General features: G+C 44.5%; 2 protein-coding genes across 3 annotated transcripts; both read left to right on the top strand.

The window, feature by feature from the left end:
- Positions 1–49,665: 49,665 nt before the first annotated feature.
- DNAJC22 (DnaJ heat shock protein family (Hsp40) member C22) lies at positions 49,666–70,573 on the top strand. Its single transcript, XM_077297494.1, has 2 exons — positions 49,666–50,639; positions 70,215–70,573. The coding sequence occupies exons 1-2, from the start codon at positions 49,800–49,802 to the stop codon at positions 70,398–70,400; spliced, it is 1,026 nt and encodes a 341-aa protein (XP_077153609.1). The 5' UTR covers positions 49,666–49,799; the 3' UTR covers positions 70,401–70,573.
- A 35,148-nt stretch (positions 70,574–105,721) lies between these two features.
- Positions 105,722–224,974, top strand: SPATS2 (spermatogenesis associated serine rich 2). 2 transcript variants are annotated; one of them, XM_077297507.1, is made up of 13 exons: positions 105,722–105,849; positions 141,455–141,652; positions 189,692–189,771; positions 191,492–191,600; positions 193,622–193,671; positions 195,581–195,842; positions 196,324–196,521; positions 198,588–198,723; positions 215,341–215,399; positions 215,578–215,687; positions 216,160–216,262; positions 220,997–221,190; positions 222,922–224,974. In XM_077297507.1, the coding sequence occupies exons 2-13, from the start codon at positions 141,628–141,630 to the stop codon at positions 223,228–223,230; spliced, it is 1,635 nt and encodes a 544-aa protein (XP_077153622.1). In that variant the 5' UTR covers positions 105,722–105,849; positions 141,455–141,627; the 3' UTR covers positions 223,231–224,974. The 2 variants fall into 2 exon arrangements, with proteins under 2 accessions (XP_077153622.1, XP_077153623.1); XM_077297508.1 differs by lacking the exons at positions 105,722–105,849; positions 141,455–141,652 and adding an exon at positions 186,656–186,878.
- The last annotated feature ends 18,819 nt before the right edge of the window (positions 224,975–243,793 follow it).

Below are 243,793 nucleotides of genomic sequence, written 5' to 3' on the forward strand. Positions count from 1 at the left end.
GCAGGTGAACAGAGGGGATGATGCACACAAGTTCAATTCCACAAGTGGCCACCGGGGGAGCCCAGAATCCAATTTCACAACAGTTTATGCCACATTTGGGATCAACTTGAGAACTAGTTTCTGGACTTACCCGCGTTCATGCCACACCTACCGCCCAGGTTCACGTAATGGGAAAGCCGATGCACTATCCCGAATCCACACGATGGACTCCGTGCCTGGGACCCCGTCTAACACCATCTTGTCCAATGCCAATTTCATAGGAGTGCTCCAGTACTGGGACTTGTGGGAGGAGATCAAGCTGGCCTATGATGGTGACGTATTTCTTGCTGCCCCACCTGACAATGTGAATCTTGTCTTTCAGAAAGGTGTATGGCTTAGAGAGCGCTGTATTTATGTCCCTGAGGCTGTGAGACTTCGAATTCCCAAATTGGTCCATGACTCCGTATTGGCTGGTCATCGGGGGGTACAGAAGACGCACAAATTTTTAAGTCGTTTTTTTCTGGTGGCCTACCTGCTTGAAGGATGTGAATGACTATGTCCGCTCTTGTGAGGTTTGTGCCCGGTACAAAGTTCCTCGTGTTTCACCTACTGGCCTTCTTAAGCCACTACCCATACCATCTCGCCCTTGGGAGTCTATTTTGATGGACTTTATTGTGGAGTTACCCACCTCTGGTGGTAAAAATACTATTTTGGTGGTAGTGAACCATTTAACAAAGGCTGCTCATTTCATTCCTTGCACCGGTCTTCCCTCAGCTACAGAGACAGTGGATCTGGTTATCCAGAACGTTTTCTGGCTGCATGGGGTACCAGATGAGATATTCTGGGGAATACAATTTACCTCTTGGTTTTGGAAAGGATTTTGTTCTGCGCTCCACATTAATGTTTGCTTGTCTTCTGCATACCACCCTCAGACCAACGGGCAGACTGAACGGACCAATCAAACCTTGGAGCAATATCTACACTGTTACGTCAGTCATTTGCAGGATGATTGGCTGAAGCTACTTCCACTAGCAGAATTTTCATATAACAACTCACAGAGCAGTTCTACGAAGGTAATGCCTTTTTTCGCCAATCTGGGATATCATCCAAATATTTTGCCTAGGTCTCCGGTTGCTACTTCGGTACCGGCAGTTCAAGAAAGAGTGGCGGTGTTGCAACGTAATTTTGAAGTTTTGAAAGACTCCCTGACCACAGCACAGGAGCGTTACAAGAAGTCGGCCGATAGATTCCGGAAACCGGCACCCATGTATAAGGTAGGAGACTCGGTTTGGTTGTCCACCAAGAATCTAAAATTGGGTGTTCCTTCGCAGAAACTGGGACAGAAGTTCATCGGTCCATTCAAGATCACCGGGATTGTGAGTTCTGTTGCTTGTTGGCTGAAGCTGCCACGAACTCTAAAGGTACACCCAGTATTTCATGTTTCTTTATTAAAACCGGTCTCTTAACACATTTCAGGGACGTATCGTACCTCCTCCTCCTCCAGTGTTGGTTGATAGCGAAGAACACTTTGTGGTACAGGACATTATCGATTCAAGACTTCATAGGAACCGGCTTCAATATCTAGTTAGATGGCAGGGTTACTCTCCTGAAAACGATTCTTGGGAACCAGTAAGTAACATCAATGCTCCCCTGAAGGTTGCTCAATTTCATCGTAGATACCCAGACAAGCCTGGTCCAGGTTTGTCCTGAGGCCATTTCTAGGGGGGGAGTAATGTCAGTATTCCGGGTTTTCTAAGTCACCTTGTGAATGATTTTGACGTTTGTTAAGATGGAGTTTGCTGTTTTTGTCTGCCCTACTTCCTGTTCGTTTGTTTAAAACCCGGGTCTGGTGTCAGCCTCTTTGCTGGAGTATTCTGATTCTGTTCTCAGCTGCTGGTTCTGAGTGTGTCTCTACCTCTGGCTCTGGACATTTCCTGCATTTGTAAGCTACACTCTCTAGGTTATCATTAGTCTGCTGACTTGGAACTTAACCCTCGGTTAACTCCTTCTGGTAAGAACTGTGTTTTTGGAACTTTGTTTCAGGACTTGTTTCGGGACTGTGTGTTGCTACTTAATCCTTCATTTACTCCCCCCAGTGGGAGCTGTTGGAAACAACACCAGTTTAATACTTTAATGTGAACCTGTTTCTGAACTTACCTGTGTTTATGCCACATTTGGGATCAACTTGAGAACTAGTTTCTGGACTTACCCGTGTTCATGCCACACCTGGGATGAACTTGTGGACTTGTTCTGGACTTCCCTGTGTTTACTTCATACCTGGATTGGACTCTTTCTGTGACGACAGTGTTTGGATCTGCACCACATCACTCGTCACACTCATCTTGCTGAGGACTCTGCCTTAAGAACTCCGCCGATTTACTGTATATATTTCAAGGACTTGTTTCATTCTAGGACACTGTGGGTTATCAGTATATTGTTTTGGGTGTTATTGCTGTTGTACAAATACACTATTTGCACTAAAGAAACCCGTCTCTGTCTGTTCATTGCCCCATGCTATCAGAATCTTTGAGTTCCTACAATAGTATTACACCGAGTTTTTGCACTTGAGCTTGGTCTTTCATGATGGACTAAAGGCGATGGGTGACCGACTGGATAGTGCCATAAACAATATGAATACATGTATCCAGGAGGTCATCAAAAGCCTTGACCCAGTGAAAGCCAACCTCCAGAAGCCAGCACATAATTTTTTTAATCAAATAGAAAAGGGCATGTCGGAACACCTTACTCCTGATCTCCAGCTTAGTGTCATGCAGGCCTGCAATGCTGCTTACATGCAGGCTATGCAGCAGAGTCGGTATTTTCAGCAGACAGTGGCGGCATATCTACCTGTGCCTACACTGTCATGCTTGACCTCAATGCCGAGCTCTGCTACATACCACTGCACGGCCATCTCCATTCCAAGCACTGCCGGACACCACTACAGCACCACCACCATGCCGAGCCCACCGCCACCACCATGACAACTGCTGTTCCTGCTTGGACCTCCTCCAGTGCCACCACCATACAGCAGCAGCACCCGGATCAGGACAGGTCGGCCACCATCACCAGGTTCCAGCTGCAGCAGCAGCACCCGGATCCTGGCATGCTTTTCAGCCCCAGCATGCAGCAGCAGCACCCGGATCCTGGCATGCTTTTCAGCACCAGCATGCAGGAGCAGCACCCGGACCCTGGAATGGCTTTCACCACCACCAGGATGCAGCAGCAGCACCCGAACCCTAGCATGGCCTTCCCCACCACCACAACCATGCAGCGGCACACGGACCCTGACCGGTCTGCCACCACGACCAGGCCACAACAAATGAGCCCACCGGGGCTCCCCAGACTGCAGCGCCGATCCCAAAAAGGGAAACAAAATAAAAAACAAAGGACGATCTCAATTCCTCCCCCTCACCTCCCAATGTGTCTGTAATGTCAGGTTTGTCTCACCCTTCCAGTGTGTCTCTGCCCTCTCGTGCATCAAGCCCCATCCCCAAACTCCCAGACCCCACTACTTTAATTGCCCCTTCTCCTGCCACCCCTTCGTCGTCCACATTAAGCCAGGCCTCACAGCTACACACACCCCATTTCCGTTACTCTACCCCAAGCAGGCGTAGTTAAATTAATTTGTTTGTTAAAAAAATAAATAATGTTTTTTGCCCTCAATAATGTTAGCAGAACTATACTCAACAGGTCATGTTTCAAAAAAATATTTATTACACCTGACCTGGTGAGTAGAGAACTGCCATGTATAACCTCGATTTTTTTCTTCAGTGTACGTAATCTATTTCACACAAACTGAAGAGACGATGGAGGTCACACAAGGCATATCTATACTCACCTGGACAGGTGTCAGAAATAGTGAATTCATGAGGCTGTTATTTGTGCATCATGAATTCATTATTTATGACACCTGACTTGAGTGTAGATCTGCTTTGTATTATACCTCCATCGTATCTTCAGTCTGCGTCCAATAGATACTGCAGAACAGAATCAGGACGTAATGACGTCAACTACCTTACCACTAGCAACATAAGTGGTTTTTAGAGGAAATACATAGGAGACTCGGTCAAGATATCAAAACACGAATTTTATTAACAAAAAATATTATTAACATTTAAAACATAACTGGTACAGGCCCAAACACAACAGGACATTTTACACAATAATGTCTTGCCATGCCACACGTCCAATATCAGAATCAAAATAGGCAGCAGATTGGTCCCGCATGTGGCCAACTTCAACAGTTGACCGCAGCGGGTGATGCTGGTAATCTGGCAATGGGTTTCCAACTGGTTCATCCAGTTCAATGTTGGGTCGCTCCTTAGCCATTATGTAATTGTGGAGAACCACACAGGCTTTGACCACCTCATCGACTGTCTCCATTTTTAGATTAATGGCTGTCGCAAGAATGCGCCATTTTGAGACTAGAATCCCAAAGGTACACTCTATTGTTCTTTGGGCCCTGGTCAGTCTGTAGTTATAAATCCTTTTAGTGTGGTTCAAGTCCCGACTGGAATATGGCTTCAGTAGGTTTTCACACATCTGAAAGGCCTCATCCCCAACCATAACAAATGGCATCGGTGGGCCTTGAGTGTTGGGGAGAGGTCGTGGCAGTGGAAAATTAAAATTTCTTCCATACACACGTCGGCCCATATCAGAGTTCTTGAAAGTCTGTGAGTCGTTGCCACGGCCAAAAGCTCCAATGTCCACGGCGATGAAGCGACAGTCCACATCTGCTATTGCCATGAGCACAACTTAAAAATATTTTTTGTAGTTGAAGTACTCCGATTCAGTTCTGGCGGGTTTGATAATGCATATGTGCTTTCAATCCACTGCTCCCAAACAGTTAGGGAAATCACACACACTCCAGAATTTTTCTGCAATTTCAATCCACATGTCCTCCGTGGGTAGGGGTATAAACTCATCCCGGAGAACATTCCACAAAGCCCGGCAGGTATCCACAACTTTTCCAGGCAGGGTGGAAATTCCAAGCCGGTACTGAAAGTGGAGGGATGATAAGCTCTCTCCGGTTGCCAGAAATCTGAAATAAAAATAAAAAAATAATATTACAATCAATTCCATCTATGGTGGTGTTTAGCTAAAGACATAAAGGGAAATACAAATAATACATGGAGACCAATAATAATTATTACTGGCATTTGTTTAGAATTATTACTTACCTTAGTGTGACCAGGAGAAGTTCCTCTGATGGAATCGCTCTACTGAGCTGGGTGTCCTGTCTTCGGATGGATCCTTGGACACGACCAAGCAATTCCTGGAAAGAGTCTTGAGACATCCTGGTATATTCCGGGAATTTGTCCAGGTTGGCATTAAGCTCGCCATATAGCGTGTGATAGGCTCCACGGCTCTCCCAGAGTTCAATAATGGGGTGTCTCCAAAAACGCCGACGCCATGTGCTTCTCTGTCGTTCTCTATTTCTTTGTTGCTCCCAAGCAAACACACAGGCAAGAAACAGCTTGATGCTTAAATCCAGGTTGAAATAAAAGCTCTCCATGCGAAGATCCATCATGACACAGGATACAGTAGCAAACTGTGAAGATTTCAGCAGTTCAAGGGTCTATATATAGATATCCCATAATACACGCCCACTGTAGTCCCATTGGCGGTGTCTGTTTATCTAGATTTTGTTCCTGTTAAATTTTTTACCATGCATACAGAAAAGGCAAACGCATGCAAAACGCATGGAAAAGCGTGAAAACACCGCATTTTTTAAACGCATGCCTTAACGAATGCATCTAAAAACCGCTGCGTTTGTACGCGTTTCAATGCGGTTTTTCCGGCATTTGCGGTTGCGGCTTAAACGCTGCGGATTCGAACGCAAATGTGAAACTAGCCTTAGAGATAAAACCACAGGAGACAGACTTCCCCAAAGAAGTCTTTTTGGAGAAGTACTGCTCCAGGACAGATAGAGGAGGCATCCACTTCCAAGAGGAACTGCTTGTTACGATCAGGGGGGTGGTGCAGCACTGGAGCTCTCGTGCAGGCCTCTTTCAAGTGTTGGAATCTTGACACAGCTGACTTGGACCAGAACTTGGCATTAGCTCCCTTTTTGGTTAAGGCTGATATGGGTAAAATGAAAGAGAAGTGTAGAATTAATTGCCTGTAGAAGTTGATAATATCGATGAAGCACTGAATGGCATGCAAACCTTGAAGACAAGGCCAGGAAAGAAGGATCCATCTTGAGACCATGGTTGGAGACAATGTAGCTGAGGCAAACAAATTGTTCTCCTGAACATGCAGCAGAACTTGTCTTCTGTGAGTAAGTAAATCGAAGCAGAATATCAGGATATCGTCCAGATACACAACCACGGAACACATAGAGGTCATCCAGGAAGATGTCATTAATAAACTCCTGAAACACAGCAGGTGCATTACTCAGACCAAGAAGCATGGATACTTGTAGTCACCATCACGGGTATTAAAGGCTGTCTTCCATTTGTCACCCATGCAGATCCAATCAAGTTATCAGCCCCTCTTAGATTCAATTTAGTGAAAATATTTACCCCATGAATTCTGTCAAATAGTTCAAAGTGTATGGAAGAGGGTACTTGTTATCGATGGTCATTTTGTTAAGACCTTGATAATCAATGTAAGGATGTAATGATCCATCCATTTTAGTCACAAAGAAGAAGCCAGCACCAGCAGGAGAAAAGGAATTGCAGATGAATCCCTTAACTAGGTCTTCTTGGAAGTATTCCGACATGGAATGAGTCTTTGGCAATGAGAATGGATATAGTCTGCCTCAGGGTGGAGAGGTGCCAGGCTGCAGATCGATAGGATAGTTGTAAGGTCTATGGGATGGTAAGACCTCTGACTTCTCACAAAAGACATCTGCAAAGGCACAATAATGGATGGGCAGAGAAGCAATGTTTGAATACAGGGAACGTGGAGTCTTGGGCTTGACTCCGGCAAGACAGTTGGAAGCACAATACGGTCTCAAGTGAAGCACCTGAGAGGTGGACCAGTCAACAACTGGCATGTGTAGATGCAGCTATGGAAGATCTAGAACAGGATTCGCGGATTTGAGTAGCACATAAGAAAAAATTATTTCAGAATGCAGGACTCCAATTCACAGCATGACTGGCAGTGTGATAAATCAGATAGGTTCTGTCAGGAGTTATCCATCAATGGAGGCAATAGTTAGGGGATGATCCAGCTGTTGTGTAGGAAGCTGAAGTCGGCGGTCCAGATCCTAATAGATGAAGTTACCCGTGGAGCTGGAATGCAAATGAGCAGCCATGGATAGAGTCCTCCCAAGCTATGGTGACTTCGGCCAATATCCTTGGAGAGCAATTGCCAGTTCTGGGTGCTGAAGTTTCATGGTCTCACAGAGCACAGGCAAACAAAATGTCCCTTGCCTCGACAGTACATGGACTCTGTACCTCCACTTATGTTCCTACACAAAAGATTTGGCTCAGTAGCTGGTGGTGCGACTTGCGGTAGCAAAGGGAACTTGAAGTTTGGAGCCAGTCTGGGTGGTCTTCTGGCATGAGGAGACACTGAAGCTTGTTCCAGGGCTCGCTCATGGAAGCTGAGATCTATCCTAATAGTGAGTTGTATATGGTCATCCAACGATGATGGTAGATTTCTGCCTGGCAACGCATCCTTGATACGACTGGATAGCAAGTCGTCACCAGAGCTTCTTTGTTCCAAGCCAGCTCCGTGCCAAGGTACGAAAGCATAATGTATACTGGGCCACTGTTATTACTGAACTCTAATATTTGCACAGGGATGAACAAACCAGGGGAGATGTTCAACCTGAAAACCACAGGTTGCTATGGAGACTAAATAAATCCCTAACTTGACACTCATTTGTCAATGCCTGACCACGGAGGTTGGCACCCTAAAATTATGAAATGATGCCCCCATTCAACTTCGGCTGACCTCAAGTGACCTTAACTGCACTCAGTCTCAACTATACACAGAGTGAGACCCAAAACAACAAAAATAGAATGTAGTGCACATAGACAGAAGGTGAGGCAAAAGGCTAAGCTGGAGAGCTGGGATTCCAAACATCCATCTAACTTATAATATAGCCAGCAAAGACTGTATGTGCCAGTAGTGTATACATAGCCCTCCCAAGATGTGATAGGGCAAATCAAACGAGGAAGTGAAAACACCTGCAAAGAAACAAAACAGCAAATCAAAAGGAAGCAAGAGCATTAACAGCAGTTGGACAGAAACAACACAGACTGTGGTCCAACAGAGAGGAAAAGTGACTACACGGCCAGAGGTCACTGGTTTGAGCTTCAGAGTTGAGCCACGACAGCCACGGTGTCCATTCTCAATTTTAGAGATAAAAGGGACTGAGCAGCTGAGAAGGTGCAGCCTGGAACCTCGGATACCACTCAAAACATCTGAAGGAACCTCCCAACATCACGGGTCTTCAAACCAACACACTCCCAAATGGGATTTGCCCAGGCCAGGGCATGTCCAGAGAGCAGAGAGACCATAAACGCTATCTTGGTCCAAAGGAAAGAGATGGGCTTTGAGTGTGAAGTGGATCTGATACTGATTAATGAAGCTGCAACTCTCATTGGTGTCTCTCTCATATGAAGCTTAGCAGATCCACCAGAAACTGAGGCCTAAGGCTGTTCCCTCAGGGAGGCTGACAGTCCTGAGGAGGCTTGGCTGAATGTGGCAGAAGTAGAAGAGAGGGCAGACATTGCAATGAATAGACCCTGCAGCTGGGTTGTGAAAACATTTATGGCCTGCATCATCTGGTCCTGACGCTCACATTGAGTGTACACTTCCTCGTTCAATACTTATACACTAGACTTGTGATCTCTGGTTCCCAATTTGTCAGCGGAGTTCATGGCCTGAAAGTACTTTAATGCTGGTGGATGTGGATGTGCCGGGCTTATCCTGAAGGGGCATAACTAAGTGCCGCAGATGGTGAAGATAGGCTTGGTCAGAGATAGTCACCAGGTACCACTCCAGCGCAGTCCCCAGGTCTGCAACAGCTGACCAAAGGGTCAGAGACATGGTTATGAGGTACAGGAGGATGAAGGCAAAGACGTGGTCAGACAATCCAAGGTCACGGCAGACAGAACAGGTTCAATATACATAGCTGAGGTCAGGAGCGGATAGATCAGGATAAACGGTAAGGCCTGTTTCACACTTCCGTCTTTTTCCTCCTGTCGAAATCCGTCTAGTTTTGAAATAAACAGGATCCTGCAAATTTTTCTGTATCAAGTTTTTTCATTCTGAGCATGCCCGGAACCATTTTCCAAGTCAGGGAAAAACTCTCTCTCTCTCGACGCATCCGTCATAACTCTGGATGCGTTACACACGTTTTTCCCTTTTTTCACAACATCCGTCGATACGTCACTTTACTGCATTAGGACGTACCATGAACGACGGAAGTGTGAAAGAAGCCTAAAGGAACCTAAAGGAGAAGCTGCCTAATAAATCCCCTAGGGATAGGCTGAGAAAGCAGGGTTAAGTTCCTGCAGGATCTGGCAGCACCTCCCTATAGCCAGATGGAGAGTACTCACCGTGGCGCTCTGACAAGGAAAGGAGCATAGCGGCGAACGCAGTCAGTAGCACAGTGCTGAGAACACGCTGAGAACAGCATATTACCACCATGACAACATCCCACTTGGTTCTGTTCGAATTCAGTGATTTTATCAAAGCTATGGCAAGCAGCCTAGTAAGTGACACATTGCTGGAATTAGGATATCTGTCTCTACATCATGGAACGTTCCAAAACCAGGTGACAGATTCCCTTTAATCTGCAAGGGAAGGAAACGGCTGACTGTAAAGGGATATTCTGATTATTTTAGTACATATTGTATACACATAGCCTGCAGCAACAAAAGTAAAGAGAAGATTGACAAGGTTTACTTACCTCTGTAATTTATGCTCTCTCGCCTAATGAAGTAAGATTATAGCACAGATCTTCACTGTGCTTCCATGCTGAACACTCAGTCTTCCTATACACAGTGGTAGCTCCCATCTCAGAGCCAGGAAGTCTCATACAGCCGACAAATTAATGAGACAGTGAAGAGCCAACTTTAGCTGACTACATGCTTTATATTTTAGCTTTTATCTCTCATTTCTAAACTTTTCACTGTTGAAGTCACATGTGGACTGAAGTTGGATGGATTCAGTGATCCAGCCAGCATCAGAGCTATGCTTGCATGCTGCATGTAGAGCAAATAGTTTGTAAGATCATGGTCTCTGAATAAGAGGCAACAGGCTGTAAACTATAAAATAAAAAATAACTCCATTCTTGAGAGGAGAGAGGGTTTATTAATAACAGGTAAATTGTAGAGTTGGTTGTTTTTACAACCACTTTGCAAATTTACCTATATAAAAATTTGAAAAAAAAATCCTTTAAAGATTGTGGCACAATGTGGAAATGGTGCTAGAGTTGGGCCAAATGGAGGACTTCTAAAAAAAATCTTTGTGGCCAAACAATCAGTTAACCCCTTAACGACCGCCGATACACCTTTTAACGGCGGCCGCTAAGGGTACTTAAACCACAGCGCCGTTATTTAACGGCGCTGTGGAAAAAGTGAATAGCGCCCCCCAGAGTCGGATTTTCTCTGGAGTCTCGGTTGCTGAGGGTTGCCGAGACCCCAGAGAACATGATTCGGGAGGTTTTTACCGACCCCCGAGTTGCGATCGCCGGTAATTAACCGTTTAGCGGCGGTCGCAACAAGAAAAAAAAACGCGATTTGCCATTTAATTTCTCTGTCCTCCGATGTGATCGCACATCGGAGGACAGAGAAATAGTGTCCCCGATGGCCCCCAATAGCCCCCCAATACTCACCTATCTCCCCCGGTGCTCCTCGTGGCTCCCGATGGGCGCTGCCATCTTTTTTCCGGGAAAAAATGGCGGGCGTATGCGCAGTGCGCCCGCCGCCCGGCACCCGGAAGATCTTTGGGGTCTCGGCTGCCGGGGTAGCCGAGACCCCAAAGAACATGATCGGGGTCGGTTTTTACCGACCCCTGTTTTGCGATCGCCGGTAATTAACTGTTTACCGGCGACCGCAAAAAAAACAAAAGGCGATCTGTAATTCTCTATCCTCTGATGTGATCGCACATCAGAGGACAGAGAAATAGGGGGATTCGGGGACCCTATCATACTCACCCGGTGTCCCTGGGTCCTCCTGCGTCTCCTCTTGCCGGCCGGCTTCTTCCTCGGGAAAGAAAATGGCGGGCGCATGCGCAGTGCGCCCGCCATCTGCTGCCATCTGCCGGCCGGCAGGAGAGACGAGTTGGGGCTAAAATTAGGGTTAGGATTAGGGCTAGGGTTAGGGTTAGGGTTGGGGCTAAAATTAGCGTTAGGGTTAGGGCTAGGGTTAGGGCTAGGGTTAGGGTTGGGGCTAAATTTAGGGTTAGGGCTAGGGTTAGGGTTAGGCTACTTTCACGCTAGCGTTTTTTGGCTTCCGTCGCAATGCGTCGTTGGAGAAAAAACGCATCCTGCAAAAGTGCTTGCAGGATGCGTTTTTTCTCGATTGACTTGCATTAGCGACACATTGCGACGGATTGTCACACGTCACATCCGTCGTGCGACGGATGCGTCGTGCTTTGGCGGACCGTCAGCACAAAAAAACGCTACATGTAACTTTTTTTGTGCGACGGTCCGCCATTTCCAACCGCGCATGCGCGGCCAGAACTCCGCCCCCGCCTCCCCGCACCTCACAATGGGGCAGCGGATGCGTTGAAAAAACAGCATCCGCTGCACCCGTTGTGCGGCGCTTACAACGCTAGCGTCGGTATGTCGGCCCGACACACTGCGATGGGCCGAGTACGACGCTAGTGTGAAAGTAGCCTTAGGCTTAGTGTTGAGCGATACCGTCCGATACTTGAAAGTATCGGTATCAGAAAGTATCGGCCGATACCGGCAAAGTATCGGATCTGATCCGATACCGATACCCGATACCAATACAAGTGAATGGGACTCAAGTATCGGAAAGTATCCCTGATGGTTCCCAGGGTCTGAAGGAGAGGAAACTCTCCTTCAGGCCCTGGGATCCATATTAATGTGTAAAATAAAGAATTAAAATAAAAAATATTGATATACTCACCTCTCCGACGCAGCCTGGACCTTACCGCTGTGAACCGGCAGCCTTCTTTGCTTAAAATGAGCGCGTTCAGTACCTTCCATGACGTCACGCGCTCATTTTAAGCAAAGAAGGCTGCCGGTTACTACCAGGGCGCGTCCGAGGGTGAGTATATCCCTATTTTTTATTTTAATTCTTTATTTTTTACATGGATATGGATCCCAGGGCCTGAAGGAGAGTTTTCTCTCCTTCAGACCCTGGGAACCATACACTGGGAACTTCCGATTCCGATTCCCGATACCACAAAAGTATCGGATCTCGGTATCGGAATTCCGATACAGCAAATATCGGCCGATACCCGATACTTGCGGTATCGGAATGCTCAACACTACTTAGGCTTCTTTCACACTTGCGTCGGAACGGGACGGTCGCAATGCGTTGGCCCGACGTACCGACGCACGTTGTGAAAATTGTGCACAACGTGGGCAGCGAATGCAGTTTTTCAACGCATCCGCTGCCCAGTCTATGTCCTGGGGAGGAGGGGGCAGAGTTATGGCCACGCATGCGTGGAAATGGCGGACGCGACGTACAAAAAAAAGGTTACATTGAACTTTTTTTGTGACGACGGTCCGCCAAAACACAACGGGTCCAGTGCACGATGGATGCGACGTGTGGCCATCCGTCGGTAATACAAGTCTATGGGCAAAAGAGGCATCCTGTGGGCACATTTGCAGGATCCGTTTTTTGTCCAAAACTACGGATTGCGACGGATGCCACACGACGCAAGTGTGAAAGTAGCCTTAGGGTTAGGGTTGGGGCTAAAGTTAGGGTTAGGGTTAAATTTAGGGTTAGGGTTGGGGCTAAAGTTAGGGCTTAGGGCTAGGGTTGGGGCTAAAATTAGGGTTAGGGTTAGGGTTGGGGCTAAAGTTATGGTTAGGGTTGGGGCTAAAGTTAGGGTTAGGGTTGGGGCTAAAGTTAGGGTTAGAGTTGGGATTAGGGTTAGGGTTTGGATTAGGGTTGGTATTAGGGTTACGTTTGGGATTAGGGTTGGGATTAGGGTTACGTTTGGGATTAGGGTTACTTTTGGGATTAGGGTTGGGATTAGGGTTAGGGTTGGGATTAGGGTTAAGGTTAGGGTTGGGATTAAGGTTAGGGGCGTATTGGGATTAGGGTTAGGTTTGAGGTTAGGGTTGAGATTAGGGTTAGGGGTGTGTTGGATTTAGGGTTTTGATTAGGGTTATGGTTAGGGTTGAGATTAGGGCTGTTTTGGGGTTAGGGTTGTGATTATCATTAGGGTTGTGATTAGGATTATGGATCGTGTTGAGATTAGGGTTAGGGGTGTGTTGGAGTTAGGGTTGGAGTTAGAATTGGGGGGTTTCCACTGTTTAGGTACATCAGGGGGTCTCCAAACATGACAGCCAATTTTGCGCTAAAAAAGTCAAATGGTGTTCCCTCCCTTCTGAACTCTGCCGTGCGCCCAAACAGTGGTTTACCCCCACATATGGGGCATCAGCGTACTCGGGATAAATTGGACAACAACTTTTGGGGTCCAATTTCTCCTGTTACCCTTGTGAAAATAAAAACTTAGGGGCTAAAAATCTTTTTTGTGGGAAAAAAAATATTTTTTTATTTTCACTACTCTGCATTATAAACTTCTGTGAAGCACTTGAGCATTCAAAGTTCTCACCACATATCTAGATAAGTTCCTTAGGGGGTCTAGTTTCTAAAATTTGGTCACTTGTGGGGGGTTTCTACTGTTTAGGTACATCAGGGGCTCTGCTAACGCAACATAACACCCACAGACAATTCTATCAAAGTCTGAATTCCAAAATGGCGCTCCTCTTCCGAGCTCTGCCGTGTGCCCAAACAGTGGTTTACCCCAACATATGGGGTACCAGCATACTCAGGACAAATTGGAGAACAAATATTGGCATCCAATTTCTCTTGTTACCCTTGTGAAAATAAAAACTTGGGGGCTAAAAAATCTTTTTTGTGGAAAAAAAAATATTTTCTATTTTCACTATTCTGCATTATAAACTTCTGTGAAGCACCTGGGCATTCAAAGTTCTCACCACATATCTAGATAAGTTCCTTAGGGCGTCTAGTTTCCAAAATGGGGTCACTTGTGGGGGGTTTCTACTGTTTAGGTACATTAGGGGTCTGCAAACGCAACATAACGCCCACAGACAATTCTATCAAAGTCTGCATTCCAAAACGGCGCTCCTTCCCTTCCAAGCTCAGCCATGCGCCCAAACAGTGGTTTACCCCCACATATGGGGTACCAGCATACTCAGGACAAATTGGACAACAACTTTTGGGGTCCAATTTCTCTTGTTACCCTTGTGAAAATAAAAACTTGGGGGCTAAAAAATCTTTTTTGTGGGAAAAAATATATTTTTTATTTTCACTACTCAGCATTATAAACTTCTGTGATGCACTTTGGCATTCAAAGTTCTCACTACACATCTAGATAAGTTCCATGGGGGGTCTAGTTTCCAAAATGGGGTCACTTTTGGGGGGTTTCTACTGTTTAGGCACATCAGGGGCTCTCCAAACGCGACATGGTGTCCGATCTCAATTCCAGTCAATTTTGCATTGAAAATTCAAATGGCGCTCCTTTGCTTCCGAGCTCAGCCATGCGCCCAAACAGTGGTTTACCCCCACATATGGGGTGTCGGCGTACTCAGGACAAATTGTACAACAACTTCTGGGGTCCATTTTCTCCTGTTCTCCTTGGTAAAATAAAAATTTGGAGGCAAAAAGATCATTTTTGTAGAAAAAATGTGATTTTTTTATTTTCACGGCTCTACGTTATAAACTTCTGTGAAGCATCTGGGGGTTAAAAGTGCTCACCACACATCTAGATAAGTTCCTTAAGGGGTCTAGTTTCCAAAATGGTGTCATTTGTGGGGGGTTTCCACTGTTTAGGCACAACAGGGGCTCTCCAAACGTGACATGGTGTCCAATCTCAATTCCAGCCAATTCTACATTGAAAAAGTAAAACGACACTCCTTCTCTTCCAAGCTCTGCGGTGCGCCCAAACAGTGGTTTACCCCCACATATGGGGTATCAACATACTCAGGAGAAATTGCACAACAACTTTTGTGGTCTAATTTCTCCTGTTACCCTTGTGAAAATAAAAATTTGGGGGCAAAAAGATCATTTTTGTAGAAAAAATGTGATTTTTTTATTTTCACGGCTCTACGTTATAATCTTCTGTGAAGTACTTGGGGGTTCAAAGTGCTCACCACACATCTAGATAAGTTCCTTAAGGGGTCTAGTTTCCAAAATGGTATCACTTGTGGGGGATTTCCACTGTTTAGGCACATCAGGGGCTCTCCAAACGCGACATGGCATCCGATCTCAATTCCAGACAATTCTGCATTGAAAAAGTCAAACGGGGCTCCTTCACTTCCAAGCTCTGCGGTGCGCCCAAACAGTGGTTTAACTCCACATATGGGGTATCGACGTACTCAGGAGAAATTGCACAACAACTTTTGTGGTCTAATTTCTCCTGTTACCCTTGTGAAAATAAGAATTTGTGGGCGAAAAAATCATTTTTGTGAAAACAAATGCGATTTTTTATTTTCACGGCTCTACGTTATAAACTTCTGTGAAGCACTTGGGGGTTCAAAGTGCTCACCACACATCTAGATAAGTTCCTTAAGGGGTCTAGTTTCCAAAATGGTGTCACTTGTGGGGGGTTTCCACTGTTTAGGCACATCAGGGGCTCTCCAAACGCGACATGGCGTCCGATCTCAATTCCAGCCAATTCTGCATTGAAACAGTCAAACGGCACTCCTTCTCTTCCAAGCTCTGCGGTGCGCCCAAACAGTGGTTTACCTCCACATAAGGGGTATCGGCGTACTCAGGAGAAATTGCACAACAAAATTTGTGGTTAAATGTCTGTTTTTACACTTGTGAAAATTAAAAAAAATGGTTCTGAAGTAAAATGTTTGCGAAAAAAAGTTAAATGTTCATTTTTTTCTTCCACATTGTTTCAGTTCCTGTGAAGTACGTAAAGAGTTAATAAACTTCTTGAATGTGGTTTTGAGCAGCTTGAGGGGTGCAGTTTTTAGAATGGTGTCACACTTGGTTATTTTCTATCATATAGACCCCTCAAAATGACTTCAAAGGTGATGTGGTCCCTAAAAATAACATGGTGTTGTAAAAATGAGAAATTGCTGGTCAACTTTTAACCCTTATAACTCCCTAACAAAAAAAAAAATTTGTTTCCAAAATTGTGCTGATGTAAAGTAGACATGTGGGAAATGTTATTTATTAACTATTTTTCGTGACATATCTCTGTGATTTAAGGGCATAAAAATACAAATTTTGAGAATTGCAAAATTTTAAAAATTTTCGCCATATTTCCGTTTTTTTCAAAAATAATCGCAAGTAATATCAAAGAAATGTTACCACTAACTTGAAGTACAATATGTCACAAAAAAACATTCTCAGAATCAGCGGGATCCGATAAAGCGTTCCAGAGTTATAACCTCTTAAAGTGACAGTGGTCAGAATTGTAAAAATTGGCTCGGTCATTAAGTACCAAATTGGCTCTGTCACTAAGGGGTTAAAGGGGTTTTCCTACGAACAGAGTTCATTTTAATCAATAGATCTTGGAAGAAGAAGAATTTCTGCAACTGGATGTGTTTAAATAAAATATTCCTGCGCCGAGATAATCTTATAAATGTCCCCTGCTGTGTAATGGCTGTGTCTGACCGTGCAGGAACATGGTCTGATCCATACCACAGCTCCTGGGCAGTAAGGGGAAACAAAGGGGAGTATATAGACATTACAAAATGGGATAGCAAATACTGTAATTCTTTCTTTGATATAAAACATTTTTTAAAAACAGGCAAGGAAATGCTTTATCTCACAAAAAGAATCAGCTGCGATCCCATGCTGTCATGTCTGTATACTCTTTTTCTTCCTCCCCTGTCCAGGAACTGTGATATGATCAGACCATGTCCCTGTACGGTCAGACACGGCCATTACATAGTACACAACAGGGGCACAGTAATAAGATTATCTCAGCACAGGAACATTTTTTTAAACACATCCAATTGTGTAACTGATTATTATTCAGAGATCTATATATTAAAATGAACTTTAAAATTAACTTTGTTTGTGGGAAAACCTCTTTAATTTTGTAGGTTAACAGCTATAACCTTTAGTTGTCAAATAACCAACAACACAGTTATTCGGATGAAACAGATGTTTGCCTGCAAAATCAAGTGTAAGGCCTAGCTGAACAGCTAACTTCTCAGTTTGGTCAGACCCTAACACTTTGTGATTGATAGCAAATTCCCCAAAAAATTGATAACTTTCCAGAACTTGGTATAAAAATGTCACTCCTTTTTTCAGTCATGTGGTCATAAGCAGCGCCAGTGCATTTTAAGTGTGTCCAGCCCAGGGCTTTGGAGTCGGAGTTGTGGAGTTGGAGTCAGTGTCCATTTTGGTGGAGTCAGTATAAAATGGACCAACTCCGACTCCTAAAATATATAATACATTGGGTACAGTAGTACAATGCAGAATGTGCTGTAATTTTTTTCAGCAAAGTTATGGGAAAGTTATGAAATGTTCTATAAATGTCTGTTCTGTTCCTGATCTGAGGATCTTGGCTTTTAGCTGAGATGAATCTGTGCTGCACTTTATGTTCATGCTCAGTAGTGAGCCAGTGTTGTGGGGTCAGAGTCGGGAGTTGGAGGTTTGGCTTACCAACTCCACTGCATTGGTCCAGCCTTAGTAATATCTTAGGGTGGACACATCGAAATATGTAGGCTCTGGGGTGAATACATCCCAAATGATTAGGCTCTGCTTATGACCACAGCACATGGCTATATTAGATTTTAATCATGACTGAATAGAGGATTGAAATTTTTAAACCAGGTGCTATAATTTTTTTTACATATTTACTACAACTGCTCCATAGCCCAGGAGCTTCTATGCACCAAACAGCAGAAAACAACTACAGATCTGCCAATACACAAGCTGTTAGCAATATCCACCCTCCGTCACAATTTTTTTTCGTTTTTATCTATTGTAATTTATGCTGTGATTTTAGTCTTCTGTTATTATTTTACAGAGAATCTGTCAGTACAATCAACCCTCCTAAGCTGTCTATATGATCATTGAAAGTTGAATAAAAAATATATCTTAATATCTGCGATCTGAAATCTTATTCAAATCAAATCCACATTGTTCTTAATATGTTAATGAGCTGTTAAGATTAGTGTTGAGCATTCCGATACCGCAAGTATCGGGTATCGGCCGATATTTGCTGTATCGGAATTCCGATACCGAGTTCCGATATTTTTGTGATATCGGAATCGGAAGTTCCCAGTGTATGGTTCCCAGGGTCTGGAGGAGAGGAGACTCTCCTTCAGGCCTTGGGATCCATATTCATGTAAAAAATAAAGAATTAAAATAAAAAATATGGATATACTCACCCCTCCGGCAGCCCCTGGACCTTAGCGATGTAACCAGCAGCCTCCGTTCCTAAGAATGCAGTGAGTTTAGGACCTGCGATGACGTCGCGGCTTGTGATTGGTCGCGTGAGCGGTCACATGAGCGGTCACGCGACCAATCACAAGCCACGACGTCATCGAAGGTCCTTTACTCCTCATTCTTAGGAACAGAGGCTGCCGGTTACATCGATAAGGTCCAGGGGCTGCCGGAGGGGTGAGTATATCCATATTTTTTATTTTAATTCTTTATTTTTTACATGAATATGGATCCCAGGGCCTGAAGGAGAGTTTCCTCTCCTTCAGATCCTGGAAACCATCCAGGATAGCTTCCGATACTTGTGTCCCATTGACTTGCATTGGTATCGGGTATCGGTATCGGCGATATCCGATATTTTTTGGATATCGGCCGATCCCATCCGATACCGATACCTTTGAGTATCAGAAGGTATCGCTCAACACTAGTTAAGATCTATGGGCCATACACAGACCTCCTTGAGAATTTCCTTACAGATCTTATTTTTAATTAAAAGGGGGCGTTGCGTGTGTCAGACATGTAATGACTGACAGTCTGCTCTCATGATCTACATGTGTCACACTGGTAATACCTGCTTTCCTTTAAAATATGCTCTGGAGGCAGATTCTGAAGGAGGTCTGTGGATGGCATATAGATCTTAACAGCTCATTTACATTATTTAGAAAACAATGGCTTTCTTTGGAATAAGACGTCAGATTGCAGATATCAAGACATTATTTTATTCAACTTTCTATGTCCTACATGCCCATGTAAAGGAGAGTTGATCTTACTGAGAGATTCCCTTTAGGATGTAATTCTTAAACTATTGTTGAATAAAGGTGGGCAGGAGGGCCAAAATGTCTCCAGTGCAAGAATTCATTCAGTATCAGAAACTATGAGCAAAAATAATGGTTGATACATGAAAAATGTAATTAATTAAATGGACTACACTCTCGTTCATGTCCAGGATCAGATTTGTTTCACGGCTTCTTCGTTTAGAACTCTGTATGACAAAAAAATGGATGCATGACAGAATCATCTGAAACGGCCTCCTTCTAAAAAACGTGGGTAAACATGAATATATCAATTTGTAGTGAAATGTATCTAGGTATTAAAAGAATATGTCAAAATAAGACGTAATACATTACCATTTTGTTTTCCAAGACCTTTATTATCTAACCATTTAATTTGCAATGAATTAGTTAATGTTGTCATTAAATACTCTATTAAATGCCTTACTGCTAGAAACACGTAAGGACAAATGCCTCGTTAAACCAATTAGGTTTCATTAGTTATTCTGCACTAGTACAGCCTTAGAATTACAAGGAAATAGCTGTCAGCCACACATAGATGGGGCTATTGTAATTGAATGTTTGACTAGAAGAACTCTGGCTGCGTATAAATCAGGCTCTGCAGAAATTAATATATCAGATTAAAAGAAATTAGATTGTTTTTATACAATTAAAGGCTGTGTTCATGCTAACATCATGGTATCCAGTATTACTGAGGCAGTGAGACCATAACAGTAATGAATGGTCTTTCTACTTTAATGAATGTATCTGAAGACCATGACTTCTATTTCTCAAACAGCAACAGAAATCCAACTAGGGAACCTGAAAAATAATGTGAAACTTTAATCAAAGAATATAATATTTTTGCATGAAAAGTTATTGCTTTTTGAGTTCACACAATCACTTAATGTGTAAGTTATGTTGATGGTTGGCCATATCTCTATTGTACAATCAAATTTCTGGTTGGTTCATAGTTAGAAGACAATGGACCTCTGTAGTAGGTGATGTCCCTCCAAACAATTGCTCTAAAGTACAACTTGTCCAACCATAGCAAAATTCCTATATAGACATGTCTCTCCATTATATAGGGTCACACTGGACTACCTTGCATCTGTGAGCAGGTTGTGTGATGCAGTGACGGACATGAGGCAGAGCAAGGGTTAAAAATTTAACTTAACGGGAATACTCCACGCAGGGAGGAAAACAGTTAAAGGGATGACAAAAACAGTTCAGAAGCAAAAAGATGTGCAGAGACAATGAAAACAAGGGAAAAGATAGTGGCAGTTCGTGTTAGATCATCCTATCCTGTCAGACATCTTCAAGGCCGTGGCAATTACGGAGCAGGCGATGACGCCAACAATGGCTGGCGTGGTGCTGTTCTAGTGGGGTCCTGCAAACAATGGTCCATCTTCTGGCGGCAGTGGTCTGTCTCCAGAACCTTCCACTGAGCCCCTAGTCCATGAACATATGCAGCCGGAGCAAACAAGGCCACAGCACAATCAGGGTCTCCCGTGGGCGGGAAAGTATATGCTGGTAAGGTGGGTTACAAAAATCTATCTTGGTTCTCTCTTTGCGGCATGTGCGCTGTACTCACAGCCACGAAGCACATGGCAACTCGATCTCTGTCAGCTACGGGGCACGCTGCACTTTTCTTTCTATACTGCGTGCTGCCTGTTCCTGCCAAGACTGAAGTGCCGCTGCTTCTTCAGCGGGGTACGGCAGACCATGGTCCTGCGACGAGGGCAGCAGCGAACAGTCCTGAACTCTGCCCTGTCTCTTAGGCTGGCATGCGGCGCTTAACTGAACAGGGCTCCCGGCTCCTTTCTCATTACTGCAGTGGGCTCCGGCAGCGTCCTGGCAATGGATGGGCCGCGTGTTGTCACGACCTGGCTGTGCACCCCTCGGAGCCCGCTGTGCACACACCTTGCCTCTGTCACCGCAGGCGGGAAACTGCAGGACGATGTGCGTGCTTTCACTTATAACCTTGACCTCAGCTTCTAGGTCAGAGCCCCGGTCTGGTCCTTTTTGCCTTCCACCCGGGAACCAAGGGACACAGCCTCAGCAGTTCCGGACCCAGCTCAATACATTTACTTGCAGCCTGGTCTCCCTCCTTACACATCCACAAGGGTAAATTATACTCCTATCAAGCTATACAAAATTGGTTCATGTTAGATTCATGTTCAAAACTGTGGAGGATCTTAGAATTCATCAGCTCCATTCTCTGTAATTCAATCTTGTAGGTAAGAGACCACTTGTAGCCTATCAGTGGGAAGGTCACCAGCATAAACAGGTGGATTTATGTCATAAGGTTGGCCTGTGCTGTCCCACAGAACACTTGGGATAGAGGCTACTTGGAAAAGAGTTAGGTATTTTCACTTTTTAATTTGCTTTGTTGTGCAGCATTAGTCATGACAATTAGAGGAACTAATATTTTCAGATCTACCCATCAACAGTTATTTCTTGGATCACAGGTCACTGTTAATGGTGGAGGCACTATGAGGTAAGACTGGTTGGAAAAGTCAAATTGGAAAACATTGGGTACTGTTACTGATGGGGACAAATGCTTTGCAATATGAGGCACACAATTATTTAATTATTTTTGAGGCACTACATGGGCATTTCTAATGCTGCAGGAGAACCCTGCTGGACACAGTCATTTTGGGGGACACTGTGGGCACTATCATGGTTGGACAGTTTGCTTGGCAATATTGGGGCACTCTCACTGATGCAATTGTTTGGGAGGACAATATGTGGACACTGGGAGAGATGATTTTAAGCATCATGGATCATTCAGATGTTACAGTGATAGTTATTTATGTTGTCAGTATTTAGGCAATATTACATTAGGGGAATCTAATGCTTGGAATTATTATTGTTATGGGAACCATGTATAGTATTAATTACTGTCAACACTGATTCCCAATTGTATTCTCAAGTGCTATTTGTGGCATTACTGCGGCACTGTGCATTGCAATATTTTGGGTGATATTATTATGGCGCTTTGTAAGTAGTTGTTTGGCAGCTCTAAAAATGACTACTATGGATAGGCTTGGCACAATCCATTCCCTGTGCCAGATCCCAGGGGTAGTCATGCTGGCTGATGGTGCAGGCTGGCAGGAGTAGTAACTTCACCAGGTCAGAACAAGTTTGACAGGCAAGGTACAAAGTCAGAAGGCAAAGGAATGGTCAGGAAACTATAATTCAACAGGATAAGCAAGAGCTGAAAGCACGGGACTGAACAAGAGCAGATAAACTTGCAGTGAAAGTCAGAGGTTCAAGAGTTTAAATCTAAACAGACAGGAATTGACTCCATAGTTCCTTGACTGAGCACCACCAAAAGTCCCAGCAATTAAACAGGACTGCCCCATCGCTGCCCCGGCTTCACCTGCAACAGGAGGAGATAGTATCTGTTAATCCAGACTGGTATCTATGGCCTCTAATCATAAAAGAGTTTACATCAGGAATATGGCGTAAAACTGTTCCAAACGTAGCAAATTTTTTGCACAAAGTGAAGTTGTTCTAACATTTAGAGACTTTGCTGTTGTTACATCAGTTTCAGCTAGCTACATTAATATGGGTGGACCTGGGGAGTAACAAGGCATGGTGACGCCTGCTCACCTAATTCATGACGATGAACTGTATTCCTTATGCTACAAATCTTACTACAGTCCCTGGCTCGAACACGACTTTGGTGTATAACATTTTATAATATCTGGGACACTATGGCCTCGATTCATCAAGACTGGCGTTGTTCATGGCAGTCTTGATGAGGGGGCACGTTGGCATCAGAGCTATATTATTCATTAAGAGGTGCACACCTCTTAAAGTATCAGGCTTGTTTTTAAAGTGGCATGTGCCTCTGTGTTTGACACAAATCCTACTCCAGTATGGCACCCCAGTTCATAGTAACATAGTAACATAGTAACATAGTTAGTAAGGCCGAAAAAAGACATTTGTCCATCCAGTTCAGCCTATATTACATCAGCATAAATCCCCAGATCTACATCCTTCTACAGAACCTAATAATTGTATGATACAATATTGTTCTGCTCCAGGAAGACATCCAGGCCTCTCTTGAACCCCTCGACTGAGTTCGCCATCACCACCTCCTCAGGCAAGCAATTCCAGATTCTCACTGCCCTAACAGTAAAGAATCTTCTTCTATGTTGGTGGAAAAACCTTCTCTCCTCCAGACGTAAAGAATGCCCCCTTGTGCCCGTCACCTTCCTTGGTATAAACAGATCCTCAGCGAGATATTTGTATTGTCCCCTTATATACTTATACATGGTTATTAGATCGCCCCTCAGTCGTCTTTTTTCTAGACTAAATAATCCTAATTTCGCTAATCTATCTGGGTATTGTAGTTCTCCCATCCCCTTTATTAACTTTGTTGCCCTCCTTTGTACTCTCTCTAGTTCCATTATATCCTTCCTGAACACTGGTGCCCAAAACTGGACACAGTACTCCATGTGCAGTCTAACTAGGGATTTGTACAGAGGCAGTATAATGCTCTCATCATGTGTATCCAGACCTCTTTTAATGCACCCCATGATCCTGTTTGCCTTGGCAGCTGCTGCCTGGCACTGGCTGCTCCAGGTAAGTTTATCATTAACTAGGATCCCCAAGTCCTTCTCCCTGTCAGATTTACCCAGTGGTTTCCCGTTCAGTGTGTAATGGTTCATCATAAACCAGATGAGCAAGCGTCACCATGCCTTGTTCCTGTTCAACCCCCTTCCCACTATGTTGGTGGAGCTGGACAAACCTGCATAAAACACTATAAAAAGTCACATTTTCAAAGTGTTTTACACCAAATTTCTTGAATAAATATTTTAATGAATTTGGGCCTTTCTGTATGGTGGGTATCCTTGTGGTACTGCAACTTGTAGGATTAGGTGCAGCACCCCAGAGTCCTGGTTGTTGCAGTACTGTGGCTCCGCCACTATGGGGAGCTATGGTACGTCTGATTGCACTAAAGGAGTTTCTCTGACCAGGTAACACCTCACTACACTTCACACTCCGGCCACCAGGGGGGGTGGTCCTATCTAGTAGGCCACTCCTCACACTATGGTAAAACTGGGGGTTGGACAGGAAGACAGAGAGAAGTAGCTGGGAAGAGCTAGTGAGAGGACCTGTCAGGGATGGGATCCTGGCAGACTCCTCAGAGCAGAACAAACCAGTGAACAACGGGAATACAGCAAAGAGGAATTAGAACCAGAAGGAGTCGTGCTGTTAGACCGAGGCAACATCCTTCTGAGGCGCAAACAGTCGGTGGCCGGAACGCCGAGCAAGTAAGAGACTTTAAGTACACTGCAAACCACGGCCGGACAGCCAATTATAGGCTGGCTGTCTCACTTAACACCTAAGCAGACAACGGAGGCAGCTGCGGGAGAGGGGCGACTCTAGGGTCCCGGAAGAACTCCAGGCCTACCCCGTCATACGGGTGCGTCCTACCATATCATCTGGAGGACAGAGAAAACGAACATCAGCGACAGACAGAAACAGTTGTGAGGACTATCCCGGGAGCTCAGCAGGGAAGAACTTCAACACCCAGCGCTAGAAGGTAGACACTGATTCCCACCTGTAAAGAGAACTCCTGATGTGCCTTTGGACCGGCCGGTCTCTGACAACCCAGTTAACAGCGCTCTGGACTGAGGTCTCCAAAACCTTCAGTAAAGAGGTAAAGAGACTGCAACCTGGTGTCCTCATTATTTACCGCGACCTGCACCCCACAACTGCACCATTATCATCATTTATTGCACTGGACGTTCCCCCACTGACAGACAGGGCCACGGACCGGGTCTAGCCACCGTGACAACCCCAGAACTGAGACTCAGAGGCCCGGCTCCGGGTACCCCTCGGCCCTGCGGCAGTGTGGGGGCGCTCCAACTTGGCGTCACGAACAGGATCTACTTAAGCCTGAAGAATCAGGTCATGTGTGCCTTGGAACTGTGATTTATTGTGCTTGGACTGTACTTTATTGAAAAGACTGTGTGCTGTGCCATTTACCGCCAAAATTCGCCATTGCCGCGCACGGAGGGAGGAGCCCTAGCTACGCGGGCGGAACCAGCCAAAAGAAGCGCGGAACGGAAAGCGCGGTAAGGCGCCAATCCCGGAAGAGGAACCCGACCTCCAGCAGGTTAATGGGAGGAAGGGACAGCCATGTCTGAGTCGGGAGGAGAGGAGGTGGCGGTCGCAGCCGCGGACGTAGGGGCAGCTCCGGTCCACGCAGCGGGCGAAGCCGCGGCCCTAATACCACCACCGGTTGCCGCAGAACCCGCTGTTCCCCTCAGCCAGCCGGACACTGCCGCTAACACAAAAGCCATAATGCCCTTTTCTATGCCGTACCTGCCCGGAGCGGCCTGGCTCCCACGATACTCTGGGGAGTCGCATACATTCACTGACTTTAAGGAAGGGCTCTGCAGCCTGCTCGAGTTCTATCCCCTGACAGAGCCCCAGAAGGTTCATATGATAACCGGCCAACTCCTTGGGGCGGCTCTGAGAGAATTGAAATCCTGGCCCGCTGAGGATAAAGGAACTGCACAACAGATTTTTGCCAAGCTTAAAGCCACCTTTGATACTCGCACTGCTACGGAAATTAAACTGACTTTTTATGGATGCAAACAGAGGCCACAGGATAGCTTACGGGACTATGCCCTTAATCTCCAGGAGGCGATGCGGGCCATTAAGCAGAGTGACCCCGGCAGCATGCAGGATGAGGATAAACTTCTGAAGGAGCGGTTCATTGAGGGGCTCCTGTGCAGTCACCAGCGGGGCCAATTGCACTTCCTGGCCATGCAAAATCCAGACTTGACTTTTGCGCAGTTCAAAGATAAAGCTATCCAGGCATTGCAGGAGCGACAGCCCAGCCGCGCAATACCACCCAGGCGCCCCGCTCTCACATACCACCAGGAGGTGGCATCGGATACCCCAGTTGCCGCGGAGGCCGACGCCCAGAGCTTCGAGGACGACTCCCCTGCAGGACTCCGTCTTCAGATGCAGGAGCTGACCAAGAACGTTGCTGCCCTAGCCCGGACGGTGCAGTCCCTACAGGAGGCCCCCAAGAAAAAGATCCAGCTAGCCTCCGGACCAGAGGATGTTCCCTGGACGCGACAGAAGAGGACCCCACCGACCAGAGGCCGGGACAGCGATCGTTTCCATCAGGACGGACGACCCATCTGCCGCCGATGTCACCAGGTGGGCCATCTTGCAAGGTACTGTCCTTTAAACGAGCAACCCCTGGGGCAAAGGGCCAACCCCCAGGAGTAGGACGGTCAGGCCCGCAGCATTGGAGAACCAAGTATATTGGAGGACGACCAGTTCTCCCTGTAGTGGTTGATGGAATCCCCTTGAACGCTTTGCTGGACACCGGTTCTCAGGTGACGACTATACCTTACGTGCTCTACAAACGGTATTGGGAGGACGCTGATATTACTCGTGGCCCTGACGATGATTTCACCATAATCGCCAGTAATGGTCAGCCGTTGCCACAAGTGGGGTATAAGGAGGTCACCATCAAAGTGGGGCGGGTGGAATTGAAAGCCCAAGGGATTGTGATTGTTGATATTGATCGTCGAGAATGTAATCCCATGATGACTCTTGGTACTAATGTTATAGAAAATTGTCTTGCAGAAGTGATTGTTTTGTTGCAACAGGTGGCAGAAACCGCTGGCCACAGTGAGCAACGTGCCCTGCAGAAGGAAATCAGAGCTCTGATGCAGAGACAGCAGGTAGAGCTGACTGGTGGTGAGATTGGTCATGTCACTGTGAGTGATTCAAACCCCATCGCGATACCCCCCAAGAGTGAAATGTTAATATGGTGTCGAGCAGCCATAGGCCTCAGGGGTAAGGACTACCAGGCCTTGGTAGAACCCGTATATTCAGACAATAGGCCTACTGTTCTGACAGCCCGGGGGGTGGTCGACGTCCGTCAGGGGAGAGTGCCCGTACGTGTCCTCAATTGTGGGGAGGAAGAGGTTCACCTCACCAAGTATACCACGCTCGCCAAATTGTTCACTGTCAATAATAATGTAATACAGACACCTGAACCCTTGGTCCCATCAAACTTGGCGGAGAACAAAGGTTCTGCAGAGCCCTCGAAGGACTGGTGTCGGGAATTGCATGTGGGCACTGACTCTACCCCATCCCATCAAAAACAGGGGGCCAACAGGGTGGTACACGAGTACGAGCAGATATTCAGCAAACACCCCTCAGATTTTGGGCAGGTGAAAGGGATCCAACATCACATCCCCACGGGAGATCACCGACCCATAAAAGAGAGATATCGCCCTGTACCCCCAGCTCATTACCAGTGTGCCAAGGACATGTTGCGGGAAATGAAGGAGGCGGGGGTGGTGAGAGACAGCTGTAGCCCCTGGGCAGCTCCGTTAGTCCTTGTTAAAAAGAAAGATGGTACAATGAGGATGTGTGTTGATTACAGGCAGTTGAATCGCATTACACATAAGGACGCATACCCACTGCCTAGGATAGAGGAGTCTCTGGCTGCCTTAAAATCTGCTAACTACTTCTCTACCTTAGATCTCACCAGTGGGTACTGTGTTGTGAATTTGGATTCTGGGCTCCCCCGGTGGCCGCTTGTGGAATTGGACTTGTCATCCTCTTTCCTGTTTCACCTGATTCCATCAGTAGTGGGTGTCGCTATTTAAGCTCATTTCTCTGGTGGTTTCTTGCCGGTCAACAATGTTATCTGATGCCTCTCAGTGCTTGTTCCTGCTTCTGACAACTACTAGATAAGTTGGACTTTTGTCCATGTTTTGTTTTGCCTATTTGTTCCAGTTCACAGCTGAAGTTTTGTTACTGTGTCTGGAAAGCTCTCGTGGATCAGGGATTGCTACTCTGGCGTTATGAGTTAATGCCAGAGTTTAAGGTAATCTCTGGATGGTGTTTTGTTAGTGTTTTTCTGCTGACCATGAAAGTATACTATCTGTCTTCTGCTATCTAGTAAGCGGACCTCAAATTTGCTAAGACTATTTTCCTGCTGCGTTTGTTGTTTCATCTGAACTCACCGTCATTATATGTGGGGGGCTACTGTCTTCTTTGGAATATTTCTCTAGAGGTGAGCCAGGTCTTATATTTCCCTCTGCTAGCTATTTAGGTCTTAGGCCAGAGCTGGGCATCTAGCGATAAATAGGAAATGCTACCTGGCTATTTCTAGTTGCGCGGCAGGCTTAGTTCATGGTCAGTATAGTTCCATCTTCCGAGAGCTTGTCCCTCTATAGGCTTGCTATGATCTCTGCCTGCAGAGATCATGACAGTTTGACCGGCCAATAAAGTGTTAAAGACCCAGGTTGAGAAAGGAGAGTGATAAGAAGTCTGCTGGGATTTTTTTTTTTTTTTTTTCCTCCAGTCTGCCTTGCTGCAGTCTTTTTTCTCTCTCTCCTCCTAATCTCTGTATGCTCTGTGTGCACCTGACAATAATGGATCTCCAGAGTGTAACTGCGGGTTTGAATAATCTCATCACGAAAGTACAAAATTTACAAGATTTTGTGGTACATGCTCCGGTATCTGAGCCGAGAATTCCTTTGCCGGAGTTCTTCACAGGGAATAGAGCTAGCTTCCAGAATTTCCGAAATAATTGTAAGCTTTATTTGTCCCTGAAGTCTCGTTTAGCTGGAGACCCTGCTCAGCAGGTTAGGATTGTGATTTCCTTGCTCAGGGGTGACCCTCAAGATTGGGCCTTCTCATTGCCAGCAGGGGATCCTGCGTTACGCGATGTGGATGCGTTTTTTCTGGCCTTGGGCTTGCTTTATGAGGAACCTCATTTGGAACTTCAGGCAGAAAAAACTTTGATGGCACTATCTCAGGGGCAAGACGAAGCTGAAGTTTTCTGCCAAAAATTCCGTAAATGGTCTGTGCTTACTCAGTGGAATGAGTGCGCCTTGGCGGCAACTTTCAGAGAAGGTCTCTCTGAAGCCGTTAAGGATGTTATGGTGGGGTTCCCTTTGCCTGCAGGTCTGAATGAGTCCATTCCCTCTGAAGTCCCTGAGTTCCTCTCTGATTATCAAGACGTCTTTGACGAACCCAAGCTTGGGTCGTTACCTCCGCACCGTGAGTGCGATTGTGCCATAGATTTGATACCGGGTTGTAAATATCCAAAGGGTCGTTTGTTTAATTTGTCTGTGCCGGAACATGCTGCTATGCGGGAATATATAAAGGAGTCTTTGGAAAAGGGACATATTCGTCCATCTTCTTCTCCCTTGGGAGCTGGGTTTTTCTTTGTCTCAAAAAAAGACGGCTCTTTGAGACCATGTATTGATTATCGGCTTCTGAATAAGATCACTGTTAAGTATCAATACCCATTGCCATTGCTTACTGATTTGTTTGCTCGTATAGAGGGTGCTAAGTGGTTCTCTAAAATTGATCTTCGTGGGGCGTATAATTTGGTGCGGATCAGGCAGGGGGATGAGTGGAAGACCGCATTTAATACGCCCGAGGGCCACTTTGAGTATTTGGTCATGCCTTTTGGTCTTTCTAATGCCCCTTCAGTTTTCCAGTCTTTTATGCATGATATTTTCCGCGATTTTCTGGATAAATTTATGATAATATATCTGGATGATATTCTGATTTTTTCTGATGACTGGGACTCTCATGTCCAGCAGGTCAGGAGAGTTTTTCAGGTTCTGCGGTCTAATTCTTTATGTGTGAAGGGGTCTAAGTGCGTTTTTGGGGTCCAGAAAATTTCCTTTTTGGGGTATATTTTTTCTCCCTCTTCCATTGAGATGGATCCCGTCAAGGTGCAAGCTATTTGTGACTGGACTCAGCCCTCCTCTCTTAAGGGTCTTCAGAGATTTTTGGGCTTTGCCAACTTTTACCGCCGATTTATTGCTGGTTTTTCGGATGTCGTTAAACCACTGACTGATTTGACCAGACAAGGCGCTGATGTTGCTAATTGGTCCCCTCATGCTGTAGAGGCCTTTCAGGAGCTTAAGCGCCGTTTTGCCTCTGCCCCTGTGTTGCGTCAGCCTGATGTGAATCTGCCTTTTCAGGTTGAGGTTGACGCTTCGGAGATCGGAGCTGGGGCAGTGTTGTCGCAGAAAGGTTCCGACTGCTCCGTCATTAGGCCTTGTGCCTTCTTTTCTCGCAAATTTTCGCCCGCAGAGCGGAATTATGATGTTGGGAATCGGGAGCTTTTGGCCATGAAGTGGGCGTTTGAGGAGTGGCGCCATTGGCTCGAGGGGGCTAGGCATCAGGTGGTGGTATTGACTGACCACAAAAATTTGATTTATCTTGAGACTGCCAGACGCCTGAATCCTAGACAGGCGCGCTGGTCTTTATTTTTTTCTCGCTTTAATTTTGTGGTGTCATACCTACCGGGTTCTAAGAATGTTAAGGCAGATGCCCTTTCTAGGAGTTTTGACCCGGACTCTCCTGGTAATTCTGAACCCACAGGTATCCTTAGGGAGGGAGTAATTTTGTCGGCCGTTTCTCCTGATCTGCGGCGGTCCTTGCAAGAGTTTCAGGCGGATAGACCGGATCGTTGTCCGCCTGATAGACTGTTTGTTCCGGATGATTGGACCAGCAGAGTCATCTCTGAGGTACATTCTTCTGCATTGGCAGGTCATCCCGGAATTTTTGGTACCAGGGATTTGGTGGCAAGATCCTTCTGGTGGCCTTCTCTGTCACGAGATGTGCGAGTCTTTGTGCAGTCATGTGACGTTTGTGCTCGGGCCAAGTCTTGTAGTTCTCGGGCTAGCGGACTGCTGTTGCCCTTGCCTATTCCTAAGAGGCCTTGGACACACATCTCGATGGATTTTATTTCAGATCTGCCTGTTTCCCAGAAGATGTCTGTCATCTGGGTGGTCTGTGACCGTTTCTCTAAAATGGTCCATTTGGTTCCTCTGCCCAAGTTGCCTTCTTCTTCTGAGTTGGTTCCTCTGTTTTTTCAGAATGTTGTCCGATTGCACGGTATTCCTGAGAATATTGTTTCTGACAGAGGTACCCAATTTGTGTCTAGATTTTGGCGGGCATTCTGTGCTAGGATGGGCATAGATTTGTCTTTTTCATCTGCTTTTCACCCTCAGACTAATGGCCAGACCGAGCGGACTAATCAGACCCTTGAGACATATCTGAGGTGTTTTGTCTCTGCTGACCAGGATGATTGGGTTGCTTTTTTGCCATTGGCAGAGTTCGCCCTCAATAATCGGGCCAGTTCTTCCACCTTGGTGTCCCCGTTTTTCTGTAATTCGGGGTTTCACCCTCGATTTTCCTCCGGTCAGGTGGAATCCTCGGATTGTCCTGGAGTGGATGCGGTGGTGGAGAGATTGCATCACATCTGGGGGCAGGTTATGGACAATTTGAAGTTGTCCCAGGAGAAGACTCAGCGTTTTGCCAACCGTCATCGTCGTGTTGGTTCTCGGCTTTGTGTTGGAGATTTAGTGTGGTTGTCTTCTCGTTTTGTCCCTATGAGGGTCTCTTCTCCTAAGTTTAAACCTCGGTTCATCGGCCCTTATAGAATATTGGAGATTCTTAATCCTGTTTCTTTCCGTTTGGACCTCCCTGCGTCCTTTTCCATTCATAACGTTTTTCATCGGTCGTTATTGCGCAGGTATGAGGTACCTGTTGTACCTTCAGTTGAGCCTCCTGCTCCGGTGTTGGTTGAGGGTGAGTTGGAGTACGTTGTGGAGAAAATTTTGGACTCTCGTGTTTCCAGACGGAAACTCCAGTATCTGGTCAACTGGAAGGGTTACGGCCAGGAGGATAATTCTTGGGTCAATGCATCTGATGTTCATGCTTCTGATCTTGTTCGTGCCTTCCATAGGGCTCATCCTGGTCGCCCTGGTGGATCTGGTGAGGGTTCGGTGCCCCCTCCTTGAGGGGGGGGTACTGTTGTGAATTTGGATTCTGGGCTCCCCCGGTGGCCGCTTGTGGAATTGGACTTGTCATCCTCTTTCCTGTTTCACCTGATTCCATCAGTAGTGGGTGTCGCTATTTAAGCTCATTTCTCTGGTGGTTTCTTGCCGGTCAACAATGTTATCTGATGCCTCTCAGTGCTTGTTCCTGCTTCTGACAACTACTAGATAAGTTGGACTTTTGTCCATGTTTTGTTTTGCCTATTTGTTCCAGTTCACAGCTGAAGTTTTGTTACTGTGTCTGGAAAGCTCTCGTGGATCAGGGATTGCTACTCTGGCGTTATGAGTTAATGCCAGAGTTTAAGGTAATCTCTGGATGGTGTTTTGTTAGTGTTTTTCTGCTGACCATGAAAGTATACTATCTGTCTTCTGCTATCTAGTAAGCGGACCTCAAATTTGCTAAGACTATTTTCCTGCTGCGTTTGTTGTTTCATCTGAACTCACCGTCATTATATGTGGGGGGCTACTGTCTTCTTTGGAATATTTCTCTAGAGGTGAGCCAGGTCTTATATTTCCCTCTGCTAGCTATTTAGGTCTTAGGCCAGAGCTGGGCATCTAGCGATAAATAGGAAATGCTACCTGGCTATTTCTAGTTGCGCGGCAGGCTTAGTTCATGGTCAGTATAGTTCCATCTTCCGAGAGCTTGTCCCTCTATAGGCTTGCTATGATCTCTGCCTGCAGAGATCATGACAGTACTGGCAGGTTCCTGTAGCGGAGGCGGACAAAGAGAAGACGGCCTTCACGACGCCAATGGGTCTCTGTGAGTTCAACTACATGCCCTTCGGATTGTGCAATGCTCCCGGAACGTTCCAGAGGATGATGGAGTGCTGCCTGGGACACCTAAACTTTGAAACCGTGCTGCTATATTTGGATGATGTCATTGTCTTCTCTAAGACCTACGAAGACCACCTGAAGCACCTGGCCGAGGTGTTTGAAGCCCTATCCAACTTTGGCTTAAAGGTGAAACCGTCCAAGTGTCATCTGCTGAAACCTAAAGTGCAGTACCTGGGTCATGTGGTGAGTGCTGAAGGAGTGGCCCCAGACCCCGACAAGGTCACAGTGATTAAGGACTGGCCAAAGCCCAGTGACCTCCACGAAGTCCGGCAGTTCCTCGGGCTGGTAGGCTATTACCGGAGGTTCATTAAGGACTTCACCAAGAAGGCCGCACCCTTGCAAAACCTGTTGGTGGGCCAACCAAAGAAGACCAAGGGGAGGAACACCCCCTTTGATTGGAACGAAGAGCTGGAGGAATCCTTCACCTGTTTGAAGTCGGCACTGACGGGAGAAGAGGTACTGGCTTACCCCGAATACGACCAACCGTTTGTGCTGTACACAGATGCCAGTAATGTGGGACTAGGAGCCGTGCTGTCTCAAGTCCAGAAAGGCAAGGAAAGAGTGATCGCTTACGCCAGCAGGAAACTCCGTCCCACGGAAAGGAACCCTGACAACTACAGTTCCTTCAAACTGGAATTCCTTGCTCTTGTCTGGGCAGTGACAGAGAGGTTTAATCACTACCTGGCCTCCGCGAAATTCACCGTCTTCACGGACAACAATCCGCTAACGCATCTGGGTACTGCCAAACTCGGGGCTTTGGAACAGCGGTGGATGGCCCGGCTGTCCAACTATGATTTCACCATCAAATATCGGGCAGGACACCAGAATGCCAATGCCGATGCTCTGTCCCGAATGCCCAATTTACCAGAAGTGGGAGAAGACCCGGAGGCACTTGAAGAGGTGGAGCTGCCTGCCTTCCATCGCCCCAAAGCCACTCAGAACTCTCACCATGTGAAGAACAGGCACAAGAACCAACCGGATGCCACGCTGAATCCCCTGCCCCACCACGGATGGGCAGAAACCCAGGATAGTGACCCCGCGGTCCGTCAGGTGAAGGAGCTCTTGACGCAGGCTGGGTTGCACCCTGGCCCAGATGATCCACAAGAAACCCAACAGCTGTGGAAGGGGAGAAGCAAGCTGTTTATCCATGATGGCAAGCTGTGCAGGAGGAGCATCGACCCACGTACTCATGAATTGGTGTGGCAGATAGTGGTGCCAAGGCGAGATGCGCCCATGGTTCTGGGAGCCTACCATGATGGAGCCGGACACTTCGGATGGAGGAAGCTGGAGAAGCTACTCCGAGGGAGGTTCTATTGGATTGGCATGAAGAGAACCATTGAGAAGTGGTGTCGGGAGTGTGGTCCATGTAGTCTGCGCAGAAAGGACCGTGACAGTCAACGGGCTCCCCTGCGGCCTATCATCACCAAACGGCCGCTTGAACTGGTCGCGCTGGATCATGTGAAGCTGACACCTAGCCAGTCGGGCTATATCTACGCCCTTACCATCGTGGACCACTACTCCAGGTTTTTGGTGGTTGTGCCTGTTAAAGATCTAACGGCCAGGACTGCCGCCAGGGCCTTCCAGCAGCACTTTTGTAGGCCCCATGGCTACCCAGAGAAGGTACTGACCGACCAGGGACCTGCCTTTGAAGCAGAAGTGTTCCAGGAATTCTGCCAACTGTACGGGTGTAAGAAGATCAGAACCACACCATACCACCCTCAAACCAACGGGATGTGCGAGAAGATGAACCAAGTGGTAATTGATTTATTGAAGACCTTACCCGTGGAGGAACGGAACCTGTGGCCGACAAAGTTGCCTGACTTGGTGGATATGTACAATCACATCCCAGTAAGTTCCACCAACTGTACTCCAGCGTACCTGATGCGAGGAAGATCTAGTCGGTTACCCGTTGATCTGGACATGGGGGTCCTAGTACCCGAAGATACCTCGCCGGATGCAGATTGGGATGCAGAAAGGCAGCGAAGGTACCGCGAAGTACAGGAATGTGTAGAGAGAAGTCTCGCCCAGGCTAGGCAGAGGCAAGAAAGGGACTACAACCAACATGCTCCTGCGATCCCCCTGTCACCTGGTGAGCAAGTACTTAAACGAAAGAGGAGATTACACAAGCTCGATGACCAATGGGAAGCGGAACCGTATACCATCCTGCCATCCGACTTCGACAACACAAAGGTCTGTCTCATCAGCAAGGACAGAGGGGAGACCTCGACAGCGGTATCCAGGGATCACCTTAAGGTCTGCCCCGATAAGTTGAAAGAGAGGGGCACGGCCCCAGAAATCTCCCCGCCGGTGGAAAAGGAGAAGATGTTCCATACCGTCCTTGGTGACTTTCCCCAATCCTGGACTCAGATAAACCAAGCCATCGCGGTGCCTGTTCTAATGTTTCAACAGCCGGACCCACCAGAATCAATGGTGGTACCAGATCATCTGGCCCCGCTACCTCAACAAGCCTTACCTGATGAAACCATGCCAACCGTTGAACCGGCAAATCCTCCCTCTGCTATCAGTGAATCTGCTGTACCCACTGTAGATAGCAGCAGCTCTGAGAGCCCTAACCTGCCGGTGCTACCCCGACTCACTAGAAGTGTAGCTAGAAGAAAGTGCACTACACCAGTTGTAGCAAGCATAGCGGGCCCTGTTAGGCCAATAGCAACCCCTGTGCTGCGAAGGTCCACACGCAGCACTCAAACCAAACTCCCCTCCGCTACAAACCTTGGAGGTATTAATAAGGGCTGCTCTTTAGTTAAGAATGTTTTTGTGTGTATTTTTGTTACAGGTTTTAAATGGACAATAGAGTAATGGACCGTGAATTGCTCAAAAACTTTCATAAGGGGGGACCCCTTTGTTTACCCGGGGTCCCCGCTGTTTCAACCACTGAACTGAGAGTCATAAACTGTGCATGACCTAACTTTTGCAACGTTCAAGAATCCTCACCTCCCGTAAAGGGAAGCATTGTTATGTTCAATTGTTATGCTATTTCAAAAATGTGTGTGTTTTCTGTTAACATGTATTATTGTTCTTGTTTTCCCAGTCCCGGAGTACTGGATTTAACCGGGGGGGAGTGCAGCACCCCAGAGTCCTGGTTGTTGCAGTACTGTGGCTCCGCCACTATGGGGAGCTATGGTACGTCTGATTGCACTAAAGGAGTTTCTCTGACCAGGTAACACCTCACTACACTTCACACTCCGGCCACCAGGGGGGGTGGTCCTATCTAGTAGGCCACTCCTCACACTATGGTAAAACTGGGATTTGGACAGGAAGACAGAGAGAAGTAGCTGGGAAGAGCTAGTGAGAGGACCTGTCAGGGATGGGATCCTGGCAGACTCCTCAGAGCAGAACAAACCAGTGAACAACGGGAATACAGCAAAGAGGAATTAGAACCAGAAGGAGTCGTGCTGTTAGACCGAGGCAACATCCTTCTGAGGCGCAAACAGTCGGTGGCCGGAACGCCGAGCAAGTAAGAGACTTTAAGTACACTGCAAACCACGGCCGGACAGCCAATTATAGGTTGGCTGTCTCACTTAACACCTAAGCAGACAACGGAGGCAGCTGCGGGAGAGGGGCGACTCTAGGGTCCCGGAAGAAATCCAGGCCTACCCCGTCATACGGGTGCGTCCTACCATATCATCTGGAGGACGGAGAAAACGAACATCAGCGACAGACAGAAACAGTTGTGAGGACTATCCCGGGAGCTCAGCAGGGAAGAACTACAACACCCAGCGCTAGAAGGTAGACACTGATTCCCACCTGTAAAGAGAACTCCTGATGTGCCTTTGGACCGGCCGGTCTCTGACAACCCAGTTAACAGTGCTCTGGACTGAGGTCTCCAAAACCTTCAGTAAAGAGGTAAAGAGACTGCAACCTGGTGTCCTCATTATTTACCGCGACCTGCACCCCACAACTGCACCATTATCATCATTTATTGCACTGGACGTTCCCCCACTGACAGACAGGGCCACGGACCGGGTCTAGCCACCGTGACAACCCCAGAACTGAGACTCAGAGGCCCGGCTCCGGGTACCCCTCGGCCCTGCGGCGGTGTGGGGGCGCTCCATTAGGCATCACAGCAAACAGATTATTGGGGTTAGTAGCAGGATGACATCGTTAGGGCACTTGGAGTTATGGTTGAGAAGGTGGAGAGGATGTTTGGGTAGATGTCTGAACTGAAAACTTGTCATCTGTGAGTCACTGTATTTAATTGTACTGTGCTTTATTCACTTGTGGAGTGTGCTACATTGAATTTATTTTAAAAAGTAAAATTCATACAAAGACATACAGTACCTCACAACTGTCATGGATCCAGCAGGGCTGTTCTGAATCTCGTAAACTATGCAGCTGTTGCAGCAGGGTAGGGGCATGCCCCTGAGTGCAACTATATTTGCGTCTGCTGGACACAGATACAGTTGAATATAATAGTGATATCCTATAGATCCCTGCTCCAACATTCCATCTGGGTAAAGAGTGAAGAACCGGCAAGGACTCAGGTCAAATGACATTCTCAATTCAATTGACTGGCACTGGAGACCACCTTAATAATAGAGGAGCAGGACGCACAGGCATGTCAGATGCTTATGTAGGGGACATCGTTCTGTGTGTGGGGAGTGGAACTGTAGGGGCATTATATCGTATGTGGAAGACTGTGGGGACATCATACTGTGTTGAGTGGTACTGTATGTGGGGATATTATAATGTGGTGGGATAATGGGTGGCTTCATACTGTGTGGAGGCTGGACAATGAGGATAATCATTCTGAGCATTTGTGGAGGATGGTGTGGAGCATAATACTATGTAAAGGGGGGTTAGGCAGGTTCATAAAGTACATGAGAAACACTATGGATAGCACAACATGTATGGTGGAGACTGTGGGGGCATCATCCTATGTGAGGGACTGGGGTATCATACTGTGAGTAGGGGTGCTTTGTGGAATTATACTATGTGTGGGGGGGTCTGGAGGCATCATACTGGTGTGGAGGGTTGTGGGCATCATTGTGTATGAGGGGAGCTGTTGGGGGTACCATACAATGTGGCAAAATTTTAAGAGGAACCATACTATGTGTGGGGCTTGAAGCATCATGCAATGTGTTGGGGGTAGTGTGGGGGCATCATACTGAACAAATAATAGTTTTATACTAATACCCTTAATACACAAGTGAATGGCTAAACGTGCTAAATTAAGCATTGTTTTGTATTTTAATTGTAGTAAATGTATGCAGCAGCCTAGAGTCTGCTTGTATATTGAATTTAAAGATAATCTGTCAGCAGGTTTTTGCTATATAATTTGAGGACAGCACGAGGTATCAGCTGATACACTGAATTCAGTGATGTGTCATTTATTCAGCTGTGTGCTGTTGCTTACTTACTATGAAGGTTTTATCACTATGTGATTATCATTGTCCTGACTACAGTGCACATGAGCCTTGGTCTGACCATGCCCCCAGTACTGGTTAGTACTGAATATCAGTGATGATATTGTCTCCATAGAGCCCTGATCTCAACATAATCGAGTCTGTCTGGGATTGCATGAAGAGACAGAAAGATCCACAAAAGATCTGTGGTGTGTTTGGTCTGTGGTTTGTTTTCCAAGATGCCTGAATCAATCTTTCTCGCAAGTTCTTTTCAAAACTGTTTGCAGGTGTGCCTAGAAGAATTGATGCTGTATTGAAGAGTGGTCACACCAAATATTGATTTCATCTAAATGTATTCCTTGTTCATTCACTTTGCATTTTGTTATTTTATGAAAATAAATTATTAATACTTCTATTTTCTTACTTTGCAGCCTTTTTCACATCTACTTAAAACTTTTGCACATTAATGTATAACACTGGTCAACAGCATTTTTGGTGCCAAAGATATTTCATCGAATTTAGGGTATTTTTGGGGTGCTGATTCTGAATATGTCATCAGTTTTGCCAGATTGGCTCAAGTTTTTGAGATTTTTGGTATCTTATTTATAGCACTTGTTGGTAAATGCGACGCATCATCTCATTAATTTCTTTGGATTAGTACTTGAACTGAGCAGTTCTCAATATAGTTTTGTGTTAATTAGTGTTCTAAAAGTTTGTTCATAGCTTGATTTTTGCACTAACTTTATGTTGTTGTCTGTTTTCCAGTGAAAAGCATGAACTCATCAAGAAGAAGTTGTCTTAACGATCCAGACTCATTCTATTACATTTGTGGTGAATACACACTGCCAAAACATAGAAGAAACATAACAGACTTCGTAAAAAAAGTGTATTTTGCCTATTTTGGGGTTATGCTTGGGGACCAAGACAAGTTTTGGGCACCACACATAGTGTGCAAAGCATGTATCGAATTATTACGAAAATGGAGCAAAGGACAAAGAAAAAGCTTCAAATTTGGTGTTCCAATGGTGTGGAGAGAGCCAAAAAATCATCATGATGACTGTTATTTATGGTAAACACAGGTACAGGCACATCTTCACAATGAGGGACAGGCCTTCTTGCAGATTCCATGTTACTCCCATTTTCGTTTCTTATGCTTATTGAATCCTTGCACTTGCACTGCACAGAAATAACAGTCATCATGATGATTTTTTGGCTCTCTCCACACCATTGGAACACCAAATTTGAAGCTTTTTCTTTGTCCTTTGCTCCATTTTCGTAATAATTCGATACATGCTTTGCACACTATGTGTGGTGCCCAAAACTTGTCTTGGTCCCCAAGCATAACCCCAAAATAGGCAAAATACACTTTTTTTACGAAGTCTGTTATGTTTCTTCTATGTTTTGGCAGTGTGTATTCACCACAAATGTAACAGAATGAGTCTGGATCGTTAAGACAACTTCTTCTTGATGAGTTCATGCTTTTCACTGGAAAACAGACAACAACATAAAGTTAGTGCAAAAATCAAGCTATGAACAAACTTTTAGAACACTAATTAACACAAAACTATATTGAGAACTGCTCAGTTCAAGTACTAATCCAAAGAAATTAATGAGATGATGTGTCGCATTTACCAACAAGTGCTATAAATAAGATACCAAAAATCTCAAAAACTTGAGCCAATCTGGCAAAACTGATAGCATATTCAGAATCAGCACCCCAAAAATACCCCAAATTCATTAAAATATTTTGGACACCAGAAAAAAAAATTTTTTTTGTTGACCTGTGTAATTAATTACACAGATTTTGTGCTTTTTATATTGATCAATTACAAAGAAAAATATTCCAACATTTCAAAAAGGCACAAAAGATGAATTAGGCTAAAATATCTTCATAACAAAAACCAAGCCAACATTCTCAGACAAAAAACAAAAGACCAAGCCAAGAAAAGTTAATTTAAGAAGGAAAAAAACACAAAAATTGAGCTTAACTTGAGTTGGTACACATGCAGAAGTTAAATGCATGTTCACATTGGCCACAAAACATTAACACCTACAAGAGGAAAAAGTAAGCAAAAACCCTGATGTAAAAAAGCAAAAGTGCATTTAAATAACACAGAGTTTTTAGTAATACTGTTTTTTGATTAAAAAAATAGCACAAAAGCCATCCCACCGTGTCAATGTAACTCTGATCAGGACAGTCCTACACTGTCTAATATTAAAACCTTACCATGTGTCAATGTTGACCTCAATGTGAATAAGGGCAGACAAATGGACTGTCCCGATCAGAGTTACCTTGACGCGGTGGGATGGCTTTTGTGCTATTTTTTTTTATCAAAAAACAGTATTACTAAAAACTCTGTGTTATTTAAATGCACTTTTGCTTTTTTACATCAGGGTTTTTGCTTACTTTTTTCTCTTGTAGGTTTTAATTTTAGAAGGTGCAAATTAAACAATAACTAAGATTTAAAAAATATAACATTAACTATTACAACAATTTTTAGTTCGGAAATATCATAAAGGCATTTTTGAACTTCTAAAAATTTACCATTACTATTACAACATTAGTATGACATTTAAGATTACAGAATTCATCAACTTTGACAATTTAGAGGGTTAATCCTATCTTTGCCACTCATAATTCTAGAAAACAAATAAAGTTGACTCTGTAGCGCTATAGCATGCAAACATGAAATATATGAAATATGAACTGCATTACTGTTCTAGAAAATATGAAAAATATAGAATACAGAGAGCATAAATTAGCCAATTCATGTGTACCCAGCAGCCGCAATAAGGCAATTCTCCTTGCTGAGAACCTATCTAATGTGAATCCTCTCCTAGGCTGAAGCCTGCATTTATGTGAGTAGATAGCATCCTGCTAAGATTAAAACCGCCAGAGGATGAGGGGGGAGTGCTCAGTTAGAGAGCCTATGTATACAAATAAAAAAGACTGACTGTCACTTCCAAACAGAAGACAGGTGTGTACAGGTGCAAACTAAGAATAGCCATCTCCATATGTAACCAACAAATAAAGATGGACTCTGTAGCGCTGTAGCATCAAAACATGAAATTTAAATTACATTACTTCTCTAGAAAATAGGAAAATTTGAGACTACTAGGTACATAAATTGGCCAATTCATGTGTACTTGGCAGCCGCGATAAGACGATTCTTGTTGCTGTGAACCTATCTATTGATTCTAAGTCAGTCACTAGATGCAGAGTTACAAAAATAGCTATGCTATGCAACTGTGCTATGTTGTAAGTGGAACTTCCATAGAAATGAAGGGGAGTGATAGAATCAGTGTAGTGAAGAAAGCAATGCTGCTTCCATAACGCCAATTCATTTTTATGGGAGTTACACAAATAGTGTAACACAGCTGCACTGGACCATGAAAGGGAGATGGGAATAACCGATTACACGTACACAAAACATGCACAATACATTCAAAAATATCCCAACAATTACTACATTAATATCCTCATATTTATATAGTATTGCAATTAAAATATTGAAATAGATGATATAATTCTTCTTTCCGTGCCTCAATCACTCAACCATGTACCTGTTCTGCACACTTTCTTGTGTCTGGCTGAAGGACAACTGACTGCAGCAGTAGCCTTCCTTATATGCCCTGTCCTGTGGTAAGTCAAAAGGTTGCTAAAGGTTTGAGGCTTGAGCACCGCTGTGCTCTTCTTTACGGCCGGCACTGACAGTCAGTGCGGGAAGCTGACGGCGTGGGACGTGACAGACATCGGAATGTGAGTATGTAGTTTTTTTTATTTTAACTTTTACAATGGTAACCAGGGTAAATATCGGGTTACTAAGCGCAGCCCTGCGCTTAGTAACCCGATGTTTACCCTGGTTACAAGTGAACACATCGCTGGATCGGCGTCACACACGCCGATCCAGCGATGACAGCGGGTGATCAGCGACCAAAAAAGGTCCTGATCATTCCCATCGACCAACGATCTCCCAGCAGGGGCCTGATCGTTGGTCGCTGTCACACATAACGAGATCGTTAGCGGGATCATTGCTACGTCACAAAAAAGCGTGACGTTGCAACGATATCGTTAACGAAATAGTTATGTGTGAAGGTACCTTAAGAAAGGATTCAGTATATCTTGAGTTTTAATGATTTATTCTTTGCTCTTCCTGGGATTTTTGGTCCAGTGGGCGGGCCTACTATTGACTGACCGCTATCTTTGTATAACTGTGCATACAAAGATACATAGCTGTCAATCACTGAAAAGACCACCCACTGGATCGAAAGGCCCAGAAAAAGCAGAGGATAAATAAAACACAGGATATACTGAGTCTTTACTCACAGAACTATAAATCAATTCGCTCAGCTCCTCCTGCTCTATAACATGCTGCCTGCAGATTGAAATGCATTTCCTGGTGACAGGTTCCCTTTAAGGTAAGTTCACACTAGACATTTTTTCAGAGTTTTTCTTTGCAGGAAAACCTGATCTCTTGGCAACAAAGAAGCTGCAGAAAAAAGCATGTTTTCCTTTGTTTTTCGGGCATTTTTTACTGCATTTTTGCTGATTTTTTTTGTGTTTTTTGGTGCGGTATTGGCATGCTAGATTTGTCTCTTATGCATGCTGATAAAGTTTATTGTTGGAAAAAAAAGTCGTTTTCTATAGAATCAGTTTTTGGCACAAAAAAAAGCCGAAAAAATGCTGAAAGAGGTGACATGCTCTATTCCGTCCGGGCCTGCAAGGTAACAGTTAAAGCCACCAGCCAATCGGAGGCTGGCAGCTGACGTCAGCGCGCACGTCGCCGGCGTATGATGTCGTCGTCATTCGCCGGCGAGTCCGCGCTGAAATGCCCGGGATGAATGTCAGTGCTGGACAGTGGCCAGGTAAGGTGTTTTTTTTTTTACTGAATGCGGCAAGCCTGGGGCATGATAAAGACAGGATGGGGGACACAGGGGCAGGAAAGAAAAGAACACAGGGGTCAGGAATGAAATCAGGGGGCAGGAAAGAAAAGAACACGGGGCAGGAATGAAATCGGGGGCAGGAATGAAAAACACGGGGCAGGAATGAAATCAGGGGGCAGGAATGAAAACACTGGGGGCAGGAATGAAAACATTGGGGGCAAGAATGGAAACACTGGGGGCAGGAATGAAATCAAGGGGGCATCATATGAGACACGGGGCAGAATTTGTGACACAGGGGGCAGAATGTGAGACACGGGGCAGGATGTGAGACAGGGGGGCAGGATGTGAGACAGGGAGGCAGAATGTGAGACACGGGGCAGAATGTGAGACACGGGGCAGAATGTGAGACACGGGGCAGGATGTGAGACACGGGGGCAGGATGTGAGACAGGATGGAGACAAATGGGGCAGGATTGAGACAGATGGGGCAGGATCATGGTGCAGGATCACGGGGCAGGATGGATACGATGGAGACAGATGGGGCGGCAGGATAATGGGACAGATGGGTGAGGATCATGGGACAGATGGGGCAGGATGGGGGGATCATATGCAGAATGGATACTCATGAGGGCAGGATGGGAGAACATATGGCTGGAGCCAGGAATGGGATACATGGGCCAGGATGCGGATATTATTACCATAGGGGCTAATTAAGGGACATTATTACTGCAGTGATGTATTTATTTTATTTTTTGAGGATACTGTTTTAAATGGGGGGGGGTCCTGTTACTGTGCAGAGTGACACTAGGTCGCCTTTTTTTCTTCATCTGGTGTAGTATAGAAGTCGGGAAAACATTAAGCATTGTGTTCTGCAAGCGGAGCTCTATATAACTATGTTATTTCATGCAGAGACGAGCCCTGGCTGGAAGAAGTGATGGCGGTCTGTGCTGGATGAATATGGAAACCGAGGCTGAAGGACTTCACCAAGAGATGTCACTGGTGAGTTAGTGTGTTACCTGTACACAGACACTGCATACTAAGTACAGATCTGTGTAAAATGGCACTTATGGTGATAGTATTGTGTTATTTTATTATTAATGATCAGTATTGCAGTATTTAGTCACTATGCGGTGGTAATATGTTGTCCGGCCAAGGTGTGGCGGTATTTGTCCCTCGTATGTGCTATTATTTGGTAACTGTGGTGGTAATATGTGGTCTGGTCATGGTGTGGTGTAGTTGTCCCTTGTATGTGGTATTATTGGTCACCATGAGGTGGTAATATGTGATCTGGACATGGTGTGGCGGTATTTGTTTCTTGTATGTGGTATTATAGGTCACTATGTGGTAGTAATATGGTTTCTGATCATGGTGTGGAGGCATTTTTCCTTGTTTGTGATATTATTGGTCATTTAAAAATTGAAAAATAAATAAAAATATACCTAAATTGTATTGGATATTTTAGCAAATGTTTAGTAAGTTACAGTAGAGTAGAGTCCGGCCAGAAGAGTCTACCTTGTCTTGGTGGTGGATTAAAAAATCTTTTGGCCAAAACAAAAGCTGCTTGCCATGTATGTGCTGATGGTAACTGTAAATGTGTGATTGGTGAGGATGTGGTGCAGAAGTGGAGTTTTTGCAAGAGAGGGCAGTGGGACTGTGGATGGTACGAGGGGTGGAGGCAGGGCTGTGGTGGAGCCTGGGCGGACAGCCTAGTGACAGCCCTGCTTGCGCCCCATTCAAAATAAAACAATAAAAAAAAATCAGACCTACACATATTTGGTATCGCTGCGTTCAGAATCGCCCGATCTATCAATTAAAGAAAAAGATTTACCTGATCACTAAACGGCATAGCGAGAAAAAAATTCAAAATGCCAGAATTATGTTTTTTTTGTTAAAATGCAATAATGGGTGATCAAAAGAACGTATCCCCACAAAAGTGGTATCATTAAAACGTCAGCTCGGCATACAAAAAATAAGCCCTCACCCAACCCAAGATCCCGAAAAATGGAAACGCTATGGGTATCGGAACATAGCGCAATTTTTTTTTTTTTTTAGCAAAGTTTGGATTTTTTTTTTCACCACTTAGATAAAAGATAACCTAGACATGTTTTGTGTCTATGAACTCATAATGATGTGGAGAATCCCAAAGGCAGGTCGGTTTTAGCATTTAGTGAACATAGCAAAAAAGCCAAACAAAAAACAAGTGTGCGATTGCACTTTTTTTGCAATTTCACCATACTTGGAATTATTTTCCAGTTTTCTAGTACAAGACATGGTAAAACCAATGGAGTCGTTCAAAATTACAACTCATCCTGCAAAAAATAAGCCCTCACATGGCTATATTGACGGAAAAATAAAAAAGTTATGGCTCTGGGAAGGAGGGGAGCAAAAAACTAAAACGCAAAAACTAAAAAGGGCTGCATCTTGAAGGGGTTAAAGTGAACCTGTCACCAGATTTAGCTATAAGATGCAGCCACTGCCTTTCAGGGCTTATTTACAGCATTATAGAAAGCCCCCCGATCCGACCTGAAAGGTTATTAAAAATAAGTTATATTATACTCACCTGGGGGGCAGTCCAGTCTGATGGGTGTCGCAGGTCAGGGTCCGGCGCCTCCCATCTACTTGCGGTGCCGTCCTCCTGTTGCTTCATGGCTCCCCGACACCGCGCTCCTGCGTAGGCATACTTATCTGCCCTGTTGAGGGCAGAGGAAAATACTGCAGTGCGCAGGCACCGGGAAAGGTCAGAGAGGCCCAGTGCCTGCGCACTACAGGACTTTGCTCTGGGCAGATAAGTACGCCTGCGCAGGAGCGCGGTGCCAGGGAGCCATGAAGCAAGCAGGGGTGCAGTGATCATAAGAAGATGGAATGCGCCGGACCCGGACCTACGACACCCATTGGACTGGACTGCTCCCCAGGTGAGTATAATAAAACTTATTTTTCTTATGTTTCAGGTTGGATCGGGGGCTTATCTATAGCATTATAGATTGTGGGCGGGCACTGGGATCCTCTACCTGCCAGCACTTGCCTGCACTTTTTGGGTGATGTATTCCTATTATTTATTTAAATTGAATATATTATGTCCTTTTTGTACTTAGCATGTTTTTAGGCTCTATTATGAGCTGGGACGGCACTGACCTGTATGAGATCTAATCTAATACATATATATGTAAAGTTTCACACGCTTTTGGATACATCTACTGCCCGCTGTTATCTACATATATGGTGTATATTATATTTAAAAATATGGCATGTATGGTTCCCAGTGCCCTTTTTATAATTTGTTTGGTGACTACCTGTTGTTGTCACCACTTCTTTGCCTTCCACAATAAAGCATTTCTTACCGAAAGACCATAGGTTATTGTTTGGATTTTTCCGCCCCCCTTCTCTCTTGCATGTTATTGATAACCGGTCTGATTCTTGAATCCATGGCATTTACTTAATCTGGGTAATAACTATCATCACTTGTCTTGATTTATTTAGAACTACCCAGATCATGAGTTATACTCTTTTGCCCTTTGTCACTTCTATTTTTATTTAGCATTATAGAATGCTGTAGATAAGCCCTGAAAGGTAGTGGCCGCATCTGGTGACAGCTTCCCTTTAATCTGTCCATGAGGCCTCATTCAGATATCAGTGATTTGTTTTGGAATGCAAAAAACGGTCAGTTTCACCTGTGTTTTGATCCGATTCTCATCAGTGTTTGGTCAGTTTTGACGATCTGTATTCAATCAGTGATTTACTCTTATGAAAAATAAAGAAATACATGACTTCCAAAGCTTTTATACCCCTTGAAAAGTGAAAAACTGATAGCACCCAAATGGCAACTTCTGCAGTCAGAGATTTTTCCAGGAACATAGTCTTGTAATTTTGATTTGTAACTCGGACATGTGTACAGGGGCAGCACAGTGGCTCAGTGGTTAGCACAGCAGCCTTGCAGTACTGGAGTTCTGGGTTCAAATCCCACCAAGGACAACATCTGCAAAGAGTTTGTATGTTCTCTCCATGTTTGTGTGGGTTTCCTCCCACATTCCAAAGACATACTGATAGGGAATTTAGATTGTGAGCTCCATCGGGGACAGTGATGATAATGTGTGCAAACTGTAAAGCGCTGCAGAATATGTTAGCGCTATATAAACATAAAGATTATTATTTATTATCAGTCACATAAACTATCATGGGTGCGTGTTCTACAGGAATAGACACAGACTGAAGAGGGCCAATTTATGTGCCCTTTGCAGTCCCATAGCTTTTCATAATGCACAATTCCACCTGCTTTGGAGGTAGAAGAGGCCCCCTTACCTCTTGGGCCTGTGTGCGGTTGCACTAATGGTATGTCCGCCTCTTGTGTTCTAGCTATGAAAAACAGTCAAATTAAAAAGTAAATGTATGGCAAACAATAAGAAGGGATTTTTGAGAGGGATTTAGGCTAACCATGATGTATGTATTTTATAGATATGCCAATGACATAAATATATTGGATGTATTGTTATTTTAGGGAAAATTCAGCTGTCACACAATTTTCTCACTGTTTTGGTCAACACTTTGCTATGATATCATGACCGGCATGATATAGATACAGTGATGTTGTAATGCCCCCTGCTGGCTCAAAGAAGAATATTTTTAGTCTACCATTCACGAGATGCTAAAAACAAAGATAAGTTGTAATGATCAATATTACTATTAAATATAAATGTGGATAGATTTAATATTAGTAAACTAGAATATAAACATTTATATTGATATTGATGTTGATATATGATATTTTATTATTTTTTCGTAGTTGTGTGTAATTTGCTGTTTTATCCATACAGAAGTAATTTTGTAAATAACCTTCCAAATCATCATTATGAGTTTATGCAAATATCATTACATGGACCCAGCACAGCAGCACCAGGCATCCTTGATCTCTGGGTCTTTCATAGTATGGGGACCTATGTAATATAGACATATGGTGGAGCAAACCTATACTTTTTTTTCTCATTGATTCCAAATGAATTCAAGATTAAAAAAAACAAACTCTGTGCCATTGTTAATACATAAAGGTATAGGTACGGCCTGTCGCAGGCTACGGGAAATGTATCTATACAGTAAGAATTTGCAATATTTGCACAGACCTTGACAGATTAGAGGACTTTTCAAACACTCATTGATCTCCTACAATCTTTGCAGCTGATAATCTGAGCTGAATTAGATATTTGTCGTACATATTATTAATACAGTGTCTGCAGCCTGTTATGGGTACATAGGCCCCAAATCATCAAGACTGGCCTTGTTCACACTGGTCTTGATGAGGGGGGGTGTTGGATTCAGATGCTTCCGAACAGTGGCGAATCTTATTCCAATCAGAGACTGAAGTAAAATTTCTAGCATAAGGGTTGCCATGGCTCGTCATGAATTAGACAAGCTGTGGCGCAGTTGGACACTAACGTTCAACATTTTAAAAGATTGTGCAATTTTTTTACTGTTTTAATGTCTGTTTCAGGGGTGCTGGCTTGTTTGTTTTTGTTTTTTTTATGTTCGCCAATTGTGGGCTTAGTTTGAAGTTTCAAAATGTTTTTCGCCTGATTCATCAATTGCGACTTTTTAAAAGGTCACAAAATTTGTCATTAACAAATAGTCCCCCTCACATAGAGTGATCTTATGTACGATAGATATTTTTGTGGCAAGAAGTCACAAAACAGATGTAAGACAAAAATAAAGGCCTTTTTTGACTATGTGCAAAAATTATGGATCGCAAAGACCATATTGAAGAATTTGGCGCAAAAAACATCAATGAACATCAGAAGACAAAAAAAGCAAAGTTAAGTCACTTTTCTTTTTTGCTTTTTGTCTTGTGATATTCGCAAATGATGAGTTGGGGACAAAAAGTCACTTAAAAAAAGGTACATAAATCTCGATTATTGTGTCTCAATTATCTATTTTAAAATCCTGACTTTTACTGTTAACTGCAGGACCTGGATTTTATTTCTTAAACTGGTCTGGTAAAATCAAATCTGCACTGTGATTGGTTGCTCTGGGCAGTTTTGATAAATCTGCCGCATTGTGCCCAATCCTTAGCTGGATTGGAGATGGGTCTATACTTTTCTTTACAATTAGTGATTATGTCCCCTCCTGTTCTCGTATGCGGATCTATATACTATATTATTTGTATAACTTATCATAATATTTTTTATCAGCAAATATTTCAGTGTTAATAAATCATTTATCAGCTTTATAGGAAGATAAAGTTGTTTCTCAATCCAAAAAGTGCTATTAATCAGCGATAACAAGCTTTATGAATTTGGCAATTCTCTCCTGGCTCTGTGCAGTGACTTATCTAGTGAGTATGAAGGTGGAGCCAGTTATTCCAAGTTATGGCTGTGACCTTTGGGACAAATGCTCCCTGAGATAATACCGTTGGTGCCGACAAGAGCAAAGTCTGTGTACATGCCTGCATAAAGCAATTCAGCATGTGACACTGCAAAGCTTCCCATGTGGATGATCGACTTCTCTTCTCCTGCTCTAAACAACATGTCTACAAGAACCTGTTCTCCACAGGTGACCTGGTGACCTGTACTCTTATACAATGGGGAAACGGCTTATAGTAACGTTTGGCCTTTGGGCCATAGGTGGCCCACTTGGATTACATCATATTTACCTGGGCAGGGACAGCCATGCCTTGCTTTTGATGCTTACTTTGGGAGGTTTTGGTATGGGATGGATGTGGGACTTTTGGAAGATTCCAGGACTTGTGTCCCAAGCAAATAATCAAGACAAGAAAACAAACAAAATGAAGGAAGGCACACCACCTGCAAGCTCTATTCGTTTGATGGCGCAGATCACTACCGGCATTTATTTTGGTCTAGTGGCAGCTATTGGATTATCGTCCCTTACCAGTTACTATGTGGTTGCTCTGCCACTTGCTGTTGGTTTGGGTGTCCATCTTGTGGCAAGTGCAGGGGAGCAAACCTCAAACCTGAAGAACACACTGGTAGCTGCTTTCCTGACATCACCAATATTTTATGGCCGTGCCATCTCCATGATCCCAATAAGTCTCACTGCAAGCATCACCTCGCAACAACACCGGCAATATCGGCGACAGCAACGGAAGGATGAAAATCTCAGCTTACGTCTATACCGCCTTGGGCTAGCCTACTTGGCCTTTACTGGCCCACTGGCTTACAGTGCTCTTATTAACACAAGCCGCACTGTTAGCTATGTGGCTGGATGTATTGGTTCCTTGCTTGATTGGTTGAGCTTTTTCCCCAGCCTGAGTGCATTGATGGAAAGAATTCTCTTACTGCCATACAGGGTCTGGGGGCTTTTTACAGGAGGAGGTTTCCACGATCAATACTTTAAAGAATGGGAAAAAATTTATGAGTTTGTGGCTAGTTTCCAGAATGAAAAAGAAGAGATGGCCTGTAAGGTAAGAAATGACCATATTTTATCATTATTTATTATAATCCATGTTTTATAGAATAATTTTCTATAAATGTTTTTCTTTTATCTCAATATGTTTTATCACAATATGCCAATCAGAAAAAAATAGAATACCACTTTGTCAATTGCATTTGTAATACAAACACCAGCATAAGGGGAAAAATGCAATTAGTCTACAATTAAAAAAGAGAGAGCTTGAATAAAAACCATGGCCCCAGTTATTAATTGAAACTGTAGATTATATAAAATTCTTTCTATAATGGAAATCCAATAAAGAATGTGGCAAAAGGCATTGGTTGCTACCAGTCAGCCGTGCACAAAAATGTATACAAAATTTGGAAAACATAAAAATAGGTCAAAGAAGACATCAAAGCATCAAGAGAGAAAATTTAAAAAAAAAGTGCACAAAAAAAACAGATGGGTGGGAACACGTGTCAATGTCTGAGACAGAACTCTGAAAAGCTATCACATATCTCAACCAAATAAAATGTGGCTATAATAGGCTAAGGGCAGGTGCAGACGACCATTTACAATGAACGAGTGCTATCTGTAGTTTTGACTAATAGCACTCATACCCATGTTATTCTATTCTATGATTTCCTCCTTGTAACTTTGGGTACTTCTTATTCTAACAATAGAAAACCCATCATGTCATTAAAAAATCATTTTTAAAGATGATAATGAATCTTGCCACAGAGCAAAGAGAGTTACTGCTTTTATTAAGAAAGGGCTATGAACTGAATGGCATAGCAAGAAGATAATCTGGATCAGAATCCACATGAATATTGATTGGCATCCGGCAAAGCTCCACCTGTTAACCCCTCTTCCAGAAAGTTGTAAATAGCTTGTTCAGGGCTGTGTTATAACGGGTCTAGCGCTGAGGCCTTGGGTCGGGGTAGACTAGGGGTTTGTCGATTTTTGACTGAGGTACTATTACAGGACCAATCATGCACTAGAGTCAGGGATGTTACGTCATGTCACCTCACCACTTTTTACACTCCATGGACAATACAGTCTAGACGTGACCTTGATCGGGTGTGTCAGAATTTTCCCACATCTCCTTTGGCGAAGCCAAAACTATTATTCTTTATACATTCTTAAAAAGAATAGATGACAGCCGACAAGTAGAAGCAAAAGTCAGGATTTCCAAGCTGATAAGAAATGAAGAGCAGAAACACTGAGAGAAAGAGTTCTACTCACACAATAAAAATATTTAAAAACTGTGAATAGAATTTTTCAGGAGATCCTCAAAATGTGTATAGGGTCAAGTACTTTGGTCTAGTGCCTACTCGCCTAACAGTATTCTGCCAACTCTAATAGGATGAAAGTTTAAAGTCCTAGAGGGAGCTCAAAAATCACAAATACTTAAAAACCTGGGATTCTACAAAAAAAATCTGACAGGTGCCTACTAACTGAAGGTAGCAAGTGTGAACAGGTGCAATCAATTGTGATTGCACCATATACATATCGAAAAGTGCCATGGCACACCATGTGCACCAAGATATGTGCAAACATGGAATATGAAATGTAAAGTCCATTGCTGCCATGCAGAATATACTTGTAAAATGGAGGCACTTAGCGCACAAATAATTCAATTTGTGTGTGCCAGCCAATCAAAACAAGGCATACCTTTCTTTAATGGGAAATTAACTTTTTTTTATCAGATATGACTCTACCTCTTCTAAAGTAATAACCCTAAAAATGTAAAGGGTAGGTAGGATCCAACACTAATCGACAGCCTTAGAAGTCATTCAGAGGATTTTTAATCAAACTCTCCAATCCAGATCAGGGCAACATGCAGCCCACAGGCCACTTCCGGCCCTCTGGCTGTCTCAGTCTGGCTCACGGACCAGGACAGCCGTGGGGCTGGAAAACAGAGGCCCAGGGGCTGCACCGTGCCTGCCCACTCACTGTCTCCATTTGCACTGACTTCAGTGGTGGCTTCCGGCCAATTCCTCCACCAATCAACATGTAAAACAGCTTACGGGATGACGTAATTTCTTTGGATCAGCTGTGTTCTATGAAGAGGATTTGAACCGGAGAGAGGAACAGAAGCAGAGTGCCAGGGAATGGGAACAAGGTGAGTATGTAGTGTTCATTTTTTTTCATGTGTAAGGGATGATTGGGTGGGTATGGAGAAGCTACACATTGGGAGGCTATGGTGTTGTCATGCAGCACATGGGGAGGCAATGGGGCATCATGCTGCACATGGGGAGGCTATGGGGCATCATGCTGCACATAGGGAGGCTATGGGGGCCTCATATAGCATATAGGAGGCTATGTGGGGCTTATGCAGTATATGGGGAGGCTGTTGGGGCCTCATGCAGTATATGAGGAGGTTGTGGGGGCCTAATGCAGTATATAGGAGGCTGTGGGGGCCTCATGTAGTATATGGGAAGGTTGTGTGCGGCTCATGCAGTATATGAGAGGCTGTGGGGGCCTCATGCAGTATATAGGAAGGCTGTGTGGGGCTCATGCAGTATATAGGGAGGCTGTGTGGGGCTCATACAGTTTATAGGGAGGCTGTGTGGGGCTCATGCAGTATATAGGGAGGCTGTGTGGGTCTCATGTAGTATATAGAGGCTGTGTGGGGCTCATGCATTATATAGGGAGGCTGTGGGGGTCTCATGCAGTATATGAGGAGGCTGTGGGGGCCTCATGCAGTATATGGGAGGCTGTGAGGGCCTCATGTAGTATATGGGGAGGCTGTGTGGGGCTCATGCAGTATATGGGGAGGCTGTGGGGGACTCATGCAGTATATGAGGAGGCTGTGTGAGGCTGATGCACTATATAGGGAGGTTGTGTGGGGCTCATGCAGTATATATAGGGAGGCTGTGTGGGTCTTATGCTGTACAGTATATGGGGAGGCTGTGTGGGGTTCATGCCTTGTATGTGGAGTGTCACGGTTCCACCCCTGAGGGTGTCTGGGTTGCAGTTACTGACAGCTCAACAGTCTAATCTGGTACTGGGAGGCGTCGGCTGTCTCAGGTGTTCACTATCCCGGGTAATGGCCATGCCTACTTAACTGAGCAGCTTCTCCCAGACCACTGCCAGACGTACATTCATCTTGTGAGGTTTGTGCTTTGTGCTCCCTGTGCCTTGAGTTCTATATGCTTGATCTGTTGCCTGACCTTGGACTTCGTTCTGACCATCTGCCTGTTTAACTCCTTCACCTCTGATCCGTTATCCTTCCGGTACTCTGACCTTGGAACATTACATGACTACGCTTTTGTCTCTTCCTTCTGTTTATGACGTATCCTCCTGGCTTATGACCTTGGTCTCCCTGACCACTAGCATCACATTATGTCTGGCTGCTACATTTTTCTTTTTCGCCAGTATGGATCCTGTTCACATGCTTTGTGACCAGGTGGCGATTTTGATGCAGATGACTCAGGATCTGACAAAGGATTGCCAGAGTCTGGAGTCATCGCAATATCAGTTGCAGGGTCAGATAAATAACTTGATGAAGACCTCCCATAGCGTCTCACTGCCGGCAGTCGTACGATGAAGATATTTGATTCATGTGAGTAACTTTATTGAAAACATGTTCAGGTGAAGCGATAAGTACAAACGTTTCGGCCAACCCGTGGCCTTGATCACTAAATCGCCTTAGGTAGAAGTTTCTTCCTTTCTCTAGGGAATGTGAATAGTGCTTGCTAAGGTATCAGCCAAAAGGTAAAGGTAGGCAGACCTTAATTTTATTGATGCCGTGGCTGCCGTAGTGGGAAGTAGGTAGGTATGCGCTCCAATGGCTGGGTGTTTGGGAAGCCTGTCAGAGCCAAAGCCTGTTGCTTTTAAAATAATGGACCAGTAATTGGTGGAAATCTGTACGGCTCTTAATTTATGGAGCCAGCCAGAGCCAATGTGTGATACTGTTGAGACGTCAGTCCAGTAAATTAAGTGACTCCGTACAGATCTGTCCTCAGTTTTCCATGTATGGAGTGGCAGGCACCAGCATTGGTGATGTGCAGACACCGGCCGTGTCAATGCTTGTGGCAGCGCTAAGGCCAGCGCTGCCACAAGCATTGACACGGCCGGTGTCTGCACATCACCAATGCTGGTGCCTGCCACTCCATACATGGAAAACTGAGGACAGATCTGTACGGAGTCACTTAATTTACTGGACTGACGTCTCAACAGTATCACACATTGGCTCTGGCTGGCTCCATAAATTAAGAGCCGTACAGATTTCCACCAATTACTGGTCCATTATTTTAAAAGCAACAGGCTTTGGCTCTGACAGGCTTCCCAAACACCCAGCCATTGGAGCGCATACCTACCTACTTCCCACTACGGCAGCCACGGCATCAATAAAATTAAGGTCTGCCTACCTTTACCTTTTGGCTGATACCTTAGCAAGCACTATTCACATTCCCTAGAGAAAGGAAGAAACTTCTACCTAAGGCGATTTAGTGATCAAGGCCACGGGTTGGCCGAAACGTTTGTACTTATCGCTTCACCTGAACATGTTTTCAATAAAGTTACTCACATGAATCAAATATCTTCATCGTACGAGTGCAGTGATTATATATTCTGTGACTGAGAGGACCACGGGTTCTGTTCACTTGCACCGTCACCTCCACTGTTGTTGTGTGCCAGCCTTCTAGACTTCTTTCACTGCCGGCAGTGGCTATGAAGTCAGTATCCACTGATGTACAGCTGGCCTCTCCTGAACCTGTCATATCCCTCCCTGATAAGTTTTCGGGAGAGAAAGACCAGTTTAGGGTATTCAGGGAGAGCTGTAATTTATTTTTTACCCTGCGCCCCCGGTCCTTAGGGGAGGAGTTCCCTCGGGTGGGAATAATCATGTCCCTACTGTGAGGGGGTCCTCAGACCTGGACATTTTCTTTGTCCCCACAAGCCCCTGAATGGTTTTCCATTGATGCCTTTTTTGGCAGTTTAAGTCTGATCTATGACAAACCTGACAATCCAGGTCACTGAGGCTAAGATCATGAACCTGGCATGGGGGGGTTGCACAGCTGAGGACTACTGTACTGAGTTTCAGCAGTGGTCCACCGATGTTTTATGGAATGATGCTGCTCTCAGGTGCTAGTTCCAAAGAGGTCTTTCCGAGAAACTCAAGGATGCTCTGGTCCTTCATGATGCCCCTTGTTCTCTGATGGAGGCCATTATTCAGGCCATATGAATGGACTGCAGAATCAGTGAGAGACAAGGTGAACAGCAGGCTGCATATTATACTTCCCCGGAGCAGGTCCATTTACCCGAGGTTAGAGTTGCCATTCTTCGTGTTGCAGAGAGAAGATGGAGACAAGATCTCGGACTCTGTCTATACTGTGGTCTCTCTGGACATTTTCTAAAGGAATGCCCGACTCATCCTCAAGCCATCATCCCTTCGGGAGAACGTCTGAGTCTGGCTGATGACCGAGGAGGTCTCCCAGACTCTCAGGTACCTTTTTCTTCCTCCGACACATACGATGATTTCCTTCAAGAACCAGGTGTTATCAACATTGGTATTCATTGACTGTGGGTCTGCTGCTAACTTTATTGATTTGGGACTGGTTCTGAAGTTAGAGTTAGGGACAGTTAGTTTAGAAAGACCCATTCAAATCATCGCTCTTGACAAGACACCGTTAGCTCACAATTTGGTCAATAGAGCAACGGTTTTCACTCTCCAAGTGGGGGCACTCCACTCTGAATCCATCTCCTGTTTTGTGTTGGATAATTTACCTGCTGGATTGGTACTGGGGTTTCCATGGTTACAGACTCATAATCCAGTTATTGATTGGTGTCTGAAGGAGATTGTGAAATGGAGCCAAGTGTTACAAAATTTTCACTCCATTCAATGTTAGCAAGCAGCCTGAATGGTAATCATGTCATTCAACCTCTGAACTGAACTACCCTGCATGTATTTTCACTGCATTCAATGTTAGCAAACAGCCTGAATGGTAATCATGTCATTCAACCTCTGAACTGAACTACCCTGCATGTATTTTCACTCTATTCAATGTTAGCAAGCAGCCTGAATGGTAATCATGTCATTCTACTCCTTTGCTAGAATTCATCAGTTATATGGTTCTCAGTACTTACTGTTGTATATCCAGGGGGGAACTCTGTAGATGTTATCTCATGAGAAGTGCTATAGTATAGAGATGTAATCAGGACTGCGTCTTTGATCATCTATTCCACACCAGGATGTGTTGAGCAGCTGTTGCTAATTTATAACTACTCAGCTCCCACAATCCCTCTCTCCTGTCCCTGTACTGAGGGCCTATAAATTTAGAAACATTCCAAGGGGTGCACGCATGTGTGGGGTTGCACGCATTCAGCAAAGCATCGCATTAGCTAGGCATCAATTAAAAGGCAGTTAATCCATGGCGGTTAGTCAGGGCAGAAGTCAGGTAAACCACACTCTGCTCTCCCTTTTATCCATGTGCTTTATAGCTATCCTCCTGTGTTCCCTTGCCATCCACACTCACCGTCCCCTCTCCCCTACATCATGGCTCATACATATCAGCCCCTCTATACTTCCCCGTCTCATGTACAGTACCCTTGCATTCCTCATCTTCCTGAAAAACCTCAGCCCATCTTGTCCAAACACATTGCACAAAAAACTTTCTACAATTCCAATAACTACTTGCTCTTTATCTTCCTACTCCTACTGATTTCTGGGGACATCTCCCCCAACCCTGGTCCCTCATCACCCAATCTCAACCCCTACCCTACCTCATATCAAAACCACACTAATCTTATTAATATTACTTGCACTCCTTCATCTCCTTTCAATTGTGCCCTCTGGAATCCACGGTCTGTATGTAACAAACGTCCTTTCCTGCACAATTACTTTCTGAACAACTCTCTGAATCTGTTGGCCCTCACTGAAACCTGGATTCAGGATTCTGACACTGTCTCCCCTGCTGTCATTTCCCATGGTGGCTTACAATTCTCCCATTCCCCTAGACCTACAAACAGACTTGGTGGTGGAGTTGGCATACTCCTGTCCCCACAATGCACTCTCCAGGTCATCCTCCCTGTTCTATCACTCTCATTCCCTTCTTTTGAGGTCCACACCATCAGACTCTTCTGTCCCCTCTCCCTCAGAGTAGCGGCCCCCAGGCTCACCCACCCACCCACTTCCTTGACCACTTCTCATCCTGGCTGCCGCACTTTATATCCTCAGAACTACCAACCCTTGTCTTGGGAGACTACAACATCCCCATTAACAGCCCCACTTCCACATCTGCACCCCAGCTTCTATCATTAACCACTTCTCTAGGCTTCTCACAGCTTTCAACCTCTGAAATACAGAAAGACGGTAACACCCTTGACCTGGTCTTTGTCCGGCACTATTCAATCTCCTACCTAGATAACTCACCGCTTCCCCTCTCTGACCACAACATTCTCTCCTTCACGCTCACAAATCCTTGCCCACCCCAGCACACTCCTACCTACAACACACTCAGAAATCTACAAGCCATTAACTCTTAGACACTTTCAGACTCCCTACACTCAACACTGTCCCCAATCTCCTCTTTTTCCTGTACTTATCTGGCTGTACACCACTACAATGACACTCTTAGAAGCACCCTTGACCAAGTAGCGCCCCTCACACTCAGAACCCCCCAAAAACAAGTAAAACAGCCCTGCCTCACATCGCAAACACAACTTCTCCAGCGATGCTCTAGGAGTGCTTGAACGCTTAGGAAGGCACACTCGCACACCAGAAGACTTCATCCACTTCAAATTTATATTAACAACCTATAACTGTGCCCTTCACCTTGCCAAACAGGCCTACTTCACCACCCTGATCTCCTCACTAGCTAACAACCCCAAGAAACTTTTTGACACATTTCATTCCCTCCTTAGGCCAAAAGCACAAGCCCTTATCACAGACATTTGTGCTGATGACCTGGCCTCCCACTTTATAGAGAAAATATCCATCCATCCGGAAATCCGCTCCCAACCACAAGTGCTGTGACTCCTATCCCTCCCTGCATTTCCCCTGGCTCACTTTCCACATTTGATCCTGCGGTGCCCTAGGGTCCTGGTCATCGCAGTGGTATTGCTTTCCTCTCGGGGGGAGTGATGCTATGTTTGGAGGCAAAGAAGGATAACTGCATCCAGGGATCACAAACATGCAACACATTTCACACTCCAGGCCACCAGGGGGGCTTCAGCTCCTATTTATTAGGTCACTCCCAATATATATGATATAACTGGTAATCTGTAGGAAAAGTTAGTGAGTTCCAAACAGAAGTAGTCAGTTCCTGGCAGAGCTCCAGACAGGAGTTCTGTTAGTTCCAGACCAGAGTCTGAGGAGGATGGAAGGTTAAAGGAGCTGTGCATGCTCTCAGACCTGCAGTTCCCAGAAAGAGACATTGAAAGGCAGAACTGTATTGCAGCAAGCGTGAAGGAAGTCGAAGCAAAGGAGAGAATACCAGAAGGGGACCAGCCCTGCTCAAGATGTCTCCTTCTGAGGCACAAAATTCCGGTAGCCGGAACATCGAGGGAGTAAGGATCTCTATGCCTTATTTCAGAGACCGCAGGACAGCTAATTGCACCTACACCCAAGAGGCACGGTGACACCTACAGAGCCGGGTTATCTAAGAGACCCTGTACTCCACCTACATACATACTTTACCTGTGGGAAGGTATACCATATAGCTGCCATAACATCACCCCAGCGGACCCCTTAAAGCAGCGTCGGTCACCCTGACCGAATACCACAGGTGGCGTCACGAACATAAACTCTATCCCTTTAAAGATCTTTCCCTTTTACACGGACGTCCCAGGGCCATGGACCGGGTCAGCCACCGTGACATCCCCCTGTGAACTGCAGGACCCGGTACCGAGTACCCCCTTTGTTATGACCCCAATGGCGAGGGTCTCAGAGGAACGTGGAAGTCTGCAGAATACAAAAATCCAGCTCATAGGGCAGTGGTAACTGGGTTGACCATATAACTACACCTAACGCCAACACTAGAAGTAGCCGGGGATCATTCCTACGTTGATTCTAGATGACACGCGCCAGCCGGAGAATCTAGCTACCCCTAGTAGAGAAAAACAAAGACCTTTCTTGCCTCCAGAGAAGGGGACCCCAAAGCTGGATAGAAGCCCCCCACAAATAATGACGGTGAGGTAAGAGGAAATGACAAACACAGAAATGAACCAGGTTTAGCACAGAGAGGCCCGCTTACTGATAGCAGAATAAAGAAAGGTAACTTATATGGTCAACAAAAACCCTATCAAAATCCACACTGGAAATTCAAGAACCCCCGAACCGTCTAACGGTCCGGGGGGAGAACACCAGCCCCCTAGAGCTTCCAGCAAAGGTCAGGATAACGTTTTGGAACAAGCTGGACAAAAATACAAAACCAAAACAAATAGCAAAAAGCAAAAGGCAGACTTAGCTGAAATAACTGGAACCAGGATCAGTAGACAAGAGCACAGCAGACTAGCTCTGATAACTACGTTGCCAGGCATTGAACTGAAGGTCCAGGGAGCTTATATAGCAACACCCCTAACTAACGACCCAGGTGCGGATAAAAGGAATGACAGAAAAACCAGAGTCAAAAAACTAGTAACCACTAGAGGGAGCAAAAAGCAAATTCACAACACCCCTTGCCCTGAATTTGCACTCCAAACTCATTACAGAAGAAGTCTCCAGACTCCTCTCTTCTTCTCGTCCAACTACATGCACTACCAACCCCATTCCCTCCCATCTCCTCCAGTCTCTCTCTATCCTGTCATCACAACTCACCTAACTACAATCTTTAATCTCACCCTCTCCTCGGGCATTTTTCCATCCTCCTTCAAACACTCTATTGTTACTCCATTACTAAAGAAACCCGCTCTCGACTCATCCAGCACAAATAACTACAGACCAGTCTCCAGTCTCCCTTTCATCTCTAAACTCTTGGGGTGCATAATCTACTCCCACCTTACCTGTTACCTCTCCACTCACTCCCTCCAAGACCCTTCACAGTATGGCTTCTGCCCCCCTACATTCAACAGAAACTGCACTCATCAAAGTTATCAATGACCTTCTGACAGCAAAATGTAACAGTGACCACTCTCTGCTCATTCTTTGCGACCTTTCTGCAACTTTCAACACTGTTGACCACAGGCTCCTACTCTCTAGGCTCCAGCCACTAGGCATTAAGGACACTGCTCTCTCCTGGTTCTCTTTCTATCTCTCTGACCGCTCCTTCAGTATTTTGTGTGCTGGCTCCACTTCATCTCCTCTTCCTCTCACTGTCGGGGTACCTCAGGGCTCAGTCCTTGGCCCCCTTCTTTTCTCTCTCTACACGGCCCCAATTGGACAGACCATCAGCATATTTGGCTTTCAGTACCATCTTTATGCTGATGACACACAACTATACATGTCATCCCCTGACCTTACCCCCGCTGTACTACAGAACGCCAGTGACTGTCTGTCCGCAGTCTCCAACATCATGTCTGCTCTCTATCTGAAACTCAACCTCTCAAAAACTGAACTTCTTCTGCTCCCACCATCTACTAAACTCCATAAATCTGACATTTCCCTCTCCATGGGTGGCACTATAATAGCACCCCAGCAGCAGGCGCGCTGTCTGGGTGTTATGTTTGACACCAATCTCTCCTTCAGATCCCATCTACAATCACTTGCCCGCTCTTGCCACTTACACATAAAGAACATCTCTAGAATCCGCCCTCTTCTCACCATTGAAACAAAAACCCTCAATGTCGCATTGATCCACTCCTACAACGCTCTATTAATTGGCCTCCCTCTAACTCGACTTTCTCCTGTCCAGTCCATACTTAATGCAGCAGCCAGGGACATCCATATGGCTAATCAGTACTCAGATGCGTCCGCTCTTCGCCAGTCCTTAGGGTACTGTCACACAGTGCAATTTTGATCGCTACGACGGTACGATTCGTGACGTTCTAGCGATATCGTTACGATATCGCAGTGTCTGACACGCAGCAGCGATCAGGGACCCTGCTGAGAATCGTACGTCGTAGCAGATCGTTTGGAACTTTCTTTCGTCGCTTGATCACCCGCTGACATCGCTGGATCGTTGTGTGTGACAGCGATCCAGCGATGTGTTCGCTTGTAACCAGGGTAAACATCGGGTAACTAAGCGCAGGGCCGCGCTTAGTAACCCGATGTTTACCCTGGTTACCAGCGTAAACGTTAAAAAAACAAACAGTACATACTCACATTCCGGTGTCTGTCCTCCGGCGTCTCAGCTTCTCTGCACTGTGTGAGCGCCTGCCGGCCGGAAAGCGAGCACAGCGGTGACGCGGTGACGTCACCGCTCTGCTTTCCGGCTATGGTGCTTACACAGTGCAGAGAAGCTGAGACGCCGGGGACAGACACCGGAATGTAAGTATGTACTGTTTGTTTTTTTAACGTTTACGCTGGTAACCAGGGTAAACATCGGGTTACTAAGCGCGGCCCTGCGCTTAGTTACCCGATGTTTACCCTGGTTACCCGGGGACTTCGGCATCGCTCCAGCGCCGTGATTGCAAAGTGTGACCGCAGTCTACGACGCTGGAGCGATAATCATACGACGCTGCGACGTCACGGATCGTGCCGTCGTAGCGACGAAAATTGCACTGTGTGACAGTACCCTTACACTGGCTGCCCATTCACTACAGAATCGAATTCAAAGTACTAGTTCTCACCCACAAAGCTCTCCACAGTGTACCACCCCCTACATCTCCTCCCTCATTTCTGTCGATCGGCCTAACCGATCGCTGCGCTCTGCAATTGACTTTCGACTAACCTCGGCACTAATCCGTACCTCCCACTCCCAACTCCAACTTTTCTCCTGCGCTGCGCAAATCCTCTGGAATGCTCTACCCCAAGAAATTAGGACTATCCACAATTTGCATAGTTTTAGGCGCGCCCTCAAAACCCATTTGTTAAGAGCGGCCTATCACATTCACTAATCTAAGTCATTTTATGTGTAAGTGTGAGTGTGTAGCCCATTCACCAGCTCCATCTATCCATCAAGGTGGCTGGACCATCATTGTATATACATCATTGTAAATACACACCTGTACCTTGTATATCCCCCACCTCATTGTAGATTGTAAGCTCTCAAGAGCAGGGTTGTCTTATTTTGCTTTAATGCTTGTATCGTTAACGTTTTTACTTATGACTTGTGTTTTGAAACTGTTAAACTATAAAACGCTGCGGAATATGTTGGCACTATATAAATAAATATTAATATATTATTATTATTACAAAATATGTCTAAAAAATGTAAAAATATGCTCCTCTAGTCTGGAGGGTCTTCCAGGGTACCTGAAGGACTCTGGAGATGTGTTCTCAGAAAAAGAGGCAGAGATACTAACTCCCCATCGTCGCTATGATTGTGTTATTGATCTTATTCCTAGCGCCAAATTGCGAAAAGCTCGCCTTTACAATTTGTCGGGGCCTGAACAGACCGCCATGAAAGAATATGGTAGCGAAAGTTTACGGAAGGGTCATATCTGTCCTTCCTCCCCTGTAGCTGCTGGATTTTTCTTTGCTAAAACGATGGGGGTCTCCGTCCTTGTCTTGATTTATGAGAACTAAACAGGATCACGGTTAAAAATGCCTACCCACTTCCACTCATCCCCAACCTACTGTATATAATCAGCTTCTGGGGGCCAGGGTGTTTTCTAAACTTGATCTTAGAGGGGCTTACAATTTGATATGCATACGGAAGGCTGATGAATGAAAAACGGCGTTTTTAACGTCTGAGGGTCTGTTTGAAAACCTTTTCATGCTGTCACGCCACAGCTATACAGGTAGATGCATGCTCCACTAGATGGCAGTAGAGTGGAGGGAAGACTGCAACACGAGCCAGAACAGACTTGCAGCGCTGCAGCAAGGCCACCAACAGGTGGCAACAGGGTAGTCAAACAAGCCGCGTCAAAACCAGGAGAGTAATGTAGTTCAAAGGGGAAAATCAACTCAGAGTCAGAGACGTGCCAGAGGGTCAATACCAGACGGAAGCAGAAGCACCAGGAACAAAAGACAGTTAGGTCAGAGACAAAGTTAAGTAGTTAAGAGACAGAGTTAAGTACCAGAGAGTCCAAACACAAAGGGAAAACACTGAGTTGGAATGGGGAAAGGGGAATGAACATACATGGGAACAGTCAGGAATCACAGCAGGACAAATCAGGATATAAACAGAGACCGCTACACACACCGTAGGCAGCAGCTATAACTGACACCGCCTGCAGGATGCAATGGAGATAAATAGCAAACCTGAGACCAGACTGAGGCTCAGAAAAGTTAACCCCTGAAATGATCAGACTGGGAAAAAGGAAGACAGGAATCCAAACCCGGTCTGGATCATGATACATGCCTTTCAGATTATCTAATGCACCTGCTGTGTTTCAGAATTTTATTAATGATATTCTCTCCAATCGCATTGGAAGATTTGTTGTAATATACCTCGATGACATTCTAATTTTCTCGCCATACTTGGACATTCACCAGGAACATGTCCGTGTGGGGTTGCAGAGATTGAGGGAGAAATCTCTGTTTGCTAAATTAGAGAATTGTGTTTTTTTCTGTTCAGAAAATCTCTTTCTTAGGGCTTATCTTGTCAGCAGTTTAATTCGGACCCCGAGAAGGTGCAGGCCATAATTGATTGGGTTCAACCTTGTGATCTTAAAGCTTTTCAGCGTTTTCTGGGATTCGCCAACTATTATAGAAAATGTATCAAGGGGTTTTCACAAGGGGGGATGAATCTCAAGGTTTGGTCGTTGGGGGCTATCAGGGCTTTTGAAAGATTAAAAGAGTGTTTTATGTCCGCATCCATTCTGATCCAACCTGATCTCCAAGAACAGTTCATTGTGGAGGTGGATGCTTTGGAGATCAGAGTGTGGGCAGTCTTATCGCATGGGCCCAAAACTCTGACTAACCTGCATTCATGTGCTTTTCTTTCTAAAAAAAATTCACAGCAGAGAGAAATTATGATGTTGTGAATCTGGAGTTACTTGCCATCAAATTGGCCTTTGAGGAATGGAGGCATTTTTTGGAGGGGGCAGTTCATCCAGTTACGGTGATCACGGATCACAAGAATTTAGCTTACATTGAATCGGCTAAAAGGTTAACTCCTAGACAGGCCAGATGGTCCTTGTTTTTCTCTCGATTTAATTTTTCTATTACATTCAGGCCAGGGTCTAAGAATGTGAAAGCTGATGCTTTATCTCGTAGTCTAGATTCCATTTCTCCTCCAGAACCTCTATCCTCCATTATTCCCCAGGGTATTGTGGCGTCTATAGTAACCTCGGAGCTGGAAGAGGAGATACGTAAAGCACAGTCGTTGGCTCCTTCTACTTCCCCAGGGTCCAAATTATTTGTGCCTGTGTACCTAAGGTTGCGGGTGTTACAGGAATTTCATCGCTAGAGTTTTTAGGTGGCCATCCATGCATAAGGTTATTAAAGATTTTGTATCTGCTTGTGAAGTCTGCACACGGGCCACAGTCAGTCATAGCTGGCCAGTTGGGGAATTGGCTCCATTGCCTATTCCAAAAAGACCATGGACTCATTTGTCCATGGATTTCATTCCAGATTTGCCTCTGTCTGATGGGAAGACTGCTATCTGAGTGGTATTTGATCGATTCAGCAAACAAGCTTATTTTGTTCCTTTGTCAGGATGACCTAATGCAGAGACACTCTCCAGGTTATTTATTTCTCATATTGTAAGGTTACATGGGATCCCTCTAAAGATTGTGTCTGATAGGGGAGTACAATTTGTCTCTAAATTTTGTAGAGCTTTTTTGCAATAAACTAGGGATTGACTTGTTATTTTCATCTGCTTATAACCCTGAAACCAATGGTCAGACTGAGAGGACAAATCAATCTTTGGAACAAATTTTAAGGTGCTTTGTGGCAGCGCAATAGGAGGACTGGTCTTCATTTTTACCTCTTGCTGAGTTTGCTTTCAACAGTGGAGTAAATCAATCTACCGGAACCTCACTGTAATAATTATAGGGGATAACTCAGGAGACTCTTTGCGTGGAACAAGACAACTACAGGACACAGTTTTATAAGTGGTAAAGTCTATATTATCACACGGTGATTCAAACAGGTGCAGAGAGAAACTCAAGTCCACAATACTTGGTGTAAATATTAAACGCAGCTTAGCAGTCTATAGGAAACTTCAGAGGAAAATGCAATCAAGCAGAAAGTCTATGAAGCACAGTTATTCTTGAGGATACTTGACACGAATAAATCCTCGTCTTAGTCAAAACACAGATAGATAAGCTTATAAGGCAGTTCAAATCATATCTTGGCTCAACCAGGGAGGCCTGGTTAATAGTCTCAGGTTTTTGCAGAGCAGAAACAGCTTACATGTCCAGCAAATGCAGATGGAAGTAACACGAGCAGCAGATGAAGGAGGATTACTGGAAAATGGTGTATGCAGCAGGAACTCAGAGCAGAGTAGCAGGATCACCACACAGGTTCACAGGAGCAGGTATATAGCCAGGGAGTAATCAGAGGTCAGGAGCTGGATGCAAGGCAGAATAATCTAGCACAGACTGAAGGCTGGGGTGGAGTTTTATAGCAGGAAGACACAGTGCACATGAGACCAAAGACGCCATCATGGAAAAGGGCAGTAATGCACAAAAGGTAAAAAAAAATTCAGAGTCCTAACACTCACCATTCTTCTGTAATTATGGTTTTCATCCCCGTTTTGGCAAATTTTTTAGGATTAGTTCTGAATGCCATGGGGTGGAAGTCGCTGTGCAGAGACTTGGGGATCTTTGGAGGGAGATTCAAAAGAATATTGGGACTGCCCAGATTTGCCAAAAATGTAAGACCGATAGAAGACGTTCGGTGGGTCTCGTTTTTAAGCTTGGGGATAAGGTTTGGTTGTCATGTAGGAACATTATACTTAAATTGCCGTCGGCAAAGTTGGGTCCAAAGTTTATTGGTCTATATGAAATCCTAGAGGTGGTCAATCCTGTGGCATTTAGGTTAAAGCTATTCTCCATCCCTTCGCATAACTAATGTACTCCATAAATCCCTATTAAAGAAGTGTGTCCCTTTACATTGTTTCCCTCATCCCCGCCTCCTCCGATTTCAGTTGACGGTGGCCTGGAGTATGAGGTTCAGAGGGTTGTAGAGTCTCAGAAGGTCCATAATTCCCTCCAGCAACTCATCCACTGGAGGGGATACAGACCAGAGGAGAGATCCTGGGTCCCTGTTCGAGATGTGAAGGCCAATCGGTTAGTCAGGGCCTTCCATCTAAAATTTCCTGGGAAGCCTGGAGGTCTGATGGCCCCCTAGAAGAGGGGGTACTGTCACGTTTCCACCCCTCAGGGTGTCTGGAATGCAGTTACTGACAGCTCGACTGTCCAATCTGGGACAGGGGCGTGCTGAAGCTCTCAGTACTTTGATTGACAGCATGACCATTCAGTCTGGGTCAGGGGTGTGCTGAGCTGTTGGTGTGTTGACTGACAGCTCAACTAGCCAATCTGTGACTGGGAGGTGTCGGTTGTCTCAGGTGTTCACTAGTGATGAGCGAGCGTACTCATTGCTCTGGTTTTCCCGAGCACGCTCGGGTGGTCTTTGAGTATTTATGACTGCTCAGAGATTAAGTTTTCATCACCTCAGCAGCATGAGTTACAGCTATTAGCCAGCTTGATTACATGTGGGGATTACCTAGCAACCAGGCTATACTCACATGTACTCAGCCTGGCTAGTAGCTGTAAATAATTCAGCTGCTATGATGAAAACTAAATCTCCGAACACTAACAAATTCTCGGAGGTCACCCGAGCGTGCTCGGGAAAACCCAAGCAATGAGTACACTCGCTCATCACTAGTGTTCACTATCCTGGGTAATGGCCATGCCTACTTAACTGAGCAGCTTCTCCCAGACCACTGCCAGACGTACATTCATCTTGTGAGGTTTGTGCTTTGCGCTCCCTGTGCCTTGAGTTCTATATGCTTGATCTGTTGCCTGACCTTGGACTTCGTTCTATTTAACTCCTTCACCTCTGATCCGTTATCCTCCTGGTACTCTGACCTTGGAGTTTTACCTGACTACGCTTTTGTCTCTTCCTTCTGTTTATGACGTACCCTCCTGGCTTCTGACCTTGGACTCCCTGACCACTCTGACTCACGGCTCAGCCGTGAGAAGTGACTAGCATCACAGGGAGGCAGTGTGGGGCTCATGCTGCATATGGGCAGGCTGTGTGTCGGGGCTCATGTCGCATATGGGGAAGGCTGCGTGGGGCTCATGCCACACATGGGGAGGCTGTGTGGAGCTTATGCCACACATGGGGAGCTGTGTGGGGCTCATGCCGCATATGGGGAGGCTGTGTGGGACTCATGCCGCATATGGGGGAGGCTTTGTGGATCTCATGCTGTATATAGGCAGGCTGTGTGTGGTCTCTTACAGTATATAAGGGGCTGTGGGGGCTCATAGGATATGCAGAAGGGGCTCTACTCGGGTTCAAACAATATGTGTTTTATTGAAATATGGGATTTCAGAATACTTAATTCTGCTCATTATTAAGTGATACAATTAGTATTAATATAATTATAAATAATATAATAATTATAATATATTGATATTAATATTGAGCAGAATTAATTTTTCAGCCTATTAGTTTGGTTTCCACAACAGTTACGGTCACTCATGTGGCCCCTCGGGAAAATTAATTGCCCACCCCTGCTCCAATTCAAGGCTATGGATCTGTGAAAATTTCAGCAGTCACTGATTGCTAGGGGAAGCTTAGGAAAGCTCCATCAGTTTTTTTGCATATGAGAAAAACTAATGAAAACTGACACTAAGCAAACTGTGACACTGTGATGAAAATCAGACCAAAGAAATATTTAAGGCAAACAATACGAAAACAATTACTTCTTATTTCTCCACTGAACTGCATTCTCTGTACATCAGATATTAGATATCCTACAGGGCGTTTACTTTTGGGTACATGTGGTCCATCATTGTGTTACTCTGCTTTTTATCTATAATTGTGTGCTTTATTTTGATTATTTTAATAAATATTATGGTTTTATGAGACTTTAGTGCACCATAGGTTTTTTTGTTGGTATTAATTGTTTTTAAATAGTTCTGGATCCTCTCTGTCCATTACATTTGTAGGCTTTTGGCTTCAGGAGAGATACGGTATGTCTGCTTAAAAGGGTAGGGTCCCATCAAATATTGCCTTGTAGCTGATGGGCACACACAAATTGGCCAATTTGTTTGCTGAGTACCTCATTCTTCTAAGCATATTCTATATATATTTAATAAACTGAAAAGAGCATGATGCCCCAAGAGAACCAATAACAACAACACAACATAACAAAATATTATGCAAACTAGAAATTTATTGATAAAGTACAAAAATACTAAAAACAGACAGGTGTATGAGGATGTGGTGTATGACTACTATGAACACCATCAGGAACACGCATAAATACAACAGTCACAAGGGTACAATTATGAAGCCCTATGGCGTAGTGATACAGGTAAAACTGGCAGTATTGTATACAATATGGAAGTACCACGGGGTGGGAAAAGGGGGACACTATATGTGTCTTAATAACTAGTGTCTTAATGCATGAATATCCCACCATTACCAGTAGTAATTATTAGTAAGTAAGTAAGTCATTAGTGTGACACTGCCTCCCGAAGAAGCGACAATCGCGAAACGTGCGTCGGGGCATTTCCTTTGGACACCACATACAGGACATCGCATACATGGGTAAGCTTAGCTGGTAGCCTATGGTTCAGTCAAAACATTTTGTTTTCGGGCAGTTGCAATAGGGGCGGGTGCTGGGTAATGGTGGGATATTCATGCATTAAGACACTAGTTATTAAGACACATATAGTGTCCCCCTTTTCCCACCCCGTGGTACTTCCATATTGTATACAATACTGCCAGTTTTACCTGTATCACTACGCCATAGGGCTTCATAATTGTACCCTTGTGACTGTTGTATTTATGCGTGTTCCTGATGGTGTTCATAGTAGTCATACACCACATCCTCATACACCTGTCTGTTTTTAGTATTTTTGTACTTTATCAATAAATTTCTAGTTTGCATAATATTTTGTTATGTTGTGTTGTTGTTATTGGTTCTCTTGGGGCATCATGCTCTTTTCAGTTTATTAAATATATATGTTTGGGAGTTTGCCCCTCCCCCTCCTTTTTCAGTGGAGTGCAATGGGCACATCCTATGGAAGGGATTTTGTCATTTATGAGTATATCCGCAAGATTGGTATTTCTTTTTGCATATTCTATATAGCAGTAATGCAGCCCAGGGGCAATGGGTTAATGATACAGCCTGAGCTTGATGCACAATAGAATTTATCATTAGTCAATGCCTCAAAGAATTCAGGCTGTCTTAGAAGCCGAAGAGCGTTTTTTTGGCCTGTAGTTTCAACATTTTTTCCTACATTTGATGTGGAAAAATGTTTTGCTTCAATTAAAATAATTTAATTTGTTTGAAGTATATTTCACAAAACCAGAATATTCAGCAAACATTGTTTTGTGTCATATCTATTAAATAAAGCTGGAACAACAATGAAAAGTGTAAACCCATAATTTGTACATACAGTATCCTTTTAAGCTTCTTTTCTGCTTTTCTTTTAGATTCTAGAAGTGAGCTCTGATGCCACCATGGAAGAAATAAATCGCCATTATCGAGACCTTGTAAAGATGTGGCACCCCGATCATAATCAGCACCGTCCTACAGAGGCTGAAAAGCATTTTATTGAAATACAGACAGCTTATGAGACTCTCGCTCATCTTTGGAAAATGAAGAACCGTAAACAATAAGGAAAAAGAAAAGTACTCACTAGCTGTAGAAAGGTAGAAAAGTAGTGTGTCCTAATAGCTGGCACTACACAGATATCATGGTCTACATACGATAACTTAGCATGTATAAATCAATGTGATAACATTAAAATAACCAGTCAAATTACCTACTAAATAAAATTTATATGAACGTAGTCTGACTTCTCTAGTGTCCACTAATCAAGAGTTGGAAGGAATGAAGGTCCTTCTGGCAATTCTCCTGCAAAGCCAAAGTCTGCAGGGAACTGCAGCAGAGCACCAGTAAATGCTATACTATCACTGACATCCAACTTCTAGACAGTACCTGCATGGCAGGCAAGTGCAGCGCCCCAGAGTCCTGGTCGTTGCAGTACTGTGGCTCCGCCACTATGGGGAGCTATGGTGCGTCCGATGGCACTGAAGGAGTTCATCTGATCAGGTATCACAGACACCAATACATTTCACAGCCGGGCCTCCGGGGGGGAGCTAAGGGTGCTATTCATTAGGCCACTCCCCACCATAGTGGGTAAACTGGGGGTCAGGCAGGAAGTTAGATCAGAAAGCTGACTGGGTTGGAACCAGGCAACACCTTGTGGCAGAGGGTGTTGTAGGGGAAGATACAGTAGGGTCTCTGTCAGGGGTGGGATCCTGACAGAGGCTTGGCAACGAGAACGAACGTAACGGGACCGTGCCTGCTCCGGGTAGCGGCGGTGCCCAAGAAAGGATTAGAAGAGAGATAGATTGTGCTGAGTGAGAAACGGGATCACGCAAAGGAGAAATACCAGTAGGAGTCGTGCTGTAAGACCGAAGCAACATCCTACTGAGGCGCACTACCGGTGGCCGGAACGCCGAGGGAGTAGAATAACATTCAGCTTCAAGCAATACTCCAAACAGCGGCAGGACAGTCAGTCTCAGGCGGGCTGTCTAACTCAAATCACCTATGAAGTCTTGGGAGGCAATTGTGGGAGAGGGGCGTCTCTAGGGTCCCGGAACAACTCCAGGCCTACCTGTCAAACAGGTGCCGTTCCTACCCGAACCTCAGGGAGGGACGGAGGATTAGCAGAACATCATCTAATCGAGTTGTGAGGGAACATCAGAAACAGACACAACAGTTGTGGGGTACTTTCCGTAAGCACAGCAGGGAAGGACTACAACACATAGCGCTAGGGGGAAGGCACAGATTTCCTCCTGTGAAGAGAACTCTGGAAGTGCAATTGGACCGGCCGGACTTGCGCAGCCTGGTGAGCCGTATTCTGGATTGAGGACTCAGAGATATTCAGTAAAGAGGTAAAGAGACTGCAACCTGGTGTCCTTGTTATTTATCGCGACTTGCACCCCACAACTGCACCGTTACAACACCACTTATTTCACCGGACGTCCCCCACTGACAGACAGGGCCACGGACCGGGTCTAGCCACCGTGACAACCCCAGGACTGAGACCCAGAGGCCCGGCTCCGGGTACCCCTCGGCCCTGCGGCGGTGTGGGGGCGCTCCAACTTGGCGTCACGAACAGGATCTACTTAAGCCTGAGGAATCAGGTCATGTGTGCCTTGGAACTGTGATTTGTTGTGCTTGGACTGTACTTTATTACAAAGACTGTGTGCTGCGCCACTTGCCGCCAAAATCCGCCGCCATTGCAGCGCTGAGGAGAGCGCCGGAAGAGAAGAGGGGCGTGGAGTAGGCGTAGACAAGCTGGAGAGCGCGAAGAACAATGGCCGCCCAGTCTAAACATTTCTTGGTCCTGAGGACGTGTCCGTCAACAGCCGAGGTCCGCCTCCTAATCCTGTTTGGAGGGTGGAGACCATGGAGACGGGGCCGCCCACGAAAGAGACTGCGGGAAGAGGATACCGAAGGAGGAGAAAAGATGGCGACACCGAGAGCACCGCGTGGGACTGATTTGATCCAGCCTGAGGCTGCACCGCCCGACACAGCCCCAGATGCGCCAGCGTTGCGGGAGCTGACCCTTACGGAGCTACCGATGGGCCGATCCCCCTTGCCGCCGTCGGCGGAGTGTGTAGCTGCAGCCGAGGCCCGCCAGCTAGCGCGCCGCGTGGAGGCCGAGGCCCGCGTGCTCGCTCGGCTGGGCCAACCCACGGAAGTCCGTCTAACTCCGGTGTCCCCTGCTCCTCCTGACCCGGCCGCGGCTGAAGGTGCGCTGCAAACACAAGGCCTGAAGATTATGCCAGAGGCCGAGCACCTGCGGCGCTTGATGGCTGCATGGCGGAACCGACCACAACCGGCAGCCCAGATTGATTTAACCACCGTTGCGGAGCCCCCCTTGTCTTATTGGGGTGTGGTGGTCTCTTTCAACCCTCAATATGGACGCGGGGTTATACAGGAGATTGGAGAGCCGCTACAAGTTCATGTGGACCGGGAGGAGGTGGAGCCTTGTGAAGGACGATTCCCTCGCGATCTGGAGCCTGGTGATGCGGTAACTTATACCAGATGGAGGAGAGCCATGGGAGAGGCTGGCTGGATGGCGCGGGGCGTCCAGCGGTGCGTCGCACTACAAGCCACTGCCGGAACACCGGAGGATAAATCTCCCGCTGAAAAGGCCGCTGAACCTGGCCCCGAAGAACAACGGAGCACCCGGACTTACCATGCACCTTGGGGGCGTGCCGGAGCTTCAGCGAAAAGAACATCCCGGCGAGGGATCCTGTCGCTGTTGGGGCGGGACCCGATCCTGGAACCAGTCGGACGACCCGTTGGTCTGGTGAGGCCCGGGAGGAAACCACCTTCCTCCCCGAAAAATGAGTAAGCATGACTGCTTTGAAAATGTATATAGTTCTTCGTTTAACTGTTTGTTCCTGTTTTGCTGCTGAACCCGTCTAGGGTTAACTTTTAAAAGGGATCCCTTTGTTGACCCGGGATCCCAATTGTTTGGTTTGTTTTTCCACTTTTTGTTTCCTGTTATCAAGAACTGCAGTAATCATGGACCGTGCATGATACAAACTTTTCCTTGTAAATAGTTCGCACCTTATTAAAGGCGCTTCCTACTGGTTTTACTTAAAAAGAGACTCTTTGTGAAGATACCACACTGGAGCCTTTGCTGAGTATGGACTGGTAGCTAGAGAACAAATGCTACCTCCTAAAGACTTGGTCCCTTCTTAAAGGGGACCTCCATGTTTTACATTTGCAGAACCGTATTGCTTTAAGACTGATGGATAGCAATAATGTTTTGATGAACAAGAGTGATGATGGTCCTTACATGTAAAAGTTATATGTATTTGATTGGTTAAATGTAAAGAAATGCAGATGATGTTTTCAGAAAGAAAGTAGTAATGAGGATTGATGTTATAAGGGGATAGGTGATAATGTTGATAAGAAACTGGGGATAGAAAGTAAACCCTGAGTCCTCCATAGTAAGTTGGTTATTGTAAAGAAAGAGTTAATAATGTGTTACAGAGGACAGAAAGTGAACCCGTAGGGGTTAGGTAGTGAGTCCTCCTAGGAGCTATACGTAGATGGCTCAGTGCTTCTAAAACTGAAAGTAATGTTATGATCTGTACCGTGTATAGAAGTTGAAAAGGCAGTAGGCCCTGGCTGAATGGGGCGGTCCTGTAACCAAAAGGAGAGGCAGTAGGTCTGGTGCCGATAGGACAGGCGGTCCTGCAGATTCAAAGAAGGAGAATGAAAAAGTTAAATTACCTTATAATGTGATTATAGGAAGGTCTTTAGTGGATACAGAGTGTATGTCCTTAAAGGCAACGTTAAAGTATTGTTCAGCAATTTTTGCACTTAGTAGAATACCCGGTTGGGTAAGAAGAGTTATTTATAGCATGTTGCTATGTTATTTAACCATGTTTGTAACGTTCAAGTGTCCTTACCTCCCATAAAGGGAAGCCTATTCAAGTATGCGTATTGTTATTTGCACTCAACAAAAATTGTATGTCTTTTTGCTAAACTTGTATTGTTGTTTTCTTCCCAGTCCCGGAGTACTGTGTTTAACCAGGGGGGAGTGCAGCGCCCCAGAGTCCTGGTCGTTGCAGTACTGTGGCTCCGCCACTATGGGGAGCTATGGTGCGTCCGATGGCACTGAAGGAGTTCATCTGATCAGGTATCACAGACACCAATACATTTCACAGCCGGGCCTCCGGGGGGAGCTAAGGGTGCTATTCATTAGGCCACTCCCCACCATAGTGGGTAAACTGGGGGTCAGGCAGGAAGTTAGATCAGAAAGCTGACTGGGTTGGAACCAGGCAACACCTTGTGGCAGAGGGTGTTGTAGGGGAAGATACAGTAGGGTCTCTGTCAGGGGTGGGATCCTGACAGAGGCTTGGCAACGAGAACGAACGTAACGGGACCGTGCCTGCTCCGGGTAGCGGCGGTGCCCAAGAAAGGATTAGAAGAGAGATAGATTGTGCTGAGTGAGAAACGGGATCACGCAAAGGAGAAATACCAGTAGGAGTCGTGCTGTAAGACCGAAGCAACATCCTACTGAGGCGCACTACCGGTGGCCGGAACGCCGAGGGAGTAGAATAACATTCAGCTTCAAGCAATACTCCAAACAGCGGCAGGACAGTCAGTCTCAGGCGGGCTGTCTAACTCAAATCACCTATGAAGTCTTGGGAGGCAATTGTGGGAGAGGGGCGTCTCTAGGGTCCCGGAAGAACTCCAGGCCTACCCGTCAAACGGGTGCCGTTCCTACTCGAACCTCAGGGAGGGACGGAGGATTAGCAGAACATCATCTAATCGAGTTGTGAGGGAACATCAGAAACAGACACAACAGTTGTGGGGTACTTTCCGTAAGCACAGCAGGGAAGGACTACAACACATAGCGCTAGGGGGAAGGCACAGATTTCCTCCTGTGAAGAGAACTCTGGAAGTGCCATTGGACCGGCCGGACTTGCGCAGCCTGGTGAGCCGTATTCTGGATTGAGGACTCAGAGATCTTCAGTAAAGAGGTAAAGAGACTGCAACCTGGTGTCCTTGTTATTTATCGCGACTTGCACCCCACAACTGCACCGTTATAACACCACTTATTTCACCGGATGTCCCCCACTGACAGACAGGGCCACGGACCGGGTCTAGCCACCGTGACAACCCCAGGACTGAGACCCAGAGGCCCGGCTCCGGGTACCCCTCGGCCCTGCGGCGGTGTGGGGGCGCTCCACAACGCAAGCCTTTTTACAGGTGTCTCTAATTATGACTCCGGGCTCTATATGTTCCTGTGCCTTCGGGTGTGGGTGCGAACAGATGACCTGGAATCTTCTGCCCTCCGGTTTCTGCTGTGGGGCATACAGTCCCACACAGCCTCGGACTCTCGGTGTCCGGTTCCTGCGCCTCTCTAGCTCTTTACTTCTCCTATTCTTCTTCTCCTTTCACACGTCCTACAGACACAACTCTGTCTGACTCCTCCACTCTGGTCAGGAGCTGCAGCACCATGTGCCCGCACGGCTCCAGCTCTCCTGCTCTCTCCACTCTCCTCCACTGTTTGCTACAGACTACACTCTAACTCCTCCAAGCCGGAACATATATAGGTAGTTCCCCTGAAACCGGGTCTAGAGCTCCCCCTTCTGGCCTGGAATCAGAACATGCTGCATGTATTGTGCTACCTGTTAAAGGGATCCTCCTCGCTTCCAGGCATGGCATCACCCTCCCCGAAAGGAAGGCAACACCACTGTAACAACCGGTTACCTGGTGTGTTATACACACATTGGCCAATTCAAGTAAGCCCACCAGCCATGACAAGGCTAACATTCTTTGATGGGACCCTAAACCTAATATTTATCAAACATGGCTCTCCCAAGATAAAAGCCTAAAAATATAAAGTGCAGATAGGATGTAGCACAAATTAAAACAGTATTAGGCTAATGGGAGGAGTGCTCAATCAAATATGAAAGTAATAGTATACTACAGTAAAATTACCAACACCACCTAACAGAGTAAAGCAAGTGTAATCCTTAATGTTAGCATACAGACATCTTAGCGTATGCAGAGTACTGCTGTATTTTGAATACATGTTCACACTTGCTTTATTCTGTTTGGAAGTGCTGGTCAGTTTTTGAGGGTTTTTTGAAGGTTTGGACTGCCTCTATCTTTGACCCAACTTTAATGCTGGTTTCTTTAACACAATAGTTCACCAAAGTGCAGGGTAAGGGGACAGAAAAGCGACAGGTAGTGCTGGAAGCTTGATGTTTTGACCTATACCTTTTTTTGTAAAGTTTTTGCTATTAAGAAAGTGAGAATATAACTGTGTTAAAAAAAAAATTGCCTCCATTAAGATGGTGCTGGTGCAGTAGCATCTATCAGCGATCCGATGGATGCCATTGCGTAGGCACCACCACCGCCATCTTGATGGAGACAATTTGTTTTTTCCTCTAACAAGATGGCGTCTGGCAGCGCCTGCACAGTTGCATCTATCGGATCACCAATAGATGCTACTGCGCCAGAGCCATCTTAGTGGAGACAATGTTTTTTCCTCTAACAAGATGGGGCTCACTCTCCATTGCGCTGCCATTAATGCAGAGATAGCTGAATGTTGGTGGTCGCTGACTCACACAATTTCTATATCGTTCACCCTTGGTACATATGAGAAAAAGAGTTGTATGAGGACACAACCAAATAATTGGGATCATTCTAGCATGTACTTAAAGACATTGATAGGGTAAGAAGAAAGAAGTATGCAAGTGTTATGCGATATATACCATATATACATAATTGTTATTCATATTAATTAAAATGACAACAAGCTGGTGACAAAAAAACACAGAAATAGAAAAACATTTAAAAAGGCAAACAGCAACTATACATACACTTTCTCATTACATCATGTCCAATAATGTCCACTTGTGCCTGCTCAGAGGACATTGCTCATTAGATCCCATGTATAGGCTTCTGTACTTTCATGTGCTTCATTTTTTAAATAAAGGGAAATTGTCGCTCAATTCATGAATCAAAGCCTCGCTGCCTGACTTCTGTTAGGTTCACTGCTCCAGGTGACTGACAAGTCTCTCTATATACCATATACAGGCCTGGGGAAACCTGTGAATAAACTTGGTCAGTGCAGAGAGAGGCTGAATGGAGTTGGCACTGGACTAGTATCCTCTCTATCTATGGTCACCGGCCAGCTGCTTTTCAAGCTATGTTTTCTCTGAAATGTTAGCGCAAATCAGAGAAAAAAACATATCTGGCTGGAGTAAAGCAGTCACGCTCATATTCATGCCCTCTGTGGTTTGGGCAGGATTAATTAGACAAGTTCCCTCTAAAGGGAGCCTGTCACCAGAAAAAAAAACCTGTCACCAGCATTATTTTAACATACCTGGCACCTGCACTTAGCCGAATGCTGTGGGGGAGAAAATTAACTTTATCCCCACCCTCAGCAGCATTTTGGCTTCAGTCACGGAGGCGGCACTGGTGCTGATTCAGTCACCGCCCTGTGTATAGACAGCAGTGGCTGTACCGCGTTCCTGGCCCTGACTGACAGCAGGCCGTAATGCAGAGCCAGTGTAAGTCAGTGCTGGAGGCGCAGTTACAGCCGCCGCTTTGTATACTCGGAGAGATGACTAAACCAGCGCCGCCCCTGTGACTGAAACTAGAGCGCTACTGCAGGAGAATAAAGTTCATTTTCCCCCCGCAGCAGCCATAACTGCAGGCGCCAGGCAGGTTACTAATGCTATCAACCTGCAGATTAACCCTGTATCTGCAGGTTAACAGCGTTTTTTTCTGTTGATGGCTTAACATTAAGGAATGATCATTATATGTTTTATTAAAGAGTTATCTTTCCACAGAAACCAAATTGTACATTGTAATGTGATGCTTCGAAACAACACATAATGTAGGTCATACATTTCTTTAAAGAACCTGAAAACCACATAAATTAAGGGCATAAACCTGATTTTAAGGGCTCGTGCATATGACCGATTTTCTCTGACCGAGTGCCATCGTGGTTTTCACAGATAGGACTAGCACCTATGATACTCTACTGACCCTACACGTATCCCATTTTTTCGAGTGTCTGATCAAAATCGGGAAAGCAAGTCTCAGCATGTGTGAAAAAAATCGGACTGCACTCAGATGACATTAACCGCAGTCCAATATTCACAAACTGACAGAATGAAGAAGATGGAAAAACTTTTTCTTTTCTCCACATCTGAGAAAACTGAGGCCTCTCTGATCAGACTCTCATCAAACCCTGATCAGAATTGGTCCGTTTATCTCAGATGTAGATAAAACGTGTGCCCATACCTTTGTACTGAATCACTTGTGGTCGTCTTTATGTAGTTTTGATAAAACTCTGTATTATCTGCTACTGCTCTGCTGGCAATGAAAAATAGGAAGACAAAACAACACATCCTAGTTTCTTAAAATGAATCTACTTTATTAAATATCCATAACGTAGTGTATAAAACTGATCCTCCAGATGATGAACCCAGGATGAGATATATCGCAGATGTGATAAATCCATTCATCTTTTTATATGTGTTTCCAAATAGCTAAGAAGCTGTCAATTAAAGTTGTGTGCGGGTTTAGGCAGAACTTATGACTGAGAGAGCTAGCAAAGCTGCAGTGAATAAAACTGTGATTTTATCAAAACAACATCCAGTAAGTGACATAGCAATGAAACCAGTGGCTGGCAGATTTATAGATTCCCTTTAAGAGTCCAGGCACACTGGTTAGGCACGTGTATGAGGTCTTGGGGTTTATAGAGTTGTCAGAAGTTTAGAGATAGACACAAGTTTTTGATTTCACAAAGTTTACTTCTTCAGTGTTTTTAGATCTTTAGTCGGATGTCTATGGTTACTGAAATACAATTATCAGCAATTCATACATTTGTAGTGACTAATTTATCAAGCAAAGACTGAATAATTACAGGGTTGACCATTATTTTTCAAGACATTTAGGCTATGTGCACACGTTCAGGATTTTTAGCATTTTTTTAGCGTTTTTTCGGCCGTTTTCCGCAAAAAAAAAACTGCTTAAAAAACGCTTACATAAGCATCCCATCATTTTTAATGCATTCCGCATTTTTTGTGCACATGCGTTTTTTCACGCGGCGGAATCGCATTGCGGAAAAAAACGCAGCATGTTCATTCTTTGTGCGGAATCGCGGGGATTCCGCACACATAAGAATGCATTGATCCACTTACTTCCCGCATGGGGCTATGCCCACCATGCGGGAAGTAAGCGGATCATGTGCGATTGGTACCCAGGGTGGAGGAGAGGAGACTCTCCTCCAGGCCCTGGGAACTATATACCTGTTAAAATAAAATTAAAATAAAAAATCGTGATATTCTCACCTTCCGGCGGCCCCTGCACCCTTCCCGCTCCTCACGATGCTCCCGTTCCCAGTAATGCCTTCCGACAATGACCTGTGATGATGTAGCGGTCTCGTGTGATGCTATGTCATCTGTGGTCATTGCCGCAAGGCATTACTGGGAACGGGAGCTGTGGGGAGAATTGCGAGGAGCGGGAAGGCTGCGGGGGACGCCGGAAGGTGAGAATATCATGATTTTTTATTTTTTTTTATTATTTTTAACATTATATCTTTTTACTATTGATGCTGCATAGGCAGCATAAATAGTAAAAAGTTGGTCACACTTGCCAAACACTCTGTTTGACAAGTGTGACCAACCTTTCAATCAGTTTTCCAAGCGATGCTACAGATCGCTTGGAAAATGCTAGCCTTCTGCAAGCTAATTACGCTTGCAAAATGCTAATGTGTACCGGGACTATGCATGCCAATTCTGCATGCGTATTTCCCACGGCAGGGAGTTGCAGAATTCCTGTGGAAATTTCCACAGCAATTCTGCATTGTGTGCACATAGCCTTACACTTTGCCCTGACTGTTGTATATCAACTTCTGGGCCAAATCCTGACTGATCACAGCTAGTGATGAGCACAAGGGCTTGTTACTCAAGTTTGCCTAGGGTGTACGGGTACGCTCCAAGTATCGCACGTGCTCGATATGTTGACATGTTTGAGTCCCCGCGTCCGCATGATCCATGACTCTTATATAGCCACAAAACATACGGGGATTGGCTATCCCTATGGAACGCCGGACAGAGCCGTGGGGTACTCGGTACTGGGTCCGGTACTTAAAAGGGATGTGTCACGGCGGCGGCGAACCGGTCTGTGGCCCTGGGCGCCAAAGTAAAAGGAAAGGTCTTTAAAGGGGTTCTGTGAATAAAGTTTGTTTGTGACGCCACCTGTGTTACTCGGTCAAGGGTGACCAAAGCTGCTTAACGGGGTCCATTGGGGTGATGTTATGTCAGCTGAGATGGTATGGCTTCCCACAGGTGAAGTTGGGTCCCCAGGGCTCCCGGTGTATAGATAAAGATGATGTGTTGTATAGCAAGAAATGGAGAACACGGGTTTGCAGTCTCTTTACCTGGTTTACTGATAAATTCAGGCAGCCACAGTCCAAGGTACCGAATCACAGGTGTCAATGGCTCGGAAGCGAGTTGGGAGTCCCCCTTACCAGGTGGGGTTAGAAGCCTTCCCTCTAGCGCTGTGGTGTAGTCCCTTGCTGCCTTAGGCCTCTCACAAGATCTTCACGTTTTCTCTCTGTTCTCCTTGCAGGTAGGACACTAACCCATATGACAGGTGGCTTGAGCCTTTTTACAGGATCTCTATCACAAACCGGGCTCTCTGTGCCACTGTGTCTTCAGGTGTAAGGGCGGACAGGCGACTTGTAATCCAGCTGTCCTGCTGGTTTCTGCTGTGATACGTGGAGTCCTTCACAACCCCGGTCTTCCGGCTACTGGTGTCTGCGCTCAGTAGGGAGGTAGCTCAGTCGCAGCTAACTCCCCAGTTCTTCACTCTCCTGCACCTCACTTCTCCTTCACTCTCTCTGTAATCTATTCTGCTTTCCTTTCTATCTCCTTCCAGGAGCTGCAGCACCTCTCGTGGCTGCATGGCCTCCCTTGTCCTCTCTCCTTTGTCTCTCTGACAGACTGCCTGTCTTTCCCTCCAAGCCAGAATGTATATAGGGGAGCCACCCACAAACTGGATTATAGCTACTCCTTCTGGCCTGGAGTATGAACATGTTGCATGTTTGTGATATACCTGATATCAGAGATCCTTCCTCGATTCCAAGCGTGAAATCACTCTCCCCACGAGGAAACCAATGCCACTGTAACAACCAGGAACCTGGGGTGTTACAACTGCATGTTTTATGGCTAATTAACAGCCAAGAAACATGCGGCCATGGGGACTTGAACATGTCACTTGAACACCCTTGATACTTGGCACATACCTAACGAGCACTTGCGCTCATCACTAATCACAGCCCATTTTTGTCTTCTCAGTGCTCAACATTAATCACTATTTCTCTGCTTTTGTTTGTCCACCAATGTTTGAAAATTGATAACAGGTTCTTAATGTGATTGAGATCTGGGGAGATTGCTGGCAGTGGACACAAAATGTTAATGTTTTTATCAAGACACTTATTTATCTCTTGTTTTGTGTCATGGGCATCATGCTGCAAAAAGCAGTCTGTGGGAAGTACAGGGATTACACACAACGGACCTACCCGATCCCTCGAACTAGGGGCGCCCTAGGCTATCCCATCAGCTTTATAATAGGAGGCAGCATTTTTTTTTTGCACACACAGATATCAGAAAATGTTTCCGCTATTGCCAAGTGCAAAGGAGATGGCAACTTAATGCATTCACAATCCGTACAGTGAGCAATTTCTTTACAAATTAGATTCTTTGGTTTCCACAGCGGATGCAACCTAAGAGCTAATACACTTGTGAATGAACCTTCGATGTTCTTTTTCAAGGGAACACTTGTCACATTACAGCAATCAATTCAGGCGTCAATGTCTTAATGCAGTTGTGGATATCTCATCTCTTTCAGAGTCCTACATATCAGCAGAGCAGCAGATAAAAAGAGCAGGATGTTATCTACAGTTTCTCAAGAAGTCATCCTCATGTAGAAACAAACCTCTCATTTCATTCAGCCTTACATGGTCTCCTGAGAGTTCACGTTACAGACTGGAAAGATTCAGAACCATTCTTCGTAATGATTGTATTTTTATTGATTAAAATCAAGAACATACCACTCACTGTGGATCCTATTTATCCAGCAGAGGTGAGAAGCATGGAGAAATACACTCATTTATAATTATCTTGTGGATGTCTTTACTTTCCTAGATGACTAGTGTCCATTTTTTCTAGTATGATTGTCTTAAAAGGAATCATGCAGCACATCCCCCTAGCCAACAACTTTTATATGAGCATGTTCTTCTCTGAAAGATCATCCATAACTTTATTTATGTAATCCATTCTTTCGTGTCTGAAAAAATCGTAATTTTAATTCATATGAAATATTTATTTGCTAAAGTGCTTTGGGCGGGATTGGAACACTTCCTGAACCTCTGATTGCTTGGCCTTATGTAGTTAAGCCAATGAGCTGCCAGTGAAGCAGAGGTTTCGGGTGGGAGCATTGTCCATGGCTAGATTTTCAGATCTTCAGTCAGATCTAGAGAAACAAAGGGTATGATTGTTCCCTCAGCAAGATTGGGATCCTGTTCAAAGTCCTCAGTGTAATACAGATAGAAACTTCGGCCTGTTACGTTTTTAGTATAAGGTCTGAATGATTTCACAAAATGAAAACTAGAGTAGAGCAAAGGCCAACTAGCTTGTCTAGAGTTTAAGGTCCATTTACATGGACCTACCGGTGGCACAACACAACTGCAGATAGGTAAACTGTTGTTGACCGGCGGTCGTTTAAATACCTGTTTACACAGGCAGACTAGATTCTTCACTGATAGCCTGAGAGCACTGCTTCTTCTGATTGGTGCTTCAGATAGTGGTGAGATTTCTGGCTCTGCACAAGGCGGACAGAATTGTTTCATTCAGTGTCTGAGAGCAAACTTGTTCATATGGATATTGTAGTCAAGTGTGACCAAAATACTGGTAGAACAGAAATTAAAAATTGACAGTTCTGAATGAGAAGGTGTTATCCAGCTTTGGAGAAATTTGTTTTATTTCCCTTAAATACATATATTTGGGGCAAAAAAAAAATTTTTGCATTTGGGGTTCACTAAAAATGTTTCACCATTTGTTTTTTACAAACCCTTCACATTCAACTTAGATGTGGTCTGTGGTGATCAATCAGCTAAGAGAAGCTCAGAAAAAAAAAACAAATAAGAATGTCATAGCAGACTTACCAGTTTGGAACATAATATGATATCGGGCTGCACTGCTCCCGATATCGTGTTATCATCCAAATTGGTCAACTATACTGGAGGAGATCATCCCCAGTCACGAGGCAGCAGCAGCTGATACTTCAGGTGTTTATGGGAGTTGTGCCTGCATACAATCTGCTCATGTGAGCACCTTCCTTTTACTTTTCTTTGCAGCTAAAAAGGTATCACCTGATGGTCTTATGTGCTTTTGTTCCTCTACAGTTTTCTACTATAGCAGACTGACCAACGGATTCTCGGTTAAGTCATTCTGCAGCCAGCAATAGACGAGTGCAACACAGAAATATACATTGTATACTACATCAATAAGCATAGCCACCCTGAAAGGGAATCTGTTGCCCCCAAAATCGAAGATGAGCTAAGACCACCAGCATCAGGGGCTTATCTGCAGCGTTCTGAAATGCTATAGATAAGCCCCCAATGTATCCTGAAAGATAAGAAATAAAGGTTAGATTATACTCACCCAGGAGCAGTCTCACTGCGGTTCGGTCCGGGGCCTCCCATCTTCTTATGATGATGTCCTCTTCTTGTCTTCACGCTGCAGCTCCGGCGCAGGCTTACTTTGTCTGCCCTGTTGAGGGCAGAGCAAAGTACTGCAGTGCACAGGCACAGGGAAAGGTCAGAGAGGCCCGGCACCTGCGCACTGCAGTACTTTGCTTTGCCCTCAACAGGACAAAGTATGCCTGCGCCGGAGCCGCAGCATGAAGACAAGAGGAGGACATCATCCTATGAAGATTATTGCAAAACAATGGGGAGACAAAGAGCGCAATAGGGTCTTATCCACGTTACACAGAGGAGAATATACACCAAATTTGCTCACCTGGTTAGGATGAGATTAGAGCATGTAGATAGCGGCTGCTGCAGATCCACAGGTCTTCACCGACCAGAGAAAATAATGTCTTCAAAGGGAGATTTGTAGTTAAAATTCTGCGCTGCCGCTAAGATGAATTTCAGGAGAGTATAGTTGATTCACAGTGGTTGATAAAACCACTGTGAATCAACTATACTCTCCTGAAATTCATCTTAGCGGCAGGGCAGAATTTTAACTACAAATCTCCCTTTGAAGACATTAAATCCTATGAAGATCGGAGGCCCCGGACCAGACCGCGACACCCATCGGATAGGACTGCCCACCCAGGTGAGTATAATCTAACCTCTTTTTCTTATCTTTCAGGATACATCGGGGGCTTATCTACAGCATTACAGAATGCTGTAGATAAACCCTTGATGCCGGTGGCAGCAGCTCATCTTCGATTTTAGGGGTGACAGGTTCCATTTAAAAGGATGTCCTCAAGTCATCTCTTGAGTAACTCAGATCTATGCAGTCTCCTTACTTCCTGGTTTATGGCAGGGCGGGATCTCCTCCTTGAGTGACAGTACTGGTAAATAGAAGTACTGTAGTATTAGTGGAACTATAAAGCTCAGTACAAATTCTGCATAGCCAACGGCATAACCACATAATCTACAATGCTATGACTATATTTACATAAAAAGAAAACATAGCATTTGAAATAGTACACAGCTACAGACAGCAAGAGCTGAGAGTTGTGGATAGAAGAACTGATGTCAACAAACCCAATGCTGAAGGCTGATGATTTTGCAGGATTGAAAATATCTCGTCAGAATTTGAGAAGGAGAGGGAGGGAGGTCAGTATGGTTTGGAGAGAGCTGACTGGGAGGTTAGGAGTTAACTCCTCTCCTGTAATGTAACTACTGCACACATTGGTCATAGTCTGGGCAAGCATGAGTTGCCCAGCCTTATGGAAACCAGCTGTACACTATGAAAGATAAAAGCTCTCATTGCAGGAGAATGACAGCAGATAGAAAAGGAAAGTCAATTGCAAACATATTTATTTTCATGCTTTCTAATTACAGCAATTTAATAACTTGAGATTATCTCTTTAATTTAATTCATGTAACTTGTAGATTAATATGTGATAATGTATATTGCGGTAATTTAATGTGATAATATATAATAAAAAGGGATTGTATAATTCACATTTGCACAGATAGTTTGCAGTTATTTTCAACTTTGCATAAGGGAAACTGCCAGCTGTGGGGCAACAAATTTACTATAACTAAAGTCAGAAAATTGGTGAAAATTGCATCACAGATGCTGGAAATTTAATTTTCTGGAGGAAAGAGAAGAGAGATAAGAGAGACATAGACATACAACTCCAGTTAGTTTGCATGCGCTCAATGTTGTGTCCTCTCACATTACATTTCTTTGATTCCCACTGTGATACCAAAATGTCATCCATTATATTAATTTTACAGACTCTCCATGCGCTGCATCATACATTTTAATTTGGAATAATGTAAGAGTTAGTAATGGAATTATTCATAATATTTCTAGAGGTCTAGAGAGGTGAAGAGTCGTGTGCCAATTATTCCTGGTGGTTTAAAGTAATAATATCTACAATGGTTTGTGTCTTCAAATTTAATATCATTGTTTGTGTGGTATGAACTGATCCCATCTTCACACTACCTACAAACTAAAAGAAAATTCTATTTTCTTGCATTCAGCACTGATATAGTTATTCAGCACTCAACAAGTTTAATGTAAAGTTTAATGTAAAGTGTGGTTATGTGAGTTATACAGATTAAAGGCTGGGGGCCTTGTACCAATGCCTACACCCACCCACTGTGAACAAGTAACTGAAGCGGGATATCTAATGAAGAGGAGAGACAGAGTGGGTACACAGAGTAAATAACAGGAAGCCATTAATGTTGGATGTCATGACTCAGTTTGGGGATTCGATCGGCTGACCTATTGCACTGTGGTTGGTTCCCCTGTCTGCTGAGTTACTCTTTTTTCATCCCTGTCAATACGCTGATGTTTCCAATTGTCTTTCTTTCCCCTTCATAGTTTGCTCCTCTCCAGGTGTTTTCCATTTTCCCATTTTGGTCAACCCTATCACATTCTGGATTGGGTTTTACATGTTCAGTCTTCACTGCACTTCCTTGCTGGCTATATCTCTAGGTGGTCTTATGTTTAGGAGTTCCAGCCCTTTAGCTAAAGAGTTTACCTTGCATGGTAAACACTAGCTAAATTACTGCAGTGAGTCTGTTTGTTTTCTTTCCCAGTTCCTCTTTTCCTCTTCCTTTCACCTCTTTATCTTACTTGGAGGTTATACTTGTTCCATTTACTTCTGGCTCTCATTAGCTTTCCTTCTCTAACTTATATGACCATGTTTGAATTTTCTCATTCTGGGTTTTCATATCTTCCTGCACAGTTTCCTCCCTTCTTGTTGGCAGTGTGTTGCTGCCCGCCCTCTTGCTCTTCAGGAGGTACAAGAAACCCTTAGATAGCCTTTTAGGGGGCCATGTCCGAGGTGGTGTTTTTGAGTTGTGCAGCTAGGTCCTTCCAAGTCTGTACAGGGACCAGTTGGATGTGAGTGTGGTGTCTCCCTTTAGAAGGTCTTCCTTTTTTCTATTACCTGTGAGTGAGTGAGTGAGTGAGTGTGTTATGCTCATAACATTGGATGACAGAAGGTCATACTGCACTGTATGTTGTCATGGAGCTGTGACTTTTCATGCCTGCGCCGAACCTTTCCGGACACCCATCAAAGCCGAAAGTCCTGACCCAGAGTGAGAGGCTTGGGGTATTCAGCATAAGAGGTGGTCAGGACTAAAAGAAGGATGTGGAGGGGCCGGACAGGTTTGCGGTAAGAGGAGTATAGGTATTTTTTTACATTTTGATGACCGTTTACAGTTTAGAAAAATGGCGGCCATCAGCTTCTATTTGACTAAAATAAAGGGGTTGTCCAGTTTTAAGCTACAAGTCTGCAGTCACTCTGTGTGACAGCAGACTTGTGAATCCTTATTTCGAGCGCACTGTGTGCTGTGAGGATTCTCCGATGCTGGGAATGGAAAATTTGAGCAGGATTCAATTCCTCTCAAACTTATTCGCTCATCTCTACTCAGCTCCAATTTACATCCATATGCAGTGAGCTCCCCCTAGTGGCAGATACAGTCAGCTGTCAAATTAGGATTTTATCATCTTCAGATCACGTTCACACGCTCAGTATTTGGTCAGTATTTTACATCAGTATTTGTAAGCCAAAACCAGGAGTGGAACAATCAGAGGAAAAGTATAATAGAAACACTTCAGGTTTTAGCTTACAAATACTGATGTAAAATACTGACCAAATGCTGAACGTGTGAGCGTGGCCTCATGTAATACAATTTCTAATCATGATGCTGTTTGTTTGTTGCTTTTCCAGCTTTCACAGCAATGGCTCCTGCTCGGCAACAATTCAAGGTAGAGGAATCACTTTCTATAACAAGCACAAAGCTATTACCAATAGCGACAAGGGTCCCAATTACTGTCCATGGTAAACCCGTTCTCTACACAGACGCGGATGCCAGAGGTGCAACCTGCATCTGTCCAATATTTATGTCATATGCTGTGGGTATTGAATAAATATCCAAGGCTGGAACACCTCTTTAAGCACCAAGTAAATTTTGACCTCAAATACCATGATAGTTTCTTCACTTTTTATCTTAGGTTTCTTTTGTTCTGTTGCATAGAATATTCCCTTACTATATTGTCTCATTATGATTATGTATAGTGCTGTCCCTTATTTAATTGTGTCCTCGTTTATTACAAAAAGTGCTGTCCCTAATTGTATAGTCTACTTTTGTTATTTATAGCACCGATCCTTATTACATAGCATCCTCTCATTATGTATAGTGCTATCCCTTATTACATAGCGTCCTCTCTTCCTATGAAAAATTCTGCCCCTTATTATATAGTGTACTCTTATTATGTACACTCACCGGCCACTTTATTAGGTACACCATGCTAGTAACGGGTTGGACCCCCTTTTGCCTTCAGAACTGCCTCAATTCTTCGTGGCATAGATTCAACAAGGTGCTGGAAGCATTCCTCAGAGATTTTGGTCCATATTGACATGATGGCATCACACAGTTGCCGCAGATTTGTCGGCTGCACATCCCAAAGATGCTCCATACAAGGCAGGATGGATCCATGCTTTCATGTTGTTTACGCCAAATTCTGACCCTACCATCCGAATGTCGCAGCAGAAATCGAGACTCATCAGACCAAGCAACGTTTTTCCAATCTTCTACTGTCCAATTTCGATGAGCTTGTACAAATTGTAGCCTCAGTTTCCTGTTCTTAGCTGAAAGGAGTGGTACCCGGTGTGGTCTTCTGCTGCTGTAGCCCATCTGCCTCAAAGTTCGACGCACTGTGCGTTCAGAGATGCTCTTAGGCCTACCTTGGTTGTAACGGGTGGCGATTTGAGTCACTGTTGCCTTTCTATCAGCTCGAACCAGTCTGCCCATTCTCCTCTGACCTCTGGCATCAACAAGGCATTTCCGCCCACAGAACTGCCGCTCACTGGATTTTTTTTCTTTTTCGGACCATTCTCTGTAAACCCTAGAGATGGTTGTGTGTGAAAATCCCAGTAGATCAGCAGTTTCTGAAATACTCAGACCAGCCCTTCTGGCACCAACAACCATGCCACGTTCAAAGGCACTCAAATCACCTTTCTTCCCCATACTGATGCTCGGTTTGAACTGCAGGAGATTGTCTTGACCATGTCTACATGCCTAAATGCACTGAGTTGCCGCCATGTGATTGGCTGATTAGAAATTAAGTGTTAACAAGAAGTTGGACAGGTGTACCTAATAAAGTGGCCAGTGAGTGTATATTACCATTCCTTATTACAGAGCGTTGTCTCTTGTTGTGTATGGCGCCGTCTCATATTACATAATGTGCTCTCTTATGTAAAGTGCTGTTCTTATTATATATATTCTTTTATTTTGTATAGCACCAACCGTTATTACAGAATGTCCTCTTTTGTTATGCATAGTGCCATCCCTTATTACAGTGTCCTTTCATTAAGTATGATGCTTTTATAAAATTGTGTATTCTTTTGTTATATATAGTGCTGTCTCAAATTACATAGTGGCCTAAATAAGTATGCCTGTTATTAGTGTTCTCTCTATTTATGTTTAGCACCATCCCTTTTTACAGTTTCTTCCCCTATTATGAAAAAGCACAGTCCCTAATTATATATATTATTTTATTATGTATAACACCATCCCCTATTACATAATGTCCTCTGTCAAGTGTAGTGCAGTCCCTTATTAAATTGTGTCCTCTCTTTTTATGTATATTGCCATCCCTTATTATATAATATCCTCTATTATAATGCATAGCGTCACTCCTTATTACAGTGTCCACTCTTTTTATGCATAGTTCCATACCTTATTACAGTGTTCACTCTTATTATGTACAGCATCACCCCTTATTACAGAAGATCCTTTTTTAGGTATTGTGTCACCCCTTATTACAGTGTCCTCTTTTATTATGTACAGTGCATTCCGTTATTACAGTGTCCTTTCTTATTATGCATAGTGCAGTTTGTTTTTACACAGTGTCCTCTCTTATTATGTATAGCGTAACCCTTTATTACAGTGTCCTTTCTTATTATGTATAGTGCAGTCTATTATTACTGTGTCCGCTCTTATTATGTATAGCATCACTCTTTATTACAGTGTCCACCTTATTACGTATAGTGCAGTCCGTTATTACACAGTGTCTTCTGATGTATAATCTAACCCTTTATTACACAGTGTCCTCTCTTATAATGTACAGTACAGTCCATTATTACAGTGTACTCTTATGTATAGTGTCACCCTTTATTACAGTGCCATCTTATAATGTACAGTGTAGTCCATTATTAGTGTCCTCTCTTATGTATAGTATCCAGTAGCATAGCTACCGGGGGAGCAAAGGATGCGGTTGCCCCAGGCACCGGGCTCTGAGGGGGCCCACCCGGAGCTAGACTACTGTAACTGTATCGGCGTGCACATTGCGCCGATACCGTTACATTCTGTGGCAGCAGAGGGAATCGATCTCCCTGCTCTGCCACTTGGCTGCTACGGGCCCCGAGCAGGCGTGGGGGGGGCGGTGTCGCAGTGGGCCCTCCCCGCCCTTCATCACATGTTCAACTGTATCAGCTGGATGCAATACAGCTGACCTCATTGATGAGAGGAGTGTTAGGCCGGGGTCACACTTGCGAGTGCAATGCAAGAAACTCGCACGAGTCTCTCGCATCAATACTTGGCACTGCCGCCGGCACTCGGGAACGGAGCGTTCAGCTGCATAAAAATACATGCAGCCACTCGCTCCCCTCCTGAGTATTGATGTGAGAGACTCGTGCAAGTTTCTCGCATTGCACACGCAAGTGTGACCCCAGCCTTACGCTCCTTCTCCCATCATCCCCCCCTCAGCATCTGATGCAGACATGTCCTGACAGCCGGTGCCGGACAGTGACGTCATCGGACCCGCTGTCAAAAGATTAGTGGGATCTCAGAGCAGCGGAGGAACCAGGAGGAAGAAAGGTGAGTATTGTATTTATTTTTTTATGGAGGTGCATCATACTATAGAAGCCTGAGGGGGTGCATTATATTAGAGTCTGCCTATGGGGGCTGCCTTACATTAGAGTCTGCCTATGGGGGTCTGCATTATATTAGAGTCTGCCTATGGGGGCTGCCCTATATTAGAGTCTACCTATGGGGGGCTACCTTATATTAGAGTCTGCGTATGTGGGGCTGCATTATATTAGAGTCTTCCTATGGGGGGCTGCCGCTAACTATAGACCTGTCTCTAATCTTCCCTTCATCTCTAAACTCCTGGAACGCCTGGTCCACGCCCATCTTATCCGCTATCTCTCAGATAACTCTCTTCTCAACCCTCTTCAATCTGGTTTCCGCTCTTTACACTCTACTGAAACTGCCCTCACTAAAGTCTCTAATGATTTACTAACAGCTAAATCTAATGGTCACTACTCCATGCTAATTCTCTTGGATCTCTCCGCAGCATTCAACACTGTGGATCATCAGCTCTTCCTCACTATGCTACACTCCATCGACCTCAAGGACACTGTTCTCTCCTGGTTCTCCTCCTATCTCTCTGACCGCTCTTTCACTGTATCTTTTGCTGGTTCCTCCTCCTCTCATCTTCCCCTTACTGTTGTAGTTCCTCAAGGATCAGTCCTAGGCCCCCTCCTCTTCTCTTTGTATACCGCCGATGTTGGACAAACAATCAGTAGATTTGGGTTCCAGTACCATCTCTATGTTGTTGACACTCAACTATACACTTCTTCTCCTGATATCATGCCTGCCTTTTAAGAAAACACCAGTGATTGTCTTACCGCTGTCTCTAACATCATGTCCTCCCTCTATCTGAAACTGAACCTGTCAAAAACTGAACTCCTCGTGTTTACTCCCTCTACTAACCTACCTTTGCCTGACATTGCCATCTCCGTGTGTGATTCCACCATTACTCCCAAGCAACACGCCCGCTGCCTTGGGGTCATACTTGATTCGGAGCTTTCATTCACCCCCCACATCCAATCACTGGCTCGCTCTTCTTATCTGCACCTCAAAAACATTTCTAGAATTCAACCTTTTCTTACTTTCGACTCTGCAAAAACTCTAACTGTTTCACTTATTCATTCTCGTCTGGACTATTGTAACTCTCTACTAATCGGCCTCCCTCTTACCAAACTCTCCCCACTCCAATCTGTCCTGAATGCTGCAGCCAGGATCATATTCCTCACCAATCGCTATACCGATGCCTCTAACTTGTGCCAGTCATTACACTGGTTACCCATCCACTCCAGAATCCAGTACAAGCTTATTACCCTCATTCACAAAGCACTCCATGGCTCAGCACCACCCTACATCTCCTCCCTGGTCTCAGTCTACCACCCTACCCGTGCTCTCCGTTCTGCTAATGACCTGAGGTTAACATCCTCAATAATCAGAACCTCCCACTCTCGTCTCCAAGACTTTTCACGTGCTGCGCCAATTTTTTGGAATGCACTACCCAGGTTAATACGATTAATCCCCAATCCTCACAGTTTTAAGCGTGCCCTAAAAACGCATTTGTTCAGACTGGACTACCGACTCAACGCATTAACCTAACTATCCCTGTGAGGCCCATTCAAAAACTTAAACCATAATCAGGTTCCTCACATCATGTTCTCATACGCTTTATGCATTTAATAGCCCTCTGTGTCTATACTGTTACATACTTAGGCTGTTAACCCCTTAGTGACAGAGCCAATTTGGTACTTAATGACCGTGCCAATTTTTACAATTTTGACCACTGTCACTTTATGAGGTTATAACTCTGGAACGCTTTAACGGATCCCGCTGATTCTGAGAAAGTTTTTTGTGACATATTGTACTTCATGGTAGTGGCAACATTTCTTCAATATTACTTGCAATTATTTATGAAAAAAATGGAAATATGGCGAAAATTTTAAAATTTTGAAATTTTCAAACTTTGAATTTTTATGCCCTTAAATCAGAGAGATGTGTCACACAAAATAGTTAATAAATAACATTTCCCACATGTCTACTTTACATTAGCACAATTTTGGAAACAAAATTTTTTTTGTTAGGAAGTTATAAGGGTTAAAAGTTGACCAGCAATTTCTCATTTTTACAACAAAATTTACAAAACCATTTTTTTAGGGACCATCTCACATTTAAAGTCACTTTGAGGGGTGTACATGACAGAAAATACCAAACTTGACACCATTCTAAAAACTACACCCCTCAAGGTGCTCAAAACCACATTCAAGAAGTTTATTAACCCTTTACGTGCTTCACAGGAACTGAAACAATGTGGAATGAAAAATGAACATTTAACTTTTTTTTGCATTTTACTTTAGAACCAATTGTTTTTATTTTCAAAAGTGTAAAAAGAGAAAATGAACAGCAAAACTAGTACAATTTCTCCTGAATACGCCGATACCCCATATGTGGGGGTAAACCACTGTTTGGGCGCACGGCAGAGCTTGGAAGAGGAGAGCCGTTTGACTTTTTCAATGCAGAATTAGCTGGAATTGAGATCGGACTCATATCGCGTTTGGAGAGCCCGTAATGTGCCTAAACAGTGGAAACTCCCCACAATTGACCCCATTTTGGAAATTAGACCCCTTAAGGAACTTATTTAGATGTGTGGTGAGCACTTTAAACCCCCAAGTGCTTCACAGAAGTTTATAACGTAGAGCCGTGAAAATAAAAAAATTGAATTTTTTCTACAAAAATGATCTTTTTGCCCACAAATTTTTATTTTTACAAGGGTAATAGGAGAAATTAGACCACGAATGTTATTGTGCAATTTGTCCTGAGTATGTTGATACCCCATATGTGGGAGTAAACCACAGTTTGGGAGCATGGCAGAGCTTGGAAGAGAAGGTGTTCCATTTGACTTTTTCAATGCAGAATTGGCTGGAATTGAGATCGGACGCCATGTCGCGTTTGGAGAGCCCCTGATGTGCCTAGACAGTGGAAACCCCCCACAAGTGACCCCATTTTGGAAACTAGACCCATTAAGGAACTCATCTAGATGTGTGGTGAGCACTTTAAATCCCCAAGTGCTTCACAGAAATTTATAACGTAAAGCCGTGAAAATAAAAAATACTTTTTTTCCTCAAAAATGATTTTTTTTAGCACGCAATTTATTCTTTTCTCAAGGGTAACAGGAGAAATTGGACCCAAAAATTTGTTGTCCAGTTTGTCCTGAGTACGCTGATACCCCATATGTGGAGGGGGGACCACTGTTTCGGCACACGTCGGGCCTCGAAGGCAAGTAGTGACGTTTTAAAATGCAGACTTTGATGGAATGGTCTGCGGGCGTCATGTTGCATTTGCAGAGATACTGACAGTGTCGGACTGGGGTGCCAAGGGCCCACCAGTAAAACTGTCTTAGGGGGCCTACTTGCATACAAATATTACACTACCCTCGTTCACAAATTTACCTATAACTCTATATAATAATAAACTGTGTAGTTTGATGAATGAACGATGAGACACTGCTTTTTTCTATACAGAATCAATTGAATTATGCCAAGTACTGCCCATACAGTGAGGTTGGGGGCCCAGATCTACACAGGGGCCCACCGGGGGATTCCCCTGTTACCCTGTGGGCCAGTCCGAGCCTGGCTCCTGATGTACCTAAACAGTAGAAACCCCCCACAAGTGACCCCATTTTGGAAACTAGACCCCTGTTGTGAATTCTGTTTTTGGCTCCCTCTGGTGGCTACTGGTGGTACTGGCTTACTTTTGTCTTTTATTTCCAGTGCACCTGTTCCCATCAGGGTTTGGGAGTTTCCTATTTAGTTTGGCTTCTCAGTCATTCTAGTGCCGGCAATCAATGTTATCAGAGCACCTCTGTTGCTTGCTACCTGCTCCAAGTCTGCAATTCAGCTAAGTTGGATCTTTTGTATTTTTTGTGTTTGTTTTGTCCAGCACGCATTTATACACTCTTGCTGCTGGAAGCTCTAGTGATCTGAAATTTCTACTCCGGTGTCATGAGTTGATATCGGAGTTAAAGTAATTTCAGGATGGCTGATTAGGGTTTTGAGGTGACCGCGAAGTCCTCTTTTGTATTTTCTGCTATCTAGTCAGAGGGCCTCTCTTTGCTGAACCTATATTCATACTGCGTACGTGTTTTCCTCTTACCTAACCGTTATTATATGTGGGGGGCTACTATCACTTTTGGGGTTTCCCTGGAGGCAAGTCAGGTCTGTGTATTCCTCTACTAGGGGGTAGCTAGATCTCCGGCTGGTTCGAGACGTCTAGGGATAAAAACGTAGGCACGCCCCCCGGCTACTATTATTTGTGTGTTAGGTTCAGCATCGCGGTCATCTGAGATTCCATCTTCCTAGAGCTAGTCCGTTTTTGCCTAAGTCCCTGCCATTGGGAATCATGACAGTATTGCCGGCCAAAATGTATTAAAGGTATTGGCTGAAGAAAGAGAGAAAAAAGAAGTTTCTGACCCTTTTTTTTTTTTTTTTTACTCAGAAGTTCTGTCTAGCCATAATTTCAATCAGCTGCTTTTTTTTTCTCTCCTCTTAACCCCTGAATGGCTCAGATCTCAGCTGTTGAGAAATGGATATCCAGAGTTTAGCTTCAAACCTGAATACTCTTGCTTCTAAAGTTCAAAATATCCAAGACTTTGTTATACATGCTCCTATGTCTGAACCCAAGATTCCTATACCTGAGTTTTTTTCTGGAGATAGATCTCGTTTTTTGAATTTTAAGCACAATTGTAAATTGTATCTTTCTCTGAGATCTCGCTCCGCTGGAAACCCCGCTCAGCAGGTTAAAATTGTTATTTCCTTGTTGCGGGGTGACCCCCAGAATTGGGCATTTGCATTGGCACCAGGGGATCCTGCGCTGCTCAATGTGGATGCGTTTTTTCTGGCACTGGGGTTGCTCTATGAGGAACCTAATTTGGAGATTCAGGCTGAAAAAGCCTTGATAGCCCTCTCTCAAGGGCATGATGAAGCTGAAATATATTGTCAAAAATTTCGAAAATGGGCTGTGCTTACTCAGTGGAATGAGTGCGCCCTGGCGGCGAATTTCAGAGAAGGTCTCTCTGACGCCGTTAAAGATGTCATGGTGGGGTTTCCTACGCCCACAGGTCTGAATGAATCCATGGCTATGGCTATTCAGATTGATCGGCGTTTACGGGAGCGCAAACCTGTGCACCATTTGGCGGTGTCTTCTGAGCAGACACCGGAGAATATGCAATGTGATAGAATTCTGTCCAGAAGTGAACGGCAGAATTATAGACGTAAAAATGGGTTGTGCTTCTACTGTGGTGATTCTGCTCATGTTATATCAGCATGCTCTAAACGCACAAAAAAGGTTGATAAGTCTTTTGCAATTGGCACTTTACAGTCTAAGTTTATTTTGTCTGTAACTTTGATTTGTTCATTGTCATCTATTACCGTGGATGCCTATGTGGATTCTGGCGCTTCCTTGAGTCTTATGGATTGGTCCTTTGCCAGGCGCTGTGGGTTTGGCCTAGAGCCTTTGGAAGTTCCTATCCCTTTGAAGGGTATCGACTCCACACCATTGGCTAGGAATAAACCACAATACTGGACACAAGTGACTATGTGTATGACTCCTGACCATCGGGAGGTGATTCGCTTCCTTGTGTTGCATAACTTGCATGATGTCTTAGTGCTTGGATTGCCATGGTTGCAAACTCATAATCCAGCCCTTGACTGGAAAACAATGTCTGTGTTAAGCTGGGGATGTCAGGGGGCTCATGGGGAAGTACCTTTGGTTTCCATTGCTTCATCTACTCCCTCTGAAGTTCCGGCATTTTTGTCTGACTATTGTGATGTTTTTGAGGAGCCTAAACTTAGTTCTCTCCCCCCTCACAGGGATTGCGATTGTGCTATAGACTTAATTCCTGGCAGCAAGTTTCCTAAGGGTCGTTTGTTCAATCTGTCTGTGCCTGAGCATGCTGCTATGCGAGAGTATATTAAGGAGTCCTTGGAAAAGGGACATATCCGTCCATCCTCATCCCCTTTAGGAGCAGGTTTTTTTTTCGTGGGTAAAAAAGATGGCTCCCTGAGGCCCTGCATTGATTATCGCCTGTTGAATAAGATTACAGTCAAATACCAGTATCCTTTGCCACTATTGACTGATTTATTTGCTCGTATTAAAGGGGCAAAGTGGTTCTCTAAGATTGATCTTTGGGGTGCGTATAATTTGGTGCGGATTAAGCAGGGAGATGAGTGGAAAACTGCATTTAATACGCCCGAGGGCCATTTTGAGTATTTGGTAATGCCTTTTGGTCTTTCTAATGCCCCTTCAGTCTTTCAGTCCTTTATGCACGATATTTTCCGTAAATATCTGGATAAATTTATGATTGTGTATTTGGATGATATTTTGATTTTTTCGGATGACTGGGAGTCGCATGTTCAACAGGTTAGGAAGGTTTTTCAGGTTTTGCGGGCCAATTCTTTGTTTGTAAAGGGTTCAAAGTGCATTTTTGGGGTTCAGAAGATCTCTTTTTTGGGGTACATTTTTTCCCCTTCTTCTATTGAGATGGATCCTGTCAAGGTTCGGGCCATTTGTGATTGGACGCAGCCTACTTCCCTGAAGAGTCTTCAGAAATTCTTGGGCTTTGCTAATTTCTATCGTCGATTTATAACTGGGTTTTCAAGTGTTGCTAAACCTCTGACTGATTTGACTAAGAAGGGTGCTGATGTTGCCAATTGGTCCTCTGCGGCTGTGGAGGCCTTTCGGGAGCTTAAGCGCCGCTTTTCTTCTGCCCCTGTGTTGCGCCAGCCTGATGTTTCGCTCCCTTTTCAGGTCGAGGTTGATGCTTCCGAGATTGGAGCGGGGGCGGTTTTGTCGCAGAGAAGTCCCGATTGCTCAGTGATGAGACCATGTGCATTCTTCTCTCGAAAGTTTTCGCCCGCCGAGCGAAATTATGATGTCGGTAATCGGGAGCTCTTGGCTATGAAGTGGGCATTTGAGGAGTGGCGTCATTGGCTTGAGGGTGCTAGACATCAGGTGGTGGTCTTGACTGATCACAAGAATCTGATTTACCTTGAGTCTGCCAGGCGTCTGAATCCTAGACAGGCGCGCTGGTCGCTGTTTTTCTCCTGGTTTAATTTTGTGGTTTCATACTTGCCGGGTTCGAAAAATGTGAAGGCAGATGCCCTTTCTAGGAGTTTTGAGCCTGACTCCTCTGGTGATTCTGAGCCTACGGGTATCCTTAAGGATGGGGTGATTTTGTCTGCTGTCTCCCCAGACTTGCGACGTGCTTTGCAGGAGTTTCAGACTGATAGGCCTGATCGTTGTCCGCCTGGGAGACTGTTTGTTCCAGATGAGTGGACCAGTAGAGTCATCTCGGAGGTTCATTCTTCTGTGTTGGCAGGCCATCCTGGAATCTTTGGTACCAGAGATTTGGTGGCCAGGTCCTTCTGGTGGCCTTCCCTGTCTCGGGATGTGCGTACTTTTGTACAGTCTTGTGATGTTTGTGCTCAGGCCAAGCCTTGCTGTTCTCGGGCTAGTGGATTGTTGTTGTCCTTGCCTATTCCGAAGAGGCCGTGGACGCACATCTCTATGGACTTTATCTCGGACCTCCCGGTTTCTCAGAAAATGTCCGTCATTTGGGTGGTGTGTGACCGTTTTTCTAAGATGGTTCATTTGGTACCCTTGCCCAAATTGCCTTCTTCATCGGAGTTGGTTCCTTTGTTTTTTCAGAATGTGGTTCGTTTACATGGTATTCCGGAAAACATCGTTTCTGACAGGGGATCTCAATTTGTGTCTAGGTTCTGGCGAGCGTTCTGTGCCAGGATGGGCATTGATTTATCTTTCTCGTCTGCTTTCCATCCTCAGACTAATGGCCAGACGGAGCGAACTAATCAGACCTTGGAGACTTATTTGAGGTGTTTTGTGTCTGCTGATCAGGATGATTGGGTCGCCTTTTTGCCGTTGGCAGAGTTTGCCCTTAATAATCGGGCCAGTTCTGCCACTCTGGTTTCTCCTTTCTTTTGCAATTCAGGGTTTCACCCTCGTTTTTCATCTGGTCAGGTGGAATCCTCGGATTGCCCTGGAGTGGACACTGTGGTGGATAGACTGCACCGGATTTGGAGTCATGTGGTGGACAATTTGAAGTTGTCTCAGGAGAAGACTCAGCAGTTTGCTAATCGTCATCGTCGTGTGGGTCATCGTCTTCGTGTTGGAGACTTGGTGTGGTTATCTTCTCGTTTTGTCCCTATGAAGGTCTCTTCTCCTAAGTTTAAACCTCGGTTCATAGGTCCGTATAAGATTTTGGAGATTCTTAATCCTGTATCTTTTCGTTTGGACCTACCAGCATCTTTTGCCATTCATAATGTCTTCCATCGGTCGTTGTTGCGGAGGTACGAGGTACCGGTTGTTCCTTCTGTTGAACCTCCTGCTCCTGTGCTGGTGGAGGGTGAATTGGAGTATGTTGTGGAAAAGATTTTGGACTCTCGCGTTTCCAGACGGAGACTTCAATATTTGGTTAAATGGAAGGGATACGGGCAGGAAGATAATTCTTGGGTGACTGCCTCTGATGTTCATGCCTCTGATTTGGTCCGCGCCTTTCATAGGGCGCATCCAGATCGCCCTGGTGGTTCTCATGAGGGTTCGGTGCCCCCTCCTTAAGGGGGGGGTACTGTTGTGAATTCTGTTTTTGGCTCCCTCTGGTGGCTACTGGTGGTACTGGCTTACTTTTGTCTTTTATTTCCAGTGCACCTGTTCCCATCAGGGTTTGGGAGTTTCCTATTTAGTTTGGCTTCTCAGTCATTCTAGTGCCGGCAATCAATGTTATCAGAGCACCTCTGTTGCTTGCTACCTGCTCCAAGTCTGCAATTCAGCTAAGTTGGATCTTTTGTATTTTTTGTGTTTGTTTTGTCCAGCACGCATTTATACACTCTTGCTGCTGGAAGCTCTAGTGATCTGAAATTTCTACTCCGGTGTCATGAGTTGATATCGGAGTTAAAGTAATTTCAGGATGGCTGATTAGGGTTTTGAGGTGACCGCGAAGTCCTCTTTTGTATTTTCTGCTATCTAGTCAGAGGGCCTCTCTTTGCTGAACCTATATGCATACTGCGTACGTGTTTTCCTCTTACCTAACCGTTATTATATGTGGGGGGCTACTATCACTTTTGGGGTTTCCCTGGAGGCAAGTCAGGTCTGTGTATTCCTCTACTAGGGGGTAGCTAGATCTCCGGCTGGTGCGAGACGTCTAGGGATAAAAACGTAGGCACGCCTCCCGGCTACTATTATTTGTGTGTTAGGTTCAGCATCGCGGTCATCTGAGATTCCATCTTCCTAGAGCTAGTCCGTTTTTGCCTAAGTCCCTGCCATTGGGAATCATGACAGACCCCCCAAAGAGCTTATCTAGATGTGTGGTGAGCACTATGAACCCCCAGTTGCTTCACAGAAGTTTATAATGTAAAGCCATGAAAATAAAAAATCTTATTTTTTCCACAAAAATGATCTTTTCACCCCCAAATTTTTACTTTCACAAGGGTAACATGAGAAATTGGACCCCAAAATGTATTGGGCAATTTATCCTGAGTACGCTGATACCCCATATGTGGGGGGGGCACTGTTTGGGCGCATGGCAAAGCTCGGTAGGGAAGTAGGGCCGTTTTGGAATGCAGACTTTGATAGAATGGTCTGCCGGCGTTTATGTTGCGTTTGCAGAGCCCCTGTTGTACCTAAACAGTAGAAACCCCCCACAAGTGACCCCATTTTGGAAACTAGACCCCCCAAGGAACTTATCTAGATGTGTGGTGAGCACTTTACACCCCCAAGTGCTTCACAGAAGTTTATAACGTAGAGTCGTGAAAATAAAAAATATATTTTTTTTCCACAAAAATGATTTTTAGCCCCCAATTTTTTATTTTCCCAAGGGTAACAGGAGAAATTGGACCCCAAAAGTTGTTGTCCAATTTGTCCTGAGTACGCTGACACCATATGTGTGGGGGGGACCACTGTTTCGGAACACATCGGGGCTCGGAAGGGTAGTAGTGACATTTTAAAATGCAGACTTTGATGGAATGGTCTGCGGGTGTCATGTTGCATTTTCAGAGCCCCTGATGTACCAGAACAGTAGAAACCCCCACAAGTGACCCCAATTTGGAAACTAGACACCCCAAGGAACTTATCTAGATATGTGGTGAGCATTTTGAAAGCCCAAGTGCTTCACAGAAGTTTGACGCAGAGCCGTGAAAATAAAAAATCATTTTTTTCCACAAAAATATTTTTTTAGCCCCCAATTTTTTTTTATTTTCACAAGGGTAACAGGAGAAACTGGATCCCAAAAGTGATTGTCCAATAAGTCCTGAGTACGCTGATGCCCCATATGTGGGGGTAAATGTTATGACCCCAATGGCAGAGGGTCTCAGGAATAATTGCTAAGTCTGCAAACACAGAAAAACCAGCTCATAGGGCAGTGGTAACTGGGCTGACCATATATCTAATCCTAGCACCACAAATACCAGCAGCCGGGGAACGTGCCTACGCTGATTCTAGACGTCTCGCGCCAGCCGGAGAACTAACTAACCCTAGAAGGGAAAAGAAAGACCTTTCTTGCCTCCAGAGAATAGACCCCAAAAGTTGGATACAAGCCCCCAACAAATAATAACGGTGAGGTAAGAGGAAAAGACAAACATAAGAATGAGCTAGGTATTTAGCAAAGAGAGGCCCACTAGCTAATAGCAGAATATAGAAAGATAACTTATATGGTCAGCAAAAACCCTATCAAAAATATCCACACTGGAAATTCAAGAACCCCCGAACCGTCTAACGGCCCGGGGGGAGAACACCAGCCCCCTAGAGCTTCCAGCAAGGTCAGGAATCACATTTAGTACAAGCTGGACAAAAATGAGAGCAAGCAAATAACCCAAAAAACAAAGAAGCAGGACTTAGCTTAATTTTGCACGAACCAGGACCAGCAGATAGGAGCAAACAGAATGTGTCTGATTACAACGATGCCAGGCACTGGACTAAGGATCCAGGAGGTTTATATAGCAACACCCCTGAACTAACGACCCAGCTGGGTGCAAACTGAGGGAAGAAAATCCCAGAGTCATATCACTAGTAACCACAAGAGGGAGCCAAAAAGTCTAATTCACAACAGGTAAACCACTGTTTAGGCGCACGGCAGATCTCAGAAAGGAGTGAGCACCATTTGACTTCTTGAGCGCAAAATTGGCTGTCGCATTTGGAGACCCCCTGATGTACAGTACAGACCAAAAGTTTGGACACACCTTCTCATTTAAAGATTTTTCTGTATTTTCATGACTATGAAAATTGTACATTCACACTGAAGGCATCAAAACTATGAATTAACACATGTGGAATTATATACTTAACAAAAAAGTGTGAAACAACTGAAGTTATGTCTTAGGCTGAAGTCACATTGCGTTATGGTCGTCCGTCTAACGGACTACGTTACACCGCGGCATAAACGCGGTGTAACGTAGTCCGTTACAGCCGCCATTGACTGCAATGTCGCACGCATCGCTAGCGCACGCCCACAATGGGCGTGCGCTAGGGATGTTCGGTCATTGAGTGACGGACCCTGAGACGCGGGCTGCAGCGTTTCCGGGTCCGTCACTGCTAGCGCAGATAGAGCTAGCAGATGCTCTATCTGCGCTAGCACATGTAAACGTCGGCACTTGCGTTAACAGCAGCCCGTTAGCGTATGTGCTGAACGGGCTGCTGCTAACGCAATGTGAACCCAGCCTTATCTTCAAGGTTCTTCAAAGTAGCCACCTTTTGCTTTGATGACTGCTTTTCACACTCTTGGCATTCTCTTGATGAGCTTCAAGAGGTAGTCACCGGGAATGGTTTTCACTTCACAGGTGTCAGGTCAGGTTTAATAAGTGGGATTTCTTGCCTTATAAATGGGGTTGGGACCATCAGTTGTGTTGTGCAGAAGTCTGGTGGATACACAGCTGATAGTCCTACTGAATAGACTGTTAGAATTTGTATTATGGCAAGAAAAAAGCAGCTAAGAAAAACGAGTGGCCATCATTACTTTAAGAAATGAAGGTCAGTCTGAAAAATTGGGAAAACTTTGAAACTGTCCCCAAGTGCAGTTGCAAAAACCATCAAGCGCTACAAAGAAACTGGCTCACATGAGGACCGCCCCAGGAAAGGAAGACCAAGATTCACCTCTGCTTCTGAGGATAAGTTTATCCAAGTCACCAGCCTCAGAAATTGCAGGTTAACAGCAGCTCAGATTAGAGACCATGTCAATGCCACACAGAGTTCTAGCAGCAGACACATCTCTACAACAACTGTTAAGAGGAGACTTTGTGCAGCAGGCCTTCATGGTAAAATAGCTGCTAGGAAACCACTGCTAAGGACAGGTAACAAGCAGAAGAGACTTGTTTGGGCTAAAGAACACAAGGAATGGACATTAGACCAGTGGAAATCTGTGCTTTGGTACGATGAGACCAAATTTGAGATCTTTGGTTCAAACCACTGTGTCTTTGCGCGACGCAGAAAAGGTGAACGGATGGACTCTACATGCCTGGTTCCGACCGTGAAGCATGGAGGAGAAGGTGTGATGGTGCTTTGCTGGTGACACTGTTGGGATTTATTCAAAACTGAAGGCACACTTAACCAGCATGGCTACCACAGCATCTTGCAACGGCATGCTATTCCATCCGGTTTGCGTTTAGTTGGACCATCATTTATTTTTCAACAGGACAATGACCCCAAACACACCTCCAGGCTGTGTAAGGGCTATTTGACCAAGAAGAAGAGTGATGAGGTGCTACGCCAGATGACCTGGCCTCCAGAGTCACCAGACCTGAACCCAATCGAGATGGTTTGGGGTGAGCTGGACCGCAGAGTGAAGGCAAAAGGGCCAACAAGTGCTAAGCATCTCTGGGAACTCCTTCAAGATTGTTGGAAGATCATTCCTGGTGACTACCTCTTAAGCTCATCAAGAGAATGCCAAGAGTGTGCAAAGCAGTCATCAAAGCAAAAGGTGGCTACTTTGAAGAACCTAGAATATAAGACATAATTTCAGTTGGTTCACACTTTTTTGTTAAGTATATAATTCCACATGTGTTAATTCACAGCTTTGATGCCTTCAGTGTGAATGTACAATTTTCATAGTCATGAAAATACAGAAAAATCTTTAAATAAGGTGTGTCCAAACTTTTGGTCTGTACTGTACCTAAACAGTGGAAACCCCCAATTCTAACTCCAACCCTAACCCCAACACACCCCTAACCCTAATCCCAACCCGATCCATAATCCTAATCACAACCCTAACCATAACCCTAATCACAACCCTAACCCCAAAACACCCCTAACCCTAATCCCAACCCTAACCATAACCCTAATCAAAACCCTAAGCCCAACACACCCCTAATCCTAATCTCAACCCTAACCTCAAACCTAACCCTAATCCCAAACCTAACCCTAATGCCAACCCTAACCCAAATGCCAACCCTAACCGTAATCCTAACCCTAATCCCAACCCTAATCCCAACTCTAACCCTAACTTTAGCCCCAACCCTAGCCCTAACTTTAGCCCCAACCCTAACCCTAGGCCCAACCCTAACTTTATCCCAACTCAGTTTAGCCCAACTGTCACCTTAATTGGAAAATGGAAATACATACTTTTTTTAATTTTATTATTTTTTCCTAACTAAAGGGGTGATAATGGGGGGGGGGGTTATTTACTATTTTTGTTATTTTGATCACTGTGATAGGATCTATCACAGTGACCAAAATGAAACAAGAGGAAGAATGCGCCCGCCATTTTCTTACCGGAGGAAGAAGCCGGCGGCCAGGAGGGGACGCAGGAGGACCCAGGGACACCGGTAAGTATGATAGGGTCCCCGATCCCCATATTTCTCTGTCTACTGATGTGCGATCACATCAGAGGACAGAGAATGCCAGACACATCGCATTTTTTTTTTGTGGTCGCCGGTGAACGGTTAATTACTGGCGATCGCAACCCGTGGGTTGGTAAAAACCAACCCGAATCATGTTCTCTGGGGGTCTCGGCTACCCCTGGCAACCGAGACCCCAGAGAAAATCTGACTCTGGTGGGGCGCTATACTCTTTTTCCACAGCGCCGTTAAGTACCCTTAACTACTGCCGTTAAAAGGCGTATCGGTGGTCGTTAAGGGGTTAACAGGTTCATGCAGCTTTACATGAACACCCGAGCCTTACACTATGGCTGGTCCAAATAACGAAAGCAATTGTTACCATCCATCTCTCGTGTCTCCCCTTTTCCTCATAGATTGTAAGCCTGGGAGCAGGGCCCTCATTCCTCTTGGTATCTGTCTCGATCTGTGTTTATTGTTATGCTGTAATGTCTATTGTCTGTACAAATCCCCTCTATAATTGTAAAGCGCTGCGGAATATGTTGGCGCTATATATATAAAAGTATTATTATATTAGATTCTGCCTACAAGGATGGGGAGGGCGGCCAAGTGTGGTGCATACCTCCATATACACAAAAGCGGACCTAATGGGAAAATGACTGTGCAGGCCTTTGTGCCTGACAGGACTGCAGTGACTGGCTGCTGACGACCTGACCACCTCCTGCTCCTTTCATTAGCTGACAAGTCTACCAGTTCCTCCAGCTATCTCCCCTGGAAATGACCCCTCTTCCTCGGTCATTTTCGTCACACTCCGACTCCACTCGGAGATCTTCGTACATTTCCGGACACACGGTCCAATCCCATCTTTTCTTTCAAATTTGCCCGTCGGACTACGATTATTTTTTTGTTCGCCTGTTGACCACGCCTCCCTTGCGCGTATCGGAATGCGGCGCTCTCATTGGCTGGTTTTCTACTCTCCGCCCACTCAGTGCTCGAGCCCCGCCCATGGCTCCCCCTAGTTAGAGAATCCTCCAGCTCGGCCGCTCTAGAGAACCCGGCACCGGAGTCTCGGTTTGTGCAGGAGCGTCCGGCAGGCGGAAAACGGTACGTGTGCACAGAACTGACGGTGCGGGCGTGCGGCTTGTTCAGCCAGTGCTGACTGCTCCACTAGTAATCACGGGGTTTCTCAGTTGTGTGCTGAGCTGTGGCCTGAGCGGTGCGGCAGGGCCGCATGCTGCTGTGTGACCGGGGCCACTCCGTACACCGGGCCGACGTGTGAGGATGCTGGAGCAGGCCGGGCGGGCAGGAGGGGCGCGCGCTTCTCTGCAGCCGGCTCCTATGGGTGGCAGTGTTGTCATAGGAGCATCCCTGGCCACATCACCGGGCAGCTGATCACTGCGCTGTATGGCTGCCTGCTATGTGGGCACGGAGCCCCTGCTGCCCGGTGTACCATGCACTGTGTGTACATACCTGGTATGTGAGCACGGACCCCCTGCTGCCATGCACTGTGTGTACATACCTGGTATGTGGGCACGGACCCCCTGCTGGTGTGCCCGGTGTACCACGCACTGTGTGTACATACCTGCTATGTGGGCACTGAGCCCCTGTTGCCCGGTGTACCATGCACTGTGTGTACATACCTGGTATGTGAGCACGGACCCCCTGCTGCCATGCACTGTGTGTACATACCTGGTATGTGAGCACAGACCCCCTGCTGCCATGCACTGTGTGTACATACCTGGTATGTGGGCACGGACCCCCTGCTGGTGTGCCCGGTGTACCATGCACTGTTTACATACCTGCTATGTGGGCACGGACCTCCTGCTGGTGTGCCCGGTGTACCACGCACTGTGTGTACATACCTGCTATGTGGGCACGCACCCCCTGCTGGTGTGCCCGGTGTACCACACACTGTGTGTACATACCTGCTATGTGGGCACGCACCCCCTGCTGGTGTGCCCGGTGTACCACGCACTGTGTGTACATACCTGCTATGTGGGCATGCACCCCCTGCTGGTGTGCCCGGTGTACCACGCACTGTGTGTACATACCTGCTATGTGGGCACGCACCCCCTGCTGGTGTGCCCGGTGTACCACGCACTGTGTGTACATACCTGGTATGTGGGTACTGACCCCTGCTGGTGTACCATGCACTGTGTGTACATACCTGGTATGTGGGCACTGACCCCCCTGATGCCCGGTGTGCCATGCACTGTGTGTACATACCTGCTATGTGAGCACGGACCCCCTGCTGCCATGCACTGTGTGTACATACCTGGTATGTGGGCACGGACCCCCTGCTGGTGTGCCTGGTGTACCATGCACTGTGTACATACCTGCTATGTGGGCACGCACCCCCTGCTGGTGTGCCCAGTGTACCATGCACTGTGTACATACCTGGTATGTGGGTACTGACCCCTGCTGGTGTACCATGCACTGTGTGTACATACCTGGTATGTGGGCACGCACCCCCTGCTGGTGTGCCCAGTGTACCATGCACTGTGTACATACCTGGTATGTGGGTACTGACCCCTGCTGGTGTACCATGCACTGTGTGTACATACCTGGTATGTGGGCGCGGACCCCCTGCTGGTGTGCCCGGTGTACCCTGCACTGTGTGTACATACCTGGTATGTGGGTACTGACCCCTGCTGGTGTACCATGCACTGTGTGTACATACCTGGTATGTGAGCACGGACCCCCTGCTGCCATGCACTGTGTGTACATACCTGGTATGTGGGCACGGACCCCCTGCTGGTGTGCCCGGTGTACCATGCACTGTGTACATACCTGCTATGTGGGCACGCACCCCCTGCTGGTGTGCCTGGTGTACCATGCACTGTGTACATACCTGGTATGTGGGCACGCACCCTCTGCTGGTGTGCCCGGTGTACCACGCACTGTGTGTACATACCTGCTATGTGGGCACGGACCTCCTGCTGGTGTGCCCGGTGTACCACGCACTGTGTGGACATACCTGGTATGTGGGCACGGACCCCCTGCTGGTGTGCCCGGTGTACCCTGCACTGTGTGTACATACCTGGTATGTGGGCACGGACCCCCTGCTGGTGTGCCTGGTGTACCCTGCACTGTGTGTACATACCTGGTATGTGGGTACGTACCCCTGCTGGTGTGCCCGGTGTACCATGCACTATGTGTACATACCTGGTATGTGGGCACGGCCCTCCTGCTGGTGTGCCCGGTGTGCCATGCACTGTGTGTACATACCTGGTATGTGGGCACAGCCCTCCTGCTGGTGTGCCCGGTGTGCCATGCACTGTGTGTACATACCTGGTATGTGGGCACGGCCCTCCTGCTGGTGTGCCATGCACTGTGTGTACATGCCTGGCATGTGGGTACTGAGCCCTGCTGGTGTGCCCGATGTACTATGCACTGAGTGTACATATTTGGTATGTGGATACGTACCTTCTGTTGGCGTGCCCGGTGTGCCATGCCCTGTGTGTACATACCTGGTATGTGGGTACTGACCCCCTGCTGCCATCCACTGTGTGTACATACTTGGTATGTGAGCACGTACCTCCAGCTGGTGTGCCCGGTGTACCCTGCACTGTGTGTACATTCTCTGCATGTACCATGCATTGTGTACGGACCCGGCATGTAGCCTGCGCTGTGTGTGAGCGCTGTCACTCCTGGAGAGACCCTGGCACCGCCACCACATCAGTATACTGGATGGTGGTGGGCTTCTAATAAATGTCCCCTGTAGCATAAAGGGAACCATAAAGTTATAAAGTGGCACATCTGAAGAGTCCTGTGGGTGGTCCCGTGCCCCCAGAGAGTCCTGCAGCACCGCAAGCTGGGTGATGTCATTATGAGTCAGGTTGGCACAGAAGCTGGGCATGCTGACCTCTGCTTCATCCATCTGCAGGATGTCTATAAAGCCAGGACGCTCTGAGAGTCCGGCCCCGCTTATCAGACACTAGAGTTTGCTGCTTTATAACTTTATTTTTTCGCTTTATACTTCAGAGAGGGCAATCTATAGAAGATTTTACTAGCCAGTATAACACTATTGCGTTGGCTTACAAGCATTGTCCACTTTCTGCCTGTTTGGTGAGCGTGCAGTGTACTCTGCACAAGCCCCGATGCTCGGCACTGTTGATGTGACACCACTTCATCAAACTTGGATTGAACAGTCATTCTGTGCTGACAGTCCCTTTAATGGGTGTGTATGTGATGTTTCCTAAGGTCAGTCCTGTGTGGGGCATGTAAAGCTGGCCATGCACATGAGATTTGGCCAACTGTTTTCTCTCCCATCAGCCCCATACAGATGAGCGTTCAGCTTGATTGAGCTTTCATAGTTTTTTCAATGGGTAGAGGAAAGAAACTTCCGAGAAAATAAAAAGGCACAATTCTTCTGTCCCCCGCCAACGTCTGTCAGCGGAGAGTTGGGATGTCCCCAAACACATCAGATGTTACCCAAGCTGATATACCTTAAGCTGAGGTGTATGGTTGGCCTTAAAGAGGTTTTCTAATAAATAAAAGTTCTGTCTAGGTAATGGTAAATAACTTACTGGATGTTCAACTGCTGGGACACGATATTAGGGGCTGTGCAGGCAGGGCTGCAAATTATCCCCTATAATATGGATATGGGATAACTTGTTTTTTTTGGGGGGAATAAACCTGATGACCGGTTCTCTTACTGACCAACGCTGTGTCGCCTTCTTGCATGATCTTCATAAATTGTTTGAGATTGGCAGTAAAGTGTGCCCCTGTGGGAAGGGATGGTTGTCAGCTCATTGATGCACACTATTTTTTTTTTGTCTCTGTAAAAAATAATTGGGATTAAATGCATCATTTTGGTGCTATGCATGGGAAGTTGGTTGACCTGCATTTGCCGACATAATTGCGGTTTACACCGATTATATCTCCACTGACAGAGCAGTGTTTCTGCGATATTATGATTACGCGGCTTTGGCTTCTACATAATGATGATTTATTAAGAATAGCATTCATGTAACAAGAATCCAATTGCAATTTTAGAAATCCCAACAGATTTTGGCTGGTGGTGACATTATTCTGAAAAAGATTGTCCTCTGCCCCTTGGCATTCAGTATGGATGGCCAGGGTGAATGACCATAACAGCTAAAATGGACTAAAATATATGGCTGCACTGTCGGAACGGTCATTGACCAGACAATCATTTATTCATCTACCATTCTTCTTTATACTAATGCGTGGCCAACTTTAAAGAAGGACTAAACATTTGACTTATTTTTTACATATTTTTTGAATATTTATTTTAAGCTCTATAATTGTCTGCACATTGCCAGGCGTCCGGATCTTGGGATTCTGCACCAAAGCTCTAAAAAGACCTCTAAGAACTGCTTCTCTGGAGACAGGAGCACACAGTTCCTGACAGAGCCAGTGCACACAACAGATTATGGACTCAATAGAAAGCTATTTCTCTACTTTTCGGGAGTAATTTGCTTTTTATTAGTGGCTTTAGTATTTGTGCTCCAGTCTCTGTAAGTTTTATGCCATTTTACAAGTTCTCTTTTTTTTTTTTTTTTTTTTTGTCAACATTGCCTATCCAAATGTATTTGACAGATCAATCAAACACAATTTTTTTCCTTAAGACAAAATAAGATAAAAATGCTTACAAATATTGCAAATTATGAATTGGGTCCCATGACTTTTTTTACATCTACATTGAACGTGTATTAAACTTTGTGGTGCTGTTTGCTGCTGCCTCTTTAGCTAGGTTCTTGTTAGGGTATGTTCCCACGGTCCGGAACTGGCAGCGCTTTGGACGCAGCACATGTCAGCTTCGTCCAAAGTGCTGCCGGTTTTGAACGCAGGTGAATCTGCATGTGTTCATTGAACTGTGCGGAATCACCACGCCCAATACATTGGACGGGAGATAAATTGACATGCTGCGGTCTCAAAAGACGCGCCGCATGTCCGTCTCCACGGGGAAGCCGGAGGTCTCCCTGCATGCATAGTAAAGATGGGATTTCTTCAAATCCCATCCACTATGCTGTAACATCTGGCCGCTGCGGGTTGGACGCTGGGGATGTACGCAGCTTCCAACCCGCAGCGCTTACTGACCGTGGGAACATACCCTTAGAGGTCCTTTGAGTGCCCTGCAAGCAACAGAAGGGACCAAAAAGATGGGGTTTTCCACTGCTCAGACATCCCCTTTATAATTGCTATATTCCCTCTTATGAAAAAACATCCATATATTCACCCCCGGGGTTGGCGCTGTTCCAGTTATGTTGGAGCCTGGTGTCCTGGTCCTCGTGAGACATTGTCATGTGAACTCTGCAGCCATTCTGTGGTCACTTGACTCTCACTTTCTTCGGTCGTAATTGACATTTGAAGGAAGTCGGAGCGCAGCAGCAGCTCTCACGTCTTCCGGGTGCCAGTTTCCGCCGAAGGAAATGAGCGAAGAGGATGCAAATTGGTTGCAGGGCTCGTGTGGCTAAACAATGTCACGGGAGAGCCAGTGCCACCACCACCGGAATGTAACACAATCCTGTCTATAGCTGAGACATCAATCCACTTTTCCTTGTAGAAATGGCTCCACTTCATACAGTCTAGTTCTGCTTACTGTCCTCCTTTATGCTCAGTATTTGGTTGTTTCCCAACATATTTCAAAACCTGGATATTAAAAATATTAGTAAAGTCAATATTTTCCATCATGGGGAAAACCCATTAGTCGTGTACACACAGACTATTTAAGGAAACAAATGCAAATAGAAATTTGGTTTCAGAGGTTTTCGAAAAGCAGCTGAATAGAGAGAAAACCCTATAGACCCTATATGGACTTTCAAGGCTTGTGAAAGCCAGGTGTCTGAGCCTGCCACGTGTCGTTATACGGTACAGCCGTTCTGGGATCTTTTTTTTTTTTACTGATGTTGCTATGTGCAGTTTGTTCCTTGGGAAATTAGAAATATTCACTTAGCGACAAAAGTTGTAAAATTGGTTCCGTCAGCTGCACCGTCCCACCATCTATTGTGCATGGCTGCCTCCAGACAGTGCACCGACAGGTGATGTCTAGGGGAGAAGGATCTGGCATGTTTACTTTTAACACCCGATCATTTTGTCTGGCAAAGGTGACCTTTTAAAAACAAGTGAGCACTTGATCACATGAAGCATATTTGTGTATGGGATATAGAGAGCAAGCCATTGGCCAAAGCAGGTTTGTGGACATCTTAAGGGTATGTGTCCATGTTCAGGATTGCATCAGGATTTGGTCAGGATTTTTCATCAGTATTTGTAAGCCAAAACCAGGAGTGGGTGATAAATACAGAAGTGGTGACGTGTTTCTATTATACTTTTCCTCTAATTGTTCCACTCCTGGTTTTGGCTTACATATACTGATGAAAATCCTGACCAAATCCTGATGCAATCCTGAACGTGGACACATACCCTAAGGCTCCAGGGCTTCATCTTGAGTTTGGTGTGATGCTGGCTGTACATCTTCTGACTCTCGGTAACATTGTGAGGTCTACACTATTGATCTGTAAAGCCATAATGATTTTGTAAGGCCTGATCACACTGCGTTTATGCAGTGAGTGTATGTTTCTTCTAAATACCTGAAAAATGTGATTCAGATGGGACACCACGTGAGCAATAGATTCCAATCACATATTTTGAACGCACTTGGTGTGTGCTTTTTTTCCAGCAGTGTCCATTTTTTAATTTCGGTACAAAAATGTCTCTCCATTTACTTTGTTTGGACAGCAGATACATTGTCCTGGCAGCAGGGCTCCGAATAGCTGCCATCTTAGTTCTCCTAACATACAAAGACTGGATCTAATCAAATGTTAGATTTATGCTGACAGACATGCACTGTAATACAAAAGTATTGCAGTGTAGTATATGGACAATCAAGAACACTTAAAGAGGTTGTCTCATCATCTTTAGGCCGGCGTCACACTCAGCGTATGTAAATACGGTCCGTTTTTTACGGCCGTAATACGCAGAAATGTTCCCAAAATAGTGATCCGTATGTCATCCGTAGGCAGGGTGTGTCAGCGTATTTTGTGCATGGCATCCTCCGTATGTAATCCGTACGGCATCCGTACTGCGATATTTTCTCGCAGGCTTGCAAAACCGACATCTAATGGATTTATGGCCTCAAATGTACGTTAAAACATATATACAGTATATATATACAGTACAGACCAAAAGTTTGGACACACCTCATTTAATGATTTTTCTTTATTTTCATAACTTTGAAAATTTGTAAATTCACACTGAAGGCATCAAAACTATGAATTAACACATGTGGAATTATATACTTAACAAAAAATTGTGAAACAACTGAAATTATGTCTTATATTCTAGGTTCTTCAAAGTAGCCACCTTTTGCTTTGATGACTGCTTTGCACACTCTTTGCCTTCAATTTTGAATAAATCCCCAACAGTGTCACCAGCAAAGCACCCCCACACTATCACACCTCCTCCTCCATGCTTCACGGTGGGAACCAGGCATGTAGAGTCCATCCGTTCACCTTTTCTGCGTCACACAAAGACACGGTGGTTGGAACCAAAGATCTCAAATTTGGACTCATCAGACCAAAGCACAGATTTCCACTGGTCTAATGTCCATTCCTTGTGTTCTTTAGCCCAAACAAGTCTCTTCTGCTTGTTGCCTGTCCTTAGCAGTGGTTTCCTAGCAGCTATTTTACCATGAAGGCCTGCTGCACAAAGTCTCCTCTTAACAGTTGTTGTAGAGATGTGTCTGCTGCTAGAACTCTGTGTGGCATTGACCTGGTCTCTAATCTGAGCTACTGTTAACCTGCGATTTCTGAGGCTGGTGACTCGGATAAACTTATCCTCAGAAGCAGAGGTGACTCTTGGACTTCCTTTCCTGGGGCAGTCCTCATGTGAGACAGTTTCTTTGTAGCGCTTGATGGTTTTTGCCACTGCACTTGGGGACACTTTCAAAGTTTTCCCGATTTTTCGGACTGACTGACCTTCATTTCTTAAAGTAATGATGGCCACTCGTTTTTCTTTACATAACTGCTTTTTTCTTGCAATAATACAAATTCTAACAGTCTATTCAGTAGGACTATCAGCTGTGTATCCACCAGACTTCTGCACAACACAACTGATGGTCCCAACCCCATTTATAAGGCAAGAAATGCCACTTATTAAACCTGACAGGGCACACCTGTGAAGTGAAAACCATTCCCGGTGACTACCTCTTGAAGCTCATCAAGAGAATGCCAAGAGTGTGCAAAGCAGTCATCAAAGCAAAAGGTGGCTACTTTGGAGAACCTAGAATATAAGACATATTTTCAGTTGTTTCACACTTTTTTGTTAAGTATATAATTCCACATGTGTTAATTCATAGTTTTGATGCCTGCAGTGTACAATGTACAATTTTCATAGTCATGAAAATGCAGAAAAATCTTTAAATGAGGTGTGTCCAAACTTTTGGCCAGTACACTGTGTGTGTGTGTGTGTGTATATATATATATATATATATATATATATATATATATATATATATATATATATATATATATATATATATATATATATATATATATATATATATATATATATATATATCTCATTGAGACACTTATTTATATTTAATTCAGCGCGATATAGCATTAAAGCCGGTAATTCAATTGCCGGCTTTTCATTTCTCCTTCCCAAACCCGACAGGATATGAGACATGGTTTACATACAGTAAACCATCTCATATCCCTTATTTTTTTGCATATTCCACACTACTAATGTTAGTAGTGTGTATGTGCAATATTTGGGTGCTGTAGCTGCTAAAATAAAGGGTTAAATGGCGGAAAAAATTGGCGTGGGCTCCCGCGCAATTTTCTCCACCAGAGTGGTAAAGCCAGTGACTGAGGGCAGATATTAATAGCCTAGAGAGGATCCATGGTTATTGCCCCCCCCCCCCACCCGGCTAAAAACATCTGCCCCCAGCCACCCCAGAAAAGGTACATCTGGAAGATGCGCCTATTCTGGCGCTTGGCCTCTCTTCCCACTCCTGAGTAGCGGTGGGATATGGGGTAATGAAGGGTTAATGTCACCTTGCTATTGTAAGGTGACATTAAGCCAGATTAATAATGGAGAGGCGTCAATTATGACATCTATCCATTATTAATCAAATAGTACGAAATAGTTAATAAAACACACACACATAATTACAAAGTCCTTTAATGAAATAGACACATGTTGTTGTAATATTTTATTAGACTCTTAATCCACCTGAAGACCCTTGTCACCTGAAACAAAGTTTCAAAAAAACAAACAACAATATTCCATACCTTCCGTCGTTCTGTCCCACGTTGTAAATCCATCTGAAAGGGTTAACTAATTTTACAAGCAGAAGCCTGTTAATGCAGCTGCTTCTGCCTGTAAAAACCCGGGGAATGAATTGGAAGCAGGGTGACCTGTAGTTACCTTGAGTCGCGGTGAGGCGCCCCCTGCTGGATGTCCTCATATGAACTCGAGCGTGGGAAAAATTCCAAGGCTCCAGTTCATGAGGACATCCAGCAGAGGGCGCCTCACCGCGACTCAAGGTAACTACAGGTCACCCTGCTTCCAATTCATTCCCCGGGTTTTTACAGGCAGAAGCGGCTGCATTAACAGGCTTCTGCTTGTAAAATTAGTTAACCCTTTCAGATGGATTTACAGCGTGGGACAGAACGACGGAAGGTATGGAATATTGTTGTTTGATTTTTTGAAACTTTGTTTCAGGTGACAAGGGTCTTCAGGTGGATTAAGAGTCTAATAAAATATTACAACACCCTGTGTCGTTATTTCATTAAAATACTTTTAAATAATGTGTGTGTGTTTTATTAACCATTTCGTACTATTAGATTACTAATGGATAGGTGTCATAATTGACGCCTCTCCATTATTAATCTGGCTTAATGTCACCTTACAATAGCAAGGTGACATTAACCCTTCATTACCCCATATCCCACCGCTACACGGGAGTGGGAAGAGAGTGGCCAAGTGCCAGAATAGGCGCATCTTCCAGATGTGCCTTTTCTGGGGTGGCTGGGGGCAGATGTTTGTAGCCAGGGGGGGCCAATAACCATGGACCCTCTCTAAGCTATTAATATCTGCCCTCAGTCACTGGCTTTTACCACTCTGGCGGAGAAAATTGCGCGGGAGCCCACGCCAATTTTTTCCACCATTTAATCCTTTATTTTACAAGCTACAGCGCCCAAATTTTGCACATACACACTACTAACATTAGTAGTGTGGAATATGCAAAAAAAAAAGGGATATGAGATGGTTTACTATATGTAAACCATGTCTCATATCATGTTGGGTTTGTGAAGGAGAAATGAAAAGCCGGCAATTGAATTACCGGCTTTTCTCTCTAACACCGCTGCGTATTTCTCGCAAGTCACACTGCTGGTCCGTGTGTAATCCGTATTTTTCTCGCCCCCATAGACTTTCATTGGTGATTTTTTTTTTTTTTGCGCATTACGGTGACAAACACAGCATGCTGCGATTTTGTACGGCCGTAGAAGACCGTGTAATACGGATCAGTAAAATACAGCTGATAGGAGCTGGGACATAGAGAATCATTGGGCCGTGTGTTATGCGTATTTTACGGGTGTATTTTCTGCGCTCATACGTCCGTAAAACTCGCCAGTGTGACGCCGGCCTTAGTGTGTAAAATTGTAAAGTTCTTGTAAAAATAAGCAAGCTTATTAAAAATCCTCCATGTTGTAAAGAATGGAGGGATTTTTAATTTTATAGTTTACTTTTGGCTGCTTACGTTACTGACCGCTGCTACAATATCGAAGGTGGCCAGTGTCACTGACAAGGGGTGCAGCACTTGCAAGCAGCTATGAAGCTGACCAGATCGCTGGATCTCATAAGCCTCTGTGCCCCTGCACTCAGCGCCAAAGCTGCCTCTGCTCTCCAATGCTGCAAGCACAAGCGTGAAGATGGGAGGCAGGGGACAAGTGCCCTTGTGACATGTAAAGATGGTAGAAACCTTTCAAATTGGTAGCTGGTCAATTTAGAAAACAAAAAAATAATGTAAAAAGAAAAAAAAGTTTCCAACATGTTAATAAATATCTTCATAAAGATATAATGTATCTATATACAGTGGGGAAAAGTAGTATTTGCTACACTGTTAATTTTGCAAGTTTTCCCACCTACAAAGAATGGACAGGTCTGTAATTTTTATCGTAGGTACACTTCACCTGTGAGAGACGGAATCTAAAAATAAAAACCAGAAAATCACATTGTATGATTTTTAAATAATTAAATTACATTTTATTACGTTAAATAAGTACCGTATATACTCGAGTATAAGCCGACCCCCCTAATTTTGCCACAAAAAACTGGGAAAACTTAATGACTCGAGTATAAGTCTAGGGTGGGAAATGCAGCAGCTACTGGTAAATGTCAAAAGTAAAAATAGATACCAATAAAAATTAAAATTAATTGAGACATCAGTAGGTTAAGTGTTTTTGAATATCCATATTGAATCAGGAGCCCCGCACTCCATAAAGTTTATGATGGCCCCATAAGATGCTCCATATTAAAATATGCCCCATATAATCCTGCATAAATAATAATAATAATAATAATCGTTATTTATATAGTGCCAACATATTCCGCAGCGCTTTACAGTTTAACAGTATCAAATACAACAGTCATAAGTAACAACGTTAACAATACAATAATTAAAGCGAAATAAGAGGACCCTGCTCGTGAGAGCTTAGGCTACTTTCACACTAGCGTTAACTGCATTACGTCGCAAATCCGTTTTTTGCCGAAAAAACGGATGCGTCAAAAAAAGTGAAAAACGTATGCAACGCATACAGCATTTCGACGGATCCGTCGCAAATCCGCTAAACGTTTCCGTCGAAAATACTGGATGCGTTGCATACGTTGCATCCGTTTTTACCATCCGTTGCATCCGTTTTTACGACGGATCCGTTTTTAAAATGGGAGGCTCCCAAATTTGATTGGCTACTGGAAAATATGGAAAACTATATAGTTACTGTTTTTACAGCCCATCTTTGAGGGTTTTAGTTTTGTGGCAGCGATGGAAGGTGTTCATGTGAGGATTGCTAGTTTGGTTACCGACGTTATCTTTGAGACGAATCGCCTGGATATCATAGTGCGGGAGAAGGAGGCGGCAGCGGAAAGACGTAGGATGCTTCTGCAGCAACGGAGACGGAGACGACTGTGGATTCATCCGATTAATGAACTACGGATGATGATAAAGGGATCCAAACCCTAACCCTACCCCTAACCTCACACCTAACCGTTTAATTAACATTTTCTGACAGTCATAGTGCCACGTATTTCAGTGCCACGTACTATAAATACTATAACTACGTGGTTATATGTGGCACTGAAATATCGTGCCACTTAAATACGTGGCACTTAAATACGTGGCACTTAAATACGTGGCACTTATATACGTGGCACTTATATACGTGGCACTTATATAAGTGCCACGTATATACGTGGCCATATATGTGGGGTTGAAAGCCCAGGCCAGGTTTATATAGATTTGGGGGTGTCTGGCCAATTGGCAACAAAATCCAGCTTCTGAGCATGCTCAGTGTAAAAAAACGTATTGCAGCGCTGCATTGCGTCGTACGACGTGTCCCGACGCATCCGTCGCTCATAGGCTTCCATTGTAGCCAACGACGCATGCCGCAGGATGCGTCGCGACACGTTTTTTAGGCGGAGACAAAAAACGCTACAAGCAACGTTTTTTGCCGACGACGTATCGCCAAATTTCGACGCATCCGTCGTAAAACGTACCCGACGTATGTCAATCCGTCGCAATACGTCGCCAATACAAGTCTATGGGGAAAAAACGCATCCAGCAAAAACTTTTGCTGGATGCGTTTTTTCGAAAAAAAGACGTTTTGAGACGTAATGCAGTTAACGCTAGTGTGAAAGTAGCCTTACAATCTACAATGAGGTGGGGAGATACAAAGCACAGGTGTGTATTTACAATGATGTATTTACAATGATGGTCCAGCCATCTTCAGGGGGTTGGGGATAGATGGGGATAGTGAATGGGCTACACACACACAAACATAAAATGGCTTTGATTAGGGAACGTGATAGGCCGCTCTGAACAAATGTGTTTTGAGGGAGCGCCTAAAACTATGCAAATTGTGGATGGTCCTAATATCTTGGGGCAGAGCATTCGAGGATTGGCGCACCACGGGAGAAGTCTTGGAGTCGGGAGTGGGAGGTACGGATTAGTGCAGAGGTTAGTCGGAAGTCATTTGCAGAGGTCGGTTAGGCCGATAAACAGAAATGAGGGAGGAGATGTAAGGGGGTGCCACACTGTGGAGAGCATTGTGGGTGAGAACAAGTACTTTGAATTGTATCCTGTAATGAATGGGCAGCCAGTGTAACGACTGGCGAAGAGCGGACATGTCCGAGTAACGATTAGCCAGATGGACAACCCTGGCTACTGCATTAAGGATGGACTGGAGAGGGGAAAGTCGCGTGAGGGGGAGGCCAATTAATAGAGCATTGCAGTAGTCCAGGCGGGAGTGGATCAGGGTGATAGTGAGTGTTTTTGTTGTTTCCATGGTGAGAAAAGGGCGGATCCTAGAGATGTTCTTTAGGTGTAAGCGGCACGAGCGGGCAAGAGATTGTATATGGGATGTGAAGGAGAGATTGGTGTCAAACATAACACCCAGACAGCGCGCCTGCTGCCGGGGTGTTGTTATGGTGCCACCCACGGAGAGGGAAATGTCAGATTTGGAGAGTTTAGTAGATGGCGGGAGCAGAAGAAGTTCAGTTTTGGAGAGGTTGAGTTTCAGATAGAGAGCGGACATGATGTTGGAGACTGCAGACAGACAGTCAGTGTCGTTCTGTAGTACAGCGGGGGTAAGGTCAGGGGATGACGTGTATAGTTGTGTGTCATCAGCATAAAGATGATACTGAAAGCCAAATCTGCTGATGATCTGTCCAATTGGGGCTGTGTAGAGAGAGAAGAGAAGGGGGCCAAGGACTGAGCCCTGAGGTACCCCAACAGTGAGAGGAAGAGGAGATGAAGTGGAGCCAGAGAACAGAACACTGAAGGAGCGGTCAGAAAGATAGGAGGAGAACCAGGAGAGAGCAGTGTCCTTAATGCCTAGTGACTGGAGCCTAGATAGTAGGAGAGGGTGGTCAACAGTGTCGAAAGCTGCAGAAAGGTCGAGAAGAATGAGCAGAGAGTAGTCACCGTTACGTTTTGCTGTCAGAAGGTCATTGGTCACTTTGATGAGTGCAGTTTCAGTCGAATGTAGGGGGCGGAAACCGGACTGTGAAGGGTCTAGGAGGGAGTGAGTGGAGAGGTAACGGGTAAGGCGGGAGTAGATCAGGCGCTCCAAGAGTTTAGAGATGAAGGGGAGATTGGAGACCGGTCTGTAGTTATTTGGGCTGGATGGGTCGAGAGCGGGTTTTTTTTAGTAATGGAGTAATGATAGAGTGTTTGAAGGAAGAGGGGAAAATGCCAGAGGAGAGAGAGAGATTAAAGATTGTAGTTAGGTTAGTTGTGACGACTGGAGAGAGAGACTGGAGGAGGTGTGAGGGAATGGGGTCGGTGGTGCTTGTAGTCGGACGAGAAGAGGAGAGGAGCCTGGAGACTTCTTCTTCTGTGATGGGATCGAATGTGGAGAGTGAGCCAGGGAAAATGCAGGGAGGGATGGGAGTCACTGAACTTTGTGATTGGGAGCGGATTTCCTGACGGATATTGACTATTTTCTCTATAAAGTGGGAGGCCAGGTCATCAGCACAAATGTCTGAGATAGGGGCTTGTGCTTTTGGCCTGAGGAGGGAGTGAAAGGTGTCAAAAAGTTTCTTGGGGTTGTTGGCTAGTGAGGAGATCAGGGTGGTGAAGTAGGTCTGTTTGGCGAGGTGAAGGGCAGAGTTATAGGTCCTTAACATAAATTTGAAGTGTATGAAGTCTTCTGGTGTGCGAGTTTTCCTCCATAAGTGTTCAGCACAACTAGAGCATCGCTGGAGAAATCGGGTTTGCGATGTGAGCCAGGGCTGTTTCACTCTGTGTTTGGAGGTTCTGAGGGTGAAGGGAGCTACTTGGTTTAGGGTGCTTCTAAGAGTGTCATTGAAGTGATGTACAGCCAGATCAGGACAGGAAAAATAAGAGATTGGGGACAATGATGAGTGTAGGGAGTCTGAAAGTGTATAAAGGTTAATAATGGCCCCATAAGATGCTCCATAGACACATTTGCCCAATATAATGCTGCACAAATGTTGATTATGGCCCCATAAGATGCTCCATAAAGATATTTGCCCAATATAGTGCTGCACAAACCTTGATTATGGCCCCATAAGATGCTTCATACAGACACTTGCCCCATATACCGTAATGCTCCACAAACGTTAATTATGGCCCCATAAGATGCTCCATAAAGAGATTTGCCCCGTATAGTGCTGCACAAACGTTATGGCCCAATAAGATACTCCATACAGATATTTGCCCCATATAATGCGGCACAAACGTTGATTATGGCCCCATACAGACACTTGCCACATATAATGCTGCACAAACGTTGATTATGGCCCCATACAGACACTTGCCCCATATAGTGCTGCACAAACGTTATGGCCCCATAAGATGCTCTATCCAGACACATGCCCCATTTGCTGTTGCTGCGATTAAAAAAAAAATCACATACTCACCTCTCCGACCTGAAGAGAGCTGGAACAACATTCTAAAACATTATCTTTAGTAACACTATGCTGTCATGGATTAATATCCTGCAGTGCATGCAAGGTCCCCCTGCTCACGCCTCCACATGTCCAGGGCCATTAGACGTTTGACAATGACCATCTGGATAATCCAGAGGAGGCATGGGAAAAGGTCATGTGGTCAGAGGAGACCAAAATAGGACTCTTTGGCATCATCTCATCACCTCGTGTTTGGAGTAAGAAGAAGGATGAGTACAACGCTAAGAACACTGTCCGAACCGTGAAGCATGGTGGAGGAAACCTTTTACTTTGGGGGTGCTTTTCTGCAAGGGTGAGAGGACGACTGCACCGTATTGAAGGGAGTATCAAAGGGGTCATGTATCGGTAGATTTTGGCCAACAACCTCCTTCCCTCAGTAAGATCATTGAAGATGGGTTGTGGCTGGGTCTTCCAGCATGATAATGACCCGAAGCACACAGCCAAGGCAACTAAGGAGTGGCTCTGTAAGAAGCATTTGAAGGTCCTGCAGTGGCCTAGCCAGTCTCCAGACCTGAATCCAATAGAAAATCTTTGGAGGGAGCTGAAACTCAATGTTGCCCAGCGACAGCCCCGAAACTTGAAAGATCTGGAGAAGATTTGTATGGGGGAGTGGGCCAAAATTCCTGCTGCAGTGTGTGATGAACTACAGAAAAATCTCTGACCTCTGTAATTGCAAACAAAGGTTTCTGTACCAAATATTAAGTTCTGTTTTTCTGTTGTATCAGGGTTTTTTTTTCATGCTATAAAATTATGTAAAATTCACTCAATATGATTTTCTGGTCTTTATTTTTAGATTCTGTCTCTCACAGTTGAAATGTATTATAACAATTACAGACCTCTCCATTCTTAGTAGGTGGGAAAACTTGCAAAATCGTCAGTGTATCCAATACTTATTTTCCCCACTGTATCTGTGTCCTGAAAGCCAAAAATGACTGCTTACTTATGGGATAATTCTATAATATTGGGAAGTCTTCCCTAGTAATTTTAGGTACCAGTGTTGAAAGTACGTACCCCAATCTGTGTAATGTGAATTCACACCTGAGCCTTATCTGTTTAATAGGGGTCTTATCTTGACTCCCCTCCGCCTATACCTTCAAGCTTAGCTGATCACATTTGAAGCCCTCATCACAGAATTTGTGATATTTGACGAATAGAATAGTGTAACATGTAGCGCTGTTGAAAATGACAGACAGCGGAACGCAGTTGACCTCATTTGGATAAAATGACAGCTCCTGTGTTCTCCTGAGTGATCATCTAAGCCGAATTGTGAACGAATCTAAGTTGATTAACTTTGATTTGGTCAGAATTGAGGTTACTTGGTTGCTCCAGTGAACACAGAATCTGCAGTAGACCAAACCATCAGATGAGTTCTCTGCCGGGTCTGACAGTGACTAGAAACTGCTGACGCTGAATCCTTACAAAATTGATAAAATTTTACAGAAGTAATGCTTAAGCAACATTACATCATGTCATCTAACCCCTTCTGCTCCCCAATGTTGTACATGGCCTTTAAAGGGAATCTGTCACCTAATTTTGGCCCTATAAGCTTTGACCATCGGCATCAGGGGCTTATCTACAGCATTCTGTAATGCTGTAGATAAGTCCCCGATGTATCCTGAAAGATGAGAAAAAGAGGTTAGATTATACTCACCCAGGGACGGTCCCGCTGCGGTCCGGTCCGATGGGCGTCACGGTCCGGTGCCTCCTATCTTCTTACGACGACGTCCTCTTCTTGTCTTCCTGCCGCGGCTCCGGCACAGGTGTACTTTGTCTGTCCTGTTGAGGGCAGAGCAAAGTACTGCAGTGCGCAGGCGCCGGGAAAGGTCAGAGAGGCCCAGCACCTGCACAGTGCCGCGGCAGGAAGACAAGAAGAGGACGTCATCGTAAGAAGATGGGAGGCCCCGTACCGGACCCCGATGCCCCTGGGTGAGTATAATATAACCTGTTTTTCTTACCTTTCAGGTTACATTGGGGGCTTATCTACAGCATTACAGAATGCATTACAGAATGCTGTAGATAAGCCCCTGATGCCAGTGGCCTTAGCTCATATACGATTTTTGGGTTGACAGATTCCCTTTAATATAAAATCACTATTGTATCGGGTCATTATAACTAGAGGACTTGTAAACATGCCTTCATATTCATGAGATCTGTATAAACCCACCCCCACCACTGAATGACAGTTTTCTGCCTAGGCACAGCTTACTCAGAAAGCTGCCAGTCGGTGGGGTTATACAGAGCTCAGCATTCAGAACTGCTAGATCTGCAGCACAGAAAACAGGGATTTTATTATAACTGTGTGGTGTTACATTGCTGGAATCAGGGTCTCTATCTCTACATTCATTATGCTTCATTCCAATTAAGTGGCAAAAACCTGGTGTCTGATTCTTTTAAAACTATAATAACGGGATAATCTGCTTTTTATGCCCTGTCCACAACTGTAAGTTTATACCATAAGTGGTAAGAGCAGTAAAGGGGCTTAGTGATTAGCATTTGTCAACCGTATTAACTATGTAACGAAGTGATACGTCCCTGCTGCACACAGATAGGGGAGCCAAAATGTGTAGGCTGATTGGCTTTAGTTTCCAGAGAAGATGAAGTCCTCTGGATATGAGTTTGGTTGTTGGGGTCCAGCACAATGAGCAGGATTAGGTTTCCTTAGCTTCTCGGTTTGCTGACCCCGAGTCCATTGGGTGAGGGGATGATCAACTTTAATTACATTTTAGCACCATGGTAGCAAGAGAGGATTTCCAACTATACTGAAGAAGGTTAGAAAACATGGCGTGACCATCGGAAGACAAGCTAGTGTATGAAAAACACAGGATCCACCATGCACAGTAGGTGATAGTCCCCTCTCTGCACAGTGACCTCTGCGCAGATCAGACCGTGACCACCGCACTCTCCCATAGAAGCCAATAAGTCAACTCCAGACTTTTGTTTATTTGAAGACGCTCAAGCAAGATGGCCCCCATAATGTACGAAAAATCATCCCAGAATGTCTGCCATTAGAAAATAAAAACAAATTAGAAAAAGCGTATATGTATCAGTTTTTTAGGGTTTTTTTTTAGGTGAAAACACAAAGTGAAGTCTTATAAAAATCCCCCTCTGGCTAGTGGGACCCCATTACAGCCTTCTTATTTTCCCCTTTCATTTAGAGAAGTCTGGTGTTTTTGGAGGCAGCTGGATTTCGCAGTAATAATACCATTTCTCGGTCTCCTGCTTATTAGTTGGATCCTTCACAAAGCCTTCCAAGTCTCTTCCATTACGACACAGAAAATGGAAAAGCCTGCCCCTGCGTCAGCCTCATCCTTTGTGTGACCTTAGGTAATTTTGCAGTGTTTGTCTACCTGTTCTGTGCGGCAATCCTGCTGCTTCCCTACTGTCCGTATACTGCCACGCAGACAGGAACCGCCGGCTGCCAAGATCCTCAAGTGTAAACGCCACTGGAAAAGATTTCTGCCATTTACCACTGTATATTTTTACACTAGGTGCTGTCATCGTTAGCTAATCCTTCCCAGTAGCAGCGCCCCTCCGAGCTGCCAAATGTTCTGCAGTCTGGTCCTCCAGGGCGCTGGGCACTCCGGCAGATAGCGGGCCGGGGAACCGTGCTTTCCTTTTGAACTTGTCTTAGCCCTTGTGACACAGCGGGGATTATTTTCAGGTAGACTGGCTAGTGGTAGACAAGCCTCCTTTGTGCGGCCGGGCCGTCTGTGCCTCCGGTTTCAGCTTTCCTGCTCGGTCAGACAGGAGCGATGTGTTCCCAGTCAGGCTTATTGAATGGGAGTTTAGGGGTGGAGGGAGCACAAGGTTGGAGAACTTCTCTCCCCTTAAGGAAAGCTGGACAAGACAAGCGTTTACCATTTATAATCCGTATACATGTATCTGCTGATCTAACATGGGCAGTTTAACAGGCTGGATTATGGATCCCAGTTCCCTAATTATGGTGACTTCATCTAACATTAAGGTTTGCTTTTCAATTCCTTAGTTGCTTATTAGGACATTTTTTTTATGACGAAATATCCCAGAATGTGTAACCTTTCAGAGGCAACTTGCAATTCTCCAAGGCCTCCTTGTCCTCCCATCAGCGCACTGGCTGTTTCATACCTGCTGGTGGATTCGGGGGCAGGAATGTGGGTAATTCGAGTACCACGGTCCTGTGAGTTTATTATTGGATTGTTCCAGCTCTTAAAGTGATTCTGATAAGTGGATAATGGCAAAAAAAAGAAGCTATAAAATATATGTACGGTTACATTTTGTAGCTTAAAAGGGTTATCCCATGAATAAAGTACATTTAAATCAACAGATCGAGGAATAAGGGCCCCGTCTCACATAGCGAGATCGCTAGCGAGATCGCTGCTGAGTCACAAGTTTTGTGACGCAACAGCGACCTCAGTAGCGATCTCGCTATGTGTGACACGTACCAGCGATCAGGCCCCTGCTGTGAGATCGCTGGTCGTGTCGGAATGGCCTGGGCCGTTTTTTGGTCGTTGAGGTCCCGCTGACATCGCTGAATCGGTGTGTGTGACACCGATCCAGCGATGTCTTCACTGGTAACCAGGGTAAACATCGGGTTACTAAGCGCAGGGCCGCGCTTAGTAACCCGATGTTTACCCTGGTTACCAGCGTAAATGTAAAAAAAAAAACAAACACTACATACTCACCATCTGATGTCCGTCAGGTCCCTTGCCGTCTGCTTCCTGCTCTGACTGAGATCCGGCCGTACAGTGAGAGCACAGCACAGTGACGTCACCGCTGCGCTCTGCTCTCACTGTACGGCGGCACTCAGTCAGAGCAGGAAGGAGACGGCAAGGGACCTGACGGACACCGAAAGGCGAGTATGTACTGTTTGTTTTTTTTGGTAACCAGGGTAAACATCAGGTTACTAAGCGCGGCCCTGCGCTTAGTAACCCGATGTTTACCCTGGTTACCCGGGTGCTGCAGGGGGACTTCGGCATCGTTGAAGACAGTTTCAACGATGCCGAAGTCGTTCCCCTGATCGTTGGTCGCTGGAGAGAGCGGTCTGTGTGACAGCTCCCCAGCGACCACACAGCGACTTACCAACGATCACGGCCAGGTCGTATCGCTGGTCGTGATCGTTGGTAAATCGCTATGTGTGACGGGGCCTTAAGTAATAAATTCCCCTCTCCTCCTCCCCACTGCCAGGGACTTTTTCAGTGACTTATGTAGGGAAAATCGACCTCCTGTTTCTACATAGAGCTTAGAAAGTTACAGCTAGTCAGGTTTTAATCAAGTGATGTCATAGACCGAATGGAAAAGAGAAGAATTATCTGGGTAGAAAGGCAAAATGAGCAATTGTAAGTACACAGTGCTATATAATATGGTGCTTGTAATATATTAAAAGGATAAAAACATTGATGGGAGGAGTGCTTCTGAGGCTATGTTTCCACGGTACGGAATGGCAGCGCTTTGGACGCAGCTCCATCCAAAGCGCTGCCGGCTTTTGTACCCGCAGCGATTCCACATGTCTAATACTGATTAAAATGATTGGCTGTTGTTTAATCTTTTCAGTTAATGAGATTCTCGTGCTGTGGGGTCTTTATGGGGTGCTCTGCTTACATATGCATCTGTATGGCTTGTGACAGGTCTCTGATCCCTCAGTGACCTGCCCCCTATTTTACATACTGAATATAGTACGGTTTGAGGAAAAAAAAAAAAAATCACATTCATCAGGCAGGCGCCGGCACTGTAATGATACAGGGGATAATATGCATATTTTCGTTTTATTTACAGATACAGTTTTGTCTAAGAATTTTTTTTTTCAAACAAGTTAACGGCCGTGCTTACCGATAGATGCTACTGCGCAGGCACCGCCAGCACTTTCTTGATGATGATGACACCTATATCTATCAAAATAAAAAACGTTATCAATATGTCGTATGTAACCCAGAATAGTGCTGATAAAAATGTTACCTGAGAACACAGAAAATAAACACTAGCGCAGTTCTACTGATAGAATTTTTTTTTTTTTTTACAAATTTTCAGAATTTTTCTTAATGTAAATATATTTATGGTATTGCTACTCACCTGTAGAATCATATTGCCAGGTCACTTGTATTACACAATGAACAGTCATAGTACCATAGCAGATAACAGTAGATTATAATGATCAGTATGTAACACCCCATATTACGTCAATGCATTTTTCCCTGTAGTGTGTGTGAAGAGCCCCTACGGGGCCAATTACACTTATTAAGTCTCAATTTGTTCGAGTTAATCCAAATGAATTGCGACGTGGGAGCAATGTGCCCAAAGAAAAGGGACTCAAGTTCAGTTTGTACGATGAAGTCTAGGTAAACGCACAGAGGAATAGTTATTATTAGATGTAATGGAGCAAAGTGTACGTATCCTTAAAGAGGTTATGCTGGACTATGTTACTAGGGTATGTTCCCGCGGTCAGTAAACGCTGCGGGTTGGATGCTGCGTACATCCACAGCGGCCAGATGTTACAGCATAGTGGATGGGATTTGAAAAAATCCCATCTCCACTATGCGTGCAGGAACGTCTCTGGCTTCCCTGCGGAGACAGACATGCGGCGCGTTTTTGAGACCGCAGCATGTCTATTTATCTTGCGGAGACTGAGATAAATGTACCCGTACAATGTATTGGACGCAGTGATGCCGCACGGTTAAATGAACACATGCGGAATCACCTGCGTTAAAAAGCCGGCAGCACTTTGGACGGAGCGGACATGTGCTACGTTCAAAACGCTGCCGGTTCCTGATTGTAGGAACATGCCCTTAATGTTTTTGTGTATGGGACTAAGAACTAATAGGCAGGTTGTTCCAGTGCAGTTGGTAACTATATTCTGCACAGGGACAGTGTCATCCAGTGATTCCCGTGCTTCATTTTACCTCATCAACAGAGCAATGCCTTATCCTCCACTCTGCTCTGTCAACAGTGTCACAGCTGATGTGATGCAGATTGACAGCCTGCTCCCCACAGTTAGGTAGCGGAGAGCCGGCAGTCCGTCAGCATGACATCGGCAGTGATACTCCATTGACAGAGTAGAGCATAAGCTGTGTATCCACCAGACTTCTGCACAACACGACTGATGGTCCCAACCCCATTTATAAGGCAAGAAATCCCACTTATTAAACCTGACAGAGCACACCTGTGAAGTGAAAACCATTCTCGGTGACAACCTCTTGAAGCTCATCAAGAGAATGCCAAGAGTGCAAAGCAGTCATCAAAGCAAAAGGTGGCTACTTTGAAGAACCTAGAATATAAGACACTAGATGGTGGCCCGATTCTAACGCATCGGGTATTCTAGAATATGCATGTCCACGTAGTATATTGGCCAGCCACGTAGTATATTGGCCAGCCACGTAGTATATTGGCCAGCCACGTAGTATATTGGCCAGCCACGTAGTATATTGGCCAGCCACGTAGTATATTGGCCAGCCACGTAGTATATTGGCCAGCCACGTAGTATATTGGCCAGCCACGTAGTATATTGGCCAGCCACGTAGTATATTGCACAGTGACAGAGCATACAGCACAGAGCCACGTAGTATATTGCACAGCGACGTAGTATACAGCACAGAGCCACGTAGTATACAGACTCAAAATAAAAAATAAACATATACTCACCTTCCGAAGGCCTGTTGAAGTCCTGGCCCTGTGTGTGGTGCACGCGGCAGCTTCTGGTCCCAGGATTGCTATGAGTGCAGGACCTGTGATGACGTCACGGTCACATGACCGTGACGTCATGGCAGGTCCTTCTCGCATACCATCCTTGGCACCGGAACCTGCCGCTTGCATGGAGCAGTCACCGGAGCGTCGCGAGGAGCGGGAAAGGCAGCGGAAGGTGAGTATATAATGATTTTTTATTTTTTTTATTTTTAGCATTAGATATTTTTACTATTGATGCTGCATAGGCAGCATCAATAGTAAAAACTTGGTCACACAGGGTTAATATCGGCAGTAACGGAGTGAGTTACCCAAGGCATAACGCGGTCCGTTACCGCTGGCATTAACCCTGTGTGAGCGGTGACTGGAGGGGAGTATGGAGCGGGCACACGGGGATTATGGAGCGGGCGCCGGGCACTGACTGCAGGGGAGTAGGGAGGGACTAATCGGACTATGCCAGTCGCTGATTGGTCGCGGCAGCCATGACAGGCAGCTGGAGTGACCAATCAGTGACGCGGGATTTCTGTGACGGAAGTTGCAGACAGAAAGACGGAAGTACCCCTTAGACAATTTTATATATATATATATATATATATATATATATATATATATATATATATATATTTTTCAGTTGGTTCACACTTTTTTGGTAAGTATATAATTCCACATGTGTTAATTTATAGTTTTGATGCCTTCAGTGTGAATGTCAATTTTCATAGTCATGAAAATACAGAAAAATCTTTAAATGAGAAGGTGTGTCCAAACTTTTGGTCTGTACCTTATACACACACACACACACACACACACACACACACACACACACACACACACACACACACACACACACACACACACACTGGTTTTTTTACACTTTTTACTTGCTTTAATAGTCCCCTTAGAAGGCTTAAAGCGTTGATCATTCGATCTCTCGTGCTGCTCATAGGGCATCAGCCTTGCCAAATGTAGCAGAAATGGTCATCTATGAATGCTGGTGTCAAAAGGAGATCTGCAATGACCGATGCAGGGGTCTTCTACAGACCCCCGGCTGTCACGCCAACCCATTGGCGCACCGTTATCATGTGATGGGGGCACCGATCAACAGCATTTGTGCTCTTCCAGAAAGCTCGTGTGGCATTTAAAGAGAACCTGCCAGCAGGGTTTAGCCCTATAAACTTGGCTCTGTGATGCTGATTAATATGATACCTGATGTAAAGAGATCTGCTCAGTGGCTGCTGAATACTTGCCTTCTTAAATTTTCAGAAAATTCCGTCTTGTGTGCATCGGGGCATGGGTTCAGGCTCTTTTCCTGGTTCGGTGTCCTGTGTGCAGGTTTTCAATAAAACTTTCTTAGCCAAAATCACAATCTGCGCATGCGCCGCCTCTGGTGCCATTTTATTGAAGTCCTGCACAAAAGACACGACTCACACTGCACACTCCGTCCACACGGCAGTGGCGCAAAGTTTTAAAAAGTATTCAGTGACCTGCTTCATCAGTGACATGTATAGGAAACAGAGTAGGCTGGTGGGAGGGCAGAGATACAGAACAAGACCCTGCCCCCCACAGCCGACCCAAAGTACACAGAAGCACAGAAGACGTAATTTTGTGAAAACTTAAAGTGAGTATTCAGCAGCCATGCCTTTAGTTTATAAGTCTAAATCCTGCTGATGGGTACCAATACGTGATAGGACATAAAGGGGTTAAACATGTGCCTGAAAAAATGGTCCATGTTATCAGTGTTTTGGATCTATGTACGGGGTGTTTGTCCGTTTTTACCATCAGTGTGTCATCAATGTTTTTCAGCGGTGGATAAATAAATTACAAAGCTGCTCCTTTCATTTGCATTGTTATACATAGCCTTGTATTGGCTCTTTTCTTTCTTGATGCTTGAAAAAACTGTCATGTGAACAGCACAATAGATTACCTATAAGACGCACCCCACATTTTCAGAAGGAAAATAGGGGAAAAAATTTGTGTCAAATGGGAGTGTCAAATCCGTCTAAGGTTGTGTGCACACGTTCAGCATTTTTCGCGCTTTTTTCGTCGATAAAATCGTGATAAAGCCGCGAAAAAAAGCATACATTAAGCATCCTATTAGAATGCAGTTCGCAATTTTTGTGCACATGTTGCGTTTTTTTATGCGGCGGAATCGCATTCTGGAAAAAAACTAAGCATGTTCATTCTTTGTGCAGAATCGCGGGGATTCCCGCACACACAGGAATGCAATGATCCGCTTACTTCCCGCATGGGGCTATGCCCACCATGCGGGAAGTAAGCGGATCATGTGCGGTTGTTACTCAGGGTGGAGGAGAGGAGACGAGACTCTCCTCCAGGCCCTGGGAACCATATAAGTGTTAAAAAAAAAAAAAAAATTAAAATATCGTGATATTCTCACCTTCCGGCGGCCCTCGCAGCCTTCCCGCTCCTCGCGATGCACCTGTTCCCAAAAATGCCTTGCGGCAATGACCTGTGATGACGTAGCGGTCTTGCCTGATGCTATGTCATCACAGGTCATTCTTGCAATGCATCACTGGGAACGGGAGCATCGGGAACGCTGCGGGGGCGCCGGAAGGTGAGAATATCATTATTTATTTATTTTTTTTTAATTATTATTTTTACCATTAGATCTTTTTACTATTGATGCTGCATAGGCAGCATCAATAGTAAAAAGTTGGTCACACTTGTCAAACACTATGTTTGACAAGTGTGACCAACCTGTCAATCAGTTTTCTAAGCGATGCTACAGATCGCTCGGAAAACGCTAGCATTCTGCAAGCTAATTACGCTTGTAAAACGCTAGTGTTTAGCTGGTAAACGCATGCAAATTCCGCAGGGAGTTCCGGAATTGCCGCAGACATTTCTGCCACGATTCCGGACGTGTGCACATTGCCTTACAGTACAAATTGAGCTTACTGGGGGGGGGGGTGTTGTGGGGTCACAGGAGGTGTTCGGTGGTCTGGCGATGATATGACACTCATCCCAGGCAAGAGTGGCAGGTTCGGTGGTGCCCGAAGCCCCTGCACATCCATTGCTGAAATGCGGTGGCCTTCGGGAAAATCCAAGATCTCAATCTGCACATGCACCAGCTTTGGCGCCCGTTTTTCCAGAGGCCACTGCATTATAGCAATGGAAGTGCGGGGGCTTCGGACTTTCACAAAATCTGGGCTTTTTTCACAAAAATAACTTCCGCACCAGCCTGGGATGGGAGTAAGATCATCGCCCTGCAGTGTCGGACCACCGAACACCCCCTTCTCCCAGTCTAGGGCCGGTAGAATCGCCTGACTCCTGCTGCCACCACACCCTTTGTAAGTACATCCGGACTATAAGACGCACCCCCATTTCCCCCAAAAATTTTATGGGAAAAAAGGTGTGTCGTAGGGCTCATTCTTACATGCGAGAAACTCTGATAAGTCTCGCATGTTAATATTCGGCACTCCGGAGCGGAGCGTGCGGCCGCACAGCAATACATGGAGCTGCACGCTCCGCTCCGGAGTGCCGGCGCCAGAGCTGGGTTTTCACCTGCGAGACTCGGCCGTATCTCGCATACGTGTGATCCCGGCCTTAGAGTTCAAACCATACAGTATAATGGGTTAGTGTTCTACCCGTGAAAAAAAACTGAACATGTACGTGAAACGGTGAAATTCGGATTTTCAAGTAGGTCCAACAGGCTTGTCAGGTCTAAGATGCATTAGATTATATATACTGTCTGTAGTATGAAATCTTGTGACAGATCTGCTTTATAAGGAGTCTGCATAAAGTTACAGTGTAAACTCAGCACAACATCTTGTAGGGAACGCAAAACGCAACACTAATCAAAATTCTATATTTAGGCTTTGTTCCCATGATAAGTATTTGAGATTTTGAAGTTGCAGATTTTCTGCAGCACTTCTGCACGTATTGGGTTACTTGCCTTTTTTTTTTTCTTATCTGTCTGGTTTTTGTCTCTTTCATACTTCATGTTTCGGGATCCAAGAAGTACCGTATCTTTTCTCCTTGCGGAGAGTGACCTGATAAGCATGTCGAGGTGAGGAGACTTAAAGCCGCGATGCTCCTCTGGGAAATATGCAAATTGTCTCTTCAGAGAGGAAGAGGACAAGAACTCTAGTGCCACCTATTGGAAGTAGCAATCCTAACAGTCAATGTCCACCCTTTAACGAGCCTTGTCACATGACTTAGGATATGAGCCAAACCAGAATCTCAATTTGCAGACACTGTGTTTTGGGGTACTGCCTCTCGTCAGTGCAAAGTGGAGATCTGGTTTGGCTGGAGCATTGCGGCTTTGTGTCTCCTCACCTCGACATGCTTATCATGTTACTATCCGCAAGGAGAAACAATATTTCTTGGATCCCGGTCAGACGCCTCTCAATCACCCAAACCAGATCTCCACTTTGCACTGACGAGGGGCAGTACCCCGAAACACAGTGTCTGCAAAATGAGATTCTGGTTTGGCTCTTATCCTAAGTCCTGTGGTGCGATCCACCTGCCGCTATTAACTAGTTAAATGCAGCTGTCAAACGCTGACAGCGGCATTTAACTACCAATTCTGACCGTGCGGCCGGAAATACGGTCATCACCGACCCCCGTCACATGATCGGGGGTCAGCGATGCGTGAGGATAGTAACCATAGAGGTCCTTGAGACCGCTATGGTTACTGATACTGGCTTTCTGTGAGCGCCACCCTGTGCTCAGCGCTCATAGCAAGCCTGTAATTAAGCAACATAGGAGCGATCTGATGATCGCTGTTATGTAGCAGAGCCGATCAGGCTTTGCCAGCTTCTAGCCTCCCATGGAGGCTATTGAAGCATGGCAAAAGTAAAAAAAAAATGAAATAAATTAAAAAAAAATAAAAGTTTAAATCACCACCCTTTCGCCCCATTTAAAATAAAACAATACAAATAAAATCAAACCTACACATATTTGGTATCACCGCTTTCAGAATCACCCGATCTGTCAATAAAAAAAAAAGGATTAACCTGATCGCTAAACGGCGTAACAAGAAAAGAAATTTGAAACGCCAAAATTACATTTTTTTGGTCGCTGCGACACTGCATTAAAATGCAATAACGGGCGATCAAAAGAACGTATGTGCACCAAAATGGAATCACTAAAAACGCCAGCTCGGCACGCAAAAAATAAGCCCTCACCTGACCCCAGATCACGAAAAATGGAGACTCTACGGTTATTGGAAAATGGCAGGTTTTTTTTTAAGCAAAGTTTGGAATTTTTTTTCACCACTTAGATAAAAAATAACCTAGACATGTTTGATGTCTATGAACTCGTACTGACCTGGAGAATCATAATGGCAGGTCAGTTGTAGCATTTAGTGAACCTAGCAAAAAAGCCAAACGAAAAACACACATGAGATTGCACTTTTTTTGCAATTTCACAGCACTTGGAATTTTTTTCCTATTTTCTAGTACACGTCATGGTAAAACCAATGATGTTGTTCAAAAGTACAACTCGTCCCGCAAAACATAAGCCCTCACATGGCCATATTGACGGAAAAATAAAAAACTTATGGCTCTGGGAAGGAGCGGAGTGAAAAACTAACAAGGAAAAACGGAAAATCCCAAGGTCATGAAGGGGTTAATGTCCAAATCCATTGATTCATATGCCAGTAGTTGTTACTTATTCAAAGAAGCAAATGAGATGCTTAGTGCACCCTTGATGTGGCCAATCTGGTTCCTTCACCTTCCCACCTTGTTTTTTCATCCATCTCTGCCCTCCTTTGACATCTGTAAAGTCAGAGCTGTCAATCAAGGAAGCGGAGGACTGGCACACAAGTGCTTTTCACAAAATTCCTTGACACAAGGAATATGACACTTGTAGCCCACGTCCTGGATACATCTGTGTGTGGTGGCTCTTGAAGCAATGACCCCAGCAGCAGTCCACTCCTTGTGAATCTCCCCCAAATCTTTGAATGTCCTTTTCTTAGTAATTCTTAGAAAGTCTGCAGTTTTCCCGGTTGCTTGTGCCCCTTTTTCTACCACACTTTTTCCTTCCACACAACTTTCCATTAATATGCTTGGATACAGCACTTTATGAACAGCCAGCTTCTTCAGCAACGGCCTTTTGTGGCTTCCCCTCCTTGTGGAGTGTCAGTGACTGCCCTCTGGACATCTGTCAAGTCAGCAGTCTTCCCCATGATTGTGGAGCCTACTGAAACAGACTAAGGGACCTTTTAAAACGCTTAGGAAGCCTTTGCAGGTGTTTTTTGTTACTTATTCTGATTTACTGAGATAATGACTTTTAGATTTTCATTGACTGTAAGCCACAATCATCAACATTAACAGAAATAAACACTTGAAATAAATCACTCTGTAATTACTCTACAATATGAGTTTCACTTTTTGTATTGAAGAACTGAAATAAATGAACTTTTTGATGGTATTCTAATTTCGTGAGAAGCACTTATACATGGGATAACAAAAAGGTGGGAAGGTGCACTGAATGGCTCGATCATGCCATGGAAAATGCAGCATCTGATTTGGATACTAAAAGAACTTATTTTATTAGGACTATGCAACCTATAAGATGAGATGCTGTGCTTTGCTTGTGTGGACATACTCCCTGTAAACTAGAGTTCACGATAGATAGATAATATATATTTTTTTGTTGGTGTATATAGTACAGTTGTGACTTGTGTATACCCTCTGTATGCCTGTTTTAGTTGATGTGCCATTTCTGTGTAGTCTGCCATCTTGATTCCCTTTTTTCCTTTGATATGGTTCCTCTAATGCAGCCTTACCATCATCTATTTTTCATTCAAAAAACCAAAGTATTTTTCATCTGTATTGTTATCACTATGCAATGCTTATGGCTTGTTTTACATTCGTATGATGTTTGCTTGTTTTTTACGGGAACAATTTAATAATTGATAAAAGGCGAAATACAGTTTCCTATGTTAATAATTGTGATAGATCCGTGAAAAATGCACGTCACAGAGATGGTAACCTATATGTGATCTGTTTTTTGGGCACCCATTGACTTAAAATGGGCAAGTCTGATGCAAAATATGGACTGGTTTATATCTTTGCTGCTAATCTTTGTATAGGCCCGCCTAACTATAACCCTGGAAGGTATTTTGGTATTATCAAATTATCTTTAGCTGCACTCTTATTAATTGGAGGGGGCTCACACGGGGTATGAGGGCTGTGAGGGCGGACTTGATAGGTGCTGAAGACATCTTGTGGTTCACAGGAAGTCTTTCACAAAGGAGAAACTGGCGTCCGGTCCAAAAGCTTTATTGACAGTCCTCACTTGACCAGAGCAAGTGCTGCCTAAATTTAAAGGGACATTGTCAAGTTGTCTTTTCAGCGGCTCATAGCGAAGTCCCATATATAACCTTTGAGTAGCATTACATCATGTTTGGAAGGTGAGAGACTCCCTTTTAAGTAATAGGGTTTTGTGTTCTCACACCCTCATTCCTTCAAAACTCCCTACTCCATCAAATCTTAGCCAGATCTAGGAGCAAGCCCAGTGTTAGTAGTTGCATCAGTGCCACATATTAAAGTCCTGGCTACTTGCTGCTGTGCTAGTGGCCATACACGGCAGCCTATACTGTAAGGTGCCAAGAAGAAGGCTATTTCTCGGTGCCATGTACTATGTTGCAGATCAATGCTTACAATGGCATCACAGTGCAGTTGATATTTATGCCAAGCTTCTTTTCCAGCACTCGATCAACAAGCTGAAAATAGCTTGTTTAGGGACAGCTTTACTCAAAAGCCAATTAGCCAGATGTTACCACAAGACATTGACTTTGTTGTTTTAAGTCTACGAGCAAAATACATCTCTCTGATAAATCTCCAGTGGCGTTTTTTGAAATCCTTTAAGTAGCAGATTTCTGCTAAGTTTTAGTAGCATTTTTGTGAAATCTATTCTTTCGTCTGGTGACTGGTAAACCGTGTGGTGATTAGTCCGAACAATCCTTTAACAACGCTGTAGAGGCTCCTGGAGCTTTCCCACTGCATGTCTGACTTCAGCTTAGCAGTCTCTGAAACAATCACCAATTTTCTCATAAACTGTAGAGTTTTCACTTTTCACTATAAAAAGCAAATATAATATACCGTATATTATATAGCTTTTAAATAAAAAAACTTTAACTTCCTGAGAAGATCTCGATCAGTTTTGGGGTCATCCTACTGACACCTGCAACCTGCTGTTCAGTTGTGTGTACATACACATGGCGGCACCATGAGGTACAGTGTTGTCCTTTTTTTATGAAGAATACATTTATAATAAAGTCTGTCATACTTATAATGTCCATATTAATTCAACATGTAAAAAATCCATTAGAAGTATTGTGTGGGCCTATATACTTTTGAGTATACATGTTGCACTGCCAGGAACAGCTAGAGTCGTCTGAGTCTTTTTAGTATACTCAGAATTGTTTTTTTTTTTTTATTTTGACCAAGGTGCTAAAGTAACCTTGTTAAATTAAATGTGTCTAACTCCAAAAATGCTATTTGTCTGCAGATCTAGGGGTAATTTGCAGGTAATATAGATCTAAATCATGTCTGGACGGTGAATTGAACAGCAGCTACAGGGAGAAAATTAAGTTATGCTCTCCTTGCAGCCGCTTACTTCCAATCATCGAAGTGGTGCAGGGAGCCGTTACTATCTCCATTCATTATACAGTGAGAGCACTGTAATCGATTCACGGGAAATTTATTGACAGCCTGCTCTCTGCACATGCTACAGAGTAGGCTATTAATTACCAGAATGTGTTGGGAAGTGATTACAGCACTCTTACTGTATACTGAGCAGCCTGTGTAACTGCTCCCTGCACCACCCTGAGGACTGAAAGCTAGTGGCTGCAGAGAGAATAAAACTTTATTTCCTCCCTGTAGCTGCTACTCCAGTCACCTGCCAGACATGCTTTAAACACTACTTGCCTGCAGATTACCACTAGAACTGTATGCTACTTTTTTTTTTTTTTTATAAAGGGGACCTGTTCCCTTTATATGGGTATAAACAGTCTTAACATTTATGGTACAGGTTCTTCTAACAAAATTAGAATATAATCAGTAATTTATTCCAGTTTTTTCAATACAAAAAGTGAATCTTATATATTATATAGAGTCATTACAAACAGAGTGATCTATTTCAAGCGTTTATTTCTGTTAATGTTGATGATTATGGCTTACAGCCAATGAAAACCCAAAAGTCATTATCTCAGTAAGTTAGAATAATAAAAAAAAAACACCTGCAAAGGCTTCTTAAGTGTTTTAAAAAGGTCCCTTAGGCTGTTTCAGTAGGCTCCACAAACTTGAGGAAGACTGCTGACTTGACAGATGACCAGAAGGCAGTCATTGCCAAAGAAGCTGGCTGTTCGCAGAGTTCTGAATTCAACCATATTAATGGAAGGTTGAGTGGAAGGAAAAACTGTGGTAGAAAAAGGTGCACAAGCAACAGGGATAACCACAGCCTTTCTAAGAATTACCGAGAAAAGGCCATTCAAAAATTTGGGGGAGATTCACAAGGAGTGGACTGCTGCTGGAGTCATTGCTTCAAGAGCCCCCACACACAGACGTATCCAGGACATGGGCTACAAGTGTCGTATTCCTTGTGTCAGGCCACTCATGACCAATAGACAACGCCAGAAGCGTCTTACCTTGGCCAAGGAGAAAAAGAACTGGACTGTTGCTCAGTGGTCCAATGTGTTGTTTTCAGATGAAAGCATATTTTGCATTTCATTTGGAAATCGGGGTCCCAGAGTCTGAAGGGAGAGTAGAGAGGCACACAATCCAAGCTGCTTGAGGTCTAGTGTGAAGTTTCCACAATCAGTGATGGTTTGGGGAGCCATGTCATCTGCTGGTGTAGGGCCACTGTGTTTTATCAAGACCAAAGTCAGCGCAGCCATCTACCAGAAAATGTTAGAGCACTTCATGCTTCTCTCTGCCGACAAGCGTTATGGGGATGGAAATTTAATTCTCCAGCAGGACTTGGCACCTGTCCACTCTGCCAAAAGTACCAATACCTGGTTTAAAAACAACAGTATCATTGTGCTTTATTGGCCAGCAAACTCACCTGACCTTAACCCCACGGAGAATCTATGGGGTATTGTCAAGGGGAAGATGAGAGACACCAGACCCAACAATGCAGGCTGTTATCAAAGCAACCTGGGCTTCCATAACACCTCAGCAGTGCCACAGGCTGATCGCCTCCGTGCTACGCTGCATTGATGCAGTAATTGATGCAAAAGGAGCCCCGACCAAGTATTGAGTGCATTTACTGAACATACATTTCAGTAGGCCAACATTTTGGATTTTACAATCATTTTTTCAAGCTGGCGTTATAAAGTATTCTAATTTACTGAGATAATGACTTTTGGGTTTTCATTGACTGTAAGCCATAATCATCAACATTAACAGAAATAAACACTTGAAATGGATCACTCTGTGTGTAATGACTCTATATAATATGAGATTCACTTTTTGTGTTGAAGAACTGAAATTAACTGATGATATTCTAATTTTTTGAGAAGCACTTGTTTATGTAAAGGGCTTGACATAAACACTCACAAAGTCAGAGTCCAATGACCCCCCCCCCCTCAACTATTCTGAACAACTGCAGCACACAGTTGGGCTAGCACTATAGGGTTACAAAAAGAACGCCTTAACCTTTAGTGTGATCTGGGGGCTGACTAAAACATGCCCTCTTTTACATGTTGCAGTGTTTTCTGTCACTGGGTTTTTGCTGCCCCATCTGAGAGCAGTATAAAGTAGGGGCCTCTTTCTGTAGTTTTGATAGGGGTCTAAGGGGTAACATTTCTCCTTATGGAGAGTGACATACCAGCTGGCTTGTCAAGGTAAGGAGGCTTATTCGCCGTGCAATGCTCCTTTGGGAAATTAAATATGCAAATTGCCTCTTCTGAGAAAAAGACTTAACTCTATAGCGCCACCTGTTGGAAGTAGCGAGCCTACAAGTCACAATCAACCCTTTAACGAGTCGTGCAATATGACTTAGGATAAAAGCCGAATCAGTATCTCAATTTGCAGACACGGTGTTTCGGGCTGTTGGCCCTCGTCAGTGCGAAGCATGAGAACTGATTTGGCTAGGTGAGAGGCTCTGGACTGGGGCTCGTTAAAGGGTTGATTGTGACTTGTAGGATCGCTACTTCCAACAGGTGGCGCTATAGAGTTAAGTCCTCTTTTTCTCAGAAGAGGCAATTTGCATATGTAGTTTTGATAAACCTTTTTGTTGCTGCAGCTCTGCTAGACATCTCAGTTATGTGCTTCTACTACACAGTCCATAATATGCATGAGGTCTAGCTATCCTTGCCCCCCACCGTTCATTGACAGCTTTTTGCCTATGCACAGTGTATGCAGAGATCTGTCAGTCAATGGTGCAGTAGAGTTATGCAAAGCTCATCATTGAGAAGACGAGAGGATAAAAGTGTTTTATCAAACTATTATAAGAAGCCCACTGAGTGACACAGCTCTGTAATTGGGGTTTCAGCACTTATTTTATGCTGCCTTCAAATTTGGAGTTATAACCTGGAGACTGATTCCCTTTACCAGTCCTGGAGGGAATCCTATGAAAAAATGTATGAAAAATAAGCCGCATCCAGAGCATGCTGTTTAAAAAATAAAATCCAGTGACCTAAGAAACACACCATGTAGTATGTACGGTGTTCTATACATTTCCCTATTGAAATGCAGCATTGCTCTTAGAATTTTTCATCATTCTCTCCTCTCCGTCCCTTGGTGCGCTGTTTACGCTCTTGGGTGCTTTGGTGACTTGTCAGCCCTGTGGCCCACATGTTGTCATGTGGGAGTGTAAGGAGAAATGCAACAGCTGATCAGTGAAGAACTATACAGGCCAGTCCATGGATTGTACTTTAACACGCTCGGCACAGAATTTCTTTGTCAAACCTCTTTAATGCAGTGCAGAGCAATTGTGCCACTGGTGATTGCTTGAATATGTCTGAATAAAATGTAGCAGCCACAACCTTGTGTTACCGGAAAAGAAAAAAAAGGTGGAACGGTGACCGGCCCCTTCTTTCCAAAAGAAACCAAATGTCTCCAAATTTTTCAAGGTTCTTTCAGACTGCTGTTTGCAATGGACACCTTGACGATGTGCGTAGTCCATCCTAACACTAATTAAAGTGGTGAAAGTCTTAAATCCACTCTTCTAGAGGGGTCATTTGGCAAGATGTATGGTAGAGTTATTATTTCCAATAGGTTGGGATGAAGTCATGTGTTCCGCTAAGGTGGTAATGTCATATTTTGACTATGGCACCTTAATGGGTGGTTTGTGTTATGTTCTAGACTCCGGTGTCTTTGCAGTTTTTTTGCTAATATTGGCATCGCTGGTTGAAGTCAAAGTAGCCATATTGTCTAGGAATTATAGACTGATTTTATTTTTTCTTTTGCAGTGTCCAGCAAGACGTGGGAGGAAGACCCTGGCCTGACTTTTGTAACGCAACATCTATGCACCTCTTTGGCAGCTGGCCCAGATTTCCCACCAGTTTTGACATCTCTTTGCTGCTAAGTGTGTGAACAAGGATACTTCTTTGTGCTTTTAAGTTCTTCACTAGTGCTAACGAAGATGTCTCGGAAGCACAGTAATAAGGGTGAGTTATAAAAGTAGTATGCATTTCATGCTGTCATATATTGTATTTCCCCGTCTGTAGACTGGAAGTGTAATTCTACTGGAATTATTAGATGTTATCATTGAACACAGGTACGTTAGTAAATTAATATACTTGTAGCCCCTGAAAACCCCTACAAGTATCCAGTCTGTGCTGTTGCGGTCTAACATGGACTTCCTATTCCAAGAAGTACTAAAGTTCCAGAGAATCCTGTGTGAGAAACGCTGATTTAGTAATGTGGCATAATAAGCAGAAAATTATAGGCACAATCTCCAAAGTTGGCACAAACTTGTATACGTAACATTAGAATTTCTTACATTCAGTGACCTCACAGAAGGCTTCCATTGTTAAAGAACTTGGCTGGGATACTTATTTAGGTGGATATGTTAGAATCTAGATGAATGCCATTTATTCTTTTATTACTGATTATAGTCATTATTGTTCTTAACCACGATATACAACCTTTAAATGGTAGCTGTCTCCAATATTGCCTTCAATAGGTACTTCAAGAAGAACCAAATTACCAGTTTTGCCAAGAAAAAAGAGTTTAGCATGTCAAAGTCTGATACCGTGGCATGTAAAAGTTGGTGTTAATAGAAATTAGTGTTATTTTGAACAGTTAAGCTTTTTACAGATCATTTCATCTTCAACTTGCTTAACTCCTTTAACCCTCAAGCCTGTTTGCAGTTTCATGAATTTTACAATTTTGACCAGTGTCACTTTATGAGCTAATAACTCTGGAAAGCTTCAACGGATCCCACTGATTGTTTTTTGTGACATATTGTACTTCATGATAGTGCTAAAATTTCTTCGATAGGGCTTGCGTTTCTTTGTGAAAAAATGGAAAATTTGGCAAAAATATGAAACCTTTTGCAATTTTCAAACGTAATTTTTATGCCATTAAATCAGAGCGTTTCATTCTAAAAACTACACCCCTCAAGGTGCTCAAAATCGCATTCAAGAAGTTTATTAACCCTTCAGGTGCTTCACAGGAATTAATGGAACGTGGAAGGTAAAAATAAACTTTAGACCCAAATTTCTTTCACAAGGGGAAAAAGGAGAAAGTGGACCCCAAAAGTTGTTGTGCAATTTCTCCTGATTAGGCTGATACCCTGTATGTGGGCAGGAGGGGGGGCCGTGAGCGCGGCCGATCGCATACGACGTACTATCCCGTCACTGGGAATTAAGTCCCAGGTCACCTTGATGGGATAGTACGTCATATGGGATTAAGGGGTTAAAAAAACTTATTTTCCTCCCTCAAATTTTGGGGTGCTTCTTGTAATCCGATGCGCGTAATAAAGCGCAAAATATGGTTTATAATTTATTTTTTTTTTTAAGCAAAAATTGTGTGAAGGTGTCAATGACTATAATGTGCTAGGAGGAATCGCCACAATCTCAGTGTGTTTGGGAGTGTATTATGATTATGAAAATTGTCCTGTAGTCCTATAAATTATTGTAGTAATACCAGTAAATACGCTTTAGGAAAAACACCAAAAACCAAACGCGAACACCGGCATCTAAAAGAGGTAGTGTGCTCATGTGAACAGGTTACTAGGATGCGACATGCAGGTAAGGATGAGGCGGAGGTAACCAACTAAACTTTTAGTTTGTTCAGTTATTCCGGTACAGGAAATCAGGTCATACAATATTAGCAGTAATGACAACCAACACATTTTACCAATTGTAGTACTGTATTCTCTTTTCTAGCTATCTTCCAGTAAGGACGGCACTCTGGTGTGCCTTGTGTGATAACCTCCACGGGCGGCACTCACAACGATGGGGCACTCACTAGAATAGAATATTTCTCCAGCGCATTTTCCTAGTAATATACGGGTGCTAACGGGGTCACCAGTATTTCCCACTAGGCCGAAGTCCTCAGCACAGAGTCACGTAGTATTCTATGGGCCCTTCTCACTCTGGCCGGTCTCTGTTCTTTCTGCTGCACAGGTCCTGCTCGACCCCTATACCGTTGGAAGTACCAGCCCAGTTCACTTGTGCTTTTGGTCACCACATCGGACATCAACTCCTGGATAATGACCCACATTCGCCCTTCGGTGTTTGACCTGTGATGTTCAGATATCCAGTCTCGAGTGGTGAAGGCTGGGCTTCAAGTGTGAACCGTCGTAGTCTGGACCTCGATGCTTGCCTCACATCGCCCCGCATGTGTCTGTCCCCAAGCGCACCCCGGTAACTTGAACTCTGCGTCCCTCCGCTCACACGTCCCGCTTGTAGGTGACAACTGCTTTCTCTCCTTGTCACTCCGACCTTTAATATTGGATAACTGCGCCACAGCTACCACCTAACCTGGTGTTCTCTTTAGATCAATCCATATAATATAGAGATAAGGCGCACAACCGTAATAAATGTGATAACAGGGAGGTGCAAAAGGGCCGGTAGTAAAAGACAATATAAGCAAGAAAAAAGAGGAAAGCACTACCGTATAGCCCGCACACTACACCACACAGATATAAGAAAAAATCAAGCAAATTTTATTTAGTACATCAACACACAGATATAAAACATAATTAAAATACATGGGCACCCTACCCAGACACCCCCCAATATATACAATATAAGGTATGAACAAGATGTAAATGGAGATGAACAAATTATATAGGTATACAAACCATCATTGTAATACACAGAAAAATATATATACAAAACCACCTCCAAATGCACCTAAGACCAAAAAGATGTAAGCACCAGCAATAAAGGGGTGAAATTCCCTGAAGACCTCTACAGCAGGTATAATCCTGCAGCTGAAAAATTATATCGACAAGACCCTACCTAGCAAATCAACATAGGTATAATCAAATAACAGCCATATCATGAAAAAATATATATAGACGGCCACAAGGCCCAACTCATAAATAAAAAGGATCAGGCCATGCCGAGATGCAGAGACCGACTAGCCAAGGTGCGGTGGAACCACCCGAAGGGGGGGAAAAAAAGGGGTGGAATACCGGGAAGGGTGCCACTACAACGACCCAACGCGTATCGCCGTAACCCGTACGGCTTTGTCAGGGGAAGCATGTGTTAAAGCTACCAAACAACCAATATATACCTGATCGGGTGATTTGTATATGCGACACCAGTGTGATGGACGAGAGCCACAAGCGGTGGCATACAAATGCGGAAGTAAACAGTAGTATATGCGCCGTAGTCCGCATGGGCAAAATGAGTCAAAGAGAGCCAGCGCCTGCGCAGAAAGGTGGATACGAGAGCGGTCTGCTGGCCATAAAGTAAGACCGTAGTGCGCATGGGCATAGTGGATCCGAAAGAACCTGTGCAGGAGGTGGATGCGAGATCGTGAAGTTTGTACCTGAGCAGCATGACTCACACAGGGGAAGTGCATGCATAGAATAAGTTGCAAATGCACAGCCCTCCTAAAAAAGAGGAAGGCAGATAGACAGGGCAGCGCATGCGCAGCTCCCGGGAGGCTCGGAGAATATATATATATATATATATATATATATATATATATATATATATATATATATATATATATATATATATATATATATATATATATATATATATATATATATATATATATATATAAAAATACATAGAGAAAACAATAAGGAACAAACCATACACAAACAACAGACCATAAAACGCTGGAAACAACCAACATGACAAATATAAACACAAGGAAAAACATGACAAGAACATATAAGTAAAATAAATTAAATGTATGTATATACATATATATGCACATACACGCATGCACAAACCCTAGAATGCCACCTGAAAATGAATCAACATGTATAGAAACTTCTGAAATGGTTATATAAGAATACATCCAAGCTAAAGGACAGTACACAACATCCAATATAAAGTTTATTCGCATAAATATAGTACATTCAAAAAGGTCTAAGGTGTATTGGTGATAAAAAATACCAAAGACAATAAGGAAGCATATAGAAAAAGTCACAGCACAATAACAGGATAACAAAATATATATATTTGATGGCCATATAATGATCCATAAGATGAGCACAGGACCGCCAAGCGGTTCCAATGTTGCATGAATCCAATAGAATAAATTTAGGATCCATAAGCAAAACCATGACCCAAATATTGCCCTACGTATCCAAGGGAAGAATCATTAGAGAACCATATTATGAAAACAATCCAAATGAGGTGCAAAAAATTGTTATAAAGCATGCAAGTCCATGTCACAATCCGAGTATATGACAAAGCAGCATACTTAGAGGAACATTGTAAGATAAATATCCAAATGAAATGTCAAAGACTCAGTATAAGGAGAATTCCAAGGAGCCATATGGTTAATCCAAGGTCCACTTCACCAGTAGTCCAAGAATCCAATAGGAGACAGTAGAGAACAATCCATCTGGAATTATGTGTAGAACCTAGGTAGAGAAGACATAGAGAGAAGAATGAGTCTGTATGGTCAAACTATATAGAAATACCGAAGGGGCAGCCTCAACCCAAAAAGCCAGTGAATAATAACTCCTCATTGAGGCCCATGGGAGTGATGGAACATAGATTGAAGATCCAACGGGATTCAGATCGTAAGAGTAATTTCCTTGGGCAACCCCCTCTATTGGATAGAAAAATTTTCTCCAAACCCACCACCCGTGTATCCTTAATACTACCAGAGTGGTGGGCGAGATAGTGGGAAGCTACCGAAGTAAGTGGTTTACCCTTAAGGTGATCCACTGAGGCTAAATTAATAGTCAATCCTTCCAAAAACACTTCTTCCATCTTTCAGTTCCACCTTATTCAGTTTGGACAGTAGATGGCGACATTTGGTCACAAGTGCTACACCTTTCTGACATCTGGCGTAATAATACGTCCCTTTGCCCTGGGCCTTATTGACCAGGGACGGATTACTACGTAATCGCGGTCACCCGCTCGCACGGGCGATGGCCGCCGTGTGTCAGCGGATTCTGACAGCTGATACCTGACACTCGGTGCTAGAAGCGGTCCCGCACCGCTCCCGACACTTTAACCCCTAAATGCTGCGATCGGTCCCGATTGTTACTATGGTGACCTGATGTCGTTATGACGACAACCAGGTCACCAAAGCTAGGAAAGTTGCTTGATCTTGCGCAGTGCAGGATCAGCAACTTAGTCAGTGCAGAGCTGACAGTTTGAATAATATGGGGATGCTGCTGCATCCCCTGCTATACAAACGATCAGCCTGCAAAAATAAGATAGTCCCATAGTGGGATAGTGTAAAAAATGTTTTTAAAATAATTGTAAAAATATTTTTAAAAAAATCTAAATATATTTCTATAAATAAATATTTCTATGAAAAAATATAAACAATAAAAGTACACACACGCAACTTATAACACTGTCCCAGTAGTTAACCCTTTAGTGAACACCATAAAATATAAGTAAAAAATAAGACAAAAAAACAATGCTTTATCATCATACCACCGAACAAAAAGTGGAATAAAACGTGATCAAAAAGACTGATATAAATAAACATGGTACTGCGGAAAATGTCATCTTGTCTTGCAAAACACAAGCCGCAATACAGCTCCATCACCGTAACAATAAAACAAGTTATAGCTCTCAGAATAAAGCGATGCAAAATAAAAAATTTTTCTATAAAAGTTTTTATTGTTAGGCTTTGTGACCACATTCCAGAGTTTTAGCTTTTTTTAGCGTTTTTGCTGCGGTTTTCCGCTGCAAAAACACTTAAAAAAATGATTACATTAAGCATCCCATTATTTTAATGCATTCCGCAATTTTTGTGCCCATGCTGCGTTTTTTTCTGCAAAAAAACGCATTGGGGAAAAAAACGCAGCATGTTGATTAATTTTGTGGAAAATCTGCATATTTGCCTCTATATTATTGTACTGTGACGCTCCGGAAAAAAAGACAATGAGAAAAACGTGTAAAAAACGCAAGCGGATTTCCTGCGAAAGGAGTCCGGATTTGATCAGGAAAATTCTGCGAACAATCCTGAACATGGGCACATAGCCTCAAAGGGATAAAACAGAAAAGAATATAAATGTGGTACAGCTGTAATCTTACTGACCTAATGAATAAAATTGTCTTAACAATGTTACCACATACAGAACGACATAACACCCCCCCCCCCCCCCCCCCCAAAAAAAAAAAAAAAAAAAAAAACAGAATTGCTGCTTTTTGTTTATTCTGTCTCCCAAAAATCAGAATGGAAAGCGATTAAAAAAAAAAAAAAAAAAAAGTAATGTGTCCGAAAATGGTACCAATAAAAACGTCAACTTGTCCCTCAAAAAAAAAGCTATAGCATGACTCTATTGGCCAAAATTTAGAAAAATTATAGCTCTCAAAATATGGTGATGTAAAAACAGTTTTTTGCAATAAAAAGCGTCTTTTAGTGTGTGACGGCAGCCAAACATAAAACCTGATAGAAATCTGGTATCGCTGTAATCGCACCGACCCGAAGAATACAGTTGCCTAATTACTTATACTGCACGAGGAACGTGTAAAAAATAAAAACAATTCTTCACCTGCTGTTAATTTTTTTTCATTCTGCCTCCCAAAGATCGCAGTAACGCTCGGCGCACATTTATCCTGCACTCTGCGCTGAGCGCTTGCACCAGGGTTACTGTGTAAATCTCTGAAATATGTAATTCAGATGGAACCTCTGGTGGAAGATTCCCTGTAATAAGGCGGATGGAGGCACAGTGGACGCCGTCTGACCTGTGATCCTGCGGTGTTCGTCCTATTAGGATTGCATAATAGTAGCGTCGGCCACAGTTTTGTGCACTTGTGAAAAGGACACCTCTGAACAGAGGCCAGACGTAGTCTAGATTAACTCTGCTGCCTCATTACAGTGAATCGATCCCTCGGGGTTTCATCTGAATTGTCAGTCAGAGATTTAGATGTAAACTCCAAAATGGTCAGCGTAGAGCGACGGATAAATGTGATCTCAAACGTTATGCAAAATGTTGCCAATAAGAGCTTCAACTCCACAAAAAAAGCAAGCCCTCACTCAGGTCTGTCATCTGTTAAGGGAAATATAGGGGGCTTCCACGTTACTAGTAGCACAATATAAAATTCTGTGAGACACATGTGGTGTCAATATGATCACTGCTCAAACCATTCCAGCAAAGTCTGACCTCTAAGATGTCGCCTCTCTCTTTCTGAGCTTTGCCTCAAAAGTAGTATTCCCCCACATTTGGGGTATCGGCGTACTCAGGAGAAATTGCACACCAAAGTCATGGTGCGATTTCTCCTGTTACCCTTGCGAAAGTGCAGCATTTTATAGCCAAAAATGCAATTTTTGTGGGGAAAATGAGATTTATTTTTTTTTATTTTCACAGCTCAACATTATAAACTTCTGTGAAGCACCTGGGGGTTCAAGGTGCTCAGCACACATCTAAATACATTCCTTGAGGGGGTCTCGTTTTCAAAATGGGGTCACTTGTGGGGGATTTCTACCATTGAGGCACATCAGAGGCTCTCCTAATGGGACGTCCGCTAATGATTCCAGGAAATTTTACCTTAAAAAAAAATCAAACGGTGCTCCGTCCCTTCTAAGCTCTGCTGTGCACCGAATTGGTGGTTTTCTCCCACATATGGGGTATCAGCATGCTCAGAAGAAATTACACAACAAATGTTGGGTCCGTTTTTTCCGGTTACCCTTGTCAAAATAAAAAACTTGGATCTGAAGTAAATTTTTTGTGAAAAAGCTAAATGTTAAATTTTTTTTGTTCCACATTCCAAAATTTCCTGTGACGCACCTGAAGGTTAAATAAACTTGAATGTGGTTTTGAGCACCTTGAGGGGTGCAGTTTTTAGCATGGTGTCACTTGGGTATTTTGTACAATATAGACCCCTCAAACTCACTTCAAATGTGAGGTGGTCCCTAACAAAAATGGTTTTGTAAATTTTGTAGGAAAAATTAAGAATCACTGGTCAACTTTTAACCCTTATAAATTCCTCACAAAAAAAAATAAATTGGGTCCAAAATTGTGCTGATGTAAAGTAGACATGTGGGAAATGTTATTTATTATGTATTTTTATGTGTGATTTATCTCTGTGATTTAGGGACAAAAAAATTCAACGTTTGAAAATTTTGGGAAATTTTCGCCAAATTTCCACCTTATTCACAAATAAATGCAAGTAATATTGAAGAAATTTTACCACTATCATGAAGTACAATATGTCACAAAAAACATCAATCTGAGAATCGCTGGGATCCGTTGAAGCGCTCCAGAGTTATAACTACATAAAGTGACAGTGGTCAGTAAAAATTGGCCTGGTCATTAATGTGCAAACCACCTTCAGGGGTAAAAATGTTAAGGAACCACATCATCTATTGCGCACTCCTTTACACACATACCCAAAGGGCTCTAAGGGCTTTTTTGTAAGTTTTCCCAAGAATTGTGGCAATAGCATCCTCTTTATTGAATCGTAGGCTACGTTCACATTTGCGTTGTTGGGCGTAGCGTCGTCGACGCATGCGTCATGCGCCCCTATCTTTAACATGGGGGGCGCATGGACATGCGCCAGTATGCGTTGTACTGCGTTTTACGACGCATGCATCATATAGACGCACAAGACAGGGCGCAGGGGACGCTACTTGTAGCGTATTCCCTGCGCCGAAAGTCCCGATCTGTAGGATCTTATGACAACGCATCCGTCACAAAACGCTGCGTTGTGTACATGCGTTGTTGGTTGCATCGCCGACGCTGCGCCCAACAACGCAAATGTGAACGTAGCCATAGAATGTTATAATGGGAAGGGACCGCCAGGGTCATCGTGTCTAACCCCCTGCTCAATGCAGGATTCACTAACCCATCTCAGACAGTCTGTCCAGCCTCTGTTTGAAGACTTCCATTGAAGGAGAACTCGCCACCTCTCATGGCAGACTGTTCCACTCATTGATCAATGTCAAAAAGTTTTTCCTAATACCTGTATTTTCAGTTTGTTTCATCCCATTGCTTCTCGTGTTTCTATGTGCAAATGAGAATAAGGATGATCCCTCCACACCGACATCCCTCCAGATATTTGTAGACAGCTATTAAGTCCCCTCGTAGCCTTCTTTTCTGCAAGCTAAACATTCCCAGACCCTTTATCTGCTCCTCGTAGGACATACTTTGCAGTCCGCTCACCATCCTGGTCGCTCTTCTCTGAACTTGCTCCAGTTTTCAATGTCTTTTTTAAAAATGTGGTGCCCAGAACTGGACGCAGTATTCCAGATGAGGCCCATACACCTTAGATTAGGACGGCTATAGTGGAATAGTTTTTCATTTCTGAGCATTTACATATTTAAGGTAACGACCTTTTTCAATATCCTTTTTTTTCCTTCCCCTCTTGTATGTGGAAACCTTATGTGAATGCATAATATTGTAAATCTGCACCAAAAACTCTACAACCAATTCCTGATTTGTGAATTCACTTTTTAATAATGTACATTTTATTATCGCCTCTTTCTTCGTGCAGAATGGAGCGATTGAACTTGCAGACATTCTGCTTTTGGCTACCTGTTTACAGTCAGACCCTGGCCAGCGTTGGGCACTGGGCGATCTATACTAGGTCGCTCAGTACACATAGGCTGCCATAGTTCTCGGTAGTGGAATTCCTCTCTATACAGGACAATGTGCCACTGAGAACGATTATTATTTTTTTTGAGCTGCCCAAAATATCATTTCACCTGATCATGAACCTTTTGCTTGTTCATCGGTTGATTAGCAGTCTTTTTACACGGCAAGCCTAATCTTGAAACTGGTGTTTTTACCAACGTTTGTTCATGATTTTTTTGCAGTTTAAAAGCACCTTAAAGTGATACATCTATGGAATCAGGGTCTCTGCCCCTACATCCTGCTACTCTAAGGTTACATTGCAATAACCTGCAACAGATTCCCTTTAATGCTATCTAGATTCCTCCATACAATGAAACTAACTCTCGGCTGAGCCTATTAACTATTAAATGCAATCAGCCACGGATTAAGTCATTTTGGCACCACGAATGGCACTGCAAGCTGCTATATTCAGAATCGGCAGCGTGAGCTAAGACCTTTCAGTATGCTTCTGCGGTTATGTATTGTGCTATACCTGTAGAAAAAAAGGTATGGACCACACATCCAACAATCATACAGTGATCTAATGCTGCCAGGGAAAAAAATGTTAAAAATGAGCATGAGGTTCTTAATTTACCATTCTGATGAGCCTGTATGAAGCCCCTGCCATGTCACGGGTGTGTATTGTACCTGTCAGTTTTCAATACTAGGTTCCTAATTTCCTTGTGAAGTGCGTAGTTTATCCCATCTGCATAGTGAGTAAACTGAAGAAGTGGAATATTCCAGCTCAGGACATTTTATCACATCATCTTTTTATTATTTCTTTAACTAAGTATGGAACGTCTGAATCACTGGCGAGTTCCATCAACCGAGCAAATCTAAAGCAAAACCAGAAAGTGCCATCGCTGTAAGAAGCTCAGGGAAAATCCTGCCCTAATCACCTGTGAACAGTGACTTAGCGCGGTGTGTGACTAGCTGCGGAAAGCACAGCACTGATCCCTGCAGACCTTCCTTGTCTTATGCCTTGATTTGCAAAGCTGGAAATCCGTTCTTTAAAAATAACAGTCAGTGTTACAGAATGTGCGTTTGTGCTCTCTAAAATGCCAGACACGGTTGTAAAATAGCAGAGGCTTATGGAACAGCAGGTGACCAAATGGCGATGCCGTTTAAAGGCAACCCTCACCTTTTCTACACACTGTAACGAGGATCGGTCCTCTACCCTGGCACCTCCTTAGTGTGTAATTGTGCCCACTAGAATATAGCAATTCACGGAGCTGGGTTTTCAGCTGGGGGCGTGTCCCTGCACAGACTGACATTGTCCAATCAGTGTTGCCATTGTCATTGTTTACAAACACACCCCTTTTGAAACATATAATGGTAACTCCCAGTTGTCCATTTATTCACACTTTTCTTTATCAGAGTTTGCACATTATAAGTTCTAAGAGACGATAATGGTTTATTAGTTAATGGGAATTCAATACAATTTAGAAAAAATGGCAAATTGACTCCTCATCAGACCAAAGCTGGCCAGCTGACAGGCAGATATTCAGTTTAGTTAGTGTCAGCTGGCAGCAGTTTCTCGGGTGGTAATCTGGAGGATTGGCTCTTCTTTCTTTTGCAGTGCCAGTATTCGTTTTCCCACCACAAGTACAGCTGTAGGATTCCCCCAATGAAGCGACGGAGAACTAAAGATTTTTGGTACTCGCCATAAAATCTTACTCGTAGCCTCCATTGGGGGAGGGGATTTCGCACCCTTCCTTATTTAGGGATGTTTGGATTTTCGTCTTGCTACTTGTTTTGCATCAAATGAATTCCTGGGTGTAGCCCCCAGTGAAGGCTACGAGAAAGATTTTACGATAAGTACCAAAACAAAAAAAAAAAAAATATATATATATAATCTATCTAAAACAAAGTTGGACTTTAACGTCTCAATTATCACACAGAAAATGGCAGACAGCAGAAGGTCACAACATCAATAAATCGAGTAAGCCAACTTGGGGGAAAAATAGCCACAAAACTGAAGTAGACTGAGGCCAATTGTGTTGTGTAGGGGAAAAGAAAGAGAAATTTGTTCTGCATAATGAGCAAAATGTAGTGGTGGTGTATTAAACGTTTTTATCAAATCGAAGGAGGTCCTACACCCAGCACCCTATTAATCGGCTGTTCGCCGCTCCTGCAGCAGCTAGAAGTATATAGTGCACAGTGAGCACAGCGCAGCTCCGTACAATGCAGCGGCCGCACTTACGTGCTGTAACTTAGGACAGGTCATCAGTCAAAGTACTAGATGAGATGCAACACATGTAGAGATGGCTTGTGTGTTGCAGCTGTTGAACAGCCACGAGACATGCAGCCGCGGGGACTCGAACATATTTTTCGAGCACATCGAACACACTCGGTTAGCACCCGAGCATGCTCAGATAACACTTTATCTGAGCACACTCACTTATCAATAAGGGTATGTGCACACGTTGCAGATTCGCAGCAGTTTTCCATGCGTTGTACAGTACCATGTAAACCTATGGAAAACCAAATCCGCAGTGCACATGCTGCAGAAAATACCGCGCGGAAACGCTGCGTTGTATTTTCCGCAGCATGTCAATTCTTTGTGTGGATTCCGCAGCGGTTTACACCTGTTCCATAATTGGAATCTGCAGGTGTAAAAACGCAGGTAATTTTTCAGAATCTGCGCAGAAAAATCCGCACATGAATCCGTAACGTGTACACATACCCTAAGAATTATCTGTTTCAATGCTTAGGTCAAATAAATAAAAAAAACAAACAAACTAGTTTTGCGGAATTCCTTATGTTTTATGTTGTTCTTGCAGCTGCTGCGGGTGGCTAAAGTACATTTCCCCTTTAATGGAGAACATGACACAGCATTATAGGGCAGTGAGTTTTCCTCATTTGACTTCACCAAGAAGCACTTTGAGCTGTGCAATCTGTAAAAACAGGAGAGCAGCCATGAAGTCAGAGTGCCAGATGCTTTGCGTCCTGTAATAGTGGATGGCCGGACAGTATTTCAGAGGAAACCGCTATAGTCGACCATACCTGAGAATGGTTGTAATATTGAGCACACAGTGGTTTAGTGCATTTGATTTATATTGATAATCTTTCTTTCATTTTTTTTTAATTAAAAACTTTGCTACCTTGAATTTGTCAACAAAGAGATTAGTGGGCTTCTGTGGGGTCTTACATTTTTGCTTCCCATTTCAGGGCAGAGGACTTGTCAGACGTGAGATCTTATGATTGTGTGATAAAAATGTAAGATTTATGAACGTCGCTAAAATATGTTTGCTGCCTTTTATGTATGATGGCATCCTGACATGTGTTATCCTGCTTGGTTAATTTCTGTGCAACTAAAATAACTGACATTTTTCTGTGGAGACTGGCATTTACGGTAGTTTAATTAATTAATTGGCTTTTTTTAACCTTAAGGCAAGAGTAATTTGCATGTTAGTTTGCGGTTTGTTGTGTTGTGCCCTAATGGAAAGCTCTGTACCACTTTTCCTAAAATATATATATATTATATATATATTATTTTCAGATTTTCCTTTGAGAAATAGGTGACAATCCTGGAGATACAGTAGGGAATATAAGTATTTGACACACTTCCGATTTTGCAAGTTTTCCCACCTACGAAGAATGGAGAGGTCTGTAATTTTTGTCATTGGTACACTTCAACTGTGAGAGAGAGAATCTAAAAATAAAAACCAGAAAATCCATTTTTATGATTCTTACATAATTAATTAGCATTTTATTGCACAAAATAAGTATTTGATACAATTGAAAAACAGAATCTTTTGTTTGGAATTACGGAGGTCAGATGTTTCTTGTAGTTCTTGACCAAGTTTGCACACACAGCAGTAGGGGTTTTGGCCCACTCCTCCATACAGATCTTCTCCAGATCTTTCAGGTCCCGGGGCTGTTGCAGGACAACATTGAGTTTCAGCTCCCTCCAAAGATTTTCTATTGGTTTCAGGTCTGGCGACTGTCTAGCCCACTCCAGGACGTTGAAATGCTTCTTACGGAGTCACTCCTTAGTTTCCCTGGCTGTGTGTTTTGGGTCATTGTCATGCTGGAAGACCCAGCAACAACCTATCTTCAATGCTCTTACTGAGGCAAGGAGGTTGTTGGCCAAAATTTCATGACACGTGAGTCCAGTCATCCTGTCCCCATTGCAGGAAAGTACCCCTGAAGTGTGATGTTTCCCCCACCATGCTTCACGGTTGGGACGGTGTTCTTGGGGTTGTATTCCTCCTTCTTCCTTCAAACGCGTCGAGTGCAGTTGATGCCAAAAGGTTCTATTTTGATCTCATCTGACCATGTTATCTTCTCCCATGCCTCCACGGGATCATCCAGATGGTCATTGGTAAACTTCAAACGGGCCTGGAGATGTTCTGGTGTGAGCAGGAGAACCTTGGGTGCTCTGCAGGATTTTAATCAATGACGGTGTAGTGTGTTACTAACGGTAATGTATGAGACTGTAGTTCCATCTCTCTTCAGGTCATTGACCAGGTCCTCCCATGTAGGTCTGGGCTGATTCCTGATCTTTTTCAGAATCATCCTTACCCCTCGAGGCGAGATCTTGCATGGAGCTCCAGACCGAGGAAGACTGACAGTCATCTTGTGTTTCTTCCGTTTTCTAACGAATGTGCAAACAGTTGTTGTCTATTATCATGTAGCCCATCCCAGCCTCGTGAGATCTACTATTTTGTCCCTGGGGTCCTTAGACAGCGCTTTGGTCTTGGCCATGGTGGAGAGGTTGGAGTGTGATTGAGTGTGGACAGGTGTCTTTTTATACAAGTAACAAATTCAAACAGGTGCAATTAATACAGGTAATGAGTGCAGAGTAGGAGGGCTTCTTAAAGAAAAACTAACAGGTCTGTGATAGCCAGAATTTTTGGTTGGTAGGTGATCAAATACTTATTTCATGCAATAAAATGCAATTTAATTGTTTAAAAATCATACAATGTGATTTTCTGTGTTTTTATTTTTAGATTCTGTCTCTCACAGTTGCAGTGTACCTACCTTCCTTTGTTGATGGGAAAACTTGCAAAATCTGCAGTGTATCCAATACTACTTTTCCCCACTGTGCATATCTGCTGCTTGTGCCTATTTTTTGCACTGCATTCAGTCTGACTGATTTAACCTAGAACATGCTTGCATTTAAAGGGAACTGTCAGCATGAAATGCAGTCCAATCTGCAATCCGCATGTTATAGAGCAGGCGTAGTGGAGGAGATGGATGTATAGTTTTATGAGAAAAGATTCAGTACAACATGTGATTTAATCTTTTAATCCTTTGCTCTTTCTGGCATTTTTGGTCCATTGGGCGGTGCTATCTGTGACTGAGAGTTAGGATTATACACACTTTTATGCAAAGAAAGCTGTCAAACCGCCCACTTGACCAAAAGTCTCCGGAAGAGCAGAAGTTTGGCCTTTTTTTTTTCTTATCCTTTTTGTTAGGGATCAGGTATGTGAGTGCAATGCATGTGGTCACATAGTCACTGGTAGCCATCTTCACCAGTTTTCAGCCCCTGCAAAATGGGTTGCTGTGTGAAGCTAAGGTCTATATATATATATATATATACACACACACACACAGTTATATGAAAAAGTTTGGGCACCCCTATTAATCTTAAGCTTAATGTTTCATAAAAATTGTTTTTTTTGCAACACCTATTTCAGTTTCATATATCTAATAACTGTTGGACACAGTAATGTTTCTGCCTTGAAATGAGGTTTATTGTACTAACAGAAAATGTGCAATCTGCATTCAAACTAAATTTGACAGGTGCATAAGTATGGGCACCTCACCAGAAAAGTGACATTAATATTTAGTAGATCCTCCTTTTGCAAAAATAACAGCCTCTAGTCACTTCCTGTAGCTTTTAATGAGTTCCTGGATCCTGGATGAAGGTATTTTTGACCATTCCTCTTTACAAAACAATTCCAGTTCAGTTAAGTTTGCTGGTCGCCGAGCATGGACAGCCCTCTTCAAATGATCCCACAGATGTTCAATGATATTCAGGTCTGGGGACTGGGATGGCCATTCCAGAACAGTGTAATTGTTCCTCTGCATGAATGCCTGAGTAGATTTGGAGTGGGAAGCTGTGTAGATGGAATAGTTAGCTCAGAAAGGGATCAAGGACCCATGTTTGTGCAGAGTGCAAAAAATTACAGCAAAACCAAAAACTGAGCCGGACTATGATGTACATGTAAAGTGTAAGAGCATGATCACAATGTCAGTGGTCTCTTTTTCACTTGCTGAAACGACTGCGTGTAAAATCCAAGCACTGTGAGCAAGGAGCAGCTTCCTGTGTTTTCCAGTGTCTGAGGATACGGTGTTAGAGTGCAAACGTTTCTCACTGCCGTGAGCTTCCTGCATGGAAGGCCTGTGCTGACTTCTCCATTACATAACATCCGTGCCTAGAAACACGCAGATTCTCGGCTGCACAGGGTTCATGGGTGGCGTACAGTGGCCAGATGGCTTCTCTGCAGTCAGCCAGGACTGACTAGGGAGGTTTTCTGTCTCCACGTAGACAACTGGTGGGAATACTCACAATTCCTCTTTTTCTGGTCAGTTTTTCGTACATAGGTCCAGAACAATTCAAAATGAGGAGTAAGGGCCCTGCTCGTACGTGCTTACAATCTGAGAAAAAACTGAGACGTGCTTGTATTATGTCGTCCTGCCATCTTTGCTGTAAGGTTAGAAATCAACTTTCACCATATTTATTTTTGGTGAAACATACTTAACAAATTAAGCTTGCACAGCTCCACAGCTTTGATTGACCGTATAGTCACTGCTGTACAGAAAATACTATTTTTTTTACTGTATCAGACTGTGCCCTAATGTGAAAGTTAATGGACATAATTGTATATTGACCATCAAAAGGGAAAAAGCAATTATGTCATTCCAAGGCTTCTTTCTCAGCCACTTTAGAGACTTTGTTGCAGTTTGTCTAATTTTGATGGGGAAGGTAGAAATGGCCATAAGCACATTGCACTATTTTTCCAAGCAAAATCTGTTTTAAGCCAAAGCTCAAATACAGATGTGAACAAAACTCTAACCAGACTGCTGCTTGTCTTGTTCTGTCCGTTTTTCCCACCTTACCATTGAGTTCTATGACAGCCAGATCTGTAGAGTAGGTAATTCAAGCTTCCAACTCACTGAGAGGAGCATTGTCCTTATTAAAGAAGCACCCCTCCTCCCATGAAAGGTTTTATCCTCTTAATATATTGATAGCATTGTTATATAGCAATTGCTCATCTTGCCTTTCTACCTACGGTAGCTAATTCTTCTTTCCTCTGCTCTATGTAGAAAAAGGAGGTCTCTTGTCCCTGCATTTATTATTCCCCTCTTCATCTCCTGACCCAGCTGCTCCGCTCCTCCCCCCGCCTTTGACTTTTAGTCTAAGTGCACACGTTGCAGAATTGCCGTGAAAATTTCTGCGGCAATTCTGCAACTCCTGCCGTGGGTATATTGAGTCGCCCCACCTGGGCCGTGGGGTACTCGGGACCGGGTCCGGTGTTCACAGGGGGATGTCACGGTGGCTGCGACCCGGTCTGTGGCCCTGGGCTCCCATGGGGAAGGTCTTTAAAGGGAATAAAGTTTATGTTCGTAACGCCACCTGTGGTGTTCGGTCAATGGGGACCGACGCTGCTTTAAGGGGTCCTCTGGGGTGATGTTATGGCAGCTAGATGGTATAACTTCCCACAGGTGAAGTGTATCCCCAGGGCTCCCGTGGTGTAGGTGGAAGATGGTGAGGAGTGCAGTAAAGAACGAGGACACAAGGTTGCAGTCTTTTTACCTTGGTTTACTGAAGACTTCAGCATCCACAGTCCAGAGCATCAGATCACAGGACAGGCAGGGTCCGGCCGGCTTGAAGGCAAGTTGGAGTCCCCTTACCCAGGTGGAAATCAAAGCCTTCCTCTAGCGCCGCAGTGTTGTAGTCCCTTCCTGCTTAAAGCTTCACACATAAGGTCCTCACAGATGTTATCTCTCTCTGTCCCCCAGATAGGATAGGACATAACCCGTATGACTGGTGGCTTGAGGCTGTTTATAGGGACTCTAGCACGCCCCGGCCTCTGAGGGGTGCCACCGTGCTTCCTGGGTATTAGGTCGGACAGGTAACTTGGAGTTCAGCTGTCCTTCCTGTCTCTGATGTAAGTCGTGGAGGGCCTTGCAACCTCGGTGTTCCGGCTACCGGTCTCTGCTCCTCAGAAGGAGGCAGCCTGCTTGTGGCTGGTCTCCCCCTGGTATTCTCTCCTGTGCTTTGGTCTCCTGCACGTTCGCTGCAATCAATTCGGCCTTCTAAATGTCTCTTTCCTGGAACTGCTGCACTGCGGCTACACAGCACTGTAAAACCTTCCTCTGCCTCAGACTGATCCAGTCTGTTTCCTGGCAAGACTGAACTCTCCTTTCCCTCTGTGTCTCTGGCAGGAACTCCGTAACTTTCCCTCCAAAACTACCTTATATATAGGGAGTCACCTAGCAAGTATGATCAAAAGCTCCCCCTGGTGGCCTGGAGTGTGAATGTGTTGCATATTTGTGGTACCTGGTTGTAGTTATCCCTTCTTGCCCCCAAGCGTAACATCACTCTCCCCGTGAGGAAAGCAATGCTACTGTGACGACCAGGACCCTGGGGCACCACAATATCGCATGTGGAATTGGCATGCGTTTTCCCGCTAAACATTGGTGTTTTGCAAGCGTAATTAGCTTGCAGAATGCTAGCGTTTTCCAAGCGATCTGTAGCATTGCTTGGAAAACTGATTGACAGGTTGGTCACACTTGTCAAACATGGTTTTTGACAAGTGTGACCAACTTTTTACTATTGATGCTGCCTATGCAGCATCAATAGTAAAAAGATAGTGTTAAAAATAATAAATAAAATAAAAAATCATAATATTCTCACCTTCCGGCGTCCATCGGGAGGCTTCCCGCTCCTCGCGATGCTCCGGTCCCAGTAATGCCTAGCGGCATGACCGCTACGTCATAACAGGTCATTTTCGCAATGCATTACTGGGACCGGAGCGTCGCGAGGAGAGGGAAGCCTGCCGGGAGACACCGGAAGGTGAGAATATCATGATTTTTTATTTTAATTATTATTTTTTTTTTTTTACAATTGTATGGTTCCCAGGGCCTGGTGGAGAGTCTTCTCTCCTCCACCGTGGGTACCATCCGCACATGATCCGCTTACTTCCTGCATGGTGGGCATAGCCCCATGCGGGAAGTAAGCAGATCAATGCATTCTTGTGTGCGGAATCCCCGCGATTCCGCACAAAGAATGAACATGCTGCGTTTTTTTCCGGAATGCGATTCCGCCGCTGAAAAAACGCAGCATGTGCACAAAAAATGCGGAATGCATTCTAAAAATAGTTTATAGCGAAAAAACATGAACGTGTGCACATAGCCTTACTGATGACTCATACTGGGAAAATTGACCTCCTGTTTCTACATAGCGCTTAGAAGGATTTAGCAAGTGAGTTTTTAATCACATGATGTCATAAGGAATGGAAAAGGAAAGCATTAGCTGGGTAGAAGGGCAAAAGGAGCAATTGTAAGTACACAGTTATATATAATTTGGTGACTGCAATATATGAAGAGGATAAAAACTTTGTTGGGAGGGAGCGCTCCTTTATTGTTTACTGGATGCAGATACCTGTTAATCTCATATTCGTAATGAATTAAAACCTCAAGGTGCTTGAGGGAGGGGGTGGTTTGGAAGAATTGAATCTGTTCCTTGTTCTCAAGAACAGTGGGAATTTTTAATTTTATAGTATGCAACTCATTGCCTAAGTTACCAGCCACCTCTGCAGTGCCCGGCTTTCTAGGCAAGGAGCGTGCGTCTTCAGAAACTCACCAAGCCCCCCCCCGGCAAGCAGGAAGCTGGAAGGCAGAGGAGCGGTGTGATCCTGAATAACCAGGTTGGGACAACCCCTGTAATCACTGCTGGCTGGTCAGATAGAGCTCTCCTCTTGGATGCTACACACTCATTTGTCTGCTGTACACTTTGATTTGCCGCCATTCATTCCTTGAGAATAAGTTGTCTTCCTAATTCCATAGGGAGAAATCTGTTCTGTGCTAAAGGAATTCTCCATTTTGTTGAGAATTAGAATGTAACCATAATGACTGTTTATTACTTATATTTCAGCAATGCTCACATGTAGCGTTTTTTGCTGTATCTTTTTTTTCCTGACTGCATTTGAGAAGTGCAGCGTTTTTAAATCTGCATCGATTGAAAGCAATGAGAAAGTGAAAAAATGCTGCAAAAAATCATAAAATATTTTGCTGTTTATTTGGTGAAATAAACTACGGTAATTTATTAAACATATACTATAGATAAAGAAGACATTTAACTCTCATCCAACAAAATGCAAAAAATCAGCTAAAATGCCAAATAATGGACAGTTTGATTGCAGCGTTTTTACTGCCAAGAGTAGGTTTTGGCTGCAGAAGCGCTGCATGTGAACATAGCCATAGTGTGCTTTTCCCATGGTCTTGTGAGGTTGCTCACCATGATCAGTAAATGAAAATATGCAGATATTCCCACTTGCTTTTTCTGTCTTTTCCATCATCTTTTACCATTGCTTTGTGAACACTGACTATTGAATGCTGATAAATGGCTGTTGGAGTGGCCTTATAGGTTTCTTCGTTATCATTTTGCAAGTGGCTGGGGATTTCAGTATGTCGGGGCCATGGCAGTGCTAAATGGACCTAAACCTCTGTGTACAATTGTCTCTTGTGAGTTCTTTGTGGCTTCCTTTTCTGTGCTAGATTTGGGTTTCACCTAAATAGTTTTGGAACAATTCGTCTCGGGATTAAATTGGAAGGCAGGCAGATGAACAGTGCAATTACGGGGAGAAGGAAAGCGCTGGAGATGGTGATCACACTGATTAGGGTAAATATTTAGGCTGTTGTTAGCGTCCCTTTTCTCAAGCTGAAGGCTGTTCCCCTTATGAACAACTTTTTCCAGTGCATGACACACACTTGCATAAACGGTAAAAGACATTTTTACATAGAGGTAAAAAACCACTGCTATTGAATACTGCACGTGGTGTAAATATTTTATTCTTAATGTATAGTAATCCAAAGGAGTTGGACAACAGAAAGGAATTAACAATAGCCATCGGTCTATATGGGAACAAGAACTACCTTACAGTCAAGGCTGGCATTAGGTAGGGCAGACTGGGCAGTTGCCCAGGGCTTCCATCCCCAAATGGGATCACCACTGTATCACCAACAATATGCCATGTGTACTGTCCAACAGAAAAAAGTTTTTTTTGTTTTTTTTTTATACTTGAGGCTTATTCACTGCCACTATGTTGCATCACTGATTTTATGCCAAAACCAGGAGTGGAACTTACAGGGGAAAACTATACTGCTCAAAACAAATAAAGGGAACACTAAAATCCCACATCCTAGATATCACTGAATGAAATATTTCAGTTGTAAATCTTTATTCATTACATAATGGAATATGTTGAGAACAATAAAACATAAAAATGATCAATGTAAATCAAAATGAATATCTCATGGAGATTTGGAATGATACTCAAAATCAAAGTGGGAAATCAAATTACAGGCTGATCCATCTTCAGTGAAAATGCCTCAAGACGAGGAAATGATGTTCAGTTGTGTGTATGTGCCCTCCACCTGCCTGTATGACCTCCCTACAACGCCTGGGCATGCTCCTGATGAGGTGACTGATGGTCTCCTGAGGGATCTCTTCCCAGACCTAACTAAAGCATCCGCCAACTCCTGGACAGTCTGTGGTGCAATGTGACGTTGGTGGATGGTGCGAGACATGATGTCCCAGATGTGTCCAATCGGATTCAGGTCTGGGGAACAGGCGGGCCAATCCATAGCTTCAATGCCTTCATCTTGCAGGAACTGCTGACACACTCCAGTCACATGAGGTCTGGCATTGTCCTGCATTAGGAGGAACCCAGGGCCAAACGCACCAGCATATGGTCTCACAAGGGGTCTGAGGATCTCATCTCGGTACCTAATGGTAGTCAGGCTACCTCTGGTGAGCACATGGAGGTCTGTGCGGCGCCTCCAAAGAAATGCCACCCCACACCATTACTGACCCACTGCCAAACCGGTCATGCTGAAGGATGTTGCAGGCAGCAGATCGCTCTCCAGGGCATCTTCAGACTCTGTCACGTCTGTCACATGTGCTCAGTGTGAACCTGCTTTCATCTGTGAAGAGCACAGGGCGCTAGTGGCGAATTTGCCAATCATGGTGTTCTGTGGCGAATGCCTATTGTCCTGCACGGTGTTGGGCTGTGAGCACAACCCCCATCTGTGGATGTCGGGCACTCAGACCATCCTCATGGAGTCGGTTTCTAACCGTTTGTGCAGACACATGCACATTTGTTGCCTGCTGGAGGTCATTTTGCAGGGCTCTGGCAGTGCTCCTCCTGTTCCTCCTTGCACAAAGGCTGAGGTAGCGGTAGGTAGCAGTCCTGCTGCTGGGTTGTTGCCCTCCTACGGCCCCCTCCACGTTTCCTGGTGTACTGGCCTGTCTCCTGGTAGCGCCTCCAGCCTCTGGACACTACGCTGACAGACACAGCAAACCTTCTTGCCACAGCTCGCATTGATGTGCCATCCTGGATGAGCTGCACAAACTGAGCCACTTGTGTGGGTTGTAGAGTCCGTCTCATGTTACCACGAGTGTGAAAGCACAACCAACATTCAAAAGTGACCAAAATATCAGCCAGAAAGCATTAGTACTGAGATGTAGTCTGTGGTCCCCACCTGCAGAACCATTCCTTTATTGAGTGTGTCTTGATAATTGCCAATAATTTCCATCTGTTGTCTATTCCATTTGCACAACAGCATGTGAAATTGATTGTCAAACAGTGTGTGGACAGTTTGATTTCACAGAAGTTTGATTCACTTGGAGTTATATTCTGTTGTTTAAGTGTTCCCTTTATTTTTTTGAGCAGTGTATAATTGCAAAATTGACAGATGTTCGATGTTTTGGAGACACTCCTCCTGGTTTTGGCACAGAAATACTGATTAAAAATTCTGATGTGTGAATAAACCCGATGTTTGTACCGTGCATGTACCAAACTTTACATGCACTGTACAATTGTGATCAGGAGAAGGGAGGAAGCTCCCAGAATGAGGGGCAGAGAACCTTAAGACCACTCTTCTGCCGTCTGTGTGGGGGAGGGGAGTCCTCTCACCCAATTCAGGTTGAGTGTGCTCTCTTCAAAGTTTCCTGCGGCATGACAGAGGGCAGCCCTGCATCTGACTGTGAGCTCCGCTCTCTGCCTGCCTGACACCGCAGGAACAGCAAGAGGAAAAGCAAGAGGACCATAGGACATAAAGGTATGTGTAGCAAACACAGGGGGTAACATGAAGGGAATGAGAAAGTGACAACTGTGGAAAATAGCAGGGTGGATTGATTTAAATCACGCCGATTTAAATCATGATTTAAATCACGATTTAAATCAAAAGATTTTTTTCTATTTAAATCGGATCGATTTAAATCATGATTTTAATCATGATTTAAATCACTGATTTAAATCAAAAGGTTTTTTTTTAATATAAATCACGATTAAAATGAGAAGTGAGAGCAGTGCGCATGTGCGCCCATAGTTACATGGACGAAACTAGGGGCAACGATCTAACGCCAGGGTGAGGGGGGGACCCCAAAGTAAGTAAAAATCTTTTTTGTTTTACTATATGGCAATAGGTAGGTGTTTAAAAGCAGCATGTCTTAATTGTATAAACTATTAATAGCCTCCACATTTTGTTCATACTGCCCCTTTAATTCCACACTTCTAGCTTGGTTTCACTTTTGGTTTAGTTTCTTTTTCCATTCAGTTGACATGCCCAAACTTGTTGGATAGTCAGCATCCTACAGAAACCTCTGGAAGAGCATGGCATTGTGAATGTTACACATATACAGCCTTTATTCTACTGAGTTAAACAACTCAGCTTTATCTCATGATGGAAGAACCTTTGGATGGTAAAATATTTTCCTCAAAAAGCAGTTTATTGAAAAAAATCCGATTTAAATCAAAAAAATCCGATTTAAATAAAAAAAATCCGATTTTTTGGATTTTTTTAAAAAAACATTGATTTTTATCCACCCTGGAAAATAGCCTAGGGAATGGGAGGCAGACACCAGGAAGGTAACTTACAGAATGATCCTCAGATGAGAGGATACTGGCACATAGAGGGAGAAGCAGGCAAGATCAGTGGATGAAGAAATTGCCATACAACAGTGGACAATGTGAAGCTGATAACAGTGAGCACGAGTAGAGAAAGAGAGGCTCAGCCTGCTCCCCGGACATAATGACAATGTATGTAGCCTGTCTATGGTGCTGTCAGTGCCGCAAACTCACTATGTTCTGGATCAGGGGCTCTGATGGTGACTTCCTAGTTTAGTGACTTTCAAAATGAAGAAATCCTTAATAAATTGTGTATATATATATATATATATATATATATATATATATATATATATATATATATATATATATATATATATATATATATATATATAAAAATGTTGCCCACTTGTCTTCAAAATCTACACCAATAATGCCAGTTTTCCATTATTAGTGCTGTTTGAATTTAGAAGGAGGGAGAGTAAAGGGACCTTGATAACATGATGGTCGTGTGATGAGAGGTCCTTTGCCCTGTGGTGCGGTACTGGTGAGTTCTCTACACTATTCCTGCATGTGCTATAGAGTGCGTGTGTGTATAGTGTAGGCACTGTGTGCATCACAAGAGGAAGCAGCTGTGGAAGGGAATCGACATTACAGATACATCTTTTTTTCATGGATTTTTGGTACCTGTAAGATCCCCCCTTTTTATAGACCTCAGTCGTTTTACCTGGGGTCACCCTTTTTTTTTTTTTTTTTTTAAATCTTTCACCTGGTGATTTATTGATTTCACCATGTTTGTGTCATGGTGCAATATCTTGGCATTTTAATTTTTGTCCTGTGTCACAATTAGTATAAATCAGACCTGCTTACAACGCCTTTACGTTACTCCTATACTGTTACTGAACAAAAGATAACCAATGATACCACTCTACAAGGCCCAAATAATACTGCCCTACGTAGTGACTAAGTGATATTACATTATTATTACTGAATAGAAACCACTGGTAACCGTATTCCATATACCATTTATTACATATGCACCACATGCTCTGCAGGGTAGTACCAGAGATAATGGCATTAAATCCAAGTACTCTAAGAGGACATCTTCTCTGGCTGTGGTTTACACTTCCCGTCTTTTTCACCTGATCCAGACCACTTTATCACCTGACAAAGACCACTTCTAGCCACAACATGCCTGCAGATTGTTTTGCCCAGACATCTTTGTGAAGGGAATGTAGATGCATCTTAGGTCACGATCACATTATCAGTATTTGCTGAGTATTTCACATCAGTATTTGTAAGCCAAAACCCGGAGTGGAGCAATCCGGCAAAGTGTAATAGAAACCCGTCACCACTATTGTATTTATCACCCACTCCTGGTTTTGGCTTACAAATATTGAGGTAAAATACTGACCAAATACTGACCAAATACTGAACGTGTGAATGTGGCCTTATTCTGTACTACTGAGTTGCTTAGTGCCCCAGATACTATTGTGCCCTAACTATGATTAGCTCCCAAAAACTCCTAAAAAATAGTGGTGCCTAACGTTAGAGGAAATGAAAAGGAAAATTCTTCATGTTGTTAATGCCAAACGGACTGATGGATAACTGGAGTGGTAACAATGCACCACATCACTGACGAGTGCCAGCATAGCCTGTGTACAGTGTCAGCAAGGCTCACTGACAGGGCTGTGGAGTCGGAGTCGTGGTAGCTGAGTCGGAGCCCATTTTGGTGGAGTCGGTGTCATGGAAATTGAGTCGAAGGTTTGGCTTACCGTCTCCACAACCCTGCTCACTGATCCTGGGAGTGGTATTGGGGTTTATTACGGGGGCAGGCTGTACAGCACAGCAGGATTCTTCAGTTAGGGAGGTCTGCAGCTCTTTTTTGGCACAGTATGTAGGCAGAGAAGTGAAGCGGCACAACCTGGCTCGCGAAGGACAGAAAATACAGAGCGGAGGAAGAGTCAACTGCAGGCTGTACAATGGAGGGCTGATACAGCAAACATTGTGGAGGAAGAGTGCTAGGAATGCAAAGCAGGGATCCCTGTGTGGATCAGGGTCTTAGGGAAATTGGGCATTTTGGTCCCACCATCTAATGCTGGAGTTACAATTAGAAACAAGTTGGGTTCAAACCAATAAAACATATTGATTGCTATAAACAACTGATTTTTTGTTTTGTTTGCTGTAGTTTTGCTTTCTCCATTGTGTATAGTGGAGAGCTTAGAGCATGAATGAAGGCAAGCACTTCAGGTAGTTGATTTGTGCACTGGAAAGGGCAAATATCCCAAATATTAGGTTATCCAATAATCCCAGTACAATACTGTGGATGCTAGACTTGTCATATATTTATTTGTTCCGGTAAAAAGGTCAACAGATCATGTTCCAACGTTGGATTTGCCAGACCTCTTGGTACATGTATACTGGCTTACTTTCAGATCCCTTGAAGAAAGCCAACAAGGTTGAAACATGATTTGTTTACCTGTTGTCGGTACAAATAAATATATTCAAGCCTCACAAGTCTTGTATTCACTGTATTGTGCTGGGATTATTTGAAAACCTAATGGAGAGATTAAACCTACCATGTCAGGCGGCCAATTCTAACCAACGCTATATCTATTGCACCCAAGACTGGCCGTACCCATTACATAAATGATTGGTAAACCCGTCGACTAACCACTAGCCCTCCCGATGTGTGACCTCTTCTTTTTGTTAGTAGTTGTGTACATATGCCTAGATCAGTAACTTATCTTGTATGCTTCTCTTGTCTCAGATCTGATCCAGCTGAATCCATTGCACACAGCAGCACACAAATTTATCAAATGGTGCAAATTGACCCATCTCGCTAGTTTTGCCACTCTTTCTCATTATAGATTTTTGCGAACTCTTTTTACAACAGTCATCCTCATATGGTTGTCATATCGCCTGTACTACCACATTTTGTATAAGGTTTGATGCTTGATCGACCGGCCTGTAAATGATTTTTTTTATGTCCGATAAAGGGTCGGGATGACCCACGTAACAAGGACGTTCTTGGGGATGGATTGCTAAACTAAGCCTTTTTAGCTTCCATTGAACTATTGAAGTATATTCTTGTCACAAAAGGGACAGGTCACATTGACACCGTTTACACTTGGAGGCTTTTTTTTATAGCCAGTATGTCAAATAGTTTTCCTTTCTGTCGTCACTTTACATTCAGTGTTATTTGCTTTTACGATGAAAATGCCAATTTGTGTATTTACTTTTACTGTTCTGCAATATATTCTGTAAACTCCCAATTACAGTAGGCTTTTAAGAGCCGATACTCCAGTAGTTTCATTTATTGTACTGCCGCAGCAGGTAAGTGTAGAGCTCCAGTGAAATGGGGATTTTACCTTTTGTACAGAGAATATTGCAGAATAGCACAGGTATTCCCTGATACACACTGATCCGCCATAATGATAGCAGCAATCGTGTATTGTGCACTGTGGACTCCAGGCGTATGGGGAGTAAATTAGTTAATTTGGTATTATGGTCAAAGTAGATGGTGAGTGATATTTGTCTTTAAACACCGAGCTGAACAGGTGAGTCTGTTATGTAGGTTTCCCTTGCACCACCAAGGCAAAAAAGACCTCCGATCTCTGAACATGGTCTCTGACACCAAGACATGGGTCTTTAGACCTATTTTCTAAGCATATTTCTCAATAGGATTGTGATCTGAGGAATTTTAGGTATGAGGCATTATCCTGATAAAGGAGAGTATTGTGATAAGTTTCCAGCAGTTGCGTCTCCTCATCTCCGCATGCTTAGCATGTCAATCTCCACAAGGAGAAATGATACTTCTTGGATATCGGTCAGACGCCTCTCACTCAGCCGAACCAGATCTCACACTTTGCACTGACAAGGGGCAGTATCCCAAAACAGTGTCTGCAAATTGAGATTCTGGTTTGGCTTTTATCCTAAGTCATGTGACAAGGCTCATTAAAGGGTCGACATTGACTTTTAGGATTGCTACTTCCAATAGATGGCACTAGCGTTGTAGTCCTTTTCCTCTCTGAAGAGACAATCAGCAATGCTTTAGACGCGTGTCAGGGTCACCTCTACATGAATGCCAGGACCTATGCCTTTGCTGGCTAGCCTTTTCTCCATAGTGTATCTTGGTACCATGTCTTCCCTAGATGAGTAAGTGATTCATCAGACCGGACCATCTTCTTTTATTGCTCATGTTTTGATGCTCAAAAACCCATTGTAGACACTTTCAGTAGTGGACGAGGGGCAGCATTGGCACTATGACCACTCTGGCAAGTGTGGGACTGTGCAGTAATCTAAAATGCCCTGTGTGTTGACCATTTGCTATCATAGCCAGCACTAAAAGCAACATGACGCTAGGTTCATGATTTCAGCCGGATATGTTTAACTCTGAAACGGTGCAGCATTTCTGAGAAATACATAGTTTAATAGCCCAGGATCGAGGCAAACGGGAATCTAGTTGGACAGGGTGGTTCCCGGCGGCTTCTCTCTGTCCGTTGCCCTGGAGTGACATATAGGAAGGTCAGGCAGAATGTTTCAGCTGTCAGGTTCCATTTTAACTTTTTCAGCACTGTGTGTAACAATAGGTCTTCTGTGGCATTTTCCTACATGGCTCATAGTGCTCATCAACCCTTTGTCCTTCCTTAAAAGTGGTTGTCTTGTCCGAATTGATAAGTCTGCAGTCACTCTGCGTGACCGCAGACTTCTGAATCCCCCCAATGCATTAACTGTGCACTGCAGAGATTCGCTGGTTTCTGACCCGTGTATGTATGAGTTATACATATTCCTGGCCAGTGGGTGCGGCCTCACTTCCATGCACTTGTATGGAGTGAGGAGGCTGCGCCCTCTAGTTGGCCATGCCCACTGGACGACCACGTCACTAGACAGGAATGTATGGAGCAAGGCCGCGCCCATTAGAAGGTCTCTGTTCGGGAGTATGTATAACTCATACATACACTCCGGTCCCGGGCCAGAAACTGGCAAATTCCCACAGTGCGTGCACTGCGGGGATCAATAAGTCTGCAGTCACACAGTGACTACAGACTTAACGATTTGGACCGGACAACACCTTTAATGGAAATCTCTGTAGTATCAGCCCTCCTTTTCTGGAATAAGACATCGGATCGCAGATGTCAAGATACAATTTTTTTTTTCAGCTTCCTATGAAATACATGCTAATGTAGACGGTGTAGGAGGGTTCATCTTACAGATTGATTTCCTTGAAACTAGTTTTGGTAAGTAACAACTATAACCCCTTAGTGACCGGGCCAAATTTTTGAAATCTGACCAGTGTGTTCCTTTATGTAATAACTCTGGAATACTTCAACAATTCCCAGTGAGATTTTTTTTTGTGGCACATTGTAATTTATGATAATGGTAAACTTAGATTGATATGTTTTGTGTTTATTTATAAAAAAAAAAGATCAGAACCTTGAAAATATGTGGAAAAAAAAATTAGCAATTTTCAAACTTTCATTGATTATCCCTATAATCATACCACAGAAAAAAATTAATAACATTTCCATCATGTTTGCTTTACATCAGTAAAATGTTCTATTTTGTTAGGATTTTAAGAGGTTTAAAATTGTAGCGGTAATTTTTCATTTTTTTCAAGGAAATTTACAAAATTTTGATTTTTGAAGGACTTATCCAGGTTTGAAGAGACTTTAGGGGTCCTATATATTGGAAATCCCCCCCCAAAGTGATACCATTTTAAAAACCGCACCCCAGACATATTGAAAACCTCTGTCAGGTAGTTTATTAACCATTCAGGTGCTTTCAGGAATGAATGCAAAGTGACATGACAGGAATTAAAAAGTGTATTTTTACCACTTAAATGTCGGTAACTTCTGAACAGGTCCCTGTAGCCGGCAGACTCTAAGGCCGCTATTTGGCCGTGAACTGCCATGGCAAACATCAGGACCACACAATCATGGTCTCAGGGTGCTGATAGAGTTAAAGAAGCCCCCACACTCTGTTAACCATTTATATGATGTAGTCACTATTCACAGAAGCATCTAAGGGATTAAACAGATATGGATGTGCCAACACTGATTGTGGCTGATACAGCAAGTTTTCAGCTACAGTGTACAGCCGACAGCTGCTGGATTCTCACCTGTATGGGGGGGGCTAGCCTCTTTTAACGTAGATCAGTAAAAAGACGTTTTGGCGGTCATTAAGAGGATAATATGCCAGAAACATTCTAAAATCACCTGCTGAAGATGTCCTTCTCCAATACTGTAACCATTAGTTGGGTGTCTGTCACTCTGATTATTGCATTTTTCTTGCTCCTCACACATCAATGATAGCACTGATTGTTCACTTGCTGCCCAAAATATCTCAATCTAATTTGGGTACCATTGAAACAAAATAATTAGTGTTAGGGCCCACTCACATTGTGGTATAATACGGACGACAGCAATGCGAGAAAATCTCGCATTGTACTCTGAGCAATGTTATTCAATGAAGCAGAAAAAATCGCAGTTTGCTCCCATTGGCAGTGTATCTCGCGCCCATTCAAGTCATTCGAGTGCGGTCAGATACACTCTGAGACAGGCAATGGAGCAGATGGAGGGGTAATCTGTCCTTCTCCTCACCTGTGCTGGGATTCTCGCATGCCAGAGAATCGGAGCACAGAGCACTGACACTCTGCTCCCGCTCGCAGCAGAGTTTGGACGAGTGTCATTAGCATATCGCATCTGATGCTCTCACATTGGATACTATACACTAATGTGATCCATTAGCTTCAAGAGACCCTGACATGTAAAAGAATTCTACTAACCTGCAGATAAGGGGTTAATCTGTAAGGGTACTGTCACACAGTGCAATTTTGATCGCTACGACGGTACAATTCGTGACGTTCTAGCGATATCGTTACGATATCGCTGTGTCTGACACGCTACTGCGATCAGACATCACGCTGAGAATCGTACGTCGTAGCAGATCGTTTGGAACTTTCTTTCGTCGCTTGATCACCCGCTGACATCGCTGGATCGTTGTGTGTGACAGCGATCCAGCGATGTGTTCGCTTGTAACCAGGGTAAACATCGGGTAACTAAGCGCAGGGCCGCGCTTAGTAACCCGATGTTTACCCTGGTTACCAGCGTAAACGTTAAAAAAAATAAACAGTACATACTCACATTCCGGCGTCTGTCCTCCGGCGTCTCAGCTTCTCTGCACTGTGAGCGCCTGCCGGCCGGAAAGCGAGCACAGCGGTGACGTCACCGCTGTGCTTTCCGGCCGCTGTGCTTACACAGTGCAGAGAAGCTGAGACGCCGGAGGACAGACACCGGAATGTGAGTATGTACTGTTTGTTTTTTTAACGTTTACGCTGGTAACCAGGGTAAACATCGGGTTACTAAGCGCGGCCCTGCGCTTAGTTACCCGATGTTTACCCTGGTTACCCGGGGACTTCGGCATCGCTCCAGCGCCGTGATTGCAAAGTGTGACCGCAGTCTACGACGCTGGAGCGATATTCATACGACGCTGCGACGTCACGGATCGTGCCGTCGTAGCGACGAAAATTGCACTGTGTGACAGTACCCTTAGTTAATAGTGTGCTGACAAGGGATGGGTGAACGTACTTGGATAATGTATCATCCGACATCTACGGCGCTATCCGAGCATCTTGAGCATGCTCAGATAATATATTCGAGACCCTGCTGCTGCATGTTTTGGGACAGTAGACAGACACAACTCATGTAGGGATTGCCTGTTTGTTCATGTTTAGTGCTAACACCAAGTGGCCTCGGCTTTGAGAGCCTCACTGCCAGGAAAAAATTAACCCCCCCACCCCCCAGCAGTGTTCGGCTTTGAGTCACAAGTGTGGTGCCGCCATGGTTTCAGTCACCGCTCAGTGTATGGAGAGTGGCCGCTATAACCGCGCTCCTGCCGCTGGCTGTCAGTCAGTGCTGGGGGTGTGGTTACAGCCCATATCTGCAGTGACTGATGACATACAGGGAAAATTGACCTCCTGTTTCTACATAGAGCTTAGAAGGATTCAGCTAGTCAAGTTTTTAACCCCTCTCTGACCTCGGACGGGATAGTACATCCGAGGTCAGATCCCTTGCTTTGATGCGGGCTCCGGTAGTGAGCCCGCATCAAAGCCGGGACATGTCGGCTGTTTTGTAGAGCTAACATGTGCCCGCAATAACGGCGGGTGGAATCGCGATCCACCCACCGCTATTAACTAGTTAAATGCCCCACTGTCAAACGCTGACAGCGGCATTTAACTAGCGCTTCCGGCCATCGGGCTGGAAATGAGCTCATCGCTGACCCACCTCACGTGACCAGGGGTCAGCGATGTGTCAGCATGACAACCTGAGGTCTCCTTGAGACCTCTATGGTTGTTGATGCTGGATTGCTATGAGCGCCACCCCGTGGTCGCCGCTCATAGCAAGCCTGTAATTCTACATAGGAGCGATCTGAGCTTCGCTCCTATGTAGCAGAGGCCATCGAGTTGTGTCAGCTTCTAGCCACCCATGGAGGCTATTGAAGCATGGCAAAAGTTTAAAAAAAATATTTCAAAAAATAAATATATAAGTTTAAATCGCCCCCCTTTCGCCCCATTCAAAATAAAATAAAAAAAATCAAATATACACATATTTGGTATTGCCGTGTTCAGAATCGCCCAATCTATCAATAAAAGGATTAGGCTATGTGCACACATTGCGGATTAGCCTTAGGAATTTCTGGTGCGAATTCTGCCTCTCCTGGCAGAAAAGGCACCTACGGATTTGTCGCATTTTTTGTGCGTTTTTGCTGTGGTTTTTCTGAGGATTTGCTGCGTTTTTTACCCCTGCGGTTTTCTATAATGGAGTGGGTACAAAAACGCTACAGATTCACAAAAAAGAAGTGACATGCTACTTCTTTTAAACCGCAGCGTTTCCGCAGCGGATTTTCCGCAAAGTGTGCACAGCTTCTTTTTTTTTTCTCATTGATTCACATTGTACTGCAAATCATTTGCAGATCTGCAGCGTTTCTGCACCACAAAAAACGCTGCGGATCCGCAGCAAATCCGCAATGTGTGCACATAGCCTCAACCTGATCGCAAAACTGCATAGCGAGAAAAAAATTTTGAAACGCAAGAATGACATTTTTTTGGTCGCCGCGACATTGCATTAAAATTCAGTAATGGGCGATCAAAAGAACGTATCTGCACAAATTTGTTATCTTTAACCCCTTCACGACATGCGCCGTACTAGTACGGCACATGTCGTGTCTCCCCCTTTATGTGGGCTGCGGCGGTGAGCCCACATCAAAGTCGCGACATGTCAGCTGTTTTGTAGAGCTGACATGTGCGCGCAATAGCGGCGGGTGAAATCGCGATTCACCCGCCGCTATTAACCTGTTAAATGCCGCCGTCAAACGCTGACAGCGGCATGTAACTACCGCTTCCGGCCTCGCGGCTGGAAATAAGCGCATCGCCGACCCCCGTCACATGGTTCGGGGGTCGGCGATGTGTCAGGACAGTAACCATAGAAGTCCTTGAGACCTCTATGGTTACTGATGCCGGCCTGCTGTGAGCGCCCCCCTGTGGTCGGCGCTCATAGCAAGCCTGCATTTCAGCTACATAGCAGCGATCTGATGATCACTGCTATGTAGCTGAGCCGATCGAGTGGTGCCAGCTTCTAGCCTCCCATGGAGGCTATTGAGGCATGGCACAAGTTAAAAAAATGTTTTTAAAAATATGAAAAAAATAAAAGTTTAAATTACCCCGCTTTCGCCCCATCCTAAATAAAACAATAAAAAAAATCAAACCTACACATATTTGGTATCGCCGCGTTCAGAATCGCCCGATCTATCAAAAAATAAAAGCATTAACCTGATCGCTTAACAGCATAGCGAGAAAAATAATTTGAAACCCCAGAATTACGTTTTTTCGGTCGCCACGACATTGCATTTAAATGCAATAACGGGCGATCAAAAGAACGTATCTGCACCAAAATGGTATCACTAAAAACGTCAGCTCGGCAAGCAAAAAATAAGCCCTCACCCGACCCCAGATCACGAAAAATGGAGACACTACGGGTATCAGAAAATGGCGCATTTATTGATTTATTTTTTTTTAGCAAAGTTTAGAATTTTTTTGTCTATGAACTCGTAATGACCTGGAGAATCATAATGGCAGGTCAGTTTTAGCATTTAGTGAAGCTAGAAAAAAAGCCAAACAAAAAAACGTGGGATTGCACTTTTTTTGCAATTTCACCACACTTGGAATTTCTTTCCTGTTTTCTAGTGCACGACATGCTAAAACCAATGATGTCGTTCAAAAGTACAACTCGTCCCGCCAAAAATAAGCCCTCACATGGCCATATTGAGGGAAAAATAAAAACGTTATGGCTCTGGGAAGGAGGGGAACGAAACACGAAAATACCCCGGGTCATGAAGGGGTTAATCACATGATGTCATAGACCTAATAGAAAAGAGAAGAATTAGCGTGGTAGAAAGGCAAAATGAGCAATTGTAAGTACACAGTGCTGTATAATAGGATGAATGCAATATATTAAAAGGATAAAAAAAATTGTATGGGAGTGCTTTTTTAATAGCATTATTTTACATGATAGGTTCCCTTTAAGATGTAAAAAATGTTTTTACTCGGACTCCCATGACAGCACGACGAGAGAGGGGATCCGCCCATTAGGAACAGGAAACCTACAGATACAAAAGGGCGGCACCTCTCCCCTGCATCAGTTGGTTTCCTGTTCCTAAAGGGACGGGTGCCTACAGATGAACTAAAGGAGCCCAGGCCGGCCGGACCGAATCTGGTAGCGGGGGGGGGTCTCCTACCTCGGCCGGTGCGGAGAACCCTGGAGACGCCACGGTGGTCCTGGCTGGACTGCACGCGGTGGCGTTCGCAGCAGGGAGCGGAGTCCGGAGGATTTCCTGCCTCCATCAGCGTCGGCGCCGGTAAGTATACCCATTGGTGGTGCAGCGGTGCGGTGAATGTGGGGTGCCGGCGTCAGGGCTGTCTGGGTGAACTCCCGGAGCACTGCGGTCCGTCCCCGGCATCCTGCACCGCTCTCAGCGTGTGCTGGAGCGTTTCCGGGTGCGGTGACGTGAGGGGGCGGAGTTAGCAGCCGCTTCCGGGTCGCCGGGTGTCTGCGCATGCGCAGTCGATCCAAGATGGCGGCGCCCATAGCATCCTGATGCCGGTTGTCTCCCACATGGTTTCCTGCCTCCCTGCTGTATCCTAAGCCAATGGGGCAGTGCTGACCTATCTGCTGACCGGATCCAAGGGGGATTTAAGCAGGTGACAACTGCAGAACCCTGCTTTTGGTCGCAAGTCATCATGGAGAGTGGTGGTGAGCAGCAGCAGCAGCAGCTGGATGAGGTGCGTCAGAAGCCCAAGGACAAGGACAGAAGCGACCAGTCCAGTCGAAGAAGCTCATCCGCAAAAGGATCCAGAGCTTCGGCTAGGAAAGAACCCCCTCGTATTCCGGTACTTACTTTGGCGCACGGGTAAGTGATCTACGTGAAAGTTCACTCTGTGACGCAGGCCCCCTATACGTTATCATTCTAGGGGAAGAAAAGCATGGACAAGTCAAAGCATAAGGAATGTGCCCTCTGTGGGGTCCCCTTACCTGATTCTTGTCCCAAAAAACTATGTGCCCCCTGTATACAACAGACGGTGAGGTCTACAGGAGTGGTTGGGTGGAAGTGACATTAGGTCAGATAGTAGTTATCACCTATATTGTCCTCCCCTAGGTAGCGGAAGAATCTGTGAGTGCGGCTAACCTGAAAGAAATGATCCGTTTGGAAGTAAGGGAATCCCTACGGTCCCTGTCCCAAGCGGGAGGTTCAAAACATAGGACCCCCCTGGACTCTAATTCTTCGGAGGAAGAAAGAGAAGAGGGTGCCTATCACTCAAGTCCTTCCTTCTCTTCTTCAGATGAGGAGTCTGGATGATTCTGTCTACCCCTGGATAGAATTGACAAAGTCGTCAAGTCTGTTAGAGGCACAATGGGGATAGAAGAGCCCAAGCCGCAGCCCTCAAAGCAGGATATGATGTTCAGCGGATTGGATCGTAAAAAACATAGATCTTTCCCGGTGAACGAAAAAATCGAAGACTTGATTCTCCGAGAATGGAAGAAACCCGAGAAAAAGGGTTCCTTACCACCAGCGTTGAAACGCAGGTACCCTTTCGATGATCCGGTTGTGGAAACATGGGATAAAGCCCCTAAGCTGGATGCGGCGGTGGCAAAAGCGTCAAAGAAAGCCTCATTGCCATTTGAGGATATGGGGACCCTCAAGGACCCCCTTGACAGAAAGGCAGATACTTTTCTTAAAGGAACCTGGGAGACGGCGGCGGGATCTCTAAGACCAGCAGTTGCCGCGACATGTACAGCCAGGTCTTTAATGGTCTGGCTGGATCAGTTAGAGTCCCAGCTCAAGGACGGCGCTTCCAGAGATTCCATTCTGAAGGCTTTACCAACAATGCAGAATGCTGCGGCCATTCTGTCAGACGCATCTGTGGACTCAGTCAGGATGGCGGCTAGAGCGGCAGGACTCTCCAACGCGGCTCGTAGAGCTTTATGGTTGAAGTGCTGGTCTGGCGACATTCAATCCAGAACTAAGCTCTGCGCCATCCCGTGTAAAGGAGAATATCTCTTTGGACCAACTCTGGATGAGTTGCTGGAGAAAGCGGGGGATGATAAGAAGAAATTTCCTAATCCGTCTTCAGCATCCTACCGCAGGCCCTTCATTAAGAGGAGATTTGGTCGCGGGGAAAAACGCGGATCCTCACCCTCTAGAGAGAGTTTTAGATGGGAGGATAGACGCGGAAGAGGTACGGGCTATATGTTTCGCCGTTCCTCGAAAGAACAGAAAAAACCGGACCAATGACTAGCAATCCCTGTGGGGGGTAGACTGTCAGCATTCTCCTCAGCTTGGTTTGACATTACGAACAGTAAATGGGTCCGAGGCATCATAGCGAAAGGTCTAAGACTTGACTTTGATCACTGGCCTCGAGATAAATTTAAATTAACCCCTTTACGTTCCTCCCCCCTTGAGCAAGCAGCCTTAGAAGCAGAGGTCACGAACTTATGCTTCAAGAATGTTTTGGTTGAAATCCCAGTATCAGAAAGAGGGAGGGGATTTTACTCTCCTCTCTTTCTGATCAAGAAGCCGGACGGATCGTTTAGAACGATCATAAATCTTAAAGGCCTTAATAATTTTCTGTCCAATGAATCGTTCAAAATGGAATCAATTGGTTCAGCAATAAAAATGTTGTTTAAACACTGCTTCATGGTAGTTGTAGATCTAAAGGACGCGTACTATCATGTCCCAATACATGAAGACTTCCAGAGATTCCTGAGGGTAGCTGTGTCAATGGGGGGACAAATTCGTCATTTCCAGTTTAGAGCTCTTCCCTTTGGCTTATCAGCGGCTCCTAGGGTGTTTACCAAGTTAGTGGCCGAAGTCATGGCGCACTTACGAGAGTCTGACATCTTAAGGGTATGTGCACACGTTGCGGATTTCTTGCAGAAAATTCCTGAAGAAAACCGGAAATTTTCTGCAAGAAATCCGCATTTTTTTTTTTGCGTTTTTTTTCCGTTTTTTTCGCCTTTTTTTAGCATTCTGCAAGCGTAATTAGCTTGCAGAATGCTAAAGTTTTCCAAGCGATCTGTAGCATCGCTTGGAAAACTGACTGACAGGTTGGTCACACTTGTCAAACATAGCGTTTGACAAGTGTGACCAACTTTTTACTATAGATGCAGCTTATGCAGCATCTATAGTAAAAGATAGAATGTTTAAAAATAATAAAAAAAATAAAAAAAATGCTTATACTCACCCAGACATCTCCTCAGCGGCCGTCCGGCTCCTCTTCTAGCTGGTCTGTGCGCACAGGACCTCCCGTGACGTCACGGTCACGTGAGCGGTCACATGACCGCTCACGACCAATCACAGGACAGTGACGTCATTCGGCGAGGTCCTTCAGCGCACACCAGCTACAGGAACCGAACGGCAGCGTGCGAGGAGGCGGGAATACATCGAGGGTGAGTATAGGACTGTTTATTATTTTATTTCTTATTTTTTGACCACTTATATGGTGCCCAGTGCGTGGAGGAGTCTCCTCTCCTCCACCCTGGGTACCAACCGCATATAATCTGCTTACTTCCCGCATGGTGTGCACAGCCCCGTGCGGGAAGTAAGCAGATCAATGGACCCCTAGGTGTGCGGAATCCCTGCAATTCCGCATTTTTAATGAACATGTTGCTTTTTTTTCCGCTATGCGATTTTTTCGCGGAAAAAATCGCAACATTTGCACAAAAAATGCGGAATACCCTGTAAATAATAGGAGGCTTATGTAAGCGTTTTTTTTCGCGTTTTTATCACGTTTTTATAGCGAAAAAACGCGAAAAAAACGCTAACAATCCTGAACGTGTGCACATGGCCTAATTGTCCCCTATTTGGATGATTTCCTTATAGTTGGGAATTCAGCAGACCATTGCCTCTCTCAGCTAAAAACAACCACAACCAAACTTGAGCATCTGGGGTGGATTGTGAATTATGAAAAATCCCGATTACAGCCCCAGAAAATACAGAGATTCTTAGGACTGTTGTTAAATTCAGAGACCCAACAGTGTTGTCTTCCGCCCGACAAGTTATTACACATCCAACAACAGGTGTCTAGAGCAACTGATAATCCATCCATGACACTAAGACAGGCTATGTCACTGTTAGGATCTCTAACCTCGTGCATTCCCGCTGTCCGTTGGGCCCAATTTCACACCAGACCTTTACAATCCGAGGTACTGGTTAATGACAGAATCTTACAAGGGTCCTTGCAAAGTCAGATTACTTTGGGTCCAGAAGCACTGACATCTCTTAGATGGTGGCTAATCAATGACAATTTATCGGCAGGAGTTCCCTGGGTGACACAGGCGACACGTATTGTAACAACAGACGCTAGCCCTTCAGGTTGGGGAGCACACATGAATGACATGATAGTTCAGGGTCTATGGGACCCCCTAACATCAGCCTCCTCCAACCAAAAAGAATTAATGGCGGTTGAACTTTCAGTTAAAAAATTACTCTCATATCTGCAGGGTCACCACGTCAAGATCCTCTCGGACAACCAGGTGGCGGTCGCATACATAAATCACCAGGGTGGAACTCATTCCGAATCACTGATGAGAGTGACAGATCGTCTATTCCAGACTGCGGAAGACCATTTTCTATCTTTAACCGCACTGCACATAAGAGGAAAAGAAAATGTAAAAGCGGACTTTCTAAGCCGCAACACCCTGAGACAAGGGGAGTGGTCTCTAAACGGTCTTGTGTTCGACCAGATTGTCCACAAATGGGGACATCCAGAGGTGGATTTATTTGCCACCAGGGACAATCGAAAGACAGTAAAATTCTGTTCCCTAAATCCCAGGGAGAATCCTCTAGCGGTAGACGCCTTTCTGATCAGTTGGAACTTTTGGCTGGCTTATGCGTTCCCCCCGCTGGCCCTGATACCTCTGGTAATCAGGAAAATAAGAGAGGATCGGGCAAGAGTTATTTTGATTGCCCCATTTTGGCCCAGAAGGGCCTGGTTCACCTGGCTCAGGATCATGTCAGTGGAGGACCCCTGGGTGCTTCCGGACATTCCAGATTTACTCTACCAGGGTCCAATCAGCCATCCTCAAGTAAAGAATCTCCATTTAACGGCATGGAGTTTGAGAGGGCGTTACTGAAGGACAAAGGGTTCTCCCCAAATTTGATTGAAACCCTTATGAAAAGTAGAAAGCAGATTACAACAACAATCTATGCTAGAACCTGGCGGAAATTCCTAGCCTCTTCTGATTTTAATTTAGAAGAGGGAATTCCTATAAAACAGATCTTAGAATTCCTGCAAAGGGGCTTAGAGCTAGATCTATCCACTAGTACCCTAAAGGTACAAGTCTCGGCCCTAGGGGCCTTGTTTTCCTGTAACATCGCCAATAATTATTGGATCTCAAGGTTCATTAAAGCTTCTAGTAGGGCTAGACCCATACATAAGGATAGATCTATGCCTTGGGATCTTAATCTAGTCCTGTCAGCATTGACTAGAGAGCCGTTTGAACCATTACAATCAGCTTCAATTAAGGCCTTATCCCTTAAAACAGCATTTCTGGTAGCGATAACATCTGCCCGTAGGGTAGGGGACATACAAGCTCTCTCCAGAATTTCCCTTTACACAGAGTTTCTGCCAGATAGGGTAGTCCTCAGACCGGACCCAGCCTATTTACCAAAAGTGTCATCACGGTTTCACAGGTCACAGGAGATAGTTTTACCATCTTTCCTTCCCAATCCCTCCAACCCTAAAGAAGAGCTACTCCATACACTAGACGTTAGGAGATGCCTGTTAGAATACATCTCTGTTACTGATACATGGAAGAAAGATAATGCGTTATTTTTATCTTTCCAAAATCCTAGAAAGGGACTCAGGGTATCAAAGTACACACTAGCAAAGTGGATTAGGGAGGCTATCTCTTTGGCTTATACTGCAGATGGGGGTCCGACTCCGCAGAATCTGAGGGCGCATTCCACCAGAGCCATGGCTACATCCTGGGCGGAAAAATCTGGAGTATCAATCGACCAGATATGTAAGGCGGCCACATGGTCATCCCCGTCCACCTTCTTTAAACACTATAGGTTGGATTTAGGGGCCTCCTCTGATCTCACCTTCGGGTTAAGGGTGCTGCAAGCTATAGTCCCTCCCTAAGGTAGTGTTACATCTCTGTAAATCTCTCGTCGTGCTGTCATGGGAGTCCGAGTAAAGCATTAAGCTACTTACAGGTAGCGGCATTTCTCGGAGCCCCATGACAGCACCCTTAGTTCCCTCCCTATTTCACGTGGGGGTTGCACCTCCTATATGTATATATCTCACGTATGATACCCAGTTCCAATATATGGGTTATAATATTGTATATAAACTGTATATAATGTATATTTTTGTGTGCCACTAACCGCAGTAGTCCTCTCAAGGCTCTGAAATACAACTGATGCAGGGGAGAGGTGCCGCCCTTTTGTATCTGTAGGTTTCCTGTTCCTAATGGGCGGATCCCCTCTCTCGTCGTGCTGTCATGGGCCTCCGAAAAATGCCGCTACCTGTAAGTAGCTTAATGCTTTCATCTTAAGAAGGGGTTTTATGTCACTAGGATATGCCGTTACTTTATACATTACACTAACGTTCGCCAATATCAGCGGGATAGCTCGGCTGTCTAATGTGTATGGGCCTCCTGACTTCCCTGAGAGATGGTGTCCTGTGAGGTAAAGATGCAACATGGTGGCTTTACAATGGCTGTTCCGTTTTCTCCTCTGGGAGATGAACCATTGCTCTCTGAGTTCTTGTGTATGGAAATGTCTGGGGGTGATGGCTGTGAAACGGATGTCCAGAAGTCATGTAATGTGTTTGGGGGTGTTGCGCTGCATCTCCTTGTTTTCCCTGGATAGCGGTGCTCCCGGCCACTCGTCTGTGTTGGCGTCTGCACTGCAGCCATTTTCCCATGTATGAGGCTGCACTGCAGTTCCCTGCGCAGGACCAAAAGCTTAACGGGACCAGCACATCTGCTCAACAGACCCTTCATTCTACTGCCTACAGCCTACAAATAATGGCATGTGTTAGTGATATTCCGTCACATAATGAGACTCAGTCATAACATGGGGCACTGGACCTTCCTGATTCTCACAAGGTTTCATATTCAAATTTCTGTGTCGTTCTTTCTTGTCGTCTTTTGGAGAAAGCGAATGATCTGGTTTGTCCAGGTCTATATCCTGGTACAGCCCTGCGCACACAATGCACGATACCTGAAGTCTTTCGTGTGCTTCTCTGTTCCTTCCATGTTCTGTGGTAGGTCTCATCCTGTACTCTGGATCCCTAGGTTTGTGGCCTAGACAATAGTAGATTATACTAGTGTTGGTGATTCATTGATTGGGCACTGTGACCTGCGCTAGGAAACCGCCAGCAGGAAAGCTGCTCTGTGTACTCACATCGTGTCTGTGACCTGAAGCAAAACGCACTGTGGATTTTCCTTAAAGGGGTAGTCCCATCTCCAAGATCCTATCCCAATATGTAGTAGTAGGGGTAATATTATTGGCAAATAAACTCCCAGGTAGCAAATCAGAAAAACTATACTACTTTTCTATGTCGCTTACCTCATGAGCAGGCATTGCAGGAGCTTGGGTATGCGAGTTTACGACCACTCTTGGGACTCGCTCACACCTGCGCATAATCGATCCCATTCTCATCCAGGACATATAGTGAGATTGTTGGTGATCGTAACCATGCATACCTAATGGCAGCCAGACTCCGCCCATAATGTGTATATCGGTGACCTAACGACAGCCAGACGCCGCCCATAATGTGTATATCTGTGACCTAATGGCAGCCAGACGCCGCCCATAATGTGTATATCGGTGACCTAACGACAGCCAGACTCCGCCCATAATGTGTATATCTGTGACCTAATGGCAGCCAGACGCCGCCCATAATGTGTATATCGGTGACCTAATGGCAGCCAGACGCTGCCCATAATGTGTATATCTGTGACCTAATGGCAGCCAGACGCCGCCCATAATGTGTATATCGGTGACCTAATGGCAGCCAGACCCCGCCCATAATGTGTATATCTGTGACCTAATGGCAGCCAGACCCCGCCCATAATGTGTATATCGGTGACCTAATGGCAGCCAGACCCCGCCCATAATGTGTATATCGGTGACCTAATGGCAGCCAGACCCCGCCCATAATGTGTATATCTGTGACCTAATGGCAGCCAGACTCCGCCCATAATGTGTATATCGGTGACCTAATGGCAGCCAAACTTCCCCCATAATGTGTATATCTGTGACCTAATGGCAGCCAGACCCCGCCCATAATGTGTATATCTGTGACCTAATGGCAGCCAGACTCCGCCCATAATGTGTATATCGGTGACCTAATGGCAGCCAGACCCCGCCCATAATGTGTATATCGGTGACCTAATGGCAGCCAGACCCCGCCCATAATGTGTATATCGGTGACCTAATGGCAGCCAGACTCCGCCCATAATGTGTATATCTGTGACCTAATGGCAGCCAGACCCCGCCCATAATGTGTATATCGGTGACCTAATGGCAGCCAGACCCCGCCCATAATGTGTATATCGGTGACCTAATGGCAGCCAGACCCCGCCCATAGTGTGTATATCTGTGACCTAATGGCAGCCAGACCCCGCCCATAATGTGTATATCTGTGACCTAATGGCAGCCAGACCCCGCCCATAATGTGTATATCGTGACCTAATGGCAGCCAGACCCCGCCCATAATGTGTATATCTGTGACCTAATGGCAGCCAGACCCCGCCCATAATGTGTATATCTGTGACCTAATGGCAGCCAGACCCCGCCCATAATGTGTATATCTGTGACCTAATGGCAGCCAGACCCCGCCCATAATGTGTATATCTGTGACCTAATGGCAGCCAGACCCCGCCCATAATGTGTATATCGTGACCTAATGGCAGCCAGACCCCGCCCATAATGTGTATATCTGTGACCTAATGGCAGCCAGACCCCGCCCATAATGTGTATATCTGTGACCTAATGGCAGCCAGACCCCGCCCATAATGTGTATATCTGTGACCTAATGGCAGCCAGACCCCGCCCATAATGTGTATATCGTGACCTAATGGCAGCCAGACCCCGCCCATAATGTGTATATCGGTGACCTAATGGCAGCCAGACCCCGCCCATAATGTGTATATCTGTGACCTAATGGCAGCCAGACCCCGCCCATAATGTGTATATCTGTGACCTAATGGCAGCCAGACCCCGCCCATAATGTGTATATCGTGACCTAACGACAGCCAGACCCCGCCCATAATGTGTATATCTGTGACCTAATGGCAGCCAGACCCCGCCCATAATGTGTATATCTGTGACCTAATGGCAGCCAGACCCCGCCCATAATGTGTATATCTGTGACCTAATGGCAGCCAGACCCCGCCCATAATGTGTATATCGTGACCTAATGGCAGCCAGACCCCGCCCATAATGTGTATATCTGTGACCTAATGGCAGCCAGACCCCGCCCATAATGTGTATATCTGTGACCTAATGGCAGCCAGACCCCGCCCATAATGTGTATATCGGTGACCTAATGGCAGCCAGACCCCGCCCATAATGTGTATATCTGTGACCTAATGGCAGCCAGACCCCGCCCATAATGTGTATATCTGTGACCTAATGGCAGCCAGACCCCGCCCATAATGTGTATATCTGTGACCTAATGGCAGCCAGACTCCGCCCATAATGTGTATATCTGTGACCTAATGGCAGCCAGACCCCGCCCATAATGTGTATATCTGTGACCTAATGGCAGCCAGATTACTGAGCTATTCAATAAGCCTTCTGTAGCTTTGTTTTTGCTGGTGTCCAAGTCATCCCTGGTGGCATCAGGCTGTTACCAGGGTTCTGCCCCTCCAGGATGGCTCGCATGGCCTTCCAGCACAGTCCCAAGAGCATGGAGCAGATACCAGGGCATTACATGTGTAGAGGCGGGCAGGGCTGTAGAAGGGCGCTGCGTCTTTTGTGTGACAAGGATGGGGCATTGCCGGAGCCCTGCAAGATGGTCTCCGGCGGCCACCGGCATACTGGATGGGTCAGAGCCTGCCCTCCTGCAGTGAGTCCTGTGCTCACAGACCAGCACTGTGCATTCACCAGATGTCACCCGGATTGGCATGCCACCAGTGCCGCCATGTTATCCTCACAACCGAGCACATGTGACAGACACAAATGTTTGGAGGTGGCTTGGTGAGCATTATGCTGCATGCAGTATCACCTCTAGGACGTGTCGCCCCTGGCCGGCTAATCCTAAAATATTATCTGAAAATCTGCCGCCTTTCGGAGTAACACGTATAAGGCAGCCGGCGTCTGCTTCATGCTCCCGTGGTTCAGGCGGCATGGATGCCTCATCTGCTTCCCTTTATCTTGACATGTGTTACAGTAACAGTCAGTGATGTGTAGCGCGTCATTGACTTCCCGCTTCCGCTGGGTGTCAGTCTTCACTGCAGATCTAGCATTTCGTTCATGACCCAGAGTGATGGAGGTGAATAATGCTGTTCCTTCTTGCACTGTATCTCAGCTTCTGGGTTTGTGGAAGGCCTGAATGATAACTGCAGTGTACTCTGAGTCGACGAGCAATGCTGCGCTCCATGGCGGTCCCCTGAAAAGCTCTTGAAGCTGTATTGTTAAATAAAGGAAAATGTTTTGTACTTTGAGTTGAACCTGTTTCCAAGTCCACTGTATTATCAGCCGTTCCACGCCGCCTCCCAGCTGGATTGACGTCAGCCAGCATGCTATGCATTTATGACAAGGGCTAGTTGTACTTGCTTTGCGTGCTCATTGTCTTCTGACTGTGACCAATGTGATGGCAGGTACGCAGGAGAGCCTTTGACAGTGGAAGGGGTGTGGTTGGGAAAGCATCCGCCTGTGAAATAGTGCGACACCTTCCAGGATCGCTCCCAGCAGGTAACATTCACTGCTGGCCCTGTACCTGGTCACATAGCTCGTCCCTGTGGTCTTCCTCCAGCACCCTGGCTCATCGCGCTGCTCGGGGGCTTCATACTGGTAAGAGATGGCAGCAGTGGAGTACGTGTATGTATTGTTATATATGTAACTAGGCCGGGATGGAGCACATGTATAGTGTTACACAACTGTCCTGGGATGTGCGCTCAGCAGGTGCACGCACAACTGTATTGAGACCACTTTATTATTTTTTGGAGGAGGGCGTTAAAATTGCATCAGGCCCCCAGAATGAGTAGGATTGGTTGCAGGTGCAGTCACATTCCTGAGCCCTGTCGTACGGTTCACAGAACAGCTGCTAAATGTTAGAAATCTTTAACTGGGCTTGCAGAAATCCATGTCTACCAGGTCCTCGCTCCCTTTACCAGCTGCAGAAGAGGTCTTAAGTTCAGCGCACACTTTGTTTCCAGGCTTTGCAGAGTCCCTGCTTTTATTAACAATATTCTTTCACATTTGCGGATGATGTGCAGACCACCATTACCTTAATTGTAATGGTCCTTCCATGCAGTAAGTGACAGTGTACGTGCAATCATTGATATGGCTGCCACCCGCGCACAGAGGGACTGGACGATCCCTATTCTGTATCAGGTTGGCCTCATTTGGGGCAGTCTCCAGACTGAAGAATTTCTGCTATTTCTTCTATAGAAGAGTCAGTTTACTTCATTGGCGGAGAGTGCAGGCGACTGGATGTTTTTCCATCTGTACGACATTACTGTAACCAGCTTGGTCATGCCATGTATCTAGTCAGTAGGAAATGGCTGAGTATGTTGAACACTCAAAATTTTCTACCAAATACAGTAGCCTTGAGTCCACAGTGTGGTCACCGGGAGGGGTAAAAAAAAATCTTAAAGCAGATTTGTCACTAGAACTCACAATACAATTTACATTGTTAAATGGATCTTAGACCAGATTAGGCTGGAGTATTTGCTGTGACAATCTTGTATAATCCTTTTTTTAAAGTGTAAACTCGATTAACAAACTCCTCAGTGTCCCTCCTCCTGCTGCTGCTGAACCTTCTACTGCCAAGTACAAGCTGCATCTTTTAGGGCGCAGTCAGGCGGCCATTTATATCACACCGAGATCGGATCCCAGTGCACAAACTGGCTGATGGCTCTAGGGACCCGAGCGTGACGGTTGCATAGAAATACATGAAGCTGTCGCCCTCCGATCCGATCTACACTGCCATCTGACGGCACCGTAGGGTTGGTGAGCGGTTGGCGAACAGGGAGTCCGTGGTGCGTTTATGCTTCCTAATCTGAACACAGCATAAAGAAGGTTGGTTACAGCCATGTGTCACTTACTGGGCTTCTTGCTGTAGTTTTGATCTGCTGCAGCTATGCAAGTCTTCTCAGTAATGAGCTCTTTCAGACGTGGCCCACACCTTTGATTGACAGCGGTAAGGAAAATCGGGGCTGATGAATATTGTAGATTCACAGAACTCTGAGCTGCAGAAGTGATATACCAAAACTACAGAACGAAGCTCAGTAAGTGGAATCAGGGTCTCTGCCGCTACTTTATGCTGCTCTCAGATGGGACCGCAAAACCCTGCTGACAGGTCTCTTGTGTAGTGGTGAAGTCTCTTACTCTTAGCAGCACTCCTCAAATACTCGTTTAATATCCACGTCAGACAGCTGTAAAGTCCTAAGTACACCAGCCTCATCAGGCCTAAGTGATTTATGTAACAATGTATGCAGTTCATATCGTGAAATCCGGTGATAGGTCCACTTTAAAGTCTGTTCCAATCAAAGTTTGGAAAGTCTCAAACGTGTTTCCTGCTTGGTTCACTAGATGTTTTCCTCTACTCCTCCTATATGGTGACACTTTCCTTGGTGGTTTAGCACTGGACGTTATGATTACAGTAATAGACCCTCACATAAAGGTTCCTGAACAGCCCCCTATTACTTGCCCAGTCTACCTAAACCGTACTGGGCAGAACATTTGGGGCATAGGCACATACCGTTGGTAGGGTGAAATTATCCCATCCCCTTCCCACATGCTCAACAGAAAATGGCCAAAAATTACAGATGCCGGAAGCAGATTCCTGGGATCATGGGCCACCTGGCTCCTGGTATTTGACCAGTTTTGATGTGTGAGAGCATTTTGGTTCCCACTACATCTTGTTTGTAGACTCGCATATCCTTCACGCTGGTGTCTAATATTCCCTCTGCTTCCTCGTCTCAGCCTCCATGATGCATCTCTGTAGCATATATTTGCAGCTGTTGGGCAAGCGCCTCATGTTGTGTCCATATTTCTTCCAATGCTCGCCTTTCTTGGCAGCGGTCACACCTCATTACGCACGGTGATGGCGTCCAGCTGCAGCCCTGTGGACACAGGAGATCTTCTGTCCTGTACAGTATTGTGTACGTGTCCATACGAGGAAAGACAGCGGTGAAAGTGATTTAACCCGGCGTCCTCCTAATATTGGCACTGTGCAGAGCGCTCAGTGATGTGAAGGCTTCGTCTTTTAGTCAGGGAACGTAGTGGTTAATGGGTTGTAGAGTTTTTCCAGTTTTAGTAGGTCATGTTATAGAACGGCCACGCATGCAGAAGTTAATCTAAACTTCCTTGGATCAGTTTGCTGCTGAGGTGGAGCCGCCAAGAGTTATTAAGGCAAGCCAACTACTTTTAATATCTGTCTGCTGGAATGCAAATTGTCTCTATGGGGTGTGATACGCCCCACCTTCTCTCCGGATCGTTATGGCTTGTGTCTCTAGTCGAGAATTGGACGCATCAAATTGAACTGAAGATTTTGTGGCTATAGTTTTTATTGGATGGTCTTTGTGTTCAGATTCAGCTTTACCTCTTGTCTGTTTTGTATACCGTAATTAAATTTGGTTATTTTTCCTTTCTCCTGACAGATCCAATAGGCTTTGTCTTTGACGTCCAGTCTAATACGGTCATGGCTCAAGGGGGCTCCTATGAGAATATGAAAGAAAAGGTAAGATCTTCCTGATGGTGCAGGATATTCTTTTCATTCTACTCTTTTCTATACATTGGATGTCCTACAAAAAGAACTGCTTAGCAATATGCGCCTGTCTGGTGTCCGCTGGTCACATCCAGACTATTTATCAGCAGGGTAAGGGCTCGGCAGTAGAGTTGAGCGAATTTGCTTGGATTCCCTCTTATTCGGCAAGCTATGGCGCCAAATAAGCTGCAGAGGGAACCCGGCTTCCTGGATTGCGCCGGCCGATCGGCGCTGGAGCTGCACGTGTCGCGGCTGTGTGACAGTCACCGCACATGCTTGGGGGAGCCTTTGAGTGGTTATCCATGCATGTGCTGTGACTCACACAGCCGCGACACATGCATTTCCAGCCGGCGCAATCCAGGAAGCCGGGTTCCCTCTGCATCTTATTCGGCGCCATAGCTTGCCGAATAAGAGGGAATCCAAGCAAATTCTCTCATCTCTACTCGGCAGCACATGGCCTTTTTACACAGAATGATGTGCTGCCGAGAGCAATAACTTTTGCTCGTTCATCATGTTATAGAACTCATAGGATAAAATATAACTTTTACTAAATGATTTAAAGTATATGTGTATACGGTTTCCGCTGCTGTACTGGGACCACAAAATCTTCTAGTGGTGCTATGAGTTTAATGTACCCAGTAGGGTATTTAAAGTGGTTTTCCACACCCATGTTATAAGGTATCACTGATACCGTATCAGTAACCATGGTGGTTCTTGCGCTGTTGGACCCTATTGAGTATTTCTGAATAGGACACGATAGAATATCAGAAACCTAGAGTTATATTGATTTCTGACAAGGATCTACAGCGCTATCCACACAGTTGTTTGTATGTTTGTCTGTGTTATGCACCTTGCACTTTCAGTGTGAGTTTTGGTTTTTAAATGATTTAGTAAAAGTTATATTGTATCCTATATGAGTTCTATATATGCAAATTTTGGGATAACACCACCGGCTGAATGAATATATCGTTCATCAGGTTACTGACGGCCTGTTTTTATTTGCCAATATCAGGAGCAGTTCTTGATAATTATGTCTATGTTCCATAACCTAGAAACGCTTATTCCTGATAATCATGCAGTGTAAATGCACCGGAAGACGCATTAAGGCATAAACGTGTCCTCTCGACTCAAGATAAGTGACACGAGATTAGTAACTTTGAAAGAGGAAAAGAAACTTTTTTGCTACTTTTAGACTCTCGTAACACACGGGTCGTTTTTTTTCCCTCCAAAGTTCAATCATTTGCGTCACTTGTTTCAAACTATCTCAAGTCTTAAATACAGGTACACAAGGAAGGACGAATCTGTACTTTTCCACCTGTACTTTTAGGCTATTTTCACTTTTTGAGATTCATTCTACAGATAGTGAATATGGAGATTACATCACTGCACAGAAGGTTAGCCACACGGCGATTCCAAGATTTCCCTTGCGATTATGTAATCCTATTGTATGTAAAGGGACACTAAACCTTCAGTTTCCCATATCTACATGTTATCTCTGCCGGGGAGCAGTCATTTCAGGTTAGGGAGAGGCTGATTATGGGAGAATTATCGGCTGCGTGATCAGATAATTACGTGATCTCTTGGAGCACGAATGTGTGAATGCTATTACGTACTGACTCTTATTGTTCCTTTTGCTGAATCCTCAATATAATTTTAGGACAAAACTTAAATAATCTTGTCACTTAATTTCTAGATTAACGCAGTGCGTTCTGTCGTCCCCAATAAGAGTAACAATGAGATCATCTTGGTGCTCCAACACTTTGATAACTGCGTGGACAGAACCGTACAAGCTTTCATGGAAGGTGGGTTGTATCCTATGTACATGCGACATGATTATTGATGGCTACAGGGGAATCATTCTGTAGACGGGCTGGTTTATATAGCAAAATCTTTCCTGTTCTTGGCTCAAACCTGACATCCTACTGCAGCGGTGTCAAACTGCATTCCTCGAGGGCCGCAAACAGGTCATGTTTTCAGGATTTCCTTGTATTGCACAGGTGATAATTTAACCACCTGCACAGATAATGGTTCCTGCACCTTGTGCAATGCTAAGGAAATCTTGAAAACACGCATGGTTTGAGGCCCTCGAGGAATGCAGTTTGACACCCCTGTCCTACTGGGTATTTGTCGTTATTAATCAGAAACTTATTGTACAGTTTACACTTGAGGCCACATTGTCCTATTTCCATGCAAGATTATTTCTCATATTTAACTCTGATTTTCAAGCATATGTCAAAGTCCCGCTTCTTGTTTACCCTCGCCCTATTTCCACCCACTCAGTTTCCCAAGACCAGGTTCTGTCTAAAAAATAACTTGTTATTTAATCTGTAAACAAGCTGTACGATAGATGCCACAAACGTAAAACCTCACAGTTCTGACCTTTTCCAGAAGATGTCCCGTTGTGTGGATATAGCAGAGAGGCATATTGTGGAGCCATTGGGAGTTCCTGCTGCCCCTTACTATGGCGCCATGGACACCGTGTGCCCTAGGGTAGTGTCTTCATACAGCACCATATGGAAATGTTATTCTCAAGAAGTTTTTCAATCTGAAAATACCATTTTGTATACAGCATCTGATGGAACATCTCACTTTTTTTTTCACCCTGTTAGATCACTGTACAGTCTGATGAAAAAAACAAAAAACAAAACTACCGTATATGCCTATATGAAATCACACACCTCTGTAGGTGCAGTATCGTGGCCTCCAAAAAGACTTCTCTATTCTCTAAGATTAATACATATGTATAAAATGCTTCTTGCACGTCGTCAAATGGTTTGTCCACTTTGGACCCCCTTTTTCATTGTAAGCCTCCCAGAAGTCAGATTGTGTAGGTGGGTTTTGCTGCTGAGACCTTATGTCCGCACTCTTCTCCCCATGTACGGTATTTGGGCATTTGTTAAATCGGCCAGTGTTAGCCTTTTTTGAAAGGTGATATATATTTATAGCAGATAACCTCTATACCATAGATTCTTCAAGTGCATTTTTTTTCTTGTGTTGATGGCTTAATAACAATTTTGTACTAACTATTATTAAAATGGCTCACTTTACTAATGTGCGCAATCTGATGTGGAGTAAACGTCACGTGCGATCCATAACCCTATGGGTTCCCTGTCGGGCCATGGGCAGTAGCTGTTTTTGTCTACTACTCTAAGGCCCCATTCACATACCAGTTTTTTGCCGTCAGTCACAATCCCTTGGCTCTACGGTTCCGTTGCACATTGTGAAAAACTGATGCGACGGATCAGATTTTTTGGATGGATCTGACTAGCTGATCTGGCTAACTGGATCGGAGCATGCTCAGTTAAAGAAAAACGGAATACGTCGCCGGATTCCGTCACTTGATGGATCCGGCGCCATAGGCTTCAATTCTAGCAAGCGACGGATCCGTCGCTGTCCGTTTTTTCGATGTACACAAAATACGTTACTTTGTCTGTTGTCTACGGCCCCCGGACAAACAATTTTCAACGGATCCGGCGAACAATGGATGAAATGTGAGGCCATCCGTCACTAATACAAGTCTATGAGGAAAAAACGGATCCGGCGGACTAGTGTACAGAATTAGAAAAACATGTCCACTTTCTTTCATGCCATACATGGCTTCTGTATGGTACTGCAAGGCCTGAGCTGCAATACCACACACGGCCTGTGGACAAGTGTGTCACTGTTTCTGCAAAAAAGCAGCCATGTTCTTCTTTTCCTAGACATCTCCTTAATTATACATCTGTATACAAAGTGTAAACCTAAATTTGCAGGCACATCTTTAAGTATAGGTGGGTTGTTTTTCATCACTCGTGATATGATGCATTTCTTCTTTTTTTCCCAGGCAATGCAGTGGAAGTTCTAAAAGAATGGACAGTTTTGGGCAAAAAGAAGGTAATGATCATATAGTTTCTTAGATTACCCAAACGTTCATTGAAAATCTTACGCTACAAGTTTATGGACCTTATTTCTTCTAGAAAACAGAATCTGCAGAGGTGCAGAGCCCATATAAATGTTATCTTACTACATTGGAGCCTGCAGTGGACACACAAATTAATAGTTTTTTACATCATGTCGTGATCAAATGGCATGAATTTTCAGTTATTAGTTATAAAAGGGGAAATGTCCTGGAAAACTTCATGATGCCAACTTTTCTCAAGTATATATAATTAGGAAAGCTAGGATAGGTTGTGTAGGATTTGGTGATAATAGCTTTGTCCCTTTCAAAAACACAAACTTAAAAGAGAACCTGTCACCAGGTTTGGCCGATAAGGCTTCTTTCACACTAGTGTCGGCACGGGGCCGTCACTATGCGTCGGCCCGACGTACCGACGCGCATTGTGAAAGTAATGCCCGACGTGGGCAGCGGAAGCAGTCTTACAACGCTGCCCCATTGTAATGTCCGTGGAGGAGGGGGCGGAGTTTCGGCTGCGCATGCGCGGTCGAAAATGGCAGACACGAAGCGCAAAAAAGTTACATGTAACTTTTTTTGTGCCGACTGTCCGTCAAAACACGACGCAACCGTCGTACGACGGTTGCGACGTGTGGCACTCCGTCGCAATGCGTCGCTAATGAAAGTCTATGGAGAAAAAACGCATCCTGCAGACTACTTTGCAGGATGCGTTTTTTCTCCTAAACGACGCATTGCGATGTATTCCAAACAACGCTAGTGTGAAAGTAGCCTAAGAGATACGGCCATCACCTTTCAGGGCTGATATACAGCATTCTTAAATGCTGTATATCTGCCCCCAACCTGACCTGTAAGAGAAGAAAAATAACTTTTATTATTCTCACCTGCGGGGCGGTCTGGTCCAGGCTCTCTGCTATTTCACTATTTTGCAACCTGTGTGAGACTTCCTGTCTCTAAGCAGAGAAATACTACTGTAGGGAACTGGAGACTTGGAGTGTGCAGCATGGAAACACATGAGATCTGGGCTGCCGTCTTCATGCTGTGTATTGACATTACTGGGTATTTGGGCATAGCAGGGGGTAGCTAGAAAAAACTGTGGTAAATCTGTCACTGACTTCTTATGAGGGAGCTACAGCTGTCTGTGCACAGTATGTAGTGAGAGATTCAGGTTTGCCCTTCACAAGCAGCTTCTTCTTTTACAGATTAATCCATTAGAAGCCTCTGTATTCTTTTATTTCCGCTACATAGTACAGAGGAGCATTGTGTTACATAATATTAATTACATAAATATCAGTATGAAGTAAGGGTCAGGCTCATAAATCTTCACCCTTGATTCACTGATTCATTAGTAAAGACCAGAAAAATACTCACTAGATTTTGCACACAGTCTGGTGAAATGAGTGAAAACCCATTTGTACTTGAGAAAGGTCTCCTAATATAATCAGCAGTTACTTTGCTTTTTTCGTAACCAATAAGTCCTGTTTAAGCTAGACCATAGAGTTTAAACCTCGTGAAATAATTGCTGTACTTGAGGGCCATGTCATGTGAAAAGTCTGTTTATCTAGAATTATTTACTGTGCAATCATATGGCAATTTCCACATTACAGTCAATGTAAATGTCAAGTGCATTTCCCATGAAATAAACCCATAACCAGGATTCCCTGACAATGGTTAGATTTCCACCGACAATACTTTTGTTAATACTGCATATTCCAAGTCATATCTCCTGATCACTGTAAAGTTAATTCCCAGGATGATTTATTGTGTGTTATGAAGCAATAGTTCCCTTAACCAAAGCGTGTTCCTCCACGACCATTCTAAAGTGTGTTCCTCTAGCTGCTCTGTGTGTAACCACAGCATTTGTCTCTGGTGTAACTGCACATTCTCCAATAGAATAAGAAGAAGAAGACGAAGCCCAAAGCTGAGCCTGCACCTGCCCCCAATGCAGTGGAGCCTGGAAAAGCAGCGTCTGCGGAGCTGGAGAAGAACGCAGCATCTTCTGACAAAAGTGGACTCAATGGTTATCACATTAATGGTTCCACCCATGACACTGAGTCTGTGGATTCACTCAGTGAAGGCTTGGATACACTTTCTTTAGATGCCAGAGAACTGGAAGACTCCGAGCCAACTACCCCTGTTGTAGCCAATCATTCTGGTGAGAGAGAAATTGAAGTGCTGGGCATTGAGGTCATTAACTTTTGAGGGTTAAAATATAAGGGGATGTGTGGTTTAAGCAGCCTGTGTGCCCCATTATGACATTGGTAGAATGGTGGGGCTAGGTCAACACTCCGTTAGTCAGAATAGAGCGCAGATGGCTGATCTCCCCTTTTGGAGGGTAGTCTCTCCAACAGATTAGATTTCAATGTGTTGCTGTAGGAGAAATGAACACAAGCAGGGACCCACCATGATCAGCTTTATTTTTTTCTTTTTACGTGCTACAGGACTTCTATCTCTTTATGAGTATTTATAGAACTTCATATTTTGACAATACAAGTGCTAGGGAATCTGTACATATTGGTCGAACCATGGGTATTATTTGGATTTTTTTCTACAGTAATTGTAAGAAAAATCATTCTAGCAATAACTTGCATCATCCCTTACTACTCTTCATGTAAACTGTGGTCTTCTCTTCACAGCCTCTACGTTTCAAAATGGCCGTCCAGATCTAGATCTCAAGCTGTCTGCACCTCGTGTTCCACAGAATCGGCAACAGAAACCTGCCCCCTCAGACTATAGGCACAGCAAAGCTCGCTCTGGAAGCGTGTCTAGCTCTCAGTCTCTGTCTTCATCTTTAGCAGAGGATGTCCAGTCATCCTCAGGATCTAGGAAGCTCGGTAAGATAAGTGAAGGAAGCACTCCCAACAAAAATACTATTCCCTTAATCTTTCTAAATGTGTGCATGGAGTGTAGTTGTATTAACATTCCTACCAATCGCCGGGTTCCAGTGGTGCTCGTGTCCTCTTCTGGTGCACATGAATTCGAATCGGACTCACCGGATTACACAGGGGTTTGTGTGTGGACCAGAAGTCCATTTGACTATGTAAGTCTCTGGAGCTTCCTTCTGGAGCTCTATAAGCTTTGGTGGAAGTAGCACCCTGGTGTGAGCCGGCAGACGAGAGCAGCAGACACGTGACCCAGAAGAGGACCGGAGTGGCGCTGGAAACTAGAGAAGGTAGCGTTCAGTAAGTACAGTATTTTAATGCAGCTACACTACATCATGTACATATTTAAAAAGATTTAAGATGTAACCTTTATTGTCAGGAGTGCTTCTTTATCTAACATGTGTTATCCAGACCATCTACCTTTTGAATCAGTCTAAATGGCGAGAATGAAGATCTTAACTGAAAATTGTAACTGGAAAAAAACTTCACCAAGAATATTTTGTTTTTTCTTTCTTTCATTTGCGTTTTATGTGCAGAACAGTGATGAGCGAGTGTACTCGTTGCTCGGGTTTTCCCGAGCACGCTCGGATGGTCTCCCGAGTATTTGACTGCTCGGAGATTGTTTTCATCTCGCCAGCTGAATAATTTACAGCTACTAGCCTGCTTGATTACATGTGGGGATTCCCTAGCAACCAGGCAACCCCCACATGTACTCAGCCTGGCTAGTAGCTGTAAACCATTCAGCTGAGGTGCCAAAAACTAAATCTCTGAACACTAACAAATACTCGTAGGTCACCCGAGCAGCTCATCACTAGTGCAGAAGTAAAGATATAGTACCATATTCTAGCCTGACAGAGGCCAGAAGGGCACTTGACCCCTCTAAGGCCATGGTCACACGTTCAGTATTTGGTCAGTATTTTAATTACCTCAGTATTTGTAAGCCAAAACCAGGAGTGGGTGATAAACACAGAAGTGGTGCATATGTTTCTATTATACGTTTTCCTCTTTGTTCCACTTCTGGTTTTGGCTTACACATACTGAGGTAAAATAATGACAGGAGCTTTATTGTTGATACCAGGAAATCGCCTGCTTGAGGGTATGTGCACACGTTGCGGATTCTCTGCGGATCCACAGCGTTTTTTGAGGTGCAGAAATGCTGCAGATCCGCAATTGATTTACAGTACAATGTAAATCAATGAGAAAAAAAAAAATGCTGTGCACACTTTGCGGAAAATCCGCTGCGGAAACACTGCGGTTTTAAAGAAATAGCATGTCAATTCTTTTTTGTGAATCTGCAGAGTTTTTGTACCCATTCCATTATAGAAAACCGCAGGGGTAAAAAACGCAGCAAATCCGCAAGAAAACCGCAGCAAAAAACGCACAAAAAAACGCTGCGGAACTGCACAAAAAACCGCAGGTGCGTTTTCTGCCAGGAGAGACAGAATCCGCACCAGAAATTCCTAAGCCGAATCCGCAACGTGTGCACATAGCCATACACATCAAATGTGGGGATGAAATGCGATATTCTCAGACCTTTAGGCTATGTGCACACGTAGGAAATGTGGTGCAGAATTTTCTGCACTAAATCTGCATCTCCTGGCAGAAAACGCAGGTGCAGATTTGATGCAGTTTCTGTTCAGTTTCTGTGCAGTTTCTGTGCAGATTTTACCAGTGCAGATTTTTATCATGGAGGGGTGCAGAAACGCTGCAGAACTGCACAAAAGAAGCGATATGCACTTCTTTGAAATCTGCAGCGTTTCTGCGCAGATTTTTCTGCACCATGTGCACAGCTTTTTTTTTTCACATTGATTTACATTGTACTGTAAATCACAGTGCAGTTATGCAGCGTTTCTGCAGCAGAAAAATCTGCTGCAGTTCTCCACCAATTCTGCACTAAATCTGCATCGTGTGCACAATAACTGAGACAAATTATCGACTAAAGATTGAAATAAATTGTGTGGCCTGCAGAATACTGCATTTACTCTGCATACGATATTCGCATGTATGTTATTTCACAGGTGCTAATATTGAGAAGTCTGTGAAGGACCTGCAGCGCTGCTCTGTGTCCCTGGCGAGGTATCGTATTGTTGTGAAGGAAGAAATGGATGCCTCGATCAAAAAGATGAAGCAGACCTTCTCCGAACTGCAGAGCTGGTAAGCGGACTGTTAGTGAAGTGTTGGAAAAACGTTTTCTGTAAAACTGTGTGAGAAACTGTTGAGTTTTTCGAGCGTGAAGGACCGCAAAGTATTTTGACTCCAATTAGTACGGTCACAAAAAGCTGTTTTTTATGTGTTTTTTTTTTTTTTTTCATTTCTATTGTAAACTTTTTTTGGATTGTTGTCAGGCCGGTTTCACACGTCAGTGGCTCCGGTACGTGTGGTGACAGTTTCCTCACATACCAGAGACACTGACTCACATAGACACATTAAAATCAATGTGTCTCTGCACATCAGCGTGTTTTCACGGACCGTGTGTCCGTTTGAAAAACACGGAGACATGTTAGTGTTTGTGGGAGCGCACGGATCACATGGACCCATTAAAGTCAATGGGTCCGTGTAAAACCCGTACCGCACACGGATGCTGTCCGTGTGCCGTGCAGGAGACAGCGCTACAGTAAGCGCTGTCCCCCCAGCTTGTGGTGCTGAAGCCGCCATTCATTTCTTTTCTCCAGCACCGTTCGCTAGAGAGAAGATATGAAAAATATTTTTTTTTTTTGTGTTTAAAATAAAGATCCCTGTCACCACCCTCCTCCCACCCCCTGTGCGCCCGCCCGCTGGAAATAAAATACCCGGCTCCCTCGCTGCTTCCTCTCAGCACCGCAGCTTGTCCTGTATGAGCAGTCACGTGGTGCCGCATATTCCCATAGGGGTGGAGCCACATATTCATCACTGTAATGAGCGCTACCACGTGACCGCTCATACAGGAAGAAGCTGCGGCGCTGAGAGGAAGCAGCGAGGGAGCCGGGTGAGTATTTTTTTTCCAGCGGGCGGGCGCACAAGGGGTGGGAGGGGGATGGTGACAGGGATCTTTATTTTAAACACAACAAAAAATGATTTTTCATATCTTCTCTCCAGCGAACGCTGCTGGAGAGAAGAAATGAATGGCGGCTTCAGCACCAGATGCAGGGGACAGCGCTTATCTCTAGCGCTGTCTCCTGCATGGTCCGTGTGGTACCCAGTCGGCACACGGCTGCCGCACGTGTGCCATACTGATGTGCCACGTGAGCACATGGACACGGATAACTCCGGTACCGATTTTTCCGGTACCGGAATTATCTGGACGTGTGGGACAGGCCTAAACCTCATTCAGATAAGTATATTGCATATCCCCCAAGTGTCTTTTTATTTTTCATCCCCAGGCTAAGCAATACTTATTAGTGATGAGCAAATATACTCGTTACTCGAGATTTCTCGAGCACGCTCGGGGGTCCTCCGAGTATTTTTTAGTGCTCGGAGATTTAGTTTTTCTTGCCGCGGCTGAATGATTTACATCTGTTAGCCAGCATAAGTACATGTGGGGGTTGCCTGGTTGCTAGGGAATCCCCACATGTACTTAAGCTGGCTAACAGATGCAGCAAGAAAAATTAAAACTCCGAGCACTAAAAAATACTCAGAGGTCCCCCGAGCATGCTCGAGAAATCTCAAGTAACGAGTATATTCGCTCATCACTAATACTTATCTAATTAAAACTAGTGTTAAAGGGCCTCAATAAAAATTTTACGAGTGACATGGATGAGGAAGGAATAACAAACTAAGGCAAAATCGCTTCTTTTCACCCCCACGGATCCAGCAGAGGTTAAGCTGTGCTAGGACCAAAAGCCATAATCCTACTGTGGTTGGCTGTAGCAGAGAGGTGACTGGAGCAGCACATCTGAGAAAGATAGTTTTTTTTTTTTTTGGTTTTTTTTTCCTTTTTAGGGAATTTTTGCTTTCCTACACAAGTCATTCGACCTCTAGTCACCTGCACATTGTTGAAGAGCAGCCATATTAAAGGGAATCATGTATCACACACTGGCTGTATGAATTGAGCCATATATGTATCATTCTGAAATGCCGTGGTGTTTCTGAGAAATACATTAGGCACGATTCATGAAGACCGGTGTTGTTCACGCCGGTCTTGAAGGGATATACTGAAGTCACACTCCTGATTCATGAAGAGGCATACGTCTCATCATCAGTCAAGCGCATCAGACAAGTGGCATACACCTCTCTGTGCGCCTCCCCACAAATCCTACTCCAGTCCTAGCAGGAGTAAGGCTTGAGGCGTATCGAACGCTGCTGCTTGTCAGGAAGTTGATGAGTACCGATCACCACACCCTTGTACTGCGCCACCCCTGCCCACTTTGTCGTAGCTGGGCAAAGGTAGCATGAGAATGCCAAAAGTGGCAAAACTTAAGCGCAGCCTCGAGTTGCGCCAAAATATGTGACACTTCAAACCTTTTTCTGGCTTAAAAGCTTTGACAAATTGACCCATAGTTTATTAACCACTTCTTCCCGCCTGCTCCCTGGAGTGACCATGTTCTCCCTGGGTGCATGTATAGGGAGAGACCTGTGCTTTCTGGGCAGATCAGCCCCCAAGGACTTGTTTCTCTGATGCGTATTAAACTTTTTCTCTGAAATGCCGCAGCTTTAAACATATACGGCAGAAATCACATATCTAGGGTCTGATCCATGCTGCTCGTGGATTGGACAGCATGTATCCGCTGTCGGGGCCCCCTTTAAAGTTAACGACATGTTATCCTTCTATAGATGGAGGCGTTTTGGCTGACAGTAGGTCCCATCATTGGCTGACATATGACATATCACAATTGTACTAGTACCCTTCTTACACAGAAGACTGGGTGTAGATTTGTCTTAGATAGTGCGGAGTATCTCCAATATAGTAAAATGGAAAAATGTTTGGCTCCTCTACTAGCACGAGGCACAATGCGTAGATTTACCATGTAACACCGATATTTCCTGTATAATAGCATGCTCAATCTAGGTTGTGAAATATCATGTACAGATAGCATGAACACTTCCTGGAGTCACTGCCTCAACCCTAATTGTGTGGAAAGTACAATCACTTAGAAAAAATGTTTCTCTTTTTTTGTCATGTAGCTGAAGGCAAAACAGTACATTACCTAATGTCCAGAAGGTAGTAAAGTAAGGGCATGTACACACGTCTACATAAAATAGGATTGGTCACCATTCATAGATGCACGAAGTGTAGCTTCTCAAAGCTGACCTATACCATATTGAGACGAGCCGACCGCATCCATTAAATAACTTCCGATCGGTTATATACAGCATCAATGGTGGTGGTCATATAATGGCCTAATTAGCCCGGCTTACAAGACTTCTATGCTAACGGATCACTAATATGATTATTCTGTATACTTACAATGTCATATTATGTGCAGCATATCACCTGTTTACACAAGACTGTGTTTTCAAGAGCAATGATTATGAAGGGAATCTGTCACCACATTTGACCTATCTAAACTATTAATATGGGCATACAGGTTATAGACTGCTGAGGAGAGTGATACCTGTATATCACTTTCTGTAAATGACCTCTTCCAGGCTATGGGGAGGACGCTGCCTGGAGATAACTCTGAGATTATTACATATAACCGGGGAGTTACCAGTGTGATGTGTAATGGTCGCTCTCCTGATCTCACTGCAGAGCTGTGTGTGATTATACCCAACACGTCTGCAGGTTCCCCTCAGCTCCGTCTTCCATCTCAGGGTTGCAATATTTTTACAATTCAGCAGAGAGAGAAGCAAGAAAATGTGTTTGAAACATATGTTCCATTTCTCCTGTGCTGTGTTAGTTACTTGTCTCTCACTGGTAACTCCTTTTATTCAACCCCTTTCCGACATCGGGCGTAGTAGTACTCCAATGTTGGACTTCCCGTTTGATGAGGGCTCCGCTGCTGAGTTCGCACCTAATTTATACAGCTGACGTGCCCGCAACAGCTGCGGGTGGAATCGCGATCTAGTTAAATGCTGCTGTGAATTTTTGACAGCGGCATTTAACTTGCGCTTAATCCCGCCCATCGGTGACCCTGTAACATGATCACTGGTCACCAGTGGGTCGGCCTGACCACCAGAGGTCTCCAGCAGACCTCTATGGTTGTCATTGCCTGATTGCTATAAGCTCCGCCGGTGGCCGGCGCTCATAGCCAGTTAGCATTTCTGCTACACCCAGTGGATCTGATCATCGCCTGTATGTAGCAGAGACTATCAAAGTACTGCAGCTTTTAGTCTCCCATGGAGACTATTGAAGCATGAAAAAAAGCAGAAAAAAAGTTTTTACAAATATTACATAAGTAAAAAATATATAAAAGTTCAAGTCACCCCCATTCGCCCCATTCAATGTATTAAGGGGCGATCAAAAGATCGAATCTACACCAAAATGGTATCACTAAAAACGTCAGCTCAGCGCGCAAAAAATAAGCCCTCACCCAGTCTCAGTTCACAAAAAATGGCACCATTTTTTTTGTTTTGTTTTTATTTTTCACCAAAATTTGGATTTTTTTTTTTTTCACCACTGAAATAAAAAAGAACCTAGACATGTGTGGTGTCATTGAACTTGTAATGATCTGGAGAATCATAATGGCAGGTCAGTTTCAGCATTAATTGAACATGGTAAAAAGACAAAAACAAGAAACTACTGTGGAATTGCACTAATTTTTTTGCAATTTCACCGCGCTTGAAATTTTTTTCCCGATTTCCTGTACACGATATGTTAAACTAATGGTGTTGTTCAAAAGTACAAATTGTCCCGCAAAAAAACAAGCCCTCACATGATCATAATGACAGAAAAATATAAAAGTTATGGCTTCTGGAAGAAGGGAGCAAAAAACCAAAATACGAAAATACCTCTGGTCATTAAGGGGTTAAAGTAATCTCTGGGGGGGAGAGTCATCTTCCAGTCAGGGTCCTCCCCAGAGCCTGGAAGAGGTCACTTGCATAAAGTAATAAAAGATGATTTCTCAACCACAAGGCCTCTGAGACACAGATATGACTTTTTCAGCAGTCTGTAACCTGTATGCCCATATTAGTTTAGATAGGTCCAATGTGGTGACAGATTCCATTTAATGCCTGCATGATTGCTCTAATCACTCAAGGAGCGAGCATTCTGCTTTCTTGTCAGGTGATTGCATGTTTACAGAATTCAATAATTGGGGAAAGATTATCGTATAGTCGAAATGGGTCTTAAACTTTCCACTAGTCCTTACATTAATAATTGCGATAAGGCAGTAAAGATTAATTAACTTCCCTGTCGGCTAAGCCAAGATCTAGACGTGCGTATTTTCCAGTCCGTACATGGCCTGCAATGCCCAGACTGAGCGCAGTGTTCCCGACACAAAGGCATGTGAGTTTACAAGTTTGTGTGGGGACCCGTCCTAAGGCTGGGCCCCTGCTTCTGTACCAGTCTCCTGTCACGTATGCTCCATGATTTGCAGTAAAGCTTCTGCCCGACTCCTTGTCTCTTTCACCTTCTTCTTCTCGTGTGGATGATGAGAATAGGATAGGATGCAAGGTTTCACTTTTTATTGGAATGCTCTGAGACGCCTCAGATGCTGCAGCCATTTCTGGACACGGCGTTGAAGTGGTTTTAGTCTCCTTTTTATGTAGGCATATCAATTGTCTGTATTTTGTATAATTATATGTGAATATATACTGTGTATCTATATGTACCATATGTCTATATAAATGTGTCATCTTACAATATAATGTATACGTTTGGGTCCAGCCTCAGACTGGCCCACAGGAGAATCCTCCGGTGGGCTCCTGTGTAGGAGTGCACCACCACCCTCTTATATGAGCAGTACTTGGCACAATACATTTGATTCACTATGTACAGACAAAGGCAGCATATTAACAATCTACCCAGTGTATATCTATAGAAATGTCTGAATGTAGCTGAAAAGTGGGGCCCTAGAGTTGATGTTTCTGTTGAGCCCTTGGCACCCAAGTCCGACACTGTTTGGGTCCATATGTTTTAATTCTGCTCAGCTCATCTATGTTCCCTAATTCCTGTGGTTGTGTCATGGTTTCCCCTTATGGGTGTACTTTGATCCTGCGCTCATAACTTTCCAATAAATCCAGCATTAGTGGTTTCATTCTGTCGGTCACGGCTCGCTCTGCTGCAGTCACATTCCTTTTCCCCTTGTCAGTCCTGTGTTTCGTTTCTTGCTGATCACGTGTTGACTGTCGGGGAAACATGGCCTTGGGCTGTTTCAGTTCTTCAGCACCTTTGTGGTATGAACCTGCCCCACCAGTACTGCATTGTGCAGGTTTTTATGACCTGTGATAACACCCGCCACCTCATACTGGCAAATATGCACAGGCTCCGACCTGGGAATCTCCGCTATTCAGCCTCTATTTTTTTATGTGCAAATCATTTGTAGTTTAAAGGGAATTACTTTTTATTACATTGTAATAAGTATCCATTACCAGCTTCATTAAGTATCTAGCTGAAGCCTTCCGCAGCATTTCTTTAACCATTTGCTGCCTTGGGAACTTTTTTTTTTTTTTTCTACTTTGGGATCTCCGAGGCAAGAAGTTTTGAGAAGTGATTTTCTTTCTTTGGTATTGCCACATAGAAACACTCATACAATAAGGCTCCAGATTTTTCGCGTTTTTTTTCGCGTTCTTCGCTATAAAACCGCAAAAAAAAAAAACGCATCCATTAAGCATCCTATTAATAGAATGCAATCCACAATTTTTGTGCACATGTTGCTTTTTTTTCCGCAAAAACGCATTGCGGTAAAAAACGCAGCATGTCCATTAATTTTGTGGATTTTTTGCGGATTTCCCGCTATTTAATGCATTGGGAAGCTCCGGAAAAAAACGTGGAAAATTTCGCTCAAAATAACACAAGAAAAACGCAAAAAAAACTCGTGGATTTCCTGCAGAAAATGTCCGGTTTTGTTCATAGCCTAAGACCGAATATGGGTCAGTGTGAATGTATCTTATAAAGGAAAAGCTTGTCCACTAAAGGTAATTGTGTGACAACCCTAGAAATGTCTGTGCCTCCTCTACATTGCCGGATCCTCCAACAGCAGACCTGTTTACATGCCGGTTTAACGTACACCGCAACTATTTACCTGGAAGCTTAGTTCCGTATGGTGGAGAAAACTCCATCTCGCTCAGCTGTTTTGGCTTTTTGCCAGCTGGAACCTCCTTCAATAAATATCAAGGAGAGAGCTTGCTCCATCTTCAGGCCGGATTTTTACTGTTCCAGCCAGGGTGGTGGCTTGCACCTTTACTTCATAATGGATAAAATGGCACTGAGTGTTTGTACAAATAATTGAAAAACATGGGGTTTTTTTCTTTGTGTTTTTTTTTCCCCTTTAAATATTGAACAAGTAAATTACATGTTGTCACGAACTGGAACATGACAAATCCATCTAAAAGTTGACATTTCAAGTGCTGTTTTCCCATTTGCTTCACCCAAAGATTGGTGAAATTTGAATAGGTTCACCCCTGTATTATTAGCCCCAATCTATTTCTCGATAGTCTTCTTTGAAGGATACAAAACTGTGGGATAGTTTGGTTCCATCTGGAGGATGACATTCTAAATGAAGATTGGTTGCTCCCCAGCAGATATTGACGCATTTGGTCAAAAATAATTGTTACACCCCTAAAAAAAACAACAAATGCACGCCCAACCGTGCAATTAAGGGTGGGTGCTGTGTCCCCCTATTAAGATTATCGAGAAACAGATTTTATGGTGAATACTAAATATCTCAATTTCTTGGTCGCTTCATTGGGGGACACAGAATTATGGGACGTCCTAATGCTGTCCCTGGGGTGGGAAAATAAATATCACCAAATTTTCCACTCTTGCTCCCAATAGAGTTAATAGCTATAATGAAATCTAATTTATATACAAAATGAAGTGCTGAAATCTCTCGGAGAGGCTCAATTGGTGAAAACGAGAGCCTCCAAAACGAGACTAAGGTCACACAGATCAAGGGGAGGCCGATAGGGTGGTCTAGTGAGCGATATCCCCTGAAGAAAGGTCCTGACCTGAGGTCTAGAGGCCATATCTCTCTGAAACAAGACAGTCAAGGCGGACACCTGTCCCTTGAGAGAACTAAGCGCCATGCTTACTGCAACAAGGAGAGCAGTACAGGCAGAGAAAAGGACACTAGAGAAATTCTAGAAGACTCAGCAGCAAAAGTATTCCTTCCAACTGCGGTGATAGATGCGCAGCGAGGAGCACTTCTGTATACCGATCATGGTTTTGATAACTGATTCTGACAAACCCGCTGCCCTCAGAATCGCGGCTACAATAACCCTGCAGTTAAATTGAGGGACTGTAAATTCTGGTGGAAGAATGGACCCTGAGACAGAAGATCTGTGACCTCGTCTCCCGGTACTTACCTACATGCAACCTCCGATCCTCACAAGATCTCCTTCTCTACTCTCCTCTTATCTCCTCTTCCCACAATTGTATAGAAGATTTCACTCGCGTATCACCCCTATTCTGGAACCCTCTACCACAACACATCAGACTCTCGCCTACCATCGAAACCTTCAAAAAGAACCTGAAGACCCACCTCTTCCAACAAGCCTACAACCTGTAGTAACCACCGATCGACCAAACCGCTGCATGACCCGCTCTATCCTTGCCTACTGTATTCTCACCCATCCCTTGTAGATTGAGAGCCTTCGCGGGCAGGGTCCTCTCTCCTGTACCAGTTATGACTTGTATTGTTTAAGATTATTGTACTTGTTTTTATTATATATACCCCTCCTTACATGTAAAGCGCCATGGAATAAATGGCGCTATAACAATAATAATAATAATAATATCTGGTCATTAAGGATGAGTCCAAAGGACACCTGGCAAAAGGTTGAACACGTTTTCGTACCAGGCCCTCTGAGGCCAATCTGCCGCGATGAGGATAACTGGAATCCCCTCTGCCTTGACCTTCTTGATGAGTCTGGGCAGAAGAGGTAGAGGCAGGAATAGGTAAGGCAGGGAGAAATAGGACCAGGGAATTGCCAATGTATCAGTCACGACTGCCTGAGGATCCCAAAATCTTGCGACAAATTTTGGTACCTTGTGATTTAGTCTGGAAGCTGATGGGTCAACATCTGGCGTGCAACCCGCTGCTGACAAATCTACTCAAACATCCCTGAGTGAAGAACCCATTCTCATGCCTCTACTTGCTGGAGGCTCAAGAAGTCTGCCTCCTAGTTGTCCACTCTGGGTATATGAACCGCTAACATCAGAGGAACTTTGTCCTTCCCATCTCAGTATCTCTGCCACATCTGGCATAGCAGATAGACTCCTCATCCCTCCTTGACGGTTGATATGGGACACTGATGGGCAATCCAAGCACCAGGTGCTGCCAATGTAGAAGAGCCAGATGGACAGCTCTGAGCTTCAACAGATTGATCAGAATGATTCTCTCCTGAATGTTGTAGGATCCCTGAACCAGCAAGTGAAGACGACAGGCCCCACCCGATAAGGTTGGCATCTGTGGTAGAACCTTCCACTTGATGGGGTAGAAAGAGGGACCCTGGGATTAATAGGGGAGATGTTAACCACCACCTGAGACTAGCGAAAGTGAAGTTATAGGAGAACTGGATGGTCTAGATACTATATTGATCTGTCCCAAAAGTGTATTCTGTAGGGGCCTTGAATGAAATTGTGCAAATGGGACTGCCTTGAACGTTGCTACCCATTGTCCCCAAGACTCATGCAAAACCGGAGAGAATGACTCTCTGGCTGCTTCAGAATTTGGACAGAAGATTGCAGCGCTAGCCTCTTCTCCACTGGAAGGAAAATTGACATTTGAACTGAATCGAATATCGTCACTAGGAACCAAAGCTGCTGTGTGGAAACTAACACAGACTTTGCACTATTGACAATCCATCCGAATTGTTCCAGGGAATCTAGAACAATCTGAAAATTCTCTAGATTCTGGGAAAAGTAAGGCGCCTTGACCAGAATATCATCCAGGTAGAGGATTACCACCAACCCCCTGTTCCGCATAAAAGCCATGACTGGGGCCAGGACTTTTGTAAACAACCAGGGTGCAGTTACCACAGCTTTAAAGAAAGAGCCCTGAACTGAAAAATGATCCTGGTTGACTGCAAAGCGAAGAAATCGCTTATGAGCCAGAAAGATAGGTACGTGAAGATGGGTATCCTGGATGTCTATCAAGGACTGAAACTCCCAGCCTCCATGGAAGCTGCGACAGACCATTGCGACTCCATCCTGAAGTGATGCAGCGGTACCCGTTTGTTCTGCTGTCTTAGATCCAAAATGGGTCGTACCAAACCATCCTTTTTGGGGATGGCGATTAGGTTTGACTAGAACCTTCTGAAAGATTTTGAAGGAGGAACCCTCATGATTACTCCTGCTTGAAGCAGGGAAGCTATCGCTTGATCAAAACTGGTTCTTCTACAGAACAGGCGAGACCCCTGGAAGGGTAAATATATAACAAATCTGCTCTCCATACCTTGAGCCATAAAATGCGATGAATGGCCACACGATTGCTCGCCCCCTGTGCTGAGTATTCAGCAGCATCTAATGATGCCGAACATAAATATCTGCCTGCGCGATCTGATCCACAATATCTGCAAGGCCTGCCGCCTGGGAACCAGCCAGAATACTGCGCCATAAATGCTTCAGCCAAGCAGTAACTGCCTTAGATACCCAAATAGCAGCGTAAGCTGGGCAGAGGGCAAAGCCCGCTGCCTCAAAGGCAGACTTGGCCACAGACTCTATGCATCTGTCCGTGGGGCCTCACCGAGAGATAAGGTGGTTGTCCTGGATAGTCGAGATACAGGTGTATCTACCACAGGTGGAGCAGACCAGGATGCTACCATCTCTGCTGATTGGCCATGGTACTCCAGTGAATTTGACTAGCCCGGAGCACGCCGTAAGCCTAAATTCAGCTATGCCGTCCGTAGCAGCAGCTATGCTGACCGCACAGGAGCGCTGCGCTGAGGTCCACCCATTGCTGTTATCTCTTTAAATGCTACTGTTTATCCCTGAAAGCTGTATTTAAATCACGAGAGCCGAGGGAAGGGGATATGGGGAGAGGTTTGGGTTGCGCTGTTCTACGCTCCCATCGACGTGATCTTCAGGTGTGGTGCCGATAAGTTGCCAGGGGTGTGCTGAAGACTCCAGTGCTGCCAGGCTTCAATTTTACTACAGAGTGCCAGTTTTATTGCTGTGTATAGAGTGGGTGATCAGACGATCGCAGGCTCATGTTCCCTATGGGAGACTAATAGGAAGAAGTTAAAACCATAAATTAAAATCACCCCACTTTTCCCACAACAAAGATATTAAAACAAACAAAAATAGAATTACAATGCACGTATGTGGTAGTATCTCAGCGATAACAGATCAGGTTCGGTTAAAAACCCTAAAGAGAAGAAAGATCAAAACGCCCAAATAACGTTTTTTTTTGGTCCCTTCAGCTTCACAGAAACATGCGACAACAAGTGATCTAAAAATCATATCTAACCCAAAATGGTATAAGGAAAAATGTCGTCTCGCAAGGCAAGAAACAAGCCCTCGTATGGCTGTCGGTGGAAAAATTAAAAAGTTATGGCTCTTGGAAGAAGGGGAGAGAAATAAAAACACAAAAATTAAAAGTAGCCTGGTCTTTAACAGGTTTAACCATCTGATCTGATATTTTTATTTTGCATTTTTCTACAGTTGCAGAAAATGTATATTTTCTGCTTGATTGAGTCATATGAGCATACACTTAAGAGCTTTTTCAGACATTTAACTGGATGAGGCTACCAAGCCTAAAACCATAAAGTGCTTATGTTCAGGAATATAATGCTACCTCAACCACTATGTACTTGACTTTTCTATTATTTATAGGCAGTAAATTATGTTTGTCGAAATGTTACAATACAGCTTGGTCAAAAATTATATATTAAAAATATCAACGTGTTCACGTATTTGAGTCAAGACAGGTAGATGTGAAAATGGCCCAGCGGACAGTGAGCAGATAGTCCATGAGCCAAGAACCAAATTTGACGATATCGGTACCAAGCGGAGTGACTAATTCTCTTTGGTATTTTTAGGTAGATGCATGTCTGTAGTTTATTTTTTGATATGATAGCCCTTACATATACGTAGCTTATTAACCCCTTCAGCCCTAGGCCTATTTGTACCCAAGTGCCTAAGCCAATCTGACCTGTGCCACTTCATGGGCTAATAACTTTGGAACGCTTTCACCTATCCAAGCCATTCTGAGATTGTTTTCTCGTGACATATTGTACTTCACGTCAGTGCTAAATGGGAGTCAATATATTTTACCTTTCTATATAAAAAAATGCTAAATATTCGGAAATTTTGGAAAAATCGGCAATTTTTTAACTTTGAAATTCTCTGCTTTTTACAAAAATACTGATACCCCCCATAATAGTTATTAATTTACACTCCCCACATGTTTACTTCATATTGGCATCATTTTGAAAATGAAACCTTATTGTTTTACGACGTAATAGGGCTTATAGTTTTATGCGCAATTTTTCACATTTACAGCAAAACCCACTTTTCAAAGGACCAAGTCACTTCTGAAGTCACTTTAAGGGGCTTACATAACAGAAACCACCCATAAATTACCCCATTTTGCAAACTACACCCCTCAAGCTGTTCAAAACTCATTTTTAAAAACTGTTAACCCTTTAGGTGTTCCACAGGAATTTTAGCATGAGCCAAGAACCAAATATGACGATATCGGTACCACCCGGAGTGACTAGATGTAGTATTTGTAACAAAATTTAATCCAAGTTATGTAAATACACACTGAACATGTCATGTGCATATATATATATATATATATATATATATATATATATATATATATATATATGTTACTCCATAATATCTTCAACATCGGACTCTGAATCTGACTGTTGTTCTACTGGCTCGTCTTCAGTACCCTTGTTCTGGCATGTCTGTAATCTGCACATGTCTGTGCACTTCAGGCCATTGCTGAGGCAAGTACACTGAGGAAGTTCACATGACCGCACACACTTGCAGGACAGTAGCTGTATAATAGCTTCTGGTGCTGGTGCCCCTTGCATCCACTTGACAACAAGCTTTCCGTCGTTATCTATCATCCAACCGCAGTCTGTTGGGTTTGCAACCCATGGCTGGCTCTGCAGACTTCTCCTCCAGATCGCAGCCTGGTAGTTTGCACGCAGTGCATGCATGAAAAGGCAGTCCTGGCAAGGAGGGAGTTGACTTGACTCTACCACTCCACGTCTGGCACAGAACAGCTGATAACGGAGCCTGTTTACCTCAGTTGTTTGGGTAGTTGGCAGGTACATGTGGCAGGTGATTTCCTGTAACTTCTCAAAAAGTTCGGTAGACACTTCCCATGAACGACCAACTTCCTGAAAGGCATCCTGGTATGTCTTGTTCATCTTCAACTGCTTGAGTGTCGTCATCTTCCCACGGCCAGCGAATGCACTGACGGTGTCACAGCCTGTAAATGCATGCATACCAATCAATGAATCACATACGCTGCCTCCCAATGTTCGGCTCAGAGTGGTGATATCCAGGAATCTTGTCCGGTTCTGTGTACCGCATTTCTGGAACAGGTGGGATGGGATTTTGTGGCACATGCCCAGACACAGGACCATGACATCAGTATCCTCCGAAGTGATGATGACCGACTTGTAACCAGATTCTGCTGCATGAAGAGCATGGAGAAGGAGGCGTGTGTCTGCTTCTTCTTGATTTGACTTAAGGTCAGCAGCCTCTTCCCACTGTTCTTTGGTGATCTTAAAGCAGAGCTGCTCACATGTGACATACAGCTCCTTCTCCTCAAGCTTCTCCCTGTGGTGTTTCGCCTTCCATTCTTCTACCAGAAACTTTATGAGACTTGCCTTGTTGGAGGAACTACTTAGAAGCTTTTTCCACTGCTGGATGTTGTGCCCATGTTGAATGTTCTTGAAATGGATCCCTGTGCCTTCATATCTGTTGACTCTTTCTGTATCTTTGATGGATGTCTCCTTGTAGACGTCAAAGACAATATCAATGCGCTTGCTCTTAGCACCCTCATGGATAGCGCGACTCATTGCTGTGCCTGCTAGCTGGCCAAATGTTGCATTGTTTCCCTTCAGTTTCTGAACCAGGCTCATCCCATCAATGATGGTTGCAGAGGGCTCGGGGATCACTTCTGCAGGACGAGCATTCCTCTCCAACTCCCTTGCGAGGGCAGCCTTGTTGGTCTTGCGGATAGACCCATCACCATTGGCAAGTGCCCATGGCAATGGACCCAGGGGATGAGTCAAGACATCACTCATTTGTAGCTTTCTGTTCTCAGCTACAAGTATCATCTGGCCAAATAGGTTTCTGTCAGCCTTCAAAATTACCTCCTTGCCAAGACCTTGTCTGCGTGTCTTCATTTGGATGTTAGAGAACGTTTTAAGTTTGTTCTTCGTCATCTTGTCATGAAACAATGTAGTTGGCTTATCGGTACCCAAACGCTCATCCTTGAATGTTTGATATGCATCCTCTCCTATACTGTATGCCCCTTGAAGGTCTTTGGCTACATCTGGTGGTGCTACAGTCGCTGTTGACAAACTGATAAGTTCACCATTATGCTCTTTGTTGAAGGGGTTCACCCAACCTGTCTCCAGCAGTTGAACGAAAGATTGGACATCGGCTTCATCTCTTCTAATCCTAGACACCTGTAGGTCTGAATGGCTGAAGTCAGTATATTGTTGGCCTACCAGGGCCCTCAGCTGCCTCAAGTACATACTGCGGTACTCTGATGTCAGGTAGAACCTGGAAACAGCTCCAACTTTGAGGCTGAAGCCTTTTGTGCCCCCTGGTGTCTGGGTGTCTTTGTTGATTGTCTCTTCAATGGTCTGGTCCACAGGAATTCGTCCAAAAGGATTCTTGCTACCGATCTGGACCGAAAAGCCACCTTGCATGAAGTATTCATGGACCTCTGGGTGTTCTATGGGCAGCCGAGACATTGTGGCATAGTAATAGGTTAGGTATCGGGCATAGTTGACCTTGTCATAGGCAAAACACCATGGTATCATCTGTCGGATTGCTCCTAGGTGAAGCATCCAGTTGCCTTCTCTTGAAGCTCGAACCAGGGCCAGCATGGTCTCGACCATGTATGTGTCAGTGTGTACGTGTATGTGTCAGTGTGTGTGCGTGTGTTGGGGCACCTCAGGGTGTCTTCAAATGTGACATAGCCCCCTAGATTTCTTCCAGTAAAATTTGCACTCCAAAAGTCATTTGGCGCTCCTTCCCTTCCGAGGCCTGCCGTTCCCCAATACTGCAGTGTACGACAACATATCGGGTGTTGTTGTGTTCGGGAGAGATTGGTGAACAAATAGTGGGGTGCATTTTTTGCTGGTACACCTCTTAAAAATAAAAAAATGAGCCTAAAATGACACCTTCATGTAAAAAATGCACTTTTTCCATTTTCTCAACCAAGTGTTTCCAACTACTGTGAAACACTGGTTGGGTCAAAGTGGTCACTATACCCCCTAAAAGATTCCTTGGGGGTGTAGTTTCCAAAATAGGGTCACTTTTTGGTGTTTCCACTGTGGGGGTACCTCAGGCAGCCTTCAAATGTGACATGGCCCCCTAGATTTCTTCCAGTGAATCCGCCACCCAAAAACCACATAGCGCTCCTTCCGTGTTGAGCTGTGCTGTGTGCCCATACTTTAGTTTACGAGTACATGTGGGGTGTTTCTATAAACTGCAGAATTAGGGTAACCAAGTTTGGGTTTGCCGTTAACCCTTGCTAGGTTGCAGGTAAAATTGGATTACAATGTAATATCTGGAAAAAAAATGAAATTTTGAAATTTCGCCTTCATTCTGCTAAAATTCCTGTGGAACACCTAAAGGGTTAACAGTTTTTAAAAATGAGTTTTGAACAGCTTGAGGGGTGTAGTTTGCAAAATGGGGTAATTTATGGGTGGTTTCTGTTATGTAAGCCCCTTAAAGTGACTTCAGAAGTGACTTGGTCCTTTGAAAAGTGGGTTTTGCTGTAAATGTGAAAAATTGCGCATAAAACTATAAGCCCTATTACGTCGTAAAACAATAAGGTTTCATTTTCAAAATGATGCCAATATGAAGTAAACATGTGGGGAGTGTAAATTAATAACTATTATGGGGGGTATCAGTATTTTTGTAAAAAGCAGAGAATTTCAAAGTTAAAAAATTGCCGATTTTTCCAAAATTTCCGAATATTTAGCATTTTTTTATATAGAAAGGTAAAATATATTGACTCCCATTTAGCACTGACGTGAAGTACAATATGTCACGAGAAAACAATCTCAGAATGGCTTGGATAGGTGAAAGCGTTCCAAAGTTATTAGCCCATGAAGTGGCACAGGTCAGATTGGCTTAGGCACTTGGGTACAAATAGGCCTAGGGCTGAAGGGGTTAATAAGCTACGTATATGTAAGGGCTATCATATCAAAAAATAAACTACAGACATGCATCTACCTAAAAATACCAAAGAAAATTAGTCACTCCGGGTGGTACCGATATCTGGCCCGGCTCATGGACTAAGATTAGCAACACTAGTGCAGGTCTGTCGCCACCTACTGGCAGAATAAAGACCATTCAGCCTCAAAATACAAGCTGTGAATAACTATGCAGACACATATGTATGTGAGGGGTTTTTTGACACAATTGACTTTACTGTCCCTTCATTTCGATGGAGTGTAGCGTTTTGGATTCTTTTCTTTTAAACTAAGCTAATGGTTGATGTGCCATTATAACAATAACATTTTTGCCTTTTTTACTCCTAGCCTCATGGACCGAGAAGTAACCTTACTAGGTGAAATGGATAAGGTGAAAGCAGAAGCAAGTAAGTAGTTAATCCCGCATTAGGAATATGAAATTCTGTCTCAGTCTGTTCTTTTCTACCTGTACAGCATCCACTCGTTCTCCTTGCTATATCTGTATTTGTTTGTTCTCAGTTGTATGCTCCTTTAATGAGACAGTCAGGGGTGTCATCACTGATCTGTCGCCCTTTCTTTCCCTAGTGGAGATCTTGGACAGCCGCCAGAAGAAGGCAGAGGAGCTGAAGAAGCTGACAGACGTGGCAGTGCGGATGTCTGATGAGCAGTTGGCGGAGCTTCGCGCAGACATCAAGGTTGGGCAATCCCAGGCCAAAAATCTTTTGTGTTCCCAAATTACAGCAGTGTGGAGTGATAAATATTTTGGTCTAGTTTTTGTTTTTTGTTTTTTTTACCATAATGTCGGAGAAGGTCTTCACTGAGGACATGTGCCTTTTCTCATGGTGATGGCTAACGGTAGTGATAGTGATTTCAGTAGTATGGCCGCCATGTATGAATATGCTATAGTTTCCAGAATTGCCTTTTTTTTGGATTCTGGTGTATACATGAGCCGCCGAATATTTCAGATTTCTGGATGACAATGTGGAGAAAACAGCACGAAGTTGGGAATTAATTTCCTATTTTTCAAGAAAGTATAATGTGCTGAAAATAAGCTCTGACAAAGCCTTAAGTCACACAACCTCTTGTACAATGCGGATTCTTTCTGAGCAGGAATCGTACAGGTATTTAACTGATGAAGATGGTTAATTGGGAAGATTTGTTTTTCAGCATTTCGTCAGCGAGAGGAAGTATGATGAGGAGCTGGGCCGTGCTGCCAAATTTACAGCTGACCTTGAGACTCTGAAAAAAAGCATGGAGTCCTTTGGGCAAGGTTGGTGACTCTGATATGGATGTGTGCTCATTTTTGGGTTCATCTCTATTGCACAATCTGGTATTAAGGACAATAGGCGTGCTCACAGATGGGGCCGTAAAGAGGTTAAAGGCTAGCTATCGTGCTGCTGTGTAGTCCCTTTGTAACGTGGAGCAGGTTGGTCGTTCTGTGGGGGCTCCAAAACCAACTGCAGCTCGCTGCTCGGAAGCTCTGAGCTCCGCCATGAGCGCGCACAGCAGTGTAAAGGCTGAAAGTGGAGTCCAGTCTGCCTTTCTATTGAGTCCGTACACCGCTTTGTGTGCAATCTGAAGCATGACCGTGTGGTTTTTTGAGTGATCAGTGGGGGTTTCGGGACCTACACTCCCACCTCTCTTCTCCACATGTTATGGAGTAGCTAAAAAAATAAAACCATAGTTGGTTCTTAAATACGGCTGCGCCTGCTATGCTTACAGTAATATCCACTGTGCAAACATAAGATAAGTGTTTGTTACTGCTGCTGGCGTTACACTGACAGCTTTACGGGTTCCTAATTGTTTCCATTACCGGAGTGATAAAAATTCGGCATTCTGCTACTATAAAAGTGATGAACGTCTCCAGGCAGGGAGTTTGTGTGTTGGATGTAGAGCGCATTCCCCATTATCGGCTGTTACAAGAACATAGCTCTGATATCGCCAGTAACGGCCTGTCTACTGTAGTGTCTATAGGGGACGTTCACAAGACTCATTGCTCCGTCATTAATTGCAGAAATATTATTTAACAGAAGTCTTTTATAGTTTTGTGTATGTGCATATGGTTCTAGAGACACTTGTGACTTCGGAGCGGCACATCTGTGATCCCGTCCTGTTCTAAAAAGTGTTAATTATATCAACTATAACCTGATCCACAATATTCTTAATATACACATTACTTGTCTAGTGCTTCAATCCTGAGATTCAGAAGATCTGCTAAATGGCTAATAAAGCGTGCCAAACATTAACATTTTTAATAGTAAAAAAGCAAGATAATGTAATGTTATGGATTTGTCAGTAATACCATCACATATACATATTAAAGGGACTCAGTCAGCACAGAATGGCTGTTCATGGTGGGGCCAATCATTTATATACACCTTGTTATTTTCCCTCTATCTCCACCTTCTCTCCTCTCAATGACATCTCTGGCTTCATAGGGCCAAAGAAGGGTGGAGATGGATGGAAACCAAGCAGGTGGGAAGGTGTGTATAAATGATTGGCCGCCATGAAGCACCGAGCGCCTGGACTTAGTTTGAACAGTCATTCTGTGCTGACAGTCCCTTTAAACCCCTTGGTGACCGAGGTAATTTTGAACTTAATGACCTGGCCAAATTTTACAATTCTGACCAGTGTCTTTGTGGTAATAACTCTGGAACGCTTCGATGATCCTGATGTTTTTTCGTGACATATTGTACTTCATGTTAGTGGGAAAATTTGTTCAATTTGACTTGCATTTATTTGTGAAAATATCAGTTTTGGCAACAATTTTTTAAAAACTCGCATTTTCAAACTTTCAGTCTGTATATCCATAAACCATATTTCATGCTGTGCAAAATAATTAAATAATATTTCCCATTTGTCTACTTTACTCTGCATCATTTTTCAAACACCATTTTATTTTGTTAGGTTTTTCAATACATATTCAAAACCTGTTTCTTTAGGGACCTATTCAGATTTAAATGCACTATATATTAGAAACTCCCCAAAAGTGATGCCATTTTAAAAACCACACCCCTTAAATGCTTCAAAACTGTTGGCAGGAATGTTTAACCCTTCAGGACAGGTGATACCAGGAATGAATCACAGTGGAATGAAAAAAAAAATACTTCTAAAATCTTGCTTTAGCCCCAATTTATTCTCACTTTTGCGAGATGTAACACCAAAAAGTTGACCCCACAGTTTATTACCCACTTTCTTACGAGTGTGGCGATACCCCACATGTAGTCAAAAAGTTCTGTTTGGACAAACGGCAAGGCTCGGAACAGAAAGGAGTAATATTTGAATTTTGGAACACAAATGTGACTGAAAGATGGCGGGCACCATGTCCCGTTTGCAGTGCCCCTAACGTGCCTAAACAGCAGAACCCCCCCCCCCCCCCCCTCCACAACTGACCCCACTTGGGAAACTACACCCCTCAAGAATTGTATCTAGGTGTCATTGTGAGGATTTTGAACTCACAGGTACTACACAGAATTTGATTTGATAACATTAGGTCGTCATATCAAATCTTGTTTTTTGTTTTTGTTTTTTTTTTTAGTTTTCTTAAACCCTATGCCGAATCCTAACAGCAAAGAGTGAAAGAAATATTATAAAATGAAAAAAATGGAACTAGACTAAGTGAATTACACAGGGGGATGATCAAGGGGGGTGCACAGTGAGGCACATCCCCAAGTGCTCTCCTATTTTCTAATTGGGCTTTTGATCACTGTGATACAGTTTATCCCAGTGATCAAAAGTCAGGAACCAATAGAAAAAAATCCTGTGTTTGTTCGTTGAATAACTGCAATCACGTGATACCCCCTATATAATAATATAATAATAATTTTTATTTATATAGCGCCAACATATTCCGCAGCGCTTTACAAATTATAGAGAGGACTTGTACAGACAATAGACATTACAGCATAACAGAAATCACAGTTCAAAATAGATACCAGGAGGAATGAGGGCCCTGCTCGCAAGCTTACAAACTATGAGGAAAAGGGGAGACACGAGAGGTGGATGGTAACAATTGCTTTAGTTATTTGGACCAGTCATAGTGTAAGGCTACTTTCACACTAGCGTTAACTGCAATCCGTTGCAATGCGTCGTTTTGCAGAAAAAACGCATCCTGCAAAAGTGCTTGCAGGATGCGTTTTTTCCCCATAGACTAACATTAAGCGACGTATTGCGACGGATTGACACACGTCGCAACCGTCGTGCGACGGTTGCGCCGTGCTGTGGCGGACCGTTGGCACAAAAAAACGCTACATGTAACGTTTTTTGCCGCCGACGGTCCGCTTTTTCCGACCGCGCATGCGCGGCCGGAACTCCGCCCCCACCTCCCCGCACTTCCCCGCACCTCACAATGGGGCAGCGGATGCGCTGGAAAAATGCATCCGCTGCCCCCGTTGTGCGGCGCAGAGAACGCTAGCGTCGGTAACCTCGGCCCAACGCACTGCGATGGGCCGAGCCCGACGCTAGTGTGAAAGTAGCCTAAGGCTCGGGTGTTCATGTAAAGCTGCATGAACCAGTTAACCATGAACTTACTGCCTAAGTGTGTAGCAGTACAGACACAGAGAGCTAATAACTGCATAAAGTGTATGAGAACATGATGCAAGGAACCTGATTGTTTTTTTTTGTTTGTTTGTTTTTTTTAATAGGCTACACAGGGATAGTTAGGTTAATGCATTGAGGCGGTAGGCCAGTCTGAACAAATGAGTTTTTAGGGCACGCTTAAAACTGTGGGGATTGGGGATTAATCATATTAACCTATAGGTAAAATCCTGGAGATTTTTTTTTTTTTTTTTTTTTAAATGTTTATTTTCAAAATACAAGAACAAGACAAAGAATACATGAACATGAATCAAGCAGGAACAAGTTGAAATTAGATGCATGTGGAAACAATCCAGTAACATCCAGCCTCCAATTCCTGCCCAGCAGTGTCAATAAAATTCTGCATAAAAATTTCTAGTAAAGTTAGTAGGATAGAGGTATCAGTCCATGCATCTCAACTAGGTCAAAAATAAAACTATAACTAGAACAATAGAACAAACATTAAACAAAAATGGGTGTACCAGGGGGGTGAAATAATGAGTCAAACTAGAAGTAAGTTTTAGAACTGGAGGAAGCAAAGATGAGTAGGTGAAGTAACGAAAGGACTACACAATATGCTTACATTATTCAGGGTTATCATAGAGCTAAAGATAATAGGTAATCTAAAAATCAACTAGGTTAGTTGAGTCCGGGTCCATCACAGTGCAGAAAAACAATAAAACAAAAAGGACAAAATTGCATGTGGTTAGTAAAAATAGTTGCAAATTGCCATGGAAGCCATGTATGAAGAAATTTGTCGTGTGTGTGTGTGAGCATCCCAGCTAGATAGCTCTTCCATCCTATGGATGTCCTGTACTTTTAACCCTGGAGATTTTTTACTCTGGGGGCCGCCATTACCTGATTCCTTAGCCGCCATCGTTTTTATGCATATCGGTGGTCATTAAGGATTTGTGTCAGTCATATCATCAGACATATGCTATATGAACCCACTCTTGGCAGAGGAGGATCTTACGTTATATTCACAATATGCCAAATTTGGTTCATGGCCAGAGTGGCTCCACCTAATGGCTAATAAAGGGGGGTCATTGGTGGGCATATAGGTTAGTCCTAATACAATAACCGACATAATGTCCCATGAACAGAACAGTTGTAGACCTTGTCATTTTCCTATGTGAGGTTATGGTGTAAGGTCTGTGCAGCCACCTGATTCTGCAGAGGCCATTAGATACATTGCCTTGTGACTTATGGAACCACACTCTTTATTCTTCTGCAGGCATGGAAGCATTAGTCTTTACACCCCACAGACTCTGCTGCCGCGGGCTCTATCCGGCGAGGTTCATATCTTCATGCTGGCAAGCCTGCAGTTACCTTTGCACACAGCATGACTGACGTGCTTGCTGTAATCACATTACTAATCACATGTTCTTGCCTGCTGTGATTTTCCTGTGTCTTCTGTTTTACCTTCTAGTGTCCCACCCAAAGAACAATTACTCTACCCGCTCTCGGTGTTGCTCCTTAACTAGTCGCAGTGATGCCTCTGCTCCGTCCACCCCAGACCTGTCTTCTGCTCCGAGCCTTACTTCAACTAATCAAAAGCCGACTACCACAGGAGACTTTACTGCTAATCACAATGTTCCCAGGCAGAACCAGCCACCTAGACAGGTATGTGTTGTTTTTAGGGTAACTTTTGTGTGATATAAACAAACATATAATATAATATGAATTACCGTATTTTTCGGACTACAAGACGCACTTTTTTCCCAAAAAATGTTAGGGGAAAATGGGGGTGCGTCTTATAGTCGCAATATACTTACAAATCATGCGGCGGCGGTCCCGATGCAGCCTCCCTTCCCATGCTGGTGCAGCTGTGGCTGTGCTGCGGGCAGGGGCTGTGCTGCGGGCAGTGGCTGTGCTGCCGGGAAAATGGCCGCCGGGCCAGCGCACGCTCAGATTCAAATCTCGTCAAATCTCGGGGCGAGATCTCGGCAACAAGATCTGAATCTGAGCGTGCGCCAGCCCGGCGACCATTTTCCCGGCACCCATTTTCCCGGCACCCATGTTCTCCGGGCTTTGACGAAATGCCGTCGGAGCCCAGAGAGCCGCTGCCACAGCCCCTTCCCCGGAGCACAGCCCCTTCCCCGGAGCACAGCCCCTTCCCCGGAGCACAGCCCCTTCCCCGGAGCACAGCCCCTTCCCCGGAGCACAGCCCCTTCCCCGGAGCACAGCCCCTTCCCCGGAGCACAGCCCCTTCCCCGGAGCACAGCCCCTTCCCCGGAGCACAGCCCCTTCCCCGGAGCACAGCCCCTTCCCCGGAGCACAGCCCCTTCCCCGGAGCACAGCCCCTTCCCCGGAGCACAGCCCCTTCCCCGGAGCACAGCCCCTGTTCCGAAGCACAGCCCCTGCCCCGGAGCACAGCCCCTGCCCCGGAGCACAGCCCCTGCCCCGGAGCACAGCCACTGTTCTGGAGCACAGAGCCTCCACCCCTGCCCAAGCACAGAGCACCGCACCAGCCTGGGATGGGATTTCCTGGAGGCCAACGGACCAGCCTGGACCACCGAAAGACCCCTGTGACCACTCCTTCACCTGTGCCAATCCCTTCACTGGTAAGCTGAATTTGGACTGTAAGACGTACCCCCATTTGAAACATTATTTTTATTCTGAAAATTTTTGGGTGCGTCTTATGGTCCGGTGCGTCTTATAGTCCGAAAAATACGGTAAGCCTTTATGGGTAAAGCGATTTATTTTTCTTTTTTTGTGTGTGTGCGCGTTACCCCTTTTTTCAAAAGACTTAACTTTCATTTACCTGTAGACACAGTCATCTAATGACTTGCTTTTTGGGGGATTGAGATGTATTTTCTAGTTCATATGATGCATATCTTTATATCGGGTTAGGTACAGGTTGAGGGATCACCGCAATTCTGACCTTTTTTATTTTTGGAGGGTGGGTGAGTATTGTATAAGACATTGTAGTACTTCTGTGTCGGTGCAGAAGTGACAGCCAGCCCTGGACAAAGACTCCCATACATCGCAGACCTACAGGCCAAATCAGTCTACACCCCAACGTTGTGTCATTGGGGGATGGAGGTTATTGAACCTATGGTGTCACAGAGGGAGCCTCCCACTTATCTCCCACAACATCTAAGAGGTTGAATAGCTGGGGTCTGAGTTATCTCCCATGCTGGTCATTAGAGGAAGGTGTCTTCATGAGCAACCCATGTGTCGTCTGTTCCTGAACTCCTATTCCTTCAGTCACCTCCTACTTGCGAACATACCAAATGTACATTTTAAAAGAAAAGTTTCTAGTGGAAAGACCTGATGAAGAACTGGAAGATGTTTTACTGTAGTAAATTGTTTTACTGCTAAGCTAATATTTTCTCATTTTTATTTTACTAGGGTTATCAAATGAATAAGAGACAAGGGCAGGGCTATCGACCTCAGGGTCCAAGGCAAAACTACAACGCAAACAATGCAAGATATGATAATGCCAATCGCAACCGGAACAGTTCCTGGTACCATTCTAACCCTCGAAACCAAGGCTATCCACAGACACAACGTCCTCCCAGTGACCGGATATCTACCCATCCCTATGGTACCAGTGGACCTGCTGCCACCCCTGAGCCTGTCCAAATAGGAGTCTTGGACCCAGAGAATAAAGCCCTACCACAACGTAAACCGAGAGCGAACCCTGCGTCCGCTTCCTGAGACCGGAGAGAACCCACGCCTTTAGTCCGCACTTTCAACATTCAACTCTGTAACTTGACTTTAGAAAACTGTTAGATTTATTAACAAAAAGAAACGTTTACAGCCATCTGTTTTGTGCCACTTTTCTTGTTTTATCTCGTCTTTATCAAAGCCTTTTTATTTTTTTTTCTTAGTGGACACCTTTTGCCCATTCACTTTTAAGAGATCCCGCCATTGCTTTTAAAGTAATAATCTGCTTTTCCATGAGTTACTACATTGTATGGCATCCTCCCTAAGCATACTTCCCTTTTACTTAGATGTCATCTCCTACAAGCACAGACAAGTGCTGGCTAGGATATATGTCAGGATGGTGCCAGCCCTCGCCACTGCCATTGGGCCAGCTTTGCTAAATCCATACTCATGGGCTCCCTGCGTCTGCGGCTTCTAACCGTTTTAATATGCTCTATTTTGTAGATTGCAATCTATGCAATGTCACATACGACCTGCAGTTCTGGATGCTCCTCTTTGAGTGATTTGACATTGCTAGGTTTCTGCGTTTCTGGATATCTCTTCAAATTCTTTTTAGCTTTAGCTCTATTAGTATTTTAATTTACTTTTTAGATACCATTCCCTATATCTGTCTTCAAAGTGCCTTGTTTTTTGTACTGGTGTCGGCAACTTATACACATTCTCTCTATTTCTTCTGTCCCCAACCACTTATCTTTTTTATTTATTTTTTTGTAAGTTCTTTGTGGACCTGCAACAGCTGTACCTTGTTCCGTTACTGGCACACATTCAGCACTACTTGATGCCATGGTTGAATTTACCACGAGTTATTCTTTGGTTCTTTGTTATCAACACTTTACCTGTCCAAACTGGAAGTCTATAAGCCTCTCTGTGCAGAGTCTGGAAGCATTGTAGAGTACAATGGGAGCCAGTTCAGTCTTATTACTTCTTCCCTTGGTCCTTTCACCCAGTTAATTTTTTTTGTGGACCAAAGAGCAAATCTGCACCGTACTATTGCTATGGCCTTGTTATTGGCCACCAGTTGCACGTTTTTTGTTTTGTTTTGGTTTTTTTCCTCCCATGTTCCTGTAAATTAGGGCAGTGCCCCTTTCCTTATTTTTTCTTTTTCTCTTATCCAAAGATGCACCTTTCACCAATAATCACGCGTCTCGATTGTTTCTTCTGGTCAAGAGAGGGGGAAAATGTTATAGATCTAGGGTTCCATTTTCTAATAGACCTTAGTTCAAGGGCTTTGGTGTTGTCACATTTCCTAGAACAACACTTAAAGGATATAAATACAGTACAGTATACAGAGTTAGTGCAGGTATGTTGAGCGGCAACATTGAAATCTGTATCAGACGTTGATTAAAGTCTAAAATGTAACAGTTATTGATCAGCAGCGATTGATCTGCCTGTCTTGGGACCTTTATCGGCTTCGATCGACGTGGCTGGGTTTAGGATTGTCGCTGAGAACATCCCATGGACGAGCATCGAAGTCTCTTTAATGATGACAATCCTGCAGTGCTAGTTTAATGTACTTTGTACCATGAATCATATCTTGCTAGTTACATAAAATGCTATGCAGAACTTACCGTAATCTCACAATTCAATTATATTAAAATAGTGCATAAATATAGAGGGAATATTTGAGTGAGTAGGATATTGCACACAAAATGTAAAGATATGCATGGGACATTCACGTCTGGAATAAAAATCCTTTCTTTGCAATAAGGAGGTCAATAAAAGGGATAGTTTTGAACCTGCCTATCGTTGATTCTGGAGGTGGTCACAGTGTGAGGTGGTCGGGCTTCTTCAGCAGCGGATGAGCTCTGTTATCCCAATGCCATGACCTACAGTAGCTCAACCTTTTGACATGATATCAGTATATCTGTTCATCTTACAAGAGATGACATATTTTTGGATATTTATGGAAAATGACATACTTATTTGGAGCAGTAGTACCATAATTACAGTCACGATTGACATTGTGAGGTTCCATGTTGACTTTATCAAGCTCCATCCACGTGTCCTGGAATAGGCTGCTGTTGTATTGCAGCCTATCATCATTTTCCTTAGTGGAATTTTATTGAGGGAACGAGTTGACAGACTGTGTTTTAAGGCCTATGTTTTACAGCCCTTGTTATATAACACAGTAGTAACTGATTTCCAAAACATCCCAATCTATTACATGTACAAAAGGCAAATACAGAAATTCTGAGATTTTAAGAAGTTGAGAAATTTAAGGTGTCTGCGCCTGCGAGTTGTGTTTGGACTATATAACTAAATATATTGGGCTTTTCACGAACAGGAATATTGATTATCTATATATTATATGGGATAGGACATCAGTGTATGATTCTGGATGTCATGTCAGATCCCCAACACCTACAATCAGTGCTATGAAGGGACTGTTATTGCAGATTAGTCTCCTTGTGTGGGATGGTCCTCTGGTACCAGCCACTTTTCCTCACAAAATGTAATGTGCTATGCCCAGGTGAACAATGAATAGGAAGCGACACTTGCTGCACTGCCAGGTCCCTGATTGGTGAGGAGTGTACCCCCAATCAGCAGATATTGCTGGACAGCTATATTACAGTCCCTGATAACCCTTTTTTAACCAGCAGCCCTCCTTATCCATTTCATGACTGCACAGACATTTACCAATTCCAGAATATAGCTGGTTCCCTCTTCCTGAGGCAACTTTTATTTCATCTCTGCATGAACACCGTCTTATGGCTGCAGCTCTGGTTTCCCTTTTAAATGTCATTTTAAGGTTTATATCTGGATTTGTTAAGCTTTTAAAAAATCTATTGGCCCATTTAGATGAGCTAATATTTGAGTGTTCCCAACTATCGGCCCTTCTAGACATAGGAGCAAACACCTTGTTTGTCAATTGAGATTATTTTTAAGCTGCCTTAATAATCCTCATTATTGACAGCACATTTCTTCATGTAAACAGATGACGTGCTGCCAATAATTTGATCTTTCTGTGCCCATAGAATATTAGGTTAATGATTAGGCCATACGCATAGAACATTCGTCTTCTAGTGTAAACAGGCCAGTGAATGAACCCCAATCAGTCTGTCTACAGGGGCCATTACTCTGCCCAGTCTTTGGAGCATTTGTAGTACAGTTTGCTATATATTCCAGGGCAGGATTGTGCTGGTGTTTTTTTTCTGGAGTCCACTATGGGAAGACTTCCCACTCTCCTGCCAACCTATGGGATCTGTGGCAACAGCAGAGCAGTCATGTACTGTAAGGCCACGTTCACACGTCAGGTTTTGGTCAGTATTTTACCTCAGTATTCGTAAGCCAAAACCAGGAGTGGGTGAGTAATGTGGTGACATGTTTCTTATACTTTTCCTCTGATTGTTCCACTCCTGGTTTTGGCTTACACATACTGAGGTAAAATACTGACCTTGTGCACGTGGTCTAATTGTAATTAAAAATAAATAAATAAATATATATATATATTCTCCAGTATAGCACAATTCACATTGTTGTAAATATTTTCTGTATCTTTTCATTAGACAGCACTGACATCTTAAAACAATGTAAAGTAATCAGTGCACAGCTTGTATAGAAGTGTAAATTTGCTGTGCCCTCTAAATAACTGAACATACAGCCCTTAATGTCTAAACTGCTTGCAACAAAAGTGAGTACACCCCTAAGTGAAAATGGTCAAATTGTGCCCAATTAGCCATTTTCCCTCCTCGGTGTCATGTGACTCATTAGTGTTAGAAGATCTCAGGTGTGAATGGGGAGCAGGTTTGTTATATTTAGTGTAATCACTCTCATACCGGTCACTGGAAGTTCAACATGGCACCTCATGTTAAAAAAAACTTTCTGAGGATCTGAAAAAAATAGAATTGGTGCTCTACATAAAGATGGCCAAGGCTATAAGAGGATTACCAACACCCTGAAACTGATCTGCAGCACAGAATTGGCCTCACCATGGTCGACCAAAGAAGTTGAGTGCACATGTTCAGCGTCATATCCAAAGGTTGTCTGGTCAGAATAGATGTATGAGTGCTGCCAGCATTGCTGTAGCTGTTAAGGGGGTGGGACCTTGGGGGTCAACCAGTCAGTGCTCAGATTATATGCCACACCCTGCATAGCTGTCGTCCCAGAAACAAACCTCTTCTAAAGATGATGCACAAGATAAACTTAGTTCACAAGTGTGTATTGCCTACAGTCAATCATGGTGGTGGGAATATCATGGTTTGGGGCTGCATGAGTGCTGTCGGATGTGGGGAGCTACAGTTCATTGAGGGAACCACTAATGCCAACATGTACTGTGTAAATCGTCTCTTCAGAGATGAAGAGGACTTGAACTCTATAGCACCACCTATTGGAAGTAATAATCCTACATGTCATTATCTACCCTTTAAAGGGAACCTGTCAGCAGGATTGTGCACAGTAACCTACAGACCGTGTCAGGTCGGCGCCGTTATACGCATTAGGGCTCATACTTGCGAGAAACTCGGATGAGTCTCACACGGCAATACCCGGCACTCAGATCGGAGCGTGCGGCCGCATAGCAATATATGCAGCCGCACTCTCCACTCCTGAATGCCGGGTATTGCCGTGCGAGACTCATCCGAGTTTTTTGAAAGTGAGTATGAGCCCTTAAAATGATAACACGTGATAAAATCCGTCTTGTGGTTGCCCCTTAGCATGAGCATATCGTTAACTCAAAACTGAAAATAAAGAATAAACAACAACCACAAGATGCATTTCATCAACCAAGGTATCCTTTTAATCAGTATAACGGTGTCTATCTGACAGTGTCTGCAGGTTACTCAGCACAATCCTGCTGACAGGTTCCCTTTACCGAGTCTGGTAATATGACTTGGAATAAAAGGGTTGACAATGATTTGGAGCAGACCTGGGCAAAGTGCGGCCCCTGGGCCGGATGTGGTTAGGAATTACGGATCTTTAATATGTACCTTTTTGAAAAGGGACCAAAACGAATTAGGACAACTACATCAAAAGCTCTTTAAGGCTTCATGAGTTCCTCCCTCGTGAATTCATCAATTGCACAGGTATAAAGTTTTTTGGCTGATTCCTGGTGTGATGCTTGCATTTGGAAACTTGCTGTGAGCCCACAACATGCAGTCAAAGGAGCCCTCAATGGAAGAGAAACAGACCATCATTAGGCTGTAAAAGAAGAAAAAAATCCATTAGAGTAGAAATATTAGGAGAGACTGAATCAACAATTTGGTGCAAAAACAGAGAACTGGTAAGCTTGGGAACTCAAAAAGGCCTGGATGTCCACGGAAGACAATATTGGTGGATGATTGCAGAATCCTTTTCTGGTGAAGAAAAACCCCTTTACAACATCCTCCCAAGTGAAGAATCCTCTCCAGGAAGTAGGTGTTTCATAATTTAAAATTATCATAATTAGAAGCCTTCATGAGAGTAAATACAGAGGGTTGACCACAAGGTGAAAACCATTAATCCCATTCCATCTGGGATTGTAGATTCTTTCTGCTGGGAACTTTAGGTACTTAAGCTTTTGTCCATGTTGAGTGAACTGTTCAATCTCCTCAGTCTTTAACCTCTGTTTCTCCTTAAATATCAGAGGTAAGCTCGAGATTTTCAGGGTTTTCCCTTTTGAGAAATATATCACAAGCGGTAGTCCCTCTCTATGGGTGCATTTCTATTCTCTCATGGGTGAAAGGAAAAGGAGAAATGACTTAGGTTCTGGAAAATATTACCGTATGACAGCACCTTTCCAATGTTGGGTGTCTAACTTTCTTGTCTTCTTTAGATTTGACAGAAGCAGTCATAGTGATGATGCTTTCTGTCTTTTGAGTATATTGGGTCTATTCTTCAGCAAGTACTCAGTAAACCATTGGAGGAAGTGGGTGTTGCCTTTTAATTTTGTTGTAGGCTTCCTGTCGATCTGTGGTCTCCTATCTCTCATGGGTGCTGTCATGGATCATAGAAAACAATAGTGCTGTAAATAATTTCTCCTTTTTTAACAAGAGGAAATAAATTGACTGACGTGTCTTTTAAGACTCCTTCACAGATGAGAGAGTGACTAGTCAGCCCCAACACCAAGAATTTTCCTCAACAGTACAAAAGTTAACAGTCTGTGACTGAGTTTATGTCATTAAAATGCTCCAAAGCAGATCTGTGATTTCTTGCTGAGCTTCTCAAACCAATGGCATTTATGTAGAGGCGCATTAGTGGTCATTAAATCCTTACCTTGCTTGTAGAAATCAGTCTTTCTGTTTTAGAAAAATCCATCATTGAGACTATGCTAATGAGTCTCAAGTGCAATGGGTTGGATATTGCACTTGCAACACTCCAGCCTCTTTCCCTTTTCTATGGCTGTCACTAGCTTCCTGCGCTGATTGATAGTCCAGCAATGTCATCAGAACCTTACTTTGCATGCACCACCTCAGGCAATGATGGCGTGTGTGTGTGAGATTTGCTGCTGAAAGCAGGTTACTGAAACAGGAATTATGAAGGACTTGGCACTCAGATAAGTAGAAATATAAAGGTTTATTTACAGTGTAGTAGTACAGGGTGACTTTTTGGTCAGCAAGGTCCTTCCTCATGGTACTAAAAAAAAAAAAAAATACAGCAAAAAAAAAATCAGGATCACATGCATGATAATCATATAATGTTACAAAGCATATAAAGGAAACAAAACCACTGATCAAAGTGACATGTTCACCAAAGAAAATAAAAGGGAGAGGGGGGTATGCTACCACACTGATACATTGTGAGTAGAAAAGATATGATGTCTGGTGGTATGGCCTCTGAAAAGGAGATCATATAGGACATGGATTGAAAATACGCCTAATAGTGAAAGTGCAAGCAAAATAGGTAATGGATAAAGCATACCAAAGGGTCCTTACTGAATTCAGCGTTGATGTAGCGGTGTGAACGTGATGTCCACTGCATGTTCATGTGAACGCTTGCGCCAAGTGTGATGCATCAGACTAAAAGGACCAGGGGCGAGATTAACCGTGATTCTGACCAATCGAAGGCCAGGCACTTGACCAGAAGTGACATCATGTGATGGTCCTATTCGGCCGTGCAGTGAAAACCTATATAGCTTGCGTGCCAGCAGCAGAAAGTAGCGTTCCACAGCAGGTTTGATAGGAGATAAGTGGTAGACAATATGGCCAAGTGAAGTGGTACAATAAAAGAATATAACTGCTAGCACTTTAGATGGAAACCTATTAATCTGAGTGAAGATATGTGTGACTCTGAAATAGAGAACAGGAACACCATTAGAGACATCAAACATAACAATTGGACACCTGAAAAGAAAGCAAATTTACACTGACATTATCGAAAGAGCGAATGCAATTATAATGTTTGTAGCTTATAATACATTGCGTCATATAAAAGTTTGGAGGTCAAACCGACCTTATAAAGAGCATATGTAATTATGCTGGATATAGCTTATAATATATGTCTTCATATGAAAGCCTGGAAATCATAATCTCTAATCAGTCCCTTTGAAGCTAGAGAATTTAATTTGTGGATTCAAAAGGCTTCCCTTCTTTTTAGCATGCAAATTCAACCCCTCGTCTCAAGGGATGTACAGGTGCTTCTCACAAAATTAGAATATCATCAAAAAGATAATTTATTTCAGATCTTCAATACAAAAACTTGTATATTATATAGAGCCATTACAAACAGAGGGATCTATTTCAAGTGTATATTTCTGTTAATGTTGATGATTATGGCTTACAACCAATGAAAACACAAAAGTCATTATCTCAATAAATTAGAATAAGTAACAAAAACCATCTGCAAAGGCTTCCTAAGCGTTTAAAAAGGTCCCTTAGTCTGTTTCAGTAGGCTCCACAATAATGGGGAAGACTGCTGACTTGACAGATGTCCAGAAGGCAGTCATCGACACACTCCACAAGGAGGGTAAGCCACAAAAGGTAATTGCTAAAGAAGCTGGCTGTTCACAGAGTGCTGTATCCAAGCATATTAATGGAAAGTTGATTGGAAGGAAAACGTATGGTAGAAAAAGGTGCACAAGCAACCGGGAGAACCGCAGCCTTGAAAGGATTAAGAAAAGCCCATTCAAAAGTTTGGGGGAGATTCACAAGGAGTGGATTTCTGCTGGAGTCTCTGCTTCAAGAGCCACCACACACAGATGTATCCAGGACATGAGCTACAAGTGTCACATTCCTTGTGTCAAGCCACTCATGACCAATAGACAACTCCAGAAGCGTCTTACCTAGGCCAAGGAGAAAAAGATCTGGACTGTTGCTCAGTGGTCCAAGGTGTTGTTTTCAGATGAAAGTACATTTTGCATTTCATTTGGAAATCAAGGTCCCAGAGTCTGGAGGAAGAGGTCAGTGATGGTTTGGGGAGCCATGTTATCTGCTGGTGTAGGTCCACTGTGTTTTATCAAGACCAAAGTCAGTGCAGCCATCTACCAGGAAATTTTAGAGCACTACATGCCTCCCTCTGCCGACAAGGTTTATGGAGATGGAAATTTTATTCTCCAGCATGACTTGGCACCTGTCCACACTGCCAAAAGTACCAATACCTGGTTTACAAACAACAGTATCACTGTGCTTCATTGGCCAGCAAACTCGACTGACCTTAACCCCATAGAGAATCTATGGGGTATTGTCAAGAGGAAGATGAGACACCAGACCCAACAATGCAGACAAGCTGAAGGCTGCTATCAAAGCAACCTGGGCTTCCATAACACCTCAGCAGTGCCACAGGCTGATCGCTTCCATGCCACACCACATGGATGCAGTAATTGGTGCAAAAGGAGCCCCGACCAAGTATTGAGTGCATTTACTGAACATACATTTCAGTAGGCCCACAATTTGGATTTTAAGATCGTTTTTCAAGCTGATTTTATAAAGTATTCTAATTTACTGAGATAATAACTTTTGGGTTTTCATTGCCTGTAAGCCATACTCCTCAACATTAACAAAAATAAACACTTGAAAGAGACCACTCTGTAATGAGTCTATATAATATATGAGTTTCACTTTTTGTATTGAAAAACTGGAATAAATTAACTTTAGCTTTATCGCCAAAAAAGAAGGGGACTCAAACACAGGGGTCCCAAGCTGTCAGTGTCCAACAATGGGTGGATCAATTATGCTTTGGGGTTGTGCTGCAGCCAATGGCACAGGGAATATTTCACAGGTAAAGGGATGAAATTTCAACAAAACCTTGATAAAAACATAACACATCTGTAAAAAACTGAACTTGAAAACTTGCATAACTGTTCACAATAACAGTAATTTTTACCATGGGTGCCAAAACATTTACATGCCACCTTATGTGGGACAATATTTAGAATTGAGAATAGTGATGGGCGTGAACCCTCCCCGATGATCGAGATCGGTGGGTTCGCCCAAATATTTTTGTAAAGTTCGAGTTTGGGGCCGGAGATGATGCGAACTTGTGTCCGAACCCCGAGCTTGGACTTTACAGGTATGGGATGGGGCGTCGGGGCTGTAAAAGAAAACAAAATTAATAATAAACATAATTAGACTTACTTGTCCAGCGATGTCACTGCACGAACACTGCGGGAAAAATCCAAAGACTGCCGAGTGCAGTGAATACCGCTGGAAGGTAATGAGCCGCCCCGGAAGCAGATGCGGCCGGGAGACAGCAGGACAGGAGGGTGTGTCGCTGGACAGGTAAGTATAATATATGTTTATTATTAATTTTTTGCTTTCTTTTACAGACACTGGACCCAAACTGTAACACGGGTTTCCCATGGAAACCCGTGTTCTGGACCTTGTGACCAAACACTATATGTTCAGTACGGGTCTAGAACTTTACAGTTCGGGTTTGCCCATCCCTATTTGAGAGTCCTCAGTGATTGATACCTTTTAGCGGCTAACTGAAAAGATGGTAACAAATTGCAAGCTTTCGAGAATACTCGGGTCTCTTCATTAGGCATAGACTAATACAACATCTCAAGAGTCACATATTTATACACAAGATACAGGAATAATGCAATAGATAAGACAAGTGTTGTGAAGCAGAACTATCATTATGGGAGAGGGATAAACACATGGGACCATAAATATTGGAAGAGTTCATAAATAAGGAGTGTGAAAGTTTTATTGTCCTCTGATTGGCGTCTGGTTCTGTGTTGTGATTGCCCCACAAGGTCTGAGGAGCAAATTTCATGATTGATGTAAAAAGACATAAATCCATGCGACACATTCATTCCTGCACTGAGGTTTTCATGAGTTTATACTCCCAGACTCTTCTCTCTCTGAGATTTGAAGCTACATTTTAATACCAGTAATTTAATGTCCATGGTGCTGTGATCTGGGATACCTTATATAGGATACACTTAGACTGCTTTATATCTATCGCAAAGAATGCACTTGGACTACTGTATATATATTATGTATGAGACTGAGATGGCTATGTATACATAACATCAGGTACATTGGGACTGCTGTAGATGCATCAAATAGGAGACACTGAGACTGATATACATACAGCACATGGGAGACACTGCTGCCTTTATAAAATGCTCAAAAAAAATAAAGGGAACACTAAAATCCCACATCATAGATATCACTGAATGAAATATTTCAGTTGTAAATCTTTATTCATTACATAGTGGAATGTGTTGAGAACAATAAAACCTGAAAATTATCAACGTAAATCACAACTAATATCCCACGGATGTCTGGAGTTGGAATGATGCTCAAAATCAAAGTGGAAAATAAAGTTGCAGGCTGATCCAAATTCAGTGGAAATGCCTCATGACAAGGAAATGATGCTCAGTAGTGTGTGTGGCCTCCACGTGCCTGTATGATCTCCCTACAACGCCTGGGCATGCTCCTGATGAGGCGGCGGATGGTCTCCTGAGGGATCTCCTCGCAGATCTGGACTTAAGCATCTGCCAACTCCTGGACAGTCTGTGGTGCAACGTGACGTTGGTGGATGGTGCAAGACATGATGTCCCAGGTACATTCAATCGGATTCAGGTTTGGTGAACGGGTGGGCCAGTCCATAGCTTCAATGCCTTCATCTTGCAGGAACTGCTGACACACTCCAGCAACATGAGGTCTGGCATTGTCCTGCATTAGGAGGAACCCAGGGCCAACCACACCAGCATATGGTCTTACAAGGGGTCTGAGGATCTCATCTCGATACCTAATGGCAGTCAGGCTATCTCTGGTGAGCACATGGAGGGCTGTGCAGCCCTCCAAAGAAATGCCACCCCACACTATTACTGACCCACTGCCAAACCGGTCATACTGAAGGATGTTGCAGGCAGCAGAACACTCTCCACGGCATCTCCAGACTCTGTCACATGTGCTCAGTGTGAACCTGCTTTCATCTGTGAAGAGCACAGGGTGCAAGTGGTGAATTTGCCAATCCTGGTGTTCTGTGGCAAATGCCATAATAGAACAAAACGGCACTCGTAGTAGTGTATAGAGTAGGTGCTCAAGTAGGGTATCCAGCCCAACAAATCCAAATCCGAAAAAACTTGGCACTCTAGATGAATAATTATCATATGCAAAAGGTTTATTGATGTGCATCCATAAAGGCAAGTCGAACGTTTTCGGTCCACATCCGGACCTTCATCAGAACAAATATAAGGGATATGGTGCAGGGAGAAACGTTAATCCTGTGTCTATAAATTCCAATATTGGTTGGGTAGCCTGGATGCAGCAAGAAGTCCTGTCCACGTAGGCGCACGTGTAATGCGACCGGAGTCGCAGGGTAAATGGCGCTGCCCCATTTACCCAGCGACTCCGGTCGCATCACACGTGCACACATCCTTTATGGATAATAATAATAATAATAATTTTTATTTATATAGCGCCAACATATTCCGCAGCGCTTTACAACTTATAGAGGGGACTTGTACAGACAATAGACATTACAGCATAACAGAAATCACAGTTCAAAACAGATACCAGGAGGAATGAGGGCCCTGCTCGCAAGCTTACAAACTATGAGGAAAAGGGGAGACACGAGAGGTGGATGGTAACAATTGCTTTAGTTATTTGGACCAGCCATAGTGTAAGGCTTGGGTGTTCATGTAAAGCTGCATGAACCAGTTAACTGCCTAAGTATGTAGCAGTACAGACACAGAGTGCTATTAACTGCATAAAGTGTATGAGAACACGATGCAAGGAACCTGATTATGTGTTTTGTTTTTTCTTTCTATTTTTAATAGAATATGGATGCACATGAATAAACCTGTGGCAAATGCCAAGCATCCTGCACGGTGTTGGGCTGTGCGCACAACCCCCATCTGTGGACGTCGGGCACTCAGGCCATCCTCATGGAGTCGGTATCTAACAGTTTGTGCAGACACATTTCTGGCCTGCTGGAGGTCACTTTGCAGGGCTCTGGCAGTGCTCCTCCTGTTCCTCCTTGCACAGAGGCTGAGGTAGTGTGTTGTGAATTTGCTTTTTGGCTCCCTCTGGTGGTTACTAGTGATTTGACTCTGGGTATGTCAGTCATCCCTTGTTTGCTCACCTGGGCCGTTAGTTCAGGGGTGTTGCTATATAAGCTCCCTGGACCTTCAGTTCAATGCCTGGCAACGTTGTAATCAGAGCTAATCTGTTGTGCTCTTGTCTACTGATCCTGGTTCCTGCTAGATTAAGCTAAGTCTGCTTTCTTGCTTTTTGCTATTTGTTTTTGTTTGCATTTTTGTCCAGCTTGTACTTAATCTGTATCCTGTCCTTGCTGGAAGCTCTAGGGAGCTGGTGTTCTCCCCCCGGGCCGTTAGACGGTTCGGGGGTTCTTGAATTTCCAGCGGGGATTTTTGATAGGGTTTTTGTTGACCATATAAGTTATCTTACTACATTCTGCTATTAGTAAGTGGGCCTCTCTTTGCTTAACCTAGTTCATTTCTATGTTTGTCATTTCCTCTTACCTCACCGTTATTATTTGTGGGGGGCTTGTATCCTACTTTTGGGGTCCTTTCTCTGGAGGCAAGAGAGGTCTCTGTTTTCCTCTTCTAGGGGTAGTTAGTTCTCCGGCTGGCGCGAGACATCTAGCGACCAACGTAGGCATGTTCCCCGGCTACTTCTAGTGTTGGCGTTAGGAGTAGTTATATGGTCAACCCAGTTACCACTGCCCTATGAGCTGGATTTTTGTACTTCGCAGACTTACTTATTCCTCTGAGACCCTCGCCATTGGGGTCATAACAGTTTGCCAGGCCAGTATTAAATGTTAAATGCATCGCAGAAGCGGGATTATAAGAAAGAAAATTCTGAGTTTTTTTTTTCTTTTTCTCATTTTTTTTTTTTTCTTTTCCCCTTTACCTCTGAGTGGCTTAAGCTTGCTGCAGACATGAATGTCCAGACCTTGATTACAAGTGTGGACCAGCTTGCTGCTCGTGTGCAGGGCATACAAGATTATGTTATCAGAAATCCTATGTCAGAACCTAAGATACCGATTCCTGAATTATTTTTCGGAGACCGATTTAAGTTTAGAAATTTCAGGAATAATTGTAAATTGTTTTTGTCCCTGAGACCCTGTTCATCTGGAGACTCCGCTCAGCAAGTGAAAATTGTTATTTCTTTTTTACGGGGCGACCCTCAGGATTGGGCCTTCTCGCTGGCGCCAGGAGATCCGGCATTGGCGGATGTTGATGCGTTTTTTCTGGCGCTCGGTTTGCTTTATGTGGAACCCAATCTTGAGATTCAGGCAGAAAAAACCTTGCTGGCTATGTCTCAGGGCCAGGACGAGGCTGAAGTGTATTGCCAAAAATTTCGGAAATGGTCCGTGCTGACTCAGTGGAACGAGTGTGCACTGGCCGCAAATTTTAGAAATGGCCTTTCTGAAGCCATTAAGAATGTGATGGTGGGTTTTCCTATTCCCACAGGTCTTAATGATTCCATGGCACTGGCTATTCAAATTGACCGGCGGTTGTGGGAGCGCAAAACCGCAAATTCCCTTATGGTGTTGTCTGAACAGGCACCTGATTTAATGCAATGTGATAGAATCCTGACTAGAAATGAGCGGAAAATTCATAGACGCCAGAATGGCTTGTGTTACTACTGTGGTGATTCTACACATGTTATCTCAGCATGCTCTAAACGTCTAACTAAGGTTGTTAGTCCTGTCACCGTTGGTAATTTTCAACCTAAATTTATTCTATCTGTAACTTTGATTTGTTCACTGTCGTCTTATCCTGTCATGGCGTTTGTAGATTCAGGTGCTGCCCTGAGTCTTATGGATCTGTCATTTGCCAAGCGCTGTGGTTTTGTTCTTGAGCCATTAGAACATCCTATCCCTCTTAGGGGTATTGATGCTACGCCGTTGGCAGAAAATAAACCGCAGTTTTGGACACAGGTTACCATGTGTATGGCTCCTGAACATCGGGAGGTTATACGTTTTCTTGTTTTGCATAAAATGCATGATTTGGTTGTTTTGGGGTTGCCATGGTTACAGACCCATAATCCAGTCTTGGATTGGAAGGCCATGTCAGTGTCAAGTTGGGGATGCCGTGGAAATCATGGGGATTCCCTGCCCGTGTCTATTGCTTCTTCTACGCCTTCGGAAGTTCCGGAGTATTTGTCTGATCTGGATGTCTTCAGCGAGTCCAGGTCCAGTGCACTGCCTCCTCATAGGGAGTGTGACTGCGCAATAGAGTTGATTCCAGGCAGTAAGTTTCCTAAGGGAAGATTATTTAACCTGTCGGTACCTGAACATACCGCTATGCGTTCATATATTAGAGAGTCTCTGGAGAAGGGGCATATCCGTCCTTCTTCTTCCCCTCTTGGTGCGGGATTCTTTTTTGTGGCCAAAAAGGACGGATCTTTGAGGCCTTGTATTGACTATCGTCTCTTAAATAAGATCACTGTCAAATTTCAGTATCCTTTGCCACTGTTGTCAGACTTGTTTGCCCGGATTAAAGGTGCCAAGTGGTTCACCAAGATAGATCTTCGTGGTGCGTACAACCTTGTGCGCATTAAGCAAGGAGATGAATGGAAAACCGCATTCAATACGCCCGAAGGTCATTTTGAGTACTTGGTGATGCCTTTTGGGCTCTCTAATGCGCCTTCAGTTTTTCAGTCCTTTATGCATGACATTTTCCGGAAGTATCTGGATAAATTTTTGATCGTTTATCTGGACGATATTCTGTTTTTTTCTGATGATTGGGACTCGCATGTAGAACAGGTCAGGATGGTTTTCAAGATTTTGCGTGAAAATTCTTTGTTTGTTAAAGGCTCAAAGTGTCTCTTTGGTGTACAGAAGGTTCCCTTTTTGGGGTTCATTTTTTCCCCTTCTGCTGTGGAGATGGACCCAGTCAAGGTTCGAGCTATTCATGATTGGACTCAACCCTCGTCAGTTAAGAGTCTTCAGAAGTTCTTGGGTTTTGCTAACTTTTACCGTCGTTTTATCGCTAATTTTTCTAGCGTTGTTAAACCTTTGACGGATATGACCAAGAAAGGCTCTGATGTAGCTAACTGGGCTCCTGCTGCCGTGGAGGCTTTCCAGGAATTGAAACGCCGGTTTACTTCGGCGCCTGTTTTGTGCCAGCCTGATGTCTCACTTCCCTTTCAGGTTGAGGTGGATGCTTCGGAGATTGGGGCAGGGGCCGTTTTGTCACAGAGAGGTCCTGGTTGTTCTACTATGAGACCTTGTGCCTTTTTCTCTAGGAAGTTTTCGCCTGCAGAGCGAAATTATGATGTGGGCAATCGGGAGTTGTTGGCCATGAAATGGGCATTTGAGGAGTGGCGTCATTGGCTCGAGGGTGCTAAGCATCGTGTGGTGGTTTTGACTGATCACAAAAATCTGATGTATCTCGAGTCTGCTAAACGCCTGAATCCTAGACAGGCCCGCTGGTCATTGTTTTTCTCCCGTTTTGACTTTGTGGTCTCGTATTTACCAGGTTCAAAGAATGTGAAGGCCGATGCTCTGTCTAGGAGCTTTGTGCCCGATGCTCCTGGAGTTGCTGAACCTGTGGGTATTCTTAAGGAAGGAGTTATCTTGTCAGCTATTTCTCCGGATCTGCGACGTGTATTGCAGAGATTTCAGGCTGGTAGGCCTGACTCTTGTCCACCTGACAGATTGTTTGTGCCTGCTAGGTGGACCAGCAGAGTCATTTCCAAGGTTCATTCCTCGGTGTTGGCAGGTCACCCGGGAATTTTTGGCACCAGGGATCTGGTCGCCAGGTCCTTTTGGTGGCCTTCCTTGTCAAGGGATGTGCGGTCTTTTGTGCAGTCCTGTGGGACTTGTGCTCGAGCTAAGCCTTGCTGTTCTCGTGCCAGCGGGTTGCTCTTGCCCTTGCCTGTCCCGAAGAGACCTTGGACACACATCTCTATGGATTTCATTTCTGATCTTCCGGTGTCTCAGGGCATGTCTGTCATCTGGGTGATATGTGACCGTTTCTCCAAGATGGTCCATTTGGTTCCTTTGCCTAAGCTGCCTTCCTCTTCCGATCTGGTTCCTGTGTTCTTCCAGAACGTGGTCCGTTTACACGGCATTCCTGAGAATATTGTGTCGGACAGAGGATCCCAGTTTGTTTCCAGGTTCTGGCGATCGTTTTGTGGTAGGATGGGCATTGATTTGTCGTTTTCGTCCGCTTTTCATCCACAGACTAATGGACAAACGGAGCGAACTAATCAGACTCTGGAGGCTTATTTGAGGTGTTTTGTCTCTTCTGATCAGGATGATTGGGTGACCTTCTTGCCGTTGGCTGAATTTGCCCTTAATAATCGGGCTAGTTCCGCCACCTTGGTTTCGCCATTTTTCTGCAACTCTGGTTTCCATCCTCGTTTTTCCTCGGGACATGTGGAGCCTTCTGACTGTCCTGGGGTGGATTCAGTGGTGGATAGGTTGCAGCAGATCTGGAGTCATGTGGTGGACAACTTGAAGTTGTCACAGGAGAAGGCTCAGCGTTTTGCCAACCGCCGCCGCGGTGTGGGTCCCCGACTTCGTGTTGTGGATTTGGTATGGCTGTCTTCTCGATTTGTTCCTATGAAGGTCTCCTCTCCCAAATTTAAGCCTCACTTCATTGGTCCTTACAAGATATTGGAAATCATTAATCCTGTGTCCTTTCGCCTGGATCTTCCGGTGTCGTTTGCCATTCACAACGTATTTCATAGGTCCTTGTTGCGGCGGTACGTTGTGCCTGTGGTTCCTTCTGCTGAGCCTCCGGCTCCGGTGTTGGTTGAGGGCGAGTTGGAGTACGTGGTGGAGAAGATCTTAGATTCTCGTCTCTCCAGGCGGAGGCTTCAGTACCTGGTCAAGTGGAAGGGCTATGGTCAGGAGGATAATTCCTGGGTGGTCGCCTCTGATGTGCATGCGGCCGATTTAGTTTGTGCCTTTCACGCCGCTCATCCTGATCGCCCTGGTGGTCTTGGTGAGGGTTCGGTGACCCCTCACTAAGGGGGGGGGTACTGTTGTGAATTTGCTTTTTGGCTCCCTCTGGTGGTTACTAGTGATTTGACTCTGGGTATGTCAGTCATCCCTTGTTTGCTCACCTGGGCCGTTAGTTCAGGGGTGTTGCTATATAAGCTCCCTGGACCTTCAGTTCAATGCCTGGCAACGTTGTAATCAGAGCTAATCTGTTGTGCTCTTGTCTACTGATCCTGGTTCCTGCTAGATTAAGCTAAGTCTGCTTTCTTGCTTTTTGCTATTTGTTTTTGTTTGCATTTTTGTCCAGCTTGTACTTAATCTGTATCCTGTCCTTGCTGGAAGCTCTAGGGAGCTGGTGTTCTCCCCCCGGGCCGTTAGACGGTTCGGGGGTTCTTGAATTTCCAGCGGGGATTTTTGATAGGGTTTTTGTTGACCATATAAGTTATCTTACTACATTCTGCTATTAGTAAGTGGGCCTCTCTTTGCTTAACCTAGTTCATTTCTATGTTTGTCATTTCCTCTTACCTCACCGTTATTATTTGTGGGGGGCTTGTATCCTACTTTTGGGGTCCTTTCTCTGGAGGCAAGAGAGGTCTTTGTTTTCCTCTTCTAGGGGTAGTTAGTTCTCCGGCTGGCGCGAGACATCTAGCGACCAACGTAGGCATGTTCCCCGGCTACTTCTAGTGTTGGCGTTAGGAGTAGTTATATGGTCAACCCAGTTACCACTGCCCTATGAGCTGGATTTTTGTACTTCGCAGACTTACTTATTCCTCTGAGACCCTCGCCATTGGGGTCATAACAGTAGTGGTCCTGCTGCTGGGTTGTTGCCCTCCTACGACCCCCTCCACATCTCCTGGTGTACTGGCCTGTCTCCTGGTTACGCCTCCAGCCTCTGGGCACTATACTGACAGACACAGCAAACCTTGCCACAGCTCACATTGATGTGCCATCCTGGATGAGCTGCACTACCTGAGCCACTTGTGTGGGTTGTAGAGTCCATCTCATACTACCACAAGTGTGAAAGGACAACCAACATTGAAAAGTGACCAAAACATCAGCCAGAAAGCATTGGTACTGAGATGTGGTCTGTGGTCCCCACCTGCAGAACCCCTCCTTTATTGAGTGTGTTTTGATAATTGCCAATTATTTCCCTCTGCTGTCTATTCCATTTGCACAACAGCATGTGAAATTGATTGTCAAACTGTTGCTTCCTAAGTGGACAGTTTGATTTCACAGAAGTTTGATTTACTTGGAGTTATATTCTGTTGGTTAAGTGTTCCCTTTATTTTTTTGAGCAGTGTAGTAGGAGTGGAACAGAAGGGCAGAGCACACTAATTCTGCCCACAAAGGTCATAATCCAGTGCTGCGTGTGCCACAGTGTTCGGTAGTGAACACTGCTTGCACGTTCTAAGGAAGAATTAAAGGGCGGCTGGGAAAACTGAGCCTGCGTCCAAGCACTGCATTCCACGGGAGTCTTCCCTGGGTCTGGAGGAAGTGACATCTTTGACCATTCCCCACCCTGTTTTAGAACACTAACAACAGTTTAAATACCAAAAAATTATACGGTTGCATTACCTCTTTAAATCTGCTTCTCATTAAGGAGTAGGATTTCCAGCAACTATGAACCCTATAAGTTTACCCCTTAACTAAATAAGGGAAGATATAACCTGATACATCCAATAACAAATTCACTATAAATAGACAAGCAAAAATTAGTGCAAGAAACAGATTTCTATGACGATTGTAATGGAAGGTAAATATGACAAATATGTATAACTCTGGCTGTTAGGAGGATGCGGTCATGTTGGTAATTAAGTCTGAGGAATCGGAAGAAAGCAAATAGACCAAGCATCATGAATAATTAAATAGTCCATAATCTGGATGATCCAGTCTTTGCTGTATAACACATTAGTGTCTGATGATGAGAATATGGCTGCTGCAGAATCAGCCATGTCAGTCCTAGCTAAGAACTGCACATCAGTATGATATGTAAGATGCCCGAAAATAAGGAGACAACAGGTAAAGTTTGCACAACAGGATTACTTTAGTGATATCATCTTAAACTTCTTTAACCCCTTCCCGACCTTTGACGCCACGTAGGCGTCATGAAAGTCGGTGCCAATCCGACCTGTGACGCCTATGTGGCGTCATGGAAAGATCGCGTCCCTGCAGATCGGGTGAAAGGGTTAACTCCATTTTCACCCGATCTGCAGAGACAGGGGGAATGGTACTTCAGCCCAGGGGGGTGGCTTCACCCCCCCGTGGCTACGATCGCTCTGATTGGCTGTTTCACTTTCAACAGCCAATCAGAGCGATTTGTAATATTTCACCTATGAAAATGGTGAAATATTACAATCCAGCCATGGCCGATGCTGCAATAGCATCTGCCATGGCTGGAGACCCCGATATGCCCACCGCCACCGATCGCCCCCCCAGTCGTCCTTTCTGCCCCGATCTCCTGTCCGCTCCCCTCCTCCCTCCTGTCCACTCCCCCGGTCCTCTTGTCTGCTCCCCCGGTCCTCCGATCCCCCCCCCCCCGTGTTCCGATCCCACCCCCCCATACTTACCTAGCTTCGATGTCCCTCCCGGTGTCCGGCCGTCTTCTCCATGGGCGCCGCCATCTTGAAAAATGGCGGGCGCATGCGCAGTGTGCCCGCCGAATCTGCCAGCCGGCAGATTCATTACAAGTACATTTTGATCGCTGTGGTAGGTTCTATCGCAGCGATCAAAATAAAAAAAATAATAAATAAACCCCCCCCCTTTATCACCCCCATAGGTAGGGACAATAATAAAATAAAGAAAATATTTTTTTTTCTTTTTCCACTAGGGTTAGGGTTAGAACTAGGGTTAGAACTAGGGGTAGGGTTAGGGTTACGGGTAGGGTTAGGGTTAGGGGTAGGGTTATGGCATGTGCACACAGTGCGGATTTGGCTGCAGATCCGCAGCGGATCGGCCGCGGATCCGCAGCGGATCGGCCGCGGATCCGCAGCGGATCGGTCGCGGATCCGCAGCGGATCGGCCGCGGATCGGCCGCGGATCCGCAGCGGATTGGCCGCGGATCTGCAGCGGATTGGCCGCTGCGAATTCGAAGCAGTTTTCCATCAGGTTTACAGTACCATGTACACCTATGGAAAACCAAATCCGCTGTGCCCATGGTGCGGAAAATTCCGTGCAGAAACGCTGCGTTGTATTTTCCGCAGCATGTCAATTCTTTGTGCGGATTCCGCAGCGTTTTACACCTGTTCCTCAATAGGAATCCGCAGGTGAA

This window comes from Ranitomeya variabilis, chromosome 3 (genome assembly GCF_051348905.1).
Source record: "Ranitomeya variabilis isolate aRanVar5 chromosome 3, aRanVar5.hap1, whole genome shotgun sequence".
Taxonomy (NCBI): domain Eukaryota; kingdom Metazoa; phylum Chordata; class Amphibia; order Anura; family Dendrobatidae; genus Ranitomeya; species Ranitomeya variabilis.

Coding starts and splice junctions, on each gene's coding strand:
- DNAJC22 (XM_077297494.1), top strand. CDS start 49,800: ATGGGGAAACGGCTTATAGTAACGTTTGGCCTTTGGGCCATAGGTGGC. Junction 50,640..70,214: donor AAGAAGAGATGGCCTGTAAG/GTAAGAAATGAC, acceptor CTTTTCTTTTAG/ATTCTAGAAGTGAGCTCTGA.
- SPATS2 (XM_077297507.1), top strand. CDS start 141,628: ATGTCTCGGAAGCACAGTAATAAGG. Junction 191,601..193,621: donor CGTACAAGCTTTCATGGAAG/GTGGGTTGTATC, acceptor TTTTTTTCCCAG/GCAATGCAGTGGAAGTTCTA. Junction 216,263..220,996: donor CATGGAGTCCTTTGGGCAAG/GTTGGTGACTCT, acceptor TTTACCTTCTAG/TGTCCCACCCAAAGAACAAT.